General features: G+C 49.4%; 3 protein-coding genes, 1 long non-coding RNA gene, 1 other non-coding gene and 4 pseudogenes across 8 annotated transcripts; 6 read left to right on the top strand and 3 right to left on the bottom strand.

Moving 5' to 3' along the window:
• Positions 1-10,055: 10,055 nt before the first annotated feature.
• LOC149332847 (endothelin-converting enzyme 2-like) lies at positions 10,056-18,765 on the top strand. The gene is made up of 4 exons (XM_089555898.1): positions 10,056-10,400; positions 12,650-13,060; positions 15,370-15,480; positions 16,690-18,765. The coding sequence occupies exons 1-4, from the start codon at positions 10,056-10,058 to the stop codon at positions 18,763-18,765; spliced, it is 2,943 nt and encodes a 980-aa protein (XP_089412024.1).
• A 14,316-nt stretch (positions 18,766-33,081) lies between these two features.
• Positions 33,082-130,242, bottom strand: LOC149332843 (uncharacterized). Of its 3 annotated transcripts, XM_089558427.1 has the most exons (8): positions 128,793-130,242; positions 119,272-119,622; positions 116,294-116,701; positions 111,879-111,989; positions 47,502-47,852; positions 38,539-38,955; positions 36,617-36,727; positions 33,082-35,842 (listed from the first exon to the last, which is right to left on the bottom strand). In XM_089558427.1, exons 1-8 carry the CDS (start codon positions 130,041-130,043, stop codon positions 33,767-33,769), a joined length of 5,076 nt encoding a protein of 1,691 aa, XP_089414553.1. In that variant the 5' UTR covers positions 130,044-130,242; the 3' UTR covers positions 33,082-33,766. The 3 variants fall into 3 exon arrangements, with proteins under 3 accessions (XP_089414553.1, XP_089414552.1, XP_089414551.1); XM_089558426.1 differs by lacking the exons at positions 33,082-35,842; positions 36,617-36,727; positions 38,539-38,955; positions 47,502-47,852 and adding an exon at positions 102,599-105,603 and having other exon boundaries at positions 119,272-119,607; positions 128,793-130,241; XM_089558425.1 differs by lacking the exons at positions 33,082-35,842; positions 36,617-36,727; positions 38,539-38,955; positions 47,502-47,852 and adding an exon at positions 102,599-105,603 and having other exon boundaries at positions 128,793-130,240.
• Positions 45,820-47,484, bottom strand: LOC149332846 (uncharacterized; annotated as a pseudogene).
• Positions 53,222-62,636, top strand: LOC149332845 (membrane metallo-endopeptidase-like 1). The gene is made up of 4 exons (XM_089558424.1): positions 53,222-53,530; positions 54,449-54,859; positions 57,179-57,289; positions 59,188-62,636. Exons 1-4 carry the CDS (start codon positions 53,222-53,224, stop codon positions 61,258-61,260), a joined length of 2,904 nt encoding a protein of 967 aa, XP_089414550.1. The 3' UTR covers positions 61,261-62,636.
• On the top strand, positions 76,552-78,712 carry LOC149332844 (endothelin-converting enzyme 2-like; annotated as a pseudogene).
• A 2,616-nt stretch (positions 130,243-132,858) lies between the features above and the next one.
• Positions 132,859-149,135, bottom strand: LOC149332842 (membrane metallo-endopeptidase-like 1; annotated as a pseudogene). Its single transcript, XR_016284905.1, has 4 exons — positions 148,622-149,135; positions 147,305-147,709; positions 144,391-144,501; positions 132,859-135,652 (listed from the first exon to the last, which is right to left on the bottom strand). The product of XR_016284905.1 is annotated as a membrane metallo-endopeptidase-like 1 (transcript).
• An 11,017-nt stretch (positions 149,136-160,152) lies between these two features.
• LOC149332841 (endothelin-converting enzyme 2-like) lies at positions 160,153-172,574 on the top strand (annotated as a pseudogene).
• Positions 172,575-255,066: 82,492 nt separating this feature from the next.
• Positions 255,067-256,921, top strand: LOC149332840 (uncharacterized). The gene is made up of 2 exons (XR_016284904.1): positions 255,067-255,497; positions 256,280-256,921. It is a non-coding gene; the product is annotated as an uncharacterized LOC149332840 (long non-coding RNA).
• Positions 256,922-259,939: 3,018 nt separating this feature from the next.
• LOC149332839 (signal recognition particle RNA) lies at positions 259,940-260,237 on the top strand. Its single transcript, XR_016285381.1, has one exon.
• The last annotated feature ends 7,322 nt before the right edge of the window (positions 260,238-267,559 follow it).

Here is a 267,559-nt window from a genome sequence, read left to right as displayed (position 1 = left end):
TTTAGCTGATTTGGTATATGTTCGCGCCGCAGATGGAAGCACGGGCTTACTCCAAACTACACATCCACTGCGCACGAGGACGACAACAACCGTTGGGTCGTCCTGTGTGCACTGCCCTTGTTCTTTCGATTGGCGCTTTTTTGCTTCAACGAAGCAACTTGAGTGTGCGCTATGCTGCGCAAAATTTCTTTCCACAAACGCAGCGACTCCCATTCTGAATATTTTTTGCCTCTCCGTCCAGTCAATGCGAAATTCAAAAACTTTACATGGATTATAATGGATTTTGCATATAAAGCCATTGTCCGGCATTCGATCTCCTAGTTAGCAGGTCCAATCTCGTATCGCCGTCCAACGAGTCAGCTTACGCCATATTGCCAGATTTTTTAAGGCGAGAGCCTTTAATGCCTCATCGTTGTCGACAGAAGGTTGTCGACAGAAGGTTGTCAGCATAAGCTTGTCAGGAGAGGTGTCACGGTTTTCGGTTGGTCGAAATGGTTATGACGTCAGAGTGGACGGAATCAGAGTAATGAGGTCACGCACGGAAATAAAAAAAAGAAATGACCGGAAAAAAAGAAGTTAAAACAAATGGAAAATAAAAATAAATAAAACATTAGAAAACTGCAAGCAATATAAACAGAAAAATAAAAAGAAATTAAAAAATATGAAATAAAAACTCACAGAAAATTAAAAAACAAAATAAATAAATAAGAAAATTAAAACAACAAATAAAATAAAAATAAACAATACAGAAATCAATGCCAAACAGTGCGCCAGGAAAGACTTTCGCCTTTCAGCACTTTAGAGAACTATCATAGTGCCCCCTGAATTTTTCCCCTCTCGACGCTTCTGTTTCCTACAAATCCCCGCCTGTGTCTGAGCCACTCTCTCTCCAAGGATCAGAAGGAAATTGCACGGGCCTGCCTACTGGCTTGAGCCAAGCCACTACCGCTGCCACGTGCAGATAGAGGAGAGTTAAAAGATAAGAGGAAAGAGAAAAAGGAAAGAAGAGACGCGCGTCGCAGAAACAACTGCGTCCGCCGGAGCGGACGCTGCAGAAAAAACATAAGCGGCTGAAGCCGCGCTTGCCGAAGCGTGGATGTGGTGGTTGTTTAGAGCGTATGAAAGGTAATGCTCGAAGCGTTTTTCGAATAAAAGTTGGATGTTCTGCGCTGTATGCGTGTACGTGTTTCTGTCTCTGTCCGTGTTTTTTTTCGCGCAGTTTAATCAAGAAGGAAAGGAAAGGGAAAGGCTTTCGCATGTCCGCTCTTAAGCCGACTTAAGTGCAATCCTGTTTTTTTCTGGTTGCCTTGGGACGTGTCTTGGGATAGAATGGTGTGGTGACGAGGTCGGCAGCCTTCGGGCTGCGGCCGCGTATCTGTTTTTTCAGCCAGCGTCCGCTCCAGCGGACGCGGTTGTTGCGACGCGCGTCTTTGCTCTCTCTTTTTCTCTTTCCTCTTATCTTTCAATTCTCTTCTATCTGCACGTGGCAGCGGTGGTGGCTCGGCTTGAGCCAGTAGGCAGGCCCGTGCGCTTTCCTTTTCATTCTTCTCTCAGTCGCAACCAACCAACCAGAGCCGCGTCTGGCTTCCCGAAGTCGTCAGCTACCTGTGCATACCTCTCGCACACAGGTGGGGCAAAATTTAGGCCTTTTAGGGCCGATCTTCACTTAGGTATCGTGGCGGCGGCGCTAGGCCTAACGCCTACGGTGGCGCCCGGCCGTGAGTGAGTCGCCCACCTGCGGCAAGATGGCTTCGCCAAACCTGCAACGTGGCTACGACCCGGACGCCATGGCCTGGTCCGAGGTTCCAGCAAATCCAGCGCCTGATAGCCCGGCCTCTGCGCCCATCGAGAACTTGAAGTTATTCAAGCTAGTGGAACGCCGCTCCCGCAAGCGGAACGCTTCCAAGAAAGCGGACGCCACGTCGCCAGGCCGCTCAACACGGCACAACGCTGCTGCGCGCGCTGCAGCGCTTCACGGTGGGCCCCAGGGACCTGCTTGGAAACCAAAGCCGCTGCCGCGGCTTCATCCCGAAGACATCGTTATCATCCTGAAGCCCCGGGTGACCGTCGCTCTGAAGGATGTCTTTCAACATGGTGAGCTGGGAGCAGCGTTCGCGGCCTACCTGGGCGCCAAGGCCGCAGCATCGCTCAGCCTGCTCCCCACATGGGAGCAAAACCTGATCGTGGCAGGCACCCGAGAGCCGCACGTCGCAGACAAGCTATTGCGGGACTTCGAACTAACAACACCGAAAGGCCAGCTCTCTATGTACGGCCAGTTGAAGCTTACTGGTGACGTGTGCCGCGGCGTCATCACCGTGGCCAAGCACGAGACCAGTGAGTCCCTGCAAAACAAGATCCAGTGGCGTGCTGGAGAGCTTGCCGATATCCGCAAGCTTGGAAAATCAGACGTCGCGGTGCTCACCTTCGTGGGCAAAGTGGTGCCGCGATACGTTCATTACAACTCGGAAGTCACCCTTGTGCGTGCATATAAGAAAACAATCCCGGCCTGCGTGCGGTGCGGCACCGTGGGACACCGAGCAGACACATGCCCCTGCCCGGATCAAAAGTGTGGCCTTTGTGGCAGTGCGGTGTCGACCGTCGACGGGGTGAAGACACCGCATGAGTGCACACCGTCCTGTGCAGTCTGTGGGCAAGCCCACGCCACCAACTCCCGGGACTGCACGGGGAAATTCAGGCAGCTCAAGGTGCCCGGCCGCAAGACTAGGCGCCCAGAGCTCCCTGGAAAACAGCGACCTGGCCGGCAGGCAAGTCATCCCAATTCAGGTGCCGGTGGCGGAACGCCGCGTGGAGCTGACGGCATCGACAACAAAACGTCATCATCATCATCCTCGGTGAAGTCACCACCCGGGAACAAGACTACGCCCCCACCGCCACCGCCCAGCGGCAGGGACGCTGGCCACTTCCCGGCGCTCAAGACAAATGGCGCTGCCGGCGCCCGGGCATCAGCGTCTCAACACGGCAAACAACAGGTGAGCAGCTGGGCTGAGATCGCCTCCTCCTCCTCCCATTCCCCCTCCTCCCCAGTTATCGTCTCCGCACTCGATGCGGAATACAAAAAACAGATCGACGTGCTCCGGGCACAGAATGAGCTTTTGCTCAACAAAATTCAAAATTTAGAATCAAAATTGGCGTCCGCCGCTCCGAGCCCGCAGAACTCGGACGCAATGGAGAGCGACGCGGAGATCTCGCCTGCCCTCGTGACAGCCATCTCCGCGATGGAGGAGCGCTTAACCTCTAAATTACGATCTATGATCGAGACCGCCATGGACCAAATCTTGACCAAGGTCAAATCTGCCATCCCCGCGGTAGTATCAAAACACATATTGGACAACCCCCGCCTCCTCCGTCGGACGGGGCCCATTAGGGACGTATCCCGTCCTTCAAAATTCAACCGTCTGATTATTGATTCGGACAATGAGGACAGCTGCCCCGCTCCTTCCGTCATCACCCCCTTGATGGCGCAAGTAGCTGGCTCTGAGGCAGCCAATCCCTCCTCCTCCCCCCCAAGAATTTTAAATCATGGCGAGACACCTTAATCAAAGGCGTTCCGCCATATCCAATTCGGCCGTGTCAACTTCAATAACACAGTGGAACTGTAGAGGCTTTAAGGACCGCACTAAGCGGGCCAATTTCCGCCTCTACCTTGAAACTTTCGAGTCCTTACCAGCCGTGGTTGCCCTCCAAGAGCCAGGCCTGGGCGCCACAATTTCAAATTACACGACGTTCCAACAGGACCCCGCGTCTTGTCTTCTCGTTCACAAAAACTACACAGCCAACCTAGTGGATCTCGACCTCCAACTAGAGTACTCTTATGTAATGGTGACCCTCCTACCAGTCCGCCGCAGGGACCCACCGTTGCATATACTTAACGTGTACTGCTCTCCCAAACTAAAGCGAGTGACTTTTGCGGACCTCTTTAGCCGCGCGCTAAGAGTAGCGGGCCGCGATCCCCTGCTGATTGTGGGCGACTTTAACGCTCCCAGTCAGCAGTGGGGGTATCGCAAGGAGGAGTCGCGCGGGCGTAAGCTGGCGGAGCTTGCGTCCACGTTGGGCCTCACCCTCCACACGGACCCTGTCCACCCAACCCGGCTAGGAAATTCCGTGACACGGGATACGTGTCCGGACTTAACCTTCACTCGCAACATACGACACGCAGACTGGCTCAACACCGAGGAGACCCTCGGTAGCGACCACTGCATCATTAACACTACACTACGCACACGCCCCCTCAAGCGTCCAAGAACACAAGCCCATATCCCAGATTGGACGAAATTCAGGCAAAATTTTAACTCACTTGATAATACACCCATTTCCGCGCAAGGCTACACAGCATGGTCCCAACAGCTGCTGGCACACCTTTCCTCGCATGAAACACACATCCAGCTCTCAGAGGCGGTCACGGACGTGGATAACCACCTTCTACACCTCTGGGAAGCCCGTCGCAGCCTCGTCCGCCGTTGGCGAAGGCAGAAACACAATAGAAAGCTTAAAGCTCGAATTGCCGAGCTTACCCAGAAAGCGGCAGAGTACGCGGCCCAACTCGCCGACTCCAACTGGGTAGATAGATGCAACACGGCCGCGCGACAAATGTCCAGCCGAAACACGTGGCGTCTCTTTCGAGCCCTAATCGACCCAACCCAAACACGATCCGAAACACAAAAACATTTGCAGCGAGCACTGCACGCTTTTCCTGGCAACACGACTCAACTGGCACAGAAACTTCGGGACCAGTATCTGTGTACAGCCCAAGACCCCCGTGGATCTGCGTACTCTTATGCAGGCAGAGAGAACACGGACCTGGATCAACCTTTCCAGCTCCATGATCTGCGGGCGGCTCTCGCCAAAATGAAACGGGGCACTGCGCCAGGACGGGATAAGGTCACCGTCAAGCTTTTGACGAACCTGCCCGACTTGGCATACCAGTCCCTCCTGGAATACGTAAATGCGATTTGGCGCGGGGACACCCCCCTGCCAATCGAATGGAAAACGGCTTTGGTCACATTTATTCCTAAAGCTGGCAAACCAATTGACACAGATAACCTCCGCCCCATCTCTCTCACCTCATGCGTGGGCAAACTAATGGAGACGATGGTGCGGGATCGGTTATCTACATATCTTGAACACAAACAAGTCTTTGCGAGCACCATGTTCGGATTTCGCCCACACAGACCCGCACAGGATGTCCTCCTGCAACTCAATCGGGAAGTCCTTGACCCCCTCGAATGCCCCCATAATGACCGGGTAGTACTCGCCTTGGATCTTAAAGGGGCATTTGACAATGTAACACATGAGATCATACTCACTAACCTAAGTCACACCGAGTGCGGCCTCAACACATTCCAATACATAAGCCAATTTTTAATGGATCGTCAATCCTACATTCGAATTCAAGATAGAGACCATGGTCCTTACCTACTCGGCACGCGGGGAACCCCTCAAGGCGCGGTACTTTCCCCGCTGCTCTTCAATCTGGCCATGATGCACCTGCCGGCCCAGCTGAGTGGTGTCGCCGGCGTGCAGCACGCCCTGTACGCTGATGACATCACTCTGTGGGCCACGCAGGGCAGCACAGGAGACATTGAAACCAGCCTGCAAACAGCGGCGACGATAGTAGACCGCTACGCCCGCTTTGCGGTCTTCAATGTTCCCCTCAAAAATCGGAATTTGTGCACCTCCGCCCCTCACAGAAGTGCACAACTAAAATATTTCTCTCTCTTGAGAGTGGTCCCATACGCGAAAGTGATGAGATACGGGTACTCGGACTCTACATCCACAAACACAGGCGGCCAGACACTACATTGGCCAAACTCCGTAAGGTGGGGGACCAGGTGGGCCGCATGGTCCGCCGGGTTTCCAACAAACGCGGAGGGTTACGAAGTAAGGATGCCTTGCGGCTGGCAAACGCCTTCGTAACTAGTCGAATTCTCTATTCGACTCCTTATCTCCACCTACGGAAACAAGAGGAGGACGCCCTTGAGGTCATCCTTCGCAAAATTGTTAAACGTGCCCTTGACCTCCCTATCACTACTTCAAACAGCAGGCTTATGGCTCTTGGGGTGGTGAATACTTTCCGGGAGCTCCGGGAGGCGCACCTTACAAACCAGTACACGCGCTTGTCGCTAACGGAGTCGGGTCGCCGCCTTCTTGCTCGACTCCATATCCAACACACCCCTCCAATGGAAGACAGGTTTCGCATCCCGGAACTGTGGAGACGTGCCCTCCACGTGCGGCCTCTTCCAGCAAACATGTCACATGAAGACCATAATGGTCGGCGCCTGGCACGAGCGGAAGCGCTAGCCCGATATTATGGCAACAAAACAGGTGTATACTACGTGGACGCTTCCGGCCCTCACCACGGGGGATGGTACACGGCCGCGGTAGTTCACAACAGCAACACAGTTAACGGCCTAACTTTTAGAGCTCGCAGTGCAACACAAGCAGAAGAGGTCGCGATTGCTCTCGCGGCCTCACATTCCAATTCAAAATACATAATCACCGACTCGCGAGGGGCCTGTCGGAACGTCGAACAAGGCTGCACTCCCTTCCTAGCCTATCGAATATATCAAAATTGCATACGGGATACGGACCCCGCACACCGTTACCTCATATGGGCCCCTGCTCATCAGGGGTTGGCAGGAAACGAGGCAGCAGACGCAGCCGCCCGCGCGCTCTCTCACCGGGCTGTTTTCTCCTCCCCATCCGATCAGGAACCCGATTTTAATCCGGTCTATACATTCAAAGATATTACAACATATTATCAAAATTGTCATCGCCTTTACCCTAGCCCATGTAAAGGCCTGAAGAAGGCGGATGAGCGGCTCCTTCTCCGCCTTCTCACCAATACTTTGCTGTGCCCGGCAGCGCTAAAACATTTTGACCCCTCCTTTAGCGGCAGCTGCCCACACTGTAGTGCAGTGTCTTCTGACACTTATCACATGGTGTGGGCCTGCCCCTCCAACCCCGCTATTCCCCCCATCCCCAACCCAACCCGGGAGGACTGGGAGGCGACCCTGCTCGGCTGCCACGACTTACAGGCCCAACAAGCCTTAGTCGGGCGCGCCCGGGCGGCGGCAACCGCCACTGGGGTCCCATACTAGGGACCTCCACCTAGTGTTTGTAAGGATCGGTCCCTTACGGGCTGATCCAAACATACCTCCAGTTCATTCGAAATAAATGTTTTCACCACCACCACCACCACCAACCAACCAACCTGTTTTTTTCTGGTTGCCTTGGGACGTGTCTTGGGATAGAATGGTGCACTGAATTCGTCGCAAGACTGTCGTGTTGCTTGAGGCGATATACTTAAAATTGCATATCACGAGAGCTTCGTATAGCTTGCACTTCATGGATGTGGTCGATTATGCTGTAATAGATGATAAACAACGGCTCGTGCAAGTCTGTCAGGGAAATTGATAGGTTGGGCTGATGTAGTTTCCTTTTCGCAGGAATTCGAAACAACCAAAATGGCCACGTGCGTTTAAAACAAGGGCGTAATCACCGGTTTTTGATTGGTTTGGTTTGCCTTATTAGGGTTTAACGTCCCAAAGTGACTCAGGCCATGAGGGACGCCGTAGTGAAGGGCTCCGGAAATTTCGACCAGCTGGAGTTCTTTAATGTGCACTGACATCGCACAGTGACATCGCCTCTAGAATTCCGCCTTCATCGAAATTCGCCCGCCGCAGCCTGGATCGAACCCGCGTTTTTCGGGCCAGAAGCTGAGCGCCGTAACCACTGAGCCACCCCGGCGGGTACCGGTTTTTGAGGAAAGCAAATGGCGCAGTAACTGTGCCACTTCTCAACGGACACTTCAATCAGGCCTTAAAGGAAGGTGAGAGAGAAAGAAGAAAGAAAGAGGTGCCGTAGGGGAGGATTCCGGAATAGCTTCAAACACCTGGGCCTCTTTAACGTTTACTGGCATCGTACAGCACACGGGCGCCTTTTGCGTTTCACCTCCATTGAAACAAGGCCGCCGAGATAGTGTTCGAACCCGGGTAATCCGCCTCAGTAGCCGAGCGCGCTAACCCTAAATGACCGCGGCGGGTCCCAGTATTACAACGCAGATAAGCCGTACGTATAAAATTTGAAGGAAAAGAGAGGACAGCCATTTCTAGTTTCCGTGTAGCACAAATACGCCATCTAACTGGAGCGGAGTTCATCCGACCAGCTCTACAGGTAACGAGAAGCACCCCTTCTCTGTCGTATATTCTGTTAAATATTGAGCTTGAACAACTTCTCGTAGTTTATCGCGTTATATGTGATCCCACTCATGTAATATTAACAAAGACTGCGTGGCCACCGGTCGATAACAACCCGTTGTGTTCATGGGCACAACACACAAACTGGGAAGAAGTTGTTGATTCTGAAGCGATGGCAGATACCCGCGATGGGGGATTGGCTACGGTTTAGTGCAGATAGGATAGGATAGGATAACTTTATTCGGCTCTAGCACAAGGTTTTTTATGTGGTCAGATGAGTCCATCCGCAACGGTTGGTTGCCCCTATTCCAGGACTCCGCTGGATGCTGCCGTCAGCTGAGCTCGTCGTATCAAACCGATCTGGTCATCGCGGCAGTCGCTGGAGAGCGGACCCTCCCATTGCTCCACACTTGGGTTTTGTATAACTGGGACGATGTCGACTTTTTGACATGCCCATGTGATGGAAACAGGAGACAAACTTGTTTTCTCGGTTGCCTAGCGCGCAGCTCATAATCCGGCCTTTGTCACGAAATCAATCTACCGTTACATTCCAAACAGGGCCCCTATGCAATGTGAAAATTTAGTGTTTTACTATTGCTGCCATGGTAAACAAATTCTGTACCACTTTTTTTTTTCAAACGACCTCTCTGAGCGGCTGGCCGTCGCATGCCGCATGAGGGCGCACGGTAGCCAAGATGAAAAGGCTGAAGGAGATATCGTAATCGCCTATGGAAATCTCCTTGTTTATGTTACTATTTATTTATGCCTTTATTATTTTCTTAGTGAAAAATTGAACCATTACATGCGTTGCATTAGAATTTACACATAAAGCCATCGTCCCGTCTTCGATCTACCAGCAAACAGGTTCCCTGTCGTTGCGTCGTCTAATCTGCCAGCCTAAACCCTATTACTACTCCCTTTCCTCTTTAAATGGTCCCCTTAATTTCCAGCAGTTCACCGCCTGTTTCTTGGCCACTCCCTCGTAGTGGGTATGTGCCATTTTATTTGAGGCCAACCAAGCACTACACCTTGGCCAATCCCCCCCTGTGTGTATGTGCCATTCTTAAGAGGATGAAGAAGAGGAAGGCATCCGTGGTGCGTGCACACGGTCCACGAGCTCACCGAAGAAGAACGCAGCCACCGACTCGAGTCGAAGTCTTTTTCTCGGTTCTCCGCAGCAGCACCTGACTTCTAAGAGGTACGGACGAGGATAGCCTTCCCCACCTTCTTTAGCAGACCGTGCCTGAACTGTCCGGCAGTCGACGGGGTGCTTCTGATACATATTTAGATGAGAAACGCGATGCACAACCATTAGCTTGGCACCAGTTGTCCTCTTCTCCTGGCCCTCCTCATTGAACCCTGGGCTATCCCCATCGTGGGTATTCGCCATGTCACTAAGGCAACAACAACCAGGCGCATGCTCGACGTTAGGCCTGTCACTGAGTCTGGCTTGAGTGGACCCAAAATATGCATGCCTTTGACTGAGGCCTCTGGCTCAAACGTCCTATCGTCTTTTTCAAGTTTCCGCGCCAACGCATTTGCTCTTGGTCATATGTATCGGGGCTCTTTTTTGCAACGCCAGTGTGTTAGCTGACGAGAGCCCTACTGCACAGCCCAGATCATTCAGAGGTTATGGTACACATAGCTCCTGGGTTCAGTTACTTTCCCCTCCAGCACACCTCCTGTCCTGATTGAGCAGCTGTGTTTTCGTCCTTGCTACTATTTAACTATGAGTTGGTGATATAACCAAGATGTAGTTGGTGATGGCCAAGATAATTATTTTAGTTATCCGCTTCATCTCGAAGTCATACAGCCAGGATTTCCTTGCGTCAGGTTGCCATGCCCAGAGCGGGTGGCAAGCACGGACATGGCGAAAAACGACACCACGAGTCCAAGGCTTCGGCGCTTCCTCCTGGCCCCGGACCCTGGGAGACCAACATGACCACTGGCATCACCGACTCGAAGCCCCCGGACACGGGCCCCACCGCTACCATTAGCGGCGTCCAGCACGAAATCCAAACGGATGCAGCTCCCGACGAAGTCCAGAATGAACCCGCGCAGGCAGCGGCTGTGGAGATCGCGGCCGGTCAACCGCAGCAGCAGGAGGGGCTCGGTGAACCGGTCATGCTTGGTGCGACGTCATCTCCAGCGGCGGATCAGGACGATTCAACAACGACTGCATCTGTACGTACACGGGAGAGATGCCGCTGGTAGTCTGAAGTGGGCATCACGGCAGCGACGGTTGTGCAGGCGATGTAATTGCTATTGATTCGCTGACTGAAACGTCGTTACTAGCGCTAAAAAAACCACAAGGAACAGCGAAGAGATACCGACGGGACACGCCCATGCGCTGTTTGGCGCTAGTAACCGTATTTCAGTCAGTCAATCAAAAGCACGAGAGCTCCTCTTTCTTCTTTGAGTTGTTCCTATTGCGTTAACTGCATAAGACTCCAATGACGCAGCTCACAAGGTCGTCCACATTCAGCCACTTGTTATAAATTGCGTGGCCTCTCGTTGGGTCTTCAGCTGTGCAGTGAGCTAGGAATCGTTTTAATAATAGTCACACACTCAAATACAGAAAAGCGTGCGATATCCGCATAGAACACACACGAGAAGCATCCTTCGAACATATGCACGTTAACGTAGCCTACCGTGCTCATGCACCACAGTCTCTCAGTAGCCGCCGCGGTGGCTGAGTGGTTACTGTGCTTGGCTGCTGACCCGAAAGACGCGGGTTCGATCTCGGCCGCGACGGCCGAATTTCGATGGAGGCGAAATTCTAGAGGCCCGTGTACTGCGCGATGTCAGTGCACCCCAGGTGGTCGAAATTATCCGGAACCCTTCACTAAAGCGTCTCTCAGAGCCTGACTCGATTTGGGAAGTTAAAACCCCATAAACCAAACCAAACACTCTTCCAACGACAACATTCGTTATGTCGAACGTGCGAGGGGTAAGAGCAAAAGTGGCTGGTAGAAAGCATACATGCTGAGCTATAAGAAAGTTTTCTAGGCATGCCTGCCTCATAAGGAACTCGCGGACTAGGCTGTCAACGATATCGAGAAGGTGCTGTATCTGGTTATGAGAGCGAGTTGGTGTCGTAAAACTTGCCACCGGTGCAATAGGTGCACATTTCTGGGCAGTAATTTAGCTGAACACGAGACAGGGACAAGAAGCACTGCAGAGAACACCGCCTTGTCCGTGTATTTACCCTTATTGCAAAGAATGATCCGGGAAACGTGCCTGCCTGCCGCCACAGTTGAGTCACACGCCGGAATGCATTGCATGAAACACGCTTCCTGTTAAACTGCAACACACACACTCGAGCTGTTCGTTGCACGTCGTCGTCGTCATCAACTTCCACCTGCGGCGCGAACTGATCAGATGAGCTTAACTTAGTAGATCAGAACGTTGGGCCAGTTGGCGTAGCGACATATTCAAGAAAACTTTGCGCAGAATGACACAAGACGGAGGGAGAAACACGTTAACACACACGGGCTCAAACTTGCAACTGTATTTTCGGAAACGATACATCGCCTTAAAAAGCAGAAAGGACGCAGGCGTACGATTGCCAGTGCAACACATGTGGGAGCAGATTGGTACTGCAAATATAGCATCAGTGACAGGCACAAGACAATTCAAACTCAGCGGAAATACCCAGAAAGCAGGAACACGAAAGGGGGTTATCGGTCGCGAAGAAAATCAAATTCTTTTTTGAGAAGGGCTACCGATGCCTTACTCACACAGTCTGCCTTACTAGATATCTCGAGGGCCTCTACAATTTCTCGGGACACCCTATCGGAAGCTCTCCCGATAACCACCGTAGAACGGAGGAGAGGGCGGCACTGCTGTTTCTTCTTATTATTCCTTCTTCTTATTTATTGCGCTCGTGTGTGTGTGTATGTGTTTCTCCCTCCGTATTGTGTCATTCTGCGCAAAGTTTTCTTGAATAAATGAGCTTAACCTCAATCAGAGCTTACCCTGAGTCTAATATCGTCGCCAGAGGTGCGGACGACCCAGCGATGAGCAAAACCATGACCCAACTAGGCTTAACACATGCTTCTGCACGTCTACTCGGTTTGACTACATTAAAACCCTTCCAATTTTTTACACGCAGCACAAAAACAGGCACTACTTAAATGCTGGCAAGCGTATGCATGTAGAAATATAGTGAAGAAATGACAACAAAACTGGCAATTTTATGCAGAAAGTTTGTTCCCTGTCATATTACTCACGCCTGTACATGTGTACTCTGTCAGGCTCATGCGCAGATATAGACAGTAGTTATCTTCTTTCTATACGAAGCCTGTCCAGGAACTAAGAAATCAATATCCCCATGAAACAGGAACAATTGTTATTAGGCACCTGGGACAGTTGCTAGCTAGCGCCACTGGATGCCGTATCAGCTTGTACCTTCTCAACTGCTCTCGTGACAGGTGACGTCGTCCAAACGAAGCGGCAAGCGCCGCAAGGGACAGAAGCGGCGCGAACGAATGCAACGTGGCTCCAAAGCCGACGTGAGCGGGAAGGTGCAGCTGACCGGTGCACTTCTGGAGTCCACCGCTGGCACCGAAGCCCAGGACGGTCTTGCGACCACTAAGGACGCCGCCTCCAGCGCCCTGAAAGAGAGCAGCGAAGGGGGCGCCACCAAAAGGCAGCAGGACGAACGACCGGAAGACGCAGTTCCGAAGCCCGCCTCCGCAGGTACCACGGGCGAAGGACAAGAACAGGTGCAGCAGGTGTCCAACGAACCTGCTCCTCTGGGGGAGGCACCCGGAGACTTATCAGCGATGCCTGCGGACTTGCCGCTGACCGTCACCACTGTTCGCTGCACTGAGACGGACGCGGTAAATCCTTTTGCTTGGATACGCGCCGGTTGCTTTTTTTCTATGCCAATGGTTATAAGATCCTTGAGGTAGTTACGGCGTGCATCGATTTATACCAAGCACTCACGGCTCATCCCGGGCAGGAAACAGAAATCAGCAAGGGGATAAGAATGATGTGTAGTGCAGTTAACTACCACTCTCAAATTATGAGCTGCACCATAACACTGCAAAAGGGAGTAGTAAAATTGTAACTTGCTACTACAGCACTATGGGGCCGAAGGTACAGGAGACCAAAAAAAATGGGAGTTAAGATAAAATCGACTTATAGGTACGATAGCACGTTTTGCCTAGTTAGGCTTTCTTCATCTTTGTATAGGTTACAATAAACTTGAAAATTCGAGTAGCACCCTAATGTTCTTGCAGTCGTTCTTGGCTTCTCTCTTGCTATAAGCCGCCTGAGTCGTTCGTTGCGATTCGAGTTATCGTTCTCTCTTCTCGGCAGTCTCTCAAGCTATTTATACTCTCCTCTCTACTGCACATTCCTCCGGCGCTTTCATCATTCGCCTCTTCTTTCTCGCTCTTCATCTGTTTCTGCATTCCGTTTAACAAGGTTTATTTTCTTCGCCGCTCTGCTTCAACCTGCCGCCTCGCTATGTCTGCTGATTCGGTTTATTCGCGTTGGCGCTGTCTTCTTTTGCGTTGCTGTTCAGCTCCCCGTGCACATAGTTCGGCTTCGGAATGTGTCGAAGGACCGGCTTCATATATATTTACCATTTGCCGCGCTTCATGCATAGGTTCCTCGGCGACTTCAACCTTCGCATGTTCTTTCTGGCATGCGCACGCAACCGCGTTTCTCGGTCTCTATCTTCACACCCTCTCCCCCAAGGCTGCAGCTGGCGCGACGCCCTCCTCCCATTCACTACAGCTGGCGCGACACTCCTCCGAGCTTACCCGAGTTACAACGAGCTTCACCTGGACGCAACGGTTTTTTCGCTATAGTTACCCATCTAGCGCTAGAGCATGAAAAGGGCTACAAGTTAGGACCACGCAGCATGGGATGATAATTAAAAATATTACTGACGTTAATAAAGAAGCAGCAAGAAGCAGCGCAGATTAGAAAGCTGACGTGTATGTTGAGGGGATTCTCTATACAAATTAAAGAACAAATAAATATGAACGGCACACGTATTCCGTAAAACTGAGTCGAACAGTCTTGACCTCAGAAAAAAGGAAAAAGTGCAACGAATGCCAGCCAGGAGCTAAACGGACTTACAAGAACCCTGTGTAAAGCTGCCACTGCGCAGTGAAAGCACCAATATTTGCAGATCACGGGGGGGAGGGGGGATGTTTTCGCACTTCACTGAGCTTAACGCGGAGGTGGCGACGACAACGTTCTAGCTTTGCGTTCCACCTTACTTCATACTGTCGATTCGTGCTACGTCACGAATTTTTTTTCTCGACACCATTTCAAGTTTCGAATTTTTGAGCAAGTTCAAAACTCCAGGTGGTATACGACCCCACCGTGTCCTAGTGGTCTGGGGGTCCGCTTCGGCTGCGGGAGGTGGTTGGTTCGAAACCCACCGCCGGACACCCACCGGTAAAGATGGGTACAAGCCACCCCCGGCCCAGCGCCCGGCTTCTTCAGGGGTGTGCGCTTGGAGGAAGCTCCGTAAACCCCGCTGCGCCCCTTCGGGGGCAACCTAGTTTCGAGCACTCAGCCTGCAAAGGTGGTTCGTGTTTCACTGCGAAGTGAGGAGTTCCGACTCAAAACTCGTGCGCTCTAACCAGCGTGTCTCAAGACAAACACTGTAAGCGATCCTTCGTTTCGAAGAGAAAACTTCAGAGTATCACAGCTGACTAGACATGGCGGTTTTTCCGGCTGTCTGACTTGCGAGAAAAGTTCTGTATGAGTTCCTTTCGGGTACCCTAATAGTCAAGGCACGAAAACAAGCGAGCGCGGAATATCATCAGTCGTTCTTCCAAGACTTCATAACCCTTTCAGGCGTCATTTATTATCTCGATTCAGAATAAATATTTTTCTTTGGCAGAAATAGAATGCCCAGGCATCAAGAAATTTAGTCAGTTCTGAAGTTTTCGGGCGAAAAATAACAATGGGTGATTTTTTATTAGCACATACAAAATTTCTCGTAAGCTGTCAGTACATCCGAAACTGTACCATTGAATATTTACGACATCGGCGCCTTAGTGACTGTAGAATAATTTCATGCTTTCAACATGCGCATCACCAAAGGAATCCAAGCATGCGATGAAGTGGAATTAACTGATGGCACTTGTGTTCAAACGTGGTGATGAAAAACCCGAACTCGCAGGGAGGGCGAAGTCGCTTCAGTCGCAGCGCCCAGCGGAGACCCGAGTCGGAGAAGAGCCGCAAGCCGTCGACAGCGGAACTGGTCACCTCGATGGCCAACCTCGACACCTTGGTGCGTACACAACACGCGCGCCCAGTGCCTTTCCCCGGAATACCATGAGGACTAGGCGCACCTCACAACTATGTTCTTTAACTCGGCTGCCATTCGAGTGAACTACGAGCTTTCTGGAGGGAGAACACGTACAGGGTTAGTAAAACAAGTACAGAACAAGTACAGGGTTAGTAAAAAGTTCCAAGACCAGAGGGTCTGCTTTTCAGCGTCTCATTCTGCCACTTATGATAGCAAAAAAAAGTATCAAGTTTCTCAGCGTTGCGAACGATACTTCTATCCTCTACAGAGATTTTTGGCTTCGGGTGTATCTAGACTGCGCTACTATATCGCAACCAGTGGCCTCGGAACTTTTGACCGACCCTGTACCCCATTTCCGAAAAGTAACTGAGCAACAAGTTTTTGCTTCTCAACCATATAAGGGAGCCTTTTCGCCCCTAAATACTGAAAGGTGTTGAAATGTGAGAAAAAGGGCTCACCTTACTTTACCCAGATTCAGAGCTTAAGGACTGCCACTAGTGCTTCGCTGCGCGGCAAAGAAACAAACCACCGTTGCTCGGTTAGTTCAAGCAAAAACTTACGTGCGGTATTTGCACAGACTTAATCATGAAATGCATTCATACACTTCAAATTCCCAAAGCTACAGTTGCAAGCACAGCCCGTTGCCGTTTGATCATGTTCTTATCATTCTTTTAAGCGAAAGCATTTAATGCCTCATCGTTGTCGACTGAAGGTTGTGAGCAGAGATGTCACGCTTTTTCTAGTGAGACCAGAACAAAAATCTTTGGGCATGATGGGAATCGAATCACCATTCTTCCGCTTAGCAGACGAGCGTGCTAATGGCTACGCTACTTCCTGCCAACGCATATGAAGTTCTTGTCTAGGACGCCGCAGAGTGCTTGCAGAAAGGCGTCGAATCAGATGGATGCCTTCCAAACGCTCTGCAGTGTCTCCATCATTGAAGATTCACAAACAATTGTGTACTTAATTAACACTTTAACCACACATCATTGACACAAGCAGCAACACCGTTCTAAAGGCTTTCGCCTCAGCGAGCTTTAGGTCAACAAAGTGCTCTCGTGAACTTTTTGTATCTTGTTTTCGAAATAGCAAAATCGCTATGTCTGAATTTCCTAGCTTCTTAAAAAAGATGGCCGCAGTTTCGGCCGTTTCTCCGCCACTTACTAAGATAAGCTGTTCGGACACCCGCAGGCGCGGTCTCCAGATCCGTCAACCTGGCGGAAGTCGAAGGGCGTCCTGACCAAGAGCGATATCACGATCACCTCGGTGTGCGTCGGGACCGGCCTGCTCTTCGGCTCCCTGGTCATCTTCCTGGTGATGATCTCAAACCAGAAGGTGGTCATCCAGCATTTCTGCCCCACCGCGGACTGCGACCGACATGCGGCGCTTCTCACCGAGCACCTCAATTGGAAACTCGATCCCTGCGAGGACTACGCGGCATTCGTCTGCTCGGCGTGGGAGCCCTCGAAGGCCCACCGCGACTTGGCCAGGTCGGCAATAGACGACCTGCGGTTCTCCTGGTACGACCTATTCGCCGACACACTAGCCAAAGGCTCGATCACGGTGCCCGCCGGAAAAAAGCCGATGGCCATGTACGATATGTGCAGGAGGGACTACCCTAAGAACGCCTCCCAGATGACGTGGATCCGAGGCATGCTCGAAAAGTACGGTCTGTACTGGCCGGAGAGGCCCGCGAAGCAAATGTCGCCGCTGGCAATGTTCGTGGCCCTCAGCTACAAGTGGCAGTGGTCATTTTGGATCACTGTCGATGTGCTGCGGTCATCGTCATCCGGCAAGCGCCGTGTATTCGTCAGACCGGGACTCTACCTACCCATACTGCGCAATCACCATCGCGCAGTCAAGCAGGCGTACATCAAGTACTGGGAGCAGTTCCGCTTGCTCTTCTACCCAGACGGCAGCACTGATCGACCTCAGGGGAACGAAACGCTCATCAATGAAATTCGCATTATGGAAGAAAATATAATCGAAACCCTGTATGAACTATCAATGTCTCCCAAGAAAAGACCGGCCTTGTTCTTATTCAGAGATATTGCCTCCCACGTACCAAATGCTTCTGCGGCCGAGTGGATCAAAGATTTCCAGATTGGTCTGTCACTCGAACCGAGCCTGAGCGTCAACGATGAGATTATTGTCAGCGACGTCTCCCTCCTTGAAGCCGTAGCCAATTTTGTGACCAAATACGGCACAGTGCAACTGAACAAGCACATATCGTGGCTAGTGGTGCAGTACTCGAGTATTCCGGCCGACTATTCCATGCTCCTCGGCTACTACGGAAGCCAGGAGAAAGCAGAGCTGCTGCTTCCAGTGTACTGCGCTCACCACGTGGAAGCCTCGTTCAGGGTCCTCGTTCTTGGACTGGCTTACTTCGCGAGATTTACTGACCGAGACCGCCAGACCATCAACACCGGCTTCAACGGCCTCATCTCGGCTGCCGTGGAAAAGGTCCAAAATGCCCCCTGGATAGACGACCAGAGCAAAGCGTTGGCGACAGAGAAGCTCATGGCCATGAAAAATGCGCTTTGGCCACCGGCCTCGCTCCTCCAGGACGGGGAACTGGAAAAAATATACGCCGGTTTCCCTGACAGTCAGCCATCCTTTGCTCATTATTGGGTCACAACACGCCAGGCAGCTGTCGCGGTACAGAGGACGCAGGAATACGACGAGGCCATGCTGCTTCTGGGAAACCACTTCCCGGAATACGCCGACTACGATTACGTATCCAACACCGCGAAGATGTCACTCGGCGTGGCGGCGCCTCCTGCGTTCTACAGCAGCGGGACCAAGTCCATGCTGTATGGCGGCCTGTTCTTCCTGATGGCCATGCAGCTGGTCAAGGCGCTGGACAGCGAAGGAATCAGGTGGACGGCCAACGGGACCGCGGTCGACGGCACCATCCTGTTCAACTCTACGCTGGCAGCATACCTCGCCCGCGAACAGTGCCATCAAGGCGGGGAGAACTCGAGTGTATTTCCCGAGGTGCCTGCCCTGGAGGTGACCTACTCCGCACTCGCAGCTTCTCACCTACATAGGGACAGCGACAACCTGGCGCTGGCTGAAAAGCTGCCCCCAGAGCACGTCTTCTTCATGACCTTGTGCTTCTTGACCTGTGCGAGCCCTGGCGCCCGGAATCCCAGCGGGGCAGACTGTAACAAGATCGTAAGAAGTTCGGAGCTCTTCGCCCACGTCTACAAATGCGCGAAAGGGACGAAGATGAACCCGGAAAGGAAATGTTCGTTTTTTTCGTGACTTCGCTACAGCAGGCTCTACTCCAAAGCTGCAGCATCATTTCAATGTAAATGGTTTTAAGTTCAGTACCGAACTATACCTGATGTCGAGGGAACCCTTCTGGGATGCCCTTGTAGGAGCTTAATCTCTTTGTGTTTTTTTTTGTGCAGAAACTGCGTAATTTAGACCGGGGAAGAGTGCGATTTTTGTTTTCTGGCTATGTGAAACCATCTTTAAACTCCAGCTCTAGTGATCTGCCCGGGAACTAAGAAACTCTACATCGCACATCTTGCTTCGCACTTTGGAGCATAGCTTGGACCAATATTGGGCCCATGTTGGCCTGAAGTCTGTTTTCGTGATGGTGGTGCTGTGATTGTTTAACCTCAAGCTGTGGGGCTGTACGTATGGTTTGTAAAATATCTTCAGTGACTGACGGCCATGGTAGTCGGTACCTGACGCAGGTCGGGCACATAATTTCTTCTGCGACAGCAAATTTGCATTGCCTTTTCACGCTAGCATCTCACATAGATCGCTACCCTGTGCTCGTATACAGAAGCGCAGCAGGTGCTGTTCACCTGTACGTTGTATATAGAATTTGTATATAGAAGTATGTTCCTATGTTTACAGGCATCTGCGGTTTTTAGCTCGGCTGGCCTTACTTTGCGAGCATTCGCTGGCTCTCACCACAATAGCAGAAATATCTGACCGAAGTGATCGTCTGATTATCGTGCGGTAGATTCGTGAGCTGTGGTTCCAGGGCACCTTTTAAGTACTGCGCGCCATCTGTGCGAATCTATGCCTTCTTGGTGCAGTGGTGCTTTTAATAAATGGATTGATGGTGTTGTGTACTAACCGGTGCTAGTGGCGCGCCCGGTCGCGTATTCGCCAACTGCAGCCTGTACAGCCACAAGGCTTGAAACCACGGTGAATTGATCACGGTGACTGAAGATTGTCACAACGGCTTACCTAAAAGGGATAATTATTCCCTAAATAATGCTTTAAAGTCTATACCAACCTATTGTTACTAACCATGTAATATTCAGTTTAAATTCAAAACTGATATTCCAGCGCTGTGAATAATGTGTGTAAAAGTATGCAGAAAATGTTTTGAAAATCTTAAACCGCGTTATATGCCACTAAGCATCACGATTTGCGACCTAAAAGAAAAAAAAAATTGAAAAATGAAATAAAAAAACAATAAAATTTCAGTAGAGAGAGCGGAGTCGAACGGCCGACCTTCCATACGCAACACGTGCCTCTAAGCCACTGCGCCATAGCGGCGATGTCAAGGCGTCGTTCTGAATGAATATTTATAACCAGCCTTAATGGTGGCTGCTACCTGCCGGTGGGCGGCGCTGTCATCGCTGGCTGTACCGGCTGCATTTGGCGAACACGCCGCCCCGGTCCGTAATATTTTCTCTCTCAAATTATTCGCGTTATGCAACAATGTGTAAGGCCACTCCAAAACCTTCACACTTTTCCAAATGGTGCTTATCGCTCAGGAGCATTCCAATATGTTACCTCAGAGGTAACATGCACGCAAAGGAGGCCGCATGCTGCGTAGTTCTGCAGCATGGGTTTGCGTGTAGTGGTGATGTTATAGGTTAGAATTGCCTCCTTTCTGTCACTGGGTGGTATTGCTTAATCGAATTTGCTTTTTGACACTGGTAGAATGAAACCCTGAGTCCACGAAAGGCAAACTTCAGCCCCGGTAGCATCTCCAAAGAAATGTGCCATGCGCAAGTAGCAATACGAGCTTTGCCGGCATCTTTAGCGCTAAAGGACAAAGGTAACTGAAAGGCGTTAGGAATGTACGTTGTTCGTCTTCCAAAAGAAAAAAAACCATTTTCTCGGGTGTTCACACGAACTCGACTGCGTTGTGTTGAGTAGGTTTGTCGGGTTGACATTTGCAAACAATCGAACTCGTGTAAACGTGGGTGAGTAGGGCTGAGTGAACATCGGGTCAGTATCACTGATCCCAACAGAAGGGGGTCAGTTGATTCGGCAGGCCCCTTCCGCATTTGACATTTAATCATTTTCACGCCTGGGAACGACATAATCTGCAAGGCAGGATCTGTTGCACAACATTTTTAATGAGGAAGCTTGGGAGTCTCTCCTTCGAAGCTCGAAACTCGAAGAGCAACTTGTAGCAATCCGCTTGGCGACCAAGGTCTCGAAGAACCAAGCGGTTTCCCACACATGCCTCTAGGCACTAAGCCCCCGAGTTCCTAGCGGGTCTGCGTACCTGTGTTGGGAAGGTAGGCGCGCCTTTTATATCAGTGGGGAATAAAGTTTCTCTCTCTCTCTCTCTCTCTCTCTCTCTCACCAACATCCCAACACCAAACCAACTATCAACCCCCCGCTGTGGGCTCACTGATCCCGAACCGGCGGTCGCGAGTATGATATCCACAATGAGAAATTGCTCTTGGCTTGGTGTTGCCTGACTGGCTGTATTCTGACTTCAAACCGTTTATTCGTCCTTTGCACTTAAGACACAATTTCACGGTTTTAAGGCGTCGTTGTTCACATTGTCAGCTTAAGAGCCTACATCACTCTGGTTGGTCAGCATGTCCTGACGTTACGCATGACGCCATCGCAATGCACCTGGCGGATTGTTCCGCATGCAGTAGCTTCGCGTATAATACCACATCAGTGTGCCATGGCGACGAACCCCGCTGCATAGTCCGAGCACAGGGACGTCACTATAGTGACAGTGCAGCGACATCAAGCGTACTCATCCAGATTGAAGACAAAATAATAATAATAAATAAAGAATATCAAATCATATTCACCGTGTCGAACAGCTGTCGCTCAATCTAGCTCATTTTAGAAAGTGGTGAGCGTCCTGTGGATTTTTTTCCTCTTTTAAGGCGAAGGCCTTTAATGGCTCATGCTCACGGTGTCCGTACGTGCGCTGGAATCGTGCCAACTGTGGCCTCTCCTCCGCTGACCGGCGCAACCTCCTCCCCTCCTTAGCACCCGCCGAGGCCGATGGGAAGAGCAGCTGTGCATCGGAACCGTGACGTCACACAGTAGCGGTAGAACGAGCGCGCGTCGGTGGTGGCAGCTGCACCGCCGCGCCTTCCCCAGACGTCTCGTGGCAGTCGAGTGAATGAGACGCATGGCTCCGACGCGGCCCAGTGATTCCGCGCCGAGCGGTTCGGGGAAGCGGCAGTGGGTTAGCCACAAGGATTTCGCCAAGCAAACTTTAGAATTTCCAAAGTGTCCTCGGTAACTTTTAATCTGGGCGCAAAATACCACGCACGCCGTACCTCTTTTATAAAAATTTAGAAAGACGAATGAATGATGTTTATGGCTTAGTTCAACTTTATTAGAACAATAAACACTTATTTACTGTTATGAATTGTGTACACAACATTGTTCTCACGTAGAACATTTATGAGGCAGAATAAGTGACGTGACAACGCCGCGCGAGATTTGAATACAGTTGGCAGGCAGGAAGGCAAAAACCACATAGGAAGGAAAAAATCAGGAGAGGCCCTTTCCACACAACTTTGTTGCAGAGTTCTTACCTAAGTTTTATAAACGGTGAAATATTGGGTAAGCCCAATAATAAAAAGCTCCTGGTCCAAGGAATAAATTCTTCGTTAGTTTAGCCTTTCCTAATAAAAATGTGCATGTTACTTTTGTGAAAAAACTATATCTAAACGTTCATAGGACAAAAGCTGCTCTTTTAGGGTCGAAATATGTTACCCAGTAATTATATTTGTTCAGTGCTGTTTGCCAGCGCCTCCCACAACCACTCAAAGATTAGATATTGAGCGGGTTATTCAAATGTACAAAACATTTGCGTCCACTGCCAGCGTCAAAGCTACGTTCGCCCACCACCGTATTGTCTCCTGTCGCAAACGCAACTTCTCTAAACTTTGTTGGTCGCTTCATGCCGCAGATGTATCGCCTGTGAGCAACAAGGAAATGACCCCTGTACACCAGGCACTGCCGAAGTTGGGCCTGAACGTATGCACAGCATGCACTTTTCAGCGCACTTTGCTTCGGCTTTCACCGAACGACAAATATTTCGCTTTGGCACAACGAATCACTTCACGGAGAACATCAGCATGGCGCTAAAAAATAAGTCATCCGACGAGCCCGTCAACTGGTTCGCGTGCCCCTGTTCTCCCTATTCATGCATGTATCCAGTTGACTTGTTCCCTTCCATAATGTGCCCACAAGTCGCGCAGTGTGTTTATTAGTACAAATATTCCTTCCTTTCTCAACCATAGACTGCTTACCATCACCGCCGCTTACTACAATAAGCTTGCTGTTTATGTCAGAAACCTTATGAAAGGAAACTGGCAGACTTTTGAGAGCACATTTTTAATTTCCCAAACAGCAAACAGTCTTAGGCACCCTCAATACCATGCATCCAAATCCCGTACAAAATATGGGTTCCAAAAACTAACTCACATAATTCCTCATACATTAAACACCGATCCATAATTAACAGAATTGTCACTACAAAATATGTCCGAGGTCAGATCTAGGAAAACTGTTCATGAATATTTTTGTTATAGCTAGTTGTGGTGTGTTTTTACCTAATCAGTTTTGCCTTTGTTATGTTTTGCTCTTAGTTTTGTTGTGCTTAGCACTATGCATGACTGATCTTTGTTTCGTTGTCAATATATCCGCTGTTTTTCTAGTTTCTGTTACCTATGGAAATTTTGTACCATTGCCTAGTGCCACTTTGTTTTCTTTTGGGGAGGGCAGGCCTCTGTCAGGCGCTACTAGGCGCCTTTAGCTTGCTCTCCCTTGTTTGCAGTCTCCGTACTGGCCAAACGAAACCATTAAATGAAATGAAAGACGGCGAAGCTGCTTGCTAGTTTATCTGAAACAAACAAAAAAAGAACTCGTATTATCTGCGAACGCTGCCCGGTGAGGAAACCTGGACCAGTGAGCTGACAAGCCGGTAGGACTGGCGCCGCCATCTGTCGGGCTAGTATGGAACGAGCAGGAGTGCTGCACGCCGCGCGCGCCATTTATTTATTAGATTGATTTATTGATTTATTAGAAGTGTATTATATTTATAGCAAATAAATCGCGATATGAACATGCATTCCCTTTGTTTTTAAAATATAAAGTATTACCCATTACTTATGTGTTCCAACAGAGTCTGGTAAACTACCTGTATTTAAAAATAAAATCACACGGACAAAATTTCGTTACGAGATATAGAAGACCAGACTGTGTTCATATGTTAAGAGAGGAAAAATACGTGAAACAACGCGCTAGAACAACCTACGGTGAGGAGTCAATAGATTATCAGCTACCGTTATTACTAAACACGTTTCCAGAACTGCATTCCATCGCAAATGATTCTAAAACACGCTATTCTTTTAAAAAACAAGTGAAAGAAGCACTACTGCTAAAGGTTGCAGATTATTATCAAATGTCGCGATAATATTTTCAGTTTATCGTGACCTCAAAAGAAAAACCTGAAATAAAAAAAAAAATGGCAGCCAATACGAGCTGGCTCATATAGAATGTTAACTAAGAACCAGGACTGGCCTTCAATCGTGGTTGTTGGCGAGTTATACCCTGATAACGTTTTCAACCTGATGTTACCTGAGACGTCACCAAAGAATGTGTGAAACTGTTTTGTACTGTTAGCTTTTCTTGTCGATACTCTGTTTTTACTTTTATTATGTATATTTCTTTCTTTTGTTTTGATTGTCTTGTTGGCTTTTTCTTGTCGATGCTCTGTTTTTGCTTTTATTACTTATGTTTATTTCTTGTTGTTTTGAATTGAAAAAGACTGCGCTTGAATGTGATGTGATTTCTCTAATGTACAAGGTCTCCTTCAGCAAATACTGGCAGTGTTCGCCGCACAGCGTGCGTGAAGGTCACGAGGCCCCGTAAGGCGCCATATGGACGCCTTTTACCTGGTGATCCTCAGCAGATATAAAAACAAAAAAAATTCCCAAGTATATATGTACCCCGATTCTGCTGAAATAAATTTCATTTCATTTCATTTCCGCAAGCAGAGCGTAGTCCATTGTTGACGTATAAAATGCTTCGATTAAAGTCGGGTTCAACTTAAGTCCGCAGTGACCGCCACATAGAATTCCTCCGTATCAAAAAGTAGACCGTTGTTAAATATTTTCTCGTTACCCAAGCAACACGCTAACCAAGAGACGAAAATTAGAGATAAAGGACTTTTAATGCCTCAGGCTTGTTTGATATAGAAGAAACATAAAAAAAAACTGATTTTGTTTACTGTTGTGATTGGTCAACGGAGTAATACACGACGCAGCGGGCAATGACCCATTGTTACAAACTGGTGTTTTTTTATGTTTTATCCCACTATAGTCGACTAAACACTATATAGACGCTTTACAGCGCGGGAGCATGGGCGCCGCCATATTTGGTCACATGACCATTCCGCCATTGCTGGCCTTCGGGCCTTCTCGTTTCGACGGATGCCGGCGCGCTGGTGCCCGGCTGCAAGACGCTTCTCCGGCTCTGGTTGTGGATAACGAGCAGCCGGACGCCACAAAAATTTCTTGTGAGTGCGCATAGAACGTGTTGGTGCTGGAAAATGTTTGCTTCAACCAGCTGATTTACTCGTCTCCTTCAGAATGCCGGCATCGGTTCGAATTTGTCAACAGACCGCGGTCAGCGTTCATATTTATTCAGTCAATTCACCACGTAACAATATTTGTGGATCGCATAACTTGTCGAACTGCAGATTAAAAGCGGGCCAATGCCTGAAAGCGTGGTTTTTGGAGCTCTATATTTTTGCCGAATGGAGGAATATGTGTTCACAGCTAGCTATCAAGAACGTTCGCTCCTCAGCACTGCAGCCGAAAGTCCGCGTGCGTGTGATCGCCGGCCGATTGTCCAGATATTTACTTTATCCTCCGTTAACATACACCTCCCAAAGAAAGAGTATGGATGTTTTTCAAGGACCCCTTCAGAAGAACAGCGACGTTCGACCATACTCTCTTGCTAAGTAAAACTGAAATCTGCTCGGTGTTCAGCGCCCATAGATGTAAGCAGTCGGAATAAGCTGGAATATATTCGATGTCCTGAAATGATAAATTTCACCGCTGTCCCGTGCATTAGCGTACTTCTGTATAGCTTTGCACTGGGGCACAGAATTGCATGCTGAAGCGCCTGCTTTCAAAACATTTGCAAACGCTCAGCTGCCGCTTCCACCGTGCTAGCGCCAAATACACACGACAGTTTAGTGAGCACTGTGCCAACGCCAAGGAAGCACTTATTGCAAAGGTCTAAAAAAGCACCGATTATTCGATGCATTGGATCAGTGTTTGTCGAAGGTGAGAAGGGTTACAGGCACGGACGCTCGTTCTGCCATTCCCGCAGCGACTGCTGGCGTTGAAATAAACTGGCGCGCGGCTTTTGTGATATGTTTTCTCGTGGAACAACACATTAACGTTTTGTTCTGCTTGGAAGCAGCATGAACTCGCAAGACAGCCAAAAACGGCGGTAATTGTTTCGTAGTTTCCTTTATGTAACAAGCGCATGTATTTTCTCGACATACCACAGGGGTATTAGATGTAGATATTAACTCAACAAACAGGTCAATTTATTCACATTTAAATTAATTCAACAACACGCATAACATCTGCATCACAGCTGGGATGTTTAAGAGTCACTTGACGTTCGTACACAAGCTGCGCAACAGCGTTTCGCACTGCGCGGCGTTGCTGCTATCGCCGGCTTTGAAGGCCAGAAGTGGCAGACTAGATGGCAGACCTCCTAGTGGCGCCATCTTTCGTGGACAGAGCAAACTGCTCTCTGTAAACGGTCTATACACAGTTTACAGCGCGAAGTTCTTCGGTTTGAGACCAGATGGCGCCATAGATGCGCTCAGAACACGGCGTCATTACTTGTCTCGTAAGTCGCCGGCGTGTATGCCTCGACGCAGCAGTGGAAATGTGGAAAGAGAAAATACATGCTTGTGGTGTATTGCAAGAATTGCCACAAACAGTTAAAAGGGGCGGGATGCGATCGTTTGCGAGCTTCACGGAACCGAACTGCACAAGGACGTACTGCCCGTGCTCGCGCCCGTTTTGCATCCACCCTTTCCGAACGGGCGAACGCAACACACATGTTCGCCAGCGCAAGGCAGCGAATACAGAAAGAAAGGTCTCGATCTCCGAAAATCTGCGAGGGTAAGTGCGCAACATAGCCGCATGAACAAGCTGTCCTGCCACCGAAACGTCAAAAAAAAAAAGACGAGTTACGCTCCTACATTCCGCTACTGCATACTGTGCAGTGCATAGCCATGCGAGCGGACAACGCTTACCGTCAGTTCGTGTATTACATGCAGTCTTGGTGCTACTGTTGAACTTCGCTCCAAGTAGAGCGGTTTTCGTGGACCACAATCGGAATAAAGCATTTGTGTTACGGCTGCCGTGCTCTGCGGTTGTCACTTCCTCGCGATCCATGCGAGGAAGTGACCCCTAGAAGTGACCCCGGCTGATTACTTACAACCAACGAGACCTCGAGCATTTTCATGTCCGCATATCGAGCATGGAGCGTACCAAAATTTTATATTATGTGAGGCTGACATAAATGTGAACTTCTTGTAGTGAACGCTCTGCCATGCGCGCGTTATAACAATTATATCGCGGAATCCTTGTAAACGATTGCATGTAATCTTGTGAAGGCTGCTTGATGCATGGTACTGCTTAAATGATTGGGTAACATTTGTTTGTTTATTTATTTTTGTCACCTTCCTTTCTTTAGCAAACCAGCAGAAAATATTTTAGGCTTCCTAAGCACCTTTAACAGGTTGTAAACAAATGAGTACGATGTGCATGTGAGGGTTCTAGAGCAGTGTCTGCGTGCATGTACACAATACGACAACGACCTGCGCAGCCGCAGGGTCATGGAACCGTGCTGTTTTAGATAATAACAATAAAAAATAACAAGCAAAGCCTTCAGCGGCATTCAGGCGATCCACCCGTTGCCTCGAACAGGCGGAGAACTCAGCGGCTCTTCGCGACATGAAGCCCGATCACGTTTTCACGCCTAAAGTAATCGCAGTCATAACATCTTAACTATCTGCTTAAGTTACTTAACTATCTGCACAGTCATAACATCAATTTAGAAAATATTAGCATGTCAATGTTGAAGACCTTTTTTTCGTCATAGTAGAGATGGTACCTTCACAAAGAATTGTATAATGATGATGTATTTTTTTTTCTGCTCTTTATATATGCATTGTGCTTATGCTATCTTCCGACATGAAAATGCAATATTCTTATTTTGTTATTTTGCTTCAGTTCGTGCAGTGGCTTTGCACATTTATTATATTTTTTTTTGTGTAAAGTGTGTCCGGAGAATTAATCACTACATATGTAAATACGTTGCGCAACCGTTGTATGCCTTGTAAAGAGGGGCTTGAACCTCGTCAAGTGAACTATTTTTCAGTTTTGTTCGAGCCCCTACCGCTTTGACGGAAATAAATCATATCATATCATATCATAAATTGGGGTTTTCACATGTCCTTCGAAGCTTCAGACCAACCACAGTGCCGTCTTCCCACTCCTTTACAACCGTATCAGCCGAAACACTGTCTGTCGGAACCGAAACATCAGACGCAGCAGCCGTCGCGACGAGGCGCGCGCCGAGCGGTCAGGAGGCGAGTAATGGCGGCGTGATCACGTGATCAAAGATGGCAGCCCCCATGATACGCCGCTGTAAAGCGTCTATAGGGCGGCTGCGCGTCCGATGTAGGCGATTGTGACTGCTGCATGGTCGGAATGCACTAAATGTTGGAACGCTGGGTTTTTCCAACGCACTGGTTCCGAACAATGATAAGTCCGACTACATGCCCAAGGCAAGGGGTGGTGGCGGACGGCACCCTCAAAATCTACCGAACGCTTCCTTCAGTTAGTGACGTGGTGATTTTACTATAGTCCGATACAACTTAAGTCTGCAGTGAAGCTCCGCCCATATTCAGCCTCTGCGCACAGAATTCCTCCACGACGAAAAAGTAGTCCGCTTTTAAACGTTTCTTGTTACCTAAACAAGAAGCTTATCACTAGAAAAAAATTGAGCTCTAGAGTTTTGAAACGTGGATTGTTTGATATAGTCAAACATTAAAAAGCTGATTTCATTTACAGTTGCGATTGGCCAGCGAAGTAATACAGGACGCTACGGACTGCGTCCCAGTGTTAGCAACTGCTGTTTTTTAAGTTGTAACCTACTATAGCCAAGAAGTACCTCAAAGACTTATTTCCTAGATTTGTTTGTGGCTGATGATGAAAGAATGTATAAATCTGTTGTCTATTTTTATGAAGAGAAATGCTACAAACGCACCTCGCCCGCCATTAACTATCCTTCTCCTCCATGGGACACCCCACTATGAATACAATGGCAGCGTTTCGGGTTCTATATAACTTGCCTATAGTAAAGCTCCGCCCACATCCACCACCGTCACCAAATATCCCTCCACGGCAAAGGGAGAGTTCTTTGTTAGTTTTTATTGCTACCTGAACAAAACGCTGAATAATAAGCAATAATTTTTATTCTTCGGGTTTGTTTATTAGGGTCAAACATTTGACATTTTCTTTCCTTTATTGCTGTCATTTGGTTAGTGGACGAACTGCTGCATTAACCCCGCGTACGATCAGTGTTATTGCGCTGAATGCCGCTAGGGGCATATGATCCCTATTCAAGTTAAGTGATGCTCTTACACTACCACCACCACCATCAACCAAAGACCTCTCCCATATTCCTCCAGTTAACCCTATCCTGTGCCAGCTCTTAAACTTTACATGTGCTCGTATGCGTGACGTCAGCATCCCGCATTTGCCTTAAGCTGCATTACTGCATGAAAAGGACATTTCGCGTGCGTCTTAGGGTAGAATATATTTAATGGCTGCCCCTGCACGGTTCCGATTAATCTTCAGGTTCCAAAATCTAAAAACTCAGAAATCGCAACAAGCGCCGCGTAAAAACTTTCAACCCTTACAATAAATGGAAGAAAGGAACAAAACGGGTCTAGCTGTTATCTCCGTAAAATTCTACTATCTTACAGCTACAGAGTATTGGCACCGTCGTAAAGTACGCTAACTGCAGTAACGGCAAATGCGTCTAGGTAAATGCGCGGTTATATTAACAAACGAAACGTACTGGCCGCATGGTTGTCCTAAAACTCTCCACTGTCTAAAGGCGTAATTTTGTTACTTCGACTCTTTGACGGGCGGCAATAGAAATGGGAAGTACTGCGTAGTACTTTTCGCTGATATCTGACCTATAACCTACACTGAAGAGTGATAATACTTGGACGCTAAACACGGTGGCGGTCCCACTCTGACGGTGAGCGGGAACCATTTTTGGTGATATTTGTACGTCGACCGTACCTCGCTCGTTCGCTTCATAAATATGGTTCAGATACCTCCGAAAAGCTAGCTTTCTCTGCTTTCAAAAGATGCATTTGGTTTAACGGTAGCTGCAAATTTGTTTTGAGCTGTAAAAGAAAACGCAAAGATTAAAACTTGCTGTTGAGCTCAACTTGTCTCAGGAAATGCAAAATTGTGAAAAACCTCTTGAACCTAGAGAAATATCTTTCGAGTTATTTTGAGATCTGATGCTAATGAGCATATTTAAGCATTTAGAAGTACGTGTATAGATTAGTTTATTAGCCAAGCATGTTTGAAAAGCATAGAAAACAGAACAATGTAATCTGCAATAACTTTTGGGGTATGCATTGCACTGCGGCGACTTTTTGTACAGTTTGAGATCGTTTAAAAGCTCTTCCATTCTGAAAATTGCATCCATCTGCCTTGTTTAGTTTAAAAGTTATTCCTGATCAAAGTTAGCGTTTTTTCGAAATAGTTAAAAACGGAATGCAATACTGTTCAGGTAACCAGAATGTGGCAGTTATGAGATTTTGCGTGCAGAAACTTAATACTTCGCTCTACATGGCTAAGCATCGCCTTTACTCTACGGCTTTTTGTGAATGTGCAATGTCTAGTTGATTTTAGCTACCTTTTTTGTTCTCCTTATTAAGGGGACAAGCTCTTGAAACGTTCCGCGGCTTCTTTTTTTCTGGCATATATACTCTTAAAATGTCGGTCTCTCATTTTTTTAATCAACTTGCAACAATTGCCAACAACAAAGTCCACAGAATACAAACAATAATAGCAATAACGCAGTGACATGCGATAAATGTAGATAAATGTAGTAAGTAGCGCCATCTATACACATGCACGTGTACTAAATAATCAGAGATCAAAAAAATAACGACTGTGGCGCTGCTAAACATTTACAATCAGGAGGTGTTCAGGAGAGGGAACGATATCTCTACGATGTTTGCACGTTTCCCTCGATTTTGCCCTATGTAGTGTGTGTCGAACCTCCAAGCAGATTTCCGCCATATTGCTTTGCTGGATTGTTTTGTAGCGTAAAGCTAGTAAAGCCACACTACGCGGGTCAGAGCCGAGTTTTGCGCGCCGCCGCCTGTTTGCGCATGCGCGAGAACCGCGTGACGTCACGAGAGGCGCAGGTCCGCAGGTGCGTCGCCTCCTCGCCAAAACCGGTGCGAGCTCCTCGCTGCCGGCACCGCCGGCATGCGCTCCTCCGACGCGTGACCTCGTGTTTACGACAGTGGCGCCACGCGCTACTGCGCATGCGCGAGGAGGGTGCGCGGAGAAATGACGGTCGCGCTCAACATGTAAGCTGTGGTAAGCTAAGGAGAGTCGAGCCGCTGCCAAACGGCGCAGAAGACTGGAAAATGTAAATTCTTCCGATCCCGAGGTTGTCGCCTGGCAGTTCGCCGTCGAGCAGCCAAGGCGAAACGTGCGGCTGAAACACCGGAGCTCTTTACGCTACGTATATCCATGCATAGCAGAGCTAAGCCACTGCCAATCTTTTTTCACCTGATGCTACGAAACGCATTCTGGGCGTCGTATTATTTTTCGAGGACCGCTTTGGCATTGCTAAAGCGACAGGAAAGGGAAAGAGAAAGGCTTTCGCTTCGTGCTGCCGGTTGTTCGTTGTTCCGGCTAGCGCTGTGGAGGGGAAGTTGGAGAGCGCTTGATTCGCCTGCATTCACTGCACCACTTCGGCAAAGTTCTGCGGCAGCGGCGGCGCCGTGGGTGTGTACCGCTAGTTCCGGCACTTTGAGCGCAGTTTGGCACCGTCTGCTTCCAAAACGGATGGTCGAGTGCAGGCCTGGTCGTCGCTAGCCTTTGCGATGCCAATGAATTGCAGCCAGCTGTTTACAGCCTACACCAGCGGCAGCCAACATCTCGTAACTCATGAAGAAATGTAAACAGCACATCACAATAACATGCTGCCATGAACCAGCCTCGATCCGTTTCTTTGGAGAAGTCGAGTAGCGTTCTACCTTGTCGATGAGTGAAAGTTACTTGAGTCTCCGCCGTTTATCACAACCCGCAAACCATCATCTGCCTCCATGGCGGCTGCAGCTGCACTGCGGCTGCAGCTGCACGGGGATTGCTTCAAGTTGGTCTTCGAGTTTCGAGCTTCGAAGGAGAGACTTCCAAGCTTCCTCATCACGAATGTGGTGCAGCAGATCCTGCCTTGCAGATTATGTATCTGCGGAAGGGGCCTGCCGAATCAAATGACCCCTTTCTCTTGGGATCAGTAATCCCGACCCGATGTTCACTAAGCCCTACTCACCCACGTTTACACGAGTTCGATTGTTTGCAAACGTCAACCCGACAAACCTACTCAACACAAGCAGTCGAGTTCGTGTGAATACCCGAGAAAATGGCTTTTTTTTAATTTTGGGAGACGAATAACGCGGGCGAACGTATATTCCTATCGCCTTTCAGTTTCCTTCGTCCTTTAGCCCTAAAGATGCCCGCAAAGTTCGTATTGCTACTTGCGCATGGCACATTTCCTTGGAGATGCTACAGGGACAAAATCTTACTTTTGGTGGACTCAGGGTTTCATTCTACCAATGGCACAAAACAAAATTAAGCCATGCTACCCACCGACAAACTTATAACACCACTACATGCAAACCCATGCTACATTACTAAACAACATGCCGCCTCCTCTGCGTCCACGTTACCCCTGAGGTGACATTTTGGGATCTTTCTGAGCGATAAATGTGTGAAGGCTTTGGCATAGGCCTTACACATTTTTGCACAGCGCGAATAATTTGCAAGAGAGAAAATATCATGGAAAGGGCGGTTAGCACACACCACCACCAATCCATTTATTAAAACCACCACTGTACCCAGAAGGCAAAGATTCGCACAGGTGGCGTGCAGCACTTAAAGGTGCCCTGGAACCACAGCTCACGAATCTACCGCACGATAATCGGACGACCACTTCGGTCAGATATTTCTGCTAATGTGGTAAGAGCCAGCGAATGCTCGCAAAGTCAGGCCAGCCGAGCTAAAAACCGCACACACCTATGCACAGATTTACGTAAGCTAGCGATACATCGCTTATGAGGTAACATGCAGATGCACAGCACCTGTTGCGCTTCCGTATACGAGCGCAGGGTCGCCATCTCTAAGATGCTAGCATGAAAATGCAATGCAAATTTGTTGTCGCAGAAGAAATTACCAGAATTATGTACACGACCTGTGCCAGGTAGCTACTACAAAGCCTGTCAGTCACTGAGCAATTTTACAAACGATGGGTTCAGCCCCACAGCTTGAGGTTAAACAATTGCAGCACCAACGTCGCGAAAACAGACTTCAGGCGAACATGAGCCCAATAATCATGCTGATTCATGGAATTGGTCATTGCAGCACATTGTCTCATTTGTGCACGCTATGCTCCACAGTGCGAAACAAGGTGGGCGATGCAGAGTTCCTTAATTCCACTGCACGTCACTAGAGCAGGAGCTTAAAAACATGGCTTCACATAGCCAGAAAAAAATGGTACTGTTCCCTGATCTAAATTCCGCAGTTTCTCTACAAAAAAAGCGCAAACAGTTTAACCTCCTACAAGAGCATCCCAGAAGGGTTCCCTCGACTGAAATTCAAACTATGTACACTGAAAGGATGCTGAAGACTCGGAGTATAGGCTTGCTGCAGCGATGTCACGAAAAAAACGAACATTTCGGTTCCGGGTTCATCTTTGTCCCTTTCGCGCATTTGTAGACTTGAGCGAAGAGCTCGGAACTTCTAACAATCTTGTTACAGTCTGCCCCGCTGGGATTCTGGGCGCCAGGGCTAGCACAGGTCAAGAAGCACAAGGTCATGAAGAAGACGTGCTCTGGGGGCAGCTTTTCAGCCAGCGCGAGGTTGTCGCTGTCCCTATGTAGGTGAGAAGCTGCGAGTGCGGAGTAGGTCACCTCCAGGGCAGGCACCTCGGGAAATACACTCGAGTTCTCCCCGCCCTGATGGCACTGTTCGCGGGCGAGGTATGCTGCCAGCGTAGAGTTGGACAGGATGGTGCCGTCGACCGCGGTCCCGTTGGCCGTCCACCTGATTCCTTCGCTGTCCAGCGCCTTGACCAGCTGCATGGCCATCAGGAAGAACAGGCCGCCATACAGCATGGACTTGGTCCCGCTGCTGTAGAACGCGGGAGGCGCCGCCACGCCGAGTGACATCTTCGCAGTGTTGGATACGTAGTCGTAGTCGGCGTATTCCGGTAAGTGGTTTCCCAGAAGCAGCATAGCCTCGTCGTATTCCTGCGTCCTCTGTACCGCAATCGCTGCCTGTCGTGTTGTGACCCAATAATGAGCAAAGGATGGCTGACTATCAGGAAAACCGGCGTATATTTTTTCCAGTTCCCCGTCTTTGAGGAGCGAGGCCGGCGGCCAAATCGCATTTTTCATGGTCATGAGCTTCTCTGTCGCCAACGCTTTGCTCTGGTCGTCTATCCAGGGGGAACTTTGGACCTTTTCCACGGCAGCCGAGATAAGGCCATTGAAGCCGGTGTTGATGGTCTGGCGGTCTCGGTCAGTAAATCTCGCGAAGTAAGCGAGAACAAGAACGAGGACCTTGAACGAGGCTTCCACGTGGTGAGCGCAGTACACTGGAAGCAGCAGCTCTGCTTTCTCCTGGCTTCCGTAGTGGCCGACGAGGATGGAATAGTCGGCCGGAATACTCGAGTACTGCACCACTAGCCACGATATGTGCTTGTTCAGTTCCACTGTGCCATATTTGGTCATAAATTTGGCTAGGGCTTCAAGGAGCGAGACGTCGCTGACAATAATCTCATCGTTGACGCTCAGGCTCGGCTCGAGTGACAGACCAATCTGGAAATCTTTGACCCACTCGGCTGCAGAAGCATTTGGTACGTGGGAGGCAATATCTCTGAATAAGAACAAGGCCGGTCTTTTCTTGGCAGACATTGATAGTTCATACAGGGTTTCGATTATATTTTCTTCCATAATGCGAATTTCATTGATGAGCGTTTCGTTCCCCTGAGGTCGATCAGTGCTGCCGTCTGGGTAGAAGAGCAATCTGAACTGTTCCCAGTACTCGATGTACGACTGCTTGACTGCGCGGTGATGACTGCGCAGTATGGGTAGGTAGACTCCCGGTCTGACGAATACACGGCGCTTGCCGGATGACGATGACCGCAACACATCAACAGTGATCCAAAATGACCACTGCCACTTGTAGCTAAGGGCCACGAACATTGCCAGCGGTGACATTTGCTTCGCGGGCCTTTCCGGCCAGTACAGACCGTACTTTTCGAGCATGACTCGCATCCACGTCATCTGGGAGGCGTTCTTAGGGTAGTCCCTCCTGCACATATCGTACATGGCCAGAGGCTTTTTTCCGGCGGGCGCCGTGAGTAAGCCTTTGGTTAGTGTGTCGGCGAATAGGTCGTACCAGGAGAACCGCAGGTCGTCTATTGCCGACCTGGCCAAGTCGCGGTGGGCCTTCGAGGGCTCCCACGCCGAGCAGACGAATGCCGCATAGTCCTCGCAAGGATCGAGTTTCCAATTGATGTGCTTGGTGAGAAGCGCCGCATGCCGGTAGCAGTCTGCGGTGTGGCAGAAATTCTGGATGACCACCTTCTGGTTTGAGATCATGACCAGGAAGATGACCAGGGAGCCGAAGAGGAGACCGGTCCCAACGCACACCGAGGTCATCGTGATGTCGCTCTTGGTCAGGACGCGCTTCGGCTTCCGCCAGGTGGACGGATCTGGAGAACGCGCCTGCTGCGTTGGAACAGCTTATCTTAGTAAGTGGCGGAGAGACGGTGGAAACTGCGACTATCTTTCCTAAGAGGCTAGGAAATTCTGACATACCGATTTTGCTATTTCGAAAACAAGATACAAAACAATGATAAAGACACGATCAAGCGGGTACAGTAGATTGCTCTGCTTCGAACTGTAGCTTCGGGAATTTTAACTGTACGTAAGCATATCATGAGGAAGTCTGTGTAAACAACGTACGTAAGTGTTTGCCAGTTGTAACCGAGCAACGGTGGTTTGTTTCTTAGCCGCGCAGCTTCGGCACTTAAGGCAGTCCTTAAGCTCTGAATGGGGGTAAAGTAAAGTGAACCCTTATTCTCACGTTTCAACACCTTTCGGTATTTAGCGGTGCAAAGGCTCCGTTATACGGTTGAGAAGCAAAAACATGTTCTTCGGTTACTTTTTTCCAAGGAGGTACAGGATCGGTCAAAATTTCCCAGGACACTGGGTGGCCACTGGGCCAGGGGTTTGAGCTTAAAGCCCAAAACCTCTTTAGAGGAGAGAAGTATCGTTTTCAACTCTGAGGAACTTACCATTTTTCGATCATAAGTGACAGAATGTTCCGCTGAAAACCAAACTCTCTGGCCCTGGAATTTTTGACCAACCCTGTACTTGTTTTCAACATACGTGTTCTCCCTCCAAAAAGCTCTTAGTGCGCTCAAATGGCAGCCGAGTTAAAGAAAGTAGTTGGGAGGTGCGCCTAGTCCTCAAGGTAGGAGAGTGTTGTGTACGCACCAAGGTGTCGAGGTTGGCCATCGAGGTGAGCAGTTCCGCTGTCGACAGCTTGCGGCTCCATTCCGACTCGGGTCTCCGCTGGGGGCTGCGACTAAAGCGACTTCGCCCTCCCTGCGAGTTCGGCTTTTTCATCACCACGTTCGAACACAAGTGCCGTCAGTTAATTCGACTTCTTCGCATGAATGGATATCTTTCGTGATGCGCATGTTGAAAGCATGAAACGATTCTACAGTCACTAAGGCGCTGATGTCGAAGATATATTATATTACAGTTTCGGACTATACACACAGCTTACGATAAATTTTGTATATGTGAATAAAAAATCATCCATTGTTGTTCTTCGGTAGAAAACTCAAGAAGCGACTACATTTCTTGACGCCAGTGTATGCTATTTGTCCAGAAAAAAAATTACTGTGAATCGATATAATAAATGACGCCTGAAAGGGTTACGAAGTCTTGCACGAAAGACTAATAATATTCCGCGGGTCGCTTGCTCTAGTGCCAAGGAACTCATCCAGAGGGTAGGTGGGAAGTTTTGCACTTGCTCAAAAATTCTAAATGTAAAATGGCGTTGAGAAAAAAAAAATCCGTCACGTAGCACAAATCGACAGCATCAGGTACAGTGGAACGCAAAGCTAGAACGTTGTCGTCGCCGCCTCAGCGTTAAGCTCAGTGAAGTGCGAAAACATCCCCCCTCCCCCCCGTGATCTGCAAATATTCGCGCTTTCACTGCGCAGTGGCAGCATTACACAGGATTCTTGAGAGTCAATTTACCTCTTGGCTGGCATTCACTACGCTTTCTTTTTCTCCCAGTATCGAGACTGTTGGACTCAGTTTTGCGGAATACGTGTGCCGTTCGTATTTCTTTGTTCTTTAATTTATATAATGAATCCCGTCAACATATACGTCAGCTCGGGTAAGCTCGGATGATGTCGCGCCAGGTGCAGCGAATGGGAGGAGAGGGTGTGAAGATGAAGAGTCAGAAACGCGGTTGCGTGCACATGCCAGAAAGAACATACGAAGGATGAAGTCAGCGGAGGAATCTGCAGTGCAGCAAATGGTAAATATATGTGAAGCCGGTCCTTCGACACATTCCGAAGCCCTTTTATTGGTCCTCTCAAAAAAAGAGGTGAAAAAACATAAAAGAAAGAGAGAGGATGCCTGGACCAGCAATGCTTTGCCAGGCTTAACGCCAATTGAAAATAAATGAAAAATAACTAAATGTTCCGAAGCCGAACGACGCTCACGGCGAGCTGAACAGCAACGCAAAAACAGACAGCGCCAACGCGAATAAACCGAATCAGTACATATAGCGAGGCGGCAGGCTGAAGCAGAGCGGCGAAGACAGTAAACCTTGTTAAACGGAATGCGGAAAGAGGTGAAGAGCGAGAAAAAAAGAGGCGAATGATGAAAGCGCCGGAGGAATGTGCTGTAGAGAGGCGAGCACAAATGGCATGATGGACCGCCGAGAAGACAGAACGATGATTCGAATCGCAACAAACGACTCAGGCAGCTCATAGCAAGATAGAAGCCGAGAACGACTGCAATAACATTAGGGGGCAACTCGAATTTTCGAGTTTATGTTAAGTTATACAAAGATAAACAAAGTTAAACTAAGGAAATCTTGCTATCTGGTTCTAATTTTTTTGTTGGCCTACTGTATCTTCCGCTCCATAGTGCAATAGTAGCAACGTACAATTGTTATTGCTCTCTTTTGCAGTCCTATGGCGCATCTCATAATTTGAGAGTAGTAGTTAACTGCACTACACGTCATTCTTATCCCCTTGCTGATTTCTATTTCATGCCCGGGATCAGCCGTGAGTGCTTGGTATAAATCGATGTACGCCGTAACTCCAGGATCTTATAAGCATTGGCCTAGAAAAAAAAAAGGAACCGGCGCGTATCCAAGCAAAAGGATTTACCGCGTCCGTCTCGGTGCAGCGAACAGTGGTGACGCTCTGCGGCAGGTCCGCACGCATCGCTGAGAAGTCTCCTGGTGCCTCCCCCAGAGGAGCAGGTTCATTGGACACCTGCTTCACCTGCTCGTGTCCTTCGCCCGTGGTACCTGCGGAAGCTGCGGGCTTCGGAACTGCGCCTTCAGGTCGCTCGCCCTCCTGCCTGTTGGCGGCGCCCCGTTCGCTGCTCTCTTTCGGGGCGCTGGAGGCAGCGCCGTCCTTGGTAGTCGCAAGACCGTCCTGGGCTTCGGTGCCAGCGGTGGACTCCAGAAGTGCACCGGTCAGCTGCACCTTCCCGCTCACGTCGGCCTTGGAGCCACGTTGCATTCGTTCGCGCCGCTTCTGTCCCTTGCGGCGCTTGCCGCTTCGTTTGGACGATGTCACCTGTCACAAGAGCAGTTGAGAAGGTACAGTCTTTGTCAAAAGTAACCAGGCTGCACGTTTTGCTTCTCAGTCGTATATCAAAGCTATTATGCCAGCCCTCAAGCTCTAAATCTCTGTATGGTAAGAAGAACCCCTCTTCTTACCTTCAAAGAACTTTTTGATCTTTAAGGAAGCCGTGAGAACTCTACTATACGAGTGAGGAGCAAACCATGCAGCCTGGTTACTTTTGACAAAGACTGTACATGCTGATACGGCATCCAGCGGCGCTAGCTAGCAGCTGTGCTAGGTCCCTGATAACAATTACGGCTGTTTTATGGCGATATTGATTTCTTAGTCCCTGTACAGGTATGGTTTTTTGGGGTTTAACGTCCCAAAGCAACTCAGGCTACGAGGGACGCAGTAGTGGAGGGCTCCGGAAATTTCGACCACCTGTGGTTCTTGTGCACTGACATCGCACAGTACACGGGCTTCTAGAATTTCGCCCCATCGAAATTCGGCCGCCGCGGGCGGAATCGAACGTGCGTCTTTCGGGTCAGCAGCCGAGCGCCGCAAACACTGAGCCACCGCGGCGCGGAGGTTCCTGTACAGGCTTCGTATAGAGCACGATTACTATCCACATCTGCGCATGCGCCTGACAGAGCGCACGTGTCTGGCGGGAGCAATATGACAGGGAACAAACTGTCTGCATAAAATATTTAGTTTTGTTGTCATTGCTCCACTAAATTTCTTAACGACTTTTTGACACTATGAGGCAAGAATAAAAATAGAAAACACAGTAAACTGCGCTTGTCACAAATATTTATGGGGTAATCAGTAAACGAATGCCCAAACTTTTTTCCTTCTCATATTTCCCACGACGGTACCATGTGAGGAGTTTTTTTTCGAAATGAGCCAAATCCACAAACCGAAAGTAACGCAACCCCAACTGTAGTGGCAAGCTACACCAGTCAACTTTCCTTTAAAAAACAGATCAGAACAAAATGGGTCAAATCACACCAGCTGAGCTAGCCCGCAGATCACGTTTTAAATCGAAAACGAGCCAAATCCTTCCACTGCGTGGATCGAAATGAGCCAAATCCGTTCAACCAATAGGAGACTCACCCAGAGACCACGTGATTCAGCCAACATGGCAGCCTCCTTGTAGGCTCGTTCCGGCGGTGGTCGTGCGTGATAGCGCGGACTGCGTGGTCTGTTTCGCGAGCTCCTTTGTTTTTTCAAGACTTATGCTTTGACGGATTTAGTTCCGCATGGATTGCGACGGGTATGAAGAGGTTGGTGAACGTTCCCTGGAAGGCGTACTGTACGGAAGTAATGAGATCAACGTCCAACCTGCCTTTCAAGATTACTGAAACGAAGGTTTTTTACATTCAGAGAAATGTGACAGGCCGAAGCCTTCAAATGAGAGCCGAACCCCACTTCAGGGTTTCGCTGTCTAATTTTGTATCGGTCCTAAAGAGGGGAAAGACCCTTGTACAAACACCGAAACAGTGCGAGCTGTATGCACACCACCTCAACGAACTGAAGCTGAGAGACGTGAGCAACCTTCTGGTGACTCACTTTGGTGTGTCATGGAAAGAAAACGAAGAACTTGCGTATTTTGAGGCTGCCTTACGTCGCTGTCAAGAAAATGAGCCCATGGAAGTTTGCGAAGAAGGCTGCTTATGCTGCCAGGAAAGTGTAAAGTGGGTGACGCATACTTGCAAGTTTTTTTTTTCTGCTGAAGTCACAGCACAAGCATTTTTCCATATTGTTTTGAATGTATCCTGAAACGTACTGCAGTAATAATAAAGTTTCGAGGAGAAAGCTGGGTTGAATCTAATGCTTCACTTCGATATGAGCCAAATCCAATGTTTCCATTGTTGTATAGGCCAAACTATGCACGTAAATTTTTGGCGATTAATGCTGTTCGACTGCTCTATCTGCCCCATAAAACTTGTGAGGTACTAGGTTGAATAGCAGCGCATTCCTTTCAGACAAGAAATTATGGCCTTGTTCTAAGTTTCTGTTTTGGTGGATCTGGCTCATTTCGAAAAAAAACTCTTCATGTATAGGCTTGCCTGCACTTTGGTAGCGCCTATTTTTGTGCTGCACTGTGTAAAAAAAATCTCTGCCTCTCCAGTAACCGAGAGTAGAGTAAGCATGAAATGTTTACGGGCATAACACAAGCGCACGCGGACACGACAAGACGCAGGCATGACAAGATTGTATATGCAGCGCGTTCGAAACTGTCTAAAGTGCGAAGAGGCGAAAGCGTTTTCCGCGCCACTTTGTCTATGTGACACTGGTGACGTCACCACTTAATTACGTCACACATAATTGATGACAAAGTAATGAGAAATTAATAATTAGTGACTAATTACTAAATACTAACTAACTGCTAATTAATGACATTTAAGCTTCACCTTTAGGAGTGGAACGCGACAGCGTGTTTGTAGGGCTGTCAGGCAGTCCACGCCACCACCAGTTCGGCGCGACGCCTTGCCCTTCGAACGCGACGCTTTTTGAGGAAAGGAAATTACGTAGTAATTCTCTATCATCTCGGTGGACACCCGAACCGCACAGTACAGGAAGGGAGGAGCGCCACCACCCGTTCGGCGCGATGCCTTGCCCTTTGAACGCAAGGCTGTTTGAGGAAAGGAAATGGCGCAGTAATTCTTTGGAATCTTGGTGGACAGCCGAACCGCCCCGTAAAGGCAGGAACGCCACCACCGTTCGGCGTGATGCCTTGCCCCTTGAACGCAACGCTTTTTGAGGAAAGGAAATGGCGCAGTAAATCTCTGTCATCTCGGTGAACACCCGAACCGCATGGTACAGGAAGGGAGGAACGCCCCCCCCCCCCCCCCCCCCCCCCCGTACGGCGTGAAGCTACCGGCGCTTGTATGCCGATCCTGTAGGAGGGCTTAGAGAGTCTCGTTAAATCTCGTTAAATCTCGTACGGTGCCCGGATGTTCTCGTTTCAGTGCCCGGATGAGTGGAATTCAGTGCCCGGATGTTGGCTGTCGGTCTCGGCGTGACGTCACAACACTGCCGACAACGGGAGCTAAAATTTTTTGCACGCGTTTTTAGATATCGGAAATTATAATTGCGTGCATTATCAAGTGCACAGCTCGACTGATATCTTGATAAACATTGAGAAGACACTGGCAGCAGTTATTTTTTGTGACTCGTTTGGAGAGCAACCGGCGCTTGTATGCCAGTCCCGTAGGAGGGCTTAGAGAGTCTCGTTGAATCTCGATAAGTCTCGTACGGTGCCCGGATGTTCTCGTTTCAGAGCCCGGATGAGTGGAATTCAGTGCCCGGATGAGAGGATTTCAGTGCCGGATGAGTGGATTTCAATGCCCGGATGATGGCTCTCGGTCTCGGCGTGACGTCACCACATTGCCGACAACGGGAGCTAAAAGCATTTCATGCTTAAAAAATGGAATGGTTTTAAAGTAGTCAAACCGAGTAGACGTGCGGAAGCATGTTTTGAGCCCAGTTGGCTCATGGTTTTGCTCATCGCTAGGTCGTCGGCACATCTGGCGACGATATTAGACTCAGGGTTAGCTCTGATCGAGGTTAAGCTCATCTGATCAGTTCGCGCCGCAGGTGGAAGTTGATGACGACGACGACGTGCAACGAACAGCGCGAGTGTGTGTGTTGCAGTTTAACAGGAAGCGTGTTACATGCAAAACGTTCCGGAGTGTGACTCAACTGTGGCGGCAGGCAGGCATGTTTCCCGGGTCATTCTTTGCAATAAGGGTAAATACATGGACAAGGCGCTGTTCTCTGCAGTGTATCTTGTCCCTGTCTTGTGTTCAGCTAAATTACTGCCTAGAAATGTGCACCTTTGCACCAGTGGCAAGTTTTACGACACCAACCCGCTCTCATAACCAGAGACAGCACCTTCTCGATATCGTTGACAGCCTAGTCCGCGAGTTCCTTATTTTTTCATTTCATTTCATTTCATTTATTTACCTTAAAGGCCCCTTTCGGGGTATTACATAAGGGGTGGGTTAATCAAAAATTGGTACATTTTTTCACGATGACATATGAAGTTCAATGTTGGCGTTGAAGAGTGACGGGCAGGTGATAGGAGCAGCTGAGTGGGAGAGGCCGTTCCAGTCTGACGCGGCTCGTGGAAAGAAGGAGGTGGAAAAGGTTACGGTACGGGCACGTGGACGAGTAACTTGAAGGGGGTGACCAGTGCGATGTGATATGCGCGGCGGAGGTGCGCAGATGTATGGTTCATGGCCGAGTGAGCTGTAATAAAATTTATGAAAAAGAGATAGGGTTGCGACGCGACGACGGCAAGAAAGACTTCGTAAGTTGGACAGTGATTTCAGGGATGACACACTGACTTCGTATGAATATTGGAAGTGAATGAAACGGGCGGCGCGATTTTGCACGGCTTCAAGTGCATCGATTAGATATGCTTGATGGGGGCTCCAAATGGGGGATGTGTATTCTAGTTTTGGTCTTACCAATGATGTGTAAGCGAGTAATTTTACCTCTTTTGTTGCGTGACGTAAATGGCGCTTCAGATATCCAAGGGTTCTGTTTGCAGATGAAATAACATTAGTAACATGTTCCCGCCAAGTTAGATCATGACACACAGTGATACCTAAGTATTTATATGAATGAATGTGCTCTATTGGATTGTTAGAAATTCTATAGGAAAAGGACGACGGATTAAGCCTGCGGTGAAACGAAATAAGCTTGCATTTGTTAGGGTTAAGTGTCATTAGCCAATCATCGCACCATTTTTCAATGCGGTTAAGATCATCCTGAAGGGCTTTTTGGTCGGAAGTGTTAGTTATTGAGTGGTAGATAACGCAGTCGTCGGCGAATAAACGTATATTGCATGATAGATGTTCTGGCAAGTCATTTATGTATATTAAGAAGAAAAGAGGACCTAGGACAGAGCCCTGAGGTACGCCTGAGGTTACGGGGGCAGGAGATGACTGGATGTTAACAGCAACTGACTGAAAGCGACACGTTAGAAATGCTTCAATCCATTTTAAGATGTTAGGATGCAAGTTCAGCTGCGATAGTTTTAGCATCAAACGTCGGTGGGAAACTTTGTCGAATGCTTTAGCAAAGTCTAAAAAAATTGCGTCAGTCTGGATATTCAAGTCGAGGTTTGCATGCAGATCGTGAAGAAAGAGTGCTAATTGTGTGTTACAGGAATAGTTATTGCGAAATCCATGTTGTGCAGGGTGAAAGAATTTGTTACCATCCAGGAACTGCATGATTTCTGAGTAGATGATATGCTCCATGATTTTACACGGTACACTTGTGAGCGAGATAGGACGATAATTTAAAGGTGAATTTTTGTTACCGGATTTGTAGACTGGAACGACCTTTCCCTTCTTCCAATCATCAGGTATGGTGCCTGTGGAAAGTGACTGAGCAAACAGTAACAACAAATATTCGGCAGAAATGCACTTTGTGTTCTTTAAAAGTTTAGAATTTATTTCGTCAATGCCTGCTGCAGATGAAAGTTTAATTTTATCTATTAAAGACATTATTCCATTAGCAGAAACATTGGTTACAGGCATGGTGTGCGGAATGGTTGTAGGCAGAATAGGTAAGGGCTCATCAGGCTCGCTTGTGAAGACAGAGGAAAAAGCAACTGAAAAGATATTAGCACATTCAGTATCGCTAAATGGCTCTCCTGAATCTTTATTCAGGGTAACTGAATGCGTACTGGTAGGGTTTATAATTTGCCAGAACTTTTTGTGTTACTTTTTAGGATTCTCGACAAGTCGTCGTGATAAAAGTCTTGCTTAGCGTTTTTGACAGCTGATAAATACGAGCTCTCGGCGGCATAATATTTGTCCCATGAGCAGGTGCTGCGATTGGCTTTAGCTGCGCGGAATAGGCGTTTCTTTTTATTTTCGAGTTTTTTCAGGGACCTCGTGAAGCAAGGCTGGTTTCGAGTGTCATGAAAAGTAGTCTTCGGGATGTATTTATCTGCCAGAGAGTTAAGCTTTTGTTTAAATATTGACCATTTTTCTGGATAGATCTGCTTTGAAAAGTTGCGTTAAAAGATGGAAAGAAGGCGTGCAGCTTGCTATTTATTGCTTCATAGTTGCCTTTATCGTACAGCCGGATTGTCTTTCCCGGACTGTGGCGAGGAATTGGTTTGAAATTAAAGACTGTGTGGATGACTTTATGGTCACTAATTTCCCGCAAGTAAGTCATGGAGGAGAAACTTTCAGGATGGCTTGTTAATACTAAATCTAAAATATTTGCAGTGTCGTTTACTTCACGCGTAGGTTCTAGTACAAGTTGGGCAAGATTAAAATTCGAACAGATATCAAGAAATTCTCTTGTATCCGCTCGATTATCTATGGAGTGCACCGGGTTATGTCAGTTAATAGTCGGGTAATTAAAATCCCCGAAGAGGAGAATGTGAGCGTTGGGATACCGCGAGGTTAATTTAGACAAGGTTGCGTTCAGCTGGCGGCAAAAATGGGGAGTGTTGTGTGGCGGCCTGTAGCAGACACCCAGCAGCACGGAATGTGGTGCGGATCGACAGATAAGCCAAATTAATTCAAGGTCGGATGAAATGTTTAGAGCAGTGCATGATAAGTGGTTACTTGCCGCAATCAGAACACCACCACCACGTGCGTTTTTACGATCTGAACGAAAGAGAGAAAAATTTGGCAGATCAGCAAGCACCTCGCCATCACTAATGTCATTTGTTAGCCACGTTTCTGTTAATATCAGCAAGTTGCTATCAGATGATAACACCAGGTTTGACACGAGCTCTGGCTTCGGGATGAAACTGCGTATATTAGTAAAGATTGCCGAAAACGTAAGATTAGGACGAGGACATGTTTGGGAACGGTGTAGTGCCGACTTGCGTCGCCGTGGTGGCTAGAAGATTTCTTTTACTGTTTGCTCAGTCTCATCAAAAAAATAGCGTTTGGGGCCTATATGGAGTGTTTTGTACCGCAAAGAAAATTTAGTTGTCTTTGATTTGGCAAACGCGACAAGTTGCTTTCTTATATTTTGAACTCGGCGGGAGAAATCCTCACCAATGCTGAAATCCGTATCTTTTAGTTTGGGGCCATTTGAGAGGATCATTTGTTTTGTCTTAAAAGATGCAAACTTTACAATTATGGGACGCTGGCGTTCTGTGTTGTGACGCCCAAGACGGTGTGCACGTTCGATATCTTTACTATCTAACGTCAAATCGAGCTGATCGGAGCAGTGGCGAATTATGACTTCTTCGGAATCGGCAAATGACTCGGATGGTGTAGGATCGGAAAGGCCGTAAAAAATCAAATTGCATCTTCGTGAGCGGTTTTCGGCGTCATCAAATCGGGCTTCCAGATCCCGCACCAGTTGAGTAGTCTTTTCCGTGTTGCATTGCACACATTCGACATCTGTTTTCAAGTAGCCAGGTTCTGGTAGTGGCTCTCTAAATCGGCAATCCTCTGAATTAGATCTGTAATGGTTTTCTCTGTAGTTGTTAACTTGTTTTTGATGTCTTGGACGTCACTAATTATTGTAGCCTGACCTGAAGACAACTTTTTCAATTCAGCAAGCACTGCCTCTGCACTGGCAGGTCCCGGATTCGTTTCTATGTCCCCGGACAATAGTAGCAAGATGCGAATCGTTTCTAAACATTCAATAGCAACATCGACACAACACTGTGGGCTCGGAAGCTGCACCAGGCAGTAATTACTAGTTTTCTTAGCAAATGAGGCAGGAATGCCTAGATAACATTCTTATAGCTCAGCATGTATTCTTTCTACCAGCCGCTATTGCTCTTGCCCCTCGTACGTTCGACATAACGAATGGGGTCGTTGAAGCGAGGCTTTATTGAGAGAGTTTGATTTGGTTTATGGGGTTTTAACCTCCCAAATCGACTCAGGCTCTGAGAGACGCTTTAGTGAAGGGCTCCGGATAATTTCGACGACCTGGGGTGCACTGACGTCGGGCAGCACACGGGCCTCTAGAATTTCGACTCCATCGAAATTCGGCCGCCGCGGCCGAGACCGGACCTGCGTCTTTCGGGTCAGCAGCCAAGCACCGTAACCACTGAGCCACAGTGGCGGCTACTGAGAGAGTGTGGTGCTTGAGTGTGGTAGGCTACGTTAGCGTGCATATGTTCGAAGGATGCTTGTCGTGTGTGTTCTATGCGGCTATCGCACGCTTTTCTGTATTTGAGTTTGTGACTATTATTAAAACGATTCGTAGCTCACTGCCCAGCTGAAGACCCAGCGAAAGGCCACGTAAGTTATAACAAGCGGCTGAATGTGGGCGACCTTGTGAGTTTCGACATTGCAGTCCTATGCAGTTAACGCAATAGGAATTAATCAAAGAAGGAGTGGGAGCTGTGGTGCTTTTGATTCATTGACTGAAATACGGTTACTAGCGCCAAACAGCGGAAGGGTGTGCCCCGTCGGTATCTTTCGCTGTTCCTTGTGGTTTATTTAGCGCTAGTAATCCCGTTTCAGTCAGTGAATCAATAGCAATTACATCGCCTGCACAACCGTCGCTGCCGTGATGCCCACTTCAGACTACCAGCGGCATCTCTCCCGTGTACGTACAGATGCAGTCGTTGTTGAATCGTCCTGATCCGCCGCTGGAGATGACGTCGCACCAAGCATGACCGGTTCACCGAGCCCCTCCTGCTGCTGCGGTTGACCGGCCGCGATCTCCACAGCCGCTGCCTGCGCGGGTTCATCCTGGACTTCGTCGGGAGCTGCATCCGTTTGGATTTCGTGCTGGACGCCGCTAATGGTAGCTGTGGGGCCCGTGTCCGGGGGCTTCGAGTCGGTGATGCCAGTGGTCATGTTGGTCTCCCAGGGTCCGGGGCCAGGAGGAAGCGTCGAAGCCTTGGACCCGCGGTGTCGTTTTTCGCCATGTCCGTGCTTGCCACCCGCTCTGGGCATGGCAACCTGACGCAAGGAAATCCTGGCTGTATGACTTCGAGATGAAGCGGATAACTAAAATAATTACCTCGGCCATCACCAACTATATCTTGGCTCTATCACCAACTCATAGTTAAATAGTAGCAAAGACGAAAACACAGGTGCTAAATCAGGGCAGGAGAAGCGCTGGAGGGGGAAGTAACTGAACCCAGGAGCTATGAGTACGATAACCTCTGAAAGATCTGGGCTATGCAGTAGGGCTCTCGTCAGCTAACACACTGGTGTTGCTAAAAGAGCCACGATACATATGACCGAGAGCAATGCGTTGGCGTAGAAACTTGAAAAGAACGATACGACGCTAGAGCCACTGGCCTCAGTCAGCGGCATGCATTTTGGGGTTCACACAAGCGAGACTCAGCGACAGGCCTAACGTCGAGCATGCGCCTCGTTGTTGTTGCCTTAGTGACATGCCGCATACCCACGACAGGGGATTGGCCACGGTTCAATGAGGAGGGCCAGGAGAAGAGGGTAACTGGTGCCAAGCTAATGGTTGAGCATCGCTTTTCGCATCTAAATATGTGTCAGAAATACCCCGCTGACTGCCGGAGAGTTCAGGCACGGTTTGCTAAAGAAGGTGGGGAAGGCTATCCTCGTCCGTACCTCTTAGAAGTGAGGTGCTGCGGCGGAGAACCGAGAAAAGACTTCGACTCGAGTCAGTCGCTGCGTTCTTCTTCGGCTAGCTCGTGGACCGTGTGCACGCGCCACGGATATCTTCTTCTTCCTCTTAAGAATGGCACATACCCACATGGGGCGATTGGCCAAGGTGTAGTGGCCTAAACAAGGAAATTTCCATAGGCGATTCTTCTTCTTCTTCACCTGTTTATAATGGCACATACCCACGTGGGGGGATTGGCCAAGGTATAGTGGTATAAATAAGGAAATTTTCATACGATTACGAAAAAATATCGGAGCCAAACGTGAATTTGAAGAATGTATTCATGAAAAACGACTGATGAATATTTGAAGTTAAATAACATAGAACATTTTGGCGAGAATAATAATAATAAAAGAACTCCAAGACTTTTAAAGGAGTTAGCAAATCAACCTACCAGTTGCTATTATGTAATCATGGAGATTCCCACAAATTGAACCCAATGCAAATCCTTTGACGCTCGCACCGAACGTTAACAACACTGGCAGAGATAACGGGAGCCCTAACCTGGAGAGAGGGACCTCCAGGTAAATCTTTCTCTGAAGTGCGAACTTTGGACTGTAGAGAAGGAAATGGTCCACAGATTCAACGTCCCCGCATGAGTCTCAAAGGTTTGTCGGTGACCACCCATGTCTGCATAGGTATAAATTTAAACTGGGAATCCTGCACCGCAGTCGCGTCATTGATACCTCACACTGCCTGGTTTTACACGAACGGACGTTCCATTTATACGCTAAGTGCTGATAATCAGTAGTATTTAGTATGGGATCGGTTAACCTGGCTGATATGTGTTGGAACCGCTGAAACCTGGAGATCGCCTGCAGACTGAAATTCGGGACGGGATGCGTTACTGACCCGTCAAGAGCTCACCTTGCTAAATAATCAGCCACCTCGTTTGAATGAATGCCTGCATGAGCAGGAACCCAGACTAAACGGACCTGCTTTAAAGTGGACGGGACAAAAAACCGCAGGAAAGGGCACAACAAATCTTTTTGGGAAGTTTCCAGGGAGACTAAAACTGACAAACAATCAGCCAGGATGATAACGTGAGATACATGACACGGAATTTTGTGCAGGGCTATTTAAAAAAAAAAGCAGTAGAAATTTTGTTTTCCTTGTTTTGCACACGATAGCAATGATGAAACACTAAATTCTCCCATCGCTTAGGGGCCCTGGTTGGAAGGGAAGGGTAGATTGATTTCGTGACAAATGCCTGATTATGAGCTGCGCGCTAGGCAACCGAGAAAATGAATTTTTCTCCTGTCTGCATCTGCACCAAATCCTGGCCAATCCCCCATAGCGGGTATCTTCCATCACTTCATAGGCAACAACCACTTCTTCCCAGTTTGTGTGTTGTGCCCATCTTCACAACGCGTTGTTATCGACCGGTGCCAAACATTCTTTCTTAATATTACATGACTGGGGTCAAATATAACGCGATAAACGACGAGAAGTTGTTCAAGCTCAATTTTTAACTGAATGTATGACAGAAAAGGGGTACTTCTGGTTACCTGGAGAGCTGGTGGAATGCACTCCTATTAGATGGCGTATTTGTGCGACACGGAAACTATAAATGGCTGTCCTCTCTTTTCCTTCAAATTTTATACGTACGGCTTATCTGCGTCGTAACACAGAAAGCCGCCGCGGTGACTCGGGTTTAGGCCGCTCGGCCACTGGGTCGGAGTACCTGGGTTCGAACTCTATCTCGGCGGCCTCGTTTCGATGGAGGCGAAACGCAGAGAGCGCCCGTGTGCTCTACGATGTCAGTGCACGTTAGAGAGCTCCAGGCGTTCGAAATTATTCCCGAGTCCCCCACTACAGCACTTATTTCTTTCTTAATTCGCTCCCACCTTCCTTCACAGCGTGATTGAAGTATCCACTGAGAAGCGAGACAGTTACGGCGCCATTTGCTTTCCTCAAACACCTGTAATTTTACCGCAGCTTTAAACGCGCATGGCCATTTTGGTTGTTTTGAATTCCTGGGAAAAGGAACTACATCTGCCTAGCCTATCAATTTCCCTGACAAACTTCCACGAACAAATATTTCTTCATCTATTACAGCATAATCGACCACATCCATGCAGTGCAAGTTATCAGAAGATCGCGCGGCTCTCTATGCCATTATAAGTATAACGCGTCAAGCAACACGTCTAAGTCTTGCGTCGAATTCTGTGCCCCCTTCCATTCCAAGGCACGTCCCACGGCAACCAGAAAAATTACAGGATTGCACTTAAGTCGGCTTAAGAGCGGACATGCGAAAGCCTTTCCCTTTCCTCTCGCTCTCCCTCCCGTTTTGAAGCGACAGCTTCGCTCTGCTAGGTAAAGCCGGGTATCGCCGTGTGTGCAACATGACCTTCGGGACAGCTGCTGTGGCTCTGGTCTGACGTCACGGCAGGGGCTCGGACAGGACCCAGGTCAGCAACCTGCGTCGCAAAAGCCCCATCGCTGGACAGTAGCGCATCGCTTAACCGCTTGCACCACAACGCCAGGAGAGATACGACGACGGCTAGGGACCTGTAAATGTGAAGTCCAGAATTACCAGTTCCGCATAAATGGGCATTAACCAATTAATGCTATCGCGTGTTACCCTTAAGGCGGAGCTTATTAAGTGTCCCCTACAATATTCCATGCTCGAACCCAGGACCTTCACGAACTCGAACCGAGAACCTTCACGGACGAACCCACGACCTTTGCGGGACTCGAATTCATAACCTTCACAGGACCCACGCCCTTTACGGGACTCGAACACACGACCTTCACAGGAGTCGACCTTCACGCGACTCGAACCCAACGACATTTGCGGGACTACGACTTATGACTGACAGTTCGTGGGGACACTTCCAGACAGCCTCTGTCTACAACTTGACTCCACGTCACTCATGAGCCGAAAAAGGCTTTCGCCTCCAAAACTCGTGCTTGATCAGTGTGGCAATGTTACGTAAGAATCATACACCTAGCTTCTTGATAGATTTAAACAGACATGGTTTCTTTGAACGGCACTTTTAAACGACCGGCAAGCTCCTCCATGCGCTCTTCTTCACCGGGCCTTAGTGCGCTGGCCTTAAGCGAAGTTTTTAGAGAGAAAGCACTTATTCGCGGTGTCTCACCGGCCCTCCGGATTTGTGTGAAGCTTGACCTTGAAGATGACTTTGGTAAAACGGGCGTAGCAACAGTCCAAGCAGAAATAAAATAAATATTGCCGCGATTGGGCTTTGAACCCGCGGTGGCGCGAACATAGCAGCCTCGCCAGCCAGTGCATGAGGACGCTATGCTATCGCCGGTGCCGATCACGCCTCTTGTTAAACTGGTTAGTTGGCCTCGAATAAAGATGGCATATACATACGGGGGAGTGGTTAAGACACAGGCGGTGATTTGTAGAAAACAGAAGAGTTTAGAGGGAAAAAAAAGTAGGAATATGGTGAAAGCTCACAGGTTGGACGGCGGAACGACAGTGGACCTGTTAACTAGGAGTTCGAATACGGGACAATGGATTTATTTGCAAATTCTTATACAATGCATGTAATATTTCAAGTTCGCATTGAATGAGCGGGGAGGTAAAAAATATTCAGAATGGGGAGTCGCTGCGTTTGTGGAAAGAAATTTTGCGCAGCATAGCGCACACTCAAGTTGCTTCGTCCAAGCAAAGGAGCGTCAATCGAAAGAACAACGGCAATGCACACAGACAGACCCAACTGTTGTTGTTGTCCTTCTGCGCAGTAGATTTGTAGTTTGGAGTAAGCCTCTAGCTCCCATCTGTGGCGCGAACATATACCAGATCAGCTAAACTTCGATCAGAGCTTAACATCACCGCCAGGCGTGCCGACGAGCCAGCAAAGCAAAATCGATAGCCAGTCAGGCTAAACACATTCAGGCTACCGAGTAAGGCTACTCAATTTAGATACGTTAAAACCCTGCCACTATTTCCTCCTCCAAACGCGTGATGGCGTACGGTAGCCAGAACGAAAAGGCAGAAGCAGAGATCCGCTTCGCGCGCACGCTCCACGAGCTTGGCTAAGAAGCACGCAGCTGCCGACTGGCCACGACGTCTGTGCTCCTCGGTTCTCTTCAGCAGCATCTTCCTTCTGAAAGGTAGGGACGAGAAGCACGCTCTCCCTCTTCTTCGCAAGACCTGAAATGAACCCGCTGGCTGTAGTCAGGCGCGTATTTGTTCGATGTCTAGAAAAAAACTGATCTGCTTTACGGCGCATACGGTACGTTAGGCCTAACGATTCCAGGTAATGCGCTCGCTTAATCTGCATGCCGCTGGCTACGCCTAGGTGCGCCAACGATATAATGGTCCTTTGAGACACTGTCCGTTCTAGCGGACTGCCTTAATTCTGCACAGTGTTTAGTGAGGCGCGGTCAACATCGCGAGACCTTCGAATTAATCTTAGTCTTCGCCCATTGGGAGGTGCAAGGACGTTTGCAGGAAGAGCCTGAGCACTTGAGTATGATCCAGTGCGAAACCTGTTGGCCTGGACATTAGCAAGCAAGTCAGTACTCATAGCTTCAGGATTGAAGCGTTTTATTTTGCTACTGTTCGCCTCCTTCCCGCTGGTTTCGTTACTTGCGCATAATTTAACTGCATTGCACGAACTGTGCAATTTGCCATACCAGTCAGTTTACCTAGAACGTGCCCTGGCTGAACTTGCTCCTGATGCCAAACGCTTATGCTCAGGTCGCCATGCTCAAAGAAAGCGGCAAGGACGGTCATGGCGAAAAGCAGCATCCACTCCAGCAACGTGGATCTAACGCGGAAACCCCTCTCACGCTGTCCCCACCGGGCCCCGGATCTTCAAAGCCCAGCGTGGCCACCGGTGTCCGGCACGAAATCTACGCAGAGGCGGCCACCAACCAAGCTCAGGATGAACCCGCGGCTGTGGAAACCGTAACTGGTGGAGAGCAGCAGCCGCAGAGAATCGGCGAACTGGTCACGCTTGGGGCGTCGGCACCTACAGCCGCCGATCAGGCAGATTCAACAACAGCTGTATCCGTACGTGCTGCCTTTAATCGAACTTTGTTGCAGTGATAGTGCACTATAGGGGATATTCTTCGCGTTAAATGGCATGGGCTTCGGAGTGTGCTGTTACCAACCTCGCGTCCGCCTGCTAACGAACGAAAAAGTAACCAACCCTTCTCGCTTGCGTCTTACGGCCATGCAGTAAGCGCTCTGGAGAATGTATTCTGTGATCATATGCGGTCCTAGTGCACCTTGGTGAGGCAGAACTAGCTGGTGCGCATTCTTCGACTGTGCTAGGAGCCGAGAAGCCTAATTCCGTGGTCAACAGTAAAACTAAACCCATGACTACTGCAGCTCAACCTTTTGGGGTGTTAGTAACATCTATGAAGGGGGTGTTTAGAAGATTATAATGCAGAGGATTTACTGCGTATGATGGACCCAGTGACCCTGGTTGCGTTCGACATAAAACTTGAAGAAGGGGAGCGCAGTGGACGTGAAGTTTGGAGTGAGCCGCTATGGGAGGTGGGAGTGTGGGATCTATGGTGGGTACAGGGAGTGTGTATTGGCCATGAGACTGGTGGCACCTCATTCCTTGGGGGTGCATGTAAGAACTATGATCAGCCGCAGTAAGCTGAATTTCCATTATTAGAGGAATGTTTGAGTTATGCCGAAATGGAGGAAACTGGCAACAGAGGATCCCTAGTGTCACCGGGTGCATACGGGCTTTGGAGTAAGTACCAGCTTTCCCCCGGCTTGATGCTCGGCGTACCCTGGCTGTAAGACCTGAAAAAAAAAAAACTGGCCTTTGACAAGACTTGCATTAAATTCTTTAGTGAAGCTCTCTTTCCGCTATTAATATATCGAGTCATCTTCTCTGTTAGCTCTTAACCCTTGTCCTTCTGAAATATCCTCGTTTTCTTTTAAGTCTGCTCTGTACTAACATCACAACAGGGGACGTCGTCAAAAAGACGCGGCAAACGGCGCAAAGGCCAGAAGCGTCGCGAAAAGATGCGACACGCAACCAAGGCGGATGACACCGCGAGGATGGAGCTGCCTGCCACACTTCCGCAGTCCACCGCTGGCACCGAAGCCCACGACGGCCTTCTCGCCGTCGGCACCACCCCGTCTAGCGCCCTGAAAGTGAGCAGCGGAGAGGGCTCCACCGACAAGCAGCTGGACGAAGCGCCTGAAGTCGCCATTCCGGAGACCACCGCCGCAGGTGCCACCGACGGAGGACAAGAGCAGGTGCAGCAGGCGCCCAGAGAACCTGTTTCTCCGGTGGAGGCAACCGGAGACCCCCCAGCTTCGCATGTGGAGTTTCCGGTGACCGCGACCGCTGCCGGAGGGCTCGATACGGACGCGGTAAATCATTTCGCTGGAACGCGCGTCGTCGGCTTTCTCTGTGGACTGGCGCCGAAGGTCCATCAGGAGCACTGTCGGCACGAAAAGTAAATGGACCATGAGAGCTAGTGCCCCGATGTTTTACAGCGGTGCAGTTTAACACTGCAGGCAGAAAATGAGGAGCACCACAAGCGCGTTCTACCTTGCCTAGCATCTTTCGATGGAGAGAACCGTTACGCATATGCAACAATTCTAGACAAAGGCGTTCTTGAACTGGAACCGATTCATGAACGCAATGTTTCTCATATGTAGTAAGATTTCGCTACAACAATCAATACATACGCAGATCCCGCTTCTACAGGCTTGCATTTGTTTGCTATTTACGTTCTTGCCGTTGTCAGAAGTGTTTCTCATTGGTTTTCTATGGCACTCTTAACTGCACGATGCAAGTTGTGGAAACAAAAATTTCTGTTACACATCGGCATAATAGAGCATTACCTTCAATATTCCCACACCATTACAATATTCCAGTATTCAAAATTTTTCGCCAAGAATTTTGGGCATGACTCTGCCCGGTTCCAAGCCTTTCGTGGTCCGTTTACTTACTCTGCCAGTCTAAAATTTATCTGCGCTAAGTACAGCCAGGCCGTGGAAGACAATTCAGCCAGTGAGGGATGAGCTTGAGGGAATTTTACCGCCAGTACCAACACGCAGTTTATCCGTGTCACAAGCAGCAGCTTACCTTATTCAATAATGGAATTGAGTGGGCGAGTTGGTTTACCATGTTAACAGTGAAAGCGCTCAAAAGGACAAGGACGACAGAAAAGGAAAGACATACAAAGCGCTTTGTATGTCTTTCCGTTTCTGTCGTCCTTGTCCTTTTGAGCGCTTTCACTGTCAAGATTACCTTATTCCTTGAAAAGAAAGCACATAACCGATATTTGTGGCATGAAATCATCAACAAAATGGCGCTGAAATCTTAATACTAAGAATAATGGCTGGAAATAAGACCGAGGGCAGCGCACAGGAAGCGACGGAAAGTCAGAAAGCAAACACGAGTTGATGTTTCAGCAAACATTGTAGATTTTCCGCTTTCATGCTTGCAAATGCTTCATTACCATTTCTGTACCAAATGGAATGATGTTCCTACGGAGATATATTAGTCGGCTACACAAAATGAGCACTTTTCGTTCTCCGTTGCCCCGAAGTCGCGGCTTCTGGCCCGGTCTGTTCTTATTGACGGTGCTGACAACCCGAGTTCAATTAAAGGGACAGATGCACAGCTTAAAGAAATCTTGGTGAGGTTGAACGCTTCTAAACCTAGTCATACAGAGCGAAAGCTATGTTCCGTTGCTTCGCAAGTATAGCATCTCGTTGCTCCTCGGTTTCAGCGGCTCGTTTAGCTCGCGTCCAGCGCAGTACACTTTCTCGGCGAGCAATATCGGCTGGATGATCGGACGCGGCTAGACAGCGACGCCAGAGTTGACACACACGGTCCTGCGCACGCCTCATTCGTGGCCAGAACTGAAGGAGTAACCGCCGACGTGGCAACTGTTACGCTCTCTCCTAGTCACGTGGTATTACAACGGCGGAGCCCGGTAGCGCACGCAGCTGCGCCCCTCACAGCCTGCCCTCTCCTAGTCACGTGGTATTACAACGGCCGAGCCGGCTAGCGCACGCAGCTGCGCCCCTCACAGCCTGCCCTATCCTAATCACGTGGTATCACAGCGGGGGAGCTGGCGAGTGCGCGCAGATGCGCCTCTGCTTGGCGAGTCACGTGTTTGCCTGCGCTCCGCGGCTTCAAGGTCAAACACGCATTAAGATCGACCTTCGGATGCAAGTCCTAATAGAGCTTTCGCTATGAAACGTGTTTGAAGAGTGCCAAAAGATATATAAATTCACAGGCTCCAGAACTTAAAAAAAAATGGTGATTCGAGGTTAATGGCAGTCGCCATCAGCGTTCAGTGCACTCAGCTCCGGCGATGGCCAGGTTATGATGATGATGATAATGAGGTAGAGGAATGTCCTGCCATGGCTACCGCGCCGGCACTCACGGTTTGGAATTTTTTCAGGAGCTGCTGAACTTTCGAAAGCAGGCATATTCCAGCGTCCCGTCCGGGTTATGATATCTCGGGTCGCGTTTAAGAACCCTAGAGCGTAGACTTAACGCGGTGCCCGCCGGTAGATACTGGCAAACTCCAGACGGCTTTCACATCTCAGAGCCGAGGCTTATTTCTGACGAGTAAAAATGCATGAATCTCTAATGTCCCTTTAAAACATTGTCGAGCATATAGTTACTATAGGATTGCCTAACTTTGGCAAATATATCCGCTATCCCAGGCCAAGAGAAATCGCTTGGATCGCATCGCAAGGCGGAAATCGGTAGCGACCATGCCCCGGAAGCCGTCGACAGCGGATCTGTTGAAGACGATGACCAACCTCGAGAGCATAGTGAGTGCACTGCAGACGGACCCTTCTGCCGTTCCTACGTGTTTCTTGAGCATTAGGCGCGTGAGGTGAGACTTAACAGCGGAGCCGTCTCTGGATGAGTTCATATGAGCGAACAAAACTAACACTGCAAAAACGTTACGGAGGCATGGATGTCCTAATATTTTAAATAGTAAACGCAGCAAGAAGAGGAGCCGATAACGACACTTGAGGAGGCTCGACCCATTCCTGCATCCTGCGCATATGAGGGGAAAGCTACGATGAAGTGCGTGGTCATGCACACACGCCTTGAGCTACCTTTTCTGTCATTAGATAGTTTTGGCTGTGCGTTTTTACAGCCGGCGGGGCGGAGCGGGCGAGCGTATACACGAGCAGATAGGCGCGAGAGAAAAGAGTTTTAGCCGGGCAGATCGTCCGTCTTGCAGAGCGGCAAGGAGGAAAAAAGTTTTTTTCCTCCATGCAGAGCGGAGTAGAATCTCCTGCTCTGCTGCTCCACCTATAGGTCACAATTTTAGTAAGAGTGAAAAGAATATCAATTAAGCCGGCTAAGAATGCAAGGAAACTGTTTAGTAAAGGTATATTCTGTGTATTTAGTTAATTATTTAGTAAGTGTTGCGTTTTAAATGTACAAAAGAGGCTGCCATCTTGAATACCCATACACAAATGCGCGCGCTAACGCACGCTCGCGCTCTGCCTATCGCTCCTCTGGGGAGGCCTTCTAAGCGGGCGTAATCTTCGCTCCGCACCGGCCGAGCGACGTGCGCATGCGCAGTGGCGTCTGGCCGTAAACACGCTTAGCTCAAAATGTCTTCTGTGTATTGATTGGGGCGCACGCTTCCCTGTGATCACGTGACCAACTTGCGCAGCTTGCGTGCATCGCGTGGCTCAAAGTACGGCTGCCTTCGCTGTGTTAAAGCAAGAGTGTGCGCGTCGTCATGGGGGCATTCCTATGGGTGTTAGCACGTGGACCATGTCATGAGACACTGGATTAAGAAAGAGGTGAAAGGGGCAGAGAAATAGAAAAATACCATTTACCACAGCTATAATAGAATTTCTCGACGTACGCAACGTGCCTATTAACGTCACGCTCGGCTAAAACTGTCTACTCTCTGTTGTGTGGGGCGCACGCTTCCCTGTGATCACGTGACCACCTTGTGCACGCAGCCTGCGTGCATCGCGCCTCGTTCAGCGTTCGTCGTCATCGGCCGGAACACAAGGCCCTAAACGGCGCTGAACGCTTGGAAACGCCTCTCGGACGCTGGCCGTACACCACAAACTAGCGCCTGAAAACAAATATGCGTCTTGCTGAACAAAATTAGCGCGCGCTCAGAGTAAGTAGACAAAACTGACGATTACGCCTTGGCGCGTAACGCCGGGAACTCGTCAATGGGAGCACTTGATAGCTTGGCTCAAAGTACGGCTGCGTTCGCTGTGTTAAAGCAAGAGTGCGCGATGTCAGTGCACGTTAAAGAACCCCAGGTGGTCGAAATTTCCGGAGCCCTCCACTACGGCGTCTCTCATAGCCTTAGTCGCTTTGGGACGTTAACCCCATAAACCAAACCAAACCAAGCAAGAGTGCGCGTGTCGTCATGGGGGCATTCTTATGGGTGTTGGCACGTGGACTATGTCATGAGACACTGGATTAAGGAAGGGGTGAAAGGGGCAGAAAAATAGAAAAATACAATTTACCACAGCTATAACAGAATTTCTCGACGTACGCAACGTGCTTATTAACGTCAACTTTTGCCACTAATTACATAAAGAAAAGGTTATTATTAAACAAGCTCTGCTTCTACGCGTCTCTGTAACAAACATGTCATATGATTCTGTATTTCTAAGGAAATAGATTTGGACAAATCACCTTCGGCCACGTTATGAAGCCAGGTATTTTCATGTTGCAGATCCAGTCCCCACAGGAGCCAGCCTTCGACAAACAGAATCGAATCCTGACCAGGACGGACATAACGATGACGTCGGTGGGTGCTGGAACCGGCCTCCTCTTCTGCTGCCTCGTCATCTTTCTGCTCGTCATCTCAAAGCAGAAGGCCACCAGCCGCCATTACTGCCGCACCGAGGACTGCGACCGGCACGCTGCGCTTCTCACCAGCAACCTCAACACGCAGCTAGATCCTTGCGAAGACTATGCGGCCTTCGTCTGCTCAGCGTGGGAGCCCTCAAAGAACCACCGCGACCTAGCTATGACAGCCATGGATGACCTGCGGTTCAGCTGGTACGACCTTTTCAAGGACACCTTGTCGAAAGGGTCTCTCACACTCCCCGCCGGCAAGAAACCGCTGGCCATGTACGAGATGTGCGTGAGCAGTTTTCCTAAGAACGCTTCGCAGATTTCGTGGGTCCGCGGCGTCCTCAGGAATTACAATATCCGCTGGCCGGAGACGCCCTCAGGGACGCTAACGCCGCTGGAGATTCTCGTAGGCCTAAGTTACCAGTGGCAGTGGTCTTTCTGGATCACGGTGAACGTGTTGCGCTCCTCATCATCCGGAAAGCGCCGCGTCTTTGTCAGTCCTGGCCTCTACCTGCCCGTTCTCAAGAAGCACCACCACAGAGTCAGACAGCTGTACACCAAGTACTGGGAGCAGTTCCTCTCGTCCTACTACCCCGACCGCGCTACTCGGCCGCCAGTGAACCAAGAAACCGTCGACGAGATCCGCAAAATGGAAGGAGACATAATCGACGCCCTGTACAATGTGTCCACATCCACCAGGAAGACACCAGCCCTCTTCTCCTTCGGAGAGATCAGCTCCCACGTGCCAAATGTATCCGCGACCGAGTGGACCCAGAGCTTCCAAGCTGGTCTTTCGCTCCAGCCGGGCCTGGATGTTCGCGATGAGATTATTATCACCGACTTATCGTTCCTTCAAACAGTCGCCAAAATTATGGCCGAGTACAGCACGGTTCAACTGAAGAAGCACATAGAATGGCTTATCGTGCAGTACTTCAGTGCAATGGCCGACTATTCCCTTTTGGTTCGCTACTTCGGCAGCCAGGAGAAAGCTGAACTGCTGCTTCCGGTGTACGGCGCACACCACGTGGAAGCCTCGTTCAAGGTCCTCGTCCTTGGTCTCGCCTTCTACTCGCGATTTTCGGAAAGAGATCACCAGACCATCACCACTGGCTTCAATAGCCTCGTCTCGGCTGCCGTGAACAGGATCAACGATGCGCACTGGATGGACTACCACAGTAAGGCGCTGTCAACAGAGAAGCTTTTGTCCGTGAAAAATGCCCTTTGGCCGCCAGCTGCGCTTCTCAAAGGCGATGTGCTCGAAAAACTATACGTTGAATTTTTCGAGAGAGAGCCATCGTATGCACATTATTGGGTCAATACGCGCTTGGCGGCAAGGGCAATACAGAGGACTGAAGAATACGACGATGCCCTGCTTCTCCTAGGCAACCAATACGTTGACTACGCCACCTATGACTACATCTCCAACGCAGCGAAGCTTGCAATGGCAGTGGCCAACGCTCCTGCGTACTATAGCAGAGGGACTAATGCCATGCTCTACGGTGGCCTCCTTTTCATAATGGCCATGCAGCTAGTGAAGGCGCTGGATAGGGAAGGGATCAGGTGGGCGGCCAACGGGACCATGGTAGACGGCACCATCCTGTCCAACTCCACGCTGGCAGCATTCCTCGCTCGAGAAGAATGTCATCACGGCGAGGAAAATGCGAGCGTGTTCCCCGAAGTGCCCGCCCTGGAGGTCACTTACTCCGCACTGAAGGAGTCGAAGCTTCATTTGGAAGGCGGCCATTCGGCGCTGGGCGAAAGGCTCCCCGAAGAGCACGTCTTCTTCATGACCTTGTGCTTCCTGACCTGTGCAAGCGGTGGCGACCAGAACCCCAGCGCAGCAGACTGCAACAAGGTCGTGAGGAATTCCGAGCTCTTCGCCAAAGCGTACAATTGTCCTCTCGGAAGCAAGATGAACCCGGAGAAAAAATGTTCGTTTTTCAAGTGAGCAAAGTGATTTTACTGCAACCTGAGACGTAACTGCGGGTCCGTCAAATGCCTCAGGGGTGAAAGCGTTGTGTTTTATTTGGACATCAAATTTTTCCCAGTAGAGCCGCTTACTTGTTAGCTGTATTCCTGTCCTTCACTTTTGGAAATCCATGACGCCATCGATGTTAACGTCTCTCCGGGACATCACCGGCATCTTGTGGCGAACTTCTCGACAACTTCAGGGATTGTTTTTTCTGGACAGGTAACAGTGATTGCAGTGTAGTTCTCCTTTTTCCTCTTTTATTTTCTCCCCGCTGTGAAGCCATGCTTTATTCCTTAACATATGCTGCCCTGAAACTCAATATAGCTTCTTGCTTCACCATGGGGAATGTATTAGTTGACACTAGACTTGATTTAAACTCGGAAGGCGAGAATGTTTGAATAACTGTCAGCTCCTGGTTGGCTTGCATCCCAGTCCTCAAGCTAAGGCTGCGAAGAGCCTAAGGCGTTGGCTGCATGGTTTCTATTGTCTGCGCTGTATGAGTGATGAACTTTGATGATTGCGGTTATGATGACTGTGATGGTTGTAGGTTTATTAACTGGCACAGACAGCACGGTATCGTTAATTCGTACGCTGTTGATTACCGTTGAAACAGTTCGTCCTGCACCCACTTAAGCTCGTGAATGCGGCTAGTTTTCCGTACGTGTTTATCAAAAATACTTGTGCCTGTCACCTGAGTGGCTTTGGTGTGCCTTCTAACGTTGGTGCGAAGACTCATCAGATGCGCGACAGCCGTGTTTATCCTCTGCACCTATGAACTCTCGGTACAGCGAACCGGGTTCGGCGAATTTCAGTTACGGCCTTGCATTTGTTACGACCTGCCTTGACGGAGCCCTACATGCGCATGAGATTCCCTATACCTGCGCCGGTGTTCGCAACTCCGAAAGGACTTCAGAGCTGTGGTACATTAAAACTGCTGTGTTCTCTCAACACGCCCTGTTTTACCCAGAACGTGCAGGTATTTGTATACGGATTGCTGCTTGCTAGCAACACATGCGCTAGGGAGCAACACATCGTCTTGGGCGACGTAAACAAAAGGCCTAATGAGGTGACGTATGCATAGATGCTGTAAAAAAACCATGTCAGTGTATTCCATTCTAAACGATTCTTGCCATCCTGCCCTCTGTCCAGCAAGGGCATGGGGCAATGAAAGTGTAGAGAGTCAATGGAATTCTAACGAAACCCTCCTCCACTGTTCCGTGGAAAAGCATGACGTTACCATACACGCGCGCCGTAATAAGTTCCGCAATGAATGAGACAGCGCGATGCACAGAACTCGTGGAGCTTGAAATGTACCCGCAGTGTGCGCTCAGCAAGCACTTAATCATTGCTCTGCAGGCGTTCTGCAATAGCGCGGAAACCTTTTCCAGTGGTGGCTCTGGATTACTGGCGTCACAAAAACACTGCTACGTTTACCGGCTCTACAGGCTCTTTAGTTCAGTTTGGAACGGACTTCAGAGTCGTGGAGCTTGGCACCAAAAGGTATTCCATTAGCTTGACACTAATTTGCCTTCTTTGGGCTCTCCTCACTGAACCCTGGCCAATCCCCCGTCGTGGGTAGTGCCATGCCACCAAGGCAACAACAACAATCTGTGTGGATTGCTGCCTGCTAGCTACAACTAACAACCAACAATGTGCTGGTCGACCACTCGGAAAAGAAAATGGCTGTTCAGCGCACGTTGATTCTTTTCATAGTGGTTCACAGCGCCGCCGCAGCGTGCCATCGATTTCGAGAAAATCTCCAATAGAAGGGCATTGCACTCCTGCCTCTTTTGGATGAAGGATTTGTGCAGGAGGAAAGGAAGATGTGGCTACACCATCTTCCGTCTTTCCATTGTATACGCACACCACTGATATGTGTAGTAGTGAAGTTTTCAAGCCCAGAGTGCATTTTGGTTTTTTCACAAGCAAGCGAAGAGAAATCAACCGCCAGTGAAACCAGCCTATATACTATCAGTTTCCTTGAATCAATTGCGGCATGCAATATCTGAAAAGGATGCGCTGCTCTCTGTGCAGCTGTCTGTTTGTGTGAAATAAATATCAATAAATCAGGTCGGCCAAGCACAACCAGGTCTGAAAATGCGCACAACAAAGAACCGCAGTATAGTCCATTTCTTGTTCATCATCATCATCTTCATCGGCCTGACTACGCCTACTGCAGGTCAAAGGCCTCTCCCATGTCTCTCAAATTAACTCTGTACTTTGCCAGCTGCGGCAATCGTATCCCCGTAAACTTCTGAATCTCATCCGCCCAACTAACGTTCTGCCCCCCTGTTAGGCTTGCCTCCTCTTGGAATCCACTCCATTACCGTTAAGGACCAGCAGTTATCTTGCCTTCGTATTGCATGCCCTGCCCAAGCCCACTTCTTCCTCTTGACTTCCACTAGGACGTCATTAACCCTCATTTGTTCCGTTTGTTCCCTCACCCACTCTGCCCGCGTCTTCACTTCATGCCTAAGCGTGTCGCGCACGAAGTGTTCATCACCGACATGGAGCCCCCTCCATTGCATGGTACTCCCGAAAAGCGATTAGAAAATTTTCTCCTCATTAGTTTTGCCTCGTTCGGCGAGACTCTTAAAGCTAAGCTGTCGGAACACATTTAAACAGGCATGTTTTTTTCCCGCGTGAGGGCGCAAAGTAGCCGAAATGAAAACGGTGAAGGCGGCACGCGTGGCTCGCGCACACGTTCCACGAGCTTGGCGAAGAAGTACGCAGCTGCCGACTCGACTCGACGTTTCTACACGGTTCTCCGTAGCAGCATCTTCACTCAAGTCCACGGACGAGAAGGGCCGACTGCCGCTTCTTCAAGATACCTTGGGTGAGCGAGCCGGTACTCAGGCACTGATATCGCGTTAGATGTTTTGATATTAACGGTTGTGCGCAATAGGGCACTCGCGGGTCGGTAGGCCTATCGCCTCAGGGTAGTGTGCCAGCTGCCGCCGCAGTGGATTAATGGTTATGGTGCTCGACTGCTGACCCGATAGGCGCGGGTTCGATGCCGGCCGCGCGGTTGTTTTTCAATGGAGGCGAGATATTAGAGGCCGGTGTTCTTTGCGACTTCAGTGCACGGTAAAGAACCCCAGCTGGTCGGAATTTTCCGGAGCCCTCCACTACTTCGTCCCTCATAGCCTGACTCGCTTAGGGACGGACGCCATCCCCTGACCTTCATATTTGTCACCGCAAATCTCAGACATATGGAGTTACATACATACTTGTTGGGACAGCCCTATCAGAAGACCCAGAAGAATAAGAAGAGGACGAAGCCTAACCAACCCTTAAAGTGTAATATGTGATAGCAGAAGAGATATCTCCCACGCAAGTACTCCTTCTCTTTCGTAGATTCATAGACCGCATGGAGTCGTCATACCTCTACTGGCCACTGCCGCGGCAGGTGGCTGCTTTGTACGCAGGCAGCAGTGGGGTTTGTGACTCCGACGTTGCACATCCCGTGCACATCCCGAGCACATCCCGTAAGGCTAATATTTGCGCACATAGTTCTTAGGGAGGCTGTCTATCTCGGCCAGCTAGGTGACGCGCAGTGCCACAGTGGGATAGTGGCAATTGGATTGAATTTATTGGTTGGCAGGTTCCCACCAGCACATCGTGACAGATGGGCCACCTTTTTGTTCGTAACGGCGTTTCTCGTGAACGACGCCTCTGATGTCATGGCATTAAAACTTTTTGACTCGGACATTTCCAAAGTTGGCAGTGCGAACGGTTCAAGGGTTGAAATTTGCTATGCCGCACATGTTTTGTCCCTCTGCGGCCGCTGTCTAATTTTCACCGGCGCCTTTAAATACGGAGTAGTCCGATCTTACGCGCATTCCCGTACGAAACATGTCCAGCATTCTGAGAGAAAAATTTGGAGAATTGGAAAATTGTAAGACTGTTTTATAAAAACATTTAAGGCAATGATCCATTTTTCTGATATAAGTGTCAAGATTTTTCTTTTATTATGCTTTCATCATCCGCATTGAAAAGTTAAGAGTGCCAAAGAAAACCAATAGGCAACGCTTTCCACGGTAGAAAAAACGTTAGCAGAAAAAAAAACACAAGGCTGCCGTCGGGAAATCCGAGGATATATTGATTGTTATGGCGAAATCTTAAATTATATGAAAAAAAATGCGTTCATAGGCCGTTTCCCGCTCAAAAATGCTTTCTTCCAGAATTGTTGGGTATGAACAGCCGAAGACGCTTTCTCTTGAAATCCTCCAGGCGAGATTCCCTTTTTGTACAAAACGCGTCTGCTCAGGTCAGCATGCGAAAACCGAGCGGCAAGCATGCCCATCGAGGAAAGCGCCATCAGCACGGACCCAACCTGGACGCCCCTCCAGCTGGCTCCTCGCCGGTCCCCGGGTCTTCAGGCACCGCCATGTCCCCCGGCGTCAGCGACGCGAAACCTCCGGACAGCAGTGCCACTGCCGCAGCCAGCGAACTGCGGAACGGAGTCCACATGGAGGCAGCCACCAGCAAAGTCCGGGTGGAATCCGCGGAGCCACCGGCCGTGCGAAACACGGCTGTAGAATCTCCGCAGCCACTGGGGGAAGCGGCCTCGGTGGGGTTGCCGTCACCTACAACAGCGGATCAGGTAGATTCAAATAACACTGGAACTCAGCACAGGTATTCGGGCCAATATTGGAAACGTATCGGCAGATGCCGCTCCTACAAAAGATTAGTGTCAAACCATCCATTTGCAATATTGGGCTGATTACCTGGGCGGCTTGGGTATCTGGCCAGAGTACCACTCGCCTTTTGTCCCTCTGATTTATTACAGAGGTATAGCGCAATAGTGGGCTTTCTGCAGGGTAAGCCGTCCTCTGCACTACAGTATACCATAGCTTCCCGTGTTCACCTGCTTGCCAATAAGAGCGGTGTCCAGGTAGGCCTGAGCCATACGGAGGACGTGTACCATTATTTGAATGGTCTAGACAGGCTGCCACATCTGGATCACGGGGGTCTGGGTAGAAAGGCCTTAACATCTGGAGGATAGGCGCGTTCGATATTCCCCTATCACCGTCGATTCTTCTCAACGCTGGACGGCCTATAGGTGTACTGTGCGATATAATCGAACCTTTTTTCCAACACGGGCAAACGAGCCATCGCCTTTCTCATTGAAGTAATTCAGAAAGTAAGTCCAGCTGGTTTGAGAGATTCGTGTTCTAAGATCACAAATACTTGTATTTGTAATTGTAAATTGCGTAATATCGAAGGATTATAGCCCGTGATCTGGGCTGACAGTATAAATAAATGAAATGAATAAATGATTGCTATACTATTAGAGTTTTGAGTAAATTATTTGAGTTTTGAGTTTTGAGTAAATTATTTGTTTCGTCCAGCTTCTCTGCAACGTCTCTTCAAACTAATTTTTTTCTCCTACAGCGAATCATAGTACCTTGAAGTTGGAGGATGAGTTATAAAGTAAGGTGGGACGATGAGATGACGAAGTTTTTGGTCTATAGGCAGCTCTCAACAGGCCCAAGGCAGATGGAGAGCATTGGGAGTCATATAATCGGACCATATTAGTTTGCAGTGGATGAAATGCAGCTGACAGTGATGATGATGATGATGTGATGAAAGGAAGTTAATAAAAACCTGGAGGGGACACTTAAGCTTGAAGGGCTGGTCTGGCCCAGATAACACGACTATTGCCTAATGTCGGTAAGTCTTTTATAGGCTGGATAGTAAAGATTGGCAGGAAAGGAATAAATATCATTGCGGGCGACCTGAAGTTGGCATTCGTGTTGTCATTAGTTTATTGCGATATCACAGACTAGGGGAGAATGGACACGAAATATACCCCAAGTGCCTTTGGCCATGTGCTTATCCTGCTCTCTCTTATCTTCATCGTTAACAGTATCGCTATCTCCACGATTCCTACAGCAGATGGCGTTGTCGAAAAGAGGCGGCAAACGACACAAAGGAGAGAAGCATCGGGAAAAAATAAAACGTGGCAGCAAGGACGAAGACATCGAGAAGGTGCAGCTGGCTGGCACACTCCCGCAGTCTCCCGCTGACACCGAAGAACACGAGGGCATTGCGGCCACCAACGCCGCCACGACCAACACACTGAAGGAAACCAGCGGAGAGGGCGCCACCGACAAGTGTAAGGGCGAAGCCCCGGAAGCGGCAGTTCCAGAGCGGGCCGCCTTAGGCAGCACGGACGGAGGACAAGAGCAGATGCAGCAGATGTCCAGTCAACCTGTCTCTCCTCAAGGGGAGCCCGGAGAACTGTCAGCATCTCATGCGGACTTGCCGGTGTCCGTCCCCACTGGTCATGGGACCGAGACGCGCACGGTAAATCTTTTGTTTGAATGCATGACGATTTTTTGTTTTTTCATGGGCCGAGACGCGCACGGTAAATCTTTTGTTTGAATGCATGACGATTTTTTGTTTTTTCTTAGAGGGCTGTCGCTGTCCTGGCGGTAGGTCAGGAGTACGTGTATCTGTTTCAAGTAGTCAGGGCACGTCCAGCTCTCGGGAAATAAATTATCCGAATAAGAATAGGGGGGAGCGCAATTTCTCCCGCTATCAACTAGAAGTTTATCTAATGACCTAAGTGTGCGCATATCCTTAGAGAAGAGAATATACTAGATGTAAAGGGTCGATCACACTTTCCGGGAACACGGCTCCGCGTGAAGTCTGTTTTGCCCTCAATGTATATGTAGAAGGTGTGGTGGGTATTTTCTTTCGCTACGCTGAGGTCGACGGGAGCATCAGTGCAGAGAGTCCGCGGCCAGCCAGGTCGGGCTGGCTGTGGCCTTGAGCGATGGCAATGTGGCTAAGAGAATACGAATCTTATTCTTCTCCTAAAGAGAGGCCCCCAAGGAGAGGAGGTGTCGTCTTGACGACTCATGGGACCGCCGAAAAAACCGGGTCGTAGCACCGCTTGAAGCTGTGGAGGTGCACAGTCTCGCGGCCGCGTCCGCAAAGATCGGGGGATTGCGTGAGTGGCTTTAGTTCAGACGTGCGCTCCATTACGTGGTAGGGCTAATGGTATATAGCAAGAAGTTTCTTGGAAAGGCCGAGAGTACTGGATAGTATCTATGGACACCGAGTAACCGCGCAGGAAAGGCGTTCCAAGCTGTCAGTCATCATGGCGATGCTTTTGGCGCCACTGAGTGTCTCTCGTGAGCCACCGTGCGACCGGGTGATTTGCGGGCTGAAATGGCGCAGGAGGAGTGGTGCCGTTAAGGGATTGTGCGAGGTAGTCTAAGCGTCGCCGCTTTCTGGGGACCATATAAAAATCCGCATAGCTACCGAAGAGGTGAGTCAGAGGAGCAACAACGGAAGCGAAGTTGCCCATAAAATGCCAGAAATAGGGGCAGAGGCCTAAGATGCCCCGCAGTTCCTGAGGAGCATCTTAGGCAGCTTAGGATGTATGTACAGGGTCCGTCAAAAGTTCCCAGGCCACATGGTCCGCTTTTCATCGGTATATCCTGGCACATAAGATTCCAATAGAGCTATCGAGGTTTTCAGATGATAGAACGATCCTTCTTCTATTCTCTACAGATATTTTGAGCTTTGAGGGTTTCTCAAGAGCCCGACTATGCTGCTCAAAAGCAAACCCTGTGGCCTTGGAACTTTTGACGGACCCTGTACGTTTCGGAAATGCAGTCGCAGCACGAAGTTTCACTGGATCGGCGCTGACATTCTTATTTGACAAGTGTCCTGAAACTGCCAACTCCAAAATAGCAAACCCGCAGCGGATCCTCGGTGGTAAGGCGCCCGTCTACCGAGCCGGAGTACCCGGGTGTGAACCCGACCGCGGCGGCCGCGTTTCGATGGAGTTGAAACGCAAAAGGTGCCCATGTGCTGTGCGATGTCAGTGCGCGTTAAAGATCCCCAGGTGGTCGAACTTATTCCAGAGGCCTCCACTACGGCACCTCTTTCACTCTTTCTTCTTTCACTCCCACCTTACTCCCTTCCGTTGCGGCGCGGTTCAGGTGTCCGCCGAGATATGTGAGACAGATACTGCGCCATTTCTTTTTCTCAAAAACCAATTTACCAACCAATGTACCAAAGTAGCAAAGCGACAGTTTTAAGGTGAGCTGGAGGCCGGTGTACGTTGGACAAGTCAAGGAATGCTTCAGGCGAGAGGGATGAATCGCAGTCTGGCGATAAGATCACAATGTCGTCTAGGTAACACAGGCATGAGGCAGCACAGGCCACATGCTGTTTTAGGACGATCTGTGGCTACCATGGGCACCTTCCGTTACTCAGAGCGTAAGCCGGGCGAAAAAAAGAGTTCAGCCTATAGTAGGCAGTACAGTAAGGTGGAGCTGATACACGGGTTTTCACCTGATCCAATTTAGGCAGCAGTAATGGACGAAGAAATGGGCTTCGGCAGGGCATGCAACACGAAGGTAAGATGACCGCTTGTCCTTAAGGGTGACGGAGTGGATTCCAAGAGAAGGCAATAGCGCCAGAGGGCGGCAGAAAGTTAGGCGGGCGGATGAGATTAAGAGGCTTGCGTGAATACGGTGGCCACAGTTAGCAAGGAACAGGTTTGTTTGGAGATACATGGGAGAGGCCTTTGCCAGCGGGCGTAGTCAGGCTGGTTATGATGTTGAACCAACGAAGAAACAAACATAACCATCTTTATTGTTCAAAAGCACCATCAGTGAGGCCTGCAGGCTGTTAGAGGGCTGAATAGCACTGCTCTGAGGCCTGTGTCACTTCTGTTCCTCAATAACGTAGTGCTCAGTGGCGAACACAAGACATGGGAACTGGAGCAGTAGAACATGGAAACCGGTGTCATTGTGATGGTGTCTGTAGACGTGCGACTCCAAGCGGGTTGGGGAGTATCGGAGAAGGGTCGAAATCGATCAAGTAACGCGAGAACTTGAGCTCGTTGATTTTTTAGAATCAAGGGCTGCCGATGAAGCGAAGGTAAACGTCTGTAGACGACGTGTCGAGCGCGGCAACAGGTGTAGAGGACATCGAAGTCAACGGGCAAATGAGAACGGGTTTGAGACAACTCGGTGTGGCCAACGTAGGAGGTCAGTTCCCCGTAAGGCGAGGCAAGACGCGACGAAAGAATATGGCAGTGGTATAAAAAGCCCGTCACGAACAAAGTCCCAAAAGATGGGCACAATAACAGAAGCACGCAGGAAGGTAGTTTGTTCGACGACGGTGGCTTTCAGAGAAGCAACGGTTGGCGAGGTATCACCGAGCGCAAATAAATCCAGGTCAGCACAGCACCATCGGTAGCCGCGTTGTGGTGTCCCGACCCGAGACGATGTCATGAGAACAGGAAGGCAAAACGATGAGCTTAACTGTACGCAGAACATCCTGAATAACTGCTCGAGTAATGTACGCTGCTGACGGCGCAATAGGCTGCGTGCTTGCCGGTCTGACATCTTTGAGAGACAGGCTGAATATGCTTCACTTCTTCAACTTTATTTTCCTTAAATACTCCCATTTTGGGGGGTATTACTTAAGAGACGGAGTTAACATAGAAATTATAACCTATAGAAACAGGGGAGAATCGGACGGACGACCTGAGGAACTTAGAGGGGCGAAACACACATGATTGATGGTCGATGAGAGAGCTCTTCTCTTGCAGTTGTCTAGACTCGGACAATGGTTATGATGCTCATAATCTTGATGACCTAGCAGAACGTTCGGCCGTACCGTCCGCGGCAGCTCTCACCGGTTAGATTTCTGTCCGAGGCAGCCACATTTAAAAGGCGTAATGCAGAATATCGGCTCGGCCCTGCTGTCTTCGGTCGCGTTCCAAAAATCTACTTGATAGAACATGAATCGGTGTCCTCCGGTATATAGTGGCAGACTGCAGATGTCTTCCTGAGACATGCCGCGGAATGAATGAATGAATGAATGAATGAATGAATGAATGAATGAATGAATGAATGAATGAATGAATGAATGAATGAATGAAAACCTTTTGCTGTTCAAGAGAAGTCTAAGCGAGCTCGGTGGGTATAGCTCCTAGCCAACGGGCAGTTTTCTTGCGTTAAAATGCATCAACCTTTAATGGCACCTGAAGTAATTGTGGGCACTACATTCGTCGGGATAGTCGGTCAACGCTGGCTAATGAATTCGCTCTCGCAGGGAAAGAATCGCTGGGATCACACTGGGCAGCGGAGATCCGTACCCTCCATTAAGCCCCGGAAGTCATCGACGGGGGACCTGCTGAAGACGATGGCCAATCTCCAGACTATTGTGAGTAAACTGCAGAAGAAGGCACTGCCAGTCAGGCGTGACATGTTCGCCACGTTTCGATAGTGTTAGAATCCTAGGCAGAAGCAAGTATAAAACGCCACGTGAACTCCTGGAGGCCTTTCACATAAAGGAAAAAGCAGATTGCTGCATTAGTGATGCATCGGTTTTTTGTACGCTTCGGAATTCAACCTTTTTGCGGCATTATGATAAGATGTTATTTCTTGGCACGTGTTTGTGATGGTTTTCTTTCTGTAGTGCGCAGATGCGTGAGCCATTTTAAGCTTGAAATCTTTTCGCAGTAAACCAGTTGCGAGTGCAGCGTTAGTCCGCGTTTTTTGCGTGTTCCTTCTACGTGTGTTTGTGTTGCTTCGCTGCAATATGAATCAAGTGAGTAAACTGCACACGCACGATTTCGCCTCTGCAGACTCCTTGGGCATTGGGCGCATGCAGTAAAATAAACAGGAGTCCCAACTTAGGCTGCATGCTAAGCATACAGCAAGGCGTCAGATGCGGGGACAGACTGACGCTACACGAGCGCTCCTTTCATTTCCACGAATTGGTCGGCTACAGAGCGCTTCGTTGATATTTGTGTTGCCAGATGCAACGGAGCTTGAGGGTTCGTTGCTGGTAGATTCTTGGCCTTTGTTATTTGGGATCTAGTTGCTCTTGTCGACTGTGGCGAGGGCTCCTTGTCTCAGGGGATCTCTGTTGCTAAAGCCGTCGTCGCCGCTTCGGCGGGTACGGTTGTTGCGACGAGCATCTTCTCGGATATCTTTAAACTCTCTTCTCTCTGCACATATCAGAGATTGTAGTTCAACTCGAGCCAGTGGACAGGCCCGTGCACTTTGCGTTTTATTCTTTCTTCAGTCGCAACGACAACAGGAGCTTGAGGGAGCTCCCCCAAGCTCTTGCGAGAAATCTGGAAGAGTCGATCGATGATTGTGTCGAAGCAGTGCGGGAGGTATCCTCTGTCCAGGGGTCCTGCTGCAGCGGTCCACTAGTTCTGCACTGGTCATCCACTACTGGGGCGTCTTTGGAGCCGGGGACAGGGGGGGGGCCGACGGGTTGATCTGACACGCCCAGGGGGTATAGTATAAAGAATATTGGTAACAGTGTGGGTATATACTATGATTAAATGTGGGTTGTAGTTTATGTTAGAAGCTGAAATGAGTATATGTTTGGGTTTGTAGCTCTCTCTAGACGACGGCCTCGGCTCGGCTGAGTCGTTTGCTGGGTGGTGGATATCGGTGCCTGCTGTTGGGACGCGGGTCCGCAGTGGCTGACCGGCAGGAGCAATGACGAGGGGACGGGAAATTTAAAGAAAAACATCAAGAAAAATATATTCACATATTTAGATCCTGCAGCAGCGAAATGCACTCTACATGCCAAGAGACATCAAATTGTGGAATGCTCTGAAGAAGGGAGGCGGGAGCTCTTAAATGCAGTCGTGAGCAGATTCCCGCCCTTTTCATCCAATGAGGAAGGAATTTCTTTTCGGGTGCTATCTTTGGAAGCGTCCCGGTAGATTCAGTAAAACGGCGAGTTGGGCTAGTTGGTACATCTTGAGAAAAAAAACAGCGCAGGAACAGGGACACAAGAAAAGACGACGAGGGGACAGGCGCTGGGACGACGGGACAGCGCAGCGCCTGTCCCGTCGTCTGCTTTTCTTGTGTTCCTGTTCCTGCGCTGTTTTTTTCTCCCGGTAGATTATTGGCCCAAACAGGTAGCTGGACAGAACTCTGCTCTTTCTCTCCATTTCTTGCTCTACCCGCTTCTTGCTCTACCGGTGTAATCGCTCTTTGTCAGGCTGGTGATTAATTAGCGCCTATGTGCCGACGCAAGTGTTGCAAGTGAGTTCACAACAGCTTCCAGGTGTTGATGCTGTAGTACACTTGCTTATTGGTTCGGTATTGGCTGCCGTCAGGGAGCCTCGCAGGGAGCCTGTGGCCTCGCAGGCAATGATCGTGCTGACGGTGCAGCAAGAACGGCGCATGGCGACACCTCCTTGGTTCTACCGATACCCTTTTCTCGTAGTGATGGCGCGAGACTTCTCGCTACTAAAGCCTGGCAGACGCAACGCTCTTTGTGGTGTGATCCGCGGCGTCAATACAGACCCCTCTTTCGCATTGACCCCGTTTGTGAATTCCGCATGCCCCGGAATTTAAATAGACGTGACTGTAATTGCCTGCACCGAATTCGTCTGGACGTTGCCTTTTCTAAATTCTATCTTCATAAAATTGGTGTATCAAGTAGCCCTCTGTGCCCGACATGTGGTGTGCGCGAAGATATTGAACACTTGATTTGCCACTGCCAAATCTTTAATACTCATCGCAAGGCACTGTTAGGTGCTTTAGGACTTCGTAAGGACGACCCCGTGCACCTGGAGCATGTCCTTGGACCCTGGACTGATGCAACTTCGGCTGAGCGAGGGACAAAAGCTTTCTTAGTTTTTCTAAGGGACACGGGTTTAGTGGACATACTTTGATAGTCATCTAAGGGACACGGTTTTAGTGGACATACTTTGATAATCATTGTGTGTGTGATAGTGCGTGAGTGTTGAGTATGTTTGATGTCACTTTTTTTTTCACCCTCTTCTTTCATCCTCACCTGGAGTAGCATGCCAGGACCATAACCAGGCAGACCTCTCCATTATCCATTAAAGTCTCTTTCCTTCCTTCCTTCCCGTCAGGGACTGTAGTCGATTTCGGCATCTGGTTGCCGCTTGCGCGGGCGGCAGTATGCACGCTGTTGGGCACGAAGGGACATCATGGCCTTCGTTCCATACGAGTACGACCTTAGATAAGAGGGTGGTGTAGGACCTGAGGATTCTGGCCGTATATGAGAATAGGCCTGCTTGCGCGTCTATGCTGGCGTATGTGGTGCTAATCGCCGCGACTGGTCCTCTTCAAAGATGGTTATGGCTGGGATGAATCCATTAGTTAGCTCTATAAGGGCCTGAGAAAGAAAAGTTCGGTTTAAGTCAAAAACGTGTAGTAATTCCTCGCTAATCGCCCGCATAGAATGTAAATTTTGGTAGCTTGAGAAAGAAAAATGTGATTAACGCATAACTCAAAATAGTTCGTTACTATCATTTATGCATGTCTAAAATTTTAAACATAGCAACCATGCAGAAACTCCGACGCTTACAATAAATCAGCAGCAAAATGCAAAACTTTTTCATCCCTTTCAAATGCAGCAGTACGATCATGGCAATTTGAATGTTTTGTAGGAATATGCGAACATTCGGAACTTTTGAATAGGAAATTGAATATTTTTTTTTCGATTCACCGCGGTAATCGAGTAACAAACCTCAATGTTATTCGATACAAATCGAACTGGGTCTCAAGTGTTCGAATAGGTTTCCAATAATTGGCACTAAGTTCGAATAGCACAGCTCCGCACTCTTGTTCCAAATGTTTGAAAAACGGCCCGCTCAGATGCCGCACAGGGTTCAGCGCCACGTAGCGGTCTATCCGTGTGGCGGCGTTCCAGATTGGGCGACGCAACAGGCTTCAGCCTAGTTTGGCACACTGTGCCCTAATGCCCTACACTCGAACCCATGACTCAATTCTCGTCCTTCTCATCAACTGATATTGGGCACTATTTTGTTCTCTGCCTTCCTCTTTAGTCACCGATGAACTGAAAAGGTACTCAGAATGTCCTGTTGGGGATGAGGACGTTCTGACCATTTGAGGACGTTCTCAGGACGTCTGGCGTTGTCTCGGCGCCAACAAAAGATTATTTTCCTGCGCGTATGATATGACAGCCATAAGGTTAATATACTGCTTTCGTATGGCGTGTTCCCTTGTGAAGATAAGTTGTTTCAGAAGCGCTGAAAATTCTCTCGGACACACGGAGACAGTCTTTGACGAGCGCTACACGCGTACCACTCCAGTGGACTTCGTTTGTAGCTAAATGGAGTCATTTTATCACTGTTGTTCATAATCCATGCGCTACAGTGTACAGTGTCCATCATCGCTACAGTGTCATCACTGCAGTGACGTGCAAAGCTCGCTCGCCTGCCTTCTTTATATATTTTATATTTATTTATTGATGCTGCGATCTTTTACAAGAACTTCGCAGGGTGGCCTACGTGTTGCGCTCGTACATGTCTCTCTTCCTCTCTCCGTCTGAAATTACAGCTTCGAAATGACATACGTACACCAACTAGCCGCGATCGATCAGTCTGGTGGAGATCAGTGTTGCGTTTTAACGCAACAGTGTTAAAGGCCTCTTTGTCCAGACAATCCGGTGCAGGCGTTGTTGGCGAACAATCACGAGCATGGCTGGAAGGCGGTGCCCAGAGAGCAACCTAGGAGGCAGGTGGGCCACCTAGGTCACCTGACTCTGCGACGTCATCACAACCTGCCCACCACATAGTGAGCAAACTGTCCACCGTGGCAGGTGGCAATCAAATCAATGATTGGTCGCTAGGGAAGAGCAACCTGGGCGGCGGAAAGTGGTGGCACCACTGGGCGGTGGTACCACACCTGCCATTCTATCTAGCCTATCCGTATTGCCTTCGTTTTGGAAAGATTATTGTTCGTGCAGCCCTAGGGTTTTTCCGATAGAGTTTCGGTTTTCAGTGTTTTCAGTGTTATCAGAAGGTATCTTCTGATACCTTCTGTTTCTACGAGGAATAGATATACTTCTGCAAGCATAAATGAGAACTATGCACAGTTCTACCGTCGGCATCACTTGTTTTACGCTCAGCAGGGATAGTCACTGCGAGCCGTCTCCAGTGCCATTGACTTCATATGACAAAAATAATAAAATTATGATGACCAAGAGATTGCTGACTCGTTTCAGCAGTCCGAAGAGACGCTGCTTCCATCAGACCCATAAAATAAAGCTATACTAAGGCCAGAGCAGCCTGCTCAAGTGCTCATAGCTGCTGCTTTTTCTGTCTTGTATCCCGGTTCTTGAACCTTGTTCTAACGTGCACATCGAGAACACACACAGCTGGCTGTTTGCTTGGACGACGACGAAGCGTGCAAATCTAACCGCTCAAATTGTACCGCCCTCTTCTGTTGCTACCCGTCTCTCCTTTCGCCAACATTTCTTAAAATGTACCGCGAACTGCAACACAGTCGTGCCAACAAAAGCTGTGTCTTGATAACAGATCCTTCCACGCCGCAGGCATCACGGTCTCCGGAGCGCTCACCCATCCAGAAACCGTCGCGTGGCCCCACTGGGACCACCATCACCGCCTTTTCGGTGTGCGTTGGAACCGGCCTCCTCTTCGGCACCCTAGCCATCCTTTTCGCCATCTCAAGGCAGAGGGCCACCAGCCAAAAATTCTGCCGCACGGAGGACTGCCGTCGCCACGCGGCGCTTCTCACCCAGAACCTTAACTGGAAGCTCGATCCCTGCGAAGACTATGCTGCTTTCGTCTGTTCAGCGTGGGAACCGCCTAAGGCTCACCGTGAACTGGCCAGGTCGACAATGGATGACCTGCGGTTCACCTGGTACGATCGCATCGTGGACACTCTGCAGAGAGGGTCGCTGTCGCTGACCGCTGGCAAAAAATCGCTCTCCATGTATGAGATGTGCGCGAAAAACTTCCGTAAGAACGCTTCGCAGATTGCGTTAATCCGCGACAAGTTAAAGGAGTGCGGTATCAACTGGCCAGGAGCTCCCGAAGAGACGCTGACGCCGTTGGGAATGTTAGTCTCCGTCAGTTACCAGTGGCAGTGGTCTTTCTGGATCACGGTGAACGTGCTGCGCCCGTCGTCATCTGGGAAGCGTCGCGTCTTTGTTAGTCCGGGACTATACCTGCCAATAATCCGGAATCACCACCACCGAGTCTCTAATGCGTACGTCAAGTACTGGGAGCAGTTCCTCATCTTCCTCTATCCTGACAGCGCTACTCGGCCACCACTAACCCAAAACACCGTCGATGAGATGCGCAGAATGGAAGGAGACATTATCGACACCCTGTACAATGTGTCCACATCGACCAGGAAGACGCCAGCCCTCTTCTCCTTCGGAGAGATCAGCTCCCACGTATCAAATGTATCTTCGACCGAGTGGACCCGGAGCTTCCAAGCTGGTCTTTCGCTCCAGACGGAACTAAGTGTCCACGACGACGTTATTGTCGCCGACGTGTCGCTCCTTCAAACAGTGGCGAAAATTCTCGCCAAGTACGACGCAATTCTGCTGAAGAAGCACATAGCGTGGCTTATCGTGCAGTATTTCAGTATTGTTGCCGACTATTCCGCCGCCGTTCGCTATTACGGCAGCCACGAGATTGCTGACCTGTTGCTTCCGGTATACTGTGCACACCACGTGGAAGCCTTCTTCAAGGTTCTCGTTCTCGGGCTCGCCTACTTCACGAGGTTTACTGACCGTGACCGCCATATCATAAACACCGGCTTCAATCGCCTTATCTCGGCTGCCGTGGAGAGGACTCAAAATGCACACTGGACGGACGACCGGAGCAAAGCATTGGTGACGGACAAGCTCTTGGCCGTGAAAAATGCGCTTTGGCCTCCGGCCTCACTCCTCGAGGACGATGTGCTGGAAAACATTTACGCCCTCTTTCCAGAGAAAGAGCCATCCTACGCCCACTACTGGGTCGAAGCACGACAGAAGGCAAGAGGTATGCACAACACGCCGGAATATGACAAGGCTATGCTGCTGCTGGGAAACCACTTCCCGGACTACGCCGACTACGACTACGTCTCTAACGCCGCGAAGCTGGCAGTCGGCATGGCCAATACCACCGCGTACTACCGTCATGGGACCAATGCCATGTTGTACGGTGGCCTCCTCTTCCTCATGGCCATGCAGCTGGTCAAGGCTCTGGACAGTGAAGGAATCAGGTGGGCGGCCAACGGGACCATGGTAGACGGCACCATCCTGTCCAAGTCCACGCTGGCAGCATTCCTCGCTCGCGAACAGTGTCAGCATGAGCCGGGAAACGCGAGCGTGTTCCCCGAAGTGCCCGCCCTGGAGGTCGTCTTCTCCGCCTTCAATAAGTCTCGCTTAGAGTCCGACGGCGGCGATTCGGCACTCGGTGAGAAGCTTCCCGAAGAGCGCGTCTTCTTTATGACCTTGTGTTTCCTGACCTGTGCGAGCGCCGGGGACCGGAACCCCAGCGCGGCAGACCGCAACAAGGTCGTGAGGAATTCTCACTTATTCGCCCAGGCGTACTAAATGTCCGCGAGGGAGCAAGATGAACCCAGAGAAAAAATGTCCCTTTTTTTTAAGCGAGCTAATTAAGTGACTGTTCTGCAATTAACGCTGCTGTAAAATATCTCAGGAATACACGCACTTTATTTTTGTTACATACCTTATCGCTGCATCATCAGCCTGTTGTCTTCATATGCTACTTTTTAGAGTGCAGAAGTTGCTTCGCTGTTAACTTCCTTTCCTGGACGTAATGGGGACTTGTCGAAATCTTTTGTTTGGCTCTTGCTCGGACACGTAACAGAAATCGCAGTGCCGTTTTTTTCGTTGTTTTTGTTTGCTGCACTGTTATGCCTGACTGGCATATACGCGAGTGAGACTGTGTACTGCCTCATACGGTTTGGGCAGCGTGCGCCTTGTTGCTACAGTGAGCCAATGTGCTGGTGGTGAAAGTAACATTGACGGTGGATTGTATTCTGTGCTAGGATAAACTGTAGAACTACGTTAACACTTGCGCTGCTGCAAAACCGTGGGAACAGTTAGTCCTGTTGGAGAGGTTGCTAGTGAAGGGTGGTGCTGCTGTTCTCAAGGCTTTAAAGGCGGTGCGCGTGTCCCCCGCGCAGCTTTAGCGCGCGTTGCAGCGCTCGCATGAAGCCGGGACTGATGCTTAACACCCGTGTAAACCCTTCGCAGCTATAAACTTGTGCTGTTAGTGTTCTCCATCGGATATATCTGCACAGTTTTCAGCGGATCCCCGCATCCAATAATGGGCTGGTGGCTTGCAGGACCAACAGGACAGAGGACAATATGCATTTAGGATACCTTACTATAGTTAAGCCGAAGGCAGTATACGCAGGTGTTCGCAGCCATGACCTTACTATAGTTAAGCCGAAGGCAGTATACGCAGGTGTTCGCAGCCATGAGCAACCTGCCCTGAGCGTAGCAATTCTGCCTACATGCGATGTAATTAAAGTCATGTATATTCCACGCGATACTGCGTGGCTCTCTGCTATTGCAGCGCCTTTGGTTTTTAGAGCGCAGCTCTTAGGCGCCCGTTACTGCTTTTCGCAGCGTCGCCGTCGCCATTGTCCATTGTAATCAGCAGTGGACACCCTCCTCCCCTCCTTAGCAGCCGGTGGGGGGGCGCAGCTGTGCATAGCAACCGTGACGTCACACAGTAACGGTAGGACGAGCGCGCGCGCGTCGGCGGTGGCAGCTACTAGCAGCTGCACCGCCGCTCGTACTATTTTCCGGCGGCTACGCGGAGTGGGCTAACCACATATACAACATTCAGAAACAACACGTCACAACACTACAAACCACCGAAGAGATCCCTGCAGTGGACACCCACCTCCTGCATTTGTGGGAGGCGCGCCGGAGCTTAACTAAACGGTGGAAAAAGCAGAAAACTAATCGCAAATTACGCGACCGCATAGCCAAACTCACAGAGCAGGCTGCAGCGTAGGCTGCCGAACTCTCAGATTCAAATTGGATAGCACGCTGCGACGCCGCAGCTCATCAGATGAGCTCGAAAGGGACGTGGCGTCTCTTTCGCAGTCTAATCGACCCCTCCCAAACGAGAGGGGAGACGCAAAAGCAGCTCCGGCGGGCTCTGCAAGGGTATCTAGGTACGACGGCGCAACTTGCTGACACTCTGTGCGACAGATATCTCTGTCGTACGGAGGACCCGCCTGGGCCTGAGTACATGTACTCTGGCAGGCCTAATGAAACACTCGATGCCCCTTTTGAGTTGCATGACCTTAAGGCGGCCTTAGCAAAAATGCACCGGGGTACGGCTCCGGGACGGGATCACATAACAGTGAACCTGTTGGCGAACCTACCGGACTCAGCCTACCTCCATTTATTAGAATACATCAACCAGATCTGGGACGGGCGTCCACTCCCTCCCAAGTGGAAAACGTCACTTGTGACGTTTATCCCTAAAACAGGTAAGGCCGTGAATACGGACAACCTGAGGCCCATATCACTGACCTCATGTGCGGGCAAGCTTATGGAGACGATGGTTCGGGATCGCCTCTCTCCACACGTGGAGAGTAAGGGCTTCTTTGCAGTCACCATGTTCGGGTTTCGCCCCCCCCCCCCTCCCCCATGTCTGCACGGGATGTCCTTCTCCAGCTGCACAGGGATGTAATACGACCCACAACTATGCAACACAATGATAAAGTCATCCTGGCCCTTGATCTGAAAGGGGCTTTCGACAATGTTAAACACGGAAGCATCCTGGCCAACTTGAGTTCTACCGATTGTGGGGCTAGGTCCTACGCGTATGTAAGAAATTTCTTGACTAATCGCCAGGCCTTTCTTCGGATTGAGGGCGAGGAATACGGCCCTTACATGATGGGAACACGGGGTACCCCTAAGAGAGCGACGTTATCACCGCTCTTGTTCAACATAGCTATGATGCGCCTCCCAAGGCAACTGGCCCGGGTGGAAGGCATTCACCACGCGTTATATGCAGATGACATTACAATTTGGACCACTGAGGGGAGCCTTGGGGACATGGAGGCCCGCCTTCAGCAGGCCGCTTCCATAGTCGATGCGTATGCTATTGACTGGTTGGTTTATGGGGTTTAACGTCCCAAAGCGACTAAGGCTATGAGATACGCGTATGCTATTGACTGTGGGCTCCAATGTGCTCCAGCGAAATCAGAGCTTCTGCATGTCAGAACGAACCCAAAGGATAGGACAGCAATTCACATCTCTCTGTCAGGAGGTCCTATTAGAGAGGTGGAGGAGCTCCGTATTCTGGGCCTTTTCATTCACCACAGACTCAGACCGGACTCCACCATTGTGGAACTCAGGAGAGTAGGCGAACAGGTAGGGCGCATGATCCGCCGCGTTTCCAACAAGCGGGGCGGTCTGCGGGGCAGGGACGCGCTTCGGCTCGTCTATGATTTTGATATCTATTTCCGTCAATGCGGTAGGGGCTCGAACAAAAGTGAAAGATAGTTCACTTGACGAGGTTCAAGCCCCTCTTTACAAGGCATACAACGGTTGCGCAACGTATTTATATATGTAGTGATTAATTTTCCGGACACACTTTACACAAAAAATAATAATAATAAATGTGCAAAGCCACTGCATGAACTGAACCAAAATAACAAAATAAGAATATTGCATTTTCATGTCGGAAGATAGCATAAGCACAATACATATATGAAGAGCAGAAAAAAATACATCATCATTATACAATTCTTAGTGAATCTCTATTATGACGAAAAAAAGTCTTCAACATTGACATGTTAATATTTTCTAAATTGACGTTATGACTGTGCCGATAGTTGAGTAACGATGGAAGGGAATACTCTCTGTATGCCTTCGTGACTAGCCGGATCCTCTACGCTGTGCCATATCTCCGCACTACTAAGCGAGCCCTGGATCTCCCGGTGGCTACCTCTAATGCCAAACTCAAGGCATTGGGGGTGCTAAACTCCTACCAGAAGCTGCGGGAGGCCCACCTCGTGAACCAATACACGCGGCTCATGCAGACGGCCCCTCGGCGCCGCCTGCTAAACCGCTTACACATCCAACACGACTGCACTCCAGAGGAGGCGGAGAGTATCCCAGTACTGTGGCGCCATATGCTCTGGGTCTCCCCGCTCCCCCGCAACATGGACACCGACATGCACGAAAGCAGACGACAAGCGCGGGCTCGGGCTCCTGAGAGACAACACGGCTCCCGACCCGGTGTATATTATGTAGACGTAGCAGGGCCATCGCCCACGGGATTTTACACGGCCGCGGTCGTTCACCAGGAAATGCACGTTGATGGACTCTCTTTTCGAGCCCCGAGTTCAATGCGAGCCGAGGAAGTAGCGATAGCACTTGCTGCCGCCCACGCCAATTCGAGAATCATCATTACGGACTCCCGAAAAGCATGTGATCATTACTTGGCAGGGGAGATCTCCCCCTTAGCTGCTTGCATTATAAGACGGACTGCCACTGATCCAACACCGAAAAGAATCATTTGGGCTCCTGGCCATCAGGGATTACGAGGTAATGAGGCCGCTGACACGGCTGCCCGAGCGCTTATTCACCGGGCTCCTCATCCCAGCTCTTCTGGCTCGGAGACTAACCAGCCGCTGCTGCGATTCAGGGAAATAATAACGCATTATAGCGACAACCACCGCCTTTTCCCGGCCCCTGCAACGGGGCTGAGTAAGACGGAGGAGCGAACTTTAAGGCGCCTGCAGACAGATACTCTACTCTGTCCTGCAATCTTAAAGCATTACGATCCTAACACGGATGGGCGATGCCCGCACTGTGGGGAGACCTGTGATATCTTCCACATGGTGTGGGCATGTACTCAAAATCCCCACCTCCACCCTTCCCCTACCCCTTCCAGAGAGGCATGGGAGACTGCCCTCCTCAACTGCTCCTAGCTTGAGTGAAACGGTCGAGAGACGGGGCATTGTCATGCGGTGTCCCGGACTAGGGACGCCGACCATGTAGCGGGGCCACTCTGTGGCTCCCAAACTCTATTGCAGCAATTAAAAGTTTTCACCACCAGCACCACCAGCAGTTTAGGTTCAGTGAGCCGGTGGCGAACTATATGTGTGTTTAAAAGCCAAGATGCGACTCCCCCGCTGCCACAACTTGATGAAGAAACCAAACAAAGTTCCGAAACGTGGAGTTTTAAGGCGGAAGCCGTTAGTGCCCCATCGTTGTAAGGAGGATTTGTCGACAGAAATGTCACGCTTTTCAATTGGTCGAAAGGCCGTGACGTCACATTGCGCGAATTTCAAACGGGACCAATTGTACTCTGGATAGTAGCCATGCAACGAATTAAGGCATCGTATAGGGATGCTCCAAGTAAGTGCGACTGAGTTTAGTTAATTGCGTAATTAACAGATTAGACTGATTAACGTTTGTAGTCAGAGCAGATAAATAAATAAAACCGAGTAGCAAACTTGTGGAGCTGGAGAATCGAACCAGGGTCTCCGGAGTGCGAGACGAGTACGCTAACCACTCCGCCACGCTATCTCGCTGGTTTGGAATGAACAAAGGCGCGTCTAGTGAATACGGTGTCTTCGTTCACTCCCATCTTCCTCCCTTCTCTTACGGCGAGGTTCAGGTGTCCACCGAGATATGCGAGACAGATACAATTCCTTTCCTCAAAAGCTAATTTACCGAAGAGCAAGCCGTAAAGCCGAACGGTCGCTAGCGTTCTGTGGACTCCCTGGCAGCGTTGCAAGACCCTGTCGCGTTCCACGCGTAGAGGCGAAGCTTAACATCGTAACCACACATCAGTGACACAAGCAGCAACACCGCTCTGAAGGCTTCCGCCTCACCGCACTTTAGGCCAACAAAGTGCCCCCCTGAATTTTTTTTTTTTTATCAGGAAAGGGTCTTCGATGGGCAGGCGCTTAAGCTGTATCTGCAAGTACTTGCTGACCCTAGCCTGCCATTTACTGTCAGTGTCGTCAGTTATCTTTGTTTTGGGTAAATCTTGAACCTATTTTTGTCAGTTGATTGCAAGTCAGCCTTCCTTTACCTCCATTTATCTCTTTTCAAACATGTTTTGAATTTGCTTCCGGGGATATCGCATGTAGGCTGGTGATGCCAGGCTGCGGTTTCCCTAGGCGGATGATTGCTGGTTCGATGCGCGCACGTGATTGTTTCTTGACCGTCTGTTATCGATCTGGACAGTAGCCGTTTTTTCAAGGAAGGGAAAAGGAAGGGAAAACTTTATTTACACTAATGGTTTTTCCTGCGGTTTGGGGGCATCTTCAGAGACGTCTTGGTTCTACCCCCAGGAGCCTTCTGTCGAAGTCGTCCGCCTCTAATCAGTGGTCGGTTGCCCTCAGTCCAGGGCTCCGCTGGCCACTGCCGCCCGTTGAGCTCGCTGCACCAGACCTTGTTGGTCTTCACAGCGGTCGCTGGACAGCAGAGTCTCCCACTGCTCCGCACTCGGGTTTTGTATTTTGGGGACCACGTGTATGTTTTGGCAGGCCCATGGGATGTGATATAGTGTAGGTTTTTCGTCGCACCAGGGACATTTGTCCGTGTATATCGTAGGGTGCATTTTGTTTAGTATATGTAGGTTTGGGAAAGAGCCTGTTTGTAATTGTCTCCAAGTGACAGCTTCCTCTCTGCTGAGAGATTTGTGCGGTGGGGGATATCGCATTCTTCTGCCTCTATAGTTTTGTAGTATGGCCGAATATTCCCTGGGTGCTGGCGCGAGTTCGGCGGTCTCGTCGGATGCTCGGAAAGTAATGTATCCTCGAGCTATCCTGTCGGCCTCTTCGTCCCCTGCCACCCACGTGTGCCCCGGTACCCGCACAATTTTGTGTGGGATCTTGTCGTTTTGTTCTTCCTGGTTTTTAATTCTGTCGCTCGCTGCGAGGAGTATAGGGAGCGCGTGACGACCTATCCTGCCATTCATGTAATTTCGGCAGGCTGTTTGAGAGTCCGTGAGTATTGTTAGTGACCGCCCGGTTCTATAGCCCTCCGCCACCGCTAGAGCAACGGCTACTTCCTCGGACTCTGCGGCTGTGCAGCCTCTGAGAGACGCGCTGGTCATTTCGCGTAAAGACGAATCGACCACCGCCGCTACAGCGATTTTGGTATCTCCTCCTCTCCAAGACGCGTCTGTATACACGGTCGTGGCTTGAGGAGCGTATGTTTTCTCAATGAATTCGGCCCTCGCTTCTCTTCTGCCTCGATGGAGGTTGGGATCCATGTTTTTTGGTATTGGAGCTACCTTGAGGGTCTTGCGAAGCTCTTCGGGGATCGTTGCTGTCCTCGACATTTCTCGCATCTGCTCGCGGTATCCGAGCCTCTGCAGGAGCGCTGTTCCTGTCGTTGTTTGCAACAGCCTGAGTTTTTGCGACTCAAGCTGCGCCTCTCGTAGCTCCTCAAAGGTGTTGTGTAATCCCAGGGCCATGAGTTTTTCTGTAGACGTGTTGCGTGGTAGTCGGAGCGCTGTCTTATACGCTTTGCGTAGCAGGGCATCCGCTTGTTGTATTTCATTTTTGTTGAGGCACTGGTAGGGCAGGCTGTACGTAATTCGACTAACTACTAGGCTTCTGACTAGTTTTAGTGTGTCTTCTTCACGCATGCCATGTCGCCTGTTGGTGATGCGGGTGATCATGCGTGCGACTTGTAGCGTTGTTGCTTTCAGTAGAGTAAAAGTGTGAGTACTGCGCTGGTTGGATTGAACCCACATGCCCAAAATTCTTATTGTTGTCTTTTCGGGTATGGGCGTCCCTTCTAGGTAGACATTGAGTTTTAGGTCCTCGTTGGTTGGGACGGTCCGGTTTTGCTTGCCTCTCCAGACTCTCAGCAGTTCCGATTTCTCGGTCGAGCATGCGAGTCCTCTTTCTGCGAGGTATTACTCTACACAAGAGGCCGCTTGCTGTAGCCTTTCTTCCTTCTCTCCGAGACAGCCCGTGTTTGTCCAGATTGTTATATCGTCAGCATACATTGCATGCGGGATGCCTTCGATGTTCTCTAGTTTTCGAGCTAGGCCTATCATAGCTATGTTGAAGAGTAGGGGTGAGATAACTGACCCTTGGGGTGTTCCCTTGTTTGGAGTGCGAATTTTGTCCGATCGAAGGTCTCCTATGCCGATGGTGGCAGTTCTATCGGACAGGAAGGCTTTGACGAAGCCGTGGATTCTGCGTCCGCAATCCAGGTTGTCTAGGCCCGTAAGGATCGCTTCATGGCTGACGTTATTGAATGCCCCCTTGATGTCCAGGGCCATTATGACATTTTCTCCCGTCCGAGGTACGTTTCGCAGGACATCTTCTTGTATTTGGAGGAGAACGTCCTGCGTCGAGAGCTTCGCTCTGAAGCCGAACATGGTATGTGGTACACAGTCGTTATCTTCCATGTAATTTTGAAGTCTTAAAGTTACAACCCGTTCGTAAAGCTTGCCAAGGCACGACGTGAGTGATATGGGCCTGAGGTTTTCAATTTGTAGCTTTTTAGCAGGTTTAGGTATCATTATTACTTCGGCGTGTTTCCAATCTTCGGGAACCGTCTCCGCCTCCCAATGTTTGTTAAGAAAGCTGACGAGCTCTTGTATGAGGTCGTCGCTCAGGTTGCGGATTAGGGCGTTGTCGATTCTGTCCGCTCCGGCTGCCGTGTTTCTGGTGGTGTTTCTTATGGCCGCGTAAACCTCTTCCACAGTTTTGGGGCGGTCGAGTTTCTCGTTTTCGGCTCCTCGATACGTTCCTTGGTATCGCGGGGGATTGTGATCGCCAAAACATTTTTCTCGTGCCTTCTCCAGTAGGGCGATGTCTGATCCCTCGAAGGAGTGGATGAATAAGAACGGTAAACTGGGCTAGTTGGTAGGAATTCATACTGAAAACTGCGCAAAAAACGAAGACACAGAACGAGAAGGCACAACACGGGCGCAGACTATCAACTGAATTTTTATTCACATGAAGAGGCCTATATACGTATCTTCTACCCACAGTGAGACAAGCACAAAAAACACAACAATCGCGAAAATCAACCCGAAACACAATCACACACTATCCCTTCGCGTGCACCGTGATGCAGCCGTCAATTACACTTCCAAAAAACCGCGCACAAACAAAATCACGACAACTTTAACGGTCACGCTGATATCACGCCAAAGACCCATATCGCCTGCTCGTCTTAAGAAAATTGGCCAAAAAGGTTATCTCCTTGTCAAGCAAGGCCACAGATGGTGATGCCACACAGGAATCCGAGTCTTTCTTGATTAGGTAAGCCTCCACCATCTCCCTGCATACCTGATCGCTATGTTTGAACAAGACGCTGGTCCTGTTCAAATGAGGGTAGCACTTTTCGCAACCCTTGCAATGCATGGCGAGATTGGAGGAAGCCGCTCCCTTCAACGACCTACGATGCTCCGCCATCCGCTCGTTTACACAACGACCCGTCTGGCCGATGTACTTTTTTCCGCACGAGAGCGGCACCTCGTAGACCACTCCAGTGTTACACTCTGTGAACCTAGTTTCCTTCCTGTGCGCTACCAAACAACCAGTTCCAGCACGACTGCCCTCAGACTCTAGCTTTTTACGCACAGCACTGCAAATCCGCGCAAGCTTATTTTTGGCCGTGAAAATCACGTCCACTCCGTACCTCGCCCCCACTTTCTTGAGCCGGTGTGAAATTCCATGGACGTACGGAATTCCCACCACACGTCTCCTGGCACAGGTGGAGAGGCTGAAGGAAGCCGGGTTTCCGGAGCAGTTGTTGGCTCAGATCTCCGAGAGGATCCTGGCCAAGAAGGGAAGTAGTGGTTCCAATAACAAGCAGGACGAGGGACGGAGACGTGTGGTGGGAATTCCGTACGTCCATGGAATTTCACACCGGCTCAAGAAAGTGGGGGCGAGGTACGGAGTGGACGTGATTTTCACGGCCAAAAATAAGCTTGCGCGGATTTGCAGTGCTGTGCGTAAAAAGCTAGAGTCTGAGGGCAGTCGTGCTGGAACTGGTTGTTTGGTAGCGCACAGGAAGGAAACTAGGTTCACAGAGTGTAACACTGGAGTTGTCTACGAGGTGCCGCTCTCGTGCGGAAAAAAGTACATCGGCCAGACGGGTCGTTGTGTAAACGAGCGGATGGCGGAGCATCGTAGGTCGTTGAAGGGAGCGGCTTCCTCCAATCTCGCCATGCATTGCAAGGGTTGCGAAAAGTGCTACCCTCATTTGAACAGGACCAGCGTCTTGTTCAAACATAGCGATCAGGCATGCAGGGAGATGGTGGAGGCTTACCTAATCAAGAAAGACTCGGATTCCTGTGTGGCATCACCATCTGTGGCCTTGCTTGACAAGGAGATAACCTTTTTGGCCAATTTTCTTAAGACGAGCAGGCGATATGGGTCTTTGGCGTGATATCAGCGTGACCGTTAAAGTTGTCGTGATTTTGTTTGTGCGCGGTTTTTTGGAAGTGTAATTGACGGCTGCATCACGGTGCACGCGAAGGGATAGTGCGTGATTGTGTTTCGGGTTGATTTTCGCGATTGTTGTGTTTTTTGTGCTTGTCTCACTGTGGGTAGAAGATACGTATATAGGCCTCTTCATGTGAATAAAAATTCAGTTGATAGTCTGCGCCCGTGTTGTGCCTTCTCGTTCTGTGTCTTCGTTTTTTGCGCAGTTTTCAGTATGAGTGGATGAATCTGTGGATGGCTTTATTGTTTTCTGATTTTATTTTGGTCGGATCGATTAGTGCTCTTAAGAGATTCCAGGTTCTGGCTGTGCCTAGAGTTCCCCTAAGCGAGTCGCTGAGTTGTTCCCAATTTTGTTTCGCGAGTTGCATCGCGTATTCTTCCCCCTTTGCCGTAATTTATGCTATCTTTAGTTTTAGTTTCCTGTTGTGTTTTTGCTTCCGCCATCTTTTGGTGAGACTGCGTCTCGCTTCCCATAGCCTGAGGAGGTGGGCGTCTACTTCGGGCGTTGCTGTCGTTCTCCTTAGACTTTTTGTGCATCGTTGTCGCGTTTCTCTCAGCATGCTGCTCCATTCCTCCAGTGATTGGATACCGCCTTCAGATTTGTTGCAAGCCCCGCGAAACGCGTTCCAGTCAGTGATTTTCGCCTGTCCAATCTGGCGTCTTATGGTGTCGGATGCTATTCGTATCCGGAGGATAAAGTGATCGCTGCCTAGATTTTCCATCATGTTTTCCCACTGTGACTCCCTGCTCTTCCTTACGAAGGTGAGGTCCGGGCTGTGTCTGTGCTCACGCTATTCCCTATTCTCGTGGGGGTCGCAGGATCTGTGATTAGACTGCAGCCAAAGTATTGCGCTACTTCCACTAACGTTCTTCCCTTGATGTCTTGTTTCTGGTATCCCCAACTCCTGTCCATGGCGTTGAAATCTCCTACGATGATGAGCGCATTTTCTTTGGCCAGCTTGTGCGCTCCATAAAATAGTTCGAAGAGTGGCTTTTCTTTGTCTCGGCGGGCTGTACACATTCAGTAAGAACGTGCTGCGTCCCTTTCGCTTCTTCGGAATGAGTTCAACAAGCGCGTGTTCAATGTCGGTGTCGGCGATGGTATCGTGCCTGATGGCGGTAATGGTTTTGCTGACTAGGACGGCCGGTTTACCTTCGTTTTGACTCTCGTAAACCTCGTACCCTTGTAAGGTCGGCTTGATTCCAGTCTCTTGGAGCGCAATTACATCAGGAGGTGTGAGTTGTGTGTTTATATATTGTTTTAAGAGGGCCTGCTTTTTGCGGTAGCCTCTGCAGTTCCATTGCCAAATATCTAAGTGTTCTTGTTCTTGCCGATACGTACTGATCATGTTTACGCGTTACTGCTGTTGCCTTGTTCGTTTGCGAAAGCTGTAAGCGCTGGACGGTTGTACGCCCTTTCCCTAATGTTTTCGGTATGTTTTTGTTTTCTAAAAGCGCTTCTAAGCTCTGAGATCTGCCCTTGGAATTGTACTTGCATCTGTTGCATTTGCGACTGGATTTGCTGCATCATATCCTGCATCATCTGCTGCATCATCTGTTGCATTCGTGTTTCAAGGTCTCCTTCGTTCGATGCCTATGGTTGTCGTTTTGGAAGGGCTCTAGTCGTGTCGAGTTCCCGCTGTTGTTCCTTTAGTGTTTTTGTGAGTTCCTCAACTTTGCGTTCGAGCTCGTTTTGTTTGATTCGAGCGAGTTCTAGCTCGCGTCTGAGCGCATCGCTGTTCGCGTCCTTCGGTTCTGTGACGCGACTGTCTTTGTTGTTTGTGTTGTTTATGTCACTACCCTTTCCTACCGAGTGCGAAGCAGTGGTAGAAGCCCAGCTCACCTTGCTGTCGCTTGTCTGGGAAGGCTTCTTCTTTTTCTTTTTCTCTTGCTTCTCCCCCTCCTGTGGGCCGGCTGGTGGTAGAGGCGGGAAGGAGTTGGACCTCGATCGGCTCCTCGATGTCTCTCCCTCTGAGCTGAGCCATCGCTTGGGTGGTCGCCCGCGTTGGTCGCTCCGTCCTCTTCCTCCTGTGGGTTTTGGCCTCGCTTTTTTCAATCTCTCTCGGCACTCCTTGGATCCGGTCCGGTGTGCCTCGCCACAGATTATGCACTTGGGCGCGCACTCGTGGTCGTCGGGCGGGTTCGAAACTCCGCACAGTCCGCACACAATAATGTTCGGTGTGGGGCACACGTCGGAGCGGTGTCCTTGCTGGAAGCAGACGTAACACACTTGCCTAGTGGGGCGGTACTGGTAGCATGGTACTTCTCCTCCGTAATAAATGACAAACTTCGGCAAGACTGGGCCGTCGAACGTGAGCACTGCCGTCTTAGATTTTCCGAGCATCCTTGCCTGAAGTATGGTGACTCCTTGAGTTCTGACTCGTAAGTGTGCTTTCAGTTCTTCAGGAGGGGTACCTGGGTCTACACCGTGGATCACGCCGCGCAGGACGTCTTCCGGTGCCGCCACGTAAGCGTTTACTTCATAAGTCTTTCCGTCGAATTTGAGACGGGTAATGTGCCGCACTAGCTGAGCCGTTTGCTCGTGGGGGGTGCTAACGATAATGATATTGGATCCGGTGCGAAGCCTTACAAGTAGGTCCTCGTCCTTGCATTGCTGGCCGCACGCCATGACAATGGCGCGCGCTACTTGGTGGGTGGTGAGGGACTTCACCATGAGTCCTTTCTTAGGTCGAATAATGATCTTGTAGTCGCTTCTGGGGAGTGGCGGCATTCTTCGCCTAGGCCTGCTCTGCTCCCTTGATCCATTCTTGTTGCAGCCGGTCACATCAACCGGTAATTTTCCATCGTGAGGTTTGGCGGCTGGGTCGGTTCCCGTGCCTTTGCGTTCTTTTCGCCTTTGAAGTTTTCTCTGGCGCTTGGATTGGGCAAGCTCCCAGCTGGCATCGTTGTTGTACCCGGCTGGCTTCGACGAGGAGTCGGACGGGATCTCGTCCTCACTTCCCAAGTTGGCGTCTCCGAAGTCGTCTTCATCTATCTCTTGGAATTCGTTGAGAAGGACGTTTGGTGATTGTAATGGCACATCGTTGTCTTGGCTGGGCCCCGCCATATGGTCCGTCGTTGAAACGGCGTCGATGCTAGGCGTCGGCGTCGTCGACAAGGTTAGCGGCCCATGCTCTGACGATGTCGAGCTGGGTGGCCCGTTAGGGTTAGCGGGCCGGCCTCCGCTTTATAACTTTCAAGTCTGGTAGAAAGCCGGAAACTGGTCCTACCGCTTGAAATTTCTATCCTGGGGATCCAGCACTTGATACCTTTCCGTTCCGAAGAAAATCCGGTGGCGAGAATCATTTGGTCCGGCCGAATTTGGTCAAAATCTGCGGAACCGATGCGACGCGCGTCCGCTTGCTTGAACCGCCATGTAGCGTCCCCCCGTTTTTTCAAGAAAATAAACAGTTGGAAGTTGGAAACAGTACATGTATGTACTTCGTCGTTAGCCTTATTGCGCAATAACCTAATTTCATTCCCATTAATGTGTTATTGTTATTCTTATCATTAATGTTTATCGTCCGAAAGCAACACCGGCTGTGAGGGACGCCGTAGTGAAGGGCTCCGGAAATTTTGACCACTTGGGGTTCTTTAACGTGCACTGACATCGCACAGCACACGGGCCTCTAGAATTTCGCCCCCACTGAAATACGACCGCCGCGGCCGGAATCGAATCCGCGTATTTCGGGTCAGCAGCCGAGTACCGTAACCACTGAGCCACCGCGGCGGGGCCCATTAATGCGTAACTTGTTCAAAATGAGGTCACTGTCTCTCGGTGTAGAATACTATAGACATCTCATTTTAATACACATTTTTTTCTTTAATACGATTAGTTAGACATTAGAATACATACATCACCGCATGGTATTCGCCTCCGAACACTAAAAAAGTTATAATAAATTTTATTCTGTTATGCTGTTTCGGTTTTATCGACCTAACAATGACGTGAGGCACGGAAAAACTTAGATTCCCCTGAACCCGTATTGCACATTGGTCTCGACCTGCTGGTACCTTTCCCGACGTCCAGCTCAGCTGGTAATTGGATTGCCGATGTCACTGATTACACAAGCAGGTACACTATAACGAGTCCATTATTAACTAGCCATAATTTGCGAAAAAATTATTGCATGGCTGTCAAGTTCGCTGAACCTTTTGATGCGCCATTCAACCAGCACAGAGTGTACGGGGCGAAGTGGCTTCATTGACATGTACACCTGTTCCCAGTCGAAGGTTTACCAAATTCATGGAACCGCGGACGCACGACGGAGGCTCGGTGGCTGTTCTATTGTTTCCGGCGGCACTGCCGCCAGACGCGCAGCCTTGTGCAGTGTTCAGTGTTTGAATGCCTGCGGTGGTCGTGTTTGTGGCCAGTGGATGTTTTTTTTTAAGCTTCTTCTTTCCCTCGGTGTCACGCATTCGTTCTGCTCATGTACATAGCTTACTGTGAGGACGCAGGTGTACGGTGGCCGATCGGTACGCGATGTGGTGTCAATGGGTCGTTTGAGCTTTGAGTACTCAGAAGAGCTGTAGTCTCCAGTGGGCGCTTGACCGCTCAGCGAGAGCTTTCTTCTTTTTTTTTTTTATAAATAACCTGGAGTGATTGTTCGCGAGGAATATGTGTGCCCCGTATGCACGTGTGCGGAAAGGAAACGTAGAAGAAGGCAGAGGTTCGGAATGCAGTGAATTCTGTGGTGTTGTATGTGCGCTCGGTACCTCTTCTTTCCCCAGTATTTGGTTAACTGTAGGGGTGTGCGAATATTCGAAATTTTCGAATATAATTCGAATAGTATATTTCTAGTATTCATATTCGATTCGAAATCTAAGTATTCGTGTTGTTTCGAATATTCGATCCGACGCGAATATCGTACCCAGCCGAATATTCTATTGCGAGCACCGGCGTTCATTTCGGTCCGCAAGTCCTATCAAAAGAGACATAACAATATAGCGGCGCCCAGAGCAATGCGTAACGTTTGACCATGCAGTAGCTGACTACGCTGGTGAGCTTCTTTGTGGCTATGCGTGGGAAGCTGGTATAGTCAGAGCTCTGCACGAAATATCTCGCAATACGTGCCAGTTCAGTGCCAAGTGAGAGGGCATTTTTGTGGCTGAAGAAGTCGCTTCAGCTAGAAGGGAACTAACTACTTCTGCCTGACCGTATGGGGCAGCCGGTTTTCCTTCACGACAAACTTTTATGTTCATCCCAGCAATGCGCTTTTGTACTTATGGCAAGCTAGCCTTAATCAATGCTGTGTACTAGCTATCTTCTCTGATATTTCCACTCTTCTATGAATAATGTTCGAGACTTTGATACTTTTTGTGCAGCCACACACATCTTTTGTGTTCATTTCATCACTGATAGTTGAACTGTGATGTTCTTGGGTGCTCAAATAATGTTTTGTAGTGGTTAAATGCATCTGACCTTGATTATTCGATATTCGATTCGATATTCGGAACCAAGTATTCGTATTCAATTCGTATTCGAAAAATTTGATATTCGCACACCCCTAGTTAACTGATATTCTTTCCCCAGAGTTAACAGAGTCCCCTCTCCGGCTGCGCCTGTTGAAATCCTCTCTTAAGATCTCGTAGAGGGGAACTGCTGTTGAAGATGAATTGTTGTAGGATTCTTGACGTCTTGCAGATTCAAATTGCTCAATCACATTGCAAGAGGACACTTCTGGAAGGGTTAACTTTTTATCAGAATTAAAAGCACAAAGGAAGATACAAGCGAGGAGTGAGTGAGTGAGTGAAAACTTTATTAGCTCTAGATTCGGATTGTGTTCGGTGGTTTTGAGATGGCTTCGTCCATCTTGCTCAAAGGTCGGTTGCCCTTAGTCCAGGGCTCCGCTGGATGCTGCTGCCAGTTTTGCTCGCCGAATCAGACCTTCTTGGTCGACCCGACGATCGCTGGAGAGCACTCCCTCCCATTGCTCCGCACTCGGGTTTGTTATCACTGGTACCACGCTTATCCTCTGGCATGCCCACGTTATGTGGTACAGCGTGGGGGGTTCTTGGCACCAAGGGCATTTGTCATTGTATTGTGTTGGATATATTTTGTTGAGTACGTGTAGGTTCGGGTAGGAGCCCGTCTGTAGCTGTCTCCACGCGACAGAGTCCTCTCTGCTAAGGGAGTTGTCCGGTGGTGGATACCGCTTTCTGCAGCCCTTGTAATAATTTAGAATCGCCGAATAATCTTGGGGTACAGGTTCGTTCCCCTCGAGGTCGCCTACGTTGGATGCTCGGTAATAAGTGTACCCTCGAGCTATCCTGTCCGCCTCTTGGTTCCCTGTTACTCCCGTATGTCCCGGCGTCCATACTATCGTATGCCTGATTGGTTCTTCGTTTGTTTGTCGTTGTGTTATGTGGCCCCCAGAGCGGAGTATGCGGAGCGCTCTGTGCCCTATTCTGCCGCGTAGGTAGTTGCGGCATGCTGTTTGTGAGTCTGTAAGGATTTTTAGAGACCGTTTAGACCGATAGCCCTCCGCTGCCGCTAGAGCGACGGCCGCTTCCTCAGCCTCGACTATCGTACAGTCTTGTAGTGATGCGCTGGTGATCTCGCGTAGCGTTGAGTCAATCACCGTTGTTACCGCATTGCTGTTGTGCTGCCCCGCTGTTCTGGTGTATGTGGCTGCGTCCACGTATACCGTCGTTTCTTGGGGTGCTAATGTCTTTTGTAGGTATTCAGCCCTTGCCTCTCTGCGTGCTTTGTGTAGGTTGGGATCCATGTTCCGGGGTATTGGCGTTACTTTTAGTGTGTTGCGATATTCGTCCGGAATTGTTTCTGTCCTCTGTATTTCTTGAATTTGATCGGCGCGGCGAGAACATATTTACACTTGACTGACTCGATGTGACGAAACCAGCCCTCGGTCCTGCCGAAACAGCTGGTTTTAAATCCTAAGTGCCCGCCCCCGTTGGGGAGAATAACCAATCAGGTACTGTACAAACATCCACCCAATAACTTATTGGGGAAAGGAAAACACAACCAACCCATAATTGGGGAAAGAAGGTAGCTCATCGCGACACCATACACATATGGTATGTACACTTTCCACCATCACGATTTTGCTTTCCTGCTGCGAGCTTCGCGAACACTCTCACTTCCCATGATACAGATTACTTCAACGTCCGGTTGACCCAAGTTCCAGGAATGCCACTTCAGCCCATCTGTTTCTCATCGTCGCTCCTCATGCCTGCAGCTAGCGTGACAATATGTCAAAGCACGCCGCTGCAGACATGGTACAAAAGCCACGCACTGTGACGCGGGTTCGCCTCGCTGTAAACACGTGCACACAGGATACGACCTAACGACTCCGTCCATGAGGGGAGTTTGACGTCTCCCGTAATCCCCCGCCATTCGGCGCCGCCCCCCCCCCCCCTTCTTTCTCTCGCTGGGTTGACTGACCCCTTTCTGTGCGATTGTGCGGAGGGCCCAAGAAAAAGGACGTAATGGGTATGCCACTAACGCGACCGGATGCGGTAAACAAAATACAGCACCGCGAACTTCTCTCCCAGTCTTTGATTAGCTGACGGAAACTTTATTTTCCTTTCCCTAACTATCGATTGGTGAGAAGCGTCGCCTGTTTTATTATTGGTTGCTGTAGAAGGCTTAAAACTCTGCGCTCTCGGTTAAGCGGGGGCTGATTTCGTGTAATTAACAGTTCAGTCATGTTGTAAATAGTTTTCTCTTTGCTCGTTTCTTCTTGGTTCTTTATGTGTAAATAAATAGTTAACCTTCTTTTCCTGCCGTCTAGTAATGTGCATGTTTGCGAGTCCGAGCCATCAATCCATCGAAAAACCCAATTTCATCATCATCAAGTGTTTCCTCATGTCGCCACGTGAAGGGGATCTCAACTGGCGCAGTCAAGACAGGATCGCAACTGGCGCAGCCGTGACAGGAAACTCAACTAGGGCTTTCTTCTGCAAGGCGGCATCACGGTGCTCCATGACAATTATTCTTATCCACTGAGGTCGCTAGTTGCTGTCAGAAGCGTTAATGACTATCAACCGATAGAAAATGACCGCAGGTTATCATACCCAACGCCAGTGGTCTTACTCAACGCCTCAACCGAACATTGGTCACTATGCTCTACTGTGTCCACGGCCTTCGTCAAAAGTAAAGCGCTCAAGAGGTTTGTTTCTAAGCAGTATGCTGAGATTCTCCTTATAGGATCCATGGAAGCCCTGAATTTTATTGCGAAAGCAATACTGCTCGAGGTTTCCGCTCTTGGCCGTCGTCCCGGAGAATCCACCATTGACCTTTAGCGTGACCTATGTGTGACGTCTTACCAGTTGTGGAAAAACGGGGCCCCAACTCGGCTCGTCGCCGTCGTCCCAGCGAATCCTCCACGATATGTCGGATGATGTGTATAAGGGGAAGCTGCAACGATGTGCTGCAGCTAAGAAGCGGTGGCATGCGGAAGAAACGGATGAAGAGCGGGTTGCTTTCGCAATCCACTAGGCTTAACCAAGCTAAGCCTCTGCCAATTTTTTGAGGGATGAGGACGACAGTTCTTATCCACAAGGCATTGAGAAAGCTAGCGATGGACAATGAGTCACATAGAATAGACCCAGAGAAAAATCCTCTGGGCTCTTTACGTTTGATAAAGGCTGTATATATGTCTCCGCCGACCATAGTGTTGGAAAAAGTTCTCTACGTACCTTATCTTACATTCGCCGACAATTCCTCGCGTCGCGATACGGCGATATTTTCGCCATTTTCTCTTTCTTTCACCGGGCACTCTACATTGTCATAGGGCCAGGGGACATTGATACTGCCTTCTGGCGCCTTGACAACACAGTACGGACGAGATGTCATTCCATGAAAGCGGAAATCGCGTGCCAGCTTGCCCATGCACGCCTCTCTGCGTCACAAACTTATATGAAGCCGGTTTAAGACTGCCAGCATAGGAAAAACCCAGTAAAAAAAAAACATGGGAACCAATTGGACATTCCCATTGGTTCCAATTGGATTTTTCAATTGGAAGGAATTGGTTCCAGTTATGTTTTAGCCACCTGACAAATTGAACCCGACCGGATCAAACTGGACGAGCCATTTCGACCCATTTGGCCAGGCTGTTATTTCACCCAGAAAATATTCCCAAAATACGTTACGTTCACTGAGAAAGGTAGCTAAATGTTTGTGACTAATATGCTCAAGGATGTTGGATAAACATTTCTACAATTTAACATATTTTAATGTGCAAAAGGATAACTGATTTATGAGGACTGCAAGGAGACACTGCTCTTAGTGCCAATAAACATTTTTCTACGGAATTGAAATTAACATGCTTTTATGGAAATCAAAGCCACTGACACCCATGCATCACGCACAAGCAACACTGCACATTCAGGCACTAGTAGCATATATTACCTCAATATATACATCCAGAGAACACACTTCTGCTTCAACTTATATACTACCCAATTTATAAGGCTCTCATGCTGGGGCCAGTGGCGCTTGCCCTCTGAGCGCAGTTATTCAATTTAATTTCAGCTCCAGTGGTGGTGTAGATTATGAGGGCAATTTAGTAGGTTAAGCTGCTCATAGCTCTTATAAGAACCATATTAGTTATACCTTGGTTTGACAAATATGCAAACATTCGTTGTATAAATTCCATGGAGTTGGGCGGACCAATTGGATGCGATGGGTAAAACCATTTGGGATCACCAATTGGGAACCCAACTGGTCCAATTGGATAGTCCATTTGGACCATCCAATTGGAACACCATTCCATTCCAATTGGGACACCATTCCAATTGAAACTAGTTGGAAACTGAACTCGTCCAATTGGAAATTCAATTGGTTCCAATGGTTCTTTTTGACTGGGAATGCACACCTCACTGGTGTCGCTCGTTCTCCTGTGGTGTCCATCTCGCACAGTCGTACTCGCTAGATAACTGGTTTAGGGGGGTTTAACGTCCCGAAGAGACTCGGGCTATGAGGGACGCCGTAGTGAAGGGCTCCGGAAATTGCGACCACCCCGGCTTCTTTAACGTGCCCTGACATCGCACAGTACATGGGCCTCTAGCAATTTCACCTTTTTCGGAATGCGACCACCGCGGCCGGGATCGAACCCGCGTAAAATATTCTCCCCGTAGTAAAGCAGCAAGTTGGGCTTTAGTAGGATGCAACTTAAGTCTGCAATGAAGTTCCGTCCACATTCAGCCTCTGCGCACAGAATTTCTCCACGACGAAAAAGAAGTCCGCTGCTTAAACGTTTCTTGCTACCTAAGCAAGAAGCTTATCACAAGAAAAAAATTATGAGCTCTAGGATTCTGATACGTGGATTGTTTGATACAGTCAAACATTAAAAAGCTGATTTCGGTTACTGTTGGGATTGGCCAGCGGAGTAATAGAGGACGCCGCGGACCATGGCTCAGTGTGCAACTGGTGTTTTCTTTTTAAAGGTGTATCCTATAGTTGATATTGAAGAAGCGTAGCTTGTTGGGCCAGTTGGTGCATGGTACGTAGAAAACCAGCGAAAAGGACGCATTCACAAGGAGGAGAAGTTTCCAGCGTTGTCCTGTGTACTTATCCTCCTTGTGAATGCGTCCTTTTCGCTGGTTTTCTACGTACTATAGTTGGTAGATTTGGGTGAAGTTGCGCTACTTAGAGAAGTTGGTTGGAAAAGCTGGATCCAGTCGTAGTCACTCTCTACGTACATTGGCCGTTCCCGAGGGCTCCGTCAGGTCACCTGTTTGATGTGATCGACAGCCGTGCGAGCACACAGAACCATGGAGCATGAGCGTACATTTCGTCGTCGTCGCCAGTAGAGTCTCTGGAAAGCAGATCACCGCAATCCTCCCGCATCGAAAAACACAACAGAAAACTTTATTTATTTATTACCTCAAAGGCCCCGGTTGTGGGACATTACATGAGGGATGGGCGGATTACATGCAGACTATATAAAGATTACAGAGCACATAAAGTTTACAGGATACTTAAAGATTACTGATTACATAAGGATGGCCTCAATCTTTTTCTTGAAGTCGATGCAGTTGACAATGAGTACGGCTTCCGGCGCCAGATCGTTCCAGTCCCGAGATGATATGACAAAAAAAGAACGGAAATGAGATGTAGTTCTTGCAGCGGGTGGGTATACGGTCTTGATGTGGTTGTTGCGGCTAGAAGGACGATGAGCTGTTGATATGATAGATGATCCTAAAGGTGAATGATAGAACTTGTGGAATAGGCATAGTCGAGATATTTTTCTTCTAGTTTCAAGGAAACTAGATGTTGTCACAACGGATTTTCCCGTAGTATTTTGGAACCTGACAACACAAATTTTTGTAGTAACAACAGGATTTTCTGTAGTACTGAGCTGCAGTCACCTGTCGAAACTACAGAGCCATTTCTGTCGCAACAAGAAAGAACATCGCAATATTACAGAAAAATATGTCGTAACGCCAGGACAGCAGAAATTTATGCTTTATTTTGGGACCGGCCACAATACTGACGCTCCCGGCATGATCGCTCACGTCTGCTGTGCCTCGTGTATTCGTCATCGTAAAGTCGTATTATAAATTAGAAAATAATCTTCGTAGTTAGCAGAGGCAGCTTTAGTGATATCGTGAACGAGCACTCAGAACAAATTGGAAACAATTATTTTTGAAACTCTTTGAAGCTTTATCTGGCGTATGTATGCAGCTCCTAAACGAGAGCGCAGAGGCTTTGGATGGGCGACGCTCTATGCACTTACGTGCAAATTTTCATGTTCTCTGTTATGGCAACATTGGGCAACGGTGGCCATGTTCCTTCCGAGTCCGGCATGGAGTTCTTTCCTTCCTCCATGAAGTCCGGCGACTTGGGGAAAAGCAATGCTCTAATAATAATTTTCCAGTGACTAGCGCGATATAACAATTGACGCGCTGAATTCACCGACATGATTCGCCTGTCTCGCGACTGACGCTCGTGCTGCTCGGCTCACGCCGTGCCAAGCAGCCGACGCGCTTCCAGACAAGCGTCGAGATGGTGAGTTTGCCGCCGGAAGGTGATGTCACGATCAGGAAGACTAAGAGCTCTCGCGCTGTGCGCCGCTGTCTTTTGCGAATAAACCACGCAGAATTGTTTTCTTCTTTTTTATTGTGACGGTGTGCCTGCTGGACTCTCGAAAGAAGTCCGGTAACATCCGGTGGTGCGGCACAAAAATGCATTCTTCGACATCCGATAGACGCGTGGTGGGGGCGGTCCGTACCGAAGCAGACGTTTCTGCCGGAGAGCACGGAAAGAGGGGCAGGTCCAAAGCAAGTGTTCAGTGTCCGCCTCGCAAACAGAAGGGGCATGAGTCATCGAAAGGGGCATGGTACTGTGCTGGTCCCGACCAGGTTACCGCTGGCCCAAGCAGCACGGATAATCTGTTCAATACTGGAAACGTATTGACAGAGGCCTGTCCAACTAAGGAGCGGAGTGAAACCATCCATTTGCATTACTGGACCGACTACCTGTGCCGTTTCGAGGAGGGTCGGGGGGGTCAGGGTGACACGAAGCCGTAACTTTCGAAGCATACCTCTGGACAGTACGCAAGGCCACCAGGAAGGTTGGTTGGAGCCACAAGGTGGGAAAAGTGCTGGCCTGGCGCGCAGGAGGTTTTCTTTTTCTTGAAGGGGTATTGTCTCCGGAGCGGTTGGGGCCGCTTGAAGGGCACGTGGAGGAGCAGTTTCTTGACTTGCTCCATCCACCAGAGCTTGTGTGGGGGGCATCTGGACGAAACCATCGTACACATACCGTGAGGGAGAGTTTTCGAATGATGTCCTGAATTAGCTGTGCAAATAAGTCGGTGTTCAGAACGCGCCGCAGACTACGGAGGGCGCCTGAGGAGTCTGATATTCAGTGGGGCACCTCCTATAAGGTGTACCACAGGGCGGCCCCCACAGCGAAGCAGGTGAGAGGGGGAGGGGATGCGTTTAGTGATGTCACTGAGTCTTCGATTAAGCTTTCCTCGTTCAGCTATCCATCCTATCGCTCTACAAAAGCTCCGGTTGTCACCTTTGAACATTCCACCTCTTGGGAGTTTAGTATACCCCCATTGTATTGCAACGGCGGCGATGGAAAAAGGCGCGAAAAAAACCCCGCACAGGTCATGATTCCCGACCTCGGGCGTATCGATCGCGCACCATCACTCCTCGCGCACATTTATCCGGATCTGTACAAACCAAACTGTAAACACCGTGGCCAACGAGCCAACCACGATGACATCCTGTGGGATTGTAAAATAGCCACCTCGGGGTGATCTACTTATAGCTCCTTCTCTCGAGCTCGTGAGAGGCCGTGCTGGCTAGCTCTGACCCCAGAACGCAATTCTTGGCGGTGGAGTGGGCTGACAGTCGTCGAGGGCTATGTACTCTCCACCACTTATCTCGACCTCTTACCAAGCTCTTTCCGGCCAATAAAATGTTTTACAATCAATCAACCGACCTCGAGCGGCTGTGGACACGCAAGGCAGACTGATAATCACCGGCAGTACTAAAACAAGATCCTCTGAAACGGCAGCAGAGGCGGCTACCGCTCTTGCCATCATTAACAACAACGCCGATAGTATACTAAGCGTCTCGAAATTCTCCATACGCAGTTATGGGAGGGGCAGAATTTCTCAGGCAGCAATGAACATATCGGATCAAACAAAAAACTCGGCAATTGATATGGGTCTCGGCTCAATCGGGGAACCCTGGTAACGAAGCGGCGCATTTATAGAAAATGGCGAATTTGGGTACTGCGTTAAGGGCTCCCGGTAGATGTCGCCTTCTGTTCCTCGCCCACCTTCACCAAGCACGCAGGAAGTGATAACGGAACTCTTTCGCAAGTGCCCGAAACAGTAAAGAGAACGCGCCTTTATTTGCATTACTCAATGGGAAGATCTATTGTGCGCTACCCTGACGTTCCCACAATGTTAGAGCGCAGTGTAGGATTCCGTTAGACTGGACGGCCGTTGTACTTTGGGGCAGTGCCCTGCCGTCGAGACGAGCGATTAGGTGACAGTTTTAATCTACAGAGGCATGTTAGTTTGCTTGTTTTTAACAGATGGAGCTTTTGCTAGGGAAAACTGCAAGGCTTTGCAAGAGCCGACAGCCACGCAGCATCGCGTGAAATAGACATCATTTTAATTACATTAATTACACCGCATGTATGCAGATTTGCTCCGCTTAGAACAGGCTGCTCATGGTTGCGAACGCTTGCGTACACTGCCTTCGGCTAAATTATACTAAGGGATCCCAAATGCATGTTGTCCGCTGACCTGATACGCCCTGCGAACTACCACCTTGTTATTGGATGCGGGGATCCGCTGAAAACTTCACGACTAAGCATGATGTGCAGATATGTCCGATAGTGAACACTAACAGCACTAACAGCACAAGTTCATATAGCTGTGAAGGGGTAACACGGGTGTTACGCATCTGTCGTGGCTTCATGCTAGCGCTGCACCGCGCCCAAGGTACGCAGGGGACACGCGAACAACCTTTCAAGCCTTGAAAAGCAGTAGCACCACCCTTCACTAGCAACCTCTCCAACTGGACTGCTTCCACGGTTTTGCGGCAGCACAGGAGTTAACGTAATTCTACAGTTTATGCGAGCATAAAATAAAGTCCACCATCAATGTTACTGTCACCACAAGCAAATTGGTTCACTGCAGTCACTCGGCACACGCTACCCAAACCGTAAGAGGCAATACACAGTCACACTCGCTTATCACAAACATCATCATTGTGCACAAACCGCACCACAACCATGCCAATCAGGCCCAACAGCGCAGCAAACGAAAACAACGAAAAAAAGCGACACTGCGCTTCCTGTTACATGTCCGCGCACGAGTCGTACAACAGATTGCGACAAGTCCCCCATAACGTCCAGCCAAGAAAGTCAACAGCGATGCAACTTCTGTGCTTTCAAAAGTAGCATATGAAGACAACAGGCTGAATATAGAGGAATAACGTATGTGACAAAAATAAAACGCGTGTATTCTTGAGACATTTTACTGCAGCTATAATTGCAGAAGAGTAACGTTAATTAGTTTGCTTAAAAAAAGGAACATTTGTTCTCTGGGTTCATCTTGCTTCCTCGCGGACATTTGTACGCCTGGGCGAAGAAGTCAGAATTCCTCACGACCTTGTTGCAGTCTGCCGCACTGGGGTTCCTGTCACCAGCGCTCGCACAGGTGAGGAAACACAGGGTCATGAAGAAGACGCGCTCTTCGGGAAGCTTCTCACTGAGTGCCGAGTCGCCGCCGTCGGACACTAGACGAGACTTATTGAATGCGGAGAATACGACTTCCAGGGCGGGCACTTCGGGGAACACGCTCGCCTTTCCACGCTCATGCTGACACTGTTCGCGAGCGAGGAATGCTGCCAGCGTGGAATTGGACAGGATGGTGCCGTCTACCATGGTCCCGTTGGCCGCCCACCTGATTCCTTCGCTGTCCAGAGCCTTGACCAGCTGCATGGCCATCAGGAAGACGAGGCCACCGTACAACATGGCATTGGTCCCACCACTGTAGTACGCGGGGGCGTTCGCTATGCCGACTGCCAGCTTGGCGGCGTTAGAGACGTAGTCGTAGTCGGCGTAGTCCGGGAAGTGGTTGCCCAGCAGCAGCATAGCCTCGTCATATTCCGACGTCTTGTTCATAGCTCTTGCCGCCTGTCGTGTTTCGACCCAATAGTGGGCGTAGGATGGCTCTTTCTCAGGAAAGACGGCGTAAATTTTTTCCAGCACATCGTCCTCGAGGAGTGAGGCCGGAGGCCAAAGCGCATTTTTCACGGCCAAGAGCTTGTCCGTCACCAATGCTTTGCTCCGGTCGTCCATCCAGTGTGCATTTTGTGTCCTCTCCACGGCAGCCGAGATAAGGCGATTGAAGCCGGTGTTTATGGTCTCGCGGTCACGGTCAGTGAACCTCGTGAAGTAGGCGAGTCCGAGCACGAGAACCTTGAACGAGGCTTCCACGTGGTGTGCACAGTATACCGGAAGCAACAGTTCAGCAATCTCGTGGCTGCCGTAATAGCGAACGAGGGCGGAATAGTCGGCAACAATACTGAAATACTGCACGATAAGCCACGCTATGTGCTTCTTCAGCAGAATTGCGTTGTACTTGTCGAAAATTTTCGCCACTGTTTGAAAGAGCGACACGTCGGTGACAATAACCTCGTCGTGAACACTTAGTTCTGGCTGGAGCAAAAGACCATCTTGGAAGCCCTGGGTCCACTCGGTCGAAGATACATTTGGTACGTGGGAGCTGATCTCGCCGAAGGAGAAGAGGCCTGGCGTCTTCCTGGTGGATGTGGACACATTGTACAGGGTGTCGATTATGTCTCCTTCCATTCTGCGCATCTCATCGACGGTCTTTTGGGTTAGTGGCGGCCGAGTAGCGCTGTCGGGATAGAGGAAGATGAGGAACTGCTCCCAGTACTTGACGTACGCATTAGCGACTCGGTGGTGGTGATTCCGGATTATGGGTAGGTATAGTCCCGGACTAACAAAGACGCGACGCTTCCCAGATGACGACGGGCGCAGCACGTTCACCGTGATCCAGAAAGACCACTGCCACTGGTAAGTGACGGAGACTAACATTCCCAACGGCGTCAGCGTCTCTTCGGGAGCTCCTGGCCAGTTGATACCGTACTCCTTTAACTTGTCGCGGATTAACGCAATCTGCGAAGCGTTCTTAGGGAAGTTTTTTGCGCACATCTTATACATGGCCAGCGGTTTCTTGCCGGCGGGCAGCGACAGCGACCCTCTCTCCAGGGTGTCAACGAAGTGGTCGTACCAGGTGAACCGCAGGTCATCCATTGTCGACCTGGCCAGGTCACGATGAGCCTTAGGCGGTTCCCACGCTGAACAGACGAACGCAGCATAGTCTTCGCAGGGATCGAGCTTCCAGTTAAGGTTCTGGGTGAGAAGCGCCGCGTGGCGACGGCAGTCCTCCGTGCGGCAGAATTTCTGGCTGGTGGCCTTCTGCCTTGAGATGGCGAAAAGGATGGCTAGGGTGCCGAATAGGAGGCCGGTTCCAACGCACACCAAAAAGGTGGTGATGGTGGTCCCGGTTGGGCCACGGGACGGTTTCTGGATGGGTGAGCGCTCCGGAGACCGTGATGCCTGCGGCGTGGAAGGATCTGTTATCAAGACACAGCTTTTGTTGGCACGACTGTGTTGCAGTTTGCAGCATATTTAAATAAATGTTGAAGAAGGGCGAGACGGGTAACAACACAAGAGGGCAGTACAATTTGAGCGGTTAGATTTGCATGCTGCGTGACGTCGTCCAAGCAAACAGCTAGGTGTGTGTTCTTTATGTGTACGTTAGAACAAGGTTCAAGCACCCGGATACAAGACAGAAAAAGCAGCAGCTATGATCACTAGAGCAGGCTGCTTTGGCCTTAGTGCACCTTTATTTTAATCGTCTGAAAGAAGCAGCGTCTCTTCGGACTGCTTAAACGAGTCAGCATTTTCGTGGTCATCATAATTTTATTGTTACTGTCATATGAAGTCGATGGCGCTGGAGACGCCTCGCAGTGAGTATCCTTGCTGAGCGTAAAACACGTGATGCCGGCGGTAGAAATATGAACAGTTCTCATTTATGCTTGCAGAAGTATAAGTATTCCTCGTAGTAACAGAAGGTATCGGAAGACAAAACACTGAAAAGCGAAACTCTAGCGGAGAAGCCCTTGGGGTGCGCGAACAATAATCTTTCCAAACCGAAGGGAATACGGATAAGCTATATTTACTAAGGACTTGAATAACAATGCCGCTAAGAACTGAGTGGGCCGCCGCAGTGGCTGCTAATGGCAGTCATCTGCTGACCCGTAACACAAGGGTGTTCGGTCCTGGCTGCGGCGGTTGAATTTCGATGCAGACGAAATTTCCGAATCGTTCCACAACGGCGTTTAACCCTATGAAACCAAACCGAAAACCGAATCGAACATAAAGAGGTCGTTTGTGTCACTAGCGATACTTGTGAAAATGTTCGTACGAAACGAATACTCATGCGAAATTGCGATGCTCTAGTTGCGAATCTGTGAGACATCGGGATGATGCTGTAGCTGTCCAAAAAATTGGAGGGAACCCTTAAGCTCCTTTTTAGTTATGTTGGTACAGCGTAGTGGGTTAATTTTCATACCGTATTGTGCGTTTTTATCGTAAAGACTTTCAAAAATTTTCCCGCCTCAACCGCTCGCTCGTTTGCGGTGAAACTGCACACAGAGCTTGCGCAATACGGTAACTTTTGTATCGTAGCAAGTTTTACAATGGTACTTACTTAGTTGAGCCGTGCATGATGCGAAATCGTAGTTGTCTGCGTAGAGATCGTCGAACCAAAACCCGCAGACGCCGTTTTTTCGCTGAAGGGCGGCAGTGGCGACATCTGTTTTCAGCAGTGAAAAGCATCACGACAAGGTGCCGCGGCGATTTTGCAAAATAATATCATCTCAAAGGTAAAGCCTCGTTAAATCAGTTGTTCTGATAATTTTTTTCGCTCAATTGGCCGAAAAAACGGCATATTCAAACGGCACGCGTACAGCGTAGGCACGCGCTTCATGGAACGCTCACCTCGGCTACCTCGACGCCTTGTCGTGACGCTTTTCACTGCTGAAAACAGATGGCGCCACTGCCGCCCTTCAGCGAAAAAACGGCGTCTGCGGGTTTTGGTTCGACGATCTCTACGCAGACAACTACGATTTCGCATCATGCACGGAGCAACTAAGTAAGTACCGTTGTAAAACTTGCTACGATACAAAAGTTACCGTATTGCGCAAGCTCTGTGCGTAGTTTCACCGCAAACGAGCGAGCGGTTGAGGCGGGAAAATTTTTTAAAGTCTCCACGATAAAAACGCACAATACGGTATATGCAGAACTTCATTCCCTAATTTACAATCATAGATGCCTGGTAGTCCTCATGCTCCTCTTGGTGCAATGGTGCAGCAGTTAAGCGATGCGCCACTGCCTTGCAATGGCAGGCGAGGTACCACCACCCAGTGGTACCACCACCTTGTGCCACCCAGGTTGCTCTTCCCGAGCCACCAATCATTAATTTAACTGCCACCTGCCATGGTGGACAGTTTGCTCGCTATCTGGTGGGCAGGTTGTGATGACGTCGCAATGTCACGTGACTTAGGTGGGCCACCTGCCTCCTAGGTTACTCTCTGGGCACCACCTGCCAGTCATGCTCGTGATTTTTCGCTCACAACGCCAACAACGCCAACAATGTCTGCACCGGATTGTCTGGACAACGAGGCTTTTAACACTTGCGTTAAAACGCAACACTGATCTCCACCAGGCAGATCGATAGGGGCGTGTCAGGCCGCCACTTATTTCCAGCTGCAACCACTTTGCAGGGGGCTGTCCATTATAAACTACCGCCCTCCCAAGCACAGTGCAGGTGGGGATTTGGACATGCTCTTTTGACGCACCGCACCGCCGCTATCTTCACCCCCCCCCCCTCCCCATCCCCCCTTACGCATATGCTAACGTCGGAAAAGCGCCCGATGGCCCACAGCTGCCTTGCAAGGTCGCCGTTCATTTCCCGCCGCAATCCTTTGCAAGACCCCGGACGCCGAAGAAGCTTTCCATTAAGAACGAAGGCCCCTCCAAGCACAGTGAAGTAGGGAGTTGGTCTCTTGACGCACTGCAATTTTCACGGGACCCCCTCACGCCGTAGGCCATTGTCGGAAAGGCACCCAAGGTCGCACAGCTGCCTGCGCAGCCGCGGGGCCTTGCCGAGGCGTCTTTGAAGGACGGTAATTAGAAGCGCCAACTACGGTGTCTCTATCACATCTTGATCCAATGTGTGGGGAAAACAGGAACCCTTCCTTAGCTGGTTTGCCGAGCCGACAAAGAGCGCCCAGGAAAAGACGATTAGAGCGTTTTTTTGGCAATGCGGGGAACAACATCCGTTCCTTACTCTTATCCGCCCGCTCATCTGATCACTCTTGTCCGAGCGTCCCACCGTCTGAGCTGTACTGGCTTCTCTCTCAATTATATCTTGCAGATGACACGCACTGATGACGGGTGGTACGCATATGTGCCAAGAACTTGGCTTGCAGCGCGAGTGGAGAGGGGGGCGGCGGTGTGCTTGAGACAGGTCGGAAGAAGAGCCCCGACGGGAGAGGATGCGCATGCCCTTACTGAAGAGAGAGAGGGGTTGTATTCGTTTTTATTTTGTTTTTGGTCTTCGCGAGACCCTGGGTTTAAGGCTGAGCCCAACCCATGGGGTAGGTCTATGTTTGATTGGAGAATTGATGTTTGGGGCAGCCCACTGAAAATGACCGCCCCTATATCTTTGTTTGTTAAGGGGATAAAAACGAAAGTGAACGAATGGAGTCCAGCCTGAGCTGGGGCTCCATGCTTAGCATGTAATACAGGGCTACTTAGGCTCTAACCTGCTAGGTCTATGGGTAAAGTAGTGCAAAGTTTGTTTTTCTTGTAAATTAATTTCTGCTGTTTCCAGTTTAATCTCTGTACACGTATGCTGTAAATATATGCTCTTCTATCTGTCAGCATCTACAAGAACGCCTCCTGGTCTTCCCCCACGCCAAATTCACAAGAGGAAGCGATTGGAAACGATCCTGGGCTAGTTGGTCTAAGTATGTAATTTCGAAGCTGAAATTTCAGACGGAGAAAGGGAGAGAGACATGCACGAGCGCAACACGTAGGATATATAAAGAAGGCAAAGGAGCGAGCTTTGCACGTCACTGCAGTGATGAGAGACACTGTAGCGGAGATGGACACTGTACACTGTAGCGCATGGATTGCGAACAACAGTGAAGAAATGGCTCCATTGAGATATAAACGAAGTCCACTAGAGTGGTACGCGTGTAGCGCTCGTCGATGACTGTCTCCCTGTGTCCGAGAGAATTTTCGGCGTTTCTGAATCAACTGATTTCCACAAGGAAACATGCCACACGAAACCAGTATATTAACTGTACGGCTCTCATATCGTACGCGCAGGAAAATAATTTTTTGTTAGCGCCCAGACAACGCCAAACATCCTGAGAACGTCCTCAATTGGTCAGAACGTCCTCATCCCCAACAGGACATTCGGAGTACCTTTTCAGTTCATCGATGACTAAAGAGGAAGGCAGAGAACAAACTAGTGCCCTATATCGGTTGATGAGAAGGACGAGAATTGAGTCATGGGCTCGCGTGTAGGGCATTAGGGAAGAGTTTGCTAAACCTGGCTGAAGCCTGTTGCGTCGCCCAATCTGGAACGCCGCCACTCGGATGGACCGCTACGAGGCGCTGAACAATGTGCGGCATCTGAGCGGGCCGTTTTTCAAACAGCGGAAACAAGAGTGCGGAGCTGTGCTATTCAAACTTAGTGCCAATTATTAAAAACCTTTTCGAAAACTTGAGACCCAGTTCGATTTGTTTCGAGTAACATTGAAGTTCGTTACTCGATTACCTCGGGGAATCGAAAATAATGTTATTGAATTTGCTATTCAAAAGTTCCGTATGTTTGCATATTCCTACAAAACATTCAAATTTGCATGATCGTACTGCTGCCTTTGCAAGGGATGGAATAGTTTTGCATTTCGGTGCTGATTTATTGTAAGCGTCGGAGTGTCTGCATGGTTACTGTGTTTAAAATTTTAGACATGAAAAAATGATAGTAATAAACTATATTGAATTATGCGTTAGTCATATTTTTCTTATTCAAGCTACCAAATTTTACATGTATGCGGACCATTAGCGAGGGACTACTAGAAGTTTTTGACTCTAACCGAACCTTTTATTGTCAGGGCGTTAGAGGAAACTAAAGGATTCATCCCAGCCATAACCATCTTGGATGAGGACCAATCGCGGCGATTAGCATCACATACGCCAGCATAGACGCGCCTCTTAATCTCATAGACGGCCAGAATCCTCAGGTCCTACGCCAGCCCCTTATGTGAGGTCGTACTCGTACGGAACGAAGACCATGAGTCCCTTACTGTCCACCAGTGTGCACACTGCCGCCAGCGCAAGCGGCATCCAGAAGCCGAAATCGACCAAAGTCCCTCACGGGAGCCAACACCGAACCAATACGCAAGTGTACTACAGCATCAACACCTGGGAAGTGTTGTGAACTTACTTGCAACACGTGCCTCGGTGCATAGGCTCTAATTACTCACCAGCCTGAAAAACAGCGGGTATACCGGTAGAGCAAGAAGCGGGTAGAGCAAGAAATGGAGAGAAAGAGCAGAGTTCTCTCCAGCCACAGGTTTGGGCCAATAAGCTACCGGGACTCTCACAAAGATAGCACCCAAAAGGAAGTCGTTCCTCCTTGGACGAAAAGGGCGGGAATCTGTGCTCACGACTGCACTAAAGAGCTCACGCCTCCCTTCTTCAGAGCATTCCCCACTTTGATGTCTCCTGGCATGTAGCGTGCATTTCGCTGCTGCACGATGTAAATATGTGAACATATTTGCTGTTTTTTCCTTTAAACTTCCCGTCTCCTCGGTATTGCTCCTGCCGGTAGGCCACTGCGCACCCGCGTCCCAACAGCAGGCACAGATATCCATCACCCAGCAAACGATTCAGCCGAGCCGAGGCCGCCGTCTGGAGAGAGTTCCAAACCAAAAAATATACTCATTCAAGCTTCCAACATAAACTACAACCCACATTTAATCATAATATATACCAACATGTACCAATATTCTTTATACTATACCCCCCCGGGCGTGTCAACTCAACTCGTCGGCCCCTCCCGTCCCCGGCCCCAAACCCGCCCCAGTAGTGGACGACCAGTGCACAACTAGTGGACCGCTGCAGGAGGAGCCCTGGACTGCGGATACCTCCCGCACTGATTGAACACAATCATCGATCGACTCTTCCAGATTTCTCGGAAGAGAGAGGGACAAGAAGAGGATCAGTAGCAGTACACTTTGGAGAGCTCCCTCAATCTCCTGTGGTCGTTGCGACTGAAGAAAGAATAAAAAGCAAAGGGCAAGTGCCTGTCCACTGGCTCGAGGTGAGCCACAATCTCTGCTACGTGCAGAGAGAAGAGAGCTTAAAGAGATGCGAGAAGATGCTCGTCGCAAGAACCGTACGCGCCGAAGCGATGACGACGGCTTTAGCAACAATGATCCCCTGAGACAAGGAGCCCTCGCCACAGTCCACAAGAGCAACTACATCCCAAATCAGAAAGGCCAGGAATCCACCAGCAACGAACCCTCAAGCTCCGTTGCATCTGGCAACACAAAGCTCAACGAAGCGCTCTGTAGCCGGCCAATTCGTGGACATGAATGGAGCGCTCGTGTTGCGTCAGTCTGTCGCCGCATCTGACGCCTTGCTGTGCTCTTAGCATGCAGCCTAAGCTGGAACTACTGTTTATTTTAGTGCATGCGCCCAATGCCCAAGGAGTCTGCAGTGGCGAAATCGTGCGTGTGCAGTTTACTCACAATGGTCTGGAGATTGGCCATCGTCTTCAGCAGGTCCCCCGTCGATGACTTCCGGGGCTTGCTGGAGGGTATGGATCTCCGCTGCCCAGTGTGATCCCAGCGATTCTTTCCCTGCGAGAGCGAATTCATTAGCCAGCGTTGACCGAATATCCCAATGACTCTGGTGCTCACAATGTCTTCAGGTGGCATTAAAGGTTGATGCACTTTAACGCAAGAAAACTGCCCGTTGGCTAGGACCTATACCCACCGAGCTCGCTAAGACTTCTGTTTAACAGCAAAAAGGTTTTCATTCATTCATTCATTCATTCATTCATTCATTCATTCATTCATTCATTCATTCATTCATTCATTCATTCATTCATTCATTTCATTTATTTCGTCCTTAAAGGCCCGAGGGCATTACATAAGGAGGGGGTTACAAATTGTTTTGTGTGAACGCACTCATGATGAAAACATAGACAATAAAAGAAACACTGCAACTGCAAACACTAAAAATAAAGATAAAAAGTATCAAGTGGTTATATAAAAAAAAACAAGAGAAGCCAAGAAAGCACAGAAAAATACAATAAAAACTCGGGGAAAATACAGAAAAAAAGTAAAGACCAGCAAATGATTCACGAGTTCTGAAAATGACTGGTAAGTTTCGTGCGAAATGATTTGCGATCGTTGCATGATACTATGTCGTTGGGCAGGGCATTCCAATGGTTTATTGCGTCAGGAAAAAAGGAACTGCTCATTGCTAAAGTACGACTCTTGATGCTGGCTATGGGGTGGCTGTGGCTGAGGCGACTGGAAGTTCGGATCGGTGGTTTCAGCAGGGGATGTTTTGATATCGGATGGTAGAAAAAGCTGTGTAGTAGGCAAAGGCGTGAGATGGTGCGGCGTGATTCAAGTGTGGGGAGGGAGATAGAATGTTTGAGTGCAGTGATGCTACTTTCTTTTGAGTATTCAGAGGTGATTCATTCATTCATTCATTCTGGGGCATGTCGCAGGAAGACATCTGCAGTCCGCCACTGTATACCGGAGCACACCGATTCAGGTTCTGCCAAGTAGATTTGTGGAACGCGACCGAAGACAGCAGGGCCGCACCGATATTCTGCATTACGCCTTCTTTGAAATGTGGCCGCCTCGGGCAAAAATGTAAGCGGCGAGAGATGCCGCCGACGGTACGGTCCAACATTCTGCTATCTCATGATTATCAGCATCATAACCTTTTTCCGCGTCTAGACAGCTGCAGGAGAAGTGCTCTCTCATCGACCATCAATCATTTTTCTTTCGCTACTTCCAAGTTGCTCAGGTCGTCCGTCCGATTCTCCTCTTTTTCTATAGGTTATAATGTCTATGTTAACTCCGTCTCTTAAGTAATACGCCCAAAATGGGAGTCTTTAAGGAAAATAAAGTTGAACAAGTGAAACATATACAGCCTCTCTCAAAGATGTCAGACCGGCAAGCACGCAGCCTATTGCGCCATCAGCAGCGTACATTACTCGAGCAGTTATTCAGGACGTTCTGCGTACAGTTAAGCTCATCGTTTTGCCTTCCTGTTCTCATGACATCGCCTTGGGTCGGGACTTGGTCATACCACAACGCGGTTACCGATAGTGCTGTGCTGACCTGGATTTATTTGCGCTCGGTGATACCTCGCCAACCATTGCTTCTCGGAAAGCTGTCGTCGTCGAAGAAACTACCCTCCTGCGTGCTTTTGTTATTGCGCCCATCTTTGGGGACTTTGTTCGTGACGGCAATAGGATTTTATCCCATCCACCATATTCCTTCGTCGCGTCTTGCCTTGCCTTACGCGGTACTCACCTCATTTGTTGGCCACACTGAGTTGTCTAAATCCCGTTTTCATTTCCCAGCGCCCTGCGTCGTGACGAATGCCTCGCCACCCATTAATTGAATTCTCAGCCGCGATGACTCTGACGATACCCAGCCCTTTGACTTCGATGTCCTCTACACATGTTGCCGCGGTCAACACGTCGTCTACAGACGTTTACCTTCGCTTCATGGGCGGCCCTTTCTTCTAACAAATCAGCACGCTCAACTTCTCGCGTTATTTGATCGATTTCGCCCCTCCTATGATACCCCCGATCCCGCTTTCAGCCGCACGTCTACTGTCACCATCACAATGACACCGGTTCCCATGTTCTACTGCTCCAGTCACCATGTCGTGTGTTCGCCACTGAGCACTACGTTATTGAAGAACCGAAATGATACACGCTTCAGAGCAGGGCTATTCAGCCCTCTAACAGCCTGCTGGCCTCACTGACGGTGCTTTTGAAGAATAATGATGGTTATGTTTGTTTCTTTGTTGGTTCAACATCATAATCAGCCTGACTACGCCCGCTGGCAAAGACCTCTCCCATGTATCTCCAATCAACCCTGTCCCTTGCCATCTGCGGCCACCGTATCCACACAAGCTTCTTAATCTCGTCCGCCCGCCTAACTTTCTCCGGCCCTCTGCTGCTATCACCTTCTCTTGGAATCCACTCCGTTATCCTTAAGAACAAGCGGTTATCTTGCCTTCGCTTTGCATGCCCTACCCAAACACATTTCTTCGTCGATTACTGCTGCCTGAATAGGATCAGCCGAAAATCCGTGTATTATCTCCACCTTACTGTACTGCCTACTATAGGCTGAACTCTCTTCTTCGCCCGGCTCACGCTCTGAGTACCGGAAGGTGCCCATGATAGCCACAGATCGTCCTAAAACTGCATGTGGGCTGTGTTGCCTCATGCCTATGAATTAGACGACATTGTGATGTTATCGCCAGACCTTGAGATTCATCCCTCTCGCCTGAAGCATGCCTTGACTTGTCCAACGTACACCGGCGTGCAGCTCAACTTAGAACTGTCGCTTTGCTACTTTGGTAAATTGGCTTTTGAGGGAAGGAAACGGCGCTGTATCTGTCTCACTTATCTCAGCGGACACCTCAACCGCGCCGCATGGGAAATGAGGAAGGTGGTGGTGAAAGGTTTCGTTGGTTTGGTTTATGGGGTTTAACGTTCCAAAGCGACTCAGGCAAGAGAGAAAGAAGTGCCGTAGTGGAGGTCTCCAGAATAATTTCGACCACCTGGGAATCTTTTACGGGCACTGACATCACACAGCACAAGGGCGCCTCTTGCGTTTCGCCTCCATCGAAACGCGGCCGCCGTGGTCGGGTTCGAACCCGGGTAGTCCAGCTCGGTAGACGGGCGCTTTACCACAGAGCCATCGCGGCGGGTTTGCTACTTTGGAGTTGACAGTTTCAGGACACTCGTCAAACAAGAATGTCCGCCCCAATCCAGTGAAACTTCGTGCTGCGACTGCATATCCGAAACCTAAATGCATCCTAAGCTGCCTAAGATGCTCAGCAGGAACTGTGGGGCATCTTAGGCCTCTGCTCCTATATCTGGCATTTTATGCGCATCTTCGCTTCCGTTTTTGCTCCTCTGACTCGGCTCTTCGGCAGCCATGCGGATTTTAATATGGTCCCCAAAATGGGGCGACGCTTACACTACCTCGCACAATCCCTTAACGGCACCACTCCTCCTGCGCTATTTCGACCCACAGGTCACCTGATCGCACGGTCGCTCACGACAGACATTCAGTGGCGCCAAAAACATCGCCATGATGACGGTCAGCTTAGAACGCCTTTTCTGCCCGGTTACTCGGTGTCCATAGATACTATAGAGTACTCTCGGCCTTTTCAGGAAACTTCTTGCCATATACCAGTAGCTTTACCACGTAATTTAGCGCACGTCTGAACTACAGCGACTCACGCAATATACCATTAGCCTTACCACGTAATGGAGCGCACGTATGAACTACAGCGACTCACGCAATCTCCCGATCTTTGCGGATGCGGCCGCGAGACTGTGCATGTCCACACCTTCAAGCTATGCTACGTCACGGTTGTGTCGGCGGTCCCATGAGTCGTCAAGACGACACCTCCACTCCTTGGGGGCTCTCTTTAGGAGCAGAAGCCTAAAGAATAACATTCCTATTGCCTTAGCCACATTGCCATCGCTCAAGACCAGAGCCTGCCTGACCTGGCTGGCCGCGGACTCTCTGCACTGACGCTCCCGTCGACCTCAGCGTAGCGAAAGAAAAATACCCTCCTCACCCTCTACATATACAGTAAGGGCAAAACAGACTTCACGCGGAGCCGTGTTCCCGCTAAGTGTGATCGACCCTTTACATCTAGTATATTCTCTTCTCTAAGGATAAGCGCAAACGTCGGTCATTTGAAAAATTTCTATTTGGTAGCGGGAGAAATAGCGCTCCTGCTATGCTTATTCGGGTAATTTATTTCCCGAGCACTGGACGTGCCGTGACTACTTGGCACAGATAGACGTATTCCTACCGCCAGGACATCGACAGCCCTCTAAGAAAAAACAAACAACAATCGACATGCATTCAAATAAAAGATTTACCGTGCGCGTCTCGGTTCCATGACCAGCGGTGACGGACACCGGCAAGTCCGCATGCGATGCTGGCGGTTCTCCGGGCTCCCCTTGAGGAGAGAGTGGCTGACTGGACATCTGCTGCATCTGCTCTTGTCCTCCGTCCGTGCTGCCTAAGGCGGGGGGCTCTGGAACTGCCGCTTCCAGGGCTTCGCCCTTACACTTGTCGGTGGCGCCCTCTCCGCTGGTTTCTTTCAGTGCGTTGGTCGTGGCGGCGTTGGTGGCCGCAATGCCGTCGTGGGCTTCGGTGTCAGCGGGAGACTGCGGGAGTGTGCCAGGCAGCTGCACCTTCTCGATGTCTTCGTCCTTGCTGCCACGTATTTTGTCCCGATGCTTCTCTCCTTTGTGTCGTTTGCCGCCTCTTTTCGACAACGCCATCTGTTGTAGGAATTGTGGAGATAGCGATATTGTTAAGGATGAAGGAAAGAGACAGCAGGATAAGCACACGGCCGAAGACAGTTGTGGTATATTTCGTGTCCATTTTCCCTCAGTCTGTGACATCGCAAATGGCAACACGAATGCCATCTTGACGTCGCCCGCAATGATATTTATTCCTTTCCTGCCAACCTTTACTATCGAGCCAATCAAAGACTTTCCGACATTAGGCAGTAGTGTAATCTGGGCCAGACCAGCCCTTCAACGAGCCAATGATAGTAACAAATATCGTGGCCTAAAATAGAACAATTCTCTCTAACTGGTACCCCTCTCAATTTTCGACTTTGTGTGCAGTCTCCTCACCTGCACTGCCTTCACTCTAGGGGATCACTTTCACGCAAAGCGTAAAAGGTAGCACCTAGCCTATGGACCACGCCTTCGGGGTTCCTGCCTTTTCCAGCCAGGAAAAACTGAAACACACTACGAACTTATTGAGGCTAACCCTGGATCAAAACTTGCACTTTTTACAGGACTCCGATCTCTTGGGAGCCCGATACCACCTTTTCTTTCTCTCCCGCATGTACGACGCCGCCCAGACACTCGCTCCCAACCCCCATGTCTTAACACGAAACATGCCATCCTTTTATTCGCTGCTGCCTCCTTACACAAGGCGGAACTGTCATGACGGCTTTACTTTTGTCCTTCGTTACGTGGGCACGAAGTAAGACTTCTCGGGTCCTGCCACACATCAATAATGAAAGATAAGCCACGCGGACTCCTAAGTCTCATTTCTGCTTCCGCTTTGACAGCACTGTGTACACTGAAGAGACTATGCCGGCGTGTCATGTTTTATTTTAAAGCTATAGCGTTAAGCGGCGTTGCGCGCGAAAAATGCCCGGAGAAGAGTCTTAAACAGGTTACCTAGGTCGCGTGAACTTGTGGCGTCATCACAACCTGCCCACCGGATTGTGGGCAAACTGACCACCGTGGCAGATGGCAGTTAAATTAATTATCAAACGCGAGAGGTTGCTGGGGAAGAGCAACCAGGACCGCAGCAGCCCCATAGTGCCAGCATCTGCCATCACAGGGCAGTGGTGCGTCTCTTCACCGCTCCACCACTTCTCCAGGAGTTGTGTGAGGACTCCCGGGGATATATGAATAATAAGTAGAGTATGGCCAATTCCTCATATATGGGCATTAACCCATTAACGCCGTCGTGTCATACCCTTAAGGCAGAGCTTTTGTGTCCACTCCAGTTTTTTTATTAACTTCCTTTCATCACATCATCATCATCACTGTCAGCTGCATTTCATCCACGGCACACTAATATGGTCCGATTATATGACTCCCAATGCTCTCCCCATCTGCCGTGGGCCTGTTGAGAGCTGCCTGTAGACCAAAAACATCATCATATCATCGCCCCACATTACTTTATAACTCATCCTCCAACTTCAAGGAGGATTCGCTGTAGGGCGCCCTTGAAGTAGAACAAATTAGTATGAAAAGACGTTGCAAACAAGCTCGACGAAACAAATAATTTACTCAAGACTTATAAACTTCTGGGAACACTAATAGTATAGCAATGCTTCTATATTACGCAATCTACAATTACATATACAAGCATTTGCGATATTAGAACACAAATCTCTCAAACTAGCTGGACTTACTATTAGTTTCTAAATTACTTCAATGAGAACGGCGATGCCTCGTTTGGTGGTGGTGGTAGTGGTTTATTTAAAAAAAATAAATAAAAAAGTGAAGCAAAAGAGTGTTGCCGGCCGCGGCAATTGCTATCTAATATCTTAAGCACCCGAGCTGCAGCCGGCGGAAACGAAAGGGAAAGGGAGAGGATAGTGAGGAGAAGTGTAGAGGGGAGCGACAGCGAGAAAGGACAGGGGAGAGCTTTGTACACTATTTACAAAATACAAAAGTAATCAAGTTCGCGCCGCTCGCGCGCTAATGACCAAGCATTGTCCGAAAATAAGTGCGCGCGAGCGGCCACAGCGCACAATCACTTACACAAGAAGTAAACTGTATGTACATAGCCGCGCGCACGTAGCGTCCTGTCTCGGACTAATGCCTCGTTTGCCCGTGTTGGAAAAAAGGTTCCATTATATCGCACAGTACACCTAGGCCGTTCAGTGGAGGTGATAGGTGAATTTCGAAAGCGCCTATCGCCCAAATATTAAGACCTTTCTACCTAGACCACCGTGATCCAGATGTGGCAGCCTGTCGAGGCCATTCAAATCATGGTACAGGTCCTCCGTATGGCTCAGGATTACCTGGCCACCGCTCTCATTGGCAAGCAGGCGAACACGGGAAGCTATGGTATACTGTAGTGCAGGGGCCGGCTTACCCTCCAGGAAGCCCACTAGAGCGCTATACCACTGTAATAAATTACAGGGACAAAAGGCGAGTGGTACATTGGCCAGACACCCAAGCAGCGCAGGCAATCGGCCCAATGTCGCAAACGGATGGTTTCACTGTGGTCCTTTTTAGGAGCGGCATTTGCCAATAAGTTTCCTATATCGGCCCGAATGCCAGTGCTGAGGTCCAGTCGTATTTGAATCTACCTGATCCGCCGTTGTAGGTGACGGCAACCCCACCGTGGCCGCTTCCCCCAGTGGCTGCGGAGATTCTACAGCCGTGTGACGCACGGCCGCTGGTTCCGCGGATTCCTCCCGGACTTTGCTGGTGGCTGCCTCCGTGTGTACTCCGTTCCGCAGTTCGCTGGCTGCGGCGGTGGCACTGCTGTCCGGAGGCTTCGCGTCGCTAACGCCGGGGGACATGGCGGGGCCTGACGATCCGGAGACCGGCGGGGAGCCAGCTGGAGGGGCGTCCAGGTTGGGTCCGTGCTGATGGCGCTTTCCTCCATGGGCGTGCTTGCCGCTCGGTTTTGGCATGCTGACCTGAGCACACGCGTTCTGTATAAAAAGGAAATCTCGCCTGGAGGATTCGAAGAGAAAGTGTCTACGGGCTGTTCACACCGAACAATTCTAGACAAAAGCATTTTTGAGTGGGAAACCGCTCATGAACGCAATTTTTTCATATAATGCAACATTTCACTATAACAATCAATATATCTTCGGATTGCGCGACGGGAGCCTTGTAGATATTTTTTTCTGCTAACGTTTTTGCTATAGTCGAAAGCGTTCTCTACTGGTTTTCTATGGCAGTCTTGACTGTTCGATGCAGCTGATGGTTGGTTGGTTTATGGGGTTTAACGTCCCAAAGCGAGTAAGGCTATGAGAGACGCCGTAGTGGAGGGCTCCGGAAATTTCCTTTAATATTTTTATAAGTGTCTTAGAATTTTCACACTTTCAAAAGTTTTTCTCAGAATGTTGGACATGTTTGGTACGGGAATGCGCGTAAGATTGCACTGGTCCGTATTTAAAGGCGCCGCTGAAAATGAGACAGCGGCCGCAGAGGGACAAGACATGTGCGGCATTGCAAATTTCAAGACTGAAACCGTTCGTACCGCCAACTTTGGAAATGTCCGAGTCTAAAGGTTTTGATGCCACGGCATTAAAGGCGTCGTTCGGAAGAAAAGCCGTTACAAACAAGGAGGTGGCCCATCTGTCACGGTGGGCTGGTGGGAACCTGCCAACGAATAAATTCAATCCAATAGCCACTATGCCACTGTGGCACTGCGCATTAGCTAATTGGTCGAGGGTTCGGTTTGGTTTGGTTTATGGGGTTTAACGTCCCAAAGCGACTAAGGCTATGAGAGACGCCGTAGTGAAGGGCTTCGAAAATTTCGACCACTTGGGGTTCTTTAACGTGCACTGACATCGCAGAGTACACGGGCCTCTAGAATTTCTGCTCCAAAGAAACTCAAACGCCGCGGCCGGGATCGAACCCGGCATAGACAGCCTCCCTAAGAACTATGTGCGCAAATATTAGCGTTACGGGATGTGCTCGGGATGTGCACGGGATGTGCAACGTGGGATTCACAAGCCCCACTGGTGCCTGTGTTCGAAGCAGCCACCTGCCGGGGCGGTGGCCAGTAGAGGTATGACGACTCCATGCGGTCTATGAATCTACGAATGAGAAGGAGTACTTGCGTGGCAGATATCTTTTCTGCTATCGCATATTACTCTTTAAGGGTTGTTTAGGCTTCGTCGTATTTCAATTCTCCTGGGTCTTATGATAGGGCTGTCCCAACAAGTATGTATGTAACTCCATATGTCTGAGGATTTGCGGTGACAAATATGAAGGTCAGGGGATGGCGTCCGAGCCACATTAAATAGGACTCGCAAGCATTATGGGGTTTAACGTCCCTAAGCGACTCAGGCTATGAGGCACGAAGAAGTGGAGGGCTCCAGAAAATTTCGACAAATTGTGGTTCTTTACCGTGCACTGAAACCGCACAGAACACTGGCCTCTAGCATCTCGCCTCCATTGAAATGCAACCGCGCGGCCGGCATCGAACCCGCGTCTGTCGGATCAGCAGGCGAGCACCTTAACCATTAATCCGCAGCGGCGGGAGCCGGCGCACTACCCTGACGCGATAGGCGTAACGTCCCGCGAGCGCCCTATTGCGCACAACCTTTAATGTCAGAACATCTAACGTGATATCAGCTCACCCAATGTCTCTTGAAGAAGCGGTAGGCGGCCCACCTCGTCCGTGGACTTAGTTAAGATGCTGCGGCTGAGAACCGTGGAGAAACGTCGAGTCGATTCGGCAGCTGCGTACTTCTTCGCCGAGCTCGTGGAACGTGTGCGCGAGCCACGCCTTTTGCCTTCAGCGTTTTCACTTGGGCGACCGTGCGCCCTCACGCCTAAAAAAAAAACACGTCTGTTTAAATCTGTTCCGACAGGTTAGCTGAAAAAGTCTTGCCGAATGTGGCAACAGTAATCAGCAGAAAATTTTCTAATCGCTTTTCGGGAGTGCCTTGCAGTGGAGGGGGGCTCCTAGTCGGTGATGAAAACGTCGTTGGCGACACGCTTAGGCGTGAAGTGAAGACGCGGGCAGAGTGGGTGAGGAGGCATGTAACAGGGCATGTAATGCGAAGACAAGATAACTGCTGGTCCTTAAGGGTAACGGAGTGGATTCCAAGAGGATGCAAGCGTAGCAGGGGGGGCAGAAACTTAGTTCGGCGGAGGAGATTAAGAAGTTTACGGGGATACGACGGCCGACTCTGGCAAAGTAGAGAGTTAATATGAGAGACATGGGTGAGGCCTTTTATCTGCACTGGGCGAAGTCAGGTTGATGAAGACGAAGATGATGATGATGAATAAAAAGAAATCGACTATCCTGCGGGTCACGTGTTGTGCGCATTTTCAGACCTGGTTGTGCTTGACCGATTACATTGATTGATATTTATTTGAGACAAACAGATAAATGCACAAACGTGTAACAAGTGAAGGCGGGCTGGTTGGTGGTTTACAATGGAGTGCATATTGCAACCGCGCAAAACGACGCAGGACGAAGAGAGGAAAGCACAGGACAAGACGTGGAACTTCAACTAAAGTTTACCACGGGAAAACCACATTTATACAGGAACCGTAATCACACCTGATAAACAGCCGAAACCATCAAATAACACACGCATAAGGGCGCGCGTGGCACAAGTTCGCATCCAGATAGTTTAACTCTTTCTTAGATAAAGATACTGAAGTCGAGCTGATGCACCGGTCACCGGTAGCAGGGAAATCTTCGAAGCCTACTGCATAAAAAAAAATGACCGGTGCATCAGCTCCACTTCAGTATCTTTATCTAAGAAAGAGTTAAACTATCTGGATGCGAACTTGTGCCACGCGTGCCCTTATGCCTGTGTTATTTGATGGTTTCGGCTGTTTATCAGGTGTGATTACGGTTCCTGTATAAATGTGGTTTTCCCGTAGTAAACTTTAGTTGAAGTTCCGCGTCTTGTCCTATGCTTTCCTCCCTTCGTCCTGCTTCGTTTTGCGCAGTTGCAATATGCACTACAATGCACAGACAGCAGCGCAAGCTCTCCAGTTATTAAGGCGGAAGCCTTTAATGTCTCATCGTTGTAAGCAGCAGTTGTGGACAGAAAATGTCACGCTTTTCAATTGGTGGAAACGGTAGTGACGTCACAGTGCGCGAATTTCAAACGGGGCCAATTGTACTTGGCCAGTAACCATGCAACCAATTGAACGGATCGTATAGTGATGCTCCAAGTATGTGGGACTGAGCTTAGTTAATTGCTTAATTACCCAATTAGCCTAATTAGCTTTACTAGTCAGGCCATATAAATAAATAAAACCGGTTAAGAAATTGGTCGAGCTCAGGAACCGAACCCCGGTCTTCGGCGTGAGAGACGAGAAGCTATCCACTCCGCCATGCCAGCTCGATGGTTTTGGAATGAACAAAGGCGCGTCTAGTGAATACGGTGTCTTCACTCACTCTCATCCTCCTCCATTCCCTTCCGGCTAGGTTTAGGTGTCCACCGACAAATGAGAGACATACATTTCCTTTCCTCGAAAACCAATTTACCGACGAGCGAGGCGTAGAACCGAATGGGCGATGGCGTTCTGTGCTGGTGGTGAAAACTTTTATATTGTAAAAAAGAGTTTGGGAGCCACAGAGTGGCCCCGCTACATGGTCGGCGTCCCTAGTCCGGGACACCGCACGACGAGGCCCCGTCTCTCGCCCGTTTCACCAGAGTCCTTTGGGACTCAAGCGAGGAGCAGTTGAGGAGGGCAGTCTCCCATGCCTCTCTGGAAGGGGTAGGGGAAGGGGGGAGGTGGGGATTTTGAGTACATGTCCACACCATGTGGAAGATATCACAGGTCTCCCCACAGTGTGGGCATCGCCCATCCGTGTTAGGATCGTAATGTTTTATTATTGCAGGACAGAGTAGAGTACCTGTCTGCAGGCGCCTTAAAGTTCGCTCCTCCGTCTTGCTCAGCCCTTTTGCAGGGGCCGGGAAAAGGCGGTGGTTGTCGCTATAATGTGTTAATAATTCCCTGAATCGCAGCAGCGGCTGGTTAGTCTCCGAGCCAGAAGAGCTGGGATGAGGAGCCCGGTGAGTAAGCGCTCGGGCAGCCGCGTCAGCGGCCTCATTACCTCGTAAGCCCTGGTGGCCAGGAGCCCAAATGATTCGTTTTGGTGTTGGATCAGTGGCAGTCCGTCGTAGAATACAAGCAGCTAAGGGGGAGATCTCCCCTGCCAAGTAATGTTCACATGCTTTTCGGGAGTCCGTGATGATTATTCTCGAATTGGCGTGGGCGGCAGCAAGCGCTATCGCTACTTCCTCGGCCCGCATTGAATTCGGGGCTCGAAAGGAGAGTCCATCAACGTGCATTTCCTCGTGAACGACAGCGGCCGAGTAAAATCCCGTGGGCGATGGCCCTGCTACGTCTACATAATATACACCGGGTCGGGAGCCGTGTTGTCTCTCAAGAGCCCGAGCCCGCGCTTGTCGTCTGTTTTCATGCATGTCGGTGTCCATGTTACGGGGGACCCAGAGCATATGGCGCCATAGTACTGGATCACGCTCCGCCTCCTCTGGAGTGCAGTCGTGTTGGATGTGTAAGCGGTTTAGCAGGCGGCGCCCAGGAGCCGTCTGCGTGAGCCGCGTGTATTGGATCACGAGGTGGGCCTCCCGCAGCTCCTGGTAGGAGTTTAGCACCCCCAATGCCTTGAGTTTGGCATTAGAGGTAGCCACCGGGAGATCCAGGGCTCGCTTAGTTGCCTTGGTGGTGGTGGTGGTGAAAACATTTATTACGAATGAGCAGGAGGTATGTTTGGATCAGCCCGTAAGGGACCGATCCTTACAAACACTAGGTGGAGGTCCCTAGTATGGGACCCCAGTGGCGGTTGCCGCCGCCCGGGCGCGCCCGACTAAGGCTTGTTGGGCCTGTAAGTCGTGGCAGCCGAGCAGGGTCGCCTCCCAGTCCTCCCGGGTTGGGTTGGGGATGGGGGGAATAGCGGGGTTGGAGGGGCAGGCCCACACCATGTGATAAGTGTCAGAAGACACTGCACTACAGTGTGGGCAGCTGCCGCTAAAGGAGGGGTCAAAATGTTTTAGCGCTGCCGGGCACAGCAATGTATTGGTGAGAAGGCGGAGAAGGAGCCGCTCATCCGCTTTCTTCAGGCCTTTACATGGGCTAGGGTAAAGGCGATGACAATTTTGATAATATGTTGTAATATCTTTGAATGTATAGACCGGATTAAAATCGGGTTCCTGATCGGACGGGGAGGAGAAAACAGCCCGGTGAGAGAGCGCGCGGGCGGCTGCGTCTGCTGCCTCGTTTCCTGCCAACCCCTGATGAGCAGGGGCCCGCTTTCTTCAGGCCTTTACATGGGCTAGGGTAAAGGCGATGACAATTTTGATAATATGTTGTAATATCTTTGAATGTATAGACCGGATTAAAATCGGGTTCCTGATCGGACGGGGAGGAGAAAACAGCCCGGTGAGAGAGCGCGCGGGCGGCTGCGTCTGCTGCCTCGTTTCCTGCCAACCCCTGATGAGCAGGGGCCCATATGTGGTAACGGTGTGCGGGGTCCGTATCCCGTATGCAATTTTGGTATATTCGATAGGCTAGGAAGGGAGTGCAGCCTTGTTCGACGTTCCGACAGGCCCCTCGCGAGTCGGTGATTATGTATTTTGAATTGGAATGTGAGGCCGCGAGAGCAATCGCGACCTCTTCTGCTTGTGTTGCACTGCGGGCTCTGAAAGTTAGGCCGTTAACTGTGTTGCTGTTGTGAACTACCGCGGCCGTGTACCATCCCCCGTGGTGAGGGCCGGAGGCGTCCACGTAGTATACACCTGTTTTGTTACCATAATATCGGGCTAGCGCTTCCGCTCGTGCCAGGCGCCGACCATTATGGTCTTCATGTGACATGTTTGCTGGAAGAGGCCGCACGTGGAGAGCACGTCTCCACAGTTCCGGGATGCGAAACCTATCTTCCATTGGAGGGGTGTGTTGGATATGGAGTCGAGCAAGAAGGCGGCGACCCGACTCCGTTAGCGACAAGCGCGTGTACTGGTTTGTAAGGTGCGCCTCCCGGAGTTCCCGGAAAGTATTCACCACCCCAAGAGCCATAAGCCGGCTGTTTGAAGTAGTGATGGGGAGGTCAAGGGCACGTTTAACAATTTTGCGAAGGATGACCTCAAGGGCATCCTTCTCTTGTTTCCGTAGGTGGAGATAAGGAGTCGAATAGAGAATTCGACTAGTTACGAAGGCGTTTGCCAGCCGCAAGGCATCCTTACTTCGTAACCCTCCGCGTTTGTTGGAAACCCGGCGGACCATGCGGCCCACCTGGTCCCCCACCTTACGGAGTTTGGACAATGTAGTGTCTGGCCGCCTGTGTTTGTGCATGTAGAGTCCGAGTACCCGTATCTCATCACTTTCGCGTATGGGACCACTCTCAAGAGAGAGAGAGAGCTATTTTAGTTGTGCACTTCTGTGAGGGGCGGAGGTGCACAAATTCCGATTTTTGAGGGGAACATTGAAGACCGCAGCGGCGGGCGTAGCGGTCTACTATCGTCGCCGCTGTTTGCAGGCTGGTTTCAATGTCTCCTGTGCTGCCCTGCGTGGCCCACAGAGTGATGTCATCGGCGTACAGGGCGTGCTGCACGCCGGCGACACTACTCAGCTGGGCCGGCAGGTGCATCATGGCCAGATTGAAGAGCAGCGGGGAAAGTACCGCGCCTTGAGGGGTTCCCCGCGTGCCGAGTAGGTAAGGACCATGGTCTCTATCTTGAATTCGAATGTAGGATTGACGATCTATTAAAAATTGGCTTATGTATTGGAATGTATTGAGGCCACAGTCGGTGTGACTTAGGTTAGTGAGTATGATCTCATGTGTTACATTGTCAAATGCCCCTTTAAGATCCAAGGCGAGTACTACCCGGTCATTATGGGGGCATTCGAGGGGGTCAAGGACTTCCCGATTGAGTTGCAGGAGGACATCCTGTGCGGATCTGTGTGGGCGGAATCCGAACATGGTGCTCGCAAAGACTTGTTTGTTTTCAAGATATGTAGATAACCGATCCCGCACCATCGTCTCCATTAGTTTGCCCACACATGAGGTGAGAGGGATGGGGCGGAGGTTATCTGTGTCAATTGGTTTGCCAGCTTTAGGAATAAAAGTGACCAAAGCCGTTTTCCATTCGATTGGCAGGGGGGTGTCCCCGCGCCAAATCGCATTGACGTATTCCAGGAGGGACTGGTATGCCAAGTCGGGCAGGTTCGTCAAAAGCTTGACGGTGACCTTATCCCGTCCTGGCGCAGTGCCCCGTTTCAGTTTGGCGAGAGCCGCCCGCAGATCATGGAGCTGGAAAGGTTGATCCAGCTCCGTGTTCTCTCTGCCTGCATAAGAGTACGCAGATCCACGGGGGTCTTGGGCTGTACACAGATACTGGTCCCGAAGTTTCTGTGCCAGTTGAGTAGTGTTGCCAGAAAAAGCGTGCAGGGCTCGGTGCAAATGTTTTTGTGTTTCGGTTCGTGTTTGTGTTGGGTCGATTAGGGCTCGAAAGAGACGCCACGTGTTTTGGCTGGACATTTGTCGGGCGGCCGTGTTGCATCTATCTACCCAGTTGGAGTCGGCGAGTTGGGCCGCGTACTCTGCCGCTTTCTGGGTAAGCTCGGCAATTCGAGCTTTAAGTTTTCTATTGTGTTTCTGGCGTCGCCAACGGCGGACGAGGCTGCGACGGGCTTCCCAGAGGTGTAGAAGGTGGTTATCCACGTCCGTGACCGCCTCTGAGAGCTGGATGTGTGTTTCATGCGAGGAAAGGTGTGCCAGCAGCTGTTGGGACCATGCTGTGTAGCCTTCCGCGGAAATGGGTGTATTATCAAGTGAGTTAAAATTTTGCCTGAATTTCGTCCAATCTGGGATATGGGCTTGTGTTCTGGGACGCTTGAGGGGGCGTGTGCGTAGTGTAGTGTTAATGATGCAGTGGTCGCTACCGAGGGTCTCCTCGGTGTTGAGCCAGTCTGCGTGTCGTATGTTGCGAGTGAAGGTTAAGTCCGGACACGTATCCCGTGTCACGGAATTTCCTAGTCGGGTTGGGTGGACAGTGTCCGTGTGGAGGGTGAGGCCCAACGTGGACGCAAGCTCCGCCAGCTTACGCCCGCGCGACTCCTCCTTGCGATACTCCCACTGCTGACTGGGAGCGTTAAAGTCGCCCACAATCAGCAGGGGATCGCGGCCCGCTACTCTTAGCGCGCGGCTAAAGAGGTCCGCAAAAGTCACTCGCTTTAGTTTGGGAGAGCAGTACACGTTGAGTATATGCAACGGTGGGTCCCTGCGGCGGACTGGTAGGAGGGTCACCATTACATAAGAGTACTCTAATTGGAGGTCGAGATCCACTAGGTTGGCTGTGTAGTCTTTGTGAACGAGAAGACAAGACGCGGGATCCTGTTGGAACGTCGTGTAATTTGAAATTGTGGCGCCCAGGCCTGGCTCTTGGAGGGCAACCACGGCTGGTAAGGACTCGAAAGTTTCAAGGTAGAGGCGGAAATTGGCCCGCTTAGTGCGGTCCTTAAAGCCTCTACAGTTCCACTGTGTCACTGAAGTTGACATGGCCGAATTGGATATGGCGGAACTCCTTTGATTAAGGTGTCTCGCCATGATTTAAAATTCTTGGGGGGGAGGAGGAGGGATTGGCTGCCTCAGAGCCAGCTACTTGCGCCATCAAGGGGGTGATGACGGAAGGAGCGGGGCAGCTGTCCTCATTGTCCGAATCAATAATCAGACGGTTGAATTTTGAAGGGCGGGATACGTCCCTAATGGGTCCCGTCCGACGGAGGAGGCGGGGGTTGTCCGAGATGTGTTTTGAGACCACCGCGGGGACGGCAGATTTGACCTTTGTCAAGATCTGGTCCATGGCGGTCTCGATCATATATCGCAATTTAGAGGTTAAGCGTTCCTCCATCGCAGAGATGGCTGTCACGAGGGCAGGCGAGATCTTCGCGTCGCTCTCCATTGCGTCCGAGTTCTGCGGGCTCGGCGCGGCGGACGCCAATTTTGACTCTAAATTTTGAATTCTGTTGAGCAAAAGCTCATTCTGTGCCCGGAGCACGTCTATCTGTTTTTGTACTCCGCGTCGAGTGCGGAGACGGTTACGGGAGAGGGTGAGGGATGGGAGGAAGAGGAGGCGATCTCAGCCCAGCTGCTCACCTGTTTGTCGTGTTGAGGCGCTGATGCCTGGGCGTCGGCAGCGCCAATTGTCTTGAGGGCCGGGAAGTGGCCAGTGTCTCTGCCGATGGGCGGTGGAGGCGCCATCTTCTTCCCGGGCGCTGGCTTCACCGATGGTGAAGAAGGTGACGATGTCTTGTGGTCGGTGCCGTGAGCACCACGCGGCGTTCCGCCACCGGCACCTGGTTTTGAATGCCTTGGCTGCTTGCCAGGTCTCTGGTTTTTTGGCACCTCTGGGCGTTTAGCCTTGGGGCCATACACCTTGAGCTGCCGGAATTTTCCCGTGCAGTCGCGGGAGTTGGTAGCGTGGGCTTGCCCACACACTGCACAGGACAGAGTACATTCATGCGGCGCCTTGACTCCGTCGACGGTCGGCGCCGTTTGGCCACACAGGCCGCACTTTTCATCCGGGCAGGGGCAGGTGTCTGCTCGGTGGCCCACAGTGCCGCACCGCACGCAGGCCGGAATGGTTCTCTTGTACGCACGCACAAGGGTCACCTCAGAGTTATAATGCACATATCGCGGCACCACTTTTCCCACGAAGGTGAGCGAGGCGACGTCGGATTTGCCAAGCTTGCGGATATCGGCAAGCTCTCCAGCACGCCACTGGATCTTGTTTTGGAGGGACTCACTGGTCTCGTGCTTGGCCACGGTGATGACGCCGCGGCACACGTCTCCAGTGAGTTTCAACTGGCCGTACATAGAGAGCTGGCCCTTCGGTGATGTTAGTTGAAAATCCCGCAGAAGCTTGTCCGCGACGTGCGGCTCTCTGGTGCCTGCGACTATGAGGTTTTGCTCCCATGTGGGGAGCAGGCTGAGGGACGCTGCGGCCTTGGCGCCCAGGTAGGCCGCGAACGCTGCTCCCAGCTCGCCATGTTGGTAGACATCCCTTAGAGCGACGGTCACCCGGGGCTTCAGGATGATCACAATGTCTTCTGGATGAAGACGCGGCACTGGCTTTGGTTTCCAAGAGGGTCCCGTCTTAGACTGGGCCCCTCCGTGAAGCGCTGCAGCGCGCGCAGCAGCGTTATCCCGGGTTGAGCGGCCTGCCGACGTGGCGTCCGCTTTCTTGGAGGCGGCGTCCCGCTTGCGGGAGCGGCGTTCCACTAGTTTGAAGAGCCTCGGGTTCTCGATGGGCGCAGAATCCGGACTCTCAGGCGTTGGAGCTGAAGGAACCTCGGACCAGGCCATGGCGTCCGGGTCGTAGCCGCGTTGTACTTTTTGAGCAGCCATCTTGACACGGGTGGGCGACTCACTCACGGCCGAACGTCGGCGTAGGCGTTAGGCCTAGCGCCGTCGCCACGAAACGCCTGAGGATCGGCCCTAAAATGCGTAAATGTTGCCCCACCTGTGTGTGAGTGGTTTCCACAGGTAGCTGTCGACTTCGCGAAGACAGACGCGGCTGCGTTGACGGCTTCCGGCCGAGGAACCGTGGCTCCAGCCAAAAGGTGGCGGAGACGATGCGCTGTACGTCCACTCGCTCCGCGCGCTCACAGCGCCCCCTAGTTGCCTTGCGGATGATGGCGTCTATTCGCGCCTCGTCTTGCTTAGTATTGCGGAGATATGGCACGGCGTAGAGGATCCGGCTAGTCACGAAGGCATAGACGAGCCGAAGCGCGTCCCTGCCCCGCAGACGACCCCGCTTGTTGGAAACGCGGCGGATCATGCGCCCTACCTGTTCGCCTACTCTCTTGAGTTTCGCAATAGTGGAGTCCGGTCTGAGTCTCTGGGGAATGAAAAGGCCCAGAATACGGAGCTCCTCCACCTCTCTAATAGGACCTCCTGACAGAGAGATGTGTATTGCTGTCCTATCCTTTGGGTTCGCTCTGACATGCAGAAGCTCTGATTTCGCTGGAGCACATTGGAGCCCACAGTCATTAGCATACGCATCGACTATGGAAGCAGCCTGCTGAAGGCGGTCCTCCATGTCCCCAAGGCTCCCCTGAGTGGTCCAAATTGTAATATCATCTGCATATAACGCGTGTTGAATGCCTTCCACCCGGGCCAATTGGCTTGGGAGGCGCATCATAGGAATGTTGAACAGGAGCGGTGATAACACTGCTCCCTGAGGGGTACCCCGTGTTCCCATCATGTAAGGGCAGTATTCCTCGCCCTCCATCCGAAGAAAGGCCTGGCGATTAGTGACTCCCTGGCTGCGTTGCAAGACGCTGTCGCGTTCCACTCTTAGGGGCGAAGCTTAACATCTTAACCACACATCAGTGACCACACTTTAGGTCAAAAAAGTGCCCCCCTGAATTTTGACGGGTGTCCACCGAGATATGTGAGACAGTTACTGCGTAATTTCCTTTCCTCAAATACAATTTTCATTTTCTTCATTACGGCTCCTCTTTATCTATCTTCTTTCACTCCCACCTCCCTTCCTCTACGGTGCGGTTCAGGTGTCCACCGAGAGGACAGAGAATTACTGCGCCATTTCCTTTCCTCAAAAAGCGTTGCGTTCAAAGGGCAAGGTATCGCGCCGAACGGGTGGTAGCGTTCCGTGGACTCCCTGGCAGCGCTACAACACGCTGTCGCGTTCCACTCCTAAAGGCGGAGCTTAATCGTCATTAATTAGCAGTTAATTAGTATTCATACATTAATCAGTAATTAACCATTAATTAGTGATTTGTCATCACTTAGTAATGAGTACTCAATTATATGTGACGCCACCAGTGCCACAGAAACAGCGAAGGTGGTGCGGAAAACGCTTCCGCCTCTACCCACTTTAGACAGTCAAAGTGCCCCCTGAATTTTTGCATGCCGAAATTGATTCAAGGAAACTGATATGCTATAGCCTGGTTTCACTGCCGGTTAATTTCTGTTCTGATGCTTGTGACACAACCAAAATACACTCTGGGCTTGAAAACTGCACCACGACTACACAGATCAGTAGTATGCGTATACAATGGAAGGACGGAAGTTAGTATAGCCACATCTTGCTTCCCTCCAGCACAAATCCTTCATCCAAAAGAGGCAGGAGTGCAATGCCCCTCTATTAGCGATTTTCCTGAAATCGATGGCACGCTGCAGCGGGACCGCGAACCAGTCTAAAAAGAATCAACGTGCGCGGAACAAAGTCATTTTCTTGCCGGAGTGGTCGACGAGCACATTGTTAGTTGCTAGTTGTAGCTAGCAGGCAGCAATCCATACTGATTTCTGCACGTCGTAGCTAAAACGCGGTATGTAGAGAGAGCACAGCAGTTTTCACGTATCAAGACTCTGAAGTCTGCTCGGAACTGAACTTAAGAGACAATAGAGCCGGTAAGCGCCGCAGTGCTTTTGTGATGCCAGTAATGCAGAGCCACCACTGGAACAGGTTTCCGCGCTATAGCAGAACGCCTGCAGAGCAATGATTGATTGATTATATGCTTTATAAATGTTTTGCCTGCATTAAAAAGGCCGATGTAAGTACGTGGCGCGTTTTTGAGTTATTGCCGAGCACACACATCAGGTACATTTCAAGCGACAAGAGCTGTGTGGATCGCTTTCATTCAGTGCGGAACTTACGGCGCGCGTGTATGGTGATGTCACGCTTTCCCACAGAACACTGGAGGAGGGTATCATTAGAATTCCATTGACTCTACACTTTCATTGCCCCATGTCGTCGCTAGACAGACGACAGGATGACAAGAATCGTTTGGAATAGAATACACTGACACTGTTTTTTACAATATGTATGCATCACCTCATCAAGGCCTTTTGTTTCCGTCGCCCAAGACGATTTGTTGCTGGCTAGCGCAAATGTTGCTAGCAAGCAGCAATCCGCATACAAATACCTGCACAATCTGGGTAAAACGGGGCGTGTCGAGAGAACACAGCAGTTCTAATGTACCACAGCTCTACAGTCCGTTTGGAGTTGCGAACACCTGCGCAGGTATAGGGAATCTCGTGCGCACGTAGGACTCTGTCAAGACAGGTCATAGGAACTGCAAGACCGTAACTGAAATCCGTTGAACTCTGTTGGCTGAAGCAAGAGTTCATAGGTGCAGAGGATATACACGGGTGTCGGGCATCTGATGAGTCTTCACACCAACGCTAGAAGGCACACCAAAGGCACTCAGGTGACAAGCACAAGAATTTTTGAAACTAGCCGCATTCACTAGCTTAAATTGGCTACAGGACGAACTGTTTAAACGGTGATGAAACAGCGCACGAATTAACGACAGCGTGCTGCGTATGCCAGCTAACTAAAAAACCTACAACCGTACTAGTCATCATTACCACAATCATCGAAGTTCATCACTCATACAGCGCAGACAATAGAAACCATGCAGCCAACGACTTAGGCTCTTCGCAGCCTTACCTTGAGGACTGGGATGCAAGCCAACCAGGAGCTGAGATTTATTCAAGCATACTCGCCTTATGAGTTCAAATCAAGCCTGTTTTCAACTAATACATTCTACATAGTGAAGCAACAAGCTATATTGAGTTTCAGGGCAGCATATGTTGAGGAATAAAGCATGGCTTCACAGCGGGGAGAAAATAAACAAGAGGAAAAAGGAGAACTACACTGTACTGACTGTTACCTGTCCATAAAAACAATCCCTGAAGTTGTATAGAAGTTCACCACAATATCCAGGGGATGTCCGGGAGAGACGTTAACAGCGATGGCGTAAAGCATCTCCAAAAGTGAAGGACAGGAATACAGATAAGAATTAAGCGGCTCTACTGGGAAAATTTTGATGTCGAAATAAAATACGCATTTACTCCTGAGGCATTTGACGGATCCGCAGTAATGTCGCAGGTTGCGGCAAAATCACCTTGCTCACTTGAATAACAAACAATTTTTCTCTAGGTTCATCTTGCTTCCGAGCGGACAATTGTACGCTTTGGCGAAGAGCTCGGAATTCCTCACGACCTTGTTGCAGTCTGCTGCGCTGGGGTTCCGGTCGCCACCGCTCGCACAGGTCAGGAAACAGAAGGCCATGAAGAAGACGTGCCCTTCGGGGAGCCTTTCGCCCAGCGCCGAATGGCCGCCTTCCAAATGAAGCTTCGACTCCGTCAGTGCGGAGTAAGTGACCTCCAGGGCGGGCACTTCGGGGAACACGCGCGCGTTTTCCGCGCCGTGATGACATTCTTCTCGAGCGAGGAATGCTGCCAGCGTGGAATTGGACAGGATGGTGCCGTCTACCATGGTCCCGTTGACCGTCCACTTGATCCCTTGCCTATCCAGCGCCTTCACCAGTTGCATGGCCATTATGAAAAGGAGGCCACCGTAGAGCACGGCATTAGTCCCTCTGCTATATATAGTACGCGGGAACGCTGGCCACTGCCATTGCGAGCTTCGCTGCGTTGGAGATGTAGTCATAGGTGGCGTAGTGAGCGTATTGGTTGCCTAGCAGAAGCAGGACATCGCAGTATTCTTGAGTCCTCTGCATTGCCCTTCCCGCCAAGCGTGTATTGACCCAATAATGGGCATACGATGGCTCTTTCTCGACAAATTCTACGTATAGCTTTTCGAGCACATCGCCTTCGAGAAGCGCAGCTGGCGGCCAAAAGGCATTTTTCACGGACAAAAACTTTTCTGTTGACAGCGGCTTACTCTGGTAGTCCATCCAGTGCGCATCGTTGATCCTGTTCACTGCTGCCGAGATGAGGCTATTGAAGCCAGTGGTGATGGTCTGGTGATCTCTTTCCGCAAATCGCGAGTAGAAGGCGAGATCAAGGACGAGGACCTTGAACGAGGCTTCCACGTGGTGTGCGCAGTATACCGGAAGCAGCAGTTCAGCTTTCTCCTGGCTGCCGAAGTAGCGAACCAAAAGGGAATAGTCGGCCATTGCACTGAAGTATGGCACGATAAGCCATTCTATGTGCTTCTTGAGTTGAACCGTCCTGCACTCGGCCATAATTTTGGCGACTGTTTGAAGGAAGGATAAGTCGGTGATAATCATCTCATCGCGAACGTCCAGGCCCGGCTGGAGCGAAAGCCCAGCTTGGAAGCTCTGGGTCCACTCGGTCGCAGATACATTTGACCCGTGGGAGCCGATCTCGCCGAAGGAGAAGAGGGCTCGCGTCTTCCTGTTGGACGTGGACACACCGTCCGGGGTGTCGATTATGTCTCCTTTCATTCTACGGATCTCGTCGACGGTTTCTTGGTTCGCTGGCGGCCTAGTAGCGCTGTCGGGGTAGAAGGATGAGAGGAACTGCTCCCAGTACTTGGTGTATAGCTGTCTGACTGCGTGGTGGTGCTTCTTGAGAAGGGGCAGGTAGAGGCCAGGACTAACAAAGACGCGGCGCTTTCCGGATGATGACGAGCGCAACACGTTCACCGTGATCGAGAAAGACCACTGCAACTTGTAACTGAGGCCTACGAGAATCTCCAACGGTGTTAGCGTCCCTGTGGGCGTCTCCGGCCAGCGAATAATGTAATTCCTGACGACGCTGTGAACCCACGAAATCTGCGAAGCGTTCTTAGGGAAACTGCTCACGCACATCTCGTTCATGGCCAGCGGATTCTTGCCGGCGGGGAGCGTGAGAGACCCTTTCGGCAAGGTGTCCCTGAAGAGGTCGTACCAGCTGAAGCGCAGGTCAGCCATGGCTGTCGTAGCTAGGTGGCGGTGGTCGCTTGAGGGCTCCCACGCTGAGCAGACGAAGGCCGCATAGTCTTCGCATGGATCTAGCTGCCAGTTTAGGTTGTTGGTGAGAAGCGCTGCGTGCCGATCGCAGTCCTCGGTGCGGCAGTAATGGGGGCTGATGGTCTTCTGCTTTGAGATGACGAGCAGAAAGACGACGAGGCAGCAGAAGAGGAGGCCGGTTCCAGCGCCCACCGACGTCATGGTTATGTCCGTCCTGGTCAGGATTCGATTCTATGTATCGAAGGCTGGCTGCTGTGGGGACTGGATCTGCAACGTCAAAATACCTGGCTTTATTATGTGGCGAAAATTGAACAGTCCATGCCTGTTTCCTTAGAAACACAGTATCATATGACATATTTGTTACAGAGAGACGCGTAGAAGCAGAGCTTGTTTAATAGTAATCTTTTCTTTATGCAATTAGTGACAAAAGTGGACGTTAATAAGCCTGTTGTGTATGTCGCGAAATTCTGTTATAGCTATGGTAAATGGTATTTTTCTATATCTCCTCCCTTTTCACCCCTTCCTTAATCCAGTTTCTCATGACATGATCCAGTTGTCAACACCCATAAGAATGCCCCTATGGCGACGCACACGCTCTTGCTTTAACACAGCTAAGGCAACCATACCTTGAGCCACGCTATCAAGTGCTCCCATCGGCGAGTTTCCTGCACTGCGCGCCATGGCGTAATCGTCAGTTTCCTCTACTTACTGTGAGCGCGCGCGATTTTGGTTAACAAGCCGCATGCTTGTTTGCAGCGGCTAGATTGTGGTGTACGGCCAGCGTCCGAGAGGCGTTTCGAAGCGTTCAGCGGCGTTTAGAGCCTTGTGTTCCGGCCGATGACGACGAAGGCTGAACAAGGCGCGATGCACGCGGGCTGCGTGCACGAGGTAGTCACGTGATAACAGGGAAGCGTGCGCCCCGCACAATGACAGAAAAGGTAGCGCAAGACGTGTGTGCATGGACGTGCACTTCCTCGTAGCTTTTGCTGTGCTTTCCCCTTATATGTGCAGGATGCCAGAACAGAAATAAGGCGAGCCTCCTCAAGTGTCCATATCGGCTCCTCTTCTTGCTACATATACTTTTTAAAATATTAGGACCGCCACGTCTGCGTAGCGGTTTTGCACTGTTAGTTTTATTCGCTCATATAGACGCACGGAGTTTGCCTCTCTCACATTTGGTGCTACTGAAAGAGGACCAAGTCGAGGCGTCAGCGAGGCGTGAGAACGAGCGCCCTTCCGAAGTTGATTTTGAGGACTCCGGCACCGCAATGCGGGTACGACAGCACTAGAGGCGGGACAGCTACCTTTTCAGTCTGTTGTACATCTGCCTGTGAGTATGGCGATGCGGGAGGACTATGTCACGAAACCGGCTCAGTCGGGGAGCTTCCTAGTGGCGAGTCCAGTAACAGCGCCAAGCCTTGCACGACTGATACTGCCGCTGCGCGCAAGAGACGGCCGACGCTCGTCACGAAGCCATCACGTGCGTCCGTACCAAGACGCAACAAGACGTCTGAGGTGCAGTCATTGTCAGTCTCCCTTTTATGTCAACTACAACCCTAAAATACAACCACCTCCCCTCATCCCTGAAAAAAAAAAAGAAATGACCTACATCTTCCATTGACTATGTTTCCTCACTTTTTCCTGTCGCTACGCAAGGTTAGTCCTCAACGGATTCGCGAGCAGTGTCGTCGTGAGACAGAAAGCTCAGGCTATGGTCGTATAATTTCATAGAACAAAATATTGTCACGGCCAGAGGAGCCGTGAAGGTAGACGTCGAGAAGAACCCAAGACTGGGAGCCCTTTTTTAATTATCGAGCCAGCTTCCACGACACAGAACAGAACAGCGCGCCACGAGAGCCCACTGCCCCTTCGTCGTCGTCTTCGACTCAGCGCGGAGGCCACGCGGCGCGTTAGGCGCGTGGCATTATTCCCCCCCCCCGCGAAAGCAAACATCGTCTCGATGTGGAATGGGGTATGTACAGTGAGGGGAGGAGCGCTCACTCAGCGCTCAGTCACGCGAAAAGTACGGCTTTAAGCGCACTACATGCGCGATTTCAGGCCGTTGACTCTGAGGGCCGGCGACCACAGTTCCATGGGGGACAACTTCGTAGTTGACGCTGTTCAGGCGGCGCAGGACTCTGTACGGGCCAAAATACCTATTTAAAAGCTTTTCGCACAATCCCTTGCGGCGCACTGGTGTCCACACCCACACGTGGAGAGGTTGGCGGATCGAACAGCTTTGAGGACAGTCCTGAGGCGGTGCAGATGTTCCGTGAACGTTGCGGAAAAAATGATGACATCGTCAAGATAAACAAGACAGGTCTGCCACTTCAAACCGGTGAGAACGGTGTCCATCATTCTTTGGAACGTGGCAGGAGCACAGCAGAGCCCGAATGGGAGGACGCGAAATTCATACAGCCCGTCCGGTGTAATGAATGCGGTTTTCTCACGGTCCCTCTCATCAACTTCTATCTGCCAATAACCACTTCTGAGGTCGACCGAAGAGAAGTACTTGGCTTGACGAAGTCGGTCGAGGGAGTCGTCGATACGCGGTAGCGGGTACACGTCTTTCTTGGTCACACTGTTCAGCTTCCTGTAGTCGACGCAGAACCGTAGTGTCCCGTCTTTCTTTTTCACGAGGACGACAGGAGACGACCACGGACTGCTTGACGGTTGGATGACGCCGTCTGTGAGCATCTCTTCGACCTGTGTTTGAATAGCATCTCGCTCACGAGGGGACACACGATAGGGCTGCTGATGGATGGGTCGGGCTCCTTCATGCGTGATAATGCGGTGTTTAACGATCGACGTTTGGCGCACTTTGGACGACGACGTGAAACAGGCACCAAACTCCCGCAAGAGGTCCTGGAGTTGCCTCTTTTCAGTGGGTGGAAGGCCAGGATTTATGTCTACGCTGGTGACCGCTTCGGCGTCAGCTTCAGGTGTGTCCTCCGCACAAGCAAAGCATTCGGCCACTTCCTGAACATGGTCGACGTAAGCGATGGCTGTGCCACGGAACAGATGTCGATGTTCATTGCAGAAGTTGGTGACAAGGACCTCTGTACAACCTTCATGAAAGGATCCAAGGCCCCGTGCCACCGCAACCCCCTTAGTGAGTACGAGGGAGACATTAGGCTCGACAACCCGGAGTCCCCTATGTGGCTCGTCGCAGGTAACTCTCGTGAGAATGCTGGCACGTGGTGGCACCGTAACGTTATCGTCGGCGACTCGCAGGGCGGACCGAGAACCCTGGTGCGCTGGTTCTTCTGTGGCCATTGCGGTAGAAAACGTCACCAAGCGGTTCGGGAGGTCTATGATCGCACCGTGCTCGCGAAGAAAGTCGATGCCAAGGATGACATCGCGAGAACATTCGCGGAGAACGAGAAACGTGGCAACAAATGTGCAGCCTCGAACCGTAACCCGGGCCGCACACATGCCGAGTGGTGCGACAAGATGTCCGCCTGCCGTGCGTATGTCGGGACCGTCCCAGGGTGTCGTCACTTTTTTCAGGGCCGTCGCAAGCCGTCCGCTAAGGATAGAGTAATCTGCGCCCGTATCGACCAACGCGCTAACCTCCTTTGTGTCGACGAGAACAGGGATATCCAAAGAGACCCTTCCTTCAGCGCGGCCCGTCGATGGCTGTTGTGGATGACTCAGTCGGTGCGGCGGCGGAAACTGGTCGGCGACTGGGGTTGCGTCGTCGGGTCGATTCAAGCGGCGGGTTGAGGGAAACTCTTCGGCGATGCGGCGTTCGGCGTCGGGGCGATTGGGTACGTGCGGCGGCGGAAGCGGGTCGGCGATTGGGGTTAGGGCATCGCGGTGAGTCGAAAGGCGCGTCGGAGAAAACTGCGCAGCGTTGTGGCATCCGACGTCGGGGCGATTAAGTTGCTGCGGCGGTGGAAGCTTTGCGTCGGAACGGCGTTCGGCGGCCTCGCCTCCAAAGGCCGCCGGAGCTAGTTTTCCCGACGAGGGCTCGAGGAACCACGTTGTCCTGAGGCGAAACGGGACCCAGAGGGCGAAGACCGGCGTGGAGAGGGCGATCGCGACTCGCGGCGCGGAGGAGATGGTGAACTACGCTGGCGGGTGACATACTCGGCGATCTCTTGAGGGCGCTCTCCAGGGCGTGGACGGGGGCTGTCGACAGAAAAACCGCGTAGTCCCATTGCGCGATAGGGGCACCGCCGGTAGAGATGGCCGGCCTCACCACAGTGGTAGCAGAGCGGGCGTTGATCCGGAGTGCGCCAGAGGTCAGTCTTCCGCGGTGCCTGGCGCCGATCCGCCCAGTAAGGAGTAGGCTGAGCAGAGTGCACCGCGACCAATGGTGCGGTGTAAGGCAAAGGCCCAGGAGATGGGGCCGCGCGGCGCACGACGTCCGCGTAAGTGACTGGCTGGACCGGAGTCGGGTACGGCGCGGGATCGTATGGAGTCGGTTGCGGCGCCGGTACAACTGCAGCGTCTGGTGCTCTGAGGGCCTGCCGGACTTCCTCGCGGATGACGCTGGTGACGGAATCGACGCGAGGGGCAAAGGTTCCTTGAAGGTGCTGCAGCTCCTCGCGGACCACTGAACGGATGAGTTCGCGAAGGGAGTCCGGATTCGTCCTGGGATCATGGTCGAATCGGTCCAACGTTGACAGTGTCGACGACGGACGCAGTTGCCGGGCGTACTGTTGCGATCTCTGCTGCAGCAATTTCTCCATGTGGACGGCCTCGGCCAGAAACTCCGCGACGGTGTTGGGCGGGTTCCGCACGAGGCCGGAAAAGAGCTGGTCTTTCACGCCGCGCATGAGGTGCCGCAGCTTTTTTTCTTCAGGCATGGCCGGATCGGCGCGATGGCAAAGACGCGTCACATCCTCGACGTACATGGCAACACCCTCATTGGGAAGCTGAATTCTAGAGGACAGGGTACGCTCCGCGCTCTCCCGGCGGTCGCTGTTGGCGTACGTACTCAGGAGCTGACGTCGAAAGTCCTGCCACGTCGAGAAAGTAGCCTCACGGTTTTCGAACCAGGTACGTGCAGAGTCCTCAAGGCTAAAGTACACGTTACGCAGCTTTGTAGCGGCGTCCCAGCAGTTGAAGGTCGCAACCCCTTCGTAGTGCGCCAACCAATCTTCTGCATCTTCAAACAGGTCACCGTGAAAGGGCTTAGGCGTTCGTGGGGTCTGAAGAGTGAGATAGGTAGGGCTGGCTGCAGGAACAGTCGGAGGCAGGGCGGGTATTGGCGTCGCCATGAGCGTAGGGGTAGTCGAGGGCTCACCGACAAAAGGGAGGGCCTCGGGGGACAAGCCTCGGATTCTCCGGCTGGCACGATGGACAGGGGTGGTCACAAGAGGCGGGCGTGTCGAGTCGTCCTCAGGAGTAGGGAGCATCGGCCGCACCTCCACCAGTGTCACGGCCAGAGGAGCCGTGAAGGTAGACGTCGAGAAGAACCCAAGACTGGGAGCCCTTTTTTAATTATCGAGCCAGCTTCCACGACACAGAACAGAACAGCGCGCCACGAGAGCCGACTGCCCCTTCGTCGTCGTCTTCGACTCAGCGCGGAGGCCACGCGGCGCGTTAGGCGCGTGGCAATATTTAAGGAATATTATTAAGGCTCTTGTGCAGAAAATCCGGCATTGTAGTCGTCGTCGGAGGCGTTGTGAGCGATAAATCCCCGAAGAAGATAGGTAGGTAGGTAGGAAAGACTTTAATTTCTCTAGAAAGGTGCTAGTAGCAGACGAGAAAGAAGAGGTCCATCTTCCTTCTTCTCACAGGGTCGGTGCCCCTATTCCAGGGATCCGCTGAGCTTCGCTGCTCGTTGGGCGTGCTGGATAAGACCTTGTTGGCAACCCAGATCGCCGCTGGAGAGCCGGCTCTCCCACTGTTCTGCACTCGGGTCTTTGCGAAAGTTGTCGTTTTTACTGCATTCCCACGTTATGTGGTACAACGATGGTTTGCTACCACACCACGGGCAAGTGTCCCGATATTGCGTCGGGTAAATCTTGCTAAGGATATGCAGGTTTGGGAATGTTCCTGTCTGCAATCTTCGCCAATACACTGCCTCTAGTTGATTTAGATCAGGATGAGGCGGCGGATAGCGGATCCGTACCCCCTTATAGTAGTTGAGAATGTCTGAGTACGTAGGGCTGACTCGGTCGGGTAGATCGTCCGATTGGGAGGAAGCTCGGCTCGTATACCCTCGAGCTACCTCGTCGGCGAGACCTATGTGGGCCACCATGGTCACGCGGCCTGGTGGCGTCGTCACAATCTGCTGAGCGGATTGTGAGCTGACTAAACACCGTGGCAGGCGGCGATTAAATTAATGATTTCTCGTGAGAGGTCTCTCGAGAAGAGCAACCTGGGTCACAGAAGCCAAACCGGCGGCAGCACCTGCCATTGCAAGGCAGTGGCGCATGGCTTAACCGCTGCACCACTGCGCAAGGATTGGTGAGAGGACTCCCAGGGACCCATGAACGTAAAGCCGAGAATCATGCTATCGCGTCATACCCTTAATTCGCAGCTGAAATGTCCCCTTTAGCTTTAGTAAGACTCCCACTCTACGATTTAGCCGGTCTTAGTCTGACGCCTGCTTGACCGTGAAAAGCGAGCCGCGACCCGAAACTGATGTGAAAACCAAAATATTAGAGCACCTAGTTCGCATTTAACCTAACTACGCTAAATCGTCCGTCATTGCTTTTTTTTTCAGTGGAAACTTGTTTAAGAAGGCAATTTATCGCTTATCATAAATCACTATATCCGCAGAATATCTCCCTTGGTACACTCCCAGGTTTTTCTGTTATTCAATTTCAAAAATGCACCGCATCGGTTTTCTATGGCAGTCGAACTACTCTTGCAAGCTCAGGACCAACTTTAAAAACGAGGTTTTGCTACTCATCTCAAGATTAGGCCAATCCCAAACATATAGTCATAACGGCATCTTTCAATATTGAGTTGCCTCACATTTATAACTGAAGTCCAAGAAAACTGATTCCTGACAATAGACAGATTCTCTGTCTCTGCGCCTACGCAAAGCCGCAAGAAGCCAGCCAGATTGCGGAAAGAAGCGGCGCTCCTGTTGTGGCCATCCTCTCCCCACATCCTGCAGCGGTACTGTTTCAATGCGCCAGCGTTACTGGCCGCGGTGAGATATTTCAGCCATGTGTGTGCGGTCCTTGCGCGTCACACAAACAGAAAATATCCAATTGCATAGATCGGATTCAAACCCAGGAATTTCATGGGCGAAGCGAATACGGTACCTCATGGAGAACTTTTCGCTGGGCTAGTTGGTCCATTTTGACATACATGAAACAGCGAGAAAGAAGAAGCCCGAAGGCGAAACGAAGAAGGGACAGGAAAGAGCGCTGTGAAAACTAAATTTTACTGAGCGAAACTAGCGGAATATATGGGAAGCCAGAGTCAAAGATAATCAGTTGCAGTCAACGTCTCTTTCCTGTCCCTTTTATTGCGAAAGCAATACTGCTTTCATTTTCACGCCTCTGCCGTGCCGCGGCGGTGACCACCATTTACCTTTAGCTGAACCCTGTGTGACGTCATGCGTGACGACACGCCGAAGAGCTGAGCGACCATCTCGCGCCGTCGAAAGAAGCGGCGGTGGCCATCACCGGCGCCTAACTCCCGCGCTCTCCGCTAGGAGCGCAACAGGTGTTGTGACGTCACGCCGAAGAGCTGAGGGCCCAACTCGCGCCGTCAGCGAGCAATGGCGGTGCCAACCACCGGCGGCTTAACATCTGCTTCGCGACAATGCCGCCTAGCGCTAAGGCAGCTCGTCGTAACGAACGGAGGAAACGACAGCGAGCTACAGAGACGGAGGAAGAGCGTGAAAGAAGACTCTCTAAGCGACGTGCCCAGTATGCAGCTCGGCGAGAACGTGCAAGCTCTTCACGTTCAAGGCTACATACACCAATTTCTGGGGGTGGTTAGATGCATACTCATCTACATTACATCTAATTGCGTGCGCAATTGCAGTAAGGCGCAATTGCTTTCGCAATTTCCAGGCTTAACCAAGTTGAGCCACAGCCATTTTTTCGCTTCGCCTTCGGGATTCTTTCGCGCTGTTTCACATGTGTGAGGACGGTACCTCATAGCCACGACGAGTGCCTTCACATGAGGTTAACATAGTCTGTACGGCAAGGCAGCAGCACTGGTGGTAGAAATTTCCACAGCGTCATCCAAGGTGGCGTGAGCGAACTTCTAGAGGGTGGATGACGTGTACAAACTCCGCCTCCGTTGACGTCTTGGAAAGCTACCGCGCTCTCACGTATAAAAACATTCAGGTGGGGGCACCTTGTTGACCTGAAGTGCGGTCAGGCGAAAGCCTTTAGTGCGGTGTTGCTGCTTGTGTCACTGAGGTGTGGTTGTTGCTGCTTGTGTCACTGAGGTGTGGTTAAGATGTTAATTAAATACACAATTGTTTGTGAATATTAAATGCTGGAGACACTGGAGGGCGTTTGGGAGGCATCCGTCTGATTCGACGCCTTTCTGCGAACACTTTCCAGAGTTAGAGGCAAGGAGAATTAAATACGCGTTGGCAGGAAGTAGCGTAGCGATTAGCACGCTCGGCTGCGGAACGGAAGGATGGTGGTTCGAATCCCATCGTGCACAAATACTTTTTTCTGGTCTGACTACAAAAAGCGGGACACATCTGCTGACAACCTTCTGTCGACAACGATGAGGCATTACAGGCTTTCGCTTTTATACCACGGCGCCTCGCGCAGCCGCATCAGCCTCGCGTCAAATATGCACCAGGCAAAATAAAACAAAAGCTAAAAACATCAAAATTTAAAAAAATAATGAAAGATGTTTGCAGTTATTTGAAAAGTAGCCAAGCAGTCGTTAGTGTGGTCAAGTGCTTGTTTGCACATTCCAGCTTTGCTCTTGCAGAGCATGATATTTTTTTTTCATTGCATCGGACTCATCCAGAGTCGGCTCTACTGTTTGTCTCACCTCACGCGCCTAATGCTCATGAAATACGGAGGAATGGAAGAAGGGTCCGTGTGCAGTGCACTCACTATGCTCTCGAGGTTGGTCATCGTCTTCACCAGATCCGCTGTCGATGGTTTCCGGGGCATGGTCGCTACCGATTTCCGCCTTGCGATGCGATCCAAGCGATTTCTCTTGCCCTGCAAGAGCGGATATATTTGCCAAAGTTAGGCAATCCTATTGTAACTATATGCTCGACAATGTGTTCAAGGGACTTTAGAGATTGATGCATTTTTATTCTTCAGAATTAGCCTTGTTTCTGAGATTGGGAAGCCGTCTGGAGTTCGCCAGTAGCTACCAGCGGGCACCGAGTTAAGCCTACACTCTAGGGTTCTTAAAAGCGACCCGAGATATCATAACGCAGACGGGACGCTGGATATGCCTGCTTTCGAAAGTGCGGCACCTCCTGACAAAATACAAAACCGTGAGAGCCGGCACAGTAGGTATGACAGGACATTGCCCTACATCATTATCATAATCATCATCAACACCACAGCTTGGCCATCGCCGGAGCAGAGTGCACTAAAGGCTAATGGCCACTGCCACTGACCTGTTTTTACCGAGAACGCTCCTGAGGATGTGATTTCATATATCTTTTAGCACTCTTCAAACACGTTTCAGAGCGAAAGCTCTATTACATGCACTCCAAGGTCAACCTTGATGTGTGTCTGACCTTGAGGCCGCGGAGCATAGACACACCACGTGACCCGCGAAGCAGTGGCGCACCTGCGCGCACTCGCCGGCTCCCTCGCTGTGATGCCACATGACTAGGAGAAGGAAGGCTGGCAGAGGCGCAGCTGCGCGTGCTAGCCGGCTTCGCCATTGTGATGCCACGTTACTAGGAGAGAGCGCAACAGTTGCTACGCGTGCGGTTACTGCTTCGGTTTCGCCACGGATGAGGCGCGCGCCGGACCGTGTGTGTCCTCTTTGGCGTCGCCGCCAAGCCGCGTACGATCATCCAGGCGATATAGCTCGCCGAGAAGGTGTACTGCAGGGCACACGAGCTAAAAGAGCCGCTGAAACCGAGGAGCAAGGAGAAGCTAGACTTGTGAAGCAACGCAAAATAGCTTTCGCTCTGTATAACAAGGTTTAGAAGAGCTGAACCTCGCCAAATTTTTTTTTAGCAGTGCATCTGTCACTTTAATAATTAAACCCTGGTTAACAGCACCGTCAGTAACTAGGGCACGGACAGAAGCCGCGACTTCGGGGCAACGAAGAACGAAAAATGCTCATTTTTTGTAACTGACTAATATATTGTAACGTGGTGGCCAGCCGAAGAATGAGGCGTGGGGAACGATGGAGAAGAGATGATTTAATGGCCGCTGGCCTAGCGCGAACGCTCCGTCCCGAGCCACTCCCAGCTTCGTCGTCTTCGTCACACTTCCCGGGGCCACCGAGCGATCGTCCCGATCGGTGACAGAGACGCGCAAAATGGTGATGAACTTCAGAGGATGGTGGGACGGAAAGGAGAAAGTGGTGAGGTGCTGGCCGCCACAGTGGATGAGATGATCGAAGGATGAGTCCCGGTCCACGAAGAATCCGGGCCGGAGGGTGCCAGGAGCTGACGGCCGAGGTCCGTGGGCGCACCGGACGGCAGGGGCAGAGGGGCGGTGTCTTCACGTGTGGGTCTTGGGTCGGTCGGGTCGGTCGGGTCTTGGGTCGCCGTGTCTTGTGGTCCGGGCGGGGGACGGGGCTGGGGTGAGCGGCGAGGTCGGTTCAGGTCGGGCGGGCTGGGGCATGGCCGGCCGGCGCGGACCAGGCACTCATAGCCGACGTCCATGGCAGGCGCAGGACACCGAAGCTCCGGGACCAGGATGGCGATGAAGGGACCCCAGCACCTCACACGAAATGTAACGTGGCGGCCAGCCGAAGAATGAGGCGTGGTGAAGAATGGAGAAGAGATGATTTAATGGCCGCTGGCCTAGCGCGAGCGCTCCGTCCCGCGCCATTGCCAGCTTCGTCGTCTTCGTCACAATATCTCCGTAAGAACATCATTCTTTTTGTGCAGAAATAGTAATGAAGCGTTTGCCAGCATGAAAAGCAGAAAAGCTACAATTTTTGCTGAAATATCAACTCGTATCTGCTTTCTGACTTTCCGCTGATTCCTGGGCACTGTCCTCTGTCTTATTTCTAGCCATAATTCTTGGTATTCACATCTCACCACCTATTAGTTTATGATTTCATGCCACAAATATCGGTTGTGTACTTTCGTTTCAAGGAATATGGTAAGCCGCTGCTTGTGACATGGATAAACAGCGTGTTGGTACTGGAGATAATGCCCTCAAGCTCACTACTCACTGGCTGAGTTGTTTTCCACGGCCTCACTGTACTTAGCGCAGGTAATATTCGACTGGCAGGGCAAGTAAACCGACCACGAAAGGCTTTGAACCGGACCGAGTAATGCCCAAGGTTCTTGGACAAAAGTTTTGAATATAGGAATATTGTAATGGTGTGGAAATTTTGAAGGTAATGGTCCATTCTGCCGATGTGTAGTAAAATTTGTTGCTTCCGTAACTTGCACCGTGAAGTTAAGACTCCCATAGAAAACCAATGAGAAACACTTCGAACAACAGCAAGAACGTTAATAGAAAACAAATGCAAGCCTGTAGAAGCGGGATCTGCGTATGTATTGGTTGGTATAGCGAAATGTTACTGTATATGAGAAAAATTGCGTTCATGAATCGGTTCCCGTTCAAGAACGGTTTTGTCCAGAATTGTTGGATATACGCGACGGTTCTCTCCATCGATAGATGCTAGGCATGGTAGAATGCGCTTGCGGCGCTCCTTGTTCTCTGCCTGCAGTGTTAAACTGCACCGCTGCAAAACTTCAGGGCACTAGCTCTCATGGACCATTTACTTTTCGTTCCGATAATGTTCCTGACCGACTTTCGGCGGGAATCCACAGAGAAAGTCGATGACGCGCGTTCCAGCAGAAGGATTTACCGCTTCCGTATCAAGCCCTCCGGCAGCGGTGGCGGTCACCGGAAACTCCACATGCGATGCTGGGGGGTCTGCAGGTGCCTCCACCGGAGGAACTGGCTCTCTGGGCGCCTGCTGCACCTGCTCTTGCCCTCCGTCTGTGGCACCTGCGGCGGTGGCCTCCGGAATGGCGGCTTCTGGCACTTCGTCCAGCTGCTTGTCGGTGGAGGCCTCTCCGCTGCTCACTTTCGGGGCGCTAGACGGGGAGGTGCTGACGGCCAGAAGGCCGCCGTGGGCTTCGGTGCCAGCGGTGGATAGCGTGGCAGGCAGCTCCATCCTCGCGGTGCCATCCGCCTTGGTGGCGCGTCGCATCTTTTCACGATGCTTCTGTCCTTTGCGCCGGTTGCCGCTTCTTTTGGACGCGGTCACCTGTTGTGGAGTTAGTAAAGAGCAAACGTAAAATAAAAAGGGGATATTTGAGAAGGACAAGGGTTAAAAGCTAACCGAGAAGATGACTCGATATATTTATAGCGGAAAGAGAGCTTCGCTAATGAATTCGAAAGGAAGTCTTGTGAAAGGCCCGTTCTTTTTTTCAAGTTTTCCTGCCAAGCTACGCCGAGCATCAAGCCGCGTGAAACCTGGCACTTACTGCAAAGCCCGTATGCATCCAGTTCCACTAGGGATACTCTGCTGCCAGTCTCCTCCATTTCGGTATAACTCACACATTCCTCTAATAATGGAAATTAAGTTTACTGCCTAGTCACAGTTCTTACATGCACCTCCCAAGGGATGAGGTCCCGCCAATACACACTCCCTGTACCCACCATAGGTCCCACACACCCACCTCCCATACAGGCTCACTAAAAACTTCACATCCACTGCGCCCTTCTTCCCCAAGTTGTATGTCGAATGCAACCTCGGCCGCCGGGCCCATCGTACGTAGTGAATTATCTGCATTGTAATCTTCTAAACACTCCCTTCATAGATATTACTAACTCCCCGGTAGGTTGACCTGCCGTAGTCATGGGTTTAGTTTTACTGTTCTTCATGTGGCCACAGAATTAGGCTTCTCGGCTCCCAGCACAATCGAAGAGTGCGCGCCAGCTAGTTCTCCCTCACCAAGGCGCACCCGGACCGCATATGATTACAGAAGACTTTCTCAAGAGCGCATATTGCACGGCCGTAAGGTGCAAGCTAGAAGGGTTGGTTACCTTTTCGTTCGTTAGCAGGCGGACCCGAGGTTGGTAACAGGACACAGCGAAGCCCACGCCACTTTACGCGGAGAATATCCCCTATAGTGCACTATCACTGCAACAAAGTGCGATTAAGGGCAGCACGTACGGATACAGCTGTTGTTGAATCTGCCTGATCGGCCGCTGTAGGTGCCGACGCACCAAGTGTGACCAGTTCGCCGATTCTCTGCGGCTGCAGCTCTCCACCAGTTGCGGTTTCCACAACCTCGGGTTCATCCTGAGCTTCGTTGGTGGCCGCCTTCGCGTAGATTTCGTGCCGGACACCGGTGGCCACGCTGGGCTCTGAGGATCCGGGGCCCGGTGGGAACAGCGTGAGAGGGCTTCCGCGTTGAATCCATTGTGCTGGTGTGGATGCTGCATTTCGCCATGACCGTCCTTGCCGCTTTCTTTGAGCATGGTGACCTGGGCATAAGCGTTTGGCATCACAAGCAAATCCTGCCAGGACACGTTTTAGAGAAACTGGCTGGTATGGCAAATTGCACAGTTCTTACATTGCAGCTAAATTATGCGCAAGTAACGAAACCAACGGCTACAGAGGAAAGAAAGAGTATCAAAATAAAGCGCTTCAATCCTGAGGGTATGAGTACTGCCTTGCTTGCTAATGTCCAGGCCAACACGTTTCGTACTGGACCATGCTCAAGTGGTCAGGCTCTTCCTGCAAACATCCTTGCAGCTCCCAATGGGCGAACACAGATTAATTTGGAGATCTTGCGATGCTGACCGGGCCACACTAAACACTATTCAGAAGCCAGTCCGTGAGAACGGACAGTATTTCAAAGGACAATATATCGTTGGCGCACCTAGGCGTAGCCAGCGGCATGCAAAGTAAGCGAGCACATTACCCGGAATCGGTAGGCCTAACGTACTGCATGCGCCGTACAGCGGATCAGCTTTTTCATCTACACTGTAAAAACTAGCCGTCACTTTGGCGGTCACCGTTTTGTCAGTTTTGACGGGTCCTCGGCGTCATTCGGAAAAGACGGTGCTTTCGGCGTGAATCAGGGGGAGAGGGCAGAGCGACGAGGAGCGCAAAAAAATAAACAAAATTCTCGGCCTTCTGATTAGCTCTTCTTTGCAAACGTCATACGACCGATGACCTATCGCGATGCGGTCGGGTTTGGCGCGGCGCGGACTCTTTTTTTGGCCTCCTCCTCGTGCGATCTTGGCGTGGTCGCTGTGTGCGGGTCATGGAGGAAGGAAAACTCAGGAGAGGCCCTTCGTATTCCCAATGCATTGACAAGAATGTGGCGGAAGTGACGTCAAAATTTAGGCTTAAAAGGCGGGCCACTAGCAACGTTGTCGTTGTTGCTAAGAAAACTCGGGCCACTAGCAACGGCGTACGGCGTCGTTAGCGTCGTTGTTGCTAGACGCCCGAGTGTTCCTCGGTGGCGGTGGACGGGCTTTCGGCACGGTGTGTTTGGCCTTGCGTGTTAAAGTCTACATGCCTGGCGTCCTGACGTTACGCACGCATCTAAGGTTGCTTTTAAATGCAGCAAATAACCGCTCATTTGATATTTTGTTCGTCAAACTTGGTGTCGTTACGCGGAGCGATCGATGCATTGAAATGAATCTCGCGAAAAGGTGGCACTCCGGAACCGCGCTTCGACACGCGAAGAAGCGTTGATTGTTTTGATCAACGAACTTTCGCACCTCACCAAACAGCACAGAAACATGAAGCCGCTCTCGGCGATGCTGAGCTGCGTTTCGAAGGCCACACGGCGGGTGTACGGTAGCCCGAGGAGGATGGCGAGCTGAGCTATAAGCGGCGCGCAATGTCGTCTTTCTTCGCCTGGCGTCGGAAAAGGTTCACCGCACCTGTGCGCCGGTCTGTGTCTAGGTGCGTGTTTGCGGGGAGGGATGTGTAGGAGTGTAGCGGCGAGCAGCGCGGTTTTTTTTTATACCTTTCTTTTACGAAGCGCTTGCGAGCCGCGCGCGATCCCCGCCCCGTAGCTCGGTGGAGAAAGAAGATAGTGAGGAGAGCCGAGCCAACTTCTGGTTGAGGGGAGGCTTCACAAAAAGTGACGTCAGGGCCTCTCCTTAGTTCTTTCCTTCCTCCATGGTGCGGGTCTTGTTTTTTTCGGTGTTCTCGCGCCATTTTGTTTTTCCGCGTTGGTGAGAAGACGGCGGGGCTTGGATTCATGGAAGCGGCTGCTGTCTCAAGCCAAGTGCGCCTGATTACGGTAGGTGTACTGCATGTTTACTATATTTGTTTACATTTTCCTTTCGGTACGTGTATGACACAAGCGTGCACACCGCGGCGGCCGTCGTGCATGAGACCGTCGTGGATTCGTCTCGCGCTGTGCTCGCCCGCTTTCCTACACAAGGGTTACCATCTCTGCAAACTTCTGTGCGTTCCTTGTGAGCCCGCTCCTTCCTAACGCGAAAGGTGGCCTTGTGTGTTTCTACACACAGGTGGAGGGAACACGCGAGCCCGTTGCGATGCGAGCCGATCGCGCGCTTGTGGCTGTTGTAAACAACGCTGTCGCGCGGCTGGCAAGATGTGGTGTGACAGCTATCACCCCATAGTGCTCCTTCGGTGCGTATTCGGCTTTGGGATTAAATCGGCCTCACTGTTTTTAAAACTCCTACTGTTCCAAAAGTATAGCACGCACTCATCGTCTTGCTCAAGGCGTGGCCTGCATCCAGTTTTTAGAACAGCCGCAGGGGCTCGATTGACCCGCATCGCTATGATCCCGCCTGTTCGCTGCCGTATTGCTTCTACCTGTAGTAGATGCGTCCGCCTTTCCCTTCGTTTTTTGCGGGGACATCTCGAGCACGCCTGTATCGTTTACGTGCGCGCTCTGCCGCGCCTATTTCATCTGTCCGGAACTGTTCTGCAGCTCTTCGGTCGGCTGTACTCGCCCCGGCTCCTAACGCTGCAGCCATTGCGAGGCTGCGGCGGGCGGCCCGCTGGTTGTTGTATGTTCCTGCTGCACTGGCCGTAGTTTGGCGTGATAACTCCGAAGTCCGGTGCGCCTGCAGCAAGCTGTGATAGCTTCGTGCAAGCGGACCCCGATTTTCTAGAACGAGCACCTTCCTAGGAATACATATTCGAAAACAAGAGATCAGGCCAGACCAAGAGCTTTCGCTGCCCTATAACCTTAAGGGTGAACAGAGTATAATCTCTGTCTTTCCTATGGCACAAAGCTTGCCGTATGCGCAGTCTGTGTTAGTCTTGAAATTACACAACAAAACTTTTAATAGTATTACGTGCTAGTAATTTTGTTCCCATGCAGGCTCAGGTGTGGGCGACATCCACCACTTGCCCTTGCAGTCGACAGGGAGGAGTGCATTTCCAAAACCAGTCTGGACAAGGCAGTGGGACTCCTTCTTGGAGCCTTTCTTGGTTTCAACATCTGGTATCCACCCGGCAGCCCTCTCACTATGGAACGTTTGCAGAGGTAAATGAGTGTGAAATAATTAGAAAGACCCTTTCTATAAAGGTTGGTTGGAATTTCAGGACCAGTAAAAAATTTATTCAAATAATATGCGTGACTTAAAATCGAGTACTTCTTCGAACGAAGAAGCTTCCTTGGCTTTGTGGTCTCATATAGGGTGCTGCAATACAAGGTGTGGGACTGAAATCTTTTCTTTCAGGGATTTCTAGTTTATGCACTTGTGAGTAATCTTATAACTTGGCAGCCCTTAGCACAGCAAGCTGGTACTATTCATATCGTGCATCATCGCTTACAATGTTTATCAAATTTGTTACATGTTATTTCTTGTTCTAACAAAAAAAAACAGCGAAAACTGAGACACAGGCCGATGAGAAGGTACACACACTACAGCCGAACTTACAGCTGATTTATTTTTGCAAGCGCATATGCAAATGAAACACTCGAGCCCAGTTGTCATTCCATTTCCGATAAAAAGCGCCACTCTTTTTCTGTGATAAGGACAGAGAACCACTTATTCTTTTTTATAATTTGTTAGAAGTGTTTCAAGCAGTTCTTGCTAATGCCTGGACTTACCCCTGCTAATAATGTTCGTGCTGTGAGACAGGCAAGCATGCAAAGCAAGATTGCTGCCGGTGCCTGCTTGCAACTTCTTGCCATGTTCTATGCGACGTTCATTCAGGCATTGCCGAGTCTGCCTGATGTATACTTTCCCACTGGACATATGGATTTAATACACAACCCTCATTACACACATTGTGAACTCCAATTGGTGGTTGGTCTTGCAGGCTGAAAACACAAACTTGATACCAAAATTTTTGGACACTCTTTCAACCCATGGGAAATTTTATGGAAGTATGGGACAAGAAACACTCAGGTGATCCCGTTCTTCCATAAAATTTCCCATGGGCTGAAAAGAGCATCCGAAAAATTTGGTGTCAACATGGGGTTTTCAGCCCCTCATGAGCTATCTGGTCTTTTCACCCGCATCTCTGGCTGTGCAGAGAACGAGCATGCAAGACCAACCACCAAACAAGGTTCACAAAGTGTGCGGTGGTAGTTGTGTATTCAACCCCATGTGCTGTGGGAAAGTATACATCGAGCAGGCTGGGCAATGCCTGAATGAATGCCTCAGGAAACACATTGCATGTGAGGGACTGTAGCAAATGTTTGCCTCTGTTTCACTGCACAAACATTACTAGCAGGTGGAAGTCCTTGCACGAGCGAGGACTGGTTGAAGCATTTTTAATCAAAAAGAATGAGCGGTCCTGCATAAGCGAGCCATTTATCCATAGCATAGAGAAAGAGTGCCGCTTTTTGCCGGGGATGGAAAGATGATCGAACTTGATTTTTTCATTTGCATGGGCGCTTGAGCGAGAAAAAATGGCTTCAAGTATGTGGATGAGCCAAAAATGAATCATTTGTAAGTCCGCCAAAAGTGTGCGACTTCTTCTAGTCCTGTGCCACGGTTTTCAGGACATTGCAGAAAACATGGTATAATTGTTTATGTAATTCAAAATATCTTGGGTCATCTATGATGCTCACTCAGGCTTGAAGCAAGTAATACGTAACTCTACCAGTACATGTGTTGTACACCTTGTGATGGTCACAAGTGCTTTCCTCCAGAATGATGCATTGATCCACCAGAGTTGTCCAGTTGAAAGGAATGCTTCTGATACCTTCCACTTCCAGACCTGCCTTCCCAAGACTGCCTAGATTGGTTTATGTGCCGTTGCCTGCTGATCAAAGCTTTGCCTTGAGTAAATGTGATGTGTACCTCTCTTTGACAAATTAAAGTACAATAACTATGTTGCTTTCAAGTGGTAAATGTAAAGGTAACGTCGTGTATATAGCCTGAATGGTTACATTTACAAAAGGGTGATGCAATAAGGGAACAAAACAGTGCACCTTTCGAACGACAGTAAAATTTTTCCACAAGGTGCGATATATTACAGTGGTGGGCTGTCGTCGCAACTTGACAAAGCCCATGCCTTGCACGCCAGTTTAAAGAGTCAGGTTAAAATTCATTGTTGTGCATGACAGTTGAAACACAACACAGTTCATAAATGGAAGTTGGACAGATGTGTTATCTCCCTTTTATAGAAAAGAGAATTATGTTTTGATTTCATTTACAAGTATTTAATGATGGCAACAAATTTGTTCCTCTTCATTTTTTGTCTTGGTGTGGCCCTTTTCTCACTGCTTCATATTGTACAATTTTGTACATATTCTTTGTGTATCATCATTGTATCTAACCTGGATATATGTTATTTTCTGTTTTTCAGATGCCATGGTCCATGGATGTTATTGGGGGAAGCACGTAAGGTGATACAGGAGCTGCAAGTTTTGACGCCTATTTTTGTATTTCGGCAAGTAACAAAGCACTAATGAGCAATAAATACCTTCAAAGGATATCAATTTTTGCAGCATTTTTCATAAGATATTGCATAATTCAAACAACTTTACCTTCAGAAACTAACAAAAGATACAAGCGATCTTGTAGACTTCCAGTATACTGGGTACCCCTGATCAAGGAAGGAGCAAGAGAAAGTTCAAACAACGGACAGAAACAACAGTTGAGATCGTGTCAAGAATGATGACCATCAGCTCGACCTTGCTTAGGCGTGTAGCAATACACACAAATATGGACTGTAACTGTACAGAATTATAGGTTGACTGTGCAGAAAACACACCAGGCTGTCGTATTAATCTAAGTGTGCTCGAGATTTACAAAGAAAAATTTGAAGTTTAGACAAAATTTTGCTTGTGTGTTTTCATCTTTAAAATAATGTGTAACACAGAACAAATTGATCACCACATGGTATTTAGCTGCAACCGCTACAGATAATCCAGTTTCTTGTTACTATTTTGGTTGCATGAGCCAATTGGTTGCTGTGATGTGTAGAAGTTGTTTAGGTCGCGTGAGGCATGAAAAAAAATATAACTGCTGATAAGTCATTTGTTCTCATATCTTCGTGAATGAACACTGTGTCAGCTATTATAGTGTAGTTGATTCATGCCTCACGTGGAATAATCCAAATACATGCCACATGTATTGTTTGGCTGGTGAAACCGAAAGACATCAAGAAATGAAATTGTAAATTGCGGTTATGCACTGATCGCCATGCGTTGATCTATGCATTCTAATGTGACATTTTTCAAAGCGCTAAAACAACAAGGACGCAGATTGATATCCTTCTGCATTCTAATGTGTAACACATCGTTTGCAACAAGGCTCGAAACTTAAATTTGGTGTCTGTTATTCCGAATTGATTCCACACTTTACATGAAAAGACCTCCGGCTGTCATACTGACGACATAAATGTATTTCAGGTTGACAAAAACACTGTATAATGAATAGACGCCATGCCGCCATATTGACAGCGAACCGTTTAAATGACGCCATACTGTAATATGAAAAGACATGAGGCCGTCATTTTGACGGCTCAGTTGTATTCCTAGTTGACAAGCAGAACGTCAAAATGATCAAAAACACCGTCGTTTGGAAATGACGGCCGGCTGTCATTTTGACGGTTAGATGCTTGGAAATAGAGCTGCCAAGATATTTACCGTCATTTTGACGGATTTTTTTTTACAGTGTAGACATCCAACAAATACGCGCCTGACTACGACCAGCGGGTTTACTTCAGGTGTCACGAAGAAGAGAGAGAGCGTGCTTCTCGTCCCTACCTTTCAGAAGGAAGATACTGCTGAAGAGAACCGAGGAGCACAGACGTCGTGGCCAGTCGGCAGCTCCGTTCTTCTTCGCCTAGCTTGTGGAGCGTGCGCGCGCCGCGGATATCCGCTTCTGCTTTTCCTTTTGGCTGTCGTACGCCCTCACGCGTTTGGAGGAGGAAATAGTGGCAGGGCTTTAACGTAGCTAACCGATCAGACGTGCGAACGCATGTGTTTAGCCTGATTGGGTCATGGTTTTGCTTTGCTGGCTCGTCGGCACGTCTGGCGGCGATATTAGACTCAGGTCAAGCTCTGATCGAGGTTTAGCTGATTTGGTATATGTTCGCGCCGCAGATGGAAGCACGGGCTTACTCCAAACTACACATCCACTGCGCACGAGGACGACAACAACCGTTGGGTCGTCCTGTGTGCACTGCCCTTGTTCTTTCGATTGGCGCTTTTTTGCTTCAACGAAGCAACTTGAGTGTGCGCTATGCTGCGCAAAATTTCTTTCCACAAACGCAGCGACTCCCATTCTGAATATTTTTTGCCTCTCCGTCCAGTCAATGCGAAATTCAAAAACTTTACATGGATTATAATGGATTTTGCATATAAAGCCATTGTCCGGCATTCGATCTCCTAGTTAGCAGGTCCACTCTCGTTTCGCCGTCCAACGAGTCAGCTTACGCCATATTGCCAGATTTTTTAAGGCGAGAGCCTTTAATGCCTCATCGTTGTCGACAGAAGGTTGTCGACAGAAGGTTGTCAGCATAAGCTTGTCAGGAGAGGTGTCACGGTTTTCGGTTGGTCGAAATGGTTATGACGTCAGAGTGGACGGAATCAGAGTAATGAGGTCACGCACGGAAATAAAAAAAAGAAATGACAGGAAAAAAAGAAGTTAAAACAAATGGAAAATAAAAATAAATAAAACATTAGAAAACTGCAAGCAATATAAACAGAAAAATAAAAAGAAATTAAAAAATAGGAAATAAAAACTCACAGAAAATTAAAAAACAAAATAAATAAATAAGACAATTAAAACAACAAAGAAAATAAAAATAAACAATACAGAAATCAATGCCAAACAGTGCGCCAGGAAAGACTTTCGCCTTTCAGCACTTTAGAGAACTATCATAGTGCCCCCTGAATTTTTCCCCTCTCGAGGCTTCTGTTTCCTACAAATCCCCGCCTGTGTCTGAGCCACTCTCTCTCCAAGGATCAGAAGGAAATTGCACGGGCCTGCCTACTGGCTTGAGCCAAGCCACCACCGCTGCCACGTGCAGATAGAGGAGAGTTAAAAGATAAGAGGAAAGAGAAAAAGGAAAGAAGAGACGCGCGTCGCAGCAACAACTGCGTCCGCCGGAGCGGACGCTGCTGAAAAAACATATAAGCGGCTGAAGCCGCGCTTGCCGAAGCGTGGATGTGGTGGTTGTTTAGAGCGTATGAAAGGTAATGCTCGAAGCGTTTTTCGAATAAAAGTTGGATGTTCTGCGCTGTATGCGTGTACGTGTTTCTGTCTCTGTCCGTGTTTTTTTTCGCGCAGTTTAATCAAGAAGGAAAGGAAAGGGAAAGGCTTTCGCATGTCCGCTCTTAAGCCGACTTAAGTGCAATCCTGTTTTTTTCTGGTTGCCTTGGGACGTGTCTTGGGATAGAATGGTGTGGTGACGAGGTCGGCAGCCTTCGGGCTGCGGCCGCGTATCTGTTTTTTCAGCCAGCGTCCGCTCCAGCGGACGCGGTTGTTGCGACGCGCGTCTTTGCTCTCTCTTTCTCTCTTTCCTCTTATCTTTCAATTCTCTTCTATCTGCACGTGGCAGCGGTGGTGGCTCGGCTTGAGCCAGTTGGCAGGCCCGTGCACTTTCCTTTTCATTCTTCTCTCAGTCGCAACCAACCAACCAACCTGTTTTTTTCTGGTTGCCTTGGGACGTGTCTTGGGATAGAATGGTGCACTGAATTCGTCGCAAGACTGACGTGTTGCTTGAGGCGATATACTTAAAATTGCATATCACGAGAGCTTCGTATAGCTTGCACTTCATGGATGTGGTCGATTATGCTGTAATAGATGATAAACAACGGCTCGTGCAAGTCTGTCAGGGAAATTGATAGGTTGGGCTGATGTAGTTTCCTTTTCGCAGGAATTTGAAACAACCAAAATGGCCACGTGCGTTTAAAACAAGGGCGTAATCACCGGTTTTTGATTGGTTTGGTTTGCCTTATTAGGGTTTAACGTCCCAAAGTGACTCAGGCCATGAGGGACGTCGTAGTGAAGGGCTCCGGAAATTTCGACCAGCTGGAGTTCTTTAATGTGCACTGACATCGCACAGTGACATCGCCTCTAGAATTCCGCCTTCATCGAAATTCGCCCGCCGCAGCCTGGATCGAACCCGCGTTTTTCGGGCCAGAAGCTGAGCGCCGTAACCACTGAGCCACCCCGGCGGGTACCGGTTTTTGAGGAAAGCAAATGGCGCAGTAACTGTGCCACTTCTCAACGGACACTTCAATCAGGCCTCAAAGGAAGGTGAGAGAGAAAGAAGAAAGAAAGAGGTGCCGTAGGGGAGGATTCCGGAATAGCTTCAAACACCTGGGCCTCTTTAACGTTTACTGGCATCGTACAGCACACGGGCGCCTTTTGCGTTTCACCTCCATTGAAACAAGGCCGCCGAGATAGTGTTCGAACCCGGGTAATCCGCCTCAGTAGCCGAGCGCGCTAACCCTAAATCACCGCGGCGGGTCCCAGTATTACAACGCAGATAAGCCGTACGTATAAAATTTGAAGGAAAAGAGAGGACAGCCATTTCTAGTTTCCGTGTAGCACAAATACGCCATCTAACTGGAGCGGAGTTCATCCGACCAGCTCTACAGGTAACGAGAAGCACCCCTTCTCTGTCGTATATTCTGTTAAATATTGAGCTTGAACAACTTCTCGTAGTTTATCGCGTTATATGTGATCCCACTCATGTAATATTAACAAAGACTGCGTGGCCACCGGTCGATAACAACCCGTTGTGTTCATGGGCACAACACACAAACTGGGAAGAAGTTGTTGATTCTGAAGCGATGGCAGATACCCGCGATGGGGGATTGGCTACGGTTTAGTGCAGATAGGATAGGATAGGATAACTTTATTCGGCTCTAGCACAAGGTTTTTTATGTGGTCAGATGAGTCCATCCGCAACGGTCGGTTGCCCCTATTCCAGGACTCCGCTGGATGCTGCCGTCAGCTGAGCTCGCCGTATCAAACCGATCTGGTCATCGCGGCAGTCGCTGGAGAGCGGACCCTCCCATTGCTCCACACTTGGGTTTTGTATAACTGGGACGATGTCGACTTTTTGACATGCCCATGTGATGGAAACAGGAGACAAACTTGTTTTCTCGGTTGCCTAGCGCGCAGCTCATAATCCGGCCTTTGTCACGAAATCAATCTACCGTTACATTCCAAACAGGGCCCCTATGCGATGTGAAAATTTAGTGTTTTACTATTGCTGCCATGGTAAACAAATTCTGTACCACTTTTTTATTTTCAAACGACCTCTCTGAGCGGCTGGCCGTGGCATGCCGCATGAGGGCGCACGGTAGCCAAGATGAAAAGGCTGAAGGAGATATCGTAATCGCCTATGGAAATCTCCTTGTTTATGTTACTATTTATTTATGCCTTTATTATTTTCTTAGTGAAAAATTGAACCATTACATGCGTTGCATTAGAATTTACACATAAAGCCATCGTCCCGTCTTCGATCTACCAGCAAACAGGTTCCCTGTCGTTGCGTCGTCTAATCTGCCAGCCTAAACCCTATTACTACTCCCTTTCCTCTTTAAATGGTCCCCTTAATTTCCAGCAGTTCACCGCCTGTTTCTTGGCCACTCCCTCGTAGTGGGTATGTGCCATTTTATTTGAGGCCAACCAAGCACTACACCTTGGCCAATCCCCCCCTGTGTGTATGTGCCATTCTTAAAAGGATGAAGAAGAGGAAGGCATCCGTGGTGCGTGCACACGGTCCACGAGCTCACCGAAGAAGAACGCAGCCACCGACTCGAGTCGAAGTCTTTTCTCGGTTCTCCGCAGCAGCACCTGACTTCTAAGAGGTACGGACGAGGATAGCCTTCCCCACCTTCTTTAGCAGACCGTGCCTGAACTGTCCGGCAGTCGACGGGGTGCTTCTGATACATATTTAGATGAGAAACGCGATGCACAACCATTAGCTTGGCACCAGTTGTCCTCTTCTCCTGGCCCTCCTCATTGAACCCTGGGCTATCCCCATCGTGGATATTCGCCATGTCACTAAGGCAACAACAACCAGGCGCATGCTCGACGTTAGGCCTGTCACTGAGTCTGGCTTGAGTGGACCCAAAATATGCATGCCTTTGACTGAGGCCTCTGGCTCAAACGTCCTATCGTCTTTTTCAAGTTTCCGCGCCAACGCATTTGCTCTTGGTCATATGTATCGGGGCTCTTTTTGCAACGCCAGTGTGTTAGCTGACGAGAGCCCTACTGCACAGCCCAGATCTTTCAGAGGTTATGGTACACATAGCTCCTGGGTTCAGTTACTTTCCCCTCCAGCACTTCTCCTGTCCTGATTTAGCACCTGTGTTTTCGTCTTTGATACTATTTAACTATGAGTTGTTGATATAACCAAGATGTAGTTGGTGATGGCCAAGATAATTATTTCAGTTATCCGCTTCATCTCGAAGTCTTACAGCCAGAATTTCCTTGCGTCAGGTTGCCATGCCCAAAGCGGGTGGCAAGCACGGACATGGCGAAAAGCGACACCGCGAGTCCAAGGCTTCGACGCTCCCTCCTGGCTCCGGACCCTGCGAGACCAACATGACCACTGGCGTCACCGACTGGGAGCCCACGGACAGGGGCCCCACCGCTGCCATTAGCGGCGTCCAGCACGAAATCCAAACGGATGCAGCTCCCGACGAAGTCCAGGAGGAACCCGCGCAGGCAGCGGCTGTGGAGATCGCGGCTGGTCAACCGCAGCAGCAGGAGGGGCTCGATGAACCGGTCATGCTTGGTGCGACGCCATCTCGAGCGGCGGATCAGGACGATTCAACAACGACTGCATCTGTACGTACACGGGAGAGATGCCGCTGGCAGTCTTAAGTGGGCGTCACGGCAGCGACGGCTTGCAGGCGATCTATTTGCTATTGATTCGCTGACTGAAACGTCGTTACTAGCGCTAAAAAAACCACAAGGAACAGCGAAGAGATACCGACGGGACACGCCCATGCGCTGTTTGGCGCTAGTAACCGTATTTCAGTCAGTCAATCAAAAGCACGAGAGCTCCTCTTTCTTCTTTGAGTTGTTCCTATTGCGTTAACTGCATAGGACTCCAATGACGCAGCTCACAAGGTCGTCCACATTCAGCCACTTGTTATAAATTGCGTGGCCTCTCGTTGGGTCTTCAGCTGTGCAGTGAGCTAGGAATCGTTTTAATAATAGTCACACACTCAAATACAGAAAAGCGTGCGATATCCGCATAGAACACACACGAGAAGCATCCTTCGAACATATGCACGTTAACGTAGCCTACCGTGCTCATGCACCACAGTCTCTCAGTAGCCGCCGCGGTGGCTGAGTGGTTACTGTGCTTGGCTGCTGACCCGAAAGACGCGGGTTCGATCTCGGTCGCGACGGCCGAATTTCGATGGAGGCAAAATTCTAGAGGCCCGTGTACTGCGCGATGTCAGTGCACCCCAGGTGGTCGAAATTATCCGGAACCCTTCACTAAAGCGTCTCTCAGAGCCTGACTCGATTTGGGAAGTTAAAACCCCATAAACCAAACCAAACACTCTTCCAACGACAACATTCGTTATGTCGAACGTACGAGGGGTAAGAGCAAAAGTGGCTGGTAGAAAGCATACATGCTGAGCTATAAGAAAGTTTTCTAGGCATGCCTGCCTCATAAGGAACTCGCGGACTAGGCTCAACGATATCGAGAAGGTGCTGTATCTGGTTATGAGAGCGAGTTGGTGTCGTAAAACTTGTACCGGTGCAATAGGTGCACATTTCTGGGCAGTAATTTAGCTCAACACAAGACAGGGACAAGAAGCACTGCAGAGAACACCGCCTCTTCCATGTATTTACCCTTATTGCAAAGAATGATCCGGGAAACGTGCCTGCCTGCCGCCACAGTTGAGTCACACGCCGGAATGCATTGCATGAAACACGCTTCCTGTTAAACTGCATCACACTCTCGCGCTGTGCATTGCACGTCGTCGTCGTCATCAACTTCCATCTGCGGCGCGAACAGATCAGATGAGCTTAACGTAGTAGAGCAGAACGTTGGGCCAGTTGGTGTAGCGACATATTCAAGAAAAGTTTGCGCAGAATGACACAAGACGGAGGGAGAAACACGTACACACACACGGGCGCAAACTTGCAACTGTATTTTCGGAAACGATACATCACCTTAAAAAGCAGAAAGGGCGAAAGCGTACGATTCCCAGTGCAACACATGTGGGAGCAGATTGGTACATCAAATATAGCATCAGTGACAGGCACAAGACAATTCAAACTCAGCGGAAATACCCAGAAAGCAGGAACACGAAAGCGGGTTATCGGTCGCGAAGAAAATCAAATTCTTTTTTGAGAAGGGCTACCGATGCCTTACTCACACAGTCTGCCGTACTAGATATCTCGAGGGCCTCTACAATTTCTCGGGCCACCCTATCGGAAGCTCTCCCGATAACCACCGTAGAACGGAGGAGAGGGCGGCACTGCTGTTTCTTCTTATTATTCCTTCTTCTTATTTATTGCGCTCGTGTGTGTGTATGTGTTTCTCCCTCCGTCTTGTGTCATTCTGCGCAAAGTTTTCTTGAATAAATGAGCTTAACCTCAATCAGAGCTTACCCTGAGTCTAATATCGTCGCCAGAGGTGCGGACGACCCAGCGATGAGCAAAACCGTGACCCAACTAGGCTTAACACACGCTTCTGCACGTCTACTCGGTTTGACTACATTAAAACCCTTCCAATTTTTTACACGCAGCACAAAAACAGGCACTACTTAAATGCTGGCAAGCGTATGCATGTATAAATTTAGTGAAGAAATGACAACAAAACTGGCAATTTTATGCAGAAAGTTTGTTCCCTGTCATATTACTCACGCCTGTACATGTGTACTCTGTCAGGCTCATGCGCAGATATAGACAGTAGTTATCTCCTTTCTATACGAAGCCTGTCCAGGAACTAAGAAATCAATATCCCCATGAAACAGGAACAATTATCAGGCACCTGGGACAGCTGCTAGCTAGCGCCGCTAGATGCCGTATCAGCTTGTACCTTCTCAACTGCTCTCGTGACAGGTGACATCGTCCAAACGAAGCGGCAAGCGCCGCAAGGGACAGAAGCGGCGCGAACGAATGCAACGTGGCTCCAAAGCCGACGTGAGCGGGAAGGTGCAGCTGACCGGCGCACTTCTGGAGTGTACCGCTGGCACCGAAGCCCAGAACGGTCTTGCGACCACTAAGGACGCCGCCTCCAGCGCCGTGAAAGAGAGCAGCGAAGGGGGCGCCACCAACAGGCAGCAGGACGAACGACCGGAAGGCGCAGTTCCGAAGCCCGCCTCCGCAGGTACCACGGGCGAAGGACAAGAACAGGTGCAGCAGGTGTCCAACGAACCTGCTCCTCTGGGGGAGGCACCCGGAGACTTGTCAGCGATGCGTGCGGACTTGCCGCTGACCGTCACCACTGTTCGCTGCACCGAGACGGACGCGGTAAATCCTTTTGCTTGGATACGCGCCGGTTGCTTTTTTCTAGGCCAATGGTTATAAGATCCTGGAGGTAGTTACGGTGTGCATCGATTTATACCAAGCACTCACGGCTCATTCCGGGCAGGAAACAGAAATCGGCAAGGGGATAAAAATGGGAGTTAAGATAAAATCGACTTATAGGTGCGATAGCACGTTTTGCCTAGTTAGGCTTTCTTCATCTTTGTATAGGTTACAATAAACTTGAAAATTCGAGTAGCACCCTAATGTTCTTGCAGTCGTTCTTGGCTTCTCTCTTGCTATAAGCCGCCTGAGTCGTTCGTTGCGATTCGAGTTATCGTTCTCTCTTCTCGGCGGTCTCTCAAGCTATTTATACTCGCCTCTCTACTGCACATTCCTCCGGCGCTTTCATCATTCGCATCTTCTTTCTCGCTCATCTGTTTCTGCATTCCGTTTAACAAGGTTTATTTTCTTCGCCGCTCTGCTTCAGCCTGCCGCCTGGCTCTGTCTGCTGATTCGGTTTATTCGCGTTGGCGCTGTGTTAGCAAGAAGTGGCCGGATTCTTTTCGAATAAAGAAATTGATTTATTTTAAGACAAGAATTTAAGACAAGAATACAAGAATGACATAACTGGATTATTGATACGTAGGAGGTTCGGCGGATCTGCAGAGTTGGGAGGGCCTCGCCGACGCGTCGTCTCGTATCGTTGGCGCCTCTCGGTCGTCTCTCCTCCCAAGCTGCAACGGTGGGGCTTTTATAGCCTGAGGAACGGTGGCCCCTCCGAACTGGCCAATCCAAAGGCAGCACTCGACGGCAGTCCGAAAGGACCAACCAGCGACCGCGCGGCCAACCGCTTCAAACTTTGCCGCGTGCAGTGGCGTCCGGGGGAGGAGGAAACGGCGCCTCGCTGTCTGGCCTCTTGCGACAAGTCCAGGCGTGTTGGTTGAAGATACTTCTCCTTAGGACTCCGCTGCCGTAAGGCGCAGCATCGTGGATTGTCAAGGGACGCTAGGAGGAGAAGTTAGCGGCGTGCAGAATTGGAATCGGAAGGGGTTTCCAGGCGTGACAGCGTGTAAGTTATGGGAGTGCTAACACGGCCCTTCCAAAAATTGCGCCTGTCCTCAGGCGCACGTTGTGGATACTAATTCCTCGGTGTCCAGGGCGCGTTCCTTGTACCTTCTCAGCTGTTCGATGTTCACGGTTTTCTCGTTTAACTTTGCAGGAATGTGAGGGATCCTGCTTATGACAGACATGTTGGGTCCGGTCAATGCTGTTATTTCGAACGGCCCTTCATATCTGGGATCTAATGTAGATCTTGCGCCGATTTCTAGAAGAACGAGATCTCCACACTGGAAATACGGCGTCTGACGTCCTTCGTTGTAGCGTCTCGTTGTTTCCTCCTGGCTCCTCTAAAGAGAGTTTTTCATGTCCTGGCGCCCCTTGGCCCTTTCATGGAGTCTTTCTGCGGCGTCTATTTCTTCAAAGGTGGTTCCAATGTTCAGTTCTCCGGGCACTTTCGGGTCGTAACCGTGCATGAGGTAAAATGGACTTTCGTTGCTGAGGCGGTGCTTTGTGACATTGATACCGAACGTCGCCTTAGGTAGTTCCTTTTTCCATGATTCGGAGTTGCTGATGACCTTCCTTAGTACTTGTTTCAGTGTTCCCACCATTCTTTCAATCAGTCCGTTTGACTGCGGCCAGTACGGAGGAGAGTTCACGTGCTGAATTCCAAGTCTGTGGTGAACTTGAGCTGTTCGTTTGTTCACGAAGCCTTTTGCTTGATCCGTGATGACGATGCTGGGCACGCCGAATCGGGGAATCCAGCGGTTAGTAAGGAAATCCAAATAGTGCTTCGAGGAGGTGCTTGGCACTGCCACCGCGTCCATGTACCTTGTTGCGTGATCGATGCATACAAGTGCATATCCTTCGTTTTTATCCAGGGGGCCCATATGATCGAGAGAAATGACCACATTGGGCTCGCTCGGAATTTCTCTGGGGTTCAGGCACCCTTCGGCTCGCGTCGTTCGTGAGTTTACGACTTGGCACGTGTGGCATGACTCGATGTAACTGCGGATGTCCTTCGCTATAGATGGCCACCAATACTTTCTTTGCACCAAGGTCTTTGTTTTCTCGCTTCCAAGGTGTCCGTTGTCGTCATGAAACACCGCCATGACACTGCTTCGGAGTGCCGCGGGAAGCACAACTCTTCTGCAAACGCGTCCTCTTTCGATAGACCTTTTCAACACAACGCCGTCTGCGACTTCGTAGCTGGAGCTGTTCGTTCCAGCTTCGGCGCGGAACTTTTGGCATTCGGGGTCACGCTCTTGAAGTTCGCGTATGCGGCTATGCTTGCTGACGATTACGGCGAGGCAGGTGAGATCGTCGCTGGTCACTTCGTTTTCGCTTGGTTCAGCTTCCAGCGTTTGTCTCGAGAGAGCATCAGCAGCAGCATTCTGTCGACCAGACCGGTGCTTGACGTCGAAGCGGTATTCCGCGAGATCCAGAGTCCAACGTGCGAACCGGCGGTTCGTCGCTCCTTTCTTCACTAGGTAGGATAGACTGAAGTTGTCTGTGTACACTGTGAATTGCGGGCCTCCCCGCAGGTAGATAGAAAACTTCTCCGTGATGGCCCAGTGCAGCGCCATACATTCCAGCATGTTCGAGTGTAGACCTCTGTCATGCTTATTCAGTGATCGGCTGCTCGTGGGCCGTGGTTCAACACGCCTGGACTTGTCGCAAGAGGCCAGACAGCGAGGCGCCGTTTCCTCCTCCCCCGGACGCCACTGCGCGCGGCAAAGTTTGAAGCGGTTGGCCGCGCGGTCGCTGGTTGGTCCTTTCGGACTGCCGTCGAGTGCTGCCTTTGGATTGGCCAGTTCGGAGGGGCCACCGTTCCTCAGGCTATAAAAGCCCCACCGTTGCAGCTTGGGAGGAGAGACGACCGAGAGGCGCCGACGATACGAGACGCGTCGGCGAGGCCCTCCCAACTCTGCAGATCCGCCGAACCTCCTACGTATCAATAATCCAGTTATTTCATTCTTGTATCCTTAAGTCTTAAAATAAACCTGTTTTCTTAATTCGAAAAGAATCCGGCCACTTCTTGCTAACATGGCGCAGCATCGTGGCTTGTCAAGGGAGACGCTCGTAGGAGAAAGTTAGGATGCGGGGCGCCTCGTGGTCGCTGAGCAGGTGCTGTTGGGGCCGCGTGGCTCGTAAGAAATGTGAATGCTGACAGCTGTCTTCTTTTGCGTTGCTGTTCAGCTCCCCGTGCACATAGTTCGGCTTCGGAATCTGTCGAAGGACCGGATTCATATATATTTACCATTTGCCGCGCTTCATGCATAGGTTCCTCCGGCGACTTCAACCTTCGCATGTTCTTTCTGGCATGTGCACGCAACCGCGTTTCTCGGTCTCTATCTTCACACCCTCTCCCCCTAGGCTGCAGCTGGCGCGACGCCCTCCTCCCATTCACTACAGCTGGCGCGACACTCCTCCGAGCTTACCCGAGTTACAACGAGCTTCACCTGGACGCAACGGTTTTTTCGCTACAGTTACCCATCTAGCGCTAGAGCATGAAAAGGGCTACAAGTCAGGACCACGCAGCATGGGATGATAATTAAAAATATTACTGACGTTAATAAAGAAGCAGCAAGAAGCAGCGCAGATTTGAAAGCTGACGTATACACTCTAAGAACTGATACTCTCTATGATAGAGTATACCGGCTACTGCACTCTCTTTAGCAGCAGTTTACTCCGCCTAAGTTCCCTAAGGAGTGAAGCGCCTCCTTCGGTAAAGAGTAAAACTGCGAGCGCACTCCCTCTAGGGCCTGAGGGAGTTGGAGGTTGTTTATTTTCTTAGCTTTTGTACTGCAGCGGAGCCATATATATAGTGACCTGTGACTCGCATCTTATGCAAACTAGTGATAAGCAAAAACAACCAAACAAGAAAGTGCGCTGTGCTCCGCCCACAGAGCCAGACCTTGTACATAACCGATACGTGCAGTGTACACTTTGGAGATTATTGCATTACATTCATACAGCATATTTGATTTGATTTCAATGGATTTTACGTCCCAAAGGAACTGCACTGACATCGCGACATCCCAAAGCGAAGTGCACTAACATCGCGCAGTGCATGAGGCTTTGGAGTTTCGCATTCATCGAAATGCGACCGCCGCGGGGTTCTGAATAGTCTATACCATTCAGCGAATTAAGTCATGCACTTCCGTAGAATGCGTTTAAGAAGAGACTGTCGTGGTAACGGTCGCAATTTATCCTAAACATTAGTTTATTGCTGTGTGAATATATTTTATGCCCTTCGGAACCGCCATTCACATTTTGCAACATCTATTTCAGCACAACAACCTCCAAGAAAAAGCGGTTCGCAGAAACGAGCGATGCTTCTGTTAAAGGAAAACACTTCTGTCAGATCCCGTAAACCTTCGCGGTCGACGGCGAAACATTAGTCTCAACACTTTATATGGCATTCCTACTACGGTATGAATGATCGACGAGTGCTCTAGGGAAGCTACACATCATTTTAATACGAATAATAGTGCATCAGGACACCAGTTAACTCGTTCGCGAAGGGCGAGTCAACGTACTGTGCACCATGAAATTGCTGTCGAGTAAAGATTTACCGTGGCGTTGTGGCGTTCAGATGTTGCCTTTACTGTTTCATCATTTACTGAGCTGTGCCAACTCTAACCAGCCAGCGATCTACCAATTTAGAGAACAGAACTTGCGACATATACGCACGAAACTGCCGCTGAACTCAAAATGTTAGCATATATATCTATTGAAAAGCATTCCCACCCGTCCCAAGTATAGGCGAGAGGTAGCGCACTCGGCTCGCAATGCCGAGTTTCCCGGTTCGAATCCTCCCTCCGGCGCAACTCTTTTTTCCCAGCCATTCGTAATAAAGGAGTGTTTCTACTCCTGCAGAGGGAGTGCGCCTAGCAGGAGTGCGGCGACTCTGGAAAAAGGAGTGAAATATGGGACAAGCGTATACTCCATCGAAAGGAGTTCCCAGCACTCCTTTTGTTCTTAGAGTGTATGTGGAGGGGATTCTTTATACAAATTAAAGAACAAATAAATATGAACGGCACACGTATTCCGTAAAGCTGAGTCGAACAGTCTTGACCTCAGAAAAAAGGAAAAAGTGTAACGAATGCCAGCCAGGAGCTAAACGGACTTACAAGAACCCTGTGTAAAGCTGCCACTGCGCAGTGAAAGCACCACTAATTGCCGGTCACGGGGGGGAGGGGTATGTTTTCGCACTTCACTGAGCTTAACGCGGAGGTGGCGACGACAACGTTCTAGCTTTGCGTTCCACCTTACCTGATACTGTCGATTCGTGCTACGTCACGAATTTTTTTTCTCGACACCATTTCAAGTTTCGAATTTTTGAGCAAGTTCAAAACTCCAGGTGGTATACGACCCCACCTACCCTCTGTATGAGTTCTTTTCGGGTACCCTAATAGTCAAGGCACGAAAACAAGCGAGCGCGGAATATCATCACTCGTTCTTCCAAGACTTCAGAACCCTTTCAGGCGTCATTTATTATCTCGATTCAGAATAAATATTTTTCTTTGGCAGAAATAGAATGCCCAGGCATCAAGAAATTTAGTCAGTTCTGAAGTTTTCGGGCGAAAAATAACAATGGGTGATTTTTTATTAGCACATACAAAATTTCTCGTAAGCTGTCAGTACATCCGAAACTGTACCATTGAATATTTACGAGATCGGCGCCTTAGTGACTGTAGAATCGTTTCATGCTTTCAACATGCGCATCACGAAACAAATCCATGCATGCGATGAAGTGGAATTCACTGATGGCACTTGTGTTCAAACGTGGTGATGAAAAACCCGAACTCGCAGGGAGGGCGAAGTCGCTTCAGTCGCAGCGCCCAGCGGAGACCCGAGTCGGAGAAGAGCCGCAAGCCGTCGACAGCGGAACTGCTCACCTCGATGGCCAACCTCGACACCTTGGTGCGTACACAACACGCGCGCCCAGTGCCTTTCCCCGGCCTACCATGAGGACTAGGCGCACCTCACAACTATCTTCTTTAACTCGGCTGCCATTCGAGTGAACTACGAGCTTTCTGGAGGGAGAACACGTATGTTGAGAACAAGTACAGGGTTAGTAAAAAGTTCCAAGACCAGAGGGTCTGCTTTTCAGCGTCTCATTCTGCCACTTATGATAGCAAAAAAAAGTATCAAGTTTCTCAGCGTTGCGAACGATACTTCTATCCTCTACAGAGATTTTTGGCTTCGGGGGTATCTAGACTGCGCTACTATATCGCAACCAGTGGCCTCGGAACTTTTGACCGACCCTGTACCCCATTTTCGAAAAGTAACCGAGCAACATGTTTTTGCTTCTCAACCGTATAAGGGAGCCTTTTCGCCCCTAAATACTGAAAGGTGTTGAAATGTGAGAAAAAGGGCTCACCTTACTTTACCCAGATTCAGAGCTTAAGGACTGCCACTAGTGCTTCGCTGCGCGGCAAACAAACAAACCACCGTTGCTCGGTTAGTTCAAGCAAAAACTTACATGCGGTATTTGCACAGACTTAATCATGAAATGCATTCATACACTTCAAATTCCCAAAGCTACAGTTGCAAGCACAGCCCGTTGCTGTTTGATCATGTCCTTATCATTCTTTTAAGCGAAAGCATTTAATGCCTCATCGTTGTCGAGGTTGTGAGCAGAGATGTCACGCTTTTTCTAGTGAGACCAGAAAAAAATATTTCTGCACGATGTTAATCGAATCACCATTCTTCCGTTTAGCAGACGAGCGTGCTAATGGCTACGCTACTTCCTGTCAACGCATATGAAGTTCTTGTCTAGGACGCCGCAGAGTGCTTGCGGAAAGGCGTCGAATCAGATGGATGCCTTCGAAACGCCCTCCAGTGTCTCCAGCATTTAAGATTCATAAACAATTGTGTACTTAATTAACACTTTAACCACACATCATTGACACAAGCAGCAACACCGTGCTAAAGGCTTTCGCCTAAGCGAGCTTTAGGCCAACAAAGCGCTCTCGTGAACTTTTTGTATTTTGTTTTCGAAATAGCAAAATCGGTATGTCTGAATTTCCTAGCTTCTTAAAAAAGATGGCCGCAGTTTCGGCCGTTTCTCCGTCACTTACTAAGATAAGCGGTTCGGACACCCGCAGGCGCGGTCTCCAGATCCGTCAACCTGGCGGAAGTCGACGGGCGTCCTGACCAAGAGCGATATCACGATCACCTCGGTGTGCGTCGGGACCGGCCTGCTCTTCGGCTCCCTGGTCATCTTCCTGGTGATGATCTCAAACCAGAAGGTGGTCATCCAGCATTTCTGCCCCACCGCGGACTGCGACCGACATGCGGCGCTTCTCACCGAGCACCTCAATTGGAAACTCGATCCCTGCGAGGACTACGCGGCATTTGTCTGCTCGGCGTGGGAGCCCTCCAAGGCCCACCGCGACTTGGCCAGGTCGGCAATAGACGACCTGCGGTTCTCCTGGTACGACCTATTCGCCGACACACTAACCAAAGGCTCGATCACGGTGCCCGCCGGAAAAAAGCCGATGGCCATGTACGATATGTGCAGAAGGGACTACCCTAAGAACGCCTCCCAGATGACGTGGATCCGAGGCATGCTCGAAAAGTACGGTCTGTACTGGCCGGAGAGGCCCGCGAAGCAAATTTCACCGCTGGCAATGTTTGTGGCCCTCAGCTACAAGTGGCAGTGGTCATTTTGGATCACTGTCGATGTGCTGCGGTCATCGTCATCCGGCCAGCGCCGCGTATTCGTTAGACCGGGACTCTACCTACCCATACTGCGCAATCACCACCGCGCAGTCAAGCAGGCGTACATCAAGTACTGGGAGCAGTTCCGCTTGCTCTTCTACCCAGACGGCAGCCTGATCGACCTCAGGGGAACGAAACGCTCATCAATGAAATTCGCATTATGGAAGAAAATATAATCGAAACTCTTTATGAACTGTCAATGTCTCCCAAGAAAAGACCGGCCTTGTTCTTTTTCAGAGATATTGCCTCCCACGTACCAAATGCTTCTGCGGCCGAGTGGATCAAAGATTTCCAGATTGGTCTGTCACTCGAGCCGAGCTTGAGCGTCAACGATGAGATTATTGTCAGCGACGTCTCCCTCCTTGAAGCCGTAGCCAATTTTGTGACCAAATACGGCACTGTGCAACTGAACAAGCACATATCGTGGCTAGTGGTGCAGTACTCGAGTATTCCGGCCGACTATTCCATGCTCGTCGGCTACTACGGAAGCCAGGAGAAAGCAGAGCTGCTACTTCCAGTGTACTGCGCTCACCACGTGGAAGCCTCGTTCAGGGTCCTCGTTCTTGGACTCGCTTACTTCGCGAGATTTACTGACCGAGACCGCCAGACCATCGACACCGGCTTCAACGGCCTCATCTCGGCTGCCGTGGAAAAGGTCCAAAAAGCCCCCTGGATAGACGACCAGAGCAAAGCGTCGGCAACAGAGAAGCTCATGGCCATGAAAAATGCGCTTTGGCCACCGGCTTCGCTCCTCCAGGACGGGGAACTGGAAAAAATATACGCCAGTTTCCCTGACAGTCAGCCATCCTTTGCTCATTATTGGGTCACAACACGCCAGGCAGCTATCGCGGTACAGAGGACGCAGGAATACGACGAGGCCATGCTGCTTCTGGGAAACCACTTCCCGGAATACGCCGACTACGACTACGTATCCAACACCGCGAAGATGTCACTCGGCGTGGCGGCGCCTCCCGCGTTCTACAGCAGCGGGACCAAGTCTATGCTGTATGGCGGCCTGTTCTTCCTGATGGCCATGCAGCTGGTCAAGGCGCTGGACAGCGAAGGAATCAGGTGGACGGCCAACGGGACCGCGGTCGACGGCACCATCCTGTCCAACTCTACGCTGGCAGCATACCTCGCCCGCGAACAGTGCCATCAGGGCGCGGAGAACTCGAGTGTATTTCCCGAGGTGCCTGCCCTGGAGGTGACCTACTCCGCACTCGCAGCTTCTCACCTACATAGGGACAGCGACAACCTGGCGCTGGCTGAAAAGCTGCCCCCAGAGCACGTCTTCTTCATGACCTTGTGCTTCTTGACCTGTGCGAGCCCTGGCGCCCGGAATCCCAGCGGGGCAGACTGTAACAAGATCGTAAGAAGTTCCGAGCTCTTCGCTCACGTCTACAAATGCGCCAAAGGAACCAAGATGAACCCGGAAAGGAAATGCTCGTTTTTTTCGTGACTTCGCTGCAGCAAGCCCTACTCCAAAGCTGCAGCATCCTTTCATTGTGCATAGTTTGAAATTCAGTACCGAACTATACCCGATGTCAAGGGAACCCTTCTGGGATGCCCTTGTAGGAGCTTAAACTGCTTGTGTTTTTTTTTATACAGAAACTGCGTAATGTAGACCAGGGAAGAGTACCATTTTTGTTTTCTGGCTATGTGAAACCATGTTTAAACTCCTGCTCTAGTGATCAGCCGGGAATTTAAGAAACTCTGCATCGCACATCTTGCTTCGCACTGTGGAGCATAGCTTGGACCAATGAGACAATGTGCACCAAAGACCAACCCCATGAATTAGCATGAATATTGGGCTCATGTTGGCATGAAGTCTGTTTTCGTGATGGTGGTGCTGTACTGTTTAACCTCAAGCTTTGGGGCTCTACGTATGGTTTGTAAATTATCTTCAGTGACTGACGGGCATGGTAGTAGCTACCTGGCACAGGTCGTGTACATAATTCTGGTAATTTCTTGAGCGACAGAAAATTTTCATTGCATTTTCACGCTAGCATCTTGCAGAGATCGCGACCCTGCGCTCGTATACGGAAGCGCAACAGGTGCTGTTCATGTCTACGTTACCTCATAAGCGATGTATTGCCACCGTACGTAAATCTGTTTATAGAAGTAGGTTCCGATGTTTGCAGGCATGTGGGCTTTTTATCTCGGCTGGCCTGACTTTGCGAGCATTGGCTGGGTCTAAATACAATAGGAGAAATATCTGACCGAAGTTATCGTCCGATTAACGTGCGGTAGAATCGTGAGCTGTGGTTCCAGGGCACATTTTAAGTCCTGCACGCCATCTGTGCGAGTCTATGTCTTCTTGGTACAGTGGCGGTTTTAATAACTGGATTGGTGGTGTCGTGTACAAACCGGTGCTATAATATTTTCTCTCGCAAATTATTCGCGTTGTGCAACAATGTGTAAGGCCAGTGTCAAAACCTTCACACCTTTCCAAATGGTGGTTGTCCCTCAGAAGCATTAAAAAATATCACCTCGGAGATAACATCCACGCTGAGGAGGCCGCATGCTGCTTAGTAATGTAGCATTGCTAAATCAATTTTTTTTTTGTGCATTGGTAGAATGAAACCCTGAATCCACGAAAGGTACACTTTAGCCCCGGTAGCATCTCCAAGGAAATTGCCATGCGGAAGTAGCAGTACGAACTTTGCCGGCATCCTTAGGGCTAAAGGACGAAGGAAACTGAAAGGCGATAGGAATATACGTTCGCCCGCGTTATTAGTCTTCGAAAAGAAAGAAAAGTCATTTTCTCGGGTATTCACACGAACTCGACTACGTTGTGTTGAGTATGTTTGTCGGGTTGACGTTTGCAAACAATCGAACTCGGGTAAACGTGGGTGAGTAGGGCTGAGTGAACATCGGGTCGGTATCACTGATCCCAACAGTAGGGGGTCAGTTGATTCGGCAGGCCCCTTCCGCATTTGACATTTAATCATTTTCACGCCTGGGAACGGCATGATCTGCTGCACCACATTCGTAATGAGGAAGCTTGGGAGTCGTTCCTTCGACGCTCGAAACTCGAAGACCAACTTGAAGCCATCCGCCTGGTGACCGAGGTCTCGAAGAACCAAGCGGTTCGCCACACAGGCCTCTAGGCGTGGAGCCCCCTACTCCCTCCCGGGTCTGCGTACTTGAGATGGGAAGGTAGGGGTGCCTCCTATATCGGTGGACAATAAAGTTTCTCTCTCTCTCTTTCACCAACATCACAGCAGCACACCAACTATCTACCCTCCGCTGTGGACTCACTGATCCCGATCCGATGGTCGCGATTATGATATCCACAAGGAGGAATTGCTCTTGGCGCGGTCTTGCCTCACTGGCTGTATTCTGACTGCAAACAGTTTATTCGTCCTTTACAGTTGAGACACAATTTCCCGGTTTTAAGGCGTCGTTGTTGACATTTTAAGCTTAAGACCCTGCACCACCCTGGTTGGTCAGCATGTCCTGACGTTACCCATGACGTCACCGCAAAGCACCTGGCGGATTGGTCCGCATTCAGTAGCGCCGCGTATAATACCACTGAAATGGGCCATGGCGACGAACCCCGCTGCAGAGTCCGAGCACAGGGACGTCACTATAGTGACAGCGCAGTGACATCAAGCATACTCTTCCAGAGGGAAGACAAATAAAAATAAATAAAGGATATGAAATCATATTCCCCATGTCTAACATCTGTCGCTTAATCTAGCTCGCTTTACACAGTGGTGAGCGTACTGTGGATCTTTTTCCTCCTGTTTTAAGCTGCGCTAAGATACCACGCACGCCGTGTTTAGATTCCAATTATAGTACTACTATTCTGTGTAGCTTATAGGTCAGATATCAGGGAAAAGCGCTGAGTCTTGATCACTTTCAAAGTTTGCGCGATTTTTTCTACGTATTTGTTATGACCGTTCTAAACGAACGACGTACTTGTGATTTCTATTGCTGCCCATCAAAGAGTTGGTTACAAAATTACGCCTTTAGATAGCAGACAGTTTTAGGACAGCCATGCGGCCAGTACTTTTCGTTTGTTAACATAACCGCGAGCTTATCTAGACGCATTTGCCGTTACCGCAGTAGCGTACCTTACAACGGTGCCAATACTCTGTTGTTGTGAGATATAATTTTACGGAGATAACAGCTAGACCTGCTGCGACGAGCGCGACTCATCACGTTGCCTTAAACGTCCTCGACGAAGCATTGAGCCTGCCTCCCCGACCGAGTGTCGTCGCCTGCATAGGTACTGGAGACATCGAAACTGCCGAAGGTGACGTCGAGGGGAACGCCGAGTTGCTCCTGAATCGAGAACTGGGCGTCGCAAGGGGAGTTACCCAAATCAGAAATGGCCAAGCCCAGATGCTGCTAACCAACTTCACCGAACAATACCTGCATATAACCAAAGGTACGACGATTGCTTTTCTCGACGAGCTGGCAGACATCAGAGACATATTTGCCCTCCCCGACCAACCCGTAGAAGCATCTGACCGAGGCCAACAACCCACGTTCGATATCAACCGAACATTACCATGGAGCAGAGAAGACCAAATACGCAGTCTTCTTCAAAGGTACAGCGATCGCTTCTCATCAGTATCGAATGTGGGACGAATCCGGCTTGCCAAGCACCGCATTGTCACAGGCGCACACGCCCGACCACTGCTGCAGAGCCCGCCCCTACCGCGTGTCGCCGATAGAGCGCCAAGCTATCCGTAAGCAAGTAGAGGAAATGCTACGTGACGACGTCATCCAGCCATCAAGGAGCCCCTGCGCAGCACCAGTCGTCCTAGTGAAAAAGAAAGACGGCACCCTTCGCTTTTGCGTTGATTACCGCCGCCTGAACAGCATTACGAAGAAGCTGGCTCAGAAGACGGCTGCGATCGCGGAGTTTCCACTGCCTAATGACAAGAAAGCTATACGTAGATTCCTTGGATTGTGCGCTTATTAACAGCAATTCGTCAAGAACTTTTCGCTCATCGCTAAACCTTTGACCCAAACGTACCAAGGATGACGTGCCTTTCAAATGGGAAACGCCGCAAGTGGAAGCTTTCAACGAGCTGAAGCGCCGCTTACAATCCCCTCCTGTGCTCGGGCACTTTGATGAAAGCGCCGAAATCGAAATTCGTACCGATGCAAGCAGTGTGGGCTTAGGAGCGGTCCTCGTTCAGAAAAATGGTGAACAGGAGAAAGTTATCGCGTACGCTAGCAGTTCACTGCCGAAAGCCGAAGCCAACTATTCAACGACCGAGAAAAAATGTCTCGCCATTATTTGGGCCACGTCGAAATTTCGACCGTGTACCTGTACGGACGGCCATTCAAGGTTGTGAGCGATCACCATGCTCTATGCTGGCTTGCCAACTTGAATGATCCCTCCGGCTGCCTTGCTCGTTGGAGCCTGCACCATCAAGAATTCGACATAACTGTAGTCTACAAATCTGGCCTCAAGCATTCCGACGCAGACTGTTAGTCGCGAGCCCCCGTCGACGCAGCACCGGCAGAGGAAGATGACGGCGACGCTTTCTTAGGACCGGTAAGCGCCAGCAGTTTCGCGCAGCAGCAGCGCTCGGATCCTGAGTTGCAAAGCCTAGTTGATTATCTTAAAGGCAAGACCGCATCGCCTCTCCGAGGGTTCAAGCGCCAACAGTCGTTCTTCGTCTTTCACACACACACACACAAAAAAGTTAGCTGAGGTTTAGCTCTGGTTAAACCGGGCAAGTTGCGTAAGCAAGCAGCAGCTGTTTTGCTCGAGGGAAACGCGCGTATTTATTTCTCGTTTCCCTCCCGCTTCCTCTCTCCTCTCTCCACATTTCGACACATGCGTCGAGAGCGCGCGACTAGGCTCGCGGCGGCGGCGGCGGCGCAGCGGCGGTCCTGCCGACTGATGGAGCGCGGCTGAAACGGCTGCTATGGCAACGGTGCTCCATCTGTTCGACCTCGGCCACCGCTGGGAGCTACGCGACGGCTCGAAACCTGGCGCAGTATTGCTTACGCAATAATAATGTCATCCTGAAGAACTTCGCGCCCAACTGGAGAGTGCATCTTCTTGTCGTGCCCAAAAATTTCAGGCAAGAAATTAGGCAGGCATGTCATGATGAGCCGTCTGCAGGGCACCTCGGGATTGCTTGCACGTTGCACCGCATCCAGGAGAAGTACTACTGGCCGCGGCTAGCTGCCGACGCTTCCCATTACGTGAAGACGTGCCGTGTCAACGACGCAAAACGCCTCCGATTAGACCAGCCGGACTCCTGAACCCCATACCACTTCCAACCAAGCCCTTTCAGCAAATAGGGATGGACCTCCTCGGCCCCTTTCCGACTTCATCAAGTAACAAGTGGATCATAGTCGCCACCGACTACATGACCCGCTACGCCGAAGCAAAAATGTTGCCTAATGGGCAACATTTTTCCACAAAATTGTTTGTGGAACGAATTCTCCTGCGACACGGCGCCCCCGAAGTGTTCATCACAGACAGAGGAACGGCGTTTACAGCGGATCTGGCGCAAGCCATTTTAATCTACAGTCAGACAAGCCACCGGAGGACAACTGCTATCATCCTGCAAACCAACGTACTCACAGAGCGTCTTAACAAAACCATCGCAGACATGCTCTCCATGTACAGCCGGCCAAATCTGTAGCTGGCGTGCGCGATGGCCGCGTTTTCCGTGCTCCTGTCCCTTGTGACGGAGCAAACTTGCGAAAGTATCAACTCTAAGCACAGGCTCACTCAGCCCGTGCTTAATAAGGAGCTTTCCGAAAGTTTGCTTCGTCGTAAAGAGCTGGAGCGCAGATAAAGCGGCCGTCGCGCACGCCAGCTAAAGGTTTGGCCGGCTGTACATCGACGCCGAACACAAGACGTGGGACACCAATCTTCCCTACGTGGTCTTTGCCTATAACACTGCAGTCCAGGAGACAATCAGGTTTCAGGTTTACCCCATTCCAGCTTGTATATGGCAGGAAGCCCACGACAACACTCGACGCAATGCTCCCGCACGTTTCAGACGAAGACAATCCCGACGTCGCCGCCTACCTTCATCGCGCCGAGGAAGCCCGTAGACTTGCGCGGTTTCGCAGTAAAGACCAGCAGTACACCGACGCCCGACGCTACAATTGGCGCCGACGAGACACGCATTACAAGCCGGGTGATCGTGTTTGGATATGGATGCCAATTCGCCGCCGTGGATTGAGTGAAAAGTTGCTGCGAAGCTACTTTGGCGCGTACACGGTTCTCCGTCGCATCGGTGACCTCGACTATGAAGTCATCCCCGACGGCACGACAGCATCTCAGCGACGACGCACACGCCCGGAAGTCGTACATGTCGTACACCTTAAACGATATTTTGAACGCTAAAGGACTCGAAGTTTGCATTCTCCGTGTTTATTTTCATTTTTGAAGCATCGAGTTGACGCTTCTTTGGGAGGGGCACTAAGCCAGATTACTGTAGGTGATCTTGACCTGTTACCTCGAAGTTTCCTTGCCGGCTTTAAATTGAGCGATGCCGCGAGCAGTGGGCATTCGTAGTTCGACGACTGACGAGCACGTTTACTGCTTACGCCGCCGCCGAGGGATTCAATTTATTTATTTATTTATTTATTTATTTATTTATTTATTTATTTATTTATTTATTTCATTAACCTCAGGGCCAGAGGGCATTACAGAGGGGAGTGGATTACACACGAAAGTGAAACAAAAAATAGAGCTGTAAATACACTTAATAATTAGACATAAATGAAGCCCACAGAAAAAAAAACGAACAAACAGGTTGCGTCAAAACAAGTAAAAAATTAGCAGCGCATATCGCAGAATGAAAACAACAACAAAAAGCAAAAGCATACAATAATAAACAAACGACAAGAGAAATCACGTTCAAAAGGCAGTAACATGCGCGCATATAAAACAAGTGGAACAACCATAAAAAGAAAAAAAAAGATGACAGTGCTAAGGATTCTCGAGTTTATGACAGCAACAAGTTGGTTAAAGCAGATTTAAACGTAGAATTATCAGAAATTTCGACGATAGATCCGGGAAGGTGATTCCAGCTTACTGACGTACAGGTATGAAAAATATGAGAGGGAACAAACTTCACGCAGAAAATTGCAAATTTCTTGGTTATTTCTCTACTAAATTGCACAACGACATTGGGATATTGTAGGCGCAGACGAAAACTGGTTAAAGAGAGAGAAAAACTGCGCTTGTCACAAATAATAACGGAGTAATCAATAAATGAATGCTCCAACTGTGTTCCCCACTCATATTTTGCATACCTGTACTTGGGATGAATGAATTGTGATAATGGTTCTTTTGCGGGAGCAAGTCAGCCCGAATAAACAGCTTCGTTTGCAAATCTTGTTGTTGCCTTCCTGACCGATGGACTGCTGTCACTACCACGCGACCGTATTTTCCGATTGGATATTCTCTGTTTTTTTGAGGAGGCCAGGTCAGGCGTGGTGTCTTTGAAGACGTTGTTTCCTATCCTCGTCGTAGTTGTGGGGTCGTTAGCTAGCTCCATGCAGTATTCTGGGTTTTTTGCGCAAAAGACACGACAGAAAAGAAACGAGGTAGAGAGGACAAGCGCTTTGTTAGTAAGCGCTTGTCTTGTCTACCTCGTTTCTTTTGTGTCGTGTCTTTTGCGCAAAAAACCCAGAATGCTTAGGCACCAACTAGCCTGCAAAAGCATACTCGCTAGCCATGCAGTATTTTTCTCCGCTTTCTGCGATGCTTTTACCTTTGGCATTAATTTTTGGTACCCGCCACTGGGGTTTGCCGCATTAAAGTCTCACATGATCAAGAGTGGGTTCGGCCCCGCCATATCGCTGGCTTTTTTGAACAGCTTGTTTTTTCTAGGGTTCTTTTGTTTTGAACGGCTCCACACGTTCATGATGAAAGCGCTGTCATCTGCTGGTTTTTCTGGTACAATTTTTAGTACCGTGTAGTGTACGTCTGTATCCGTTATGTGGCTTTTGCAGATTGCCGTAATTGACTTATGTACTAAGGTGACGGCCTTGCCCGTACCGTCTCCGTCATACATCTCGTATCCTGTTATGCTTGTTTTAGCCCTGGCCCTGTATTCTTGGAGGGCAATCATGGCCGGCGGTTTTTCCTTGTTTATTATGAGCTGTATTAACTGAGTTTGTTTGCCCTCTATTCCTCTACAGTTCCATTGCCAAATTTTGGAACTGTAGAGGAATAAAGAGAAAACAAACTCAGAAACTGGTGATCACGTACATTCTTGCCGAAATTTCAGATGTCCACTACCTTCGTCTACGTGCTGCTGTCCGTTTTCCAATGCTTCCAAACAATGCTTCGTGAGCTACACCTTCGATGGCATTCCTTTTCTTTCTTGAAACAACTGCTTCTTCGTTGTAAACTTAGCGCCGCCCCACGTGACGTCACCATTGCGGCCTCTGCTTCTCGCTGTGCCCTGCAGAGAAGCCTGAAGGCCGACACCGCTTTAGTTGGCGATTACGCCAGCCTTTAAAATGCTAACGCAATAAGATTGCGCATGCTTCACCTGCAAGTTTCACACATTCGCTCTTTTAAAAACACATCGAATTCTAAAACTTCAATTACCCTAAGAGGGCAGAACCAGACGAGGGTGGTGAAGAAATAAAGGTGACAAATGAGCGCTTAAACTTACATGTTCTACGAAAATTAGGCCGCCGGATTGGTGTGCTGAATTCCGGCAGTTGCTGACTGCGCATTCACAAGTTTTAGCAAATGAAAATAGCCATCAAGTGTACTTCTGGCAACAGTGATCTGAAATCAACGATTTCTTACACGTCTGGACGCGCATACAGTAAGCAGGAAATTCCGGTGTGACCCGGTCTGTCGAGAAATGTTCAAGACAGTCGGGCGCAGTCGCTGGTGCCGCTTGTTGACAAGCAAGCTGGCTGTGTGTTTTAACTCTAATCTATGTTTAGAACAGAATAATAACAAGCGTCGCTTCTTTTAAGTACAGCGTGCCAGCCACCCCAGCCGCGCAGCCACTCTAGTTTTGATGTTTATGCCCTGCCAAGATACGCCTCTCAGGCTAAAAAATTAATATGGAAAGCCCAGAATTATTGCACCTACTGAAATGAACCCTGCCTGACCCGTAATTAGAAGGTTTGGGACGTATCACGCCTCCAAAGAGCCGACAAACGTGCCACTTTGGGGTGCAAAAACCTGACTAACCGAAGAAAAGCTTGCGTGCATCAGCACACAAAAACATGACATGAATAGGGCTGCTCGCTCACGCTTTTCAGCAAGCAGCGTCTCTAACCGATGCCTTCAAAACTATCCTCCCCATAGGTGAACGGCTGCCACAGGATCGCGCCCAAGACAGCCGCCTTGCAGATGGCTTGGGATTCCGAAGGTGCCCTGAGTAAAGAAGTTGTGACGGCTAGTTCCTGAAGGTGAGTGACGTCCGGTGTTGCCTTACCTTGTTCCCACGACGACTTTGCTTTTGTATGTCGCATCGTAGACAGGCCTGAACGTGATGCAATTAATCGGCTGTGAGGGTGTCAGCGGCGAAGTGGTTAATTGGATGTCGCTTGACGGCGCATCAACCCTGACAAGCATAGAGCCAAGAAGAAAAGCGTCCCACCTTTGACGCGCGATGTGAACCACATAACGACGCCATTTTCTTTCTTTTGTATCGACACCGCCTCCCCCTTTTTATCGAAAGCATGCATCGAAGCTTTATCCTACTTAAATATCGGGCTTACACATCTGTGAGTCCTTTATTTTCTCATTCCTGCCCGTCTATAGAATCATGGCTGGTAGTATCGGTTTGACAGGTAGATAGGGTACAGACAGCCTAAAAAAGGTGCTGGCATACGCCAAAGCACTACGAAACCCGCGCACACGATTAGCATGCAAATAATGAGTGGTTTCGCGGTGTGAATTAGCAGAATAGTTTTATTTTGGTAATTTTTCCGAAGTGCTGTTCCTTTAAGCGGTTTTGGCGTCCTACTGAGAATGAACTTCTGGCCTTTAAAAGGCCGTGCTTCCCTGTTGGCTCAATATAACAACACGACGCAAGCCATGCAGTCGTTTTACCACACTGTTTTCAAAAAGTTACAAACCAACATTTGCGCGAAACTCAAGGCCTCTGAAGGTAAAAGTCTATCGTTTCGCACAGCACCGCAGTTCAAAAGCGAGCATGCCTGAAACAGCGGCGATGGACAACGTGACTATCTGCAGAGGTCAGCCTCTCCTTCCCATCTTAAGACTGGCTTACGGCTTGCGGGGGTCTAATGTCCCAAAGCGACTAAGGCTATGAGTGACACCGTAGTGAAGGGCTCCGGAAATTTCGACCACCTGGGGTTCTTTAACGTGCATTGACATAGCGCACTACACGGGTATAACATTTCGCTTCCATCGAAATGCGACCACCGCGGCCGGGATCGAACCCCCGTCTTTTGGATGAGCAACCGAGCGCCATAACCACTGATCCATCGCGGCAGCCCCAACTTAACACTTGCGTCAACCGCCAGGCAAGCACTTTAGCATATGAGCCAGACCCCGCGGGTTGCGATCACATTTTAAGCTGTGCGTGGTCGCCCTTGTAACCTAACTGGCGAAACAGAGCCAGACAAGGAACGACTTTCGACCAGACAGGTCATGCAACAAGATGGCGCACTTTTCGGCGCCTGGCTCCGTTTGCTATCTCGGGCGGTGCCGGTGCAAGAGGGCCACGGCAGTGATGGCATTGATCCCCACACATGGGATGCGACGGACCCAGCCAATGGTCGGTAGACTGCATAGGTTGTCTATGCCTGCGCGTGTGATCTCATGTCTCAACCCGCCGGTGCCACTGCGTGCAGGATCGGGCCATAAGCGCTTACACGGGTGAACACTGAGATAAAGCAAGTGCAATACAGGATCGAACTGGCTGCCCCAAAAGAGATGAGCGAAATAAGCATGTCGCCCTTGCTTCAATATACAGATGAAAATCGTTGTTTCATTAGCTGGCGCCACAATGTCTGGCACGCGGCCCAGTAGAGAGCCGAGGCTTGCGGTTAGGTAGAGGAGCGACCACGAGTCTCATTTTCGTCGGCACGTCGAAGCCCACTTGGCGGGTTACTGAAAGTAGGGAGGAAGGAAAGAACTAAGGAGAGGCCCTGACGTCACTTTTTGTGAAGCCACCTCACAAACGGAAGTTGGCTTGCCTCTCCTCCTCTGTTGTTTCTCTCTCCTCGCTTTCTTCCTTCACCGCCAAGCTTCGCAGCGCGGGAACCGCGGGTCGCACGCGCTTCGGGTTACGCCGTTTCACTCGAAAGAGAAACTTCTCAAATTGTAGTGCATAGTTCGGTTCCTTGCGCCGTCAGCGTGTTTTTGGGACGGCCGTGACTTGGAAATGGAGTGTCATAAGCCAGCTTTAGTGTTCCACGCTGCCAGTCGCGTGCACGCCTTTTCAGTTTCTCAAGTGAGTATTTCATCTATTCATCTGCTTACGCCAAGCGAAACGTGCGGTGCAACGTACACTTACGCGCTTTCTTGAAAAGTAAGCTCCATCGAAAGAAGTGGGCTGACATCGTGCACCCCTGGCGCTGTCGCATCTAGCCCGACTTCCGATTGGTGCAATCCTTACGCTCTTGCTGAGAGACCAGCCTTACATGTACAAATGTGTGTCATTACGCGCAGCGTTAAGAAGGCTATTAGTAAGCAGTCCGTGTGCTGAGAGTGCAGTACGGAACATCGCGATGCAAATACGTGTATCATACCTCGTATAGTGTCCTGCTTTGCACGGGCTAGATATTGATTGAGAAATTATTGATAGGGGCAGCAGTTGAGGCCGCTCGAGGAACACATGCACGGTAATAAAAGCTGGATAGCAATTGTTTATCAAAAAATTTTACGAATTAAGCATATTCAGTTAAAGAACCTTCGGAAGTTGTAAAAAATGGCATTGCACTTGCATGGCTACGTTCAGTCCTGGTAAAGTCCTGCGCACACGACGTAGCTAAAAGCTTTCATGAACAAGTAAATGGAATAAAGTCATCAGGCTATCCGGAGAGCCCAATTGTTATTGCATGTGAAAAGTTTATCGGCTGGGTAAAAGGTATTGCACCCAAGAAGGAAATGGACGAGAAGATAAAGAAGAAAAATGTGCTGATACATACAAGCATCAACTTTTGCACAATCTTGGCAACGTGGCCAGGTGCTATGGCATACAGGTAATCTTCTCGGCTCCAAACAAGCTCAAGAAAGTGTGCGACTTAGTAAGCAGAATAATAGAGAACCAGAGACGATAAAATAAAAATAAGAAAAGGTCCAAGACATGCCATACTTCGGGATTCATCCAGTGCAAAACGGGTGTGGTGTATGAGCTGCCTGTTTCCTGTGGCAAGACCTACATAAGTCAGACAGGATGTTGTGTAAACGTGCGGCTAAAAGAACACGAGAAATCGCTCTCTGGGTCGAAGTTCTCGCATTTGGTGGACCATTGCCAGGGATGTAAGGAATGCAAGCCGGTTTGTGTGCCGGAATGTAGGCCAGTATGCAAGAAAAAATTCAATCACCTTTATGCGCAAGCTGAAATTTTGTCACTTCATAAAGAACGACTTCAGCGCGAGATCCCGGAGGCTTTTTATATTTCGCGACAGGGAAATACATGCATAAGCCCACCGTCAATTTGTTTAACAGGAAAGGAACTGGCATACTTGGACCACACGTGGAATTAATATCCATCCCTTAGCTCCTTTTTTGTTTCTTGTAGTGTTTTTTGGTTTTTGGTCTTCGTGATTGTGATCATGAAGTTTCCTGCTTTAGGCACCATTTATGTTACCCAGCACTCTTCAGATGTGTCACTCCCTAAGGTTTTTCGGGATGTTATCATGTATGTTTCTTTTGATTTACTTCACGTGATGGGTATATATCATGTGTTCTTCCATTAAAGTCTGAGTTGCGAAAAAACACTCGTGTTGCGTCTTTTCTCCCACTTTGGTCCTCGTTTTTGGCGCTAACTTCATCATGAAAGTAAAGATCAGGTTCTTCTACTCTCCTTGCACCAGCGGTGCCCCGCCAGAGACGGTTGGTAACTCGAACTGAAGCTCTTCGCACCAGGGGTGCCCCGTCAGAGACGGTCTCTCGATGAGTACAGACGCAGGGATGAAAAAGGCAATAACTGAAGATTTATATACAAATATACACAGAATATACAAGTTCAGGCACAACGGCAAAAAGACAAACAACAAAAAGGCGGAACTGGCTAATACTAGGGGAGGCCCCTACTCGGCGTTGCCGAAGATGCGTAGCATCTCACCTTAGCGCCGAACCCCGCTTCCAGCTCCGGGGCCCGGTTTTAAAGCCCTAAAGGCCCGGCCCACATTTCGTGGCTTCCAATCATGTTGTGCTGTTAACATCATTGGTTCTTCAAGGGCATGGCCAGCCCTCCGGCTTCAACAAGGTAAAGCACTCTCTCCACCACAAAATAAAAACAAACACAAATAGACATTCGTGCCAGCACGTGCGCGAATCGGTACCGCGGGGCGGGTGGACACCCGTACTTCCTGGCGCGTTCGCGAGCGGCCGCGTTCCGAGAAGGGGACGCTTCGCTTTGAGCGCTCCCAGCCGCGTTCCTATGACCCCCGCGAACGCTACCGATACCTTACACGCCCTTCCCAAGATTCTACAAAGGGCTCAAATGCCACTTTTAGAATTACAAACAAAAGGGATCGGTGTCTGACACGAAACTACCCTTCGGGTGACATAACATAAACAAAACGTACACATTCAAATGCGCGTTTCGCACCTGTAAAACCAGCGCATTCACCGAAGTCCAAGCTGTCGCGCTGCGACCAGTTGCACGAACAAAACCAAAAACAACAAAATGCACACGGGCACCAACACAACATCACGCAAAATACACACTTAAATACACACAGTGGCATGCCTGCCGTGCGCCGTAACACAGCGTCCAAGCTGGTGCGTTGCACCCAGTTCGCCTGCATGCACGCCGTCGTCCTGCTCGCGAATGAGCACACAGACACAGACACTCGCGACTGGAGCGTTCACAGCACTCGCCCAATGCCCACGTGAGCCTCCTTAGTCGCACCGAGCGTCCCTGTATACATTCGAGCCACCACGTGTTGTCAGTAACACAATTAACGCCTAAACGGTAACTCACTCATTAGGCTGGCGCCACAACGGGGCGCGAACTGAAAAGATGGTGCCCTCCAGGATCAAAAACGTCCCGGGTTTTGATGGGTCCAAACCCCTCACTACACGACGCACCTGAGGGCCCGCTCTCTCTGGCGCGCCGGTACGAACCGCGTGCTGCGTAAGGAACATCTCTCTTGCCGAGTTCAGCTGTAACAGTGCGGCCGGCTTTGCTGAACATAATTTGGCGTACCGCAGCACGGAACGTACTGTTCCACGCGCCGACATTCACTGTGAGGGCTATGCGCCTGTCCCCTGGTACTTTGGAGCGTTTGGAGCTATTTGCACCGTTCCTGCACGGGCAAACATTTAAATCGCCGCTCCCTGCTTGATAGACGCTGGCCGGCTTCGTGGCATCGTCTGCTGCACGAGCTGACTCGCCGTAGCTTGACCCGAGCTTGCCTTGCGGCAAGTCGCCACTCATTTCCGGGTACTCAAATGACCTGGCCAGACACACATCGGGTGCGTTCCACAACTGTGTGGCGCTCTGCCCGGTCGGCCCAGCAAGCCCGCCTCCGTTCCCTGGCTCGCATGGAACGCTCTTTCCATCAATGACGCTACGGGGCCCTTCATGCCCTATGACCGACACAGTGTGCGGTTCCAGCAACGCTAGACTTTCTCCTGTCACTAGGTCCGCGATCTGACATCTGTCGTCGCTGGCCGTTCCCTGCTGAGCTAAATGCTCTTTTCCGCAGCTTGCTTGAGACTGCGTTTTTGGAATTGTGAGACTCACTTCCAACAATCCTGAGCACGCGTCCGCGTCCCTGGTGTCATTTGGGATTGAGCTAACCTGGGCGGCCGTGTCGTCGGCGTGCGCGTTCACCGCCTCTGATACCGCGACGCTGCGTTCCGTCAGGCTGCTTTCTTGAACTGCGACTCCAGCTTCGCAGAAATCTGGCTCACCCTTTACCTCTGCCCGGCTGTCCTCTTGACCTGCGCCCGGCAGGCATATGCCGTTGCCTTCCCGCACTGGCGACCTCTCTGCTCGTGACTCGGAGCAGTTCTCCCTGGCTAGTTGGCTAGCTCTCCTAGACTCCTTGATCTTAGAAATCTCGAGCTCTACCTGCTGGCGTCTCGCTTCTAATACCCCCAAGACATACTTAACATCCTGAGGTTCTTCCTCGCGAAGCAGCGCCTTTCCGCCATTTACTTTCGCAAGTTGAGCCTGAAGGTCCGCTAAGCGCGCCTTCGCTAACTCAACTTGGTACTTCACATCAAGTGAGGGCCGGCTTGGATAACTCTCCATACCGCCTTCCGTACCCCCAGCTGTCCTACCGGCTCGAACACAGGGACGTGAACAATGCGACCAAGGAAACTCACGGTTTCGATGCGTCGATCCGCATTGCCAGCTCCTTGGCGTTGGAGTACACCGCCTCTTTCCCCGGACGCTGCGATGAGCTGTCGCACGCCGCTGCTCCGCCGCCGGTGATCGTCGAGTTCCCGACGCGCTGCTTCCTTGACCGGACGCAGTCCCGCGTCGCTGGACTACTGCCGTGGTCCTTGCGTCCTTGCCGCCGTGTCTCCGCAGGTCCGTTCACGAACGCTGACCTGTCGCCTTGTCACCTTTCTCCCTGCCTTGTCTTCTTCCTGCGCCGTCTTCCGATGGCCGCAGGATCCTGTCGACTGCGCCAGTAAAGATCAGGTTCTTCTACTCTCCTTGCACCAGCGGTGCCCCGCCAGAGACGGTTGGTAACTCGAACTGAAGCTCTTCGCACCAGGGGTGCCCCGTCAGAGACGGTCTCTCGATGAGTACAGACGCAGGGATGAAAAAGGCAATAACTGAAGATTTATATACAAATATACACAGAATATACAAGTTCAGGCACAACGGCAAAAAGACAAACAACAAAAAGGCGGAACTGGCTAATACTAGGGGAGGCCCCTACTCGGCGTTGCCGAAGATGCGTAGCATCTCACCTTAGCGCCGAACCCCACTTCCAGCTCCGGGGCCCGGTTTTAAAGCCCTAAAGGCCCGGCCCACATTTCGTGGCTTCCAATCATGTTGTGCTGTTAACATCATTGGTTCTTCAAGGGCATGGCCAGCCCTCCGGTTTCAACAAGGTAAAGCACTCTCTCCACCACAAAATAAAAACAAACACAAATAGACATTCGTGCCAGCACGTGCGCGAATCGGTACCGCGGGGCGGGTGGACACCCGTACTTCCTGGCGCGTTCGCGAGCGGCCGCGTTCCGAGAAGGGGACGCTTCGCTTTGAGCGCTCCCAGCCGCGTTCCTATGACCCCCGCGAACGCTACCGATACCTTACAATGAATAAGATTCAACTCGCCCAACTTTCCACCTTACTGCATTTAAAAAAAGTGTACACTTGTATTTTGCATAAACCTCCAGGCTGGCTCCATTGTAAGTTTTTTGGAATAAATTCTTCGTCTGTCTGTCTTAAAATTATTCAGGTACTTCATTCAAACCTGACGATGGCTATCTTATGTAATTCGCACATGTTGCTACTACAATGCAGATATATTGTTTCCTTCACATGTTTGCATGTTTTCTTTGCATGTTGTGCTGGATAATGCTTGAAGAACACTCGTACACTGTTTTCAGGCAGCGTAGCATGACTGTGATCATCACAAAGTGAACAAGGAAGGAAAGAGCCTCACGGCTCTTGCCAAGGTTTCGACAAGAGGATTTGTCTTTGTGTGGGCGAAGACAAGTCCGCTGGTCTAAACGCTGGCAAGCACGCTGAGGCCCCGAGCTCCCTTGTTCCCTCTGTGTTGTCAAGAACCTCTCTACCTGCCCACTCTTTACCATGACTTACTGTCATCACGCATGAATGATCTATGCTCAGATGTGTAACCTGATAATATTAACGATTATTTTTTTTGTCGAATTCATGTCCTGAAGCTGTGTGTAGCTGTAAGAGATGGCACACTGAACACCTGTCACAAATTGATGCCACCCATCTGGGGTCTTTAACACTGTCGCTCAGAACACAGACATGTTTACTTTTTGTGCCCAATGAAATGGCAATGCTACAGCTGAGATAACAATTGCCACTCATGATAAGCAGCTGTATGATCTTGCTTCTAGGCCACCACAGCCAGTGAAGAAGCATTTGTCTTTTTTAACAGTCTTGTGCAGCATTTCGAGCAACAGACGACAGATAAACAGACATGCGACAGATAAGCAGGGAGATTTTTCCATAGGACAGCACTAGATCTAAGGTGGGCTCGTGAAAAAATGGAAAACCTTCTTTTTCCTTAGAGTTTCTAGTTTTGTGCACCATAAAAACACATTCTCTGCTGAGAGGTCACCTCCGCACAGCTCGCACTGGGGCTTGGCTAATTTTTTTTTCTAGTAAGAAATTATGTGTCAGGTGTATGTGTCCGATGCGTAGAGGGCATAAAATTACTTCAATAAATCGTTCCTTAAGCGTATATCACTTTCATTTTCCCAATATCGGCTTTGCAAAGTGAAATTTGTTGTTTACTTCATTTTCTCAAGTTCTCCGCAAGGGGCATCTGTTACATGCAGATCTTGCCGAATTTGCGACGCCATGGGTTCCTGAGCATCCGCAGGACATGCCTGCAGGGTGGTGATGGTGAGCATTGCGTCACTACGGACGCGAGCACCCTCGCTTAGCCGTGCGTGGCTCAGCCGTGTCCGGAGTAAAGTGGGTCCTGGTGGTTGAACCAATGCCAAGCGTTTGGACCTTTAAGGCGCTTCGGCGGGAACAACACACCACTTTGGACCCAGCTTCCTGTAGGCGGCACCTCCGGCCTGACCCGACCGGGGGAAATCGGCAGTCGTCTTTTCCTGTATTCCTCTCGATCTTTTCCTTTCCTATCTTCTTTCTCACGACTCTCCTGTCTCCTATTCACTTGGATTTTCTTTTTTTTTTCTGGCGGCAAGGGCTAACCTTGCGTGGCCAACTACCGTGACTTGCGTCATATTTGGTTATTTTTGTGGTGTATAGCTGGTGAGGGCAGGACTTCCGTCAAGTTCCTATCCCGTCTCCTTGTTGGGATTCATGGTGTGCGGCTGGCACCGCGACACACGTAACATACACATTTCATGGCCCCTCCCCTCTCCAAACACGATCGCACTCTGAAAAGAGTGTGGAACGATTCAGCAAATTTTTCTTCGAAAAAGAAAGCAATATTCATTCAGCTTCTACTTTTTGAAGATTGATGGTTATGTTTGTTAATCTTTTTATGCCTGCTGTTGAGTGTTGCTCGCTATTACTTTGTTCACTAATCGTTTATAACCGAGTTTTATGTCGGTATCTTCTGTTGCTGTTTTACCAAATGTGTACATTAGGCCTATATTAGCTTCGGCTATTGGCCCAGCAGTTTTTGCAAACGTTTTGTGTATCTGATGTGAAAATATATAAATAAATAAAGAAAGAAAGAAAGAAAGGAAGAAAGAGAGAAAGAGAGAAAGAAAGAAACAAAGAAAGAAACAAACAAAGAGAGAAAGAAAGGAAGAAAGAAAGAATGAAAGAAAGAAAGAAAGGAAGAAAGAAAGAAGGAAAGAAAGAAAGAAAGAAAGCAGGAAAGAAAGAAAGAAGGAAAGAAACAAAGAAAGAAAGAAACAAAGAAAGAAAGCAAGAAAGAAAGAAAGAAAGAAAGAAAGAAAGGAAGAAAGAAAGAAAGGAAGAAAGAAAGAAAGAAGGAAAGAAAGAAAGAAAGAAAGCAGGAAAGAAAGAAAGAAGGAAAGAAAGAAAGAAAGAAAGAAAGAAAGAAAGAAAGAAAGAAAGAAAGAAAGAAAGAAAGAAAGAAAGAAAGAAAGAAAGAAAGAAAGAAAGAAAGAAAGAAAGAAAGAAAGAAAGAAAGAAAGAAAGAAAGAAAGAAAGAAGGGAAGCAAGCTTCATGGATGTGAAAGCGAAGAAAAACAAGCCAGAATAATATTCCATTTTGTTGTGTCGAAGCTCTTAACAGATGCCTTGGGCCCTGGCTACAAGGTATCAAAAATAATCAGCAGCGACTTTCTGCTAGAACTGCATGACAACATCCAATGCTCGAAAGTCTCAAACTGAGTTTTTTCGCCGCGAGATTGACTTATAGGTGGCGGCACTGTCGCTCCACTAGTGTGGATCGGCAGCCGGCAGCGCCGGCTGAAACGTACGCGCGGCGGTTCGCTACCAAGTTAACGGAGAGTTTTGTGCTTAAGAAAACGTGCCCTCTGCAATGAATGAGCGATATACTTCTTGAAATGTTTCGATTGTGCGCAGAAAAGCGCAAGATTGTAAACGCTACACAAAAGAAGCGTGGATCGCAGGAAAACACGGGACCGCCATGCAACCAAATAACCCCAGTTTTGTGATTTGTTACCGTTTTCAAATCAAATCAAATCAAATCTTTATTTTCCTTGGAATAAGGATGGGGCAGTCGCAAAAAGCTGCTCCAAGTGACAGCTTGACGAGGCGACTGCCCCTACACCTTGGCAGCAGTTGGCATCACATTATACATAGTTCTCATACATTTGAAAACGAAATGACAAACGCGCTCAGTTAAAATACACTCACTATAGATAAATGACATCACTTGCTTTGTAATGATAAGTCATACTATGCAATTAAGCAAAAAAGAAAGAAAGAACAGTAACATAATTGAAAGCAAAAACAAAAAAGGAAAAATCAAAATGCAAAAAATAAATGCAAAATATATAAAGACAGGAACTCACGCAGGCTTCTGCGTATTTTGAACACATGTAAATTTTACACAGCAAGATAAAGCGGGAGGTTCTGCTACAAAACATTCTTTCACAAGAACAGGGTCTTCAAGCATTTTTTGGAAAGTCGGCAGACATCTATTCTAGAGTTATTAAACTTGATTAACAGCATTGGGAGATTATATCTTAATGATTGCAAGGCGTAATTATTTTTCGGCTTTGGAGTGCACCATTTGTTTGTCAATCGAGTTGGCTTGCGTTTTCCTTGTACCTCGCTCATGATTCTGATATACTTATTCCGTCACACTCCCCTGACGATTTTTTGTTTTTCTTCGCCTTTTCATCAGTGTGCGCGGCACTGCTTGCGGCACAGAAGTGTTATGGTAGTATGGATGTCAGGCCGGCAGATTTAGTATGACTGACTGCCCGCGGGTGCATTTCGCTTCATGAAGCGTCACTATGGCGAGACACGATGCTACAATTACAAGATACCTGTCACTGAAACGTACTTTTTCCAGCAACGTACTATGCATGCGCTTTCCCTCCACTATTTTTCTAAGGCGGTGCCTGTCTGCAACGTACTATGCATGCGCTTTCCCTCCACTATTTTTCTAAGGCGGTGCCTGTCTTCCTCGACAGGCGCTTCAATGGGCAGAGACACGATAACGTCGGGACGATACATTAGTTGCTGTGCTAGCATTTTCTTAGCCGCAAAGAAGCGCAGGTACTTTCAGCCCTGACGTTCCTCAAGAAAGACTTAGTCGGGTTCACTAGCGTTCTTGACTCTAAGATTAAGCGGATTAAATCCAGCGTTGGCAGCGTACCCCCCGGTAGGTGTGTACCATGTGAGGAATGTTTCAGCCGAGTGGAGTGCGATGTCCGAGCTTACTCCGAGACTATAATTTTTGCCGCTAGTTTCAATGAAGTTAATCCCGTGACGCTGCGCGAATGACTCTGAACGCGAGTGTCACTCGGTTAAAATGACAGTTTGGCCGTGTGACAGAAGTGGTACGGTCACCAAAATTTAGCCGCTTCAGCGATTAACTTTGTATACTTCGATGTACAAGCTACGAATTAGTACTGCGAATTAGGCTGCGAATACACTGCAGATCACTGCGTGTGATTGTGGTTAGGCGTGTGAAAGGAGTTCTGAAAAATGATTTCTTTCGCACTGTAATTATCGTCATTGCCAGTCTTATACAAAACAAAATTGGGGGATATTTACGAAGGAAGTACAGGAAATAAAACCTTCCGCATATTAATTCGCTATTCCGAAAGAAATCAATTGTCTTGGTATTCGTGCGACTGTTAAATGCATTGCTCCTCGCCAAGTAAACACCGCCACGTACTACGTATCAAGGGAAAGATAGTTGAGCAGGTATGATGTTCAGTGCTATTATATTCCGCTCCATAGACTGACGTAGTACTTATGTTGCTCGTAATCTTCTCGTAATTTTTACTTGTCAGGAGCTACGAGCTTAGGTGGGAGAACACTTGCGCTTAACCGAGTACCAATGTTACTTTGCCGAAAATTGCGTACCTTTATCTTGTTATCTAGTCTGATCAGGTAATATTTGCTGTCTCATTTAAGTGCTGAGCATATGAATCCTTTAATGTTTTCGCAGTTTTCTGGGGCAAAATTTTCGCTCTGTTGGTGCATGCTAAATACACTTAAAGTTCGCCAGTAATAAGGAATATATAAACGCCTTACGAATCCGGTTAACGTAGCGAAAAGAAAAAAAACTCTGCGTGACCATGCGGATGGAGGGCATCGAATGGCAAATCGCTTGGGCTTGGCAGCCGACCTGTTCGTTATGGTTTAGACACGTTTTCGACATCTTTGGCTCTAATTAATTAACTAATTAACCCACGTCACCCACCTGCTTTCCCGCAAGAGATTTTTTGATTCTCTATACGATGGTACCATTCTTTTTCGCATAAACCCATTCATTCGGACGTAATCGTGCGGACAAGCACGTAACGACACGAAACCGCTCACTTTTAGGACATTTTTGGCTCTTATTAGTGAACTAATTAATGCACCTCAACCCCCGATTTCCCATGAGAGCTTTTTTGATGCCTGTCCGGTGGTACCATTCTTTTTCGCATAAACCCATTCGTTTGAACATAATCATGCGGACAAGCTCGTGATGACACGAAGCCGCCCACTTTTTGGACATTTTTTACTTTTATTAATTAACTGATGAACGCACCTCAATCCCCCCATTTCCCATACGAGAATTCTCGATGCACTATCCGATGGTACCATTCTTTTTCGCATAAACCTATTCGTTCTGACAAGCTCGTGATGATACGAAACCGCAAACATAGGTATAGAATGCTTACGAATTAATAATCACCAAGAAAAACGTTTCATTAAAGAAGTCAGGAGGCGATTTGCTCTTACCAATACAAAAACTCGTCTTCATTTTCAAGCTGCGTTCTTTCATTTACCCGCTCCCGCTCGTACGGAGCGCTGGCTCAATTCCGACAGGGCGCCAGCTGCTAGCATGGTTACCACAAGAGATCGCCAACCAAACCGCCCTCTCCAGTAGTTCTTCTCAATTTAGTCCTTGCTAAGGAAACTCTTCTGCTAAGCCACTCAGGACAAGAACTGCAAAGCATGATCAATGAGTTAGACAGGGAGAGCAGAACGGTGGGGCTCAAAAATAGCATGCAGAAAACCAAAGTAATGTCCAACAGCCTAGCGAGGGAACAGCAGTTCGCAATTGGTAGCGAGGTGCTGGAAGTAGTAAGAGAATATGTCTACTTGGAGCAGGTAGTGACCGCCGATCCGGATCATGAGTGGGAAATAACTAGAAGGATAAGAATGGGGTGGAGCGCATTATGGCAGGTTCTCTCAGATCATGAATGGTAGTTTACCAACATCCCTCAAGAGAAAAGTATACAACAGCTGTATCTTGCCGGTATTCACCTATGGGGCAGAAACGTAGAGGCTAACAAAGAGGGTTCAGCTGAAGTTAAGAACAACGCAGCGAGCTATGGAAAGGAAAATGATAGGTGTAACGTTAAGAGATCGGAAGAGGGCGGAGTGGGTGAGGGAACTAACGCGGGTTAATGATATATTAGTTGAAATCAAGAGGAAGAAATGGGCTTGGGCAGGGCATGTAATGCGAAGGCAAGATAACCGCTGGTCCTTAAGGGTAACGGAGTGGATTCCAAGAGAAGGAAAACGTAGCAGGGGAAGGCAGAAAGTTAAGTGGGCGGATGAGATCAAGAAGTTTGCGGGGATACAGTGGCCGGAACTGGCAAAGGACGGGGTTAATTGGAGAGACGTGGGAGAGGCCTTTGCCCTGCAGTCGGTGTAGTCAGTCTGATGATGATGATGATGACGAAGGAAAAACTTCTATTCGCCAGAAACCGAAAAGAGATTTTGTTCGTGTTTTCGGCGTTTTATGTACCTAGTTGCCAGTTGCTCACTCCAACAACATGGTGGACGTGCAGCAGGCACGAGGATTTGTCTATGGGAGAGGGAAATACAGGGTAGCAGGAGAGGACATGATTTGCGCAAGCCGCTGTATATCACCCTGGAATTTAAATCGAGATGGTGCTGGATAGAATTAGGTTCAGAAGTTCAGTGGACTTTACGAGGCAGTGAACTTAAAAGACAGCTCCGGAGGTTTTCCGAGTCTACCGCAATGCAATAAAGGTTATCCTGGAAGTTTTTCCCCGGCTACTGATTATTTCCGCCAAGTTGGGCGGCCGTCCACCATTTCATCCCGACGCAAATCAGTTTTAAAATTCGCCGGCGCCAACTCGGCGCCACCAGTTCAATCGTGTCACCTACCACACTGCATTTTCGGTGTCACAAACATTCCTCGCACGATAATGCACACTCTCCGTTTCAGTAACAAAACTTAAAGGCCTGTATTTGCTCGTCTCAGGCATACTATGAAACAACTCGTCGTTTTCCGTCGCTACTTCAGCCATTCAAAGCCTATGCGAGTTTTTTTTTCCAGTAATGTTTGTGACGACATCGTTGCATCACGCGAAGCGTCATTCCTTGCCGCGGACTGAGCTCCAGCTTCGATGCGGTGTTTTCGTTATATTAAAATGGTCAAATATGTATATTAAAAAACGGCCGTGGCGGAGAAAAAAGTGTACGGATTGGGATGTGACACACAAGTCAAAATGTTCGAAACACTCATGAAAATGTCGTGGCAATGATGAGAATCCGCAGATAAGGTAGTCAGAGAGATTTGACGCTTAAACGCGAATAATTAGCCCTGAAATCTTTTCAGGTCAAAGCAACAGCGTTATGCGACCAGTAGCAATGTCGTGGTACGCCTATGCGCTCGTATGGATGCAGCTGCCGTGCTGTGGAAACGCGTCGCTTTATCCATAACGCACGTCCACAGAAGTTTCCCAGCGGCTTACACAGTAGAGGCAAAATGATAACGCCGGCACTGTTGTGTAACGGCAGGTATTGACGCTGCGCAGACGCATCACAGTTGATTTGTCTTTGACACTATCTGATATCCTACCAGCGGAATTTTTCTTTTTAGGGAACGGGTCGCCAATCCCAACAGGCCATGTTTGGAGGCAATATTGCCGATTAATTATCAACCACGAAGCTAGGCGGTGTGAAAAAAAATACTAGCCGCTACTTTACACAAATCCTAAGAATTACTCACTTCATTTGAATTCAGAAGAAAGCTTCCGTTTTTTTAGATAGTGATTCATTTCAGCTGAGACAACTTACAAATATAGGCGATGAAGCAAGTAGCATTTTGCTGCATTCATCGTCGTTTGATTTGGTGCAATAGAAGTGCTGCGTTTCTGTCGCGTGGCAGAAAGTTCTGTTGTAGCTATGGACCACTCTGTAGCGTGTAGTCACAAAAGCGCTTCTCTAGCAGCAGCAAAACGTTATGTTGTCGCTAAAAAACACTATAGCGTGTCTTCTATCGTCACTACAGAGCTTCTGTAGCCGCAACAGAACGTTTTGTCGTCGCTACAGAAGGTTCTGTTGTAACAACAGAAATTTAAACTTATGTTGCGCAATCGAAATTTCTGTTCTTTTGGTTTGGTTTGGTTTGGTTTGGTTTATTGGGGTTTAACGTCCCAAAGCCGCTAAGGCTATGAGGGACGCCGTAGTGAAGGGCTCCGGAAATTTCGACCACCTGTGGTTCTTTAACATGCACTGACATCGCACAGTACACGGGCCTCTAGAATTTCGCCTCCATCGAAATTCGGCCGCCGCGGCCGGGATCGAACCCGCGTCTTTCGGGTTAGCAGCCGAGTGCCGTAACACTGAGCCACCGCAGCAGGGCTGTTCTCCTTTTTGACTGAGAACTGCCATCTTTGAATAAGGAGCCGCGTTAACACACGTCGCCGTAGTGCACCAGCGGCTATCGGAAGCATCAACAGGCAGTCGAATGGGGCCTTCTGGGGGGCACCTCCTTGGTATACAGGTAAGAGTACACCGCCCTGGACATTGTGTAAGGGGCACACGACTTATGGACTGAAGCCTAAGGAGTGCGGTGATATCTTTTCGGCCAACGGCAGGAGTGCAGCCAATTGCTCCTACGCCGTGCAGAGGCTGAGTGGTCTTGTCTGCGGCCCGCGCGGCCAGACGAGGCGAGAGCGGTGAGCTATGGTGAATGTTCCTGGAGAAGAGTAAGTAGCCGACACGAATTTGGCGTGTGGACAAGCTCAACCAAGACGCAAACTGTCGCCGGGGTTTTCATGGGGGTAGGCTATGGGATACTAAAGGTGGGCAAGCCAGCGCTAGAGGCAGAAAGAACAAAAAATAGTGAATCGCAAATTTAGTATTGGTGCCCTGAAACACCGCCAGCTGCCAGAGAGAGAGCGTAAGTACACGATGCGAATCTTTATATCAGGGCTTGTCATCGAGAACGGCCGTTACTTCGCAAGGTGCCATACGCGGACACGACAGGAATGGTTAACAGCGTCGTTGGCTGTCTTGAGGCTTTCTGCATTCTTTCCGATATGCGCTCCTCCTCTTAGTGAGGAGAAGGAGAGAGTCCGCTCTAGGTATTTTTTATTCTTTTTTCTTCTTTCGAGTGTAGATCTCCGTGTTCCGATAGCGCACCGCTGTGGTTGGACACCGGACTAATGGAGGCGGCACACGAACTGCGCGCGCAGTCTATTCCCCCCCGCCAATATTTTGCCCTCTCAGAAATGGGCGCGATAGAAAGAGACACCGCTGCTTCATTGAAGCAGAGGAAGACCATCGGATTTCCGGCCGAGAGTTATGTTACCACGCACGCAACAAAAATGCGGTTTACTAAGAGAATGTTTCCCTAGAGCTCCGTCTTCAGACGTGCATGGCGCCATCGTTTTCTAATGATCAAGCCTGCCTCGTAAGTTTTCATCGCCCGCCTAGGCTGCGTGGGAATTCGCGGACGACTGCTCTGCCGTGATCGGGCTAGCCCAATACTCTGATTGAGAGCACTGCGTGCAAGCAGAGGGTAGATGCTCACCGCCTTGTGCGCAGCTTTGCGATAGCGTGGAGTATAGCTGAGGCGTTTGCGGCATCTTTATATGGGCGAGTTTTAAACAAAAGGCGGTAAAGGCAATATTTTCCATTAAGAGGGCTGTCGGCCTATTTCGACGGGAGAATAGGAAAACTGGGTTACCACTGGGGTTGAACAGACGGGCCTCTTATACAGGGGCGATCTACGGCAACTTTTAGAGGAAGCGGTTAGTAGCGTCGGCCCTAAATAAAGTTATGAGCGTTGCTTTTTTAAAGAAAACTGCCCTCATTGAGAGGAGAGGGCAGTAGCCTTATCTGCAATCTTTCTTTTACTACACATATTAAGTGGACCGCGCCACGCCGCGGTAGCTGAGTGGTTACGGCTCTCGGCTGCTGACCCGAAAGACGCGGGTTCGATCCCGGCCGCGGCGGCCGAAATTCGATGGAGGCGAAATTCTAAAGGCCCGTGTATTGTGCGATGTCAGTGCACGTTAAAGAACCCCAGGTGGTAGAAGTTTCCGGAGCCCTTCAGTACGGCGTCCCTCATAACCTGAGTTGCTTCGGGACGTTAAACCCCAATAAACCTAAACCTAAGTGGACCGCTACAGGAATATTTGCTGACATCATTAACTCATTGTAGCTTCTGCATGTTGCAGCTTTAGCGCATATGTTTCGCTCATATCCGCACAGGCGCACAGGTAAGGCAAATGTATGCTGGGTAGGATTTCTTTTATTTCGTTGTTAAGTCCTAACGTTGAGACAGCGCCAAACGGGTGATCTCGAGCTCCGAAAAGCATAGTGCGCATTGCCTACAGAAGATATACTGGCTCGTCACTGCGCTAAAAGGAGGGTGGGGCGTTCATTACTGTTCCGTTCCCTCCTTGTTCCCTGTGCATCTGGTTGCCTGATAGAAGGCGCTAGCCGCGTCCGCTGCTTTGTTCCAGACTTCAAGTAACCATAGGATTGTCGACCCAAACAGTTAAATGGTCGCAGGTAAAAAAATTAGTAAGCAACCAAGCGATATGATTACTTTCATGGGCGTGAGTGTATGCCTTCTTGCAAGTTCCAGTAACAGGCGCAGAGTGAATTCCATTTTAGTTTTATTTTTAATGTTGTCCGAACAGCCACTCTGCATTACCACTTGCATCGATCGATGTCAAAGTGCACTTGGCCCAATTATTTTGACGCCACCGAACCCAGCGGTTGCTCACAGGAACAAGCAGCGCTTGCCGGCGACGCCAGGTGGGCCGATCGGTTGTGACTTCAAATCAAATCAAATCAAATCAAACCAAATCAAATTGATTTTCCAACAAGTGGATGGTCGCCTGGACTAAAAGCTGTACAAATAGCTTGACAAAGGCCCAGGAAACCAGTACACAACATTGCAGGAGTAAACAGCAAATTCCAGAAGTTCGTTAAAAAGTGTTATACAATGTATACCTCATTGTAGCACGATATGAAAACAAAACAAAAAAGTTGATCACTAATAAAATGAATGGAAAAAGCTCAACAAGAAAGAAAGTTTGTAAATGCGAGTCGAATATTTAAAGTAAGAACACATGTATGGATAGATTATATTTGCTCGAAGTAGGTTCTCGATTGCTTAGGACTAAAACCAACAGTGTCTTTATATTTGTTGAGAAAAAGGGGAAGATTATGAGCCAAAGATTGTAATTTGTAGTCTGTTCTAAAATGTAAACTTCAAGGTGCACTTCATCACTGGCACTGACACAGCCTGAGACTGCCGGCACAAAATCGTTTGTAATTATTGATTTATGCGGTGCACTGATGTTCCGAGCTCATTTTCATGATCGCTAGGCCAGTAAGCCTCTTTCAAGGCACCGAGAATCTTTGTGTCTGTAACATTTAACCGTACACTATGAAGTTACTGTGATCTGACGAAGAGCCATATGAGCGCTCAATACGGACGGCGAAGTTGTGCGTCTGAAGCTGTGTCTGCGTGACTTGGCGACCCATTTAGTCCTCGCACGTGCGAAATCAGATCTCTGCTGTAATTAGTGAAGGAAAAAATGTCTCGTGGCATCTTCTAGCAATTTGCACATTTCCAACTTTAACTGCGCTGCCAGTTCCAGGTTACTAAAGCGCTGAGCGGTAACCTCAGAGTGTTCACATTTCACAGGAGTGCTCGGATGAGCGCACAGCTCCGAAGTGTGAAGAGATGGATTACCGCGTCATCCAGTTTGTGCGCGCCAAGAAAATAAGGCTTTCAGAGATGCTTTCTCGAGGTGATAAGCGAGCTATACGCGTTTTATAAATCATGCACCTCCATATCATAGACAAAATTGAACAATGAAAAGAATGATCTGGTCTGTTGCAATACCCGGCGTATCAGTGAACCATGGCACAACGTGGCGGAAGTAGCTTCTACACCTTTTTTGCATTTCCGTGTTCATCACACGGCGTTACTAGCTGTTAACGCCATATCTACAACAGCTGTATCTTAACAGTACTCACCTATGGGGCAGAAACGTGGAGGCGAACAAAGAGGGTTAAGCTTAAGTTAAGGACAACGCAGCGTGCTATGCAAAGAAAAATGATAGGTGTAACGCTAAGAGGTCGGAAGCTGGCAGATTGGGTGAGGGAACACGCGGATTAATGACATCCTAGTCGAAATCAAGAGGAAGAAATGTGTTTGGGCAGGGCATGTAATGCGAAGACAAGGTAACCGCTGGTCCTTAAGGGTAACGGAGTGGATTCGAAGAGAAGGCAAGCGTAGATGGGGACAGCAGAAAGTTAGGTGGGCGGATGAGATTAATAAGTCTGCGAGGATACGGTGGCCGCAACTGGCAAAGGACAAGGTTAATCGGCGAGACATGGGAGAAGCCTTTGCTCTGTAGCGGGCGTAGTCAGGCTCATGATGATGATGATGTTACTGTTAACGACCAGGGAGTCACAGGACTTGATCGGCAGGGCTTTTGAACAAAGTACGCTTCCAAGCGTCATCGTTTAGCAGGGCGCATATATTCATGGCACTAGGACCACCCACGCGATGAAACGGAAGACCATTCACTGCTCGGGCAGCATGCGTCTTCATCAGCGCTTCGCCCGAGCCTGCGCTTCATTGCGCACGCGCATCACGCAGCATGCGACGTACACATACAGGCAAGGAACACCTCCCGTTCCGTCACGCTGCTGTCTCGCATATAGTTGAGCTGTTCGGAGCCACCCACGCTGCTCCAGTAAAGTGTTTGCTTTGTGGACGCTGATCGTGGAAGGCGTCGCCCGGTGGGCTCGGTGCTGGGCGTTCTCTTCGCTACAGCAATCGCCGGAGGGTTACTTTCACGCGTTATTCGGGCATCGCAGAATAGAGCGGCTGTGGAGCGGTTTCTGGTGTATTCGTGCGGGAAGAGGAAGCTTCTGCAGGTTGAGTATGCACAGTCTTCGGTCCATACGTGGTCGTACTTCCTGCATAGCTGCTTCGACATGACGATAGGTGCCTGCTTTCATTCTGATAAATTTTTCTTTGCTTTTTCCACCAATTTTCATGATTGACTCAAGCTACGCCCGGCCTCTACCGCTGCTGCGCTTCAGTGAGGGGCGAAAAGGGAACGCGAGTCGAGGGGTTGCTTGAATCCATCGCAAAGAAAAAAAAACAGGGAATAGTAGACTTCAAGCGTAATCGCTATGCTACACTGACACGGTTTTCTAATGCTTCTCGTTCATTACCTGCAGCTCCAAAGTGAAACAGAGCTGTAAAAGGTACTCACAGTACAACAAAGAAAGGTTTGGTTCATGGGGTTTAACGTCTCAAAGCAACTAAGGCTATGAGGGACGCCGTAGTGAAGGGCTCCGGAAATTTCGACCGCCTGGGGTTCTTTAACGTGCACTGACATCGCAGAGTACACGGGCCTCTAGAATTTCGCCTTCATCGAAATTCGGCCACCGCGGCCGGGATCGAACCCGCGTCTTTCGGGTCAGCAGCCGAGCGCCATAACCACTGAGCCACCGCAGCGGGTCGCTGCTGCGCTTCAGTGAGGGGCGAAAAGCAAACGCGAGTCGAGGGGTTGCTTGTATCCATCTCAAAGAGAAAAAAAAGGAATAGTAGACTTCAAGCGTAATCGCTATGCTACACTGGCAGGGTTTTCTAATGCTTCTCGTTCATTACCTGCAGCTCCAAAATGAAACAGAGCTGTGAAAGGTACTCACAGTACACCAAAAAAAAGGACCGAGTTCTCCATGTTGCTGACGCTTCGGAACTGACCTTGATTAGCAGGCGGCCTTTTCTGTCGTTTTCTGGGCTGTCATAAATTCTCTTTGCGCGACTGCAAATTATGCACTTATAATACTGTATTCTCTACACGTCCGATGTGTTAAGCTAGCAGGGCTCCCTGATTTTCTGGCACCGCCGCTTCTGAGACAAAGAGACCGTTGCCTGTGAACTGGTTGATCGCTCTCGACACTAGCTTCAGAACACAGCCACTTCACCCACTCTCGTATAACCCTGCGAGGATAGACACTGTCCAGGATGCAGGCCACACCAATGTGTGTAGTAAACAGCGGACCAAATGCACACATGCAATGCTTGGGCTGGCCACGTGCCACTGCCAAGAGCAACAAGGCGTGGACCAGCCAAAAGGGGGCTTGGCAGCGCACGGTCCGCCAGCGTTGCACTGACCCCGCTAGCTGAGACTAGCGGTCTTCACTCTCAACCGGACATTTGAGCTTCGCCCACCTGGCCGCACACATAGTATGCACTCAAGGAGTAAGTTTAGTGGTGCAAGACATCGGGGCACGCGAGTGCCTTATAACGCAAACAGCGGCAGACACGATGAACAAAAATAAAAAGAAAAAGTTGGGCGCGCAGACTGCGCGCGTCTTCGAAACACCTTGACGTAATAAGCCCTTAAGTGCTGTTTATATTTTCCCTTCGCGGGTTAGGGGGCAAAGCCGGCGAAAGAGAGGGGCTCCAACAGCCATGTGTATGTACACTGTGGACGTTATTTGCTTTTATTGAGCCCACAAGCCGCGTTTATAGGAATGCGACAGCAGCGCATCGCATTTCCTAGCGTATCCCGTGGAGCCGATGCGCTACTGTTTGCACGTAGAGCATCCAATCCGGTGGGACAGTGACCCTTCGCCCATGGCACGCAGCAGAGGGGTCCAGTCGCATCTTGAGCCAAGTCTGCTTTGCTAACCGGGAAGGAGAGGGGGGGGGGGGGGGGGTATTGTGTAGGCCCGCCAAGAAGGAGGAGGGACACCTCCAAACCTGTTTCCATTCTCCGATGAATTAAGTCGCCTTACCGTTCTAGATCTACCCCCACCTGGCGCTTTGACGCGATGCGCTTTCCTAGCGCATTATCATCGTTTACATGAATACGATGTGCTAAATAGTTGATGCGAGGTGCTGCTGTCGCATTCATGTAAACGCGGCTAATGGCTATGTCGATCGGCTGCTAATCTCAAGGTCGGGCGTTATTCGATCCCAGGTGCGGCGGCCATATTTCTCTGGAGGCGAAATACAATAACGGCTGTAAGATTCGCGATGCCAGAGCACGTTAAAGAACCCTAGGCGTTCCGGAGCCCTCCACTACAGCGTCCCTCTTAGGCCTTGTGTCGCCTCATGACGCTAAATTCCGCAGTGTGCAGTTTTTTTATGATGCTCCCCAAACACCAGGACCAAGTACCGTAGACCAGTTCCTTTCACACAAAGTGCAGAACATTCCTTCTTCCTTCTCTTTCGCTGTCTTTATTTCGCTTCTCATACATAATACGGGGATGCAAAACAAAATTTTGAACGCAAACATGCGGTATGGTTACTTTCATGGGCGTAAGGAGGCAGCATCTAGGCAGTTTATGTCTCAGGCGTAGAACGTAATTTAATGTGATTTTAAATGTTCCGAGGAGCCTTTCGGCTTTTCCACCGACATCGAGTGAAGTAAAGGTGCACTTGTTACAACTGTTGCGACATCATGGCATTCAGAGATTTTTCACAGGCGCAATCAGTGCTTGCCAGCGATGTCGACGCCAGTATTGTATTAGTCCAGGTTGGCCGGTAGATCGTGATGTCAAGGTGCTCCTGAGCAATGGCTTCGACCGAGACATATGGCCTACAACACCAGATTACAATACTTTCGATTAATGTGTCAACTCCCCCCTCCACCAAAGCAGGCTAGGAACTGGCGCCAACTCCAAACCAACAGCTTCCCAAATGTACATAAATGCCGCATAATATTTCCTGAACACTACAAAGACGCATGATCCTGGTGCGACGAAAGACCCACAGCATACCACGTCACGTGGGGCTTCAGGGGCGAAAAATCAGGCAAACTACAAACACACTACACGTAGGAACTGTGGGAAGCCGCTCTGTCCAGCTCTGACTGACTATGCAGCGCAACCTGGTGTCCCAGGCAAGAGAAACAGCCATGACCATTGGAGCCCTGAAATAAGGACATCACCTGCAGCAGAAGTCTTCGTCTTTATTTGCAATTATACCAATGAATCTTTCTCCTATGACTGCTACTGCCAACCGAGATCGGAGCAGCCGGTACAAAATTATTTGTAATCTATTATTCACGCTGCGCAGAGTTGTTTTCAGCTCATGTTCATGATTACTAACGCCGTAGGCCCTTTTGAAGACATTGAAGAAAGGGCGTCGAGAAACTTTGTGCATGTGCCCCCTTCAAACCCTATAGCGAGTGTAGGACTCGTTCAGATAGGTTTAAAATGAAGCCAGCAGTCATTGAGACCATGGCAGGCGTAGGTGGTTGTTACTTTGTGTTAATATTGTCACGCGCCTTCGTAACATATGGACGGAAGAAGAAGATCAACGGTTGGACGGATCGTAGAGGAAAAAGAAAAGAAAGGGCAGAAAAGGACGCTTGTAGGCTTCGCCGCATTCCTGCTTCGATCGATCCCTCTGTAAATAAACTCCCGTGCGTACTTACACGTAACAGCTTTGGTGGAGGTGCTGCGGGGTATCGACTACGGAGCGTTCCATCTATCGAAGGAGCCGTAGACTCGCAGGCTTCCCACCACTGCCATCGGGCAGGTAGGTAGGTAGGTAAAACTTTATTGATGAACCAAGTAAGGGAAGGAGCTAGGGGAGGTTTGGTTGGCTTGGTTCTTAATCCCGGCTGGCGGCCATGAGTCCATGACTTCTGGTAACCTTCTCCGCCCATTCCACCAGCCTCTCTTCTTTTTTTTTTGGAAATACTGCAGCCCCATTCTAGGGGCTATAGCAGGACTGTGAGGCCGTCTCTGAGCTAGAGAGCGTGATCTCCCAACCTCCGCTGATGGCAGAGCCGCAAGCTACCACGGGAGTGGGTGAAAGGTTGGTCGGCTCCTCCCACCGTTCCTGGGGAATTAACAAAAAAGGTTTGGTTTGATTTATGGGGTTTAACGTCCCAAAGCGACTAAGGCTATGAGAGACGCCGTAGTGAAGGGCTCCGGAAATTTCGACCATCTGGGGTTCTTTAACGTGCATTGACTTCGCACAAGAAAAAAAAAGGCGGAAGCCCGACGTTAATCCGATTTAAATTAGGGAAATCGGCCGCACAGTGCTCTAATTCGAAGTTTCCAAGAACGTTCGGAACGTGTAGATCGAGTTGCAGTGATAAAAATACGAGTTTAGATGCCTCTTCAGTGCACCACTAAGGAGTAGCGAGTGCCAACGCGAGCCGCGTAATTGCCAAGATGACGTTTCGGCAATCACGAACTCCTCTTGCCTGGAGCCATGATCACCATCCGATAGCCTCTCCAATGATTGCCTCTCGTGTGCTCAAGCGGCGATTGCTGTACACACACCTGTGTACTCACGTATACCAGATATTTTTCGCACTCGGCACTCTAGGACGTGACGAGGCCGTAAGGTTATTGCGCCTCGAAACTCACCACTGATCAGGCGGCTCGGGGTGCTTTTAGAATGATCGAAGACGCAGGGGTTATCAGCACGTCGATGTCGATTGTGGCCTCACAAGTTGCGACAAGTCGAGTTATTACGACAGACACTTATATTGCCGCTGACTCAAGTACGAACGCACAACGTTTATCGGAGCAGGCTTTGAATCTTCTTGGGGCTCATTTCTCCGGGGCAGCGATACAGTCCTGCATCAATCGCTAATGGTGGGCAGACAGACCTCCCGCGTTAATGACCGCGTGGAGTCGTGTTCTGGGATTATAAATGAGGTGTCGGCAGATTGCGGTCATCGTTAGATCTTGTCTTGGCTCCTCAGAATGTGTGCTTGCACTCTTAGATCAGTGAGCGTTAAGAGACGGGCATCTGTAGATTGCCACTATGGCTGAGGTTTAAAGGTGACGCTAGCTTCGTCCGATGGAGATGCCTGACCGAGAGGCAGCTTTCAGGAAAAAATTTGTTGAAGTTTATTTCCACCCTGCATTCTAGCTTGGCGTAAGCAAAATGCAAGCGTGTCCAAAGGTAAAATGTAGGCGGATATATTATTTTAGAGCGCCGCTTTTTGGCGCCCGTTTCTGCGTTTGGCCGCGCCGGCAATGCCGTCGTCCGTTCTAACCAGCTGTGAACACCTTAGTCGCCCTTTAAGCTGCGAAACCAACAGAGCGAGAGCTTGGAAAGCAGAGGAAAGGCGCATAACTGCCCTCTTGGAACAGTGGACACCTCTATCGGGCTTTAGGCTACGTGGCGCTAGTGAGATATGCGCTGCATGCGTTGGCATTGACAACGTTGTGCCATTTTAAGGAAAGGAAGTGCGCATAACTGGCTCCCTGTGTCAGTGGACGCCTGAATCACGCTTATGGGTGCGTGAGGTGATGAGAGACAGATGTGGGCTGCAGGCGTTTACAGAAGGAGGAGGATAAACTTTATTTCCGCCGACAAAAGTAGCAGAAGGTGTGGGGTTACAGTCCCATCAAGTGGCCATGAGCCCGTGGCGTTCGGCGACTTCTAGGGATCTTGTCACAACCCGGATCTGTGTGTCAAAGTCGGAACTGAGCAATGCGGCCTCCAACTGTCTGTATTCGAGAGCTGCAAACCTCAATTTCAATTTCGATTTCAATTTATTTCGAGTTTATTTCACAGGAAGTACAAAACACTTTTTGGACTCATAGCCAACGGCTAGTGCGGGTCCAAGTACACAAAATACGTAACAGCAAATTCCGAAACAGCGGACTTCTACAGAATAGCGTAAGCGTAGTACAAGATTAAAAGCAAAGCAGTCTAAATAACACTAGCAGATAACATTCGGATAGACAAAAAAAAAGAAAGAAAATAGCTTTGAAAATATGACAAGCAAAGAAAAATTTCGGACATCGAGTGTGGGTACAAACCTTCGTGCTACATACAAAGTACTTAATAACTAAAAACTATGATGAAAAAAGAATTTCAGGTTAAATCAATTAGTGCAGTTAAGTGTTTTTTAAACATACCAGCAAAATTGTGTGAGGTTTTCAGAGAAATGGGTATCGCGTTCCAGATTTTTACCCCAGCAGACTGCACTAAACGCTCACCATATATATTTCGGATGGGAGGGAGGTTGAAACTGCCGAAGGAGAGGTTTCTAGTGGACCGAAGCGGGGGATGAAGTATTGATGCATGGTAAGGGCGGTTGTATCTTGCTATGTTGTGAACACATACAGAGATTCTTAGTCGGTACAATAAATAAAATGGAAGAATCATTGACTTCCAGAATAACAGTTTGCTGTGCTCCAAACGGTTAGCCTTGTTTATTATTCTTAAAGCACCTTTTGAAGGCGGATAATAGGATCTAAATACGTATGGTAAGTTCCACCCCATGCTTCGACACAGTATGATAGATGGCTTTCAGTGAAGGGAAAATAAAGCATACGCAATGTAGACATGTCAAATAATTCCTTAACCTGATGGAGAGCACGACATCCAGACGCCAACTTCCTGCAGACTGCCTCAATTTGGTCTTGCCAGTGTAAGTGGTTGTCAAATGTGACACCTAGATAGTTAAATGAAAACGTGTGTTCTATTAGTGCATTATTTACTAGGATTCTGACATCAGTTTGGTCATTTACTTTCCTTCTTGATTGTAATGTCAGGTATTGCGTTTTTTTGTATTTATTGTCAGCTTATTGGCTGAGAACCACTGTACTATTTTATGGACTTCTTGATTCGCTTTTTCTTCTAGCTCTTTCATTGTATCTGCCGTTATTATTAAACATGTATCGTCAGCGTACATCACAAGTTTTGAACAGCCGATAAATGAAGGTAAGTCATTAACGTATAAGGAAAACAACAATAGACGAAGTACGGATCCCTGCGGAACTCCAGTGTAAAGGTTGTGCTGTGAGGATGGAAAGGGATTCATCACCACAACTTCTTGACGGTCATTGATGTAACTAGCGAGTAGGTCGGAAATATTATAACGAAAGCCTAGTGTTTTAGTTTTGTTATCAGTACAGAATGATCGACTGTGTCGAATGCCGTTTTTAAATCCAAAATATTACTGCAACTAACATGCCATTGTGTAAAGCAGTGTTAATTCAATGGGTAAGTGACAGAACTGCTGTGGAAGTTGAATAGTGTGGCAAGAAACCATGTTGTGTACTGAGGATGCCGTATCTATCAGAAAACTTTTTGAGTCTGTTTACAAGAATTTTTTCGAACATGCTATTCCAAGATTAATTCTGCTAAGAAGAGATATTGGCCTGTAGCAATTTGCGTCGTTCCAGTCACCGTCCTTATATATTGGTATTACCTTCACTGTTTTCAATACAGACGGATAGGTGGAAGCTATAACAGAATTGTTAAAAAGCGAGCACAAGACGGGACCAAGGATGTCAAAATTTTCTATTACAGCTCTATTGCTTATGCCGTCCAAACCTGTCGCTTTATTCGTCGGCATCTTTGAAGCAACAGACTGTATATCTTCTAGTTCATTTCGGAACATAATATAACTATTAGGAATCTTAGGCTCAAGGTCCATTACATTTCTGTCCTGTAGGTTCTGCGCTAGGAGTGGGCCCATAGAGGCGGCAGTTGAGTTGAAGGTTTCCACTCTACCCCTGTCTACTGTTTCAGGGAGTATATGTGATGCCTCTTTGCTACCCACAATGTCTTTAAAAATGTCCCAGAGTATTCTGAGTTTCCATTTGCCCTCTCTATGCGCTCTCTGTAAAATTACTTTGTACGAGCTCTCATCATCGTTACTTACTTATTACCCATCGCCTTATATTGACGCAAGTAAAAATCGTTATCTTATGCTTCCATTTATTATACCAGTAGTCCTTTCTATTTAAAACTTCAAGAATGGCCTTATTCATCCAAGGACAAATTGGTATGCTGCGAGAGAGAGCTTTGATCGTTTGAGTACTCTTTGATATCGCACTTATAAGAATATTAATAAAGTTTGAAAATTCGGTGTCAACCTTCTTGTGATAAATCTCCTCAAAATTAACTGTTAAAAGATTGGCACGCAATAGTTGGTAGCTTATTTTGCTTAGGCATTGAGAAAAATAGTGTTCTGCTTTTGGCAAATTTTCTGTGTTGACAAATATGGCAGTCAGCACTTTTCAAAAGTGGGGTGCTACATGTGTGTTATCCACATCAAATTTGTTTTAATATTGGACACCATTTTAATGTAAGCTAAACATGTGGATGAAACCAATCTTGGTCATTGGTTATGTACGTGTCTACAGTGTGCGCACCTCAGTAATTTGATTAACGAAGAAAATGAAAATGTATAAATATCTTAGTCCTTACACATCATTATCTGATCCATCAGGGTCGCTAGTATCACTCAGGTAAGCAGCCCCGTAAAGAAATGTTCCAAGGACATGTCGTAACACTCTAATAAAGTGAAGGGAACTCATCATCCATGTTTTACAGTCCAGCACAAGCAACATACATGAAATTGTCAAAAGCTGGGGCCTCAATGCTTGGTCTTGGAGATGAGATCAGCTGCCTAGACTCTTCAAGTACCCCAGCAGCATCAGAATGCAGTGGGGACTCTGTCTGCACAGCAGCGTCCTGAATCCCTGTACAGAAATAAAAAAAAAATTGTTCTAGCAAAAATGACTTCCACACTTTCCATTGCTTGCGGCAGTATTGCACTCACCAACAGGCACGGTTTCAGGGCGTGTTTGAACGGCTCTTGACTTGTATGGCCTGTAGCATACTTGCAAAGCTTTCGTCTCGTTTGGCCTGTAGCTTGCTTGCACACCAAAGTCACGTCTTTGAGGCGATCTAGCATTATTCCAGATGCCTCTACATCGCCAGCATCACACGTGTCAGTACCGCCATGGTAGGTGGGGTGCATGTTTCTGCTGCAGCTTGCAACGTGATGGCGTAGCTGGACTTCTTTGATATCCTCCAGGACCAACTGTGCAAAAACGGAAAGTAGAGAGAGAACGCTAACAATCTGCGAAATAAGCCAGTATGCATGTAAGTACAATGCCAAACAAAACCAAGGGATGTGCATCTAGCTTTTTTCTTAAACTAGTGCGAAGTAAACAAACAAAATTCAGGGGGCACTTTGACTGTCAAAGTGCGTAGAGGCGAAAGCATCTTCCGCCCCACTTTGCCTATGCGACACTGGTGACGTCACCACTGGATGACGTCACACAAAATTGATGACGAAGTAATGACAAGTTACTAATACGCCACCATCCGTTCGGCGCGATGCCTTGCCCTTTGAACGCAACGCTTTTTGAGGAAAGGAAATGGCGCTGTAATTCTCAGTCATCTCGGTGGACACCTTAACCGCACCGTACAGGAAGGCATTAAGTGGCAGTGAAAGAAGAAAGAGGGGCCGTATTGAAGAAACTGAAAATTGTATTTGAGGAAAGGAAATTACGCAGTAACCGTCTCACATATCTCGGTGGACACCCGTCAAAACGCGGACACATCTGTCGACACGGCTGCCGACACGGATTGCTAACGGCAGCATGAGGCATTAGAGGCTTTCGTCTTAATAACGCTTGGGCACAAAGTCCACGCAGCCATGGTAATCAGTTTAATTATGCACGATTAGCAGACGCTATGCAGTGGTTACGGAACTGCATTTTTTCGGCTTCTCACGGGTAGCCTGCCCCGATATCAGCTCGCGGCATCTAACATATAATCGCCCGCGGTGTGCTTTTGCCGGGTGGCCATTACTCATTGAATTAAAAATGAATTCGAGCTTTATTTAGCTTACCGCGGTTCGCTTCCTCTTGAGGGCCGCGCTTCGTTCAGCTGGCCGCTGCTATGGGCGGCTGTACTCGAACAAAGTTGGCACAGACCTGCCTTCAAGCGCCGGTTGAACGAAGCCTTAGCGAGTCCAAAGCTCTCTGAAGTACACGCTGTCTTCATAGCAATCTGGCGCGAAATGTTCCGAGCACAAGCGGGTATGCTTCCTCGGAGACCATTTGACACGGCGGACAGCTCTGACCCACTTGTCGCGAAGGTTCTTATCGATAGGAAACCTATGGTAGACCACGCCCGTTGTCACAGATGAAGAATTTGTGCACCCCATAGCACAACAGAAATTGCCGTGACCCATCACTCTGGCGTACACATTACATCAAGCACGTTGAGATGGCGCGAAATTGCACAGGTGGTCGAAATAACTCCGGAGACCTCTAATACGAGGGGGTACCCAAAAGAAACCGGACTAAATTTTTTGGTCGGCGAAGCTTCTGTGGTGCCGCGTTTTGCCACTAGGAGCGCATAGAACGAACATTCCAGAGTCAGTAAGCCGAGTGCCATCGTTGATGGAGGTCAGACTAGTTTAGGCAGAGTTTTAGAGTGACGACTGTTTTGTGTGAATGTCGTTTTTGCAATGGCTGATTTTCGTGAACAGCGTGCGCCGGTGAAATTCTGATTTTTGCTCGGAAAAAGTTGAATCGAAACTCTTGAAATATTAAGAAAGACGTACAAGGACGATGCTATGGGGACAACTCAAGTGTTCCTGAATCGAATCCTGAATCAAAGCAACAATCATGCCAATGGAAAACTTCAAATTCACCTCGCCTCAAGAAAGCTTGTCAGGTGAAACCAAACCTCAAAACAATGCTGATTTGTTTTTTCGACGACGTGAGAGGAGTCGTCCATTGAGAATTTGTTCCGCAGGGTCAGACAGTTAGCCAGGCTTTCTACTTGGATGTTTTGAAAAGATTGGGCAACAGTGTGCGGTGGAAGCGGCCAGATTTGTGGCGGTCGGGTGACTGGTTTTTCCATCATGGCAATGCCCCTGTTCGCACAGTTCTGTCTCTATGACAATTTTGGACCAAAAATGGCCTGACCCCTATTCCTCAACCCTCATACTCTCCCGACCTTGTCCCATGCTACTTTGTTTGTTTCCTAGAATGAAAAAATAGGTGAATGGGAAGCGTTTCACTGATGTTGCTTAGGTGAAGAAAAAAACGACGGAGGCACTGTCAAGCATCACAAAAGATGAATTTAAACAATGTTTTGAAAAATGGAATGAAAGATTCGACAAGTGTATCATTGCAAGTGGGGAATACTTTGAAGGATGTTGAAGGTCTGTGCTTAAAATGTGAACAAATAAGTTCGAACAAAAATAAGTCCGGTTTCTTTTGGGTACCCCCTCGTATGACACCTCTTTCTTCTTTCACTGCTTCCTTTGTTCCTTTCCTTACGTCGCGGTTCGAGTGTCCGTTACTGCTTACTTTTCTCAAAATCAATTTTCATTTTTCCCCTGCACTGCCAACGCCAGCCCGCGCCGACCGGGTTGACACGCCGACCCGCCAGTGACGTCACAGTACAGGGTGGTCTGTGCTGCTCACGTCAGCTCGCATAGAGGAGCGCTTGTCTTCAATATTCGCTTGCGGAAAAACTACGTCACTTTCAGGTGCGAAATTTTACATGAGACTTGAGAATACATGAAAGAATATAGGCTTAAAATTTCATTTCGATCGATGAACATCGAAAAATCGCCAGAGTTGCCCTTTAACGCAGCGCATAAAAACGGTGGACAAGATAGAGGGCACGCTTTGCAAAAAAAAAAAAAAAAAAAAGTGACGCAGGTACGTCGCAATTACGCGGAACCTAAATGCAGAGCGAAAGCTGTTTTTCCACAATTCTTTCTGCAATTTATTTGCACATTTCTTCCCGGAATTCTTTCTGCAATTCTTTACTGTTCTCGTTTTCATTTTGTTGGCTTTACTTGATTCATTTTTATTTTTAACTTTAATTTATTATTTTCTTCCTTTTTATTGTGTGTTTTATTTTTGTTTTTAACTTTTTGTGTTTACTTCTCACTTTTTATTTTGTTTCTTCTTCGTATTATTATTTTTATCATGCGCTCCGCTGCCTCCAAAAGGCGTTTTGCACACCGACATAACCTTGAAGGATAGGAGCAGTAGAACTTTCGCTCTAAAAAGAAACAAGACATTGAGGCCCTGCTGGCATCGGTTTTGAATCGGGCGCGGCGGCGAGCCGCATGTTGCTTAGTGAATTGAAGTGACTGTTTATGTATCGTACTCTTTTTAACTTTGTTTATTGACCGATAGCAGGAGAGCGACGCCTCAGCGGTCAGCGACGAGTAACGGCTCTCGACGATTAATGAGTAAATGATAAGCTCAGTGCGGACAGAAGAGAGTTTTGAGAACAGAAAACGCCTTTGGCAAAGAGGGACGTTCTCATGGAAGGGTGTACGGAGAGGGTGGCGTAAGAACACTGAGCAAAATAGGAAGAGGGGTTGAACAAAAAATGCGCCAACTCAAACAACCGTATAGGAAACGGTGACCGCATAAAGGTGAAAACGATCGATACGAAAGCTGTCATCTTCGGGTGAGAAGATTCTTTGCGTAGTTCACGCAACGTTTGAACCGGTGAACGGCTGTGTGAGTGGGCTCTGTAAGGAGTCAAGGCGCCTTTTTTTCTGTCGACTTCACCTCATTTGGCTTTCTTCACTTCTCGCCTTTTTCCTTTTCACCCTCTCTCGTTTCTGGATGGCGTGAGCGAAAGGTGGATAGTTAAAGTGCGGAAGAAAAAAATTGGCGGGGGCTTAGCTTTAGTTAAACCTGGTAGGTTGCGAAAGCAAAAGCGCAGCGCCTCCAACTGAAGGAGCGCAGTGCGCCGCGTCTACAGGTCACGCATGGGTACCGGCAGCCGCTGCGCGACGACTCAAAGCGTCTTCGGTAATTTTTTTTATATTTTGTTTTTGATGTTGTTGCGACTGAGAGAAAGAAAACATAATCTACAGCTGGTATGACGTCACAGCGGCAGTAGCACCACAGGTGCGCAGCGCGTCAAACAGACACCGTAACTACAGCCGGTCTCTCTGAAGGAGCGAGTTGGTCGCCCATAATCTACAGCTGGTATGACGTCACAGCGGCAGTAGCACCACAGGTGCGCGGCACGCCGTGACTGCAGCCGGGCTATCTGAAGGAGCGAGTTGGTCGCCCATATTCACTGCGCTAAAGGTCAAACGTAACTGCGGCCGGGTCACGCGAAGGCTTGAAAGTGCAAGTAGTATTACTTTCGCAGTAAAAATGCGCCAACTCAAACAACCGTATAGGAAATGGTGACCGCATAAAGGTGAAAACGATCAAGACGAAAGCTGTCATCTTTGGCTGAGAAGATTCTTTGCGTAGTTCACGTAACGTTTGAACCGGCGAACGGGTGTGTGAGTGAGCTCTGTTAGGAGTCAAGGCGCCTTTCTTTCTGTCGACTTCACCTCATTCGGCTTTCTTGACTTCTCGCCTTTTTCCTTTTCGCCCTCTCTCGTTTCTGGATGGCGTGAGCGAAAGGTGGACAGCGAAAGTGCGGAAGAAAAATGTCCGAACGGACTAAACCAAATACGAGCGAAAACGAAGGAGGAATTCTCAATGAACGGGCTGCGTACGGCGACGCGTAGGTGCTGTGATTAAGTGTGCCGCGTAGGCGAAGCTACGACTGCTAGCCAAGGCACCTGCGAAGGTTACGAGGACGTGGCGTAGCGGTGCTGGCGCGGCCGAGGGTGCAGGGGGCAAAAGAAAAACGCACAAGGAACCGTACGCAGGGCGGTCACTCAGTGAAGAGGCAAGGTGGTGCTCAAGCGAAAAGTTAAAATGTCTCCTCCTACGTGCGTGAGCGAGGCTGGAGAGGGGGTTTCCAACGGACCTCATTCAGCAAAAACTTCACGGCGCGCGCTTTCCATGATTCTCTGCTTCTCTGCTCAAGAAACTGCGTAGAGGAGAGCCCCGTGCTCCTTTATTGAGCATAGGTGGTTTCGTCGTGGCGTGACTGTGACTGCGACTGCGTCCTTGACTGCGTGACTGTCACAGTGTCTTGACTGTGGGACTGCGACTGTGTCCTTGACTGTGTGGCGGTGACTACGGTCTTGTCTTGTTTTGATTATGTTTTTATTTTTCTGATTTTTCTTTTGTGGCCGGCACTCAGTGCTTTGTTAGACTGCTACTTTGACCATGACTTTGCAGTGACTTCGGTTTTCTCTTTTTTATTATTTTTTATTCCGCGGACTGCACGTTGCGCTTTGGTTGTCTGCCTGCGACTAACTTTTACTGTGATGAGCCTTTCGTTTTCTCTTCTTTTGAGTTTTTATTTAATGCTCTGTTTTTCGCTTAAATTCTGTTTTCTTTGGAACATTTAGTTATTTTTCATTCATCTTGAATTAGCGTTAAGCCTGGCAAAGCTTTGCTGGTCCAGGCATCCTTCCTCTTTCTTTTATGTTCTTTTTACCTTTCTTTAGAGGACCAATAAAAGGGCAAAAGGGAAGAATGTAGGCCAAAAACGCAGCCTGGCTCTGCACACGAAGTAAACGAGATACGGCAAACAGCAGTTACTGTTGCTTGTTTGTTTGTTTTACGGCATCTGTAATTTATTTGTGGTTGAAAATGTTTATTCCTTCTTTCATTGGACATTATTAATGCCGTATTTGGAGCCCTTTGATGATGTAGTTTGGTGGAAGAACATGAACAATACTTGCAGAAATCGGACATGTAGTGTAGATTTCGAGCAGTTGTCTCCTCTGAATTCCACACTTTTATAAACGGTTCAGTGGTTATGGTTCTCGGCTGCTGACCCGAAAGATGCGGGTTCGATCCCGGCTGCGGGGATTGAATTTCTTTGGAGGAAAAATTCTTGAGGCCCGTGTAGTGAGCGATGTCAGCGCACGTTAAAGAACCCCAGGTGGTCGAAATTTCCGGAGCCCTCCACTACGGCGTCTCTCATAGCCTGACTCGCTTTGGGACGTTAAAACCCCATAAACTAAACCAAACCGAACCTTCCTTCAATTTTATGTGCATGGAACACGCGCGTCCTTTAGAAAGGCGGTGAGAGTAAAAGAGTCATCAGGCATGGCAAGCAATGAAGCTTCGGATACCAGACGTCCTGTGCTGCCTTGTACAACGGCTCCTGGGCCCAGCCAAGTTGCTGAGTGCACCTTGCAGACTAGGAAAGCAATCAGTATTCCGGAGGGTAAACAAGCGAATTGAATGAAATTTTCGCCTCTTGCGATCCCTGAAGTATACGAAAAAACTCATTACTCGAGAACCTGCACATTTTCCTTTCATCGAACCGTGCCCTCCTTGTTCTGGGACTGAACCACCACAGCCATAGAGTTTCTTACTATTACCTAGAGGGAAAGCGGGCAACCCGTCTATGGGAGTTTGCATGGAGACCCCTCGTGACCACTTCAGCCACCATGGGCGCTCAAAGCATGATGGGGCGGTGAGCTACCGACTGCGGAACCAGAACTTTTGGACAAAAAATAACAGAAAAATAAAGCTGTTCGATAACTACGAATCTCCTTACATTCAATATCCTGTCTGTAAATTGCAACAAACGAGCAGAAAAGCGTGTAAATGTAAAGTTTGCCCAAAATAAGAGATGGCTAGCTCTCCTATTGGCCAAGTAATGAACACTACAAAAACTAATATTTCGCGCTTAACAGGCGCACTTTTAAAATGAAATATGTTTTCAAAGAAAATGTTGTTACTTAGATACTTGAAGAGGTTTTTTAATGACATTTCGGAAAAGTAAAACCTTTTATTGGCGACTTGTGTCAGTGCGTTTTCACTACTATGGCTTTTGCACACTGCGTTCGCGCGAAAGTCGTCTGCACACACACGAACAGCGTTTTTAGAATCGGACATCTCAGTAGTGCCACTCCGTGTTCCCGAAAAAATACGACTGTCCCGCACCAAGTAGCTCACCGCCCCATGATGCTTTGAGCGTCCATGGCGGCTGAAGTGCAGCGCCGCCAGCTTTCCGTCTAGGTAATAGTAAGAAACTCTATGACCACAGCGGATGCTAACTACACTGGACAGATGCCCGATACAACAAAGAAGTTGATGCGCTGAATAATAGAGGCGCCCATAAAAGCTGTACTGAGGTGACGCCAAGTCGTGTGCTGGAAAATGACGTGTCAAGCTATTAAATAAAAAGTTTCGTAGCACCCCAGAAACAGTTGGACAGAGTGGTATTTACGGCGCCGTCTTGTACGCGGCATGTACGGAGGCAATGTCCCTGCCTCTCCCTCCGTACAGACTCAACGCACACGTCTCGGCCATTTCGACGGTCGTTAAAATGTTTTATCTTACCGGTTTGTTGCACTCCTTACAGCACTGACAAGCCGCGACGCCGTGCGTAGAGCCGTACATAATTCAGGCACATAAAATCGGACGTTTCACCCACTTGTTTTGTTCTTCTTATCTTTGCTTCCGGACCTGCTTTCGCATTTAGAGCTCCGCTCCTTTAAAATGGCCAGCCGCTCCTTTAGTACCTATGCCCGTGCTCACGAAAGCAAATATTTGCTACCCGCCTATCTTTTCCATTGCCCATCCTCCTCCTTCGTCTACCTTTACGTCTTGTAGTCCTTGTCGCAGGAATCGATCTTCCTCTTGTAGCTCTGGGAGGCCGTCGCAGCCTTTAAAGTGAGGAACGAGAAAGAGACCAGATGCAGAGCTCGTGGCGACCGAGGCTCCAGTACAGGCAGCAATGAAGAAAAGGTGGTCTACGTGTCCTGGTGTAGGTGTTTCATGCAGGAGTGGCCCTAGGCATATCAAACGTTAGGCCTATCGAGAGTGGCGTGATACCATCAAGCAATCAAATGGGCCAGTAAAAAAAAATCTTCGAGCCGTCGGCAAGGCAGATGAAGGTGCTGTTAACTGCGAATGATGTTCTAGCCCTCCAGGCTCACGCAAAGGAGCAATGTCTATAAAACGCCTTTCTGGTGCAATGTTTGTTTTGTACAAAATGCTTGTAGACAGAAGGATTTCTCTCATGGGTTGTTCGACGACGCTGGGAGCGGCGCTTTATCGCTGCCGCCGAACGAAAATAGAAAGAGAATAAAAGAGCATGGAAAGAGAGAGAGAGGGCAGCAGTTTTCGACTTGAAACTTTGAGCAGTTTCTTCTGGGAGGCACGTATGCGTCTAGACAGGCCGCTGGAAAGGCACTTTCTGATTTACTCTCAGTCGAGAGAGTATAGATGACAGCCAACTAAACAAAACTTCCCCAAGAAGAGACGCGAGGACATAAGGGGAGGATAACAAAATGGGAGGGAAAGAGCTGCTTTAGCAAAGGGGAAAGGAAATAGGGCGGAGGATAGATCAAAGCGCTGGCTCTAAATTTACAGTTGTCCACATTGTGGATGTGAGGATCTGTTCTCGGTCGGTTCCCTCTTTTCGCCATTTTGGGTCCATAATTGAGGCTCTTGGGACCTGAAGGCGGCTTGTGTAAACGAAGAGGTGTTTGTGGTGTTGTTGAAGGTGGAAAAAAGAAACTAATAAGGGAGTAATTACTCACTGACATCCACCCGAGCGCAGCCATACGGCTAGAAAGGAAAGCTATGAGATAATTACACCCTTATTAGAAATCTACTCGACCTTGGGGGATTCCCTTAAATATCGGACCAAAGAATAAACTAGCAAAATATTCGAAAAGGGCGCTTTTATATTAGTTTACATAGGTGGTCACCTTTACTGCGGTATTCCTGTCATTACTGGGAACTGAAGGTCCTTTATATTACTTTTTACCCTCTGACACCCTGCAGTAAGTTCTTCCTTTTTTCTTGTTTATGCACAAAGCCTGCTCTTACATTAGTGCTCGAGTGCTTTCGTGTTACACTTTCATTTCAGTTTTAGTTTATAAAACTGCAAAACCAGATTTGGGATACCAAGTATTGCACCAAAAGATGCCGTTATGTATGACCCTAATGGGAGCGCTTATACGATCGAATAAAAAAACGAAGGGCGCTAGGGCAGCATGTAAGGCCACGTAGCAATCTAAAAAAAAGCCCAACCTTCAAAAGCAAATATCGATTAAGAAGTTATCTATACAAGCTAAATAAGCACAAGTGTGCATTAGGGTTAATAAGCATGTAAGGAGCAAAAGAGAAAAGAACGCATAAAGACAGGTGCCAGCAAGTGACGAAGCAGAGGAATACGATAAAAGCGTAGAAAATACGTAAAAGGGAAGAAAAAAGCTAGACAGTAAAATCGGATGAATTGGTAATCACGGCTCGAAACAAGGCAGGGCGAGTTATTTTGGTATGCGCTACTGGTATGCGCTACCTGTCTCGATTACTAAATTCTCATATTAAAGCAGAAAGAGATATTTTAGAACTAAATTTCCGGAACCTGAAGGCGTTGTTTTATTAATTTGCATGTCCCTAATACACACCACGCATTTCATAAAAAAAAAAACACCTTGTAGAGATATTTTCGCCACTGTCTCATTATAACTGCCTTTATTCTCCGACCGTGACATGAGCTTGTCGCCATATCATTCATAAAAATGTCAAGTTATAATTTTGTTTGTTTCTGTATATTTCTCTACATTTTGTTCTGTACATTTGTTTCTGGATTGTGTTGCTTCGTTGCCGTCAATGCCAGGGGGACCAAGATTTTTTTTCAAGCCGTAAAAGAACGGCCTTTCTTCTTGGCCCCTTTCGCAATGTGTACGTCATGTTCTGAAGAACAAATAAAATGAAATGAATGAATGTTTGTTCTCACGCGGCTGTAATCATGTGTGGTCTCCAAGAAGCGAGAAGATTAAGCGAGAATTTAAATAAACACCCCATTCTATTCTCCTTAAGCCAAAGGAAACGTGAACCGAGAATGCAAGCGTATGGTCGGGTAGAAGGGGCTACGTGGGGGTTATAGAGCGAAATTATCGGGGCCTGACGCTCGGAGCAGTCCGCAAGCGCGGTGCTCCGCGGAGGAAAGCCGAAGAGGTGTAGCCGCACCTTTCTTTCGTGAGGCGGCAGGCTGGCGGGTAGCTGGCCCTCGCTGTGTGTGTTGACGTATGCCCGCTCTCGCTCAGTGACGCGGCATCGCTGCTCCGAGCGCGGGTTTCCAACGCTTCGCATTGTTTCAAATGTGACCTCTTGCTCGCCGCCCTACTCGACGTTTCAGCGCTCCCAGTAAAAACGCTTCACGAAGCACCGAACTGAGCTTCACGGCGGCGTGGTTCCCGACGATGCCTGGACGACCGGTCGCGAGACTGCGAAGTGGGTGGCGAGCGACACTATGTCTGTCACGGGCGCAGAATGACGTACAGCCGTCGCAAACTACTTGTCAGGGTGAGCCCGCCATCTCTCTAGACGTACGGTCTTTGCCAAAAGTAACCTGGCTGCACGTTTTTCTTCCCAGTCGTATATTGGAGCTATTATGCCATCCCTCAAGCTCTGAATCTCTGTACTGTAAGGAGAACCCTTGTCCCCAAGAACTTTGTATCTTTAGGGAAGCCGTAAGGGCTCAACTATACGAATGAGAAGCAGACCACGCAGTCTGGTTACTTTTGGCAAAGGCTCTACAACCAAGCAAAAAGGTAAGTGGTATGTCAGCTGACCTCTCAAAAGGGACGGGAAGGGGAGAGGAGCTGCACGGTGGGGACCAGCACTATTGGGCTTACGGCTGTTACATCGCCTCGAATTTGCATCAAACGCAAGCGGTGAAAACTGTGAACTATCAAGAATTACCGCTAAAAAAACTCCTCTTAGCAACTGGTGCCCCTCGTGTGCCGCAATGAGAGTTATTAGCTTGTCTGCATGGCACATTGTGCATTCGCCGTGGTGACAGGAAAGTTAGATGCAGGATAGATTATTAAGGCAAAAGCCTTTAATGCCTCATACTGTCGTTAACAGACGCGTCGGCAGCCGTGTCGGCAGATTTGTCCGCCTTTCGGCGTCACTGCTTAAACAGAAACTGCGCCGAGGGTGGGAATCGAACCAGGGTAGCGTCTCCGCATTTGAAGCGGAGACGCTACCACTCCGCCACGAAGGCTCAAGGTTCGAGCATGATTAAAGGCGCATCTAGTGAATGCATATGTTTCATAAGCAAAATAAAAGGAATAAAGTCAAGAAAAGGAAAAAATAAATAAGAAAAATAAGAAAATAAACAAAAATAAAAACAAAAGTAAGCTATGAAAATAAAATAAAGAACAATAAAAATAAGAAAAGGAGCAAAAGTTAAACATAAAAAAACGAAATATGAAAATTAACAAAGTAAATAAAAACAAACAGTGCGTCAGGAAACACGTTCCAGCAATACTTTGATTTGAGCTAGTTGGTTGCAGCATGACATGTGGTTTTTCTGTGAGCGGTTTTTAAGTGGTTTTTCTGTGAATAAACTCAGTTGGAAGTTGGCGCCAGTCCTATCCTGTTGTGTGTGTTGTCTCCGTTTTTTAGCGCCAGTACGCCTTTTGCGTAAACATGCCAGGAAACGCTTTCGCCTTGGAGCACTTTAGAGAGCCAGAGTGCCCCCTGAATTTTTTTTCTTACAATGGACAAGCTGTTATATAAACCTCCATTTTACTACACGTCCTTTGCTCTCGGGCAAAGAGGCACATCAATGTATTTCCTTCCGACGAGAACTTTGGTATGTTTAAATCTACAATGTAACGATCTATCTCCTGAACTTTATAACTTAGGCTCAACAGCAGAGCCTCTTCAGCGCCAGCATCTTCTGAATGGTCCGAGCCTTCGAGCGAACTTCACTCTCTATGAAATTCAACGTAACAGTGATGACCATTCAAGTATTGAAAAAAAAAAAGGAGAGTTCAAGCCTAAGCACCAAAACACGCCCTCTACAGCATACAGCCGACAGAACACAGTCCTTTCTCAATGGAAGATGCAATGCTTCTCGAAGAAAACTCACATCTGCAAGCCAGCGGAGTACCAAACAAGTTTACTGCGAGTGTTTCAAAAATAAGCGCGAAAGGCGCAGAGAGAATACAACGCATGCTTGAAAATGCAAGCTGTTTATTCGACGAAACAATAGACGCCATATTTCCACAGCCAGGCCCCGATTCCACAGATCCGTCCACTCTCAACAATCCTGCACATCACAGGGTCCATAATTCTACCGTGCCAGCTGTGACGGGGTATTGTTCGCTGTTCTTATTGTGAGGACGAAACATTTTGAAGAGGGGCTGATATATCCTCAGCCATGCCTGTTCTTTCCGGCGGGCGATAACTTCACTTCATTCACAGAAATTCAATCAGGAGCGCACAGCGACAGATCAGCGAGTCCGGGATATTACCGAGCGGCGAAGATTGCGTGCACAAGGAACATATGTGTACGCATAGCCTAGATCGCAGTGCGGAAGAGGTTAGGTTAGGTTATTGGGGTTTAACGTCCCAAAGCAACTCAGGCTATGAGGGACGCCGTAGTGAAGGGCTCCGGAAATTTCGCCCACCTGGGGTTCTTTAACGTGCACTGACATCGCACAGTGCAGGGGCCTCTAGAATTTCGCCTTCATCGAAATTCGGCCGCCGCGGCCGGGATCGAACCCGCGTCTTTCGGGTCAGCAGCCGAGCGCCGTAACCACTGAGCCACCGCGGCGGGGCAATGCGGAAGAGAGAGCGCACATTTAGATGGTTTACGTTCAACCGAGAAACGAGCTTTATAACTCTGTTTCATGCCCAACATCCTTGTATAGATATTGTGAATATTATTAAATTGTAAGGTACTGTTGTGTAAATATTGAAATTAATGGTCCATTGTTCTGAAGAGCACCAAAATATTTCTCCAAGTTCTTCGATCGCTCGCATCGAGCAGTGAAGACTACCCCAGAAAACCAATGGGGAACGTCTTTGACGATATCAAAAACGTCTATAGCAAACAACATGCAAGGCTGTTGACGGGAGATCTGTGAATATGTTGATGATTATAGTTAAATGATACAATATATCAAAAATTTGCATTCATATACTCTTTCTCGTTCCAAAACTTCTCTGTCCAGAATTTTTGAGTGTGGTCATCCAGTGTGCTCTTTTTCGTTTCTTCGTGGCGTTTCGCGCGTGTACATATACCATGCATCCGGAAGAGACAGCTAGAGGTAAGCGGCCATGGTTTTGTGTGCTCTGTCTAGTCCCGTCCTGGTTTCATGTTGTCTAGCTGTCATTATGAGCAGAAATGAACGCCATCACCTAGCTGAATGAAGGTACAGTCGCGAGTAAAAAAGATTAGCACACATGACGGAACACCTGAGTGCCGGAATGGCAACGCGTGGCGCTGCGGGTGACGAAGAGGCTGATAACGAGAGTGCCGGGCCGTTCCCATTCTACAGTATTAGGGGGGGTTCAGCGGGCTGTCACGGACCAGCAAATTTACTCGCTAAAAGCAGCGCTATCATCTATTGTTCCCGCGAGTTCCTTTTGACAAACCATCACGCCCTTAGCAAAAACTAATACGTTTAGAATATACGGTGGGCTATTTAAAATGTATTTTAAACATATTTTGTATTCATGAATGCACTAAAAACATGTCGGAAATACGTTTCTGAAATTTCATGCTTGGTATTCGAAATATATTTTTAAAATGTGCCGAAAATACCTCACTTAAAGCATACTTCGAGCACTTTTCAAATACGTGAAAAAATATGTTTGCAGTTTTAGCATCCTGTCAGTGTATTAAAAGTGTATTTTCGGAAATATGAAATTAATTCATCGAAAGTATACTTCAATTCTTGAAAACGGGCAGACCTTGTAAACGTATATGTATGCAGTTTTAGCATCTTGTCAATGTGAACTTTCGTAAATATGAAATTAATTCATCCGAAATATACTTCAATTCTAACAAATGGGCAGTCCTTTTAAACGTCTTTGCACACTTCTAGCTGCCGTTGAACAGTCGAGTGCTCGAAATCGCGTTTCGGGAAATGGCATTTGCGTGTCGTCAATGTATTTGAAGTGTACTTCCGTAAATACGCAATTAATTCGTCCAAAGAACACTGAAATTCTAGCATATTGGCAGTCCGCATTAGCATGTTTGCAGCGCACTACATGCTGTCGTTGAACAATCTAATGCTCAAAATCGAGTTTCGGGACATCGCATTTTGGTGCTGGCCATCTATTTAAAGTGTACTTTCGTAATTACGCAATTAATCCGTCTGAAGTATATTTAAATTCTAAAAAAAGGGTTGTCCGCGGAAACATATTTGCATTAAACTTCAAGCTACCGTGGAACAATCTAGGGCTCGAAATGACGTTTCAGCGAAGAGTGAAAACTTTCCCTTTCTTGTCATCCTTTCGTTTATGGTAACTTCTAGCAGGAAGGAGATCACCACTTATAGCCCTGCTACACGGGCGCTTCGAATGCCTTCCAGCCGAATGTCATCTAAAGATGCTACACGTGTTCTGTCTATGGGAGTGCTTGAAGATAATATTACGCCAATGAATATTAACCGCGTCAGCCTGAAATTTCCTCGCGAGTGCACCGATGAGGACGACTGCACTCATACTGTTGTTTACATCGCTTGTTTACATAACATAAAACGCAATCTGCGCTTTCGTTCTATTAAACAATCTGTTTTGTTTTTTACTGGTTGTACTCGTGCTTGTTTACGCAGTGCGACAATGTGTGGAATTAAGCGATGATGCGATCGCACACCTGAGAAAGCCGGGTTGTTGGCATCGCGCAGGACTGGCGCTTCTCGCTTCTTGTCCCGGCTTTCTCCGACGTGACAGTACTTTTTTTTAAACTACTTTATCCAGAAGTATGTCTGGCGACTGTTCGCTTTAACTGAAACGGCCTAACTTGTTATCCACAAGCTAGCGACGGCGACGACTGCTGCTGGCCGTAAAGCACGGCTCGGCAGTCTGGGTCACACCGGCGATTCCCGTTCTTCGTACGCGTGCCCTGCGATGTAAGCAATAGTTGATTTCAGGTCACTGTTGCCAAAACTACACCTGGTGACCATTTGCATACGCTAAAGCTTGTGATTCGCTCTTGACAACCGCCGAAATCACAGCTCCAACCCTGCGAACTCGCTGGGCCTAGCCTTCGCGGAAGGGAACAGAGCCGTCGTCGATTGAAATTGATTTGGCAAGCGCTTATCACTGGTGAGTGTTCAGGTGTGCACACGTGAACTATAGCCGTTCGTTTCGCTCATTTAGAAGCGCGAGCATATACACACCGCCGCCTCATCACCGTGCTCTCGCTCAGCCGCCGACAAGGCTGACCGTCCGCCGACCGGATTCGTCGGTGTCGTTGGCCTGAAAAACGTGTCCCTCTAGAATCATATTATAGTAAACTAGATATTTCACTATAATTACATGCTGTTGTTCAGCGTGATATATACTGTCGTTGTCGGACTAGTGTGACCGCCGCCGTCGTCGTCGCTGTACACTGAAAACGAGCTGAGGCTTTCGAATGCGTTTCGAAAGTGTCGTGCAGCACCGCGGCAGTCCGTCGAGTCCAAATGTCATTCCTATTCTCGAATGTCATTCCACTCAATGTCATTCGAACATTTCCGTGTGAGAACGTGATAGCATTATACCAGCAAAAGCGCCTTGGGTACTTCTGGGTCCGAATAAGCCAGCGGAAAGGACCCCGTCTGGCAGGGCAGACCGGCTCCCTTACACGCCCATGTATCTGTTGGTTAACAGTTAGACTCCTGACCTGTGCCTGACGCAAGTTTCAACTAGCAATTCCGTTCTCAATTAACCCCAGATTCGAACGCGACCAGTAGGGTACTTCTGCGATAATTTGGCAGCCCACAGTATTTGCGCAAAAAGGGCCTCACCGTGCAAAATAGTGCGTCGCTTTCGCTGGGTATATATACGGCAAGCCAAGTATAGCGCTTGTCATAGGGTTTGTTGTTTGCTGTGTCACTGTCGTCTTGGTATGCTGTGTGTAGGTATCATCTGCCGTTCCCATTCAATCACGTCACCTTATAATATCGGACTCCTGTTGATTAATGTTAAATACCCGTGTACGATTTGTTCTGCAGTTGAAGAATTAACCCGTGTCATTCCATGGAGCCGCCCAGTAGACTTTCTTTAAGCCCGAGTAAACACATTTTTAATGTATTAAATGTATATTTTTAGTATATTTCTAATGTATGTTTTTGTTATATTTTTAATGCATTATAAATATGCTAAGCGGGCAAAAATGTACTTTTCACGTATTTTTAAGAACATTTAATATATTATTCCTAGTGTACTTAGAAAGCATTCGTATTGCAGTTTAAGCATAGGGACAAAATTTGCGAAATAAATATGAAATTAATACAATACGTTTGAAATGCATTTTTAGCACATCCTCTTTTTCGCTAAGGGCGGACATAAAAGAAACAGTAATAAAAAGAAGTCATCTTTGCTCATGATAACCGAGCCACAATAAATGCCGCATGCACAATCACACAGGAGTGACACTTCGACGCTTGGGCGGCGCATGCAGGCTTGATAAAGCTTACTTCCTACCGTCCCCCTTAGGCTGCAAACATGGAAACGGCCCGTTAGGCAGGTCTACGTACCGCAGCGCCGCGTTTTGAGATATCCCAGTTCGGATCGCCAGTGATCTGTGCTAATATCTTTTGCTTGCGACTGTAAGGGATTCATGAGTCTAGCACTCAGTCACAATGTGCTCCTCCGCTGCCAACGGTCGGACGTAGAAGTCTAAAATTTTATGTGTTACTGTCATCAGTCAACGCTTTATATCCATGCTACTTGACCCTCCACTTCAAGTTTTGCACAATGGTCTTTTTCATAGCCTACCACCCTTTAACAGTTTCACATGGCCTCCTCATTTTCATTATTTGTGGAAATCAAGCTCAATGCCCTCAAGCTTCTTTTTGAACCTTCGCAGGGGTTCGATGTATCCCCAGGTTGAAGCAGAGCTGTCACTTCCTCTGAGGAAGAGAAGAAAGTATTTCCGCCTATAGGTGCTCTGGGAAGAACGGGTAAACTGTGACGTCTCAGCGAAGTTCTGCAGGGAAGAATGAAGTGAAGCAGGAAAGAAGATGCGTTTAGAAGTCGTGCACTACATTAAGAACATGTGTTTTTATTGAAAAATTATACAATCCACAACTAATAAAAATTAGGTTCGACAAAATGGATGCGCACGTGGGCAAGATAATGGCGCCATGAGGAAGGGATCCCGTTTTTGGATACGTCTGGATTAAAACACAAAGAAACCTAATGACATTAATTATGCAGATAAAAGTACTGCGCGAATGTGACAGGACCGGATTCGCGCAGTCCTACCTTTTATCTGGAATGAATCAACTAACTTGCAAGAACATTCGACTATATGCATTATAATTATGCATGAGTTCCACGCTAATCATTCACTTATGAACGTGACTCTGTAGGACTGTATTGTTTATTTACTGCAGGATATTGTCACGACCACAGTAGCCGTGAAGGTAGACGTCGGGAAGAACCCAAGACTGGGAGCCTTCTTTTAATTATCGAGCCAGGTTCCACGACACAGAACAGAACAGCGCGCCTCGAGAGCCCACCGCCGCTTCGTCGTCTTCTTCGACCCAGCGCGGAGGCCGCGCGGCGCGTTAGGCGCGTGGCATTATTCCCCCCCGCGAAAGCAAACATCGTCTCGATGTGGAATGGGGTATATACAGTGAGGGGAGGAGGAGCAAAAAAAAAGAAAAATAGGGGTGAGGGGAACTATACAATGCGCGCTAGATGACATGCGGGAAGAGTCAAGTTCACACGTGGGGCAAGGGGAAAAAGGTAGGAAACACAGCGTGAACACAGCGCTCAGTCACGCGAAAAGTACGGCTTTAAGCGCACTACATGCACGATTTCAGGCCGTTGACGCTGAGGGCCGACGACCACAGCTCCATGGGGGACAACTTCGTAGTTGACGCTGTTCAGGCGGCGCAGGACTCTGTACGGGCCAAAATACCTATTTATGAGCTTTTCGCACAATCCCTTGCGGCGCACTGGTGTCCACACCCACACGTGGTCGCCCGGCTCGTAGTGCACGTCCCTGTGCCGAAGGTTATAGTGTCGGGCATCGGCGGATTGCTGGTCCTTGATGTGCAAGCGGGCCAGCTGGCGGGCCTGCTCTGCTTGTTCCATGAAGTGGCCTGCTTCAGGGGGGAGGTCTGCGTCGCCGTACGGCAGCATGGCGTCTAGCATCATGCGGACATCTCTACCATACACAAGACGGAACGCGGTGAACTGGGTGGTTTCCTGCGTCGCGGTATTATATGCGAAGGTGACGTACGGCAAGACCTCATCCCAGGTTTTGTGTTCAACGTCGACGTACATCAAGATCATGTCCGCCAATGTTTTGTTGAGCCGTTCCGTGAGACCATTGGTTTGGGGATGATACGCTGTTGTTGGTCGATGAGCAGTATGGTTAAGCGTTAAGATGTCTCGGAGGAGTCGGGCTGTAAACGCCTTGCCTCGGTCAGTAATGATGGCCGATGAGGCGCCGTGTCTAAGCACGATGTCGTGCATAAAGAAGTGGGCAACTTCGGCGGCAGTACCTCGCGCAAGGGCCTTCGTTTCAGCGTAGCGGGTCAAGTAGTCTGTGGCGACTACGATCCACTTGTGGCCGGACGACGAGAGGGGAAATGGCCCCAGAAGGTCCATGCCGACTTTGTCGAATGGTATTTGTGGCGGCTTGATGCACTGAAGCAGTCCAGGAGGCTTGAGCGCGGGTTTTTTACGCCGCTGGCAATGCCGGCATGTCCGGACATAATGCTTGACACTTGAAATTAGGTTGGGCCAGTAATAGTTCTGCCGGATTCGGGATAAGGTGCGTGTAACTCCAAGGTGGCCGGAAGTCGGTTCGTCATGGCAGGCAAGGAGGACTTCATCCCGCAGATCAGACGGTACGACGAGCTGGTAAGTTGTCGGACTTGAAGTAGAGTTCTTTTTATAAAGCACGCCTCTCCGCAGGCAGAACGATGATAGTCCACGAGCTAGGTATCGTGGTATTTCAGGGCACCCACCTTCGAGATGTTCGATGAGCAGACTCAGCTCGGCGTCGGCACGCTGTCTGGAAACGAGCTCAGACGTGCTGACCGCTCCAAGGAAGCTATCATCGTCGGTGGTGTCTTCCGGAGGAGGTTCGACGGGAGCGCGTGACAAACTATCAGCGTCGGTGTGTTTCCGGCCTGACTTGTAGGTGACGGTGAAATCGAATTCCTGCAGGCGTAATGCCCAACGTGCTAGGCGGCCGCAAGGGTCCTTTAAATTTTTCAGCCAGCACAGCGAGTGGTGGTCGGTGACGATACAAAACGGTCTGCCATACAGGTATGGGCGGAACTTGGCGGCGGCCCAGACTACCGCTAAGCATTCCTTTTCCGTTGTAGAGTAGTTCAACTCAGCACGCGACAGTGCGCGGCTGGCGTAGGCAATTACTTTGTCGACACCGTTTTGCCGCTGAACTAGAACGGCGCCAAGACCGACGTTGCTCGCATCCGTGTGCACCTCCGTGTCGGCATCTTCGTTGAAATGTGCCAGGATGGGCGGTGATTGGAGTCGGCGTCGTAACTCGTCGAAGGCAGTCTGTTGTTCGTTGCCCCAGGAAAATGACGTGTCATCACGGGTTAGGAGCGTCAGAGGGCTGGCGAGCTGGGCGAAGTTTCTAATGAACCGGCGATAATAGGAACACAGGCCCAGAAAACGTCGGACTTCTTTTTTGTGGGCGGGGACCGGAAAGGCAGCAACGGCAGCAAGCTTCTCTGGGTCAGCTCGGATTCCGTCAGCACTAATGACGTGCCCGAGGAACTTCAATTCGGTGAACCCAAAGTGGCATTTTTCTGGTTTGAGGGAGAGGTTGGCGGATCGAACGGCTGCGAGGACACTCCTGAGGCGGTGCAGATGTTCTGTGAACGTTGCGGAAAAAATGATGACATCATCAAGATAAACAAGACAGGTCTGCCACTTCAAACCTGTGAGAACGGTGTCCATCATTCTTTGGAACGTGGCGGGAGCACAGCAGAGCCCGAATGGGAGGACGCGAAATTCATACAGCCCGTCCGGTGTGATGAAGGCGGTTTTCTCACGGTCCCTCTCATCAACTTCTATCTGCCAGTAACCACTTCTGAGGTCGACCGAAGAGAAGTACTTGGCTTGACGAAGTCGGTCGAGGGAGTCGTCGATACGCGGGAGCGGATACACGTCTTTCTTAGTCACACTGTTGAGCTTCCTGTAGTCGACACAGAATCGTAGTGTCCCGTCTTTCTTCTTCACGAGGACGACAGGAGACGACCACGGACTGCTTGACGGTTGGATGACGCCGTCTGTGAGCATCTCTTCGACCTGTGTTTGGATAGCATCCCTCTCACGAGGAGACACACGATAGGGCTGCTGATGGATGGGTCGGGCTCCATCATGCGTGATAATGCGGTGTTTGACTATCGACGTTTGTCGCACTTTAGACGATGACGTGAAACACGCACCAAACTCGCGCAAGAGGTCCTGGAGTTGCCTCTTTTCAGCGGGTGGAAGGCCTGAATTGATGTCTACGTTGGTGACCGCTTCGGCGTCAGCTCTAGGTGTGCCCTCCTCGCAAGCAAAGCATTCGGCCACTTGCTGGACATGGTCGACATAAGCAATGGCTGTGCCACGAAACAGGTGTCGATGCTCATTGGAGAAGTTTGTGACAAGGACCTCTGTACAACCGTCATGAAGGGATCCAAGGCCCCGTGCCACCGCAACTCCCTTAGTTAGTACGAGGGAGACATTAGGCTCGACAACCCGCAGTCCCCTATGTGGCTCATCACAGGTAACTTTAGCGAGAATGCTGGCACGTGGTGGCACCGTAACGTTATCGTCGGCGACTCGCAGGGCGGGCCGAGAACCCTGGTGCGCAGGTTCTTCTGTGGCCATGGCGGTAGAAAACGTCACCAAGCGATTCGGGAGGTCTATGATAGCACCGTGCTCGCGAAGAAAGTCGATGCCAAGGATGACATCGCGAGAACATTCGCGCAGAACGAGAAAAGTGGCAACGAATGTGCAGCCTCGAACCGTAACCCGGGCCGCACACATACCGAGTGGTGCGACAAGATGTCCGCCTGCCGTACGTATGTCGGGACCGTCCCAGGGTGTCGTCACTTTTTGAGGGCCGTCGCAAGCCGTCCGCTAAGGATAGAGTAATCTGCGCCCGTATCGACCAACGCGCTGACCTCCTTTGTGTCGACGAGAACAGGGATATCCAAGGAGACCCTGCCTTCGGCGCGGCCCGTCGATGACTGTTGTGGATGATTCAGTCGGTGCGGCGGCGGAGGCTGGTCGGCGACTGGGGTTGCGTTCTCGGAGCGATTCAAGCGGCGCGTTGGGGGAAACTCCTCGGCGATGCGGCGTCCGGCGTCGGGGCGATTGGGTCGGTGCGGCGGCGGAACCGGGTCGGCGATTGGGGATGCGGCATCGCGGCGATACGAGAGACGCGTCGGGGAAAACTGTGCAGTGATGCGGCGTGCGACGTCGGGGCGATTCAGTTGCTGCTGCGGTGGAAGCTTTGCGTCGGAACGGCGTTCGGCGGCCTCGCCTCCAAAGGCCGCCGGAGCTAGTTTTCCCGACGAGGGCTCGAGGAACCACGTTGTCCTGAGGCGAAACGGGACCCAGAGGGCGAAGACCGGCGTGGAGAAGGCGATCGCGACTCGCGGCGCGGAGGAGACGGTGAACTACGCTGACGGGTCACATACTCGGCGATATCTTGAGGGCGCTCTCCAGGGCGTGGACGGGGGCTGTCGATAGAAAAGCCGCGTAGTCCCATTTCGCGATAGGGGCACCGCCGGTAGAGATGGCCGGCCTCACCACAGTGGTAGCAGAGCGGTCGTTGATCCGGAGTGCGCCAGAGGTCAGTCTTCCGCGGTGCCTGGCGCCGATCCGCCCAGTAAGGAGTCGGCTGGGCAGAGTGCACCGCGACCAATGGTGCGGTGTAAGGCGAAGGCCCAGGAGGTGGGGCCGCGCGCCGCACGACGTCCGCGTACGTGACAGGCTGGACAGGAGTCGGGTACGGCGAGGGAACGTATGGAGTCGGTTGCGACGCCGGCGCAACTTCAGCGTCTTGTGCCCTGAGTGCCTGCCGGACTTCTTCGCGGATGACGCTGGTGACGGAATCGACGCGAGGGGCAAAGGTTCCTTGAAGGTGCTGCAGCTCCTCGCGGACCACGGAACGGATAATTTCGCGAAGGGAGGCCGGATTCATCCTGGGATCATGGTCGAACCGCCCATGATCCAATACCAATACCAATACCCCGCACCTCCACCAGTGTCACGACCACAGTAGCCGTGAAGGTAGACGTCGGGAAGAACCCAAGACTGGGAGCCTTCTTTTAATTATCGAGCCAGGTTCCACGACACAGAACAGAACAGCGCGCCTCGAGAGCCCACCGCCGCTTCGTCGTCTTCTTCGACCCAGCGCGGAGGCCGCGCGGCGCGTTAGGCGCGTGGCAATATTTATTTTTAGCAACACAATTTGTGCCATATGACCACTAGCACACATTTTACCGAGATGGCTCACTCGCCAAGGCTTTTTACTCTTTCCATAGTGGGCGTGGGGAGAGTGTTAACATAGCCAAAGATTGTCACGTTATTTTGTTTCTATTAGTTAAACACTTAGTGTTTCATTTCAAGTTTCAGCCTATTGATAACCGTACCAAAGAAGTCTACTTATAATAAGCAATAGAAAGAAGAGAACAGTCGTTTAAATCAAGGAAAGGAAATGGGAAGGTACCTTTCTCTCTCGTTTTTAATCTGTGGTGTTTATCAAAAGGGGAATAGTAGACAGCTTAAAAAATGACAACCACATGGTAAGAACAAAAATATGAATACCTCCTTACTGCCACTTAATTTTGGATTGCCTGTAGGGTCAATGTGAGGCCCTTTACTTTTTAATTTATATGTGAATAATTTTCTCAGCAATGGTCTTGGGGGCTTTCGGACCAATCCGGCGAAAAATTCTTCTCTGATAACCCTGCATCAAGAAGCGTGCCTTCTTCTCCCCGGTCATTTGAGGGTCTGCGCGTCGGAATAGGCGGCACATCTCTTCGACGTGCGCAACGACGGTTCAGTTTGGCATTTGGATGCGCGTCTCGAGCAGCAATTCGGCTTTTTCATTGCGGACGATGCTTGCGAATGCTCTCACGAGTTCTTTCCTAAATTCCTTCCACGTTCGCAGGAAAGCCTCGTGATTCTCAGACGAGCTGTTTTAGCTGGGGCATTCAGGACGAAAAAATGGCTGAGGCTTAGCTAAGGTTAAGCCTAGTCAGATGCGAAGCATGTTCTTCAGTTGTTGTAGAACGTTGTCGCCGAGCCGCATACTGAGCACGCCGCTTAGTCAGACGTTCATCCCGCTCTTCATCGGTCTCTGTGGCACGCTGAAGCTTTCGCTTCTCGTTCAAATCTGCCCTGCTTCTAGGCGGCATCCCAACACCTGGCCGCCTCGTAAGTGCCCGGAGAGCGAGGCAAGCTCAGCTTTATACCGCTGCTGTAGCGTCACGTGGTCAGCTGCAGCGCCTCTGATGTGGAGCCTGCACCGCCGCGGCGGACCGCGCGAGCCGGCAGCCCATCTCTCCTCTGCTGTGACGTCATGTTGTCACGTGGTCAGCCGCCGCGCCTCTGATGTGGAGCCTCCACCGCCGCGGCCGACAGCCCATCTCTCCTCTTCTGTGACGTCATGTTGTCACGTGGTGTCACGTGGTCTCGCTAAAGGTCAATGGTAGCTCCACCGCCGCGCTCGACGGGCTGTAGTGTAGCTCTAGTAATATGCGTCGCATAAAAGCCGTACCGCACTTTTGCTGGCTCGTCCCGTCCCCTGAATATCGCCACACGCTCAAACAATGGTCCAACCAATCCTCGGCGCCTCCCTGAGGTAGACCACTGAATAGAGGAAATTCACGTGGCTGCTGAGGAACCAGCGTTGATGATGCGGCGTTGCCCTCCACCTTCAGGAGCGTTGCAGGTCCACTGTACCTAGCACATAATCCCAATAGATAAACATGCGCTTTGATCCAGGAGTCCCAAGCATCACTTGGGACACCAGGAAAACGCCAGTGTTTGGTGCTGCAGTCGCCGCCGCGGTGAAATCCAACTGGGAACAAGGTGTGCAAAGCACCTGGTGCGCTGTACATTGACAGGACTCGAATGATCACATCACATGACGTCACTTTAATTTCCTTAAAGACCCCTTGCGGGGTGTTACATAAGGGGTGGGTTTTACGAAGTACAGGCGTTCACAGCAGTCATGAATGTTACATGGCAGGGTGATGGCAGCGATATCGTGGGGAAGGCCGTTCTAGCCACTCTTGTTGTTGAAGGAGGCGGTTGGTACACGAGAATGTCCGGCTTCGAATGAGAAGTGTTCACGGATGGCTGATCGAAAAGGGGGCGTTCGGTAGACACAGTAAATGGCATTTAGATACTGAACGATGATTGTTCGACGGCGATAAGGACATGAATATTCTTCTCCCTGTAAGAGCCAGCTTACGGCCCCGAGCCAAGCAAATTATTCTAGAGGGTCATTGGAGAGCCATAAGAGCCGTATTCTTTCTAACCGCGCCACTCACAATAACGTTACGCCTGATCAGAAGGATGAAATTTAGCGATTACTCAAATTTTCTGAATGTCGCAAAAGGAATGAGAATAATCGAAGGAGACGACAAAGGAAGGACGAAAATGAAGCGCCGAGCACTTCCATTTGTAGCCTCGTCGACACGATATGTTCGATAGCGCGGATGTCTTTTCACAGAAAGCAGTTCACAGCCTTTATGAGTTTTACGCTGAAAAAGAAAACTGTAAGCCGTGCGCCGTGAGAAAAATAGGATTGCCGTTTTGATACATTTCAATGCTACTCGGTATACACTGAAAGAGAGTTATAATGAGTTGTATTTTCCGTAATATTGGTTTCACTTGTTTCTTCGCTATTTAAGTTACTTTTCTAGTTGCTAGTTTATTAATTGATTCATTTATTCTACCCTCAAGGCCCGAGGGCATTGAAAAGGGGAGTGGTTGTATACAGTGGTTGAGTACAGGGCGTTTCATTTCTAATTATACAATGGTAGCTAGGGCGGAACAAAAACGCTGATGGTCGATGATGGAGGCTGTACTTCCGGGAAGGTGGTCCAAGTTCTCTGCTGTTCGTGGAAGGAAAGACTCAGCTGCGCATTTCGTTATAAAGATAGAAATGCCGATTTTATGCGCATGATCAACTCGTGATGAAACATATGACGGAGGAAGTACAAGATCGCGGTGCAGTCTGGGGTTATGATACGTCATTTTATTAATTAAGCAAAGGCGAGCGTGCTTTCGACGGCTAGCAAGAGATGGTAACTGTAGTGTATTCTTCATAGAGGTTGCGCTAGCGGTACGGTCATAGTTCTGAAGTATGAAACGTACCGAGTTATTCTGAATTACTTCGAGGGAACTGATCAGGTTTTCCGCAAAGGAATCCCAAATGTATGCAGCATATTCCAACTTACCACGAACGAGAGATTTATAGACGAGAAGTTTCAAGGAGGTGGGGGCAGAGAAAAAGTTACGGCGAGGGTAGCCGAGGGCACGGTTGGCGTTGTTAATCATTGAATTGATGTGAAAAAACCAAGTTAGATCACTTGTTATGTGAACGCCTAAATAGCGGTATGAAGACACTTGTTCTAGTTCGATGTTATCTGGATGAGAAGAAGTGGGGTGTGGCGTGACACACGTAGTTCGCTGATTAAAGAAGACGAGGCACTGGCAGTGAGCATGACGACAAGCCTGAGATGATAAAGGACGGGGCACCCCGTACTCAGAAGAGTGAGGCAGGCGGCGACTAGAACGACAGAAACAATGTGCTGGAAAAAAAAGCAGTAAAGGTATGTCTTCCGCCAATTACAGCGGCCGCCGCCGGCTGGTCATTAAAAAAAAGGAGCAGAGACAGAAGAATCGTAGAAAAAATAGAAGAAAGGAAGGAAGAACGAAAGAATGAAAAGAATGAGGAAGAAAGAAAGATGGAATGAGTGCAAGAAAAAAAGAAAGAACTAAAAAACCCTCAGCACACCGATAAGACTGCCAGCGGGCGCTAAAGATCTGGCACCGCCCACCTATTAGCCTGACACATGCTCCTTAGCGCGGTGTCCCTGCACCTGGCAAGACGTGTAGCCACGGCCGCCATGTTGAAGTGTCGAGACCACTGCTCGTAGTACACGACCAGAGAAATTTCTCGCCGGAGGTTTGCGGACGCGCACCCCAGGACTGGCTTCTCCGTTTTTCTTGCCTGTTGGCCATAATTTGACCCTTCTCACCCTTCGCCTGAGGCGCTGAGACGTTGACAGCAAAGCGTATAAGGGGGCCTACTTGGGAAGTTCTTGCGATGCGAAGGAGCTTCCTTGAGAGGAGAGGGGGCGGTTAAGCAGTTAGAGTGCGTATACCGGCGGCGCGACCGATGCAAGAGGAGGGATCGTGGGACAGCCTAACAAGGCGGGGCGCGCGGATTGGAGAGATGGCGATGATAATCTCCGCACATGGACTACGCAGTGACGCCGGTAACTCCAAAAGGATGAGCAGCCTACGTAGCTACGCAAGACGATCGTCTTGAGTAGCTTCTTTTTTTTTCTTTTTCTCTGGTGGAAGCTAGAGCGGAGGTACGAGGATGCTGTAATCACCACCCGTCCTCACCCCTGCCACCAGAGTGGCTCGTATGAGGCCTGCCCCTGAGAAAAGCAAGAGATGAAAAGCGAGCCTAGCGAAGCTCTTCCCTACCTCAGCATTCATGTAGCCGGCAGAAATCGTGGCTGTGAAACGCTACACAGCGAGAGCGGTGCCTTTTTCCAAGGAGCAGCTATTTAGGAACACGCTCGAGTTCTCAAGGCGCCAGTCATCAGCCGATGATCCATACATGCTCGTAATTGCTTCGCTTTTCCTCTCGCTTCATCGCCATCGTCCTTCTCACACTCTTAACCTGCTCGTCTTCAACTGCCTGCTTATAGGAGCAGAAAGATACGGCCCGGTTGCGCCCGTGTCTGGGAGCGCAGCGAGCGCCACGTTCCTTCGCGTCTTTCCATGGAGTGAAAACTAGAAGCCACAAATCAATGATTGATACTTCGGCTTTGAGTCCTCGGCGCTTCGCTTAAACTCCTCGGTCAATCAGCAGCGAGACACTACTTACGGAGACCCTCAAGTTTGAGGTGTACGTCGTGTCCTTCTAACGGCACGCCGTGCGCATCAAGGCTTACGGACAGTTCTCTCCTTTCAGCCTCTTACACGCGGCTATAAATATTTACCGAAGGAACAGCAGAGCCACGCGGCATCGCGGAACGCTCTCCAATTAGTCATCGCAGCTATTCTTGCAAATCGCCGGGCTCTTTCCCTTCATGCGTTTGGTCTCTACGCGCAATGAATGGCTCCTAGCGAGAGGGCACCACACACACATGTTCTCTTAGCCTATCATCCCGTTATTTTGCTTCTTTGCTTCAGATATATGTTATTTCTTCTCTCTTTAAGTAGACGTTTAGCTAAAGCGGCGGCGACGGGCAGGACATTTCAGTAGTGAAAGCCGGACCGCTCTGATGAATAGCGGTTGCTCACGACGGTCTCGGCAGGTTCTGTAAAACTCGATTGCTTCTGCTGATGATCTGTGCTGCAGACTCGTGCGTGACTCGCTTGTGGATGACTCAAGCGTCTGAACGGTAAGCAAGAGGAGGACGAGTGGTGTCGCTTTCAGATGGCGTTTGAACATGAAAAGCGGTGTTGTTCAATACACGGATGAGAGTGCTAATAAAGATAAGCGTTGGGTCATCGCGGTCTTTCTCTCTGAGAATTAAACTGCTGTCGCCATCACCCTGAAGAGGCGGTATTCATCGATGGCCTAAAGGGCGCCATTTTCTTTTTGCCTGGCGTCAAAAGGCAGAACTGCACCCTGAACGATCCCAAGCGGCACAAAAAGAATGGCTTGACAGTGGCAAAAAAGCGGCGAAAATTAGCACGAATATTGGTCCTACAATGGCGTTTGGGGAATCCCAGACTTTATTTTTTTTGCTCCTGCCGGTATTAAAATTTATTGGTCTTTCCATCAAATGTAATGGAGGAGATAAGGCAAAAAGCTGCGTACGCAGCTTGACTAAGGCCTTATCCCCTCAAAGGCAAAACAGCAGTGAACACAGACCGAACACCGATCAGAACCAAGTAATAAGGTATAATGAAAACAATAGTTACAAATATACAATACATTCAAGTATCTGCTCAAAAGGAAAACAAATTTCCAGCAATGGCCCCTCATTCATGCCAAGACAGGGCCTATGCTCAGCCAGGCTGAAGATAGGCAGTGTCCCATCGTCTACGCTCGGGCTGGGCCTATGTTCAGCCAGTCTGTCAACGATGGCCCGACATTCGCGCCAGGACTTTGCGCCAGTGCAGCCAATCTACGCACAATGGCCCGACATTAGCGCCAGGACAATGCCCTTATTTAACCAGTCTATTAGTAATGACCCACCATTTGCACCGACACTATGCCCATATTAGGCCCGTCTATAAAAATGGCCCGACGTTAGCGACAGGAGTGTACCGATTTTCAGCTAGTGTGTGAATAATGCCCGTGCGTTCGCGCCAGGACTAGGCCCATGTGCCAGCTTTTCCTCCTTTGTTGAAGACTCATCCCCAATGCACTGCCAAGATCATTTAGAGGCGGGTTATCAACTCCAAAGTAAGTTGAAAGTGTATGCGATGGTGGTTCCTCATAGTTTATTCTAGACGGATTGCTGTGTATTCTGCACTTTGTTTTTGGCTACAACAGCCAAGCTTTCATGCAAGACTGCAAACAGCCATTTGATACATGCGGACTGGCCAACAAAGCAGACTTATTCTGCTTGTTTTCCACCAGCCGGAGCTTGTATATGTAACATTTTATATATAAGCAGCCACCGGAGACGCAAAAAAGAAAGGAATAAATGATTCAAGGAGCAAAAATTATTGCATATACGGTGCCAGTAGATCGTGAGATGCACTGTGCCTGGAGGCGCTGAACTGAAGAGCCATATCGGCACTAATCGTTCCACTCCTAATTTAAGAGAACTTTTGCACTGCCTTGAAACAAATTTCTCGCCAAGCTCTTGCACGATGATCTCACTGTAAACCGAAGCTGCAAACAGATGCATGATGTGATCATCAGCGTAAGTACGGCCATCACAGGAAAAAGACAGGAAATAAATTAACGCACAGAATTTTGTGGCACACAGCGTGGGAGAAGATACGCGCAACACATTTTTATAGAGTAATTTATAAATGATGCTTAATATCTAACCCACATCAATTCCACAATATGGAACCGAATTTACCAAATTTTCCATCCACCGTATGGCTATTTCTAATCCTAATTCGCCTTGTCACACGTTGAAAAAATATTAAAAGTCCCACAAGGAGACAAACATAGTGTTTAATACAAATTGATCTATTTTTAGATTTACTATCAAAATTACGTCTTTGAATTGCTAGCTGGATTATTGCCTTTTTATGCAAGCAACGTTGTAGCACAGGTGGTAGCATATCTTCCTGTGGACGTCAATACAACTTTGAACAAAGTTTTTCTGTGTGGAATCAAATAATCCATGCAAAGAAGGCTTACACAGCTTGCAAAATGCGCTGAACGCAGGAGACGGAATACATCTTTTTCTTGTTTTAAATAAAGCTCGTAGCGTCGTAATGCTTTTCCGTTTTTCTTTTTTTTTTCACGAGGAAGAATAGTGCCACCAGGTGGCATCAGAAGACAAAGAGGTGAAGGGTGGCTCACGCGCCCTGAGAGCTAGTTCTGGAAACGCTGCTGGCGAACGGTGTCTCCTTCCTTTGTTCCGTAACAACATATACATATATAAGAGCCAATATTCGACGTGACACGAAGCGGAAATCTACTGTGTGTGACCAGCTGTGCGTGTCCGTCTCATTCGCCGTCTACATGGGGTCGCGAGAAGTGAATAAAAAACAGGGGAGCACTTTGGCGATCTAAAGTGCGAAGAGGCGAAAGCCTTTAACCGCCTCTGTCGCTGGCCTCCGATTGGCGACTGTTAAGGTCGTTTGGCGACTCTTGAACGCTTCCGTTCGGCATCGCGAGCGCGTTTCGTAGCGGGTGACATCCTTCCTCGACCAACGTTTAGAGAGCAACTGAGAAAGCTCCGGGTAATACGACCATTGCCCAATCTTGTGACGTCATTGCGCATGCGTCGTTTTTATACCACCTGAGGATTACGCATGGGGGCACTGCGAATGCACAGTGTGCGCGTTTACTGGGTAACATTAACTAATTGTCGTTACTGGTTTGGTTTGGTTTTGTGGGGTATAACGTCCCAAAGCGACTAAGGCTATGAGAGACGCCGTAGTGAAGGGCTCCGGAAATTCCGACCACCTGGGGTTCTTTAACGTGCACTGACATCGCACAGTACACGGGCCTCTAGAATTTCTCCTCCAAAGAAATTCTAGCCGCCGCGGCCGGGATCGAACCCGCGTCTTTTGGGTCAGCAGCCGAGCACCATAGCCACTGAGCCACCGCGGCGGCTAATTATCGTTACTGTCAGTACATCTACTACTACACGATTAACTATCATTACCGACTTTTCAAGTAAACCACTAACCAATCTTACTATCATAGTGATGATTGACAGGTGCCGCGGACGCACGGACGGATGTACACGCTGGTGAGTCATGAGCCATAAAAGGCTGTCGCCTTAAAAGTAGATTGAAAGCTTCAGGCGCATTAACGCAACAACCCGAGGCAGAGCCGCTCGCCCGGTCGTGCATCGTAAACAGGCAGCCGTTATGGACAGCGTTCAGGCATACACTAGAAGGGGGATTCCCACCTGCTGCGGTGATTTGTGACGTAATCGGTGCTTTCAATGACTACTTAAAAATGCAGTCTTTAATGAGGAACCAGAAAGCACACTGTTTACGCCCTGAAACAGTGAGCAACAGGCGTGCCGACGCAGCTGTCGCGGCGTTTCCTTCATCATAAACAGTTCACTTATAAGCTTAAGTATTCTGGTGTCTGGGCAGATAACCGAACTGTGCATTATTTTCTCAGTGCAGTAGCTTCCGTAGCATGCGTCTGCGTCTTATTTATTTCTCTAAACAGGATAGACGTGCACACTTCTTTACCGACTAGGCAGATTTAAACCGTGTCTAGTGCATGACAGCACAGTGTTCAAGGACTCAGACTGATCAAAAAGACAAAAAGATTCGGTTTGGTTTGGTTTATTGGGGTTTAACGTCCCGAAGCATTTCATGCTATGAGGGACGCCGCAGTGAAGGGCTCCGGAAATTTCGACCACCTGGGGTTCTTTCACGTGCACTGACATCGCACAGCACACGGGCATCTAGAATTTCGCCTCCATCGAAATTCAGCCGCGGCGGCCGGGTTCGAACCCGCGTCTTTCGAGTCAGCAGCCGAGTGCCATAACCACTGAGCCATCGTGGCGGGGCACAAAAAGGATATCAAACGGAAAACATATTATAGATAGTACACACACTAACTAAAATCTGCGTTTCCGGGAGGAAATGCACTGGAAAAGGTACGTTCATACTTTACTTCCTTTCTTTTTCGGGGGAAATCTCAGCTATTTGCACGCCTTCTTGTTTTTCTGTTTGTTGGTTGTTTTCCTGGCATGAATGGAAATGGATTTCGCTGCAATACACTTTCTAGGGGCCACTTTAGGGCGATTTTAAACCATCGCATGCACGCAAGATGACCGCTGCCACCATTTCTCACCTTTGACAGGCGTATTTACGTTCAGATCTTTCGCACACACGCGAAGCCAATGTAGGCCTCCACTTGGCTTCCCACATGCTGTCGATCTTAAATGGTTCATGCCGCAAATCCTCTCGGGGGAACTTCAGGCCAGATCGAGAGAGATGCCCAAGTAACGCCAGCACCCGTAAAAAAAGTAAACTGACCAGAAAAAAATAAAGGAACGTGAAAATGTTCCCGCAAAGACAGAAACAAGCAAACAGAAGACACATGCAAATACCTCAAGCGCCGAACTCGGCGTGGGAGTAGGCGTAGACCTTGAAGAATGAATAGAGGATCGATCAACGATCTCCGGGGGGTAAGTGCTTCTACCCCTCCGTCGACGCCAGTGACGCCTCTTGGATATTTATTGCCCGTAAATCTTTACTTCTTGGCAACACTTGGCGGCTTCAGCGCTCAGCAAAGATGCATGACTGTAAGGTCCTAGTTGTTGATGAAAGACCGTCACCCAGTGTGTGGCGTCCAGGTTCAATCCTGTTTTCACACCTCGCTGGAACCGCCTAATTCTATTTCCCCGGCCTCTCTTTGACCACGGCTGAGCCCCTGCTGCGAAAGATGAGGTTTACTTGGGCATGGCTTGTTAGCGCCGTGTTCACAGACGGATGAGTATATGATGCACTGTGTGACTTTAGTTCTTGCTTCTTGGAGTCCTCTTCTAGCGTTCGTTTTTTCCTCGCTAGGTGTGCACGACTAGAGCAATGCATCGGCGTTTCCGTTTCCTCTTGCCACAACTCGTTTTTTCCTCTCTGAATTCACTGTATTTTCTGTATTCTGTATTTCTGTATTTTCTGTAAAACTCGTATTTTCTGTTTTTTCTGTATTTTATGTAATTCTGTATTTTCTGTATAACTTGTAATAAGGGAGTGATTACTCATTGGCATCCACCCAAGCGCAGCCATACGGCTACAAAGGAAATCTATACAGCTTTCTCAGAAACTTCTTAGTTAAAGAAAAATTCGTCCTGGTCCAGGGTTCAAACCCGGGACCACCGCTTCACCGGAGCAGTCGCTCTACCAACTGAGCTAACCGGGACGGTAAGCTTATGGTAGAGCGAGAGCGAATTGATCAATAACTCGAAGTGGGAATAGTGTTGGTCAAATGTTCCCCAACGTGTATAACTTGTAAGCATATCTACAGGATTTGGTCAATGACGCTGCTTGCGAATTGCCTATCATAATCCAGTGTTGACCAGTGATTTTATTATTTTCCACTGCGTGACTTTATGCCCACTAATTGGTTCTGTATGTTATTATTCGACTTATTCTGTCAATTGATTTTGTGATTAGGTTACACAATTAAATAATTTGACTACTTAGTGCTGGCTTCAATCCTGCTCTCTTTAATTTCCTCTGTAATCGACAGATTGCCTCTGTTCATGTGCAAGTTTGCTTTATTTGCAGTCATTCCTATGTGTGGGGGCTCAGCCGTAGTCAAAAAGAAGCCGGGAAATAGAATTAGGCGGTTCCGGCGAGGTGTGAAAACAGGATGTGTGTGCTGTTTGTGCTGCAAGTTTTGTAGGGACATTGTCCCAGTCAGGCGTTCATTGCTATCGCCTTTTGCCTCTGCCCCTTGGCACTACTTCTGTACTGTCTTAAGCTCAATAAACAAACAAACAAACCTCTCCTTCTTAAGCAAAGTCTAAAGGACGCGATATAAGCTGGCTGCGGAAGAGTACCGGCTGCAGAACTCCTTTTGATTCCTTTATTTTTCTACAAGCAATGCGGAGGTTAATGAGATGGTGGGTGCTCATATAACGTTAGACGTGTTTTAGCGTCAGCTGTACGATAACGGATGATGTAATGATGATGATGAAAACGTTTATTTAAAGACACAATGCCTTAGTTGAAGGGATGGCTGATCGGGTCCCCAGTCCGGGACGCCGTTGGTAAAAGCTGCTGCCCGTGCTCTGGCGACGAGGGCTCGTTGTTCCTCGAGGTCCGAGCTGGACAGGGCCGCCTCGCAGCCCTCCCGCGTTGGCTGATTTATGGTGTCAATGCTGTCATTTTCCTGACAAGCCCATACCATGTGGTATAAGTTTGCCTTCTGGCCACAAAATTTGTACTGTGCCGAAAAGGACTCGAGCTTAATGGCGTGAAGCGTAGCTGGATTATTGAAAGACATAGTTTGTAGCTTGCGAAGGTGACATTCTCCTGACTTACTAAGACCCTTAGCAGACCATGGGAGTGTCTGCCTTTCAAGGCGCAAATGTTGTAATATTTCTGAATATGTTGTTAACGCAGAGGGGGAGCCTGAATCAGTAAGGGAGGACGTAGAAGGATTCCAGGGAAGAAAAGCTCGGAAACGGATTATGCAGAAAAAAAAAATTGTGACAAAAAAAATCGGGTAGGTTTATTTAGTTGCGAGCATTAGTACTGAGAAACTTCCCAAAGCTAGAGTCGTATTTTCTTGGGATGGCGTTGCGCACACGAAAAATCATACACAGGAATCTCTATCTGTCTTCTGCTCTTTCCTGTGTATGTTTCTTCGTGTGCGCAACGCCATCCCAAGAAGGCTATGCGCCAACTCGCCCAGCAAGAAGTTCTTCTACAAGCCCTTGTATTAAAATGTGACGATTTTATCGCGCCAAAACTCAGAGTTTAGCGGGTGGACGAAACGCTTTCAGATAGTAAAATAAAGCGCATTCATGTTACAAACTTTGAGATGCTTGATAACCCCTTTGGTACCTTGCAACAAAATCAATGAAAAAAAAAATGCATCAATGTAATGAGTACATACAACGGTCCAAATGTAAGTTATGCAATTCACAATGGAAACAAGGATACAATCACGTTTATGACTGACATGAAATCCTATCTTGCCAATAATTTGCACGCTTGTTTTAGGCGTATTCCGTTATCGGCAATCACGCTTGCCATCCGTCATTGGCGATCTACCGAACGGTAAGCGCGCAATAGAGGATTTTTACTTGATGCGGCATTCTCCTGCTGTGTAGGCTGTCAGAAACCATTTAAAAATAAAGCTGGAAGGAGGTAATTATTGTCGTGCCGCATTTATGAGCTTGGCGGCTGCTTGTGTATACTATTACCCAACATTAAATAGTTAATTACAAAATTTAACTTTCAATTTTCAGCTTGCAATTACGGGCAAACAACAACACTGCGCTGAGAGAACGTAAGAAAAGATAGCTAGCTTTTTTAGAAATTCCGAATGTGGTTTGTAGTAAAGCAGTGTGCAGAAATTTAAGACATTCTTTCATTAATTCATTGGCTAGTCGCACCATTTCGCACTACCGGCACATTATGCGTGCTTGCGCACTGCTCAAGACCGGTAATTCGTCATTGGTCAAATCTTTAGGGGAATCCTCCAAGGTGGAGTAGATTTGTAATAAGGGAGTAATTACTCATTGACATCCACCCAAGCGCAGCCATACGTCATTGTGCAGTAATTCGTCATTGTGTGCTACGTTGCCTGGAATGAGTGCGGCTTCACAACATCGTGTTTTCTCGCGTATATACTGCATAACAAGCAGGTTTCCAGCACTTTAAAAGTGGCTTATGTACGATTATTCATAGTCGTCGCCTTTACAATCCTAGCATGGGCCTGAAGGTTGTAAGAAAAAAAGTTAATCATTTGGTTTCGTTAAAACACTGTAGTTTCGTAATAACATGTTCCTAGACATGGACTGCGTAGCTAACGAAAGTAGTTAGGAGCTGCACTGTGAAAGAATACCGATTCTGCAAAGTTAATAGCTTTTGTATGCTGCCGGAAAATAAGCTTAGAGACCAAAAAATGTTTGAAGTACTTTTCTGACGAACCCAAGCAACGCTTAAGGCAGTGCAAGACAAACTTTCATCGATGGAAATGAGACCGCCGACGCTGAAGCAAGGAGCAGCTTCAGCAGTGGTCTGCGCACAGCTCTGCCGTTCTCTAGACCGGACACCACTCGTCTCCTTTCGGGATCTATGAGGAGTGCGATGGCTAGATACTGGGCCTTGCGAGACACTCGACACATCCGCCTTAAAGGGCTTGATCCGCCGATCTCTTTTTCTGTTTCTTGCAGAATACTACACCCTATTGCATGCCTAATACATAGGTGACGTTCAAAAGTCGCCTTCACGCGCAAGTACTTGCATTTAATTGGACAAGCGGACTCCCCGGACTGTGCCATAGGTCGCGTGCTAGAGACTGTAGAGCATGTTTTGGTTGGCTGTTGTTGTTGTAGCCTTTGACAGAATGGCACATACCCGCACTGGGGGATCGGCCAAGAATCGGGAGGTGAAGGTTGGTATTCACCTGTACATAGTAAAGGCAAAAGAAAAGCACACGGGAGAGGAACACCGGGGGAGTCTACCACAAGAAGGGCAGGGAGAGGATGAAAAAAAAAATAATAATAATTATGGCGTACCCAGCATATTCGCGAGAAAGACTCATGCTAGCATCTATTTCGCAGTCCTTTGACACCAGGTCCCTCTAGGAGATCTTGATCCTCGGCGCTTGGCCAGATAGTTCGGAAACTCTACAGGCAACGTGAGCGCTCTGGGGCTTTTTAAGCGATACGGGCCTTGACTCGTGTTTGTAATGTTTAGCAAGTGTGCCTTGACTTTTTTCATCTGCCTCCTCCCATCATCATCATCCCCCATCGTGACCATCTTTTTTCTCCTCTTCCCGTTCGCCAGTGCAGAGTAGCAGGCAAGATATTCAGTCAATCCTCTCTGCCTTTCCTGTAAATAAACCCTCTCTCTCTTCACAAAGTATCTTGTGCAAGTGCACCTAGCGAGTCTTCCAACTAAGCCTCCGATGTGCTTTCTTACGGCGTCATCACCTTTACGTTTATAAAGAAAACTAAGCGAGGATTGCTGTCAGGCTTCACATGTAGAAGCGAAGCTAAGGAGCACAGTACGAACGCGAAGCAAAAGGAATTTTAAATTTGAATGGAACTTTTTATTGATAATATGTAGCAAAAATGCTTCCCTTGATGAACAATCCGAGCAAAAAAAAACAAAAAAAAACATTGGAACTATAAAATAGGCTCAAGATGATTCCTTGCTGCCCTTTTAAAGGAGCGCGTGAACACAACTATGTAAAGCCGAATGTTGGGCAAGTTGGATTATGATAATGATGTAAAAACAGCGCAAAAGGATTACGAGGGACGGGAAGGGATGCCTGCGCCGCTCCCTTTCCGTCCCTCGTGTTCCTTTTGCACTATTTTTACATCATGACTGCTATGTAAAGTCAGGTTGGAATGAAACGCGAGCACTGATATGCCGCACTTTTCTACTTTACAGCTAGGTATTCCTTTATAACCATTTTATGAATAGATGCTTCGGTAGTCCTTTTGCCCTTGAATATGAATCAGGTTAGTTGTGCATGGCAGGTGCCCTGAGTAGGCCTGGTCTTATGTAAGATATTTTGTTTTGTTGGCAGGCGCTGTTCGCTTTCATTCCAGCCTGACTGTACTTCTCGCAAAGTGTATCTTCGACAATAATATCCTGCAGCCTTTTTGCGCGCATGTAATTTCGACGGTACCGGTAGATCCTACCGCTGCTTGAACGAAGTCGGCGTATACGTAATGCCCTTCACGTAATATACGCACAAACAAAGCACCAAGCCCTTTTCTGATGTGGCTGGTTGCAAGTTGATTTCAAGGGGCTCTTTGCAGCATACGAGGTGCTTTATATCGCCCCAGGAAATGGACGAGCCAACGATGTCCGCGGGTGAGACTTGGCAAAGATAAAATTAACAAAATAAAGTGGAAGGAACAGGTTGCGCGTGAAACTTCGGTTGTGATAAATCATTTTACTTACCGTTGAAATTTGGGCAGATTACGCGAGCGTTGGTAATATTGCACAAAGCAAGTGCCACAAAACAATGCCCTGAATAAACAGGCACAGAAAAATTATGTTACACCTTACCTCTAATCCCGAACTTCCTCCACATGCTGCGGTTCATGCTCGTTCCATCACAGGTGACTCCATCGACCAATAGGCCTGCCTTTTCACAGAGTAGCGTTGCCTGAAGCACTATCTTTGTGAGCACTTGTGCCATCCCATTGCTTTTCGACACGAAAGTTCCCAAAATTTGCATCCATTTTCCTGCAACAAGATAGAAAGCTCACAGTTCTGAGAAATCGTTTCGGTGAAAGAATGTTTGATTATTAATTATGTATAATTTATCATTCTAAGATGAAACAGAAGTGTGGATTCTGGGAAAGTAAAATTTTGGGCTAAAATGGGGAGCGTTGAATCCTCAAATTCAGTTACTGACCTGTAAAGGTTTGGAAATTGGAATACAATTACCCAACCATGATCAGCGAGCTCTTCTCCAGAATTCTCTCCGTCAGATTGTTTTAGATCTGCAAACCCTTCAAGGGAGCCTGCACAGAATATTAAATCATGTAGCGTGAAAAAATTATAACCGCTACAACAAGGTAAGGCCGCCAATGAGCATGACCGTCGGTATACTGTGTCTTCATTTTCCATTATGACTCATCATTAGTCAACGACTTAAAAAAATGTGAAAACTGTGAAATCATACCTGAAGATTTATCAAAAACTAATATGCCCACTGAACTCGTCCATTGTTCTTTTTCTTTCACTGATTGTTGTAAAAACATTTGGGTTCACACCAAAGCGACTATTAAAGTGCTTGGTGGCTTTCCTGGGGCAGCGCCGGACAGGCAAAGTCAGAATTTCATGCCTCGTCAAGCGTTCATACAGCTTAGCAACTCGAATTCCCATTAGAATGCACTCAAAGAGTCATTCATTTTAATATTTCATTATTTTCTTCGATTTCCTTTGCGCTGCAAGAAAGCATGCGCGAACGGCAGCTTGTTGCTTCCATGGCCGGCTTGAATTCTCTCAGAAGGGAGTTCTTCAGGCAGCTTCTCGTTTTTTGCTTCCATCTCGAACAGATCCGCGTTTGCTTTGTGCAGTTTCACCTTCATTCGCCGAAGCGCCCGGCGCAAGTTGTAGTTTTGCTCCTGGCGACCACCTTTCGACACCTTCTCCGACACAGCTCGGTCTGTATCAACTTGCGCGGGTACTTTCAATGAACAGATGCAAGGGCTGTACCGTCCTTGATCACAAGCGTGCACCTCTGAAATAGAAAGTTCCGTTGAATGACGGGCACTCACCAGTAACTAGTTGTACGCCTGCACCAGTGCACAGATTCAGCTTACTAACGTTTAAATTAGCGCCGCCGCATCTGCTGGCTTGGAAATGTCTCGCTGGAACAACTGCTTTCCTCTTATATAAGCTCCGGCCACAGGAGACTCCCCGACCAACTGTGTAGCCGACATGTGAATTTTTACACGCTTTTCCAAGCCAATTTGCTTCTATCTCCGTCAGCATCGAATTCACACTCAGCGTAGCGAATAAATTTTTCCCATCCAGGCAAGATGACTCTTAAGCACACACCAGGCATTTTTAGGCTCCCATATGGCGCATACGCGTTCTCGGTGGAAACCCAATTGTCCGGCTCCTCGGGACTGCCGCAGTCAGGCGCTGCTGTTGGCTGGTTTTCTTAGTGCTTAAACACCGCCTCCGTTTTGCTGCAGGAATTGTCTGCGCACAGATGTTCATATATCCCTCTTGTTCTTCTTTGGCAGCGACTTCGAAACATACTTCGGTTCATCCGGAAAAATGGTTGGAACAGCGTCATCTGCGAGTAGTTGCTGGTCTTGTGGGATCTCCATGACTTCGCCGTTTATAGTTGTTTTAAACGTGCGCTGAACGCAAATTGGTTCGAAATGACGCTCGCACACAAGGCTTCCTTTGTTCACCACTCGATCTTCCCTCTTGATGCTCCGTGACCGAATCTCCCGGTCACCACTCTTGCAGCTCAGCACAAAACATGTGGCGTCCCTTTTGTGTCGTCATCTCTACGTCATCGTGCATACATTGCGCAGTTAATCTAACTCTAGAGCACAGGCAGACGTCAACAATGCACCAGGAAAACGCAACACACGGCGAAACAAGGCGCACAAAAACGAAACACAAATTCTCCTCCAGCACGTGAAACAAATGTGCGCTTGAGCAGAGCTTCCCGCACTCCTGGCACCCCTCTTAGTAGCAGCGCCCCCTGGCCGCCTCGCACACCTGCCATCGCTGAGACGACCTCGCCTCCTCCATTGCTTCCCAGCCCGGACGACCACTGCCCACGGTTTTAAACCGTGCAGATGAGCGAAAGCAAGTGTTTATTCTTTGCCTCTTCTTCTTCTCCTCACAGTGGCTGCAGCGGCGTGATGCTCCTCCGAACCCCAGTTTTGACAAGATTCTTTTTCGGGGTTGGTAAGTGTTTAGTAGTGCTTTTGCACTAAAAAAAATGCACTGAGGGTTGTTATTCTTTCGGATTGGTTCACAGCGAGCACGCAAAAAGCACCACCCTTTTTATTAGCCCCACAGGCCAAATTAGCCTCTTTGCACCGCGTACGCACAACACTAAATACACGGGCCGCTCCGCTGTCAGCAGCCCCCTCGGCGTTTTCCAAGCAAACGTCATACGATTACAGCCCTGGCAGCTACTGCTATTATGTCGTTTTCGGGGGAAGAAATTGGAGAAGCACCAGGCTGCATAAACGCAGTTTGCCGAGAGTGGAAGAAATAATGGCTGGGAGAAGCTGTGCCCCGCGTTAAGCTGCTGGCCCCCATGGCCACGATCGGCTGCTCTGTTACCTTGTTTAAGTGGATTCTCCGTCATTGAAATCGTTGCCCCAGCCACGCTGATGCAGGCGAAACCAATCAAATGGCTGGGGCGTGGACAAACAACCGCGGGGTGGCCTCTTTATGGATTTCATCGTCGGATCAGAAACTGTGATAGATCAGTTTCTGATCTATTTAACGCTATTTATAACTGCGAGCGCGTGGTTTGGACGCCATTCATGATACTAATCGTCTGACGACATTCCAACGCCACCACGATGTTTTTCCTTCTTTTTTCGACCGCATTTCAAGGGCATGGACGCCAGTTTTTCGCGGCTCCCCTCTGGGCTCCGGGTTGTATAGACCACATGGATGATAGGAAACGTCCAAGATCAGTTTTAAAACAAAAGGCCTCACGTCTTGTTAACATTGTACAGGCACATACTTTTTTAAAAGTTAAAAAAAAAGCGTCAGCTGCCGGGCGCTGCTGCGCCTCAAAAGGAGAGGAGACAGCTTTAAAGGCAAGAACGCTTATGTATTTGTATATTTAAGCACACTCTTTGCCTAACTTTGAGGCCGTAACAGGATCGGGCTCACAAGAAATTTAAACAGCGCATAAAAAAAGGAACAGCAAAGAGGAGCACGGCTTATCACGCATAGTGACACTGCTGTCGTTTTAGGAAGTCTCAAAGTATCTCCTGGAGTGCGACACATATGTTTCAGGAGACATCCTGTTTACTCTTTCAGTAGGTTGTGAATTCCCCTCTCGAATCACATGCGGAAAAAAGATTCGAGTGTATCACCTTGGAATCTGTATTCGGTTCGATGTTTTGTAAGTTTCGTTCTTATAGCACAGTAAAAAAATTGCATCTTTAAAGGTGCAACACGGGTCACTACACCCTTTCCGCACCATTATTTTTATTGTTTTTTTGTTTTTGAAACAGGCTTCATTGAGCAGGTTAGCACAGTTAATGCACCTATACATCCTTCACAGCTGCACGGCTTGAAGGTTGTTGCAGCTCCTCCGGGTGCAAGGGTGCGTAAGCCACCTGGTTAACTGGAGAGATATGGGAAGGGTCTTTGTTCTGCAGTGGACCTAGTTGGCTTGATGACAATGCAGCCAAAGAAAAAAAATTCAACTATGAGTGCAATGGTGACATGGAACCTGATGGTCTGTTCTTTGGTGTTGGGTGGAGGTGCTACAAAACAAACTTCTTGTGATTTTCATTTTCCAAGCCCGTGTGACCACTGATGTCGTGTTTAATGAGACATCATGCAGACAGCTGCATTATGACGCTGATTGAAACTTGAATGGACGGCAAGAAATGCCTTTGTAATTAATTAGCGATACTGTGCTCTGGCTTTCTGAGTTTATTTGGCAGCACCTTTAAAAGTCAGGACACCACGATAAACAAAAACTATTGGTGCACACCCATGCAGGTGATCATGACTGTTGCCACTGATGTTCGCAGAGCCGGCCCTTTACTATTCTGTTCCTGCTTTACTGCAGATAATTTGCTGCTTCTTTCAAACAATCTTCAGTAGAACTGCACGTGTGTCATAGTTCTTCTGTCTCTTACCTGCGTCCTTCCATGTTGCAGAAAAAAAATGTGAATTTTATTCAGATTATGCGATATCTGGTGCAGGTACGGCAGAACGGCGACCCTTTTGTTCCGCTGTCGCGTATCATCCGGCGCTTCACTTTCATGCTTCATACCTATCAGGACTTTTTTTGCTACAGACGAAAGGAGGGATTGCGGGTACCCTGATTGCGTCAGCCTCATCACTTGGTTCGAAAAACGGTCTTGCAAATTGTGCTTACAAGATTTTTTGAGTGCATTCTTAAAAGTTGATTTCACGATGTTCCTCTTTACAAGTTTCAAGTGGGCTAAATTGTAGGGTAAGATAGGCTTATTGGCTCTTGGTTCAAGTAACCAGTACACGTGTTTCTCCCAAAAAAAAACCTTTAACTCTAGAAACCGCATAGCGTTTTGCTCTGGGAATTCATGGGTAACTTCAAGAGGTGCCAGAGTATTAGAAAACACCTGGAGGACTTGAGTTGCTTCTGTTTTAAATGCTTCAGTGTCGCAATCTAAGAGAACCAAGAAGTCATCAACGTACCGGAAAATTTTGAGTATGCCTGAAGACACGAGCTTGTCCTTCAAGGATCTGTTATGCATAGCCAGGAAAAGGTCGCTCAAAATGGGGGCAGTGCATGAGCCTATACATATGCTTTGCTTCTGTATGAATCTCGAACCGTTCCACTCAGTTACTGTTGATTTTAGGTAAGCGCACAGGAACTCAATGAAGTCGTCCGCAGATACGCCACACTCAATTTAGAAGGCCACCCCACCGTGTCTATCGATCGCGTCATGAACGCATTCTGTGAGGGAATCCTGAGGAACGGAATAAAACAGGTCCTTTATATGAATGCAGAAGACATTGAACGACTTTGTTCTGTTCTCGTGCAGGAATCTGACAACTTCATTGGTGCATTTTGCGAGAAAGGGCTCATTGACTGAAAGTCGCTTGAGGTTGCTTTGTAGAAACTTGGCGACTTCTTTTTGCCAGGTCACCTTTTCAGACACAATCACACGCAAAAAAAAGTTCAGGCTTGTGCGTCTTCGCGGTAAAAAACATTTCCAGACATCCAGTCTTTTTTCCTTGTATTGTACGTGAAAGGTTCTCTAAATTCAGTCGTTGACATAAGTTCTTTGCATTAATTCTCAGTTTTTATTCGGATGTTCTGCATTTTACAAAATTTGCTTCAGCTGCTTCCGCTGCCTTTGACACAAACACGCGTCTCGAAAGGACGGCAAACCCTCCCTCCTTGTCGGCGGTTAGCAATGACAAATTTTAAGGCGGAAGCCTTTAATGCCTCATCGTTGTAAGCAAGATATGTCGACAGAAATGCCAAGCTTTTCAATTGGTCGAAACGGTCGTGACGTCACAGTGCGCTAATTTCAAACCATGCTAGTAACCATGCAACCAATATAAAGGATCGTATAGTGACGCTCCAAGTAAGTGCGAGTGAGTTTAGTTAATTGCTTAATTACCCAATTAGCCAATTAACCCTTCTGGTCAGGTCAGATAAATAAATAAAACCGAGTAGGAAATTGGTTGAGTTCGGGAATCGAACCCCGGTCTCCGAAGTGCGAGACGAGCATGCTAACCACTCTGCCATGCCAGCTTTTTTTTTCATGGTTATTTTTTCTCTGCCATGCCAGCTCGATGGTTTAGGTTTAGGTGTCCACCCAGGTATGCGGGACAGATACATTTCCTTTCCTTAAAAACCAATTTACCGACGAGCAATGCATACAGCTGAACGGGCGATGGCGTTCTGTGGACTCCCTGGCAGCGTTGCAAGACGCTGTCGCGTTTCACTCAGAGGCGAAGCTTGGCATCGTAACCAAACATCAGTGACACAAGCAGCAAGACCGCGCTTATGGCTTTCGCCTCACCGCACTTTAGGTCAACAAAGTGCCCCCCTGAATTTTTTTTCCTCATTAACAATGAGACAGTCTTCTTGATTGGGAACCTGTGCCTCTCGGCGCTACAACGCGTGACCAGGTCCACTCCGTCCGCGGTACATCGATCCGCTTCCGCCGCTGGGGCGAGGCGAGAAACTTTGCCTGATAGTCCAGAGGGCGCTGGCCTGACCATGTTCAGCCAGCGCAGCACTTCCGGCGCTGTCCTCCTCGGTTCCACGGCGAACTTGGGTCCGTGGCTAAGGAAACGCTGGACCTCCTCTGCATGGGATGCTCCTTCCACAGGTCGGTATATCCTGGACTCCCTGGGAATCAAAATACCGGCCAACGACCCAACCCTTCTCGCCATCCCACGATCCCTTCACCGAGAGCTTCTCATCAGGCCACTCCCGAGGAATATGCACCCGTCCCACCATGAGCAGCGCCGCAGAGCCCGTGCGAAGGCACTCCATCGAGCGTACGGCCCCCAGCAGGACGCCGTATGGGTGGACGCTGCCTGCACGGGTGGTGAAGCGACAGCAGCTGCGGTGGACTCCTCTTCATCCACCCTCCTCACACTACCTCTCCCTCCAGATACGTCCCCAGAGGCTGCAGAGGAAGCCGCCATTGCACTTGCTATAACCCGCACGGAAGCCCGGTATATTTTAACTGACTCTAAAACTGCGATTCTAAATTTCGCTCGAGGCCGAGTTCATGTCCCTGCTTTTGGCATACTGGACTCGCCCGATGCACCCCCGCCCCGCCAAGTGGAGCTGATATGGGTGCCTGCGCGCTCCGGGAATCCCGGAAACGAGGCCGCCAACCTTTTAGCCCGAGGTTCTTTAAACCGGGCTCAGGCAATACCTCCTAGAAAGACTTCAGGCCTGCGCGCTCCCAAATGTCACGTGAGCAACGTCATTTCCGGTAGGCGATCGCCTCTTCGAGGGTCGGGAGGCGCGCGCGCACGAAACGAACCGACGAACCCCGCAGTCGGCGCGCGCGGACCAGCGGCAGGAAGCCTGCCGTTGCGTGCATCGTTCTGGTGTTGTTCTGTGTTTCTGCACTGTGTGCGCGTTCCTGCGCATGATCGGCGCGCGTGGTGGTTGTGAAGGAGTGAAGTGCGGCTATCCGCATGCCTTACAAGTGCTGTGTGCCGAAATGCCGGGGAAACTACGACGAAGACTCGAAAATTCAAGTCTGCTCATTTCCGAAGGACGATGCCCAGCGGAACAAGTGGCTGCGTGCAATACCACGCAAGGATTACCAAGTTACAGCTTCTTCAAGGGTAAGAACTGCTTTAATTAGCTTGCTGTGTACCGTCATGCCCGCTTTCACGCTTCGCAAAGTTCATTGTCAGTGCGAGCATATTGAGCGTTAGGCCTAGAATTCGTTGTGCCGCATAGAAGGACGAGGCGACTCTCAGAATGCTTCCTACGGCTGACAAGCGAAATTCTTTCGTGTTCATATTAAGGCGAAAGCCTTTAATGCCTCATACTGTCGTTAGCAGACGCGTCGGCAGCCGTGTCGACAGACGCGTCGGCAGGAATCAGGAATGTCGACAGACGCGTCGACAGATGCGTCGGCAGGAATGTCGACAGACGCGTCGGCAGACGCGCCGGCAGCCGTGTCGACAGATGCGTCGGCAGGAATGTCGACAGACGCGTCGGCAGCCGTGTCGACAGACGCGTCGGCAGGAGTGTCGACAGATACGTCGGCAGGAGTATCGACAGACGCGTCGGCAGCCGTGTCGACAGACGCGTCGGCAGGAGTGTCGACAGACGCGTCGGCAGGAGTGTCGACAGACGCGTGCACGTTAAAGAACCGTAGATGGTCGAAATTATCCGGAGTCCTCCACTACGGCGTCTCTCATAGCCTGAGCTGCTTTGGGACGTTAAACACCAAATACCATGTGTTTTCTGCGAAAAGTTCGTTCAGCTTGTGCTTGCATCAGGAAAGAATCTGCCAATACCAAAAAAAAACTACCTTGAGCACGTATACATAATTAATGTCTTTCGGAGACACATTGATATATTTTTGTGGTACAGTCCCCTGTTTTCGCTTTTGCAGGTCTGTGCGCTGCACTTCCATGAGAGCTTTATTAAAAAAAAACGGCTATCATGACCCAAGGACTGGAAAGGTTATCGAGACCACTTTGCCGGTGCCACGACTGGACCCTAGCGCTGTGCCTTCAATATTCAAGGATTGCCCATCGTACCTGTCCACACCACAGTGTTCCAAAACAAGAGAGGAGCATGTGCTTGTTTGTATGTGGAGTGTTTATTGCTTTGATTTGTTCTCGCAGTGCCATATTATGGGAAGTAACCAAGTTCCTCATTCTAGTCGATTCCAATTGTTTTTCATCATATATGTTTTGTGCTTAACCGTATGTTGCTAAAAGTTTTGTGTTATTTTGGACTGCGAACCATGACTGCCTTCGTTTCCTTGATGTTTGTTGCAGTGACCTGTTCTACTGTATGTGACATGGTCTAAGTCTTAAGTGTGACCATGAGTACAATTTATGTTTTCATATTTAAAGGGTATGTTTGTTTTACAAATCTGTGGTTACTACCTGGCAGTTCAATTTTGTTACCTTGATGCTTCATTAGTTCTGTTTACTGTATGTATATTGTATTGTCTTACATTTATTTATAGCGCCTTTCCATGCCCATGACCAATAAACCGAAATTTGTCTTTTGGTTGCCGACTAAATTTTGCCTCATTCTTGAATTATCAGCAAACAATAAACTCCCCATGGGAGCAGTAATTGTAGAACGCTGCAATAGGCACCATTACACAGTTTGCATGAAGGTGACGATCGAGTTGCTGTTGCCTCCATCATCCCGAATTCACGTAACGCACGCCGCTGAAGCCGAAGACAGCGAAGCGAAACAACTGCACTGCAGAATTCTCGCGTTTTCTATCAGTTATTCACTCACCTAGAGTACTTTGTCAATCTTACTTCTCTAAAGAGTGCACCGCAGCTGACCAGGCCCCTAGTTATTTCACAGCAGGCTCTTCCTTTCTTTATAAATGAGCGCACGCCTATCTTTTTGTACGCTTGTAAAGCGGTCGCCCTCGCGCTTAATACAGCGGTTGATAGAGAGCGACTAAACCATCCTAAAAAAGCGACACCAAGCGCAGCGGAGGAAGCGAGCGACGCGGCCATCCGCCTACTGGATGTGACGTCACTCGCGCAGCGCGCAGGCCTCAAGTCTTTCTAGGAGGTATTGGCTCAGGTGGCCTCGGATCGGGGATTCACGAAGGATCGCATGCACTCATTCAGTGAGCTGACCCAGGCATACAGAGCCTCTCGCCAGCTCTACCCCCCGCCCCACCCCTCCCTAGATAACAGACACGCAACACTCTGGCGCAGATTACAAACACCTACTCTCCCCTCGCCCCTTACCCTAACCCACTATCATCCCTCCTTCCCCACTCCTGCTTGCGCCCTATGCCCAGAACCCTTCGCTTCTTCCCTCCACATCCTTTCCCTCTGCCCGGCGGACCCTCCCCCGCGGGACCTAGAGAACCTCAAGACCTGGGAGGACTGGGAGACCCTGCTGCACTCGGAGGACCCGGCCGTGCAGACCATCGCCACCGGCCGTGCTGCCAGTGTTATGGACCTCAGGAACATAAACACTTGAGTGCAGTGGGGTCGTGCGGGGACCCTGGGGCGTGCCCCGAATTCCTTTGTAAATAAAGTTTTCTCTCTCTCTCTCTCCTGACACCTCCCACGAGGTGGACGGGGTTTCCAGTCTTTTTCATTTTTGGAGGCACGAAAGCACGCAGGCCCGCGAGTACCTGCTGCCGGAGGCACTCTGTTGTTCGGCTGGCTGCGTCACAACGTCACGCCATTTTTTTGCTGCCGCTGGCGTTGGCGGCGATTCGAACGCCAGTAACCGAAGATGTTCTCTATGGAGGCTCGCGTAGTGCTGCCATTCTGAACGCAAGATTCTGCCCAGGCGGGTAGCATGGCCGAAAGTGGGCTGGATGCCGCCAAAGAGCTTTAGAAGTTCAGGTGGGAGCACCTTGTGTCGAATGCAGAAGCCGAGAATTCTTGCCTGGCAGAAGGATGCCGCGTAGCAGGGATGAGCTTGAGCTTGAGAAGAAAGGAAAGGGGCCGTAGAACAAGAAATGTACTTGAATAACACCATCTGCGGGCTAGTTGGTTTTATCTGGTTTGTTTTGGTTTATGAGGTTTAACGTCCCAAAGCGACAAAGGCTATGAGAGACGCCGTAGTGAGGGGCTACGGAAATTTCGACCACCTGGGGTTCTTTATCTGATTTTACCTGGTTTTTAGAGGCAGACTTCACATGTTGCATTTTCTTTCTAGCTGTGTTAATTTTTGGCGCTCATCCTTCGTATCGCTAACCTTTCCACCGTTTCCTCGCCTCCTGATGCTTTTAGCAAAATTCGCGCCTTCAGGCCTGCTTTTCCATTTTTTTCCATCCTTTTTGTCATTCGCGCACACTCAGCCCAGTTTTTTTTTTCAACGCTCTGTACTATATTCTCCTCCTTCCTGTTTTGTGTTCGCGCTGCTGATACATATGAATCGCAACCAACTAGCCCGGCAGAAGGTGTTACTGCAAGATTGAAGACTGATGCTCTTCAAACCACCCCCCCCCCCTCAGAAAAAAAAGAAAACAGAAAAAGAACTCCGTTGTCACTGACCTCCTCCCCATTTTTTTTTTATTTTCCGGCTTCTGCCCCTGCTGAGTACTCGGACTCTTGCTTATCGCCTTCCATGCTGAGGCGAGCGGTGTGACGTCATTCCAGATGGCGCGGCGAGCGCGCGGCGTCCGCCAGCTGCGGCGGTTGCTCCGCCACAGCACCGCCACAGCGAAATCGCAAGTTCGTGGCTAATGTAGCTTTCGCTACAATAGGTAGCTGATTCCATACAGGGGTCAACAAAGGAGGCTGCACTCGTATCGTTCACCCTGCGTTCGTTTCGATGATCTGTAATGCCCGTTGGCAAGGCAGCTCAACCGAAAGTACGATTTTAGATAAACGTAGCGACAAAGCTCGGATTCATCTAGATATTTTGAGAACCTCCCGAAGCCTGCGAGCCTCACCTCAGCGCTGCTTTTCTTGAACACCACACAGTCTGTTTCAAACGCTGACGACAACAGAATGAGATATCACGAGATGCACGTCACGAGGTGGACCTTAACTTCATATTGACTTTAACCTGATGAAAAATAAAAACCGTTGAGTCCAACCGCTGACTATGATTCAAAACGATCACGAAAGTAAAAACGGGACACGAGCAAGTACGGAACGCAGCACTTGCGTTTTTCATCTTCCTTGCGTCCTGTTTGCTTCCACTAATAATTTCACTTCATAATCAGCCACAAATAGCACTCTGCTGAACTGGCCATAAGCACTAAATAAGAGACCATGGCACTTGGAAACAGTCTCTGCGCAGCTGATCTGCCTTACCACGGCTTCCAAGACGAGTATCCGCAAAGTATAAATCTCGGAGTCCATACAGTTAGCTTCAATAATTTGTGTAATTTTCTCCAGAGGGAGCGCGCATCAACTGCTACATTGCACGGAATTTGCATACCACACGTGTTCTCTAATCCGGAAATCGTGATGACACTTTCATCGCACAAAAACTGCTGTGGATGCTGAGATCAGTCGAATTTTTAAAGCAGTAAGAAAATAGTGAGAACATAGCATTGCGTCTGGTAAATATAAAACCCCGCAGTTTGAAGGCCGCCATCGCCGGGGGTTGTGGCGGGCCCCTGTAATCCAGCTGCTTGGAGGCCGGCGCTAGAGGACGGGTTGAGGCTGGGAGCCCTTCCCCATGTTGGCCCATGTTGATCGGGTGTCCGCGCTAAGCTGGGCGCCGATATGGCGACCCCAGGGGAACCCGGGGTGGCCAGGTCGCCTAAGGAGGAGTGAACCGGCCCAGGGCGGAAACGCAGCAGGCAAAAACTCCCGCGCTGAGCAGTAGTGGGATAGCACCTGTGAATGGGCGGCATGGGGTAGCCCGGTCAATAGACTCGGACCTAGCGCCTTTTTTTGTTACCTGTGTAATACACAAATTCAGGCTTTCGTGATTTCGACCAAATGCTCCGCAAGGCAGGCTCATCTGCCTTCACTCAAGATGAGCCTGCCTTGCGGAGCGTTGGTTCGAAATCACTTCAGTGGTATACTTTTTTTCTCTGCTTAATTTCTTTTTTTATTTATCTCGCTTATTCTGATCCTCGTGGTGAGTTGTGCGCCATTTACGATTCAATGTAATCCTCGGAGTTAATCGCTGTAATCCTTGCTTATTGCTCTATTTCTGGTAGACCACTACGGATGGAACGCACCTCGCGTACATACAGGAGCACGAAGGTTGGCGCAGAAACTTGGAGTAGTATTGGCAGCAAAAGTAAATGGGCCCCCGAAGAGGAATTAGAAATTTATTTTTCTAAACTTCGCACAGCAGTAGCGGTTTGCTCTATCGGTAGATGCTTGTCGCACTCGTTAATTTCTGACTGTAGTGTTACGCTGACCTGCTATCAAACTTTAATGTAAGTTTCATGGTCCATTTACATCTCGGGCCGGTAGTACGCGCAGGTGCAGTACTATCGGTGCTTGAGTGATGTAAGCGTAGCGTGTCTGGCTCGGAGCCCAAGGGAATGGGTTTGATTCCGAGCTAATTACCTGTATTTTCCTTTCAGCGTAACCAATATGCCTGCATCCTTACAAGAAGTAATGAATTTCATTGATGCTGCGACTGCATAGTCACAATCTACCCCGAGTTTTATTCATTTTCCTTCCGCAGCTCATGCCGCCACGGTGGCTCAGTGGTTATGGCGCTTGGCTGCTGACCCGAAAGACGCGGGTTCGATCCCGGCCGCGGCAGTCGAATTTCGAAGGAGGCGAAATTCTGGAGGCCCGTGTACTGTGCGATGTTTGAAGAACCCCAGGTGGTCGAAATTTTCGGAGCCCTTCACTACGGCGTCCCTCATAGCCTGTTTTGCTTTGGGGCGTTTAGCCCGCATAAACCAAACCAAACCTTCCACAGCTCTATGTGTGACGGCACAATACTTTCGACCAATTCTGAAATAGTGTGCTAATTCCAGCGCACTATCCGCTCCAGCGCTGTCGCGTGAATGCACGCCGGTACGCACATGCAGGTACACATGCTAAGCGTGGTCTATGATATCGTGGGCGCGTTCTTTTCGTTATAGTGTGTAACGTTAAGAGACCTGAAGCGGGCGGAGTGGATGAGGGAACGAACGCGGATTAATGACATCCTAGTCGATATCAGGAGGAAGAAATGGGCTTGGCCAGGGCATGCAATGCGAAGGCAAGATAACCGCTGCCCCTGAAGGGTAACGGAGTGGATTCCAGGAGAAGGCAAGCATAGCAGGGGGCGGGAGAAAATTAGGTTAGCGCATCAGATTAAAAAGTTTTCGGGGATGGTGGTGGTGGTGAAAACTTTTATTTTAGGAAAAAGAGTTTGTGAGCCACAGAGTGGCCCCGCTACATGGTCGGCGTCCCTAGTCCGGGACACCGCACGACGAGGCCGCGTCTCTCGCCCGTTTCACCAGAGCCCTTTGGGACTCAAGCGAGGAGCAGTTGAGGAGGGCAGTCTCCCATGCCTCTCTGGAAGGGGTAGGGGAAGGGGGGAGGTGGGGATTTTGAGTACATGCCCACACCATGTGGAAGATATCACAGGTCTCCCCACAGTGTGGGCATCGCCCATCCGTGTTAGGATCGTAATGTTTTATTATTGCAGGACAGAGTAGAGTACCTGTCTGCAGGCGCCTTAAAGTTCGCTCCTCCGTCTTACTCAGCCCTTTTGCAGGGGCCGTGAAAAGGCGGTGGTTGTCGCTATAATGTGTTAATATTTCCCTGAATAGCAGCAGCGGCTGGTTAGTCTCCGAGCCAGAAGAGCTGGGATGAGGAGCCCGGTGAGTAAGCGCTCGGGCAGCCGCGTCAGCGGCCTCATTACCTCGTAAGCCCTGGTGGCCAGGAGCCCAGATGATTCGTTTGGGTGTTGGATCAGTGGCAGTCCGTCGTAGAATACAAGCAGCTAAGGGGGAGATCTCCCCTGCCAAGTAATGTTCACATGCTTTTCGGGAGTCCGTGATGATTATTCTCGAATTGGCGTGGGCGGCAGCAAGCGCTATCGCTACTTCCTCGGCCCTGTGGGCGCAGCTGGCAAAGGACAGGATTAAATGGAGGGACATGGGAGAGGCCTTTGCCCTGCAGTGGGCGTAGTCAGGCTGATGGTGGTGATGATGATGATGACAAGGCGAGAGCCGCATATCTGCCAGCGTTCGTCAGCTTATAGCTGCGCTTTGTGTCCTCTGATCACATCTTGCGCACTACGTGCAGCATCTCCAGAATGCAGCAAAGCTGGCGTTTCCTCCCTTTGTCGGAAAGGAGCACGCAAAGAACGCGAGCGAAGTCTACCCGCCATAGTACCAAAGCTGCCATTCGTCGTCTGTTTTAAGCATGAAATACTTTTAGCTCCCGTTGTCGGCGGTGTGCTGACGTCACGCCGTGACCGGGAGCCAACATCCAGGCACTGAATTCCACTCATACGGGCACTGAAACGAGAACATCCAGGCACCGTACGAGATTTAACGAGACCCTCTAAGCCCTTCTACAGGACTGGCATACAAGCGCCGGTAGCTTCCCGCCGAACGGGTGGTGGCGTTCCTGCCGTCCTGTATGGTGCGGTTCGGGTATCCATCGAGATGACAGAGAATTACTGAGCCATTTCCTTTCTTCAAAAAGCCTTACTTTCAAAGGGCAAGGCATCGCGCCGAACGGGTGGTGGTGTTCCTTCCTTCCTTTACGGCGCGGTTCGGGTGTCTACCGAGATGACAGAGAATTACAGCTCCATTTCCTTTCCTCAAAAAGCGTCGCGTTCAAAAGGCAAGGCATCGCGTCGAACGGGTGGTGGCGTTCCGTGGACTGCCTGGCAGAGCTACTACACGCTGTCGCGTTCCACTCCTAGAGGCGAAGCTTACGCGTCATTAATTAGCAGTTAATTAGTATTTGGGGCTGGATTCCGCTTGCCTCCACCTTCGCCTGGATGTTTCGACGCGCGGGCACTGGAGAGGTTGCGTTGCCTCCAAGATTCCCGAAAGTGCATACATTTTGGCGCATGTAGCCAGTAAATAGATTACTTTATATTGCATCTTTCTCCCCCCCCCCCCCCTATCATTTCTGCCTGTCCCCTCATCTCTTTCATTTCTCCAGTCTGCCTGCTATCCTATTTCCGCTGCCCCAGCTCAGATGCCTCCCCAAGCGATGGCACATGCCTGGGCTATATTAGCAAAATTCTCTTTCTTCATTTTATTAATACTTTTTAAAAATAGCTGGGGTTTAGCTTTGGTTAAACCTGGTAGGTTGCGTAAGCATCCATAGCGTTCCATTCGAGATGATCACCGGTTGTAGACGACTCGGTTTCGAAAGAGGCGTGGTGCGTCCGTCTAGCAGCGTCTTGAGTGCGCCGCTTAGCAAGGCACTGTTCGCGTTCTTCATCTGTCTCCGAAGAAATTAGTTTTTGAGGAAAGGAAATGGCGCAGTATACGTCTCAGACATCTCGGCGGACACCTAAACCACGCCGTAAGGGAAGGGAGGAAGGTAGGAGTGAAAGAAGAATGCGAGAAAGGGGTGCCGTTGTGGAGGTCTCCGGAAAAAATTCAGGGGGCACTTTGACTGTCTAAAGTGCGTAGAGGCGAAAGCGTTTTCCGCACCACTTTGACTGCTTCTGTGGCACTGGTGGCGTCACATGTAATTGTGTACTAATTACTAAGTGACGACAAATCACTAATTAATGGTTAATTACTGATTTGAGCCTGGATACTAATTAACTGCTAATTAATGACGCTTAAGCTTCGCCTTTAGGAGTGGAACGGGACAGCGTGTTGTAGCGCTGCCAGGGAGTCCACGGAATGCCACCACCTGTTCGGCACGATGCCTTGCCCTTTGAACGCTTTTTGAGGAAAGGAAATGGCGCAGTGATCGTCCGTCATCTCGGTGGACACCTGAACCGCACCATAGAGGAAGGAGGAAGTGAGAGTGGAAGAAGAAAGACAAAGATGGCCCGTAATGAAGAAAATGAAAATTGCATTTGAGGAAAGCAAATTACGCAGTAAGTGGCTCACACATCTCGGTGGACACCCGTCAAAATTCAGGGGGGCACTTTTTTACCTAAAGTGCGGTCACTGATCTGTGGTTAAGATGTTAAGCTTCGCGTCTAAGAGTGGAACGCGACAGCGTCTTGCAACGCTTCCAAGAGTCCATAGAACGCCATCGCCCATTCGGTTCTGTGCCTCGCTCGTCGGTAAATTGGTTTTTGAGGAAATGAAATGTATCTGCCTCTCATATCTCGGTGGCCACCTATACCTCGCCGGAAGGGAAGGGAGGAAGATGGGAGTGAGCGAAGACTCCGTATTCACTAGACGCACCTTTGTTCTTCCCAAACCATCGAGCTGGCATGGCGGAGTGGATAGCATACTCGTATCACACTCCGAAGACCGGGGTTCGATTCCCGAGCTCGACCATATTCTTAGTCAGTTTTATTTATTTATATGAGCTGACTAGAAAAGTTAATTAGGCTAATTGAGTAATTAAGAAATTAACTAAGCTCAGTCCCACTTACTTGGAGCATCACTATGCAATCCCTTCATTTGGTTGCCTGGGTACTAGCCAAAGTACAATTGGCCCCGTTTGAAATTCGCGCTCTGTGACGTCACGACCGTTTCGACCAACTGAAAAGCGTGACATTTCTGTCGACAACTACTGCTTACAACGATGAGACATTAAAGGCTTTCGCCTTAATAATTTCGACCACCTGGGGATCTTTAACGTGCACTGACATCGCACAGCACGTGGGCGCCTCTTGCGTTTCGCCTCCATCGAAACGCGGCCGCCGCGGTCGAATTAGAACCCGGGTACTCCGGCTCGGTAGACGGGCGCCTTACCACTGAGCTACAGTGAACTAGAATATTTTCCAGTGGCGCGACCGCGCCTCTCAGCCTGACGCACGCCGTGTCCCCTGCAGCGGCGGCGCTGCGATCGACCACCCTTGAACGCTCGGCTCGCCTCCGCAGCGTGCGATGCCAGCACATGAGACTGGAAAGCCTGCTTCGTTATTTAGCTGCGCGTTTAACGTAGTTTTGTTTTGCGCTTGCTATATGTCTTTAATATTTGAAGATATTTGGCATGTGCGGATGTTTACTGAATTGAGTGTACAATGTCGATCCCGCCATAGCAAGCTATAACAGACGAAGGCTATTGAGCGCACTGTAAACGTTTTTTAGAGCGCAGCTCTTTGGCGTCCGTTCCTGGGTTTCGCGTCGTCGTCGGCGTTGTCGTCGGCGTCGGCCTCGTAACCAGCTCCGCCCCCCTTTTATCCGCAGCTGGGGTTGACTCACTATCGGCGTCAGCGGCATCAGTCAGTCGCTGCTATCTCTTCCCTCCTCCCTTTATCGTGTTGTCCGCTTGCTGCGCGCGCTTCTGCCCCCATCGTTTGCCGCTGGGTGTACACGCCGCCCCCCTCCCCCCTCTTCCTGCGAGTCTCCGGTTGTCAAAGCGCCGGCTCGAACTTAATTCCTTTCTTCGCTCCTCCTCCAGTTCAACCCCTGTGCGGTGGCAATTAGAGAGCCAGATCGGTGGCGGCGGATCTGTATATGTGCACCGCCCGAGCCGAAATTGCCGCTGCCGTTCGCCACTGCGAAATTATCTGCCAGTTCTTTCTGAGCCATGAGCGAGACGACCGATGGAAGTCCTCCGTCTGCTAAAAAAAAAATTCTGTGATAGCGCATACATGTGTTGCTCGATTTCTTTGCCTCAATCTATCGAAAAGGTGAAACCGCTTATTTGCTGCGCTCAAATTTCGCATTAGGAAGTAACGTAATCGTCGGTAATTTTTTTTTTGAGCTAAGTATTACAAACTGTCGCAGTTCCGACATATTTCGAGACACTAAATTTCGCAAAGTAACAGTTTTTCGTGGGGCCATTTCTCACGGGATATACGCGATTAAGATTATATATTTATATGCCGTTTTCATTATGAACCAAGACACAAATTCACCGAATATTAGGTGTGTATAACTAATGATTCCATGCTGATACGAGAATGCACTTCAGTCAACACATATGGTATACACCATAAAAGCGATTGACGCAAAAAACGGTCGAAAAACTGCTTAATACGATTTTAATGCAGGTGTTCGTAATTTTCACTGAGATCAACTTGAAAGCTCCAATGCATGAAGCAAACAGTCTACAAATATAGCTAATTTACTCTGCTTAGCTTGAGGTGCTGCGCTGCCTTTCGCTTCGACAGCATGTTTGACTTGTTCAGTCCTTTGATAAAAAAATGAAGCCGCGTAGTAATATAAAAACTCACTATGCGAGGAGTGATACTCTCAGCATGTGCATTGCATCCCACATTTAAAGCACAATGAATCATGTGTAATATGTCCATGACACTTTCGGAATGAACTTTGCGCGCACTAAAGCAGTTCGTAAAAATGTCCTCCAGCCTTGTGATGAAACGGAACAGTTCAACCGAGGGGTAGAGTAAGCCTCCTTCGTCATATGTTTAACAAATTCTGCAGCATGCATGCGGCGCCCTTGCTGTGCTGGCAATAAGAGGCAATCGATACATGCAGGACATTTTGTCGGTAGCACGCACTTTTTTTCCATGTAGATGTGATAGATCAACCTTGAGTCACTTCTTTGGATGTTATAGTCATGTTGCACAGCTGCACTGCCACATGAAGCCGACGGTCCCTCTTTTTCGGAGCAAACCTTCACTTTCTCCATCAGTTGCTGCTTTGCAGTTTCCTCTTTGTCCCCCGCGTCAAGAAGAGAACTTAATATGTCGCTCTCTGCATTTCCACCTGCAACGCTGTGTGCCAAGTTGTAATAAGAGAGGCAGTGAACAGTGATAACAAACTGTTGTGGTGTTGGATGGGAGTTGCAGCCAGATGAAAGCCTTACCAATCCAAAGAAGTTCTCAAGACGCGCGTCGCAACAACCGCGTCCACCGTAGCGGACGCTGGCTGAAAAAAATTGGCGGGGGCTTCGCTTTGGTTAAGCCTAGTAGCTTGCGAAAGCGAGCGCAGCGCCTCTGACGGAGGGAACGCGGCGCGCCGCGTCTAAAGAAGGAACGCAGTGCGCCGTGTCTACAGGTCACGCGAGGCTACCGGCCGCAGCTGCCCGAGCGCTTATTCACCGGGTTCATCATCCCAGCTCTTCTGGCTCGGAGACTAACCAGCCACTGCTGCGATTCAGGGAAATAATAACGCATTATACCGACAACCACCGCCTTTTCACGGCCCCTGCAAAGGGGCTGAGTAAGACGGAGGAGCGAACTT

Source organism: Amblyomma mixtum, chromosome 8 (genome assembly GCF_055824585.1).
Source record: "Amblyomma mixtum isolate Tamu chromosome 8, ASM5582458v1, whole genome shotgun sequence".
In the NCBI taxonomy this organism is placed as follows: domain Eukaryota; kingdom Metazoa; phylum Arthropoda; class Arachnida; order Ixodida; family Ixodidae; genus Amblyomma; species Amblyomma mixtum.
This window is presented reverse-complemented; position numbering and strand designations above follow the sequence as displayed.

Excerpts from the sequence above, each read along its gene's own strand:
- LOC149332845 (XM_089558424.1), top strand. The coding sequence starts at position 53,222 with ATGCTCAAAGAAAGCGGCAAGGACGGTCATGGCGAAAAGCAGCATCCA. Across the intron at positions 53,531-54,448 it reads ATTCAACAACAGCTGTATCC|GGGACGTCGTCAAAAAGACG; the intron begins GTACGTGCTGCC and ends ACATCACAACAG. Across the intron at positions 54,860-57,178 it reads GAGGGCTCGATACGGACGCG|GCCAAGAGAAATCGCTTGGA; the intron begins GTAAATCATTTC and ends CCGCTATCCCAG.
- LOC149332847 (XM_089555898.1), top strand. The coding sequence starts at position 10,056 with ATGCCCAGAGCGGGTGGCAAGCACGGACATGGCGAAAAACGACACCAC. Across the intron at positions 10,401-12,649 it reads ATTCAACAACGACTGCATCT|GTGACGTCGTCCAAACGAAG; the intron begins GTACGTACACGG and ends CTCTCGTGACAG. Across the intron at positions 15,481-16,689 it reads TGGCCAACCTCGACACCTTG|GCGCGGTCTCCAGATCCGTC; the intron begins GTGCGTACACAA and ends GGACACCCGCAG.
- LOC149332843 (XM_089558427.1), bottom strand. The coding sequence starts at position 130,043 with ATGGCTGCTCAAAAAGTACAACGCGGCTACGACCCGGACGCCATGGCC. Across the intron at positions 47,853-111,878 it reads TGGCCAATCTCCAGACCATT|GTTGCCATGCCCAGAGCGGG; the intron begins GTGAGTAAACTG and ends TCCTTGCGTCAG. Across the intron at positions 36,728-38,538 it reads GCTGCACCGAGACGGACGCG|GGAGGGCGAAGTCGCTTTAG; the intron begins GTAAATCCTTTT and ends CCGAACTCGCAG.